Genomic DNA, 287,004 nt, shown 5'->3' with positions numbered 1-287,004 from the left:
GCACATAGAGATTGACTGCCACTTTGTGAGGGAGAAGGTTCTTACTGGAGAGATAAGCACAGAACATGTAGGCTCAGGTGATCAGTGGGCAGATTTATTTACAAAAGCCTTAAGCTCAGGGAGAGTGAACTATATATTTAACAAGCTGGGATTATATGACATATATTCTCCAGCTTGAGGGGGAGTGTTAGAGTTAGCCAAATAAGGGTAGATTAGTCAATTCACCTTGGTTAAGTTATGAGCTTATGTGGCAATCTTATTAGAGGTTCTTTGTCCCATACTTAAGTAGGGGCAGTTTAGTCCTTGTACATTTAATTAGAGTCTAATCACTATTAAGAGGTCGACTGATAGGGTTTAGCTATCAGGTTCGACAATTCTTTCATCTTCTTCTTCTTCTCCTCTTATTCTTCTTCTCCTTCTCTTTCTTCTTCTCCTTACTGGTTCGGACTACTGAAGCAACAGTAGAACCAATTAACTACCATTGTCATTTTGACTCAATGACCAAACTTGCCTCATCATTTAATTTACGTGTTGTGCCCTTTAACTCCATTTTTTAATATCCATCTATCTTCAATATAAGCAGATTCAAACAGAAAATATGTGCGAAGGAAAGAAATTTAAAAATTAAAAAAAAAAAACATTTGGATGGGTGCCAAGATTCTTTTTTATCAGTAAGAGATGAAATTTTATTGATATTAAAGACACGTACAATGTCTACACCATGGATGCAAACATTGTAAAATTTATAAGTAGAGGAAATAAAACAAAGCAGAAAATTTTGATCCAGCTCCATCAAGAGCCCCAACCCATAACATTATCAGTTTTATCCCAACGAGTATTGACCCCACCTTAATTCCTGTCTATCTATCAATCTATGCCTTCACGGGCAAGGGAGTCAACCAATGAGTTAGCTAACAAAGGGACCAATCACTTCTTCTTGTACATTAACACAAAGTAAGAGCAACTGTGCTTTCACTGTGAATTTTTAGTTACAATTTTTTTTTTGTATTTAAAAAAAAATAAAGCAGAGCCAGATTAAATCTGAATTTGATCCGAGTCCATTAGAATTAGAATTCAAATCTGAAGCTTTCAAACCCAATCAGATCTGGATGCAAGTTTTCAGTAATCCGATCGAAATCCAATTCCATTGCAATCCTATTTGCCTTGTGTTTGGTATAAAACACAGTAATGGTATTAAAAAAGAAAAAGGTAAGGAAATTTATATAAACCCTCCCCTTCATTTCCCATTTTTTCTTTCGAATCAAACACATCCTAAATGAAAAAAAAAAAAAAAATTATTATCTTTCAAATATCTATCCAAAACTGACGATTGCATGCAGGGTTCACTGTACAATTAAGAACATTTGCTTGCTTAACCTACCATAACAAGTATACTAAATTGCACGGGCTATTATTGAACTGCAAAAGCAAGAATTACACCCAACTGCAGATAATTCAGGATATAGTCTTGAACGTTAAGCAAACCAAATATGTACAAAATAAGACAGAGCAAGCCTTATAAATAGAGCTCAGTTTTCAATAACGCTTTAAAGTCAACCTTCATTTGGGGGGTGGGAAAGCATCACAACCCTCATGTAGAAATGGACATTAAAAATGGGGAAATTTAAAAAGAAAATGGCGACGAGCTAATAGAAATCGTCGAAGAATCGACAAGTTAACCTGTTGCTTGATGGTGTCCTCAGCGGCTTGAACTGCCTTCATGATCTGTACTAAGTGTTCCATCGAAGAATCGTCGATACCCAATCTCGAAAACCTGTTAACTAAGCCTCCGATTCCGTTCTCCATCGCAGGGTTCCACTGGGATCGAGTCTCTTGAGTGTAAACTAATTGGCCCTTAGTGCTTCCTCTGTAATCTGCCATTACTAGAAAACGAAGGGATTCGGCTTCATTAAGGCAGCTCTACCAAGTCCAGTAATATGAGATAAAAACGATTGAAACCGAGGTAGATGTTAAGCACGAGGTTCATGGAACTTGCAGATCGATATGAACTTAGATGATTCAAACCCTCTGGAACAAGTAAATGTGGAAACGTGAACAGCGGGTTTTGAGTAGTATTAGTGTTCCTCCGCGAGAACTTTCTTTGTGATGTCCGATTGGCAAATTTCTGGGGGGTTCCTTCTCTGCTTCTTTATTTTCTTTTCATAATTTAAATCTCTTTTCTTTTTTCTTCTTTTCTTTATCTGATTTCTTTTGTTTTTCCCCTTTATTCGGTCTTCTACGCGCGCGAAACGGCTCCAGCCTCCAGACAGTCGTGACCCATGAATCCGAGATTGCTTGGTTAGGAGATGATCAGTTGAAGACTTTGCTCATGTCAAACCTCAAAACAACTCAAATACTGTCGTTATCATGGAGCAGCTGATGATAAGGTATGGTTATCCTACCGATAGTATTCTTATATTTTTAGTTACAAACCGTCGATACTTCCTGTGAAAATCTAAGATGCAAAATATTCCGATTTGATTATTTTAGGCCAAAGACGATAGGACTAGATTGACTTTTTATCTAACTCTGGAAATATACCGGCATGTTGGCAGTAATAAAAGGACAAGATGTCGCAGTAATGATGATGATTTCATCTGGATTGGTGCTGTCAAAGATAAAAACGGATGAAGCGCAGAGAGAAAGGAAGTCATGGAATAGCACAATTGCATGATTTTTTTTTGGTATTTTACAATTGCATGATTTCATCTGCGGCTAGAGCCCTAGGTAGGGTAGGTATTACATCACTAAACTGATTATTTCGTTATAATTCTGTGATAAAATAAATAGAGCAACTTTTAGCTGTTCAGCTGGCTGTGGAATTAATGATGTGGTTCTACGCCAATATTATAACTGAACGTAACTGAACTACTTAAATGTTCAGTGGGTTGTGGAACTCAGCCAGTCCGCGGCTTAAAGTGTTCAGAATTCAAATAAATAAGATGTTGAATGATTATGGGGTAATGTATTTTTATGATCAGTGTGAAGTGTTGTTATTGGTTGATTAATTCATATAGGGTAAAAGACGATAAGCTGAAGTTGCTGAACTATAACTTTTTATTCTTTGTGCTTTAATGCATAAAATAGTAATATTTAAAAGTGTAATAATGTATCCAAATTCAGTAGAGAGGTTTATCAGAAAGTGGTGTCTATTTTCAGATCACCCCGGACCGAACCCACGAGCTGGCTCTGAAAGACTTGAACTATGTTGACCAATATTAATCTTCCTTTTTACCAAAAAATGAAAAAAAAAATACTTCAGCTTCAACAGTTAAGGAGCTAGCAGCCTCCTTAAAACCTTATACCAAGGTTTTTAAAATTGACTCGGACGAATCAGTTAGGGGTCCAGTTTCAGGTTGAATAGTCAGCCCGTTTTTAAAAAAATAATAAAAAAATTTAAAAAAAAAGTAAAAAAGCATTGAATAGTTTAAATGGTTTAACCGCTCGGGTCAATGATTTATTGACCAATTCAATTTTTTGGCAAAAATTCAATTTTGGAGAAAAATGAAACCGATCACCTAATTGGTTCCCAATTTTTCTAGTCCGACCGTCCGGTCCAGTTTTGAAAACCATCCCTTATACACTATATGACCAAGCAATAAACTTTTTCAGTTCAACCATCTCAACTCTTGGAATTCCTAAAATTTGAGCTTTTCAATTCAACCATTTCAGCTGGTAAAGCTCTCCTCCAGTTTATAAGAGAACTTAAACATCCACTATAATTTTAAAACCATTATTGACTTAGGCGGTCAAACTGCTCGACCAAGAAATTGGTCACCAATCATGTTCTGTTTTTTCCTTCTCCATTATTTAGAAAAATAAATAAATAAAAAATAACTTTGAATTGGTCAATGAATCGCTGACCCAAGCAGTCTCAACATTGTACCATTCGCCTCAAATAATGGTTCACAGTTCAATGAAAAACATTTAAATTTTTAAGAATTAAAATAACCCAAAAAAATAAAGTGAAATTTTGAGAGATCTAGATGGAAGGGGAAGAGAGGGAATCTCAAATCTCAGATTGTTGCAACCCCGGCAATTGTGAACAGAATCACCATTGATGTCTCCATCACCATTGCCGATCACCATTATCGCTGCTGCTTCTTTTTTTCTGATATATAAAATATATAGCATATTTAAATCAATGGCTTAAACTATTAAACTCGGATGGATGATCATTGACCTAAAAATTTATTATTAAAATGGTTTTATTTTCAAGCTAATTTTTAAAACCTTGCCCTATAAAACGATGTCAGTGGACAAATAATTTCATTTGCATGTAATATCATGTTTACCTTGTAATATTAGTTCAAATACTCAATTTTACCCTTTGATGACTGAAAAAAAAAACAATTATTTTTAAATAAAAAAGACAAAAAATAAATAAATTTGAACTTCTTGTTCACGTATTCAGCTCAAATTTAAACAAACTCACTTGCAATATAATTACTTATTCATTTGGAAGATTAAAGATAAAGAGGCAAACTCATGTGTTTCCTCTCTAACAGATTTAGCTTGTTCCGTGTGACGATGTTGGTTATTTCTTATGAAACAAGGAAAAAATGTAAAAAATGAGTGGAAGGTTTCTTTGGTGGTCATCTACGTACTTCAAGCAGTACCAAAATTGGGTTCTTCTAATTCTAAGTCTACACTTTGGACTTATATCTTGAAAACTTAAAAATATTGAATCAAGGAATAAAGGATTTAATTTTCGTTGCTGTATTAAACAAGATATCCAAGATCTATGATAAGATACACACCATCAGGCATCAACATAACACGATCAGGGACGAAAAGCCACCATAAGCCTTCCCTTATGTTACATGAGATGAACATTCCAACCAATTGACTGGCTTATTGGAATCCTAACAGTTAGAAAATGGGGTTATGGAAACTTAGAGGATAAGATCTGAAGCATGTCTAAAGATATTATCTTTAGAATGTTATTTGCCCCACTTAGTTTTATTGAGCTTTCTGTTGGGTTATAGATAAATTTATTCAGAAGATATAACAAATCCTTGAGCGAAAATCTGCAACTAACAAAGTTGAAGTCTTCGAATAAACTTTTTGTAAGACATTAAGAGGTTGGACTAAGAGAAACAATAATGATTTTTTAAAAACTTGTATTCATTTGCTTGACTCACACTCCTTGAATAATTTATGAAGAGTTATAGAGTAGAGGAATGTGAGAGTTCAGAAAAAGGTTTTTTGAAAAATCACAAATTTGACTGCTAAAAGGTAGTTAATAGTTAATGACTATTAACTTTAAATAGTACCTCTTGATCACACCCGATCGAATCGTGATAAGTGAAACATCAATGATCAACTTGCATCAAAAGTCAAAGTTGCCTTATACCAACCACCACGTAAGTGTGAGCAAAGTGCGCCTCATTATGTCATATACACGCACGCATGCACGTTGCACGATAGCAAGCCTCCATACTCTTCTTATATTTCTAAGAAGTGTAAATAAACTCTTATTTAAAAACTCAAAACTTAATTTAACAATTTTTCAAGGTAAAACAAGTTGAAAACTGATTTTTATGTAAAAACTATTTTTCAAAATACATGTAAAGATGCATTTTTTTCATGTAATTAACCAATCAAACCTATTAGATTTCATATTTAATGAGATTAAAATCCAACAACGAACATTACCGATTGTTGCAACTGGAATTTCATCACTTTCTTGCCACCCCAAAACCAACTGCGCTTGTGCCACTAAACTCCTCATTTACTAAATTAGCTTCCACTTCCACAGCATATGCCGACATGCACAGGCGATCTCCTATACCTCCAAACCTTGGTCATCACTGAAATCACTAATCTCACAGGCTCCATCCATCCATCACAAAACTTCATCTCTCACTTATGGGTTTTCATTTATTTAATCGCTGTCGCTTTCGGAGCATACTCATGTATAAAACTAATTAAATAAGATATTGAAAATCTGACGCTACATATTTACCTGTTTTTGTTGTCATGCATGTGTGTTTTCGTACTGATTACAAGACTTTTTACGTACTGATTTCTCACATTCAATGGTTCATTTTTAAAATTTCTCACATTCAGCAATTACAATGCTTTTTACGTACTGATTTCTCACATTCGATAGTTCATTTTAAAACTCAAAGGATAAAACCGCATTTATTTCATAATTCAGTCAAATTAATATAACGGGTATCTTATTTTGATAAGGGAGATTTAAATGCTTTTTGATAAACCTTAGTTAATACATACGCTTGTGTCATAAACAGGGTTACTGTACAATTCAGTTTTAATAAGGGAAATTGTCTAAAACTTATCATGAGTTTTTAACATTTCTCTTAAACTCATCACAGCTTTTCAAAATGTCTAAAACTCACTATGTTAGTAAGTTTTTATTTTCCAAAATTCACCTTCCGTTAGTGCACCATTAATGCTTATTAACAGAGTTGTCCATGTCATCATAAATAACAATTTTTATGACCAAATTACCCTTGAATGGTGAGTTAGAGGAAAAATGATCTGTTTCAGTTTTTAATTTTCTTGTTTTTTTTTTGCTTTTTTTAGTGTTTTGTTATAATTTTCAATATTTTTTATAATTTATGTCTTTTTAAAAATTTTATATTTTCTATAATCTATAAATTTTATTATTTTTTTGTTATTTATTTGAAATTTCCGTGTTTTTCTATAACTTTTTGTGTTTTTTCTACAATTTTTTATTATTTATTTTTTTTTCATTTTCTATAGTTTATATAAATTTAAAAAATATTTTGTTTGCAATTTTTAGAATTTTTATATTTTTTGTAATTTCTATGCTTTTATGTATTTTATATTTGAAAAATAATTTTTTTATCTTTTTCCTTTTTTCATGTCTAAATATTAAAATGGTAATATATTAACACCCGATAATTTATTTTGTATATATTTTATTTTTCTATGAATGTTAAAATGGTAATATATTAACACCCGTTAGTTTGTTTCATGTCAAGTTAGTGACATGATGAGTTTTAGACATTTTGAAAAGTTGTGGTGAGTTTAAGATAAATGCTGAAAACTCATTGTGAGTTTTAGACAATTTTCCTTTTAATAATAACAACATTGTATGTATTTGGTATAATTCTCATTTATTAAATAAACATTTATACTTGATTTGTCTTCAAAATTGAGAAAAGTATTTGATAAACTGTTTATAGACAATTAGGTATCACTAGGCACTATTATGCACCACATCTGTGGATCAATGAATAAATGCTTAACTGTTTGGGGAAACATTAAAAAAAAGCTTCCCCCAATAGTTAATACACACATAAATCAAAACCCACTTTCATGAATATCAATGCATACAAATTAATATGATGGAAAAAATGTTGATTTGACAATGATATTGCATAGTTTATTACGAAATGCCCATGAAACAAAATACATGCATTCTGGTAATCAATCAGGTGGTTAGTTATAAAATTCATCTGAGGTGCATGTTGATTAGCTATACCCCTTCCGAATCATGTGTTTCTATATAATATAGATTTTTGCAGTCACATAAATAATGGCGTGATGTTTAACCATGGCATTAGCGCATGAAGATGATCCCTTGGATGGTCACTCAACATCATTCCAAATATGGAGAGATGTGGGTTCAAGCCCACGTAACTACAAGCTCCCAGCGAACCTCATGTGCACCTTCCTCTTTGTCCACCCCTTTAATTTCTTTGTAGGTTGACTTTTTCAATATTAGATGATCAACTTATTCCAACTTGGACGATCTATAGCTTACAGTAGTTGAATCACTATTTGAATTGAACTTTTAAAAGAGTGAAGTAAAATTGGATTTTTTTTTTTTTTTTTGTTTTAATTTGCAAGTTGAATGAGGTTAGAAGGGGTTGGGAGTATGCGAAAAAAGGCAAGGGTTGAAGTTGCATTGAATGATTTAAGTGTCTGTTTTGAAGTTTCATGTATATGACATGTTATGAATGTAGGCTAAAAGAGTACTTGAAATCAAGTTTGGTTGTTCAGCACTTAGTGCTTATTTATTTGTGTTGATCATAGACGAATTGATCGGTACACAAATAGGAGGGCCTGTTAATAAATGATTAGATGCACATTTAAATTTATGGACAAATACCTTAGAAACATCAACAACAATAAAAATAATAAATACATGTTGTTTAAGATTGATAATCAAGATATAACTCAATGTAACATTTTTTTTTTCTAATACCATAATTTGGTAATTCATAACAAGGTAATGATTGAGTAGGATGTTATAGTATAGAATTAAATAAATAATATCATAATAAGACAAAGATGTTACAAATATATTATTTAAGAAATATATAAGTTTATTGCCAAATTGTAAATTAAAAAGTCTATGATACCAGAAAGAAAGACATGATACTCAAAATAGGTTTGACCAATGAAAACACCTTGTGAATTTTGATAAATACAACCTCATTGGTTACAAGTTTTCATGGTATTGGTTTGATTAGGAAGACAAAAAAGGCATAATAATGAAATCCAAATTCCTCAAATATCGCATTTTTCTATAATCCAGATCTTTTCCAAACAAAAAACACCGTGTACACAATATTCAACGTACATTGAAAATGTCTCCATACATGTATGTTAATTCAAAGAAAAATGTTCCATGGTGATGATTTCAGTGTTTATGCAGAGTTTTTACTTTTAGGAGATCTTGTGGTGTATTTACTTTTGTGACATTTAGTCCTGGCATGACATTATTCGACCTAAGTTTCTTCATCTAATCAAAATGTGATTGAGGTCAATCCAACTATGTTCACAACACTGATTCCTAGCATACTAATATTCTTGCCGAACTCTGCTTAACTTCAGACTTATATCGGATCCGAATCCGATGCATTAATGATAGCATATCCCCTGTTTGACAACACTGATCGTGCTTCAGTTCGGTACACCCACTTTTCCGTACAGCCATTAGTCAAATAATGAATGAACGATGAAAATACAAGTTGACGCACAATCGACGACTGTTCATATTGCTTACAGGAGATTGAGTTGCGTTTATCATAATAAGTAGGATTATTTACACTAGATCATTCCTGTAAAGCAATACAAGTTGACACCTGGTAAGCATAGGTCGTTTTCGAGTACTCATTAATTAACGAGCCTAATAAGCCCCACTCAATGAGCTCAAAATCCAGCACGTCAGCAATTAATCTTACGTGGTCTCCACTTGCTGCCGTACTCTTGCTCGTAAAAAAGTCCAGAGCCGGACATAACGCCGTCAAGTAACGGTGAACGGGCCCTCAAGCTTCAACCTTCCGAGTCCCGACTCGTATAAAAGACTTCTCTGCTTCACTTCGCTGTTAGCAATCTACTAGTCACTTCGTCTACTCGTTGTCTCCGAAGTCCGAACAGAATCCTTCGCTCCAATATTTTATCGTCTTTTATTTCTTATTTGTTTATTTATTTTCTGCTGTCTTTCTTCATCCTTCTCTTTCATATTCATCTTTCTATGAGCCCATCTATCTACGTTTGTTTGATTTTATTGAAATGAAGCATTGATTTTGGTGGAAAACGATTTTCGAATGCTTCAATGCTTGGTTTGTTCCTTTGATTTACAATATCTTGAAGCGCGTTAGGGATTTAGATGTTGTTCGTATTTGATGGCTATGAGGGGCGTCGATTTCAAGTGGCAAGTTCGAATATTTGTTGGAAATGGAGAACCATTTGCTCAAAATTATCTCCCAGTATTTTTTTTTTTAAGTTATTCCTCTTCACTTCTGACATGGGGCTTTATCTTGATGTTCAATGTTGGTTTTCCTTTTGCAGGTACGATGGGTTTTTCTTGTCAATGCTCGCGACAAGTGTGTATCCTTGATAGTAGTTCCAGTAATTTTTCATGTTACGGGAAATCTTGACTTTCCGCGACTTGTAATTTGAAGTAGGTCTCCTTAAGTTTTGTTGTAGTCTTTGACAAATTGACTGCTAGAATCATTGTTTCTATTAATTGGAAGCGTTATCATCTTTGTACATACCCGTTGCATATATGGATTGTGGTAAGCTTCCTTTATTAAACAAGACATCTTTACCATTATTTTCAAGTTTGTACATTTGTGTCGTAGAAGAAAACTGTTCCGCTACCTTTCTTTGTCCATTGCGTTAGGTTGACTATACGACTGTCTTTGTATTCCGGTTGTTGATGTTCGTAGACAATGGCCTTGCCGCTGGAATGGGTTTGTAAGGATCCTAACTTAAACTCCTTACAAGTTGGTTATGAAGTTTGAGACACGATAAGTGTATTAGTCAATATCCAATGTCTTTAGTGATATTGTAGTTAACGCCTTTCATTTATTTATTTGTAATGATTTCATCTGAATGCTATTTCACCAACCAGCAGGGAATTAGATAAAAGTGAACAAAAAATAACGTGCACATGGAGGTGTTTCATGTGCCATAGAAAGCATGAGTTGGATTGTGCATCATAAGGTGTTTCATGTGCCAAGAAATAACATGTTTTATATGATAAATGTGCATTGACTATGGACGAACTCATAGCTTAGGAAAGGATTTCGTCTGAGGGAAATAGAGATTCCCCTGAAGGGGATGCTGTTATTTTGTTTAGCATGGCACTGCTTTTATGCCATTCAAAATTTTGAGTGACTTTCCAACTGTTAGTGAAGTGATAATTGCAAGGTTTTTATTCCAGGTGAAGCAATTTGCAGCTAGCTGAGGATTGATGTAGGAAGATAAAAGTGATAATTGCAAGGTTTTTATTCCAGATGGCTCTATTGTCTGGATGAACATTTCTTTCTTGAGTCCATTGCAAGACTATGACTGAGGATTGATGTAGGAAGATGGGTGGGGTGTGGGGTTCAGGTGGGCACAACCTCCATTGTTTTCTTTTGGATAAAGAAGGAAAGAAGTTGCTATCAAACCTGGGGGTAGTGCATCCCTGGTTATTAACTGAGATTTGGTTAAAGGTTGAGGTTGGGTCCTATCTCCTCCCGACTTTCTTGAATCCTATGCCCTTGATTAGTAGTGAAATCTACCACCTGATTGCCTGTGATAGATATGCGAAGCTTCAACCTCTATTCCTGCTCAACATTGCTGTCCTCCACGTTTCTGCAATTGCTGTTTTAATTTGCCCTGTATGAGTCTGGAACCTTTTTTTGATATCGTTTTGGGTGACAAGAGTCAGTATGGAGAATCTCCATGAAGTTTTATCTGCGAATATAATTTGTTTACCAGCAAAATTTCTGTATTGTTGACTGATCTTGTTCCGTTGGCACTGATAATTAGGCCTTCCTATATATGTAGATACGCTATTTTATTTTATTTTCTGATGGGCAAGAATGGTTAGTGATTAAAAAGTTGTTGGATAAAGACAGAGTTCCAAACTCTTTGTCTGCACCACAAAATTTAACAAGTTATAATATTAATAAAAAAAACTTTAGCAAGTTATAAAAAAGTTAATAGTTTCTCTTTTTTGTCAAAAAAAAAAAGATAAATGTACACTTTAAAAACAATAGTAGAGTTGATTAAGCTTAAAAATCTTCTAGGGTGCTGTTGCTGTTTTTCCAAGGTAGTCAGTTAGTCAGCCAGATACACACACACAATAAACATATTTGCTTCTATAATATGTATTAAGCCTGGATTACATATAATAAGATTGTTCCTTCTTCCTTCCTCTGTTTTACATAATGCAGGGATTTTGGCTGGCAGCAAAGATATGCTCGCTTCTGTGGAAGGATTGTGGTTCTTTCGATTCTTTCCCTGTTGCTTTATCCTTTTCTTTGGGCTTGGACTGTGATTGGGACTCTGTGGTTCACAAGCGCAAGAGGCTGTGTAAGTTACCGATTTATGTACCTATTTCTGGGAGAAAATAATTCTCATGTGATTTTTTTTTTATATTAACCATTTCTTTTAAATGCTTGCAGTTGCCTGAAGAAGGCCAAAAATGGGGTTTTCTTATATGGTTGCTTTTCAGCTACTGTGGACTCATCTGCATTGCTTGCATGTCCACTGGAAAGGTTAGTTCTCCCTTCTCTGTCTGCTGATGTTTACTCAGAGAAATTCTTATACCAAATCCTATATCTTTCTGGTATTACATAAAAAAACATTTTGTTATCAATATCAATGAAAACAAATACTGAAATTTGTAGACAATTATCCATTGAAAGGAATTTGTTTGATGTCTATATGCTAAAAAATATTCTCAATTTTAGTGGCGACATACCCTTGCTTGAATGGAAATATACATGCACAATGTCATCTTACATGATTAGGAGATTATGGATGGATTAAAAACCTAATAGTTCACAAATGGGGACTCAAAGGTGGTGATAGGTTGGATAAAAAAGAATAGTGAAGGACAATGGCAATATTGACACATTATGAGGGAGATTAGATGCCTTGCAAGGGAGATGGGAACCCTTCTCTCTGGGATTCAAAGATCAGCAAATAGTTTGGCTGATGTGCTAGCCAGAAAGGGGTGAACAGAGTGAAGCTGTTTTGGGGCAATTTGCATGTATGGAAGCATGTAAATAACAACAAATTGGGTTTTGTGGCAGATGCTATCCTGAACTTCTGTGGAATACTTTGTATACTTGTAAATATTCATTTTTCTATACATTTAATGAAGTTCTGAAAGCTAAAAATAAAAAAAAATTAAGACATACTAGAAATAAGAATATTCTTATTTAGAAACAAGTACTGAATAGATTTATAAAAAAAAAAGTACTGAATAGACTATGCTTAGCAGGTTATTTCTCTTGAAAGTCCATTTACTCTTCTTTTTCTTTTTAATGAGACTTGCATGGTGATGAGAAGAAGCTGATTTAGCCCATGCATCATGGAGGAGGAAAAATTAGTGGGAATCTAATGTTTGATTTTACTTTGCAGTGGCTGACCCGAAGGCAGGCACACTTGCAACGTGCTCAACAAGGAATTCCAATTTCAGAATATGGTGTAAGGTTTCAAATTCCTTGGTTTGGATTCTTAATTACTTATAAGGAGAGTGAACTTTGTCCTCATTGAAGAATTTCAACTGCATTGAGTTGGTCTCATGCCCTTTCAAAATTTAATAGATGTCAATCCAATTCCATCCAAGTTGCACACCCCCTACCAGATATCTCCTTGGAAAAGGTAAAAAGATTGCGTAGCATTAATGTGAGAAAGATGATGTATAAATGAGGGTGTGCAACTGTGTAAAAAATTTAAGGAAATCAGAACTCCCTTCCAAAGAAAGAAGAACTAAGTATCAAAGGAGCGCTATCACCATACCAAGAATTCCAGAATTAGCAAATCATCTGCCACCAAATTCATCACTTTTGATTTAAGTTAAAGTTTCCCTTGATATTGTGGGCCATCTTAAAAGTTGAGTAACTGGTCAATTAAGGTCTTCTAATAACCATATTTTTTGCATTCTACATGATACAGAACATCAATGCAAGGTGCTCCTCTCCAGATGCACTGTCATAATTAAATTTCAACTTGATGAATACCAGACTTAAACACCTTTATTTGATTTTAACTATCACAGAATGATCATTAGTCCTTTCTTCTTATTTATTTGCTTAAATTACTATATTGAAATTTCATTCCTCCTCATTTAAGGTTTTGGTTGACATGATCCGAGTACCTGATTGGGCATTTGAAGCTGCTGGTCAAGAGATGAGAGGGATGGGCCAAGACACTGCTGCATATCATCCTGGACTTTACTTAACTGCACCTCAGGCATGCTGTTTTTTTCCATGGTTATCACTTTGGGTGTGGTAGTTATTACCAGACTTTATGTGCTGCTGATTTCAAACTTAAAGCATAATGGCTCTGATTTCAAATTATTGCAGAAACTCATTTTGATACTGGCAGAGCTAAATCTGATATAGTGGCTTCCAACAAACATCTTTATGCATCACAATTTAGACCTGTCAATGTGTTGGGTCTGGGTTACATCGAGGTAGACACGGTCCTAACCTTATACGGAAATTGGTGGATCCAATCCCAACTATGACCCTATAGGTTCTGTGAGTAACAAGCCCAGAATCAGTCCTATTATTAATGGGACTTATTGGGTCTGTCCTGATTTTGGTTTGACAGTTCATAACAAGGGAGAGATTGAAGAGGATATTGCCTAGGGGTGGCCACGAGCCGAGCTCAAGCCTAATAAAGCTCAGCTCATGTCATGAGGCTCGCGAGCCGGTTCGAATAGCTACGGTACATACATAAATACATACATACGTACATACATACATACACATATATATAATAATAGTAGTAGTAATATAAAATTATAGAAAATAAATATAAATATAAAATTATAGAAAATAATATATATATAATAAAAATATTATATATATATACTATTTTTGTTTTTATATATAATAATAACTAACTATTATATTTCTTAATTTTTTTAAATATCAAATAAAAATATTATATATATATATATTTTATTTTTAGAAAAAAAAAATTCTCAAGTCGAGCTCGAGCTTACGAGCTTTGGACTCGAGCCAAGGTCGAGCTCAAGGTTCTAGCTTGAATCGAGCTCGAGCTCGAGCCTTGTACTACCTTGGTGAGCCGAGCTTGAATAGCTTATTTGGCTTGGCTTGGCTCGAACCCACCCCGTTGCCCATAGAATTACAGCGGCATGGGAAAAATGGAGGGGTGCATGTGCATCTAGAGTCTTATGTGATAGATGAATACCACTTATATTGAAAGGAAAATTTTATAAAACAGTGGTAAGATCAGCTATGTTGTATGGAGCCGAATGTTGGGCAGTTGAGAAACATGTCTAAAAAATGAGTGTGGTAGAAGTGTGTATATTGAGATGGATGAGTGGTAAAACCAGAAAGGATAGGATTAGAAGTGAAGTCATTCAAAAGAGCCTAGGAAGGTAGTGGCATATAGGGCTGTCAACGGGTTGGGTCTGGTCTGGAACCAGCTAGAACCAGAACCGACCAGACATGAAATATTGTGGACCCAGAACCGAACCTGATCCGATAAGGTCTGTAATCTTTAGACCCAGAACCAAACGGATCGGTTCTCAGGACAATCGGGTCTGACCCGACAGACCTGATTATAATAAATAATATATACATATATACTAAATATTATATACATTATGTATATTATATATATTTTATTTAATATATTATATATTGTATGTATATATCTTGGCTCAGGTCTGAATCGGTTTGGGACTGGGTGGAACCGGTTCCGAACCGATAATAATTGGGACACTAGATCAGGACCTGGAACTAGAACCGGTCCAATCAGTTTGGGTCCATCAGGTCATACCCGACCCATTGGCAGCCCTAGTGGTATATTCTTTGAAGATATTAGTATATTACATGGTCAGATTGGGTCCTTATGGACCTGATCCTAGTCTGATACTCTGATTGTTATCCTCTCACTAATGAGGCCTAGAATTTACCTTTTAGAACAAGGGCCTGTTCCACACCCTTTACAATAGGGTAGGGTTGCAATTGAATTGAGTTCTAATCGAATAGTTCAGGATCAAGTTCGATTAGACTTGATTCGAGTTTGATTATAATCAAGTTCAAATCTCAAGGTAAGCTCGATTAGTTATTCAAACTTGCGCTCGACCAATAAAAAGTTCGGCTTGAGAGCTCATGAACCTGGCTCAATTAAGATTGATACTAATGTATATTATAGACTTAAAAATATATTTTTATAATAGATATTTTGAGAATATTTTTATGTAAAATATATTTTCACATAAAATATATTCATTTTCGAGCTGAACTTGAGCTCATTGAATATTTAATAGAATTGAGCTCAAACTGGAAAATAGAGTTCGAATCGAACTTGAATCTAGTAGTATTTTAGTCGAGCCAAGCCATAGCATGCCAAAGTTTGTCTGAGCTTGGCTTGATTGGTTCAGGTTGATCTGTCTAATTGATGTTTATCGCTAGTCAATCATGAGACAAGATTGTGTGCCCTAAGCTTTTCATGTAGTGCAAACAATACTCTGACAAGATGCCCTAAATTCTTGTTCCAAATTTGTATTTGTTTTTATTGCCAATTCTGAGTCCGTGGTTGTTATTGTTGATTCCACAGAGAGAAGCAGTGGAGGCACTCATTCAGGAACTGCCCAAGTTCAGGCTAAAGGCTGTTCCAACTGATTGCAGTGAATGTCCAATCTGCCTTGAAGAGTTCCGTGTTGGGAATGAGGTAAATGTTCCTTTTTATACTATCATCATCCATATGACCTATCATCCATACCATGGAGATTGTAACATATGATTCAACATCTCGTTGTTTTTATATTTTGAGAATATTCCGATGAATCATCTGGAACAAAATCTTCTCATTTTTTTTTTTGTTTTCTTTTCTTCAACAATAGAGATGGTTTTTTCTTCGCAGCAATATAGTTTAACGCACCATGTGTTTTCTGATTTGGATTGTTCCTTAATATCTGCAATAACCATGGTGGACATTTTTGTTGATCTGGTCCATCCAATAGGTGATCCTTTTGCAGAAGCAAAAAACTATTCATCAAGAATTCTCTAACCAACTTTTGTATCGCTGGACCATTAAAGCAGTCTTTTTCATGCTTTCTACCATAAAAATGCTGTTTTTTTGGGTTGCATCATATGATGACCATTTTGTAAATTGTAGAAAAGGACATGACTGTAATACCTGGATTTTGTTGACACCAAACTTCCTTCTAGAACATTAAGGCTCTTGAGCTCCAAGTCCCTTAAATAGAAATGTTGCAGGTTCGTGGACTCCCTTGTGCGCACAATTTCCATGTGGAATGCATTGACGAGTGGCTTCGGCTGAATGTGAAGTGCCCGCGCTGCCGTTGCTCTGTCTTCCCTAACCTCGATCTCAGTGCTCTATCCAACCTTCGTCCTGATTCTGGTCATGCCTCTGCTAGTGTTGTGACCACAACACGCTATATGCGAGCTCAGCCTCCTGGCCAGAGCTATCTACTGAGGTTGCACGGCCTTTTGCGCCCAATCCGCACAGAGAATGCTGTGGCAGGCAGTGACACCATTGCCTTGGAAGGTGCTGAAAATGGAGCACTATCAGTGGTAATTCAGGATCCTTCTAGCACAGAGGTCCCAGCTGGCCCAGAACCATCAATGGAATGCACTGTTCATTCACCCCAACCTCACTTTTAAATCCTCCTTTCAATACAGCCTTGTGTTTTCTGGGTTCTAAAGTCAGGCCCACAAAGAAAATTTAAAGAAAGTTTTGCCAATCATATGCTAATGTTGTACTGACCCTTGATATTGAGTAAAAGAGTTGCGCTTTTTGTTCCTCAAAACCGAGCTTGAGCTATGATGAATTTAGACATTTGTTTGTGGACACCTTTTATATGGTTTTCATTTGAACTAATGGATGGAGTTTAATCTGAAGTTGTAATAGGCCGAGCCAGGATTTTCTTCTTCTTAGGCCTGTCAATGCCTCGATGGGATGTGCAGACCCATTGAAGAGCTGACATAATTATATAGGGTCTGGGGCTCATAATGCATTTCCTAATAAGTGTATTGGAATTGGTTTGGTTATTTATTCCAAACCATTAAAACCCCAACTGACTATATATGTAAGCATTTTGGCATATTACAATGATACCCCCAAGTTTTTCATGATGTGCTGCTATTTTCATATTATGTGACATACAAATGTGTTGGTTTTACAGTTTTGAACCACTTGTTTCTAACATAGGCGGCATCAAGAAACAAGGTTTAGAAATACAAAATACATGTTTTGCACTGTAAATATTTGTATTTGTACTCTTACCAAACTGAGCATTAGGATTCAAATTGGAAAAATTGAGAACATAAACAATCTTCAAACGGAAACAATTCATCCATGGTCAATCCATGTTCACTCCAAGTCTTTGGAACTCCTGCTTGCCTGGGTTATATTCGGTTTATCAACTTCCCTTGAGTTGAGACCAAGGTTCAAAGCATTAATAGATATCCTGATAAGGTGCAAGGGGTGTATCAGTAGTATCATGTGCTTACCCTTTTTTTTTTTTGGTTTTGTTTTTCAAAAATAGGTCAGGGGGTAGGTTTTACGTCTGTCTACCCACTGAAATAGGTCTAATGCCCGAAACGCCTGTATTTTGCGTCAGTGACCTACCAATACAATATATATCGGTTGATAGGTGACAAAATTTTGAACCTTTCTTGAGACAAGATATTTTCTTCAATCTCCTAAACACATTAGGATAATTAAATAGTTAAAATCCAATATATGGTTTTGGGGCATTTTAACTGGTGGATTATTATACGAGGGTGGGACTAGAGGTGCAAATGGATCGGGATTTGAGATCCAATTCTATTTTGTCGGATTTGGATTTCTCTTGTAGGAGTGCAAATGAATCGGATCATGATTTGATCCGATCCTATTTGGTCAAGTTCAGATCACCTTAGTTTGGATCTTTAGATCGGATAATAGGATCCAATCAGAAATCGGACCAAATTCAGATTATCCCCTATCCAATATATATGCTATATATATATATATATATATATATATATATATATATATATATATATATATATATGTGTATTATTTATTTATTTATAAATATATTATTTATATTGTATTTTTATAAATTTGTTATATTATTTATTTTTTATAAAAACATGTATATATATGATGAAAATAATTAAAAAACTTGTATTTTTTGTTTTTCTTTATTTAAATTGATATATCTTATTTTTCTTTTAATAATTTATAAAATTTAAAGAAAACAAATCGGATCGGACCAGATCCAAATATCCAACTTTTTGATTGGATTTGAATATACCCTGATTCGAATCCAATCCGTTCAGAAATTGGATCGGATTCAAATCACCCCTATTCGATCTGATATATATGTTATTTATTTATTTATAAATATATTATTTATATTACATTTTTGTAAATTTGTTATATTAATTATTTCTTTTATAAAAATATGTATATATACGTTAAAAATAGTTGAAAAGATACATGTATTTTTTGATTTTGTTTTTATTTTTCTAAATTATTATATTTTGTTTTTCTTTTAATAATTTATTAATTTTTAAGAAATCTAAATCAGATCGGATCATATCCAAAAACCCAACTTCTTCATTGGATTCGAATTCAAAACAATACTTGTGAGATCCAATCGAATCAGATTGGCTCTTAAAAGTATCGGATCGGATTCAGATATATCCTGATTCGGATCCAATCCGATCCGATCTGTTTGCATCCCTACGTAGGACATGAGTCCACCTGTTCGTCGCAAGGACAAACCATTGGCCAATTCAGATTGTCCATCAGGTAGAGGACCCTTTGGATCAGGCACATATTAATCTCTTGTCCACCTCAGTCCATGCACCATCTTGTATAGGAGTTTTACCACCCAACTAGTAACAGATATTCAAACCTTTTCATCTAAAGTTATTTTATAGAACATTGTTTTTATATTGAATATGAAACGACGTTCTTTTAAGTATGAACTAACGTTATCTTTGCTATTTCACATCTTTTTTTTTTTTTTTCTGTTATCAATCACATCAAAACAAGCTTAAACAATCCCAATTATTATTGGTTACAACACACATTAATACATGTAGGGTACGCTTGACTAAGTAAACATTTCTGAAAATCGGGCCTTTTCGACTGCCATTCTCGGTTTGGGATGCTTGAACATATCTAATCTAATGTGTCTCAAGTGATTCCTTTCGAGCTTCAGGCTAACTTGCAAGTGGAAGATTTCTTGCGATGTTCGAGTTAGAGTTTACTAAACGACCCGGCTAGCAAACCCATTTCCAAATAATCAACATACTGATTATAGGTTGAGAGCTAACATACTACTATTAGATCCTTTCTTGGCCAATAATTAATTCAGTTCAATTGGGAAAATTTCTGCTTCCAGACAAGGTGCACGTGAATGGGATGGGAAGTTTACTGGGCATACGCTCTGGCCACTTGGCCAGTGCTACCGTGTGGTTACTGGTTAGAATGTACACAAGGGTGCAAATAAGAAGACGGAAAATGTGGGCCGTGGGCAGACGCTCTTGCCACTGCTACCGTATATTTGAATATCAATGTTGATCGGGTAGAAGAGAAAATTAGCAACTGGCAGAGGCTTTTATTGTGGTGGCAATGAAAATCTTGTCAACAGAGTTTAAGAAATTTTTGATCCAGAAAATCTTGGCTGGTGTGAGCTCCACACCCAAAAGGCAGGTTCTCTGTCTGGTCAGCATACTTCTTAGCAAAGGAATCTCAAGTTGTAGATCCTCTAAGGGGTGTGATGACAACAGATAAGAAGCTCTGGAGTACCATTTGGTCTCTTCCTGAGCCGAAAGTTAACAACTTTGTTGGGAAATGCAGATGCCAATGCTGTAAGCTCAAATCTCTACAAAAGAAAAACAAATTGATAACCTATTATGTAAAATCTTTGATAAAAATGACAAGACTTTAATCCATGCTCTGTTCTTATGTGACCACACAAGGAGCTCTTTTTTTTCAAGAGAAGAGGTAAAGTATGATTTCATTAAAACAGAAAGAAAAAACCCTGTATAACTAGAGGTTGTACACGGAGTACAAAACAAAAACTATACCACCATCCCATTCGCTATTAGCCTATTACAAAAAGATATACATATTCAAAAAGGGAGCTGTAAACTGATCTGCTCAAGTTAAACTGAGCTGATGACCAAGAAAACAATTTGCGCACATTTTTTTGCCATACATCCTCTACTTGGCTGCCTTTATTCTGAAAAATTCTAGAGTTCCTCTCTTGCCATAAAGTCCAAAACACTGCTCCAGGAATTATTTTCCAGATAGCCTTTCCTCCACCCTTTTAAGAAGCTTTCCACCGACACTAGGTAACAACCCTTGAAAACTAACAGCCTGTAGACTTCCTCCCAGACACCAGAAGAGAAATTACAATGCAATCACAGGTGATCAACTGATTCATCCGCCCTGTTACAAAGTACACATTCTAAAGAATCAATTCCCACACCTCTATTCAAGAGATTATCCTGGCCTTTTCTGAGCTTGAGAGACAATAGAAGTAAGTTTAAACCGGTAAGAAAATGGAGAAGAATACTGAAGACAGAGGCAAATACGTTTGTTCTGGAGGAAGTATGGACAAGAAGAGCTGCAGCTTTGAAGATAGTAGAGTTGAGGAAAGCTTTGATGATTCTAGTAGGTAAGGCTGTTGATTGGTTTATGAAGATACTAGAAGGAGCAAGACAAGCAGAACCAGGGCAAACCTGGAAGCACTGCCACCTTGAGGAAGGCAGGAAATATTTTGCGGAGAGGAAGGAGAATAGAAAAGGTCGTTTCATTGGTGTGTACGAGCATTATGGGAAAGGCCTGAAACAATACACTTGCCTTCGAGAAGGAGGGGAAGCTTCAGGGTGGTTGCAAATGGCTAAGGCCATACAGGAGTATTCCAAGTTAGAGGCTGAATCCAGAAAAACTGTAATGGAGAAAAGAGAACTGAAGGAAGTCGCTGTGACAAAGACTAATACTACCTCGGTGAATGTGATGGAAGCTGAAATTGCTTGAAGGGATAAAATAGTTGTGGCAAGGCCAGTAAAGCCTATACTGTGGGCTAATGGTTCTAAATAGGTGGCAAAATAAATTGGTGCTATCAATGAGGAAATTAAAGACTGGACCAGACTGTGTCAAGAGATTGAAGGAATATTAAAATAAGGGTAAATCTCTTAAACTACCCCTATTGTTCGCGAATTTGACAAACTGTACCCTTACTGTTTATATATTGACTTACACTATCCTTAAGTTTTCTGACAATTGACACACCGGTAAATACTAACGAAGAAAACAAAACATTGAATTTGCCCTTTAATATTCATCAAATTTACAAAATAAAACCCAACTGATGAAAACCCATGATTTCTAATTTTTCCCAAATGCAACTTCCAAAACCCAAAACCATATTTGATATGAGACTCAAACCTGCCTCACTGCAGCTGCCGACGAGATGAATCAACGAATACGTATTTTGTCTATTCATGCAAAACCCAGATATGCCAAACACCGCCTACGTGAATAACTCAACTAAAAGTCATTTTCCATGTTTCTTGTCCATTCATGCAAAACCCAGCATCCAACTTGGATTGCAGCCGACCCATATGCACCAGATCAGAGGGTTTACTGTTAAAAAGGCTGCAAATTTCTTATGTATAATATAATACTGCCAATACGAACCTTTTATAATGTCGTAGAGAACTGAATTTCTTGAACCCCCTCCGAACTGAGAATCAAAGCAACAAATTTAATTAGGTTGAATCACTTGCAACTTCGTCACACCACCAGGTTAGCAGAGCAAATCGAACCACAAAAAAGATCAGCATAAGGGGAAATATTTCTCTTGAATTTGATGTCTGAACCACCAGGGGAGGAGACCTTTTCCTACTGCACATATGCTTCTCTTCCTTTCATCCTTATCAGTATTGCAGGCTCAAGTTCTAAGAGGTAGAAGGGAGAATTTTTCAACGGTTACAAATTAATTCATCTCTGTTGGAACTTGAAGGAGGGGGAAGAGGAGTAGAGAAGGCAACAGAAAAAAGAGAAAGGAAGGCTTTTGTTTATTTTTTCTTGTTCTTGTTGATCGTTTTAAGTGGAGAGAGAGAAATATGAACCTTTTGAGTTAGAGTAATGCTGTCATGATTACTAGCTGATAACGACACAGAAGAGGCATCTTCTGGGTCACTAGGATAAGATAAAGGAGGGGGAAGAGTGTGAGAAGGCAGCTGGTGGTTATCCAAATTTGGGACCGTCGACACTGGATTCCGGCATCTTGAATGGAAATGGTCCTCTGCACCCAAATTGAACTCTCCCCCTATCTGAAAACACAACTGAAAGAAAGAAGACTGGGCATGGTGATGATGTTGATTGAGAGCAAAACAGAGAAAAAGGAACAAGAGTATGGTTTTAATTACCTGGGGGGTTCTCCGTCGCTAAACTCCAATGTTGCCGGTGGCGGTGATCACTGATGAGATATGTTGGACATTTTATAAGAAGAGTGGATTCTTGTAGTACAAGCTGCATAGGGAGGTAGACAGTTCGATATCGATAGATTTGTTGGTAGATTTTAATTTCCAATTTTTCCCAATTTTTCTCATAGTAGATTTGTTGCTTCCGTGTTTTAAGAACAGAAGATGAGCAACTAATTCGAGAAAGAGGTGTATGAAGATGGGAGCCATGAGTTGTGATGGCTTTCCGGCCCAATTCATTCTTCACCTCCTTCTCACCAAACTTTTGCCGTTTGGAAGTTGCAGTGGCCGCCGTTGCAGACGACGATACCAAAATCACCACCACCGCTGCAACTTCCAACAACAGTGGTGAACAATAAGGGTACTTTAGGAATTAAAAAAATACCACTCATATGATGTCACATGTGAACGGAGTGTGATGGAAAATTAACGGCAAGGGAGGTTTTGGACAATTGTCAGAAAACTTAAGAGTAGCGTAAGACAATATGTAAATAGTAAGGGTACAGTTTGTCAATTTTGTGGACAGTAGGGGTAGTTTAAGGGATTTAAGCTTAAAATAACAGGCATGTCACAGATTCTCCCCTTTGAAAGACAACAAGGCACTGCTTATACTCCCACAAAATTTACCAGATTTTACTTTGGTGGAGACTAAGGGCTGTTCCTTTCCTCTTAACTCTTATCACTTAAGAGGAATCTTTTAACTTTAAGAGAAAATTTGTTGTTCGTTTTCTCTTTATCCCTTATCTCTTAAAGTGCAATAATACAACTTTTTGTTTTCCAATGATACCCCCAAAAGGACAAACAAAAACTCTCATATATGGGGTCAAAATGGATATTTGATAATTTTCAGAATTCAGAGTTCAGAATTTAGAACACTCTCTGCATTCAGAGTTCAGAAGAAAGAAAAGTTCACCAATACCAATATACCTCTTAATGTAATTATTGCACTTTCAGATGTCAGGTTTCAGAGCAAACGAACAGGCCCTAAGCAACACTTGGGGACAGTACATAGATGGGACTGCTTAAGAAGTGAAAAGGTTGTGAAGCCAACAGAAGGCATCAGTCTGAGGATTTTGGGTCTGCCTTTCCATCCTTGTCTAGAAAAAAATATTTCTCCGAAGATGGTGAAACTCTATGGAGGAGAACCTTCATGCTGCAAAAATGAAAATAGCAGGGGCACGGGCAGAACAGGTACCGCAATTCATTGAGATCTTTGTCGATGGTGTTGACTACAAGGCCTGGATTGCTTCCTCCATGGAAGCTCGGTGGTGGAAGGAAGGATGCGCCAGTGGAGAAGATGATGCTGACAAGGAGAGATGTTGTACACATGGCATACTGAAAGAGAAGAAACAGAAGTTGAAAAGAAATTATACAGGAATGGAAGATCATAAGTCTGGAAGTTGGAAAGGCTATGAACAGAGACCTGGGTTTAATGGGAATGACAGACCACAGGAGCCAAATCTGAAGGCTCATATTAATTCCTTCACACAGGTGATTGCATGTAAAGGTGTGCAGCCATCTGTCAACCGGGTGGAGGCAAGTTTAAAGACTGGTGGCAGTCAAACAATTTTGAACACAGACCGACTGACCCACAAGACCCAAAAGTGAATCAAAATTTTAATGGGTTGGTTCAACCAGGTGGGAGAGTGAATGGATGCTGGGCCCAAGTTCAAAGAGGAAGGGTCACGTGGCATCTTTAGTAAACATGTGACCAACAAAAGGTTTACAGGTTCTGCAAATGGGAACTTGGGTCTACCTTCTTTCTCAACCCAATACAAAACCAGTTTCGAGTAAAAACTTGAAAGCACCGCAGGCATCATTGCAGTGGAGACAAAGGAGTCCTTCAAGGTCCAAGATTGAATGGCCTCACCCACATTATGTTCGAGCAAGGTCAGAGGATTCTGAGGATGGTGTTGAAGACTGTGTTCCCTGTTCAGATTATGACGGTGAAAGTCCAGTCAATGGAAGGCTTCCAATATAGGAAGTATTGATGAAGATAAAGCTGCAGGAGATGAGGATCTCAGTGATACACTACCCTACTATTCAGTGAAATGGAAGATGATGGCAATCTTTCTTACCCTCAACAAATTCTTGAAATGAAAGGAAGTTGCAACACAACTGTGCAGAGGACACAACCAGAGGAGGAAACTGAAATCTTGGCAGAGGGAGGTCCAAACCCCAAATATAAAAAATTGGAAGGGAATTGGGAAGAGAGTAACTCAGATCATCAACGGCCTAGAAGAGACACGCCGGTTAGGGATGAATGAAAGACGCTAGCTAGCAGTCCAAGTAGAAACAGTGTCGTGGCTGGCAACCCAACTCGGTGACACCTATAGTGGAAGATGCTGCACCCAACTCTGAGCTGAACTGGAAAACAAAGAATGTATCGACAGCAATTTTAGACCATTCCCCTAATTCCCTTTGGACTCGGGTATTGGTGTCATTTCAGATTCTTGTACTAATCCCTCTTTTGTGCCTGAAACATGTGCTCCGGTGTCCTTTTCTCCTGGTAATCCAAGAGCCCATGAATTTTCAGTTCCTTTGAAGGTGGCTGAAGGGGAAGGCCCAAAATCTGAGGGGGAGAGATCACTGGAAGTGAAGGAAAAAGGAGACAAAGTATGGGGGTTCATTTGCAACTCTTTAGAGGCATTAAAAAAAGAAAGAACTGGAAAAGATGATAGGGAATTTTGAGAGAGCTTTATCAGAATTAGGACAGCAAAGAATTGATGACAGGGATGAGAACTTTAATGGGAACAGGGCTGGAGAAAAAGAATTCGAAGAAGCTAAAGATTCAGTTGCTGGTTTTATTGGAAAGTTAGGCTGTAATCTCAAGGATCCCAATAAGTTGAAAGCCTACATTAGTAAAAATGAAGGGGAGAAGATATGGAAGAGGAAATTGAGTGAGGTTGAAAGACTAAGATTACATGTTGAAGGGGATAAGGAATTTAGTGGAAGAGGGGAAAGATGAAGAGGGGAAAAAGAAGAGGAAGCAAATAAAAGGGGTTAGTATCAAGGGGAGGTAATAGAACTTTAAAATGAGGATTATAAGTCGGAATGGTTTGGTTTTGCTGCAGGAATCTAAGCTAATTGACTTTGACAGTAGACGGGTAATAAGTCTATGGAGGACAAGGGGTATAAGTTGGGCGGCGACCCCTTCTTGGGGGACCTTGGGAGGCATCATTACACTTTGGAGGAATGAAGTGTTAGAAGGGATAGAAGAATTGATAGGTAATTTTTCTGTTTCTGTCAAATGTAAACAGATTGAGGATGGGTTTGAGTGGGTTATAACCAATATGTATGGACCGAATAGTTATAGAAAGGAATGAGATGTGGGAAGAATAGTTATAGAGAAAGGTTTGAGTGGGTTCTAACCATGATGTATTGGGGGTGACTTCAATGTTGTTAGATTCTCAGAGGAGACAAATAATCCAAGGCAAAGGATCACGACTAGTATGAGGAATTTTAATCGATTTGTAAATTCCTTTGAACTCAAGGACTTGCCCTTTGCCCATCACAGTTTTACTTGGTCAAATTTCCAACTTAATCCTATCTACTCAAGATTAGGTAGATTCTTATTCTCTAGGGATTGGGAGAAGCATTGGGGTGGATTAGTATCAAAGGCATTGCATAGAGTAACCTCAGACCATTGGCCGATTGCACTTTACAAGGAGGATTTGAGAGAATGGAGTCCTACTACATTTCGATTTGAAAACAATGTGGTTAGGCCATCCGGGTTTTCTTCAAAAAGTAAAAGAGTGATGGGTAGAGGAAAGGCCTAGTGTACACTAGAAAGGAATGGAATTTCATAGGAAATTACAAGGGCTGAAAATAAAAATCAAGGAATGGAATGAATTGCATTTTGAGAGACTAGAAGAGAGTAAACAAGAGGTGTATGATCATATTGGAGAGTTGGACAATAAAGAGATGCAAGGATTATTTGAGGAAAGAGATAGAGAGCTAAGATGGTCCTTAAAGAAAAAAAATGGAGAATATCTTACTGAAAGAAGAAATCAGTCGGAGGCAAAAATCAAGGAATAGATGGCTCAAAGAGGGAGATAGAGACACAAATTTCTTTCGCGCTGAGGCCAATGAAAGAAGAAGGAAGAATTTTATGTCCAATGAAAGAAGAAGGAAGAATTTTATGTCCAAATTGGAGATAGAGAGAGAGGTTTTAACCCAACTAGGAGAGATAGCAAGGGCTTTGTGGACAATTTCAAATCTGTCTTTAGGAAGCCTACTGATGAAATCATCTGGGTTGAAGGGTTGGAGTGGCCTACGTTACCTGAGGACTTAATGGGCTGGTTGGAAAAATCTTTTGAAGAAGAGGACTGGTGGGAGTGGGAGACTCTACAAGAGTTGAGTTACTAGCTGCTGTTCAAGGGATTTAGGTTGCTAACCAGCTTGGGGTGGAAAAGTGTGAAGTGGTAGTAGGGTGGCTGTTAAATTCGAACACTGCCATATGGGGATATAAAGACCTCCTCAAAAGTGTGAAGTGGCTGACTAAAACTATAAGAGTGGATGTTAAATGGGTAAGCATGTCGGCAAACACTGTGGCTGATTCATTGGCCAAACAAGGGGTATCCAGGGAAGGTCTTTTTTGGGCATCTTTGTAACTTATTCTAGTAAGTCGGGAAAGCTGTACTTCTTGGGATGCTTGTACTTTGTGCCTTTGGGCATTTTTTTTTGGCATCTTTGCATCTTTGTGCCTCTCCTTGGGATGCTTGTACTTCTTATCTTTGGTATCTAATAAAATTTATTAAATTATAAAAAAAAGAGGAGATCAAAGCAGCTGTATTTTAAATGGATAGGTCCAAAGCGCCAAGGCAGATGGTTTCAATGGATAGGTCCAAAGCAGTTGTATTATCAATTGCCCATTTGGGTGGACAGTTGATAGTTCAACTATATGGGTTAAAAGGGGTAAGCCCATGATATCACAATTAAATAATAAATATAAAAATGGGTAAAAGGAAAAAAAGATTATAGATAACTACAGAAAATTTGTAGAAAAAGTAAGCATATATCTAATATTATATATTCATCATATTAGACGAAGGTGTGATAAATCTTTTTTTTTTTAATTAATGAACTGATAACAAATATGAAAAACAAAAGATAAGAAAATTAATGTCTAACCCATGATCCATTGACCAGGTCAAATGATTCAAAGAACAACGGTTCAATTGGTCAGGTCATCAGGTCATTGACTAAGTTAACAGTTATTTATTAATTTTTTTTTGGCAGACAAGTAGTTCATGGTGAAACAGATCTGAAATTCTGAGTGGATTTAAAAAAACCATTTCTGTGGAGTGTGGGCATATATAATAAAAGATATTATCATCTTCATGTTCTTTTTTTGGTGTTAATCTTTGGTTAGATTTAAACATGAAATCAATTCTATGTATTCCATAGTTCAAAGTGTTAGATCAAGCATACCTGTAATTTTCTACACAAAGTGAAAAAAAAAAATAAACAACTAAGCTAACATTGATATGAGTTGCACATTCAAAAGTCATGGAAGAGCATGATAGCATCGTCAAGCTTCATAAGGGATGATTCCAAAATTACCTTAACTTTTCTTATGCGTTCAAATCTTTTCCCTTGAGCTCCAACTCTTTTCTCCCTTGGCAATTGCAGAATCTCATGTTCTTGTTCAAACTCGTAAGCTAGTCGTTGACTCAAATTTAAAGCAGCATGGCACATTTCATCTAAAATTTGTTTCCAAAGAGAGCTTCTGTTCACTTTCCACAACAAAAAGTCCGATTGCTTGGATCCTTGTGAAGTTAGTTTCTCCATATGCAAGTAATTATCCTTCCACAGATTATAAAGAATCTTGGGTGCTTCCTTCTTGTCTACAAATGTGATATCTGAAATCTTGTCAGTCTCAACCAGGCGGCCAGTCTTGGATAGTAACCTGAAAATCCTATAGGCATCCCTCCCGTATCTTTTCAGAACAATTGATTCCATTTCATCATTTTGAGCCATTTCAATAATGTTCCTCAAATCAACACTGTGAGAATCTTCTGCTCCTCTTGGACTGGAGCGACAGCCCAATTGTCCAAGGGCAGCTCTAACACGTTCTACAGTCATACTACGGCCTCCTTCACTTTTCATCACCTCTGCTAAAATAGCATCCATTGACAAGGGAACTGAATTCTCTGTTTTAATTCTGCTCTCTGCATTTCTTGTTGCCTCCAGCATTGCATTTAAGACAGTGCAAGCCCCATCATCCATCCTTGCTCTGACATTTGCAACACAAGCCTTATGCCTTAAACGACGTATAAATGCCTCAAAATTAGCACGCCAAAGAACTTCTTTCTCACAAATTGTAGCCATAGTTTCTCGATCCATCTCCAAAGCCTCATGCTTGCGCTTTTCTCCAATTGCTGTATCAAGAAAACGGCTCCCTGATCTATCTCCAGATTTCACATCAGTTCCAGTATCCGTTATAACTGCAAATCTTTCAGATTCTAAGGGAGCCGCGGCTGATATAGCTCGTTTTTCTAAAGTTTCTATTTCCTCAGCCAACCTAGCACTCTTGGCCCGTTTTTTGGTAGGATTTTCCTCTTCATCTGGTGGGGCAAGAAAAGGCTCAGAAGCTGGACAACGTTCCACATAATGGGAACTAACAAGTCTAACAAAGCTTTCTCGTACAGCATCTTGAACAGTAGAATTTCCTTCATTTTGGTTTGATACTGCTCGCAATATAATTTGTTCCAAAGTAAGTCGACCATGTTGAAACAAACCTTCAAGAATCTCTTCGCACTCTTTGTCCAGTTCTTCAGATACAATTGCCAAGAATTTAGGGAACCTCATTCTGTGAAGAATGTTATCAAAAATTGCAGTGTACTGAGTAATTACCTTAGGTGCAGCTCCAACGCCACCTTCAATCTGGATAGAAAAAGCCTGAACACAATTGTGTTGGATTAAGACGAGTAGGCAATTCTTCACTTGAGCTTGAGGGAGTTCGGTGAATCGAGTTATGTCTGCTAAGGTTAGGGATCCTTTTCGCAGGAGGCACTCACATACTTTAGCAACGAGATCACCAAAATGAGAAGAAATCAGACTAATAGCGAGCTTGATACTGTACTGCGTTGCCATTGTGTGTTGTGGAAGGTTATTATCTCCTTTCCTTCGCAATCAAGTTAGGAGTTTCCTCCTCTCCTTGACCCCTTCACTTATTGTCGTTGGTTGTGATTGGCAACAAGAACAGTGATCTTAAATCCAATAAAAACTTGGAGTGGTCAATGGGGCAAGATTCTGAGAGGTCAAGCTCCTAATCGAAGCTTGTGACAGTTACCCTAATAGAACCTTCCAGGTTTGAGACTGATGCTGCTGGGTTATAGATCTTACCGATTGCAGGGGATTCGAAACTCTATAGAGCCGCGCTTGAAGAACTGGAGAAAAGAAGCCTTCAGTGTAGGTTGAGGTTGATATTTTAGGCGCTAAAACCCAAGGTAAATGATGGAGACAAGTCCAATGGTTTCTTCCACCAATAATGTCAGCGAGGATTCATCTCTACTTCTCTAGTGTAGCCGTTGATGCCTTGAAGCAACTTCACTCTGATGCTCGATTCCGATGGACAAGAAGAAGAACAATCTCTCCACTCCCCTGTCCGCGGCAACAAGGGGTGAGAGGATGTACACTGGTGGGCTCCCTCTCTCTCTCTCTCTCTCTCTCTCTCTCTTTCTCGGGGTATCCTTTGTATCTTCTCTTAGAAACCCTACTGCAAAGTGCAAAGTTGCAAACTGTCTTCCGCGTTATACGTAACTAGTGAGTTATGCTTGTATTTGTATGTAATTCCAATCACAAGACAAAATAGTGATATTCTTTTAGTAGATATTCCAATCCAGTAGTCCTTTTAGAAGTTAAAATTTTCTCTGCAGTTCTACACGCGCCATCCAGTCATTTGGTCCATTCCATTTCCCCACCTCACTAACTCTTTCCATTCAAATTATCGTATAAGGGACAAACAGTGGGAGAGGGAGAGGCTGAGGGAGGAATACAAATGGCGGTTGCTAACGCATGGGGCCTGCGAAACGCAGTCCCGCCACGTCAATTTTGCTCATGTTTTGATTCTCCGGTGAACAAAGGGAGTAATCTGAACTTTGCGGGTTCGATTCAAAATAAATACATGTGGAGAAGTGTAAAGAATTCTAGCCTTTCTTGCCATTGCAGCAACTCTTTGGACTGGGATTGGAATCGCTGGAGTCGTCATTTTTCAGAAGTCGAACTGGCCGATAATTTTTCATCGCTTCTCAAGGTTCCCATTTTCTTTCTTATTTTGTTGTTTCATTAAATGTTTTTACTCGTACTGTCTTTGCTTTGCTTTTTGGCACCTTTTACCCTCTACTGAGTGCATCGAAATGAATAATATAATCTAATTCTTTTCTTATTCCTTAATTCTGTTATCTAGGTTTTTAGTTTTGAAGTTCCTTAGGCCTCTCATTTCGTCTATTAGGATTTTTCTTTTGTTTGTTTATATATTTATTTATTTGTGTGTGGTTTCTGCATTTTTCCTCCAATGGGTCCCTAACTGCAATTGGGGAATTTAGTTCCAGCTTATGAATTATGGTGCTACTTGATTAAGCTTATTTTTGTCGTTTGCAATCTAAAAGCATCAATGCTAGTGCTTTTTCTTGTGTCAAAGGATACCCTTGTAAATAATAAATAATCTAATGCAGAGTTCCGGAACATCTATGGGGATAAATGCAGAGTTCCGGTACTCATTGACATAGATAAAGAATTGGCAGAACATAGAGTGCATGTTGAAAGAGCCTAAGAGAAAAGTGCATCTTTTACATGACGCTGAAGGAAAATAAGCAAGCAATGCAATTGTTTCTCAATTCAAATTTATAGGCATAGATTGTGGAGTAAAACATGGATTATATTTTACAATGTGGTGAATTGTCACTAAAACATTATTTATGTATACAAGGCAACATCTATGATGCTGAAAAGGTATGATGTCAAAGAACTTTGACCAATCAACCCCCTGGGGTGAATTTTGATGAATACCTGCTAATTGGTTACCATTTACCACTTTTATTATACCGGTTGATTGGTTATCTGATTTTTAAACATGATGCATTTCCAGTATCATAGTTTTTTTTTTTTTTTTTTGGGTAATCAACTGATTGTATTAAAAAAGAAACAGAAACAAAGACACAACAAGGAAAGACGAACTGCGAAAGAAAAAAACAAGCTAAAAGCCAGCTGCCAAACAAAACAAGAAAGAAAAAACTGGAAAAACAGAAAAAAAAAAGCAAAAAACACTAGCAGGTCATCCTTAATAAAGTCTGAAAGCCAACACGGGCAAACTCTTTATACAAGTATACTTATTCAAGAATTTATTTGAAAAAGAGAGACAAAGGTTCCTGCAAGGTCAGGGATAAGCTATTGTACAAAAAATTAAATAAATAAAGAGAGTGCTACCTAACTAAGGATTAATATCTTGGATAGAACGCTACAACTACCAAGGCCCATTGTAGCCCCTTTTCACCAATTTACAAAGTCAAATTTTGTGTTCAAGCTATAGTCTATAGAGGTCAATTCTGAGGGGCTTGCACCATGTGAGCACAGCTTTTTCTTGTCATAGTTTCTCCATGAACAAGAAGAAAGGAAAAAGAGGAGAGTTATAAAAGGCTTGACCACATTCTTAATAGGTGTGTAGTTCAGCTGTGAAGCATTTAGATTCTAAGAGATTTTTTCCCTTTTTTCAATTTCTTTTCTTTCTGTAAGGCAAGGAGAAATACATTAACATCTAAACAAAGGATGTATAAATGTGCAATGGCATCTCCCTCCCCCAAACAAAACTAAGATAAAGAGCTTTCACCATAAAATATCCTTCTCTTCCCAGAATCTAGCAAGACCATCTATCATACTGTCCATTTCTGAGGATCCATCTGATTTGAGTAGGAACAGAGATTGAAACTTTCCTTATTTCATTAAGATTTAAGTTACTGTTCCAAATCTTATGATTCCCTTCCCAACTTTAGGCTTGATCTTGTAGAATTAGTCAAATTCCCTGAACTGCTAAATAAACAAATCTGTTTGAAAAATAAGCAAATCTTGCTCTCTTGGCTAGTTGGCTATCCATGTACCTTTAAGAGGGAAAGAACTTTGTTTTTGGTGGAATCTGCAACACTAAGGTCCATCATCATTCATCATATCCACATCCATTAGGCTTTGAGGACATTCCACCAATGTTGGCAGTCCCAGACTTCCAAGAGAGCTCCCATCAAAATTGACTCCCCAGAGTTCTGCCCTAATGTGTAAACCCTATCCTTTCCGTTACTAAATTTTTTCCTTAGTGCAGCCAGGCGCCATCAATTCTAACACCACTAGACCTAAAAAGGTGCGATAATTTCATGGTCTCCATGCACACATGGGTTATGAGAATATTGGCAAACTTGATGCTGTTGAAATCAAAAGGGCAGGTCAACTGTGTGTTCAAGCCTAAGTCTGTTGGGTTCAACTACCTTAAGTAATAATTTCATTGATGTATCAGCGTGCATCTCTCTATTGCTCAAAATTTTCAGTGAAACATGATAAAAAAACTGATCTCTCTGTCACACTCATTTATTTGTTGCAACATTTCTATCGAGAAGTTATCTTCACTTTGGATTCCATTTCTACATGCTTTACATTCTTGAGGGGAGTACAAGGATCTGATTAAATAACACTCCATTTCTATTGCACTCCCTTACTCCCCTATATATATATGACATTCTACACTAATTTGCCCTCTCCATTTCCAGGGTCTTTGCAGCCTTGCAGCATACTTCAAGTTTGTAAAATTTAGACTAAACACTAACCTTTCTGCTGATTAAAGGGACAGACTTATTCTATTTTCTCTATAGGTTGATTATGATTATGTGAATTATAAAACATTTTGATCAGTTTTTGGCAACACTGATTCAGTGTTTGATGCTGGTTTTCTGGTTTAAAGAAAATTATGATATTTGTTTATGGAAAAGGTGATCTTTTATCTATTTGCCATGAAATAATCTGCACGTGCATGAATGAGTTATTTTGATACTTTTATCATACTTATAGGGGTGCATAAATTCCTATACCAAAATTTATCTCTTTCCACATATTCTCAACAGTAATTTTTTTCTTATAGTTTCAACTAGAAGATGCAATTGAGAAAGAAGACTTTGAGGAAGCTGCAAAACTGAAAGCAGCTATTGCTGAGGCAACATCTAAGGATGCTATCGCTGAAATTATGTTACAATTGAAGGTTAGCTCATTGATTGAATTAGTTGCATTATGTATGAATTAGCATGATATTTTAAGATTTAATCTTACGATTCTGTTGATTGACAGAATGCGATTGATGAAGAGCGTTACCGTGATGCATCAGTATTATGTAAACTCACAGGAAGTGGTCTGGTAATTTTTCTAGTCATTATATCTTGTAATCCTATAAATAAAGAACTTAAATATCGTCTCTTTCTTACATGACCAACAGGGAAAACTTGGGCACACAAGAAGTGCCTGATAAAGTTTTCCAGTATACTATGTCCAATATGGATGTGCAATACACATTTTGAAGTGCCTTTAATGTTAGTTGGCCTGGAATTGACACTAAACTAACTGAAGCTACTCAGATGCTTGCTTGCATTGTATGCATGTTCTGGAGCTTAGGAAATGCTGATGCATGCTAGCTTTTGGCACTTGTTTCTTTACCTGTATGTGATCTCCATTACTTGGTGTAATGGTAAAATCTCATGTTAGCAAGTGTGAGAAAGTGGTTCGAGTCTGAGAGTGACCACTTTGTAGCTTGTACAAGAAATGTCAAAGGTTAGGACTGTGTTCAGTCTACCCCTCCCTAGACCCCAGTAGCTGGAAGTCTGGAACCAACATTGGGTAATGGCCTTTATTAACTAGTTAGTGGTCTTGTGCTGAGAAAACTTTGAAAATGTAGAATTCAATAGCATGGACATGTTAGCAATAGCATGTATATCTGATTATATGCTGAGTTGGTAACATGGTATGTTGAACTAGTGTTTTCAAGAGGAACTTTTCAACGAACTGGTTGTGGAAAACTGGCGAATTAAGCATTACAGGAGTTTCTTTTTTGAATTGGTTTTGTTGTTTTTTTTGTTAGCTCCTACTCTGTTGGCTGCCACGTGCTCATACATGCAGCCACAACAAGATGTTTGAGTGGGCAATCTTTAACTTGCTAAGTACAAAGATGCAGCTCAATTCGACTATAGTACATTGTAATCAGCAAATCACAATAATGAATATCTCTAGATGAAGCTTTTGGTATGACTTATTAATGTCCTTTTTCTCTTTATTTACAGGTAGGGTGGTGGGTGGGTTGTTCAAAGGATTCTGATGATCCCTTTGGAAAATTAGTACAAATATCCCCTGGTGTAGGCAGATTTGTGGCAAGGAGTTACGGTTCAAGGTGGAGGTTAATTTAAATGTTTCTATCTAATTTCTTACTTACCATTGAACATCAGTAACATTTGTTTGTTTCAGGCAGTTGGTCACCGCAACTCCTGGGACTCCATTGTTCGAAATCTTTGTTGTCAAAGATTCCAATAATACATACATTATGCAGGTAATATATGTATTTGCCATATTTAATTAAAGCTTTGCTTGAGACACAAGGAAGTCTGTTTTGATGATACAGAATCTGTTTTTGTCTCTAGCTGACTGGATAAATACTAAATTTGACTAGGCTCACTCTTGCAAACAGAGAACCAGCAGTGGCTGTCCTAATGGACTTAGCTGGTACATGTATAACTTCTTTGTTTTTTTTCAATTGGTTGGTTCCATAGGTTTTGTGTGGCACCCTTCATATGCATTTGTTATGTGTGTGTGTCAAATGATGCCAACAAGACATAAAACATAAGGTGGGATGTCGGTTATCATTTTAGAGAATTCTATAATAACCATTAAATAGGCTTTAAGGACTTGCTATAATGGTGTATCAGTTGAAAATTACACTTACAGTAATTCAGATAATGCAAGAAAAGAAGAAAAGAGAGAAAGAGAAAGAAGTTTCAGCAATAGGTTGTGGAAGAAGAAAAGAAGGGAAGAGAGAAAAGAAGAATTTGAACCTCTCTCTCTAGCCCCCTTTCATCACTTTTATTAATAATTCTAAGTCTGAGTACAATTACTTGGATGGCCTTAATGGGGCGGCCAGAACTAAAGAAATAGTTAAAGAAAATAAAAGAAGGCCCATACGGCCCATAACTAAGGCCTATAACTAAGAAACATAACTTTTAAATACTACTTAAAAGAAATAAAGAACACTAAGGCCTATTTGGCCCATTCTCACTACAGTATCATAGAACATTGCTCTCATGTGAAGAGTAAAATATCGCCCCTCTCCACCACCAAAAAATAAAGACAGAAAATTAATAATATATTATATTGTAAAAAATTTAATTTATTGCATTGTTTTGTATGGTGACTAAAGTAACTGGTAAGAGGCTACTTAAGTGGTATTCATCAGTTGTTTGATGCTGCCTTATGGGCATGTTATTACCTCCTAATTTCATGTCAGTAGACATCATATGGCCTTTTTGTCAGGTAATCTAGGTTTTCTATTGCAATTTATACCTACTGCTATTGATATTGAATCTCTTTCAGGTAGTATGCTTGCAGCGAGTCAAAGAAAGGCCATCAAATTCTACATTGTCGACATCAAAATCATCAAATGGTCCAACCACTTCTGCCACCGATTCTTCTGCAGAAGATATTTCAGTGGATGAAGAGGATGAGGCAGAGAAACTCGAAAAGAGTGCAAACAATGTTAAGGATGCTAGTGAAGAAGGGATAGAAAGAGTTATAGATTTTCTTAAAGACAAAATTCCAGGATTAAAAGTCAAAGTCATGAACATTAATGTTCCAGAGGAGATAGTAGAGGGTAGTGACAGTGTGGAGCAGCCAATGCAGGAGGACAATGAGAAGGCAGGATCTGCTGATAATTCTGCAGACAAAGTTGACCTGGGTGAAATTCATCATGAGGGGGTTGCTCCTGGAGGAGATACCAACACAAGGGAAGAGGAAAACAATATGGCCATGAAGGTTTTTATTGGTGGGTTGTTACATAACAATGAGGATACCCCTTCTGAGGATGGGTTTATGCGATTCCCAGCTGAAATAAAGGATATTGAAAAGGATTAATTTGTACATCATGTTCCAAGGAGAAGTGAGGATTCTGACATTGGAGAACGTAAAGTGTCTAGGGTCAGAGTTGCAGCTATTGCAACTAATGGTATTTCTGAGCTCATGCCTCTTGATGTTGCTAAGGAATTTTTGGGTGTAGACAAGGTTCCTTCAAAGGTGAGTTAAGATGAAGTTTATACTTTTATTTTGATATAGAACTGATATTATTTGACATTTTGAATGGTCCATTTCTGATAGTTTTGCATCCTAATTTTTCTATCAATGTAGTTTTGGAAATTATTAAAGGTTAGAAGGGTGTTGCTTGCAAAAAATATTCTATTCCATATCAATTATCAAATAAAAAATTCTATTCCACATCAACTTTTTATTTCGTTCATTTGTTGACCATGTACAAGTTTAAGATCTTTCTATAGGTAAATTTGAGTATGTATATTGTTAAAAGGAAATATTGACATTCTTGGATATACAAGCTGTTCAATGCTGCTTTCACAAAAAGGTGCAGGGTGTGTCAGAGAGTTTTGGGGGTGGGAATACATTAAAAACTTGTAACCTACTAGATAAAGGAAGATATTAAATCTTCATATTGTTTTCCTCTCTCTAAGTAGCATCAGCCTCTGAAATATGATGTCTTGTGACTTGTGAGGCTTTTAGACCCAATAACACCATGATCCATCAGCTTTGCTATTAATCACTATGGTGATTGAGGCCAAATCTACTGCTGTAATTAGGTTCTTGATGCCCTTGCTGCAGGCAAATTGAACCCTCTAAGCATACTAACGAGTAACAACCTGAATATCCAAATAGATGTTTCCTTTGTCCTCACAACCATCTGTTGGAGCACCACCATATCCAGACCTCACATCTGCCACTGGTTCGTCACCATCTGGAAACTAGTTGTTATATATAATTGAGAACAGTATTCTTATGAGGAGATATTGTTGCTTCCTTTTCGAATTTTATTGTATTCTACATTTCAAGGAAATTCAATCATGATCTAGGTGCAAACTTGTTGTCTTATGAATATTTTCTTGAAAATAAATTGACTGGTTGCTAACTCTTTTAGGTTTCTAGAGATGTGCACGAAATTGTAAAGCTAGCTGTAAGTCAGGCTCAGAAACGAAATAGACTATCTGGAACTACAATTTTCACTTGGATCACCACCCCTAGAAATGATTTGGATCCATTTGATGGTAAACTTGTTTCTCCATATTATCTGCCCCTTAGAGTGAAAACAAATATAACCAGGGATTCCTATGTAAACAACCACCAATTTCTGTGAGGATGAGAATGCTTGGTTGAAATGCAGGCCTTTATGTTGGGGCCTTTGGCCCTTACGGCACTGAGGTGGTACAGTTGAGGCGTAAATTTGGTAACTGGCATGGGGTGGATGACACAGACAAAAGGTCAGATGTGGAGTTTTTTGAGTATGTTGAGGCAGTAAAGATGACAGGGGATTTGAACGTTCCTGCTGGTCAGGTTTGTAGAATTTAACTTCATCGTGTTTGTTTTACATCGATATACATGCATTTATATTGTTTAGTCAAATATGTATTTCTTGTAACAGGTAACTTTTCGGGCAAAAATTGGTAAAATGAGTCGTATCCCCAACAGTGGGATGTATCCAGATGAACTTAGAGTGGTAATTCCTGTTCTTGCTTCTTTTTCCCCCTACCCAAATTTGTTCTGCAGCAGTCTGAAGCAGGCATTATGATATTCCTGTAGATTGCTCTGCATGGGCCAATTATATTTTTAAAATAGGAGATTTTGGTTTGTGTATTTCAATATGGTTTTCCAGATTCCCTAGTAGTCTTTCATTTCTTTTTAGATGAAAGCTGGGATTCAGGTAGCCATGGCATGTGGAGTCCAATATCAGATGTGACTCTATTAACTGTGCTCCATCCGTTTGAATGATCAATTCTTGTGAGTTTGATTATGTAGGGACTATCGGTGCTTAGGCATATTCTGATGGCAACTGATTGGAAAGATCTCTTGTTCAGGTTGCAAGTTACAAAGGTCAAGGTAGAATAGCAGAATTTGGATTTAAGAATCCACAATGGGTTGACGGTGAACTGCTCCAACTTAGTGGCGGGGTAAAGTTATCTTCTGAATTTCATGATTGTTGCTTTATGGTTGAGTCTCACCAATGCAATTAGATGATTAGGCCAATTGGAATTCACCTTTCATGACGAACTCATGAAGAGTATTGCTCGGCTGATTGATGGTCCATTTATTGGGGGCTTGGATGAGAGAGGAGGTATAGTCTTCTCATGGGAGAAAATGAATGCAAATGAAATAACCATCCACAATTCACATTCACATATCTTGCCTCAGTAACCATCCACAATGAGTTGAACTTTTTTGGTTTGTTCGTTTCTGCTTTTGTTTTTTCTTTTTCAAGTACCTATCCACAAAATGAGTTAGAATCAGGTTTTTTGTTTGTTCTGCTTTCTTTTTGTGTTTTTTTTTTTTTATTTTAGTGGCTTTATTTTTGTAGTATTTACTAGCTGTTGATTATATATATATATAATCAGGGCATGGAGCCGTATGCCAGAGGTGCAGACCTTGGATTCCTTTATGTTGTTCCACAGCAAAGCTTCCTTGTGTTATTCAACCGGCTGAAACTTCCAGAATGAAGTCAGTTGTTTTGACCTGAGAGTGCTATTGGGGAAATGCATTTAATCCCTTTAGAATTTGAATGCAAGAGGGTATCCGTGTACATAGGATAGAAGATGTTATGCAGCAGGGTTTTGAGGGTAGCAATTAAATGGCTGTTTACGATACAGTGCTGTTTAATAGTGTTGTTGCATGCAATTACTGAGGTGTATATTATGTTGCGGCTGATAAACCACAGTGACAAAATGGAAGTAATAATAGTCTTATTAGTTTGTTTTAAAACTTACATAACATGTGTTAATTCTTTATCACGTATGTGGCTTGTTTCCTCTGTGTTGTGTACTCTCTAGCTAGCTTTGTAGCTGACTATGCAACTGCCGGCATTGCCGTGAACTTGTACCAACGAGTGCATCTAATCGAATGATTCTAATCTAAAACTAAAGAAGCTCCCGCTTTTTTCAGTTGTTTCTTTAAAATTTCAGCTGCAGCCAGCATGTGATGTGAGCTGGGTTGGCTATCTATTCCCTCCCCAATCCCCATTTTTCTTTTGTTTGCTTTGGAAGAGGTGGTGGCTTGGGCCTTGGAGGAACATGAATTGGAATTGATTTGAGAATTGAGATGTCGAATTCGAACCAAAAAAAGACAAATTGATTCGAGAAAAAAGGTTAAGGTAAGGAATGAAACCAAGGGAGACGCAAAATCAAGAATCTAAAAGCCCTTCAACAAAGAAATCTTCAATAAAGCGCTTTTTCATCATGCAAGTCTTTTTGTTTCTTCATTGAAATATATGTATGCTGTACGATTGCTACTTACTGTGCAAGTTAAGTTTGAACGTGTTGTTAATCGGGTTTTACAGATTGTTAACAAAAATCACAGACAGAACTCGCACCTGGATGGCTGGTTTGGGTTTTTCTTTATGGTTGACTACTTCCTTTGGTGGTAAGTAGGTCACTGTTAAAGTCCACGCGTCAATTTCAAATCTTATGTTTGATAATAATTTAATCAATAAAGTGGAATCTGTGAGTGTGAGACAGACCCGCCCGCAGTACCCGCCTCATGGCTCACATACGTGGTCGTAGCAGTTAACCAAAATTGGGCTTTGTCTAGGCTTCAAAACAACTTATACTGTTACAACTAGTTTAATTAATTAGGGAAAATGTTCAAAACTCATCATAAGTTTTCAGCATTTCTCATGAACTCATCATAACTTTTTAAAATGTTTAAAACTCATCATGTCACTAAGTTTTTATTTTCTAAAATTCATCTTCCATTAGTACACCGTTAATATTTCTTAACATAGGTATCCATATTAGCATAAATAACAATTTTTATGACTAAATCACCTGAATGGTGAGTTAAAGGAAAATGGTCTTTTTCATTTTTCAATTTTCCTTTTTTACATTTTAGTGCTTTATTATAATTTCTATTTTTTACTTTTTTTCTATTTTCTACAATCTATAAAATTTTCTGTATCTTTTTTTTATTTATTTGCAATTTCTGTGCTTTTCTATAATTTTTGGTGTTTTTTCTATAATTTTGTTTTTCAATTTCTATAGTTTCTATAATTTGAATTTTTTTTTGTGTGCAATTTTTATGATTTTTTATATTTTCCAATTTCTGTGTTTTTATGTATTTTATATTTGAAAATATTTTTTAAACTTTTCCTTTTTCTCATATCTAAATATTAAAATACATGTATATATTTTATATTTTTCTATGAAGATTAAAATGGTAATATATTAACAGCTATTAACCTCTTTAACGTCAAATTAATGATATGATGAGTTTTAGACATTCTGAAAAGTTGTGATGAATATGAATTTTTGACAATTTTCCAATTAAATTAATGTATCCATGAAGAAGGCAATAAGGAAAGAGAGGAATGAGGAAGTGAGTGGTGGCTTCAGAAAAGTGGGCATTTTGTTCTCTCTCTATCTTTTTCTTGCATAGCACCTAGCACTTTGGTAATTTGTTGGGTAATCTCAGATGATGCTTCCTCCTCTTTTTTTTTTTTCCAACTCTTCCTTCTTTTTTTATTATGTGTTACGAGACACAGAATCTTTGACAGTGTTTCTATTTCTCACCATGTCTATGTCTGTGGTGGTGTGGACCCAGGACCCACCCGCAGCGACTTACATAAATTTTTATCTTACTACTTCGGTACTTCCCAAGCTCCAACTGTTCAAACATACGCTACCTCCCTCCCTCCCTCCCTCCCTCCTCCCTTGCTTGCTTAGAGACTTAGAGAGAGAGAGAGAGAGAATAAAGGGAGAGGAAATACACAAGCAATCATCTCCAAACCACAGATTGAGATGGCTTCTTCACCACACCGGTCACCGCCAGAAGAAAAATACAACCCACCTCCAGAAAGCCCACCCCAAGATAATCAATCAGAGAAGTCTCCATCCAAGGCGATCGTCGCCGTCGAGCGCTACTCTCCGCTTCGGTCTCCCATTCCTAGAGAAGAGAAAAAACCGGTCTCGCCGCCGGCGGACAACGTGCCTTCATCGGCGACGGTGAAATCCCTTTCTCCTGTGATCGTGGTGAACCGGTCTATCCGGGAAGAGTTATCGGTGGCGACGAAGGTGGATTCGGGAGGAGACGGGCGAAACGTTGAAGAAGGAGGTGAGAGGCGATCGAGGGCGTTGTCATCCATTCTTCGGAGGTCGAGGAGGGAAGTGATGGTGAAGAGGGCGGAATTAGGGTTTAGGGTATGTGCGGCCGTGTTCTGCTTGGTGTCATTTTCGGTCATGGCCGCCGACAAGACGCAAGGTTGGGCCGGTGATTCCTTCGACAGATACAAGGAATACAGGTCGAACTTCTCAAACTCGTTTTTGTTGAGCTTCTATGTTCGTTTCTGCTGAAAATACTCCCCCAAATGTTCTTTGTTCTTCTAAGTAACATAATCAAAACCCCTGACGAAGGCGGGATTCGATCCCAAGTCTTCGCTACAGGTTACAGCCAACAGGAGACCTTTTCTGTGAGCCAACCACCTGGCAATATCCAGATTTCGATATTTACGTTGTGACCTACGATCCTAATTTATTATTATTGGTTTATTTGTTGTACAAGTACTTTATACGTTAATAGTTTTGTTTTGCATGAATTTTTATTTATTTAGGCTGTGTTTGTTTCGAAAGAAAAGGTAAAGAAACCTATGACCTATAGTTATCTTTCCCTTTATTTCTCTATCCTTTTTCTTTCAAACCAAACACTGCCTTATAGTAACCCTTCCTCACATGTGAGTGAATGATTTGATAATCTAATCTGATGTACTGATGGGCGATGGCAGGTATTGCATATCCGTGACCGTGATTGCATTTGTGTATGCTGGGTTTCAGGCGTGCACACTCTCCTACCACATGATCACCGCTAAACATGTCATCCCTCTTCCACTCCGCTGTTTCTTTGACTTCTCCATGGATCAGGCAAGTTTTTTTTTTTTTTACTAATTTTGATAATTGCGATTCTTATTACTAATGTGATATTAATTAATTTTGTGATTTAATTATTATTATTTTATTGTTTCGGTCAGAGGTATTCCTATGCAAATGCAAGGTTGCAAGAGGCCGTGACGGTGTCAGCACGGGCTTGCCCTGATCGAACCCGATCTCCATTTGGCCGTGCTGACGTATGGTGACCCTTTAAAAGAGACCGGATCTGCTCTTCGTACCTGGCGCTTTACACGTACATCCTATCATACATTGGAAACATCTCTTCCATTTATTAATTATTATTCACGAGAGATGTTCCCAATGAAGCGCTCATTTGTGAAGAGCAGATCTTTCTATCTGTTCATCACAGAACGCACCTCATAACTCCATCCTACTGTGAATAATAACACAAAGGACGGAGATATTCCCAATACAGGCTGTAAAGTACGTTCTGTGAGGAGCGGCTGTGGGCCGGGTACCTGAGGGAAAATTTGAGAATCTTTTGGGCCTGTTACAAAGGATTCACTGAATTTGATAGATAGCACTCCTGTTTTACTTAGGTGTGGGAACAATCATTTGGCTCCAACACAGTCGTAAAGATAAAAGTGTATATATGGCCCATACGGCCCACAACCACTTAATCTGTCGTTGTATTTTATGACTGGCGTGGAACAAAATGATTTGATCCCACAAACAGCTATCTAATTCAGCTAATGCGTAATCATCAGGGTGGTTCCATTTAAACGTGTGGCTTTTTGCAAAGTGGATGGATCTGGGGGCCTATGATCTGACTTGCCACTGCCTAGTTTTGAGAGTTGGGACCCATCTCATGATGGAATTGGACCTTTTAAATCCCTACCTATAACCTACCTACCTAGGATTAGTGGAAGTGGAGATGGAGGACCCATCCCCTCTTTGGTTCCTGAATCTTAAAACAGGGACAAGTGGAAGATATGGGCTATTGGGCTCCCATCCTGTTCCTAAGACCGATGACAGACACCCGGGTAGGAAGAAAGGGAACAACTTTGGAAGATAATTGATCAAAGCCCCCACCCCATGTAGAAGATGAACTGAAGATGGGTAGTCTGTTTTGTAAATGGGCAGATATTGACATATCTTCTGATATCGGCATCATCATCGGCGGCGACTCGGGTGGATGATTGGCAATCCAACTGGGGGAAAGACGAGTTCACAGAGATGGCAAGTGCTTCCATCGGGATGTCTTTCCTTGCATTTATCGCCTTCGCTTTCAGTTCCCTCATCTCCGGCTATTACCTCTGTATTCGCTACTCCACTTAAAAAATGTCACTAGCCCTGTCATCTTCCATTTATATATTTATCCAGTATCTCTCTTCTACATGTTTTTTTTTTTCGCCATTTCTCTGGCTTTAGAGAAAATGTTGGAAAAGTAAAAAAAAAAAAATTCGCATTCAGTGCCAATGCGAGAGAAATTCCAAGTTTTTTCTTTGTACACGCAACACATACGGCCACGCATAAAGATAGAGAGGATAGAGTTGTTTTTATTTTAGTCTCCAACAGTGTCAGTATGTATATACTTGGTCAGTTGCTGCCATATGGAAACAATTTATCCTAATTATTTCTGATTTGGGAACCAAATGTTACTTGTAAAGTTCAGATTCAGTAGTGAACTTAGTGATTCACTACCCAAGAGCACGGTTACTGGCCACAACGTAGAAGTGGACCCTAACAATACAAAACACCGACTAAAAAGACACAGCACAACTAATAGATCAAACCAAACACTAACTACCAACATTTAAACCCGAACAAACAAGACACGAAGAACAATTTAAACTATCAACTTTTAGACGGTTTCTTATCAATCAGACTGGAGGATCAAATAAAATGTCAGCATGCCTTGAAAATCCTTGACCTATAACTTCATACTCCACAGTTTCCAGCCCTTTGGAGAATCTGACTTCAAAGTCTTGACACAAATGCTGAATATCCTTCATTAAGAAAATAGAATCCTTAGGTTAGTCTTCCACTCTATTTTTAGTGCCCATTAATCAAGATCAAAGAATGACTTTTCATCCGATTCCAAAATAACTTTTCTACTACTACGTTTTTCTTTCTCTTTTTATATATTTTTTAACTTTTTAAGCAAAAGGAGACCTTTCATCAAAATAAAGACATGCAGTTAGGGGTGAGCATTATTCGGTTAAAACCAAAAAAATGAACCGAAAATTTTGGTTTTTGTTTTTCAGTTTTTGATTATTTTGGTTTTATAAAATTGACTTTCAGGTTTGGAAATTTGGTTAACCAAAAAAACCGAGACTTTATTATCTATGATATATTAACATATAATATATATAATATGTATAAAATATATTATATTATGTATTAAAATATATTATTTATTATATACATTGTATAATATATTATGTATTAAAATCTATGATGTAGAAAAGGTATGGTATGGGAAGAGTTTTGATCAATCAAAACTCACCCATGAATTTTGATAAATAACACCCGATTGGCTACCACATTTATGATTCCAATTGATTGGTCAGAAGTTTTCCAGATATCTTATCTTTTCCATATCATAGTTGAAACCATATTTTTATATATAATATATATTAAAATATGTATTGATGGTGCGTGATCTGGATCCTCTTAACTGGAAGATGATCTGAACAACACTTGCGTGACAAGCTTGACCAACCTATAGGATATTAGATCAGAGAACCCGTGGTGGCTAATCCTGCAAGGTTGCTCTGATACTTAAGTTAGTACAATATTATGGATGTGAGCTGAATACTTGAATGCTAGAGTGCTAGTGAGCAAATAATCGCGTGTACGTTCGTTTTGAGGATGAGCCTTGTTAATGAATGACGTGAACTCGGGGAATTCGGAGTCCGTTGGAGAAGCTTCTAGAGTCGATTACGTGGTGCTTCAGTTCCTTGGCCCCAATCTTGCACCTCGGTTCTTTGGCTCCAAACTGGATCAGGTACTGAGGTGCCTTTATGATGAGGTGCTCAAGGTCCTGAGCTCCCGAGTTGCTGGCAAGGCTCCCTTGCTGAGTTGTCATCCTAGTGGCTGATCGCGTCAACATGTACTTCGGTTGCTAGGTCAAGCCAACTTACCCCTCATCAATTGCCCCCCATTCCCCGTGCCAGGGGTCGCAACCCCGATGCAGGGAGTCCATGGTCTGCGCAAGTAGGTTGGCTCGATTTCTTCTTGGTTCACCTCTCAGTTTTTTGGTCGGACCGATGTAACCCATGCGGGTTAGTGGGAGAAACCAGATCGTGTGTCGGGGACGTGTCGACTCGGCGCGGTTTATAAACTCCGTGGACGCCAAAAACCGTGCTCAACCAAAATCTTTCCTCGAAGGGAGTGCAATCGGTTTTCATGAGAGTTGTAGGATCACAACAATCTAAACCGTCAGTTCCTGGATATGGTGGCTATAAATAGGGGGGACCTAGGCCCCTTTCATTCGTCCTTCAAAGTGCATTCGAGAGTAGAGGTCACGCATCCGTTCTTCAGCTCGCGTCTTGTATCCGAGGTAGATCACTTCTTCTTTCGTCTTTCGGTGAGTTTGCCTTATTCTGTCCCTCTTTACTTTGAGTTCGCTTGTTCATTTTTTATTCATTATGTCTAGCCTTAGTTTAGATAGCCTTCTAGATGGGAGTAGTGAGTCCACTGGGGCCGAGGTGGGTACCTTAGCACAGACTGCGGGGCTTCATCCTGTTGAGGTGGGCACTTTGGCACAGGATGAGGACCCCAATCCGTCTGAGATAGTCTCACCTCGGCAAGAGCGAGAAACTTCTAGCAAATCGGCCTCCTCCTCACATCGAGGTCGACTGCCAGACAGCTTCGGTCCGTCTATAATGACAGCGGACAAGATCCTATCCTTGGTTGATCACTATAGACTTCCTAACGATCTCATTTATATTATCCCCTTGGGCCAATTTCCTTGGGATCACAGTCACGACGAGATCGTGGTCTTCGAGGAACAACTCATAGCTGGCCTTCGTTTTTCACTCCACCCTTTCATAGTCGAGATCATCAAATTTTTTGACATCGCCATCGACCAGCTCCACCCTAACTCCTTCGTAATATTGTAGGTACCATCTCCCTTTTTCATGACTATAATTGACCTCTTGTCCTCGACATTTTTTCCTCGATCCTTTCCATAAAAAAGAATTCTGTCTTTGTTCTATCCGAGCACAGGCATATTTACTACATGTCTCCACGCCCCAGGTACAAGTTGTTACACGAGCTCCCCAACAAAGTCCCAGCTTGGAAGAGGCATTATTTCGTAGTTTGTAACACGAAAGGGTGGCCTTTTCCAACTCACTGGAGACCTGCCATCTAGGACCCCGATGTTAGGCTAGATAAAAAGGTGCAGGAGGAAGTCCGGGCTTGGGCGAAGCTAGGCTTGAAGTTCGAGAACTTCGTGACCGAAGAGAAGCTCATGCAGGCCGACCTAAGTCCTCTCGGTAGGTCGCTAACTATTGTATTCTTTCTCTTATTTTGTTTTACTTTGATGACATTGCCTCTAACTCTATTTGTTGCTTTGCTACAGTTATCATGGTTGACTTCTCTGTTGACGAGCTCTTCAAAGGAATGCAGAAGTGCAAGAAGAAAAGAGAGCCTCCAAGAAGGCCCATATTCAAGTGGAGGTTCCCACTTCGGGCGTTGGTGCCACCTCTTCCGAACCTCCATTTGACACCGAACATCCCCCGGTAATCGACCTAGTCAAGGAGGATCAGGATAGGGCTTCCCCATGCCAATTGCCTAAGGAAACTACATCCTCCAAGGCCCCCAACCAGCTCAGGAGGCCATCCCATCGAGTAGCGACGTCCCAACTCGGAGTGTCTTGAGCCCGAATCTTGGTCTCCTCAAGAGCAAAAACGCAGTCTTCCCTGAAGAGGTTACTCGGTGGGCCGAGCTACTGGCTGTGCAGCTCGGAGAAAAAGCGGCGACACACTGCATGGTGGTATGTAACCAACCTTCAATCTTTTTGTACTTAGATTTTTTCTCAGTACTTATATCTCGTTTCTCCTCTTGTCAGGTGAACTCTTCGACCCATGCTCTGGTCTACCAGTCCGAGATGAATTTAAAGCGGGCTCTCGAAGCCGAGGAATCGATCTGAACCTAGCTCACAGTGAGAACAACAAATTATTGAGGGATGCACGAGCTCATAAAGAACTATTGGTAGTTCTGATGGTGGAGAAGGAGGAGTTGAAGGAGCGCAAGGCAACCCTTAAAAGAGAGGTCCAGAACCTCGAGGATCTGGTGAAGGAGCGAACTGACATCCTGCTTTGCTCGATGGAGGAGGCAAAGATTAAGGCCGTCGAGGAGTATAAGTCTTCGGCGGAACAATGCGAGTTATTTTTCGAGAATGGGACGACGGACTACCTCAAAGGCTTCAAACTTAGCAGGTGGTTGACCTGATGTGAGTTTCCTCACCTTGACCTCAGCGCTATTACCACATCAAAGATCACCGAGGAGATGGCCCTCGAGGTAGCTAAGGACCCTGACTCCGAGGAGGAGGAGAGCGGCGACCTCTTTGGCGAGGAGACTATGGAAGGGGATGAGGGAGGTGGTGCCTCCGACGCCGCCAATGATCTCATGGAGACTGATCAGCCCACCAGCATTGCTACTAGGGGCAAAGAGCCCCGGGACGATTGATACTTCTTGCCTCTTTTCTTGGACTTCCCTACATAGTGTATGTCCCGAGCCTCTGAGCTCGGTTGTAGTTGTTCTTCTCTCTCTCCTACCATGTACTCAGAACTTTTTGTTAATGAAACATAATGATCCACATAAATTTTTCTAACTATTGGTTATCTTGAACTTTTTATTAGTTATCCCGAAATTTTTCTAAGTGTTGGTTATCTCGAAGTGTCAAGATAACGAGTTGGATTCCAAGCAGGAATAACCCAGTATTGCTATATGCTGAGGTGGATGGACATTGTAGGGTATGTACCTGATTTGTCCATGCACGAGCTACTCACTTGCACAAGTGGAAGAGGCGATTGGAACTTGTCGCGCTTATACCGGGGAGGCATTTAAGACTTATCTTCCCATGCCGAAGAGGCGACTAGGACTTGTCTGCCTATGCCGAGGAGGCAATTAGGACTTGTCTACCTATGCCAAGGAGGCGATTAGAGCGTAATCAGCCTGAACGAGCCTTGTCAGTCCTATTTGCCCCTACAGGTTGAGCCCCCGCGGGAGCCGGCAGCCAAAAGACTACAATCGCCCTTGTGGGTTGAGCCTTTCAAGGTTCCAATGTGATATGGCAACCTGCAGTTAGTAAAGCTGCCCCCGCAGATTGAGTTCCTTGTGGCTTATTGTAGGAGTAGACGACCAACACCTTAAAGGACTAACATAGTGCAGCTGTGTCACTGACCCACTATTTAAATTCCAACATCGACGCACAAATTCTGCATGCATCCCATCACTCTTGGGTATCTTGGAAGTCATCTCTCACACCGAATGTTTTGGAGGAAACTGAGTAAGGCGCAAAGATTGGCCTATGTGCACGACTACCTCCTAGGACTTCAGAGCAGTTAAGTACGTCTTCCTAGGCGCGTTGTGTGATACCCATGCCAAACAATGCCTATATAAAGGCCTTACCTCCAACCTCAGAAGGTATGCGCGATTTAGTGCATTGTAGTTCTCCTTGTTCTCAAACTCTCAGCTCACATATACTATTACTGGCTTAAGCATCGGAGCGAGCTCGTCGGGTTAGCCACCCAGGGTTCTTTGATACCTCTATTTCCTTGCAATTCGAGCGATCTACTTAACGACAGGCGTTCAAATTGCCCTACAACTAGGAGCTTCCAGATCGCACACCATCATGTATAGTATTGATTTGAACTGAAATAATAAAAAACCGAAATACAATTTCGGTTTTGATTATTTTGGTTTTAATTCGATTTTTCATTTAAAATTTTGATTTGTTCAACTTAATTTTTAATCGAATAAATCACTTGCTCACTCCTACATCCATTCCAATCGTAAATCACCACGGCACCATACCGAAAGCGGAAAGCCTGCATCAGAATTTACTTCGAAGTTTGACCCAACCTGGTTCCGGAGACCGCCAATGGCAACTATTTTTTATCACTTGATAATGGCTTGGACACAACTTTCCTGATGTCCCTTGCCGGAACCCGCTTACTAGATTCTGAATCGAATTATGTATACAACTTAATGCAGATCTCAAATGTAAATTAGCTTTAGAGTAGCATATTTCGAGTTAAAATCAGCCCTGATAAGATAATTTTCCACAACGTCCCATAACACATACCCACTGTGTATTGGGAATATCTTCTGATGATACCTCATCATTTTTTATACTACCATCGGAAGATCCTAATATGGGATATGCTGTGGGGTGTTGTTGGGGGCTAATTTGAACTCGCATATTTCATTTCTAGTATTACAAATGGACCACAAAATAAATTAAAAAACATAAGAAATCAAAAGAAGGATCTAAGGAATTTGCCTTTAAATAATCACAAGATTCAGCAAGCCAATACACAGAGTAAATATTATAATCAGAAACATCAGCTTTTAAACTAAAATCACTACCAAACCAAATTGCTCTAGCTACAACATCACAGAATATTTGACTTAAACCAAATTGGTAAAAACATAAGTCTCCTCTGATATTTGACTTAAATACTGAAACATTCCCTTATTTTTTAAATTGGATTTAGACCTAGGATGGCAATTTTCTCATTCCCTTTGGATACCCGACCTCCCTGACCCGATGAGATGGGGTCAGGGATGAGATTGATAGGGATTCCCAACTGGGGTTGGGGTCAGAGATGTGGAATGAAGTACCTGCTCTGCCATGATTCCAATTATGTGTTAAATATTATTTATATTAAATATATTATACTTATAATATTATTTATATTATTATACTATATAATCAAAATATATTTAAAATATTATTTATATTTTAAATTTATTTTTTATTTTAAGTAAATTTACTTTTTAAATACTATTAATTAATACATTTCAGAAAGTCTAGCCCCTGCGGGAAGCCCATCTCCTTTGGGGATCCCTAGTGAAGATCGGAATTGGGGACGGGGTTAATTTCAAATTGGGCTCGGGGGGACGGGAATATGATCGCTGCCCAGAACCCACCCTCTGTCATTCGTACTTGACCTCCCCCTCTTGGATGACATCAGCAGACAAAACCCTCCCATCTATTAACACTCCATTCATATTTATTTAGTACATAACATCATGTGTGGTTTCATTTAAAAAAAATCCAGTTTTTCCCTTTATTACTTCTTTGCTTATTTGGTTGTCTTTATATATGGACAGAAACCTCCCCTCACCAAGAAAAAGGCAACCTCAGAGAAGGGTCTTATTTATAACAAAATTGATATGTTTTTCTTTTTTTTTTTTGCAAACAGTTTTTTTTTTTAAATATATAAAAACAAATGTGAACGTCAAATGTACCCTTTTGCGCTTAGATTTATGATTTCAGATTAGTTTTAACTAATTTACAGGTAGGAAGATAGGTGGATTAGTGGATAGATGCAGCTCCATCAGCAATCAAGTTCTCATTATTCTAAGGTCGAAGATGATGGGTTTTTTTTTTTTAATTAATTAAAAATCAATTTAATCTCAAATTTAACTAGGGATATATTAGTCATTTTTCTTAATCCATTAGACATGACAGTTTATAAATTTAAGAGGGGAGAACTATGTCCAATCGACAATATCAGGAGAGGTTTAAAAAGTCTTTAACTCATTCTTTTTCAGCTCCATTTCAAGACCCATCTTCTCCAATGCCTCTACCTTGAAGATTTCCATTATAAGTTCCATATACATTTCCAACACTTTTTTAAACGTGTCATCTAAGCTATTTTTCAAATTCTCTATTCTCACACATACTAATGGCTACATGGTATGCAGATTTGAAAGTAAATTTATCATTTTGGATCTGGGTCCCAAGTTAGCCCATCTTCCCAATTGTGATTGCCTGGACGAATGCTTTTAACCTTGAGGCAATATTGAGTACGGATATGATTAGTCACCTCATTTTTCCACATTTTTCCAATAATATGATCACCATTTATCTTTGGAACGCATGGGTCACCCCAAACGTCTATCTCCTCCCATTATTAACCGCCCATCTAACTCCAAAAATTTGTTTACCTGCCAACAAATTCTTCCACCCCATTAGCCTTTCTCAATTAAAGAATCATGTAGAAAATTTTTCTTCAAATATGCTGTTGAGAACAATTTTGGGATGAATACGTTCATATCCATGTCTTTCATTTTTGTCAAAATAAAATAGGAGATAATTACTAATTTACCCACTTTTTTTTGCGTTTTTTGTTCTTTTTTGAACCTAGCAGCTGGGCTAGGGGCTTGTAGGGATTAAGAATTTAAGACCCTTACATAGATTTCTTTGGGATTTCCTTGAGGGGCTTGTTACAAAGGCGGCTCACAGAATCAGGGCAAGATGTTTTACATCAAACTAGCTATTTGAAGTAATGCAATCGAGGAAAAAAAGAGAGTAAGGGTTTTACATGCTTGAATATGTTTTATATGTTTGATTTTATTTTAAAAATTTCATTTGAATACGTCTTACATGTTAATTTTATGTATTTTAATTTTAGATAATAGGTTTTTTAGAACATTTATTTTAAAATTTAAGTTTACATTTTTAATTAATATTATGCTTAATATGTTTATCTCAGAAATGCTCTCAACCGCATAGCCTATGCTGTTTGGTCCTCAACACTAGAATTTTTTTTTGACATTTGTCCTTTAAAATACAGGTTCGACTATGTTATGAAAAAGACATAATATCTGAAAAAAGATTTAACAATCAATCAGAATCATAAATGTTATTTATCAAGATTCATGAGTGAGTTTTAATCGGTCAAAACTCTTTCTATACCATATCCTTTTAGTATCATACATTTTCCCTTAAGATACTCTCAACCTAACCTTGAAAAAATTAAAAACTATAAAAACTACTTTTATCCGATCCCAATAAAATGGGGGTGTTATCATTGGTAACACAGCCGAAACAATCACCTTCAACCAATCCGAATTCCCCTTATTCTTTGTGGTGAGACCGTGAGATGTTCCCAATCCAATGCACGATTGTACTTTAGGTCCCGTTTGGCATTATTCTTGTTTATTTCTGTTCGTGTGGAAATTCTTGTTCCGGAACATTTCCGTACGAACAACTAACTAATGGTTATCATTCCTGATTAGTTACACGTGGTTGCATCCGAGGCATGCACACGTGTGCGCATCTCGCAGCCACGATAATAAAGCGAAATGCGCTAAGCTTATCAACGCTTGTATGAAAGTAAGAAGCTGAGAAGTTGAGAAGGGCGGGAGAAGATAAGCAGGTGCAGGTAATGGAAGCTCTTCTTACCACCACAACCCAATTTACGGCCGCTCACTACCACCCTCTCTCATCCACCTCAAGGCCGCCGCTGCCACCCCATCACATTAGATCTTTCCTTTCTTTCTCTTCTACATTGGCAGCAGCAGCAGATATCAAAACAAGTTCGACTACCCGTCTTCGAAGGAACTCTTCTCCTCTTCCTCTCAGAGTCTCTGCTAATTCCCAAGCTGCCCCTGCTTCCGTAGAGACCTCTACGATTTCTCCCACACCCTCTGAAATGAAGGCTTGGGTTTACGGGGAATATGGAGGTGTCGATGTTCTTAAATTTGATCCAAAAGTTTCCATGCCTGATGTTAAGCAGGACCAGGTTTTGATCAAGGTTGTTGCTGCGGCTCTTAACCCGGTTGATGGCAAGAGAAGACAGGGGAAATTCAAGGCAACCGATTCCCCTCTGCCTGTGAGTTCTTTCTATATCCCATTTTGTCTTTTGTTTCTCTAAATTCTTATCATCTGTAACTTCACCCTTGGGATTTCTTACTATTGAGCGTTATATAAGTGTTCTTAATTGGGGTTCAAAAAAATTCTATTGCACAAGAGGATTTTACTGGTATTCTATCTAGATGTTATTGCAAGCTGGTCCTGTATTTATTTGGTTTCTTGAACTACACATTCTGGAATGGACGTTTTAAAGCCGTTAATGATGAAAATTGAAAACCATAGTTGTCCTGGGTTTGAGGTTTGAACAAATCAAATCGCGAAAAGGACTTTTTATTTTATTTTATTTTTTCTGACAACTCTTTTGCTTTTTGAAGAATTTATTAATTTTCGTGACAGCTGTTAAATGAATGCTAATTTGTTGCTATGATATCTGCAAAATACAAATATTTGTTTTTCGTTCAAACTACAGAGTAAAAGCAAAGCAGTATGGTTTCACCTAATAATGTGAATTATGCTTGTTAATTTTGCGGTTCCAGCTCTCGTAGGACACCATGAGTATATGATTACTAAGGGTTGAAAACTAAATGTGGGTTCTCCTCAATTTACTTACATGTTTAACTTCTCTGCTTTCTATTCCTATTTCACGGTATATCTACTGAATCCTGAAATATTTCTCAAATCTCTTTGGTCATTTTATCTTCATCTTTTGAATGGGTTTTCGGTGTAGACTGTTCCAGGCTATGATGTTGCTGGTATAGTGGTAAAGGCGGGCAGCCAAGTGCAGAGCCTAAAGGAGGGGGATGAAGTATATGGGAATATCAATGAGAAGGCTCTGGAAAACCCTAAACAGTTCGGCTCTTTTGCAGAATATACTGCTGTTGAGGAGAAACTCTTAGCTCCAAAACCCAAGAATCTGGATTTTGCTCAGGCTGCTAGCCTTCCCCTTGCTGTTGAAACTGCATATGAAGGTCTTGAAAGATCTGGATTTTCTGCTGGGAAATCTATTCTTGTATTGGGTGGTGCTGGTGGAGTTGGAACTCTGGTAATCCAGGTAATTTCTTCACTCTCTTTCTCACCGTCATTGAATATTTAGATGATTGTGTGGATTCAACGATCCATACTTATTTCCCCTTTATATTTGTTTGTCAGCTAGCAAAGCAGGTATTTGGTGCCTCAAAAGTTGCAGCTACATCCAGCACAGGAAAACTTGAGCTGTTGAAGAGCTTGGGTGCAGATTTGGCCATTGACTATACCAAAGAAAACTTTGAAGATTTACCGGAGAAATTTGATGTGGTATTTGATGCAGTTGGTAAGCTTCTAAATGCCATTTTCTTTTGTATATTTCTCTGAGAGGATCAGAATCAAGTGAATTTTCAATTTTGTATTAGTCTATTTATTATTTTATTAATATTTTTGTGAATATATAATTATTATTTTATTAATATTTAATAACTTATATCTTAATATTTAGCATTAGTTTATTACTATTCTATTATTTTTGTTTTATTATTTTAAAATTAATTTATTATTATTTAATAGTTAATATGATAGTATTTTATTATTATTTTAATTATATTATATTAATATTTTATTATTTTATTATTATCTTATTATTAATTTAATAATATTTTATTAATATTAAGATTTTGAGTGTTTCTTGTCACGAGTTATTTACTTCTCTTGACTCGGGCCTAGGGGAGACTACAATGGCTATTCCCCATTTGGGGGATTCCCATCCCAAAAATGTTCAAAATATCGATACGGATGATATACCAGTAGGGGCATATTGGCCTCCATGAAGCTCATTTCTCCCATATTTTTTAGTTTTTTTAAACCTGGTTCTGAGGGGTGATTTAAGGTCCATCTACCGGTGATTTAAGGTCCATCTACCCCCTGAACTAGGTTAAACCCCGAAACACCCCCTTTAGGACATATCAGGAAGCCCCCAATACGATATGTATCAGCCAATACATATCAAAATTTTGAACCTTGATTCCAACCAAACAAATGGTTGGAATGGGAATGGCCCATTCCAATTCTCTTTCCAGGCAGAGGGAACCAAATGGACCCTAGATATATCTAGATGAAGCTTCTCCTTTCTGGGGAAGCTTGCTTAGCCTTTAAGTCAATATTTCCAATAAAATACAGGAAATGGGAAAACATCCAAGTTTTGTAAGGCTCCATTTGGTTTGTGGGAAGATTTGAATGGGATGGGAAAAGAAGGGATGGGATGGTGTAAAAATTGATCTTTCCATTGTTTGGTTTATATGGGAAAATAGAAAGAAAAGTACCGAGAGAGATGGGAGTGCTGAGAAGGCAGATCGCTGCTGCCGAGAGTTGCAGTGGCGACCAGAGAAAGAGGGAAATGCAAAGGGGTGAATAAAACGGCGATCTGAAAAAGAAACAGATCTGGTTTGTTGTCGCCGCACAGTGAAGAAAACAGTGAAGGATTGTTCCACCGCCGCCTCCTCTGTTCGATCAGGGAAGGCAATGAATAGTATCTGGTTTGTTGCCGCTGTCAAAAGGAATGGAGACTGTTCGCTGTCGTTGCCGTCGCCGCTGGTCCGTGGTAAGGAGACTGTTCTTTGCTGGTTCGCAGCCACTGTTGAAAGGAAGGGGACTGTTTGCCGTCGTTGCTGTCACTGCTGGTCTGTGATAAGGAGGTTCGTCGTCTTATTCCAGTTGAAGAAGAATAAGGCACATCCCTTCAAATGATTTTCTCCGAATCATTGATTTTGGGATCTCGCATCCCACCTTTTTCTCATCCCCCTCTTTCCCTCAAAACAAATATGAGAAAAGAGAATATTTTTGGAATATTTCATTTTTCTCATCCCATCCCACAAACCAAATGGAGCCCAAGGAACAAAGGTAGTGTGCCGTGTCCCTCATGTCCAATGTGAATGCATTAATAGGGTATTTGAACATGCTGCATGCAAGGGTCGGATGAGTTCCGCGAGTACTCTATCATGTGAATCAAAGCCTTCTGTGCGTTTAGAAAAGGAAAAAAAAGAAGCCAAGAGGCAGAAGAAATAAAAGATTAATGAATTACATCTACAAATTAAATTGCCAATGTTATCCAGTCCGATCAATTTTTGGCATGTAGATTCCATATTGAATTCATTCAGCTTTTCGTTTTTGTATTATTCCGATTTTGATTCTTATATTTGACTAAGAGGGTGGATTCATTTTCTTTGTTTTGAAAAAAAAAAACAGGACAAGGCGATAAATCAGTGAAGGCAGTAAAAGAAGGGGGGAGTGTGGTGGTGCTAACAGGTGCTGTGACCCCGCCTGGTTTCAGATTTGTGGTCACTTCCAATGGGTCTGTGCTGACGAAATTAAACCCATATTTTGAGAGTGGGAAGGTGAAACCCGTTATTGATCCCAAAGGCCCGTTCCCATTCTCCCAAGTTGTAGAAGCGTTTTCCTACATTGAGACTGGCAGAGCTACCGGTAAGGTGGTCATACATCCAATCCCATGATTAAAGGAAGCAGTTTTCAGGATGTCACTACCATTATCCCACTCTATTAAAATTAAAAGCACTACCTAAACATGTAAGAGGCCTCTAGATGCTTAAATATGTACAGTGCAGTGTTTGAAATTTTGTATCTACACTATCCTACTCTATTTCAATAATGCCAAAATTTGCATTTGGATTTTTTTTTATTGCATCTCATGCATGAGTGTTAGGGAATAAATACTTGTATCCAGAGACCTCTATTAACATTTTAAGCTTTTAGGTTGAATGATTCTTTGAGATGACATTAGAGTCTATTTGATATCAAGTATTAAATTTCCGTATCTCACATTATAATTAATTAAATTTCAGTATAAAGTATAAGTGGGCCTATGCTTGTCCAAACTTCATACCTGGTGGGCTTTGGCCTAAGGGGGATGGGCAGAAAGTCTTGCTTAAACAGTATTTTTCTTTATTCTTGTCGTCGAAATAATATATTTGATTACCTTTTTTTTTTTGAGAGAGAGACGAAAGGTGGGGTCCTGAGATTCACCCCGTCTGAACTCCGAACCGTTTCTTGATGGACCTGTTGTACGGGTCTGGTGAATTGGATTTAGAAATGGACTAAATTACAGACAGCATTATGCCCTTTGACCTAGTTTTTCTAAACCTCCACACATGTTTCTCTAAGCTTTAAATTCATCTTGAAAACGCAGAATGATCAGTTCATCAATGCCTTGAAATAATTTGTTATTTAATATGGTTACTTTCATCATTTTGATATTGGTGTCCACTTATAGAATCTTGAATGGACAGTCTTCGTCACAAAACAAATTTGAGGGGGCTAATTACTCTTACCACCCTCTAAGTACAAGGAATTTATCCTTAAAAATATGATGTTTACCACCAAAATAAAAAATAAAAATAAAAAAACCCGAAAGGTTTCTCTCTCTCGCTCTCTCTCTAAATACCAGACCAGACTAGCTGCTATGGGTTCGGGTAGGGATTGATAAAGCAAAGACAAGCACCAAAGGGCACACTACTATAGCATAGTCTAACGAGAAAGTACTATATAATTCAAAGAATGAAGTAACTAATAAACTGCCTCAGTCGTTTAATTTTATATTAATTTGCTCATATGATGTTCCAAATCAGTGAATGGTGACTGATCCAGTGTTACGGGGAGAATAGTAGGTTATTGTAAAAATGGTGTGATGAGGTTCAAATGAGAGAAGGTAGATAGATGGTTTAGTCATGTGCATAGAAGACAATCACCGATACCCATAAGAAAAAGTGATTGTTACAGTCGAAGGATATTAAAAGGGCAAAGATAGAGAAAAAAGGCACGGATACAAATATTAAAAAAATGATTTTAAGTACCGATAATTTAATAATGAATATGACATTAAACAGATCGGACCGGTAAAAAACATGATGCATCATGCATGTAGCACACCCCATATCCAAATTAATGGCAATAGATTAATGTGGGTTTGTATCGGGTTTGGTTGTCTCCTATGTATATGGTTTGTTTAATGTTGTTTTTTATCTCTTATGAGAGTTATGTTATGACCATTAGATTGTAAGCTACCAGTGCTATTACTTCATTGATCATAAGCTACCGGTTTGCCATCCATCAGTTTCCTGGATCATAATCTGCACGATTTTCTCCTTATAATATAAGCTTGTCAATTTATGTTAACTTCATGTAAACGAAAGTGAGAATGCTGGCTAGCTAGGACATGACATTTTTAGATCAATAATCAATTATCTAAATCTTCATAGAAACTCAATACACACCTGCTTAAAGCACATTAATTATTAGGTTTACTATCAACATAACCTCTCTGATACCTTCTATATATATAAAACTTTAATATAATATACCTACCCATATCTTATTATATTGTTTCTTATGACGCCTCGGATAAACAAGCAGAGGTGTTCACTGTTCTGGCACATTGATGGAATCCAAGCACCAGCAGTAGTAGTCGGACCTTGATATGGCCAATAGCTCATCAGGTGTCATCCTCTCGAGCTCGTTCTGCCTCCAAACAGCGAAGTTGTTGCGATTTTGTGCATCCGTAGCAAGCGGGTACTCTTCCATCTGGTGAACTTTTGATTTCATTCTCATGTAAAGTCTCATCGTAGCCACACAATCCTCATACGGGTCTTGTATTCCAGTTTGGATATCGTACCTGTCAAACGTGTTACATACATAAATAGCGTTGCAAGGTTCAAGCTTTTGATCTATAAACTAAAATTATATGCTTAGAGCGATATATATAGATCTTGTTTTCTGTATAGACCATAGAATACTTATACTTGCCCAAGATATGCTCGAGTAAGGTACTTGAGTGAGTTGCTGAGCTTGCTCGTTTTCATCAGGGGAGGGTATTTGGCTGTATCCCTGAACATACAAACATCAGATTATTAACGGACGTTTGTTAGTTGCTCTTGAGCATTGGATTAACTGTTACAACTTCATCATCAGCTATATATACCTGATCAAGTGTGCAGGATACTCGATTCCTAAGCGCTCAAGTTCTTGATCCAAGCCATGGCCTACAAGAATCCTTGCTTTCCCACTTCTGGAACGAATCTTCCATATTGGTTCGCCATTGCACAGGAAGTCTTGAGCCTTCCTTTGCACTTGCTTCAGTGGCGTTGCATCTCTCAGATGTTCTGGGCGGATGCCGGTAGTTTCATATCTACAGTACGTACGTAGTTATTGTTTTCTTGCTTGTATATAATTAAGCTTGAGCTTCATCAATGGCATTCAGATATGATATGATGGTTCATAAATTTATAATATATCAAAATTAAAATATGAACAAACAAAAAATACCTGTAGTTGGTGACAGGAATCTGTGGTTTCACATAAGAATGGAAGATGATGTTTTCATCTTGATCAATGAGGCAAACTCTAGCACAGAGATCCAGTGAGCCATCACTGCCACCACCAACCATTTTGCAACCTAGTGCAACTACTTGTGGACCTTTTATCCTTCCACCATCCACTTTGAGAAGATCGTCTTTTATTCCCAAGTTGGACATTCGAGAAAGCAAACCCTGCTGGAAGCAGAAACAGAAGATATATTATTATTAATTATTTTATTGTATATATAGAATTAATATAAGTTACTGCTTTCATGCTTAATTAATTAATTTGCAGAGGTAGATAGATCGAGAGCAGCGTTTACGGGAGACACTCGGGAGAGTTGGCATGCTCCTCGGTGAGCCCTAAGAGCATTAGGGGTGTCGAGAATGGTTAAGCAGATGTTGCATCCTCTGACGCCAAATATTCTTGCACATTCCACCTTTGGCAGTGGGCCTTCAAAAGCAACTAAGCGTAAGTGCGTCGTCATGTCTCGTAGGTGAGCATATATAAAGAAAAAAAAGTTAACTTAATGCATGGCCAGTTCAAGATAGAAGTTGTCGTAGTAGCATTTGGTTTAGTTTGGGTTGGGTTGATACTCGATCGATACCAACCTATAAGATGCTCCCTTAATGATTCGAAAGAGCGGCAATGCTTTCTACAGATTCCACACATGGGCTCATGAACCGAGTGATATGAGGTCCTCATGTGATCCACCAAGTGCTCCACTTTGTTAAACTGTCTGAAGCATGCACCACACTTGTTCCTGCAGGTAGCAATAAGGTAGTCTTTGGGTAAGTTTTTCTCTTTTTTTTTTTTTTTCAAACACCCATTTTAATTTATGAGAGTATGAGTATATATATAAAACCCCAGAAGATTATACGAGAGAAAGAGAGAGAGAGTGTACCTTAGAGTTTCAGAAGATTCAATTCTATTGTCCATGATAGCTGCTATTAACTTTGATGCGCACAAGAGAGGCAAATTTAAAAACTGAAAACTGGAGGATCTGCTGCTGAATGGGGAGGGTCGTGGGAGGGTATTTATAGACAATATTTGACGTAGTAAGGAACTGAGGCTTTTATAACCTGAGGGTTGAGGTGATTCCTCCATTGGGTGTTACGTTTATTGGGCTTATCTTCCACCATGGAATAAGTGACATCCAGCAATCTAAGTCCCTGTGAGGGGGCCCATTTAATTTGCCAAGAAGAATCTCGGGCCTTTACCACACAAGACATAATGTTTGAAGAAAACTTGAATGTATTGAATGGCTAAAATCGTATGGTTATTTATTACACACAAAATTATTAACAGTGAGTGGTAAAATGCTTGACTAAGCTCAGCAGTTAGCAGTGTGGATTATTACTAGCTTGGTTTCATCAATAATTAATCTCCAGCTTCAAAGGAAAATAAATATACCCATGACTTGAAGCAGATAAAAAGAGAGAAGGTCAAGTGAGCATGCATGTAACCAGATAGATAATCTCCAACCTCCAACAGATGTGTTTTCATTAATTCTATAACATCATGAGCCATGAATATTCGTGTGAGTGTTGAACCAAGTGTGGCTTTCCTTTGAATGGTACAATCCAGTTCAGTGGTGGTTGTATTGTATTTGTATGACGATGATGATATTTGAATGAGATTAATTACGTGCCTCGTTATTGTTTTGCTTTGTATGTGATGAGTTGTGAACTAATGCACTCGTCGCTTCCTTTCATTGATTAATTTTGTCATTTGTGAGAGAAAGCAAGAGGATTTTTGACCCAGCTGGAGAATGTCAACAACTCTCTTTTGACTTATGTGGGTCCTATAAGATTCGACCTTCAAAGTTTGAAGTTGAATTTTTTGGAAACCTTTTTAAGTTTTATTTTGAATCAAATAAAAAGAAAAACAAAAAAAAAAAAAAGTAAAAACTTTTTTGGATACCTTATCCTCCAATCCATCAACAAATAAAAGAAAAGTTGCTGACATCATGATTAAATTCCATTCCACATGCTCCTGCCAGCTGTCGTCTTAAAATACTTTTAAATTTTATGATAACTGAATACATCCTCCCCCTCTCAACAGATCGGGTTAACGGAAAAATTTGAAAAAAGACTATTTTATTTATCATTTTTCTTTAAATTTTTAAAATGAAACATTTGAATAACACCTTATTATTTCTCCATCTGAAAACTAGAACAACCTCCCCACTTCTGCTCCCATTATATAACGGCCTCACACCCAAGCTTTCATGCCTTATCACTTTTAGCATTCATGCCTTATCACTTTTAGCAGAATTGTAAGAATAAAACAAAATAAAAATATCAAAAGTTTTCCCCTGCATAGACTAATATAAAAAATCTATTAACAGTTTTGGTAGAGACGTTGAAATTTTTATCGGAAATCTAAAGCATGGGACTGTAGATCAGTTTGGTATCTGATTTGGGTCAGGTTTGGAAGTGGGGATTAAGAAATAAGGGTGATGAAAAGAAACCCTTCTATATTTGGCCTAGATGACATAAGAGTGTTGTACATTAAAGCACAACAGAGATGCAAGTCCACATATTGGCAGTAGCATCAATCCTCTAAAACAAAATCCGGACAAGTAATTAGATTTATTGTTGTGCTCAAGGGCAAGTCTACAAATCCCTCGTTTGAGGCTTCTATAATTGGGTCCACATGCATCCCTCGTTTGAGCAAGAGTCAGTTTTATTTTAAAACTTTGAAGAATAAAGAAAGGCAAAATTGACCATAAAAGGGTAATATTGGGTTTTAAAAAAATTATTCATCACATAACATCATGCGATGGAATTTTAGCGGATGATGACGGTAGGGGAGAATTTAATCAATTGTGAAAAAATTTAGGACTACTTTAAGATAATTTGTAAATAGTAAAGGTAGAATAAGTCAATTTCAGGATAATTTAAGAGATTTGCCCTAGAATTGATGTAATTCTGAAAAAAAAAAAAAAGAGTATAAAAAAATGTTGGAAACAATCAGCTGGAATTCATTTGGAAATAAATAAACAAACAACAAGCAAAAGCAACCCGGTCATGCATACAAGGAATTCAGATTTTCTGCCAACAAAACTCGTTCCAACCCTCTATCAATGCTATCTAACACTGCACATATCACCATGAGACTGGGACCTGCCATGTATGAGATGTGTGATGTAAAAATCATGTTGGTACAGGGTTGGAACGTGTTTTGTTGGCCAGGTGATCTAGACATGCATATGAGACATTACAGCTGTCCCATTGAAGGACTCTCTCAGTCTCAACCTCTACGAGTTGCCAGCATATTCTTCCATTGATGAATTGTTCTGTTAGGGATCTCTGAGGTTGTAGATTCAGACAGTGGATCGATCGCTCGACCATGCAACACAGACGGTAGATGGGGTGGGTGATTCCTGTTCATCCAAGAATATTTTGGTAGGGGGACAAGGCACGGTTAGGAATATGCATGCAATATTATCATTGGTCCTGTTTGAGGCTAAAAAGTATCAAGGTCAAAAGACAGGAAGACTGAAGACGGGAAAAAGGAAATTCAAACAACCACCGCCATCACCATGAGAATCCTCATACCAGAATCAGAATTATTTTCAAACAAGAACAAAAAATTTCATCTGTCAAAAGTTAAAATGGTCAAAAGTCACTTTTTAGTCTTTACACATGATATAGAATTAGAAGAGAACAATGGCAATTGGGCAAACTCTCATATATATTACCATCACGCTGGGAATATGAGAAGGGAAATGGCGGAAGGAATCCAATTCGCATAGGGGTATATCCAAATTACAACATAAGAAAAATCTATAATGACAGAAAGACATGTTTTGATCAATCAAACTCTTCCTATGATTTTTATAAAGATCCACCTAATTGATTGCCGGTTGATTGGTTATAACTTTTTGTCTTTCTAACATTATAATTGAACCCCTAATTCAAAATTTCTCTATTTGAACTCGATTTAATTAAGGGAGATACCAGAAAGACATGACACGGGAAGAACATTAATTAAACCTACCCATCAATTTTGATTAATACCACTGATTGGTTAATATGTTTTTGATACGGGTCGATTGGTCACAAACTTTTAGGATATTATAGTCAAATTCTTTAATTAAACAAGCCAAGCATACTATTTGAATTTGATTTTCTGATACGTACTGGAAAAACTTGTAACCAATGATTTCAAGCGAATACAACTAACACTTTTCAATGGTTATGCTTTGGGTTTTGCAAGAGGGGGGTGACCTTGAATCACCATTCTTACACCCAATATCATTTCCCTCCATCAAATTTTCTAAGAAAATATGGGTGTATGATCAAGGTCAATGATGTTGCATTCCTGATTCCTAGTAAAACAGAACTCTCATGAAAAGCAATGGTTCTGACTTCTCAACAAAAATAACAACCTTCTTTGTCTTTGTGTTTATTCTTATGGACTTCTTCATTCGCATATGGTGGAAGTTAATTGGGCGCCTCACGTGCGAGGCGGGCTCCTCACAAATGGGTATCTCATATGCACATCCACCATGCATTGGGAACATCTCCCATGAATATTCATTAATAAGAACGGGAGATGTTCCTAATGCATGGCAGGATGTGCCTATGAGGCGCCAGGTGTGAGGAGCAGATCTGGTCTCCTCACATGCATGACCACTGTGCATGGGAACATCTCCCATGAATAATAAAAAATAAGTACGGGAGATGTTCCCAATGCATGATAGAATGTGCGTGTGAGGCGCTAGGTGTGAGGAGCAGATCCGGTCTCTCACCCACCCCTCAAAAAAATAAAACCCCTTAACACCTGTATCAAGAAAACCCAGCCACTGGAGCCCAATAAAAAAATCAAAATACCATCGCAAGCCCCCTCCATTCGGCAAACGTGATATATGTTAGTCATCTCACAATTCTTTGATGAAAATGCCCAAAGATAGATGATATGAATACGAGCTATGTAAAATTAAATAATGAAACCATGGCCAAATCCTCCCAGTTCTCAAGGCATAATCCACATTCATTCATTGAATGTTTTGATGACAGAAGTAACCCCATTAATAGTTAGTGTTTTTGAACGCCACCTATATCTCTTCAGGGATTTAACTCAGGACAACCAGAGTAGAATTTTGAACAGAACCTTCTAGAGAAAGAGCTTGCAAACAAGAGTGGAGGGAGTATCTTACCGGTGATTCCCAAAATAAAGATTAGAGAGATGGACGCTACCTCAAATTCAAGCTCCAAGAGACATACACAAGCATGGCAAACGCCTTGCCCCGTCATGCCCGCAGAGGTACTGACCATTTCAATTGACCTCGTCAAAATCAAGGTCAACTCCTCTGTTTTCAACGATGAGTTCATCCTTTACCACCTTGGCTTCATCCCCCCACGTCATCATAAGTTAAGTGTTAATACCCATTATACCCCTCCACCCCCAATGTCTTTTTTTTTCATCGTCTTCTTCTTCATTTCGAACCTACAGCATTCACCCTCTTCTCCATTTCTCAGAGCCGAAAGCTACAACATCTTCATCTCTCGTTGTCAGAGCTACAACGACTTCCCCATTTTTCAGAGTCGTTAATCATCAGAACTTCATCTCTCACCACTAGAGCTACATCGTCTTCTCCATTTCAAAGCTACAATGTCTTCCCCATTTTTCAGAGCCATTAATCACCGGGGCTTTGGAGCTTCATCTCTCATCACCGGAGCTACAACATCTTCCCCATTTCAAAGTTACAACGTCTTCCCCATTTTTCAGAGACATTAATCACCGGAGCTTTGGAGCTTCATCTCTCATCACCGGAGCTACAACATCTTCCCCATTTCAATGCTACAACGTCTTCCCCAATTTTAGAGTCATTAATCACCAGAGCTTCATCACTCATCACTAGAAGTAATTTCTCAAAGTCGTTTCATCGTCGGATCTTCACCTCCCATCACTAGATTACAATGTCTTCCCCATTTCGAAGCTACAACATCTTCCCCATTTTTTAGAGTCATTAATCACTGAACCTTCATCTCTAATCATCTGTTCCATTGCATTGAGTGTGGTAAGCATCTAGTGGCAATAGGACGGAGTGGGTTTGGTGGCCAATGAACACCTCTCCACCCGCCGGAGCGATCTCTGGGTAATTATGCCACTTCTGAGAAGCGGCATCGGAGGGGGGACGTGGGGGTAGACGAGAGGCAGAACCACCTCCAAGGGGTGGGAGGGGTCTTCTGCACCTCCCCAGATGAGGCAGAGATGCCCCGATCCAATAGGGAAGGCCGATGGTGGAAAACAGTGCTTTTGTAGGACCACTAATTCCCATCGTCGGCCCAAGCCGATGGGCGATCGTAAGGTGTCGGGATGCTCGGTGGGTGAGTGGTAGTAGGAGGGAGTGGGTTTGGTGGCCATCGAACCCCTCCGCACCCACCGAAGCGGCCTCCGAGTGGTTCTGCCATTTCTGAGAAGTAGTCTCAAAGGGGGGCGTGAGGGTAGATAGGTGGAAAAAACCCCTCCACGGGGTGGGGAGACATCTCCTGGACATCCCCAGGTGAGGCAGAGATGCCCTAGGACAATGGGGAAGGCCGATGGTGGAAAACTGTGCTTTTGTAGAACCACCCTTTCCCACCGTCGGGTCGATGGGTGATCAGAAAGTGTCAGATGCTTGGCGGGTGAGTGGCACTAGGAGGGAGTGGGTTTGGTGGCCATCGAACCCCTCTACACCCACCAGAACGACCTCTAGGTGATTATGTCATTTCCGAGAAGCGGTCCCGGAGGAGGCGTGGGGGTAGACGGATGGCGGAACATCTTCAAGGGGTGGAGAGAGGTCTCTTGGATGCCCCATATGAGGCGGAGATGCCTACGCCAACGGGGAAGGCCGATGGTGGAAAGCAATGCTTTTGCAAAACCACTATTTCCAACTGTCGGCCCAGGCCATCGAGATAATGGATGATTAGGAGGTGTCGGTATGCTCAGTGAGTGATTGGCAATAGGAGGGAGTGGATTTGGTGGCCATCGAACCCCACCACACCGTTGGAGCGACCTTTGAGTGATTCTGTGATTTTTGAAAAGCGGTCCTAGAGGGGGTGCGGGGTAGACGGATAGTGGAACCACCTCCACAGGGTGGAGAGAGGTCTCCTGGACGTCCCTAGATGAGGCAAAGATGCCTCGAGCCAACAAGGAAGGCCGACGGTGGAAAACAGTGCTTTTGCATAACTACTACCTCCCACCGTTGGCCTGGGTCGTCGGGTCGATGGGCGACTGGAAGGTGTCTGGATGCTCAGTGGGTGAGTGGCAGTGGGAGGGAGTGGGTTTGGTGGCCATCGAACCCCTCAGCACCCGTCGGAGTGGCCTCCGGGTGATTATGCCATTTTTGAGAAGCGATCTCGTAGGGGGGTGCGGGGGTAGACGAGAGGTAGAACCACCTCCAAGGGGTGGGGAGAGGTCTCCTAGACATCCTTAGATGAGGTAGAGATGCCCCGGTCCAACGGAGAAGGCCGACGGGCTAATGGGCGATAGGAAGCTGTTGGGATGCTCGGTGGGTGAGTGGTAGTAGGAGAGAGTGGGTTTGGTGGCCATCGAACCCCTCCGCACCCATTGGAGCGGCCTCTGGGTTATTCTGCCATTTTTGAGAAGCGGTCCCAAAGGGGGGCATGGGGGTAGACGGGCAGCGGAACCACCTTTACAGGGTGGGGAGAGGCCTCATGCACGTTCCCTGATGAGGCAAAGATGCCCCAGGCCAACAGGGAAGGCCGACGGTGGAAAACAATGCTTTTGTAGAACTATCGTTTTGCACTGTCAACAGGGGCCATCGAGCCAATGGGCAATTGGAAGGTGTCGGGATGCTCGGTGGGTGAGTGGCAGCAGGAGGGAGTGGATTTGGTGGCCATTGAACCCCTCTGCACCCGCTGGAGTGGCCTCTAGGTGATTTTGCCATTTTCGAGAAGTGGTCCCAAAGGGGGGCGCGGGGGAAGACAGGTGGCAGAACCACCTTTATGGGGTGGGGAGAGGTCTCATGGACGTTCCTATATGAGGCAGAGATGCCCTGGGCCAACAGGGAAGGCCGATGGTGGAAATGGTGCTTTTGCTAAACCACTGTTTCCCACCGTTGGCCCGGGCCGCCAAGCCGATGGGCGATTGGAAGGTGTCAGGATGACTAGTGGGTGAGTGGCAGTAGGGGGAGTGGGTTTGGTGGCCATTGAACCCCACCGCACCCGTCGGAGAGGCTTCTGGGTGATTCTGCCATTTTCAAGAAGTGGTCCTGGAGGGGGGTGCGGGGTAGACAGGTGGCGGAAGCACCTCTGCGGGGTGGGGAGAAGTCTCCTGGACATCACCAAATGAGGTAGAGATGCCCCAGGACAATGGGGAAGGCCGACGATGGAAAATGGTGCTTTTGCAGAACCACCGTTTTCCACCGTCGGCTCGAATTGTCGGCCCAATGGGTGATCGGAAGGTGTCGGATGCTTGGTGGGTAAGTGGTAGTAGGAGGGAGTGGGTTTGGTGGCCTTCAAACCTCTCCACACCCATCGGAGCGGCCTCCAAGTGATTCTACCATTTCCGAGAAGCGGTCCTAGAGGGGGCACAGGGGTAAACGGGCGGCAAAACCACCTCCAAGGGGTGGGGAGAGGTTTCCTAGACATCCTTAGATGAGGCCTAGATGCCCTGGGCCTACGGGGAAGGCCGATGGTGGAAAACGATGCTTTTGTAGAACCACTGTTTCCAACCGTTGGCTCGGGTTGTTGAGCCGATGGGCGATTTAGAAGGTATCGGGATGCTCCGTGGGTGAGTGGCAGTAGGAGGGAGTGGGCCATCGAACCCCTCCACACCCGTTGGAGCGGCTTCCAGGTGGGAAATAGTGGTTCTATAAAAGCATTGTTTCAAATTGTCGAACTTCCCCGTTGGCCCGAGGCATCTTTGCCTCCTCTAGGGACGTCCACGAGACCTCTCCCCACCTCGTGGAGGTGGTTCCGCCGCCCGTCTACCCTTGTGCCCCCCTCTGAGACCACTTGTCTAAAATGTTAGAATCACTAAGAGATTGCTCCAATGGGTGCGAAGGGGTTTAATGGCCACCAAACCCACTCCCTCCTACTATTACTCACCCACCGAGCATCCCGACACCTTCCATTTGCCCATTGGCTTGACTTTTCTGGCCGACAATGGGAAACGGTAACTCTGCAAAAGCACTGTTTCCCATCATTGGCTTTCCTCATTGGCCCGGGGCATATTCGCCTCCTCTGGGACGTCTAGGAGACCTCTCCCCACCCCGTGGAGGTGGTTCTGCCACCCGTCTACCCCCGTGCCCCCCTATGAGACCACTTCTAAAAAATGGCAGAATCACCCGGAGGCTGCTCCGACAGGTGCAGAGGGGTTCGATGGCCACCAAACCCACTCCCTCCTATTGCCGCCCACCCACCCAGCATCCCAACACCTTCCGATTGCCCATCGATCTGATGGCCTACAAAAGCACCATTTCCCACTGTTTGCCTTCCTCGTTGTTCCGAGGCATCTCCACCTCCTACGGGAACGTCTAGGAGACCTCTCCCCACCCGGTGGAGGTGGTTCTGCTGACTGTCTACCCCCGCAGCCTCCCTCCAGGACCGCTTTTCAGAAATGGTAGAACCACTCGGAGGCCGCTCCAACGAGTGTGGAGGGATTCGATGGCCACCAAACCCACTCCCTCATATTGCCACTCACCCCGATCGCCCATTGGCCGGATGGCCCAGGTCGATGGTGCAAAGCAGTGGTTCTGCAAAAGCACTGTTTCCCATTGATGGCTTAGGTTGACGGTGCGAAATGGTGGTTCTGCAAAAGCACAGTTTCCCACCGCCGGCCTTCCCCGTTGGCTTGGAGCATCTCCGCCTCCTCTAGGGATGTCCAGGAGACCTCTCCCCACCCCATCGAGGTGGTTCCTTCACCCATCTATCCCCGCACCCCCCCCTCTGAGACTGCTTCTTGGAAATGGCAGAATCATCTAGAGGTCGCTCCGTCAGCTTTCCTCATGAGCTTGGGCTTCTCTACCTCTTGCCAAAAGGTATATTCGATGAATTTACAAATATTTATTAGTCAAAAAAATATCTTCTAAGCAATTTATGTTTATATACTTATATTTAAAAGTCAAAATAACTACAATAAGACACCAAAATAGTTCACCTACATGAAAACAAAAGGGGGGGGGGGGGGAGTTTTTTAACACAATATTAAAAACACTGAACCTATGAATTCACCAATAATGATAAAATATTTCCAAAAGACCAATGTAAGGAGAATGATAACAAAAAGAAGAAAAACAAGTTGGTTAACTGTAGCCATCCCTTAAGTTGCTAACTCATGGACTGACTTCATAGACTCAATCTGCCTTACGCAAACATCAACTTTTCTCTCCACATTTTCAAGGCATTCTATAACATCACCGTGACTATTTCCCGATGTAACATCATCCGACCAACCTTGAGGAATAGCCCACTCAAAAAATTTGCAACCATCAATAGAATCGCTTTCAGTCATTGGGCTATTCACCACTTGCTCCTACAAGTGCAACACATGTCATTAGCAATATACATGCTTTATATCAATGCTAAAAAAAATATTACCTCGGACTTTAATTGACAACTATAAAACAACTTTTGTGGGTTATTCCGAGTTGTTGAAATTCGAATGATGCATCTTCGTTTGCAATAGCAATACTTAGTATCTTACTACAAACTACTCAGAGATTGATTTCCGACACTCCGTTGGCTATTCATACCTACAAATGTTCAATGACCCATGGTAACAATATCCGTATCTTAATCAACAGTAAACACTTCTTTTTATTTATCACTGAACTAAGCAACATTCAAATATTCATTTACAGAGGTCCTTACAGAAATCAATTAAGGAAAAAAAATGTAACAAAGTAAATTGCCTGTGGTTGAGTAGCATCAACAAATGCACAAGTGGCCAAACTGGAATGAACCGGAAACACAGGAGTTGTGCCGGAAACACAAGGGAACCACCTCCACAGCGGTTGAATGCAGGGGCCTAAGAAACCCTCCAACGGCTGCTAAAACCAACTTCGAGCGTCTTGTCAATGGTCAACAAAAGGTGCCTCCGATAGATGATGAACAATAAACCAATGTTCTAGCTTCCTCCGAATGGTGAATGTTGAGTATCGTCCATGGCCGGTGACCAGTGAACACAGGGGGATCTGAGAATGTTTCAATGTCTTAAATAAGGAAGACCGGTGATAAAACAACGAACCAAAGTAGAGATAAAGCTCCGGTAATGAAATGGCAAACACAAGTAGAGATGAAGCTCCGATGATGAAACGATGAGATAAAGCTCTAGTGATGAGTAAGAGATGAAGCTTTGGTGATGAAACAGTGAACACTGATAGAGAATTCGAAATGGGGAACACAAGTAGAGATGAAGAGAAATGAAGCTCTGGCGATGAAATGACTGAAAATTTTCAAAATTGGGAAGCTTTAGTGATGAAATGACTTTTTGAAATGGAGAAGCTCCGGTGATGAGAGATGAAAAGCTTAGGTGATTAAACGGCTCTTAAAAGTTTCAAAATGAGGAAGACATTATAAATTCGAAATACAGAAGATGCTATAAATTTGAAATGGGGAAGGCGATTAACGTTTCATAGAGAGGTATAATGGGTATAATACTTAAACTTACGCTGACATGGGGGAGGGGCGGAGCGGTGACAAATTTCAAATTTATTGGCTGGGGCTGGCAATGGTTTCGATTTCCATACGTCTCCAATCGAAATTTAGATTTTTGAGGGGGAGTTGGTTGAAGAAACCCCTTTGTTTAAGCACTTATATTGCATTGATCACCATTTATTTGTAAAGCTTTAATGGCGCCAATAGATTCAACAGTGAAAATGAAACTATCTTCTTTAGCATATATCTCAACAAGTCTTGGCTTCCCCATTGTGCTCTACTTTCGTTATCATGTCATCATCGTAAGTGTAATGCCTCAGGATCAACCTTTACAACCCTATGAGTATTGGGGTGAATGTCAAAAGCCTTGTTGGGCTACTCTCAATCCAATCTCCTTTCTGTTAAAGTGTTAGTGATCCCATCAAATCTTCACTAATATGAATATTTGGTTCATACATGAAAGCCACACTGGGTGCAGGTGACTACTTTGCATGGTCTTTTCCTATCCCCTTCCCAACTATCGCTCTCACCTCACTCCCAGCTCTTGTCCACGACACAATTTCACCAAAAGTATACCCCTCTGCTCAAAAGCGTTGTTGACTCTGCATACTGGACGGCATTGGTAAGGACGACAGAAGGGTTGGAGATTTTGAGGTCGCAGCTGATAACATCAAGGGTATGGTCAGAGTGATAGCGGACTTTGAGGTGGAACTTGACAGAGCAATACTCACACTAGCCGTAGAGGATGAGGCCAAGGTGGTGAGTGATGAACTCGTCATTGAGAACAAAGGAGTTGACCTCAATTTCGATGAGGTCGATTGCAATGATCAGGATCTTTGCAAGTATGACGTTGCAAAGGGCATTCATCATGCTTGCATCGACCTCTCGGGGCTCGAATTTGAGGTAATCATCTTTCATCTCTCTAATCTTTATTTGGAATCGCTGATAAGGTACTCCATTCCCATTCACAAGCTCTCCTCTCAAAGGTTCGGTTCAAAATACCGCTCTAGTTCTCGGCTTCTTGCCCTCGGACAGCCTCCAGGACTGATGTCAAGGAGATGTAAGTGGCGTTGAAAACACCGACTACTTTAGTCATAACATTTAATGAATGCTAACTTGAGAGTTAGCAGTAAGGGGGTATTTTGATTTTTCCATTGGGCTTCTATGGCTGGTTTTTCTTAATACAGGTGTAAGGGGGTTTTCTTTTCTTATTGGGGGGGGGGGGGGGGGGGTTCAGGGTCGTTTTCCCTTATATAGCATATAATAGAACTTCGAAGTAGTGGTATAGGGCCTCCAACATCTGGCCCATTCCACTCTAAAAGGGGGAGTGACCAATAACCCCAGGGTCAGAATTTATAGGTTCAAAGTACATTTGGGGTAAGTGTCAGCTTGGAATTGAAGTTAATTTATGGGCAGGTATGGGTGCATAGAATGTGGTTTTTGGACCTTTTCAATGTTTATAAATTTGAAGTGAGAATCAGAAATCTGCATTAGGCCTATTCATACTTTTTTGAATAATAAATCAATGGATTTGGGTATTTAGATCATGTAGTCGATAGTGACAGAAGTAAGGCTCGGTGTAGAATATGTTTGACGAATTGCTGAAGTAGTGGAGCCAAGGTTCACATGAATCATGAACCTCTCTGTTGGAGAGCATCCTTTTTAGAGTTAGATTTCATAGTCTAAAGTCTAAATGCTCTGGTTTCTTGAATGATATTGAAGAAACCATCATACGCTACGTATTATTTAGGTTGTGTTTGGTTTGAAGGAAAAAGTAGGGAAAGGAAGGGAAAGGTAGGGAAACCTTTACAAACCTTGTATAGGTTTTCCTACCTATCCCTACTTATTCCTTCAAACCAAACATAGCCTTAATGTAGCCTCTACTTAGTATTGGCTACCAAAGATGGGATTTCGCTTCACCTTGTATAGGTTTCCCTTCCTTTTCCTACTTTTTCCTTCAAACCAAACATAGCCTTAGTGTAGCCTCTACCTAGTATTGGCTACCAGAGATGGGATTTTGCTTCTCCTATACGTCCCACCTAAAAGGCCGCATGGTTCATGGTGGAGCACGATCTGGTGCTCCCTGTTGGAGGACAACTCAGACGTCGAGCTAGTGAAGTTGCCTACTCGAGTTGCAAGAAAAGGATGTCCGAGTGTCTAGTGTGCTTTACCCAGTGTGGGCACTCCGATGCTTAAGTTAGCGATTTGGAGGTTTTGAGAGAGTTGAAAGATAGATTGCAAGAGAATTTAGAGTGTTGTGTCACGCGCACCTTGTGAGACTGAAGGCAAGGCCTTTATATAGGCAGGCTATCGTAGGCTTCATGATGTGTGTTCGAGATTGTTGGCCTGTCTGGTCCAGATTTGGTTTTGCACCCAAATATGGACTCCGCATAAGTTGGTAAGGCTTATCCAGGTCCGTCTGAATTGGGTAGTGAAAAGATGAACTCCGTCGACGTGGTGTTGTGATCCTGAGGAAATTGAAGACAACTGGCTTGCTTCTAAATAGAGGTTACGTGGCACCTCAGCAGATCGGTGCATATAGTTGAGCTATTCGAGCCTCGGTCTAGTTGGGTGACCCGAGGTATGTGAGATGACTGGGATTGCTGAGGTCACTGAGGTCATTGAGGTGTCACCACATCGTTCTGTCGCTCCACGTGTCGTCACATCATTTGACGAGTCAAATTATTCCTCATCAATTCATAAGAAGAAATCACTAGTAAATAGACTGGGCAAGTAACAAAATAAATTTTCAAGGCAGAGTGGCAAATGGTAGGAAAACACCACCAACATGATTACCATTTACCTCCACAAATGGTTTTGGGTGAAGGCAATCTTTTATTTATATGCTTTGCTCCAACAACCTAGGGCCCAATGAGAGTTGAGAATTACAAGACTGACTTGTTCATCTATTTTCTCTGATTTCCAATCTTTACAAAATTAAGGAATAAGAGACCCTGTTGGGATTAAGAGAGAAAATGATCTTTGATATCATAATCAAAATATGGGTAGTCTCTGGAGCAAGTAATAAAGATGGATAAGATAAAAATTCGGTGGCATTTGGGTCTGATGTCTGGAAAATTCAAAAGCTATTATTTGGGTCTAAAATCTGAAAAGAAGTAGAAATGTTTTTCTGCTTTTAAGAGATTCTAAAAAGATAAGATCATTTGAGTTGGAGCAATTCTCCACATCTGAAATTGTGAAGTTTACTATTTTACCCTTAGAAATAGACTATTAGATAATATTAAAATGATAAAAAGAATATTAAATAAAATAATATTCTATCAATAAACAAATTTTATGATTATTTGAAATAAATAATTATTTATAATTTAATTAATAATATTATTTATTTATTATTAACTAATAATAAATAAAAACATTTTAATTATTACTAATAAACATATTATTAAATATTCTTATGACTGTATAAATATTATTATTTATTTAAATTAAAATGGCATCATTTATAGTTTTATAATGATAGTTATTTAATTTTAATATAATTAATATTTTTAAATGATAATAATAATAATAATAATACTATTGTTAAATAGATATTATTACTAATATTATTATTTATTTAAATGAAGAAATACTATTTATTAAGTAATAATAAATATTTATAACAATATTGGTTTATCATTATTATTAGTAAATAATATTTAATATATTATTATTATTATTGTTGTTGTTGTTATTATTATTATTATTATTAGTCATTATTAATATTAATAATAATAATTGTTGTTGTTGTTGTTAAATAGATTACAATAATGAGGGCATTAATGTCATTTTATCATATCTAAAATGCATGTGATTATGGTAAGACATGAAACCAGGTCTTACCAATTCAGATCTCAATTTGTGTTTCAAATCCTCTAATCAAATAGACCCAAATGCCAGTGGCATCTGAAAAGTAAAGTTTTCAGACCTCAAATGTCTGAATTGTCAAACACCACCTTAACATCAAACTCACCTTGGAGTTGGAATAGGAAATATATAGGGACACTCTTGAAGGACAACTCAATGCATGAGGCTTCCAATAATGCTGGGTCTGGAGAGGGAAGATGTAAGCAACCTTACCTTGCACATAAAGAGATGTTGTTTCCAAGATGTATATGTACATGGTTACTCTGTGATCAATTAAACATGTCGGCATGCACTTAGTACTCCCACGGGTTGGAAGGAATACTGAATACCAGCCTTTCATGGAGTATAGAATGATTTGTACAAAGCACTAAATGTATGAGTGGTCCAAACTCCAGAATGTCCCCCACCACACAAACCATCTATCAGTCCATCACCTACCACATTAACTTGCAATATTGTTTAAATTACTATCTTGCAACATATATTATATATTTAGCCAAATACAGCCTTTGTATGAGGTAATTTCAATGCTTCAGACTGGACTATGGAGATCAAATAAAATGAAAATTGAAACCATTCATGGGAGAACCTTTTTTTATTGATATCATTCTTGTAACAGATTCTATTTGGGAAGAATTTTGGATTAAAAAATGTTGTAGACTTGTATGGAGAACATAAATGAATTGATATCATCTTCCATGCAGTTTTTAGGCAGCCCACATTGGATTTGGACCCGGTCCATTTGTTTAAGATAGGATCCACATTGCCATTGCAATTTTATGTTTCATAATTGATGTTTAACCATCTTTGATGACTATGACAAGATGCTAAGGACCACCCAATACTATCTTATTCATCTTATGAAGTGAATGAGGATTCATTTAACCCACAAATGAAGGGGAAATAAAGAAAAAGAGAAGAGGATTGATAATCTTACATTGTCAATGGAAAGTATTGTATGTAAGTAGTGCTATATACTCATAGAGCATGTAAGATTAGTATTATACTGAAGGAAACTATTGCTGTTAAGGATGGACTGAGGGCAACAAAGTAAACTTGCTTTCTTAACTGAGGGCTGATGTGTCCAAGGGCTGGTGTGTCCGACCTGAAAATAAGAGAGCAAGTCAGAGGCCCCTGGTGTTATCCTAGGAGTAGAGACTTTGACAGTCAATTTAGTCAAGTACATAAAAGGGCTCGGATGAAACCCAAGGTGAGAACTCAGACGAGGTCGTTCGAAAGTAAAAGATCTAAAGAACAGGAGTGAATAAGATGGTTTACCTCGAGAGGGGGACCTCTATTTATACTTGACTTTGCCTTGAGAGTGGTTGGAGGTAATTGGCAGCGGATGGTCAGAATTGCATCCGGGCAAAGCCACGTGGTGCCATCCTGAGCCCTGTCACATGCGCCTACATCAGAAACGATTTAGCTAGAGGAGATTGTAAGTTATCAAGGGGACCATCCAACATCTTACACATACTTTCTTTGAAAGCCTACAACGCATTTTTGGTTGTTGCACATGAACGTGTTTTGGCACATTCTGTGTGGTAACTATCATCTTAATTTGTTTCCTTTTTTTCTCTTCGATAAAAACTATCGAATGAACCCAGCTCTGCTACTAGTGATAAAACCACACTTGACACAACACAATTTTGTGCCACCCTGTATTTAGCATTGTTTGTTATTATTTAGTATTTACTAAGCACATCTGGACCCTAGAATTATGAGCCGATAAGGTAACGAGATCTTGTTTGTGCAGTAATTGTGGAGGGGTGGGTTGGGGAAGAAAGAAAAAAAAAAACTCTTCTCTCCTGATCTTTTATGAAATACACAATTAATTTACAAGAACTCATATAACAAGTTTTCTTTTTTTGGGGTTTTAGTTTTCAAGACAACATACACAATAGTCCCCAAATGACATCCTCAGTTGGATTACTGTATTATTTTTTACCGAAAAAAATAAATAAATTGTTGGATATAATAAGTTAGATAGTTGTTCAGATATTGATAAAATAAATTAATATAACTTTTAACAAAATGAAGTAGAAACCCAATTTGTATTGAGCTTAATGCTACAAGGAAAGATACAGTATGGGAAGAGTTTTGATCAATTAAAACTCACCCATGCATTTCGAATAATAGTGTGGATCCATATATGAATTAATTGTAAATAAATTGAATTGGGATCAACAAACATTAACCAGATGGAATTTGAATTCTAAATACAGACAAAGTGATACAATTTCCAGCAAAACTTGGTTAGTTAGTTAGTTTGTTATATTTGCAAAACTTTCACATGAAAACAAATTAAATTGACAAACGCAGCGTAAAATTTGAATATCCGCTGATGAAGTACTGTAGTAGACATCAACATCCATGGGGGACTATTTTACAGTCTGTCTAAATAGCATCCACAACCACAGGAATGAAAACAAATCAGATGGTCACGTCACCTAGTTGGACATACACCATACATCCATCCGGTTGTAGGCTCATTGCTATTGTCTAATCCAATATGACCTCACATTTTCTTATACACTTGGTAAAACAGGAATAATCTATGATGCCCAAAAGACGTTATACCGGAAAGGCATTGATCAATTACAATCATCCATGAATTTTGATGAAAAGTCAAACCCAAATCAATAAATAATAGGGGTCTTTATAGTTCAGTCCACCCCTAGAATAGAGCTAAGATTTTAGGGGTGGACTGAATCTTACCAGTGGATTGATGTTTATTTCACGGGTAGAATGTAGTTTATAGAAGGGTTACTAATAGATTAGAAGAGAGCTGCAATTCAAATTTCTATTTATCCCTAAATAATAACATTTTTAATATGATTGATTAAAACCTAAATTTAACATATATCTGTTGAACTGCTATATTATTTATTCATAAGATTATTGTCTCTAGAGTATTAAGCGAGTTCCTTACTCTTGAGTCTTGAGTATATAAATATAAGGTATAATTGATTTTGTTTGGGTGAGATCCGTGTAAATAGACTAAAGCAAGCCTTTTGTAATCGTTAGTCTGGACGCGAGGCCAAGCCATTGTGGTAATAAAATTGTTATCACCGGGTATGATAATGATAATAAATTGTATGCAAAGGTTGTCGTTTTTGTTTTGATGGGCATGGAATCAAACAAGGTTATTAGTTAATGGTTATAGTGTGTCAAATAATGGTAATGGACCAGACCCTATACGGACCACCCTACGGCTGTCCGACACATCCACGGATGGTCGGGACCTGTTTGTCTTGTCTAGGCCCAACTCCTGTTACTGTTTAAATTATGTAATGTCCACGACTTCCCATTTTTCTTTTTCTCCCAATTCCCAATCACAACTTGCAACCACTCAATTCTTCGTTTGACCAAACAATCCTCACACTCGCACACGTTGCTAACTGATTTGTGATTTCCGCAACAAATGTTGTGGAGTTCGTGCAATAAGGGTGTGTTGATAATATAATAGAAGCAGTCCGCTAATATTAATTATAATATTTTTTTATAAATATTATTATAATATTTTTTTTATATTTTTATATATTTATATATTAATTATAGTTATTTTTACCTTGAATTTATAGTATTTCTCAATGTATCCAAGTGTTTTTATATTTTTTATTCATCTTTTTGCATTTTCAAAACATATTTGTATTTGTGTTCATATCCAAATGGTCTAATATGATGTCCAATACCGATACTTTAATCCTTATGTCACTCTATTTCATTTTGGCTTCTTATTTTTTGGATTTAATACCTAAAGTCAATTTAATTTTAGCATCATTATATTTAAAAGTACATAATTATCATGCTTTAGAAAAAAAATTATTTTTAAATTTAATATTATTCATTTATTTGCATACATACATCTATGTTAAGTATTTATATGCATAATACATGTTTATATGATATTCATACATATAAATATGAAGTTAAGTGGGGTTTGGGTGAGTTTGACTTCAGCCCGTACCCACACCGTTTGAACAATTTCTTGCAACCTTCATTTAGAATATCTCTCCATAAAATAAAGCATATACCTATAGAGATATTCTCAATGTAAGGCTGTAAAAACTGTTTGAACGAGCATTACACTGACCTAAGCCAAACCTGATTTAGATTGGGTCAAGTTGGCTGAGGCTTCAACCCTAACCTTATCCATTAGTCGAATTCAAACTCTTCAACTGCAACTCTAATTTAACCTAGGATTTATCACAAAAATAAAAAGTTAAGGATTTCTAAACTAATTAATACCCTCAACTATTTCTTTATTAAATTATTTATCCATAATATGACAAATCAAATAAGTCACTGAATTCAACCACAGATTGGGTTAGTAATGTTGGATTGGGTTGAAGCCCATTGTAATCATCAGATTGGGCAAGGTTTACATCTTGCAGGATTTTGAGGCTGGTTAGAAGGTATCATTCAAAAGATAAAGGCTCGCTTGGCACGTCTTTCTATGTGGTCTTTTTGTTGTTTATAAGTCGAACAGACCGTGTTGCAGTCTTTTTTCATTTGGTTCGTAATAGATTTAACTACCAAAAATCGGTGTACTGAAAAGATGTAAGAAGTCCATTTGGGCTGATTTCGGAAAATTCCAAATAGAACTTGTTGCATCTTTCTCGTGTTATTCTTGTACGAAAAGATATGGAAAGATGTACAGTAGTCAAACCAGCTTCGAACTGTTCAAATCTTCATACAAAAACTCATTACGTCTTTTGACTGTCAGACCTACCAAAAGACTTACCAAACGTTCCCAAAGTAGATAGAACAGCTCCTCTGTCCAACATTTCTTGTAGACAATGTTCTTCTAGAATAGAGTCCAATAGAAACATACGCATGTTTTGCTTTACGTTGGAGAGAAACTCTTCTCCAACAAATGGCAACTCTTGTTGCTTACCAAAGACAAGCTCAAATCCGCACATAATGCGGGCTGGGCCTACACCAAGCAACTAGGGGTATAACGGTATTAATGGATCAATTTTGGATAGGGCCTCATCCAAATCAAAATCAATCTTGATGGATTGGATGGACCAACAACACATATTAAATTGGATCAGTCTAAATTAATGGTCCAAAGTTTTTATAGGATTGGATTGTACTGAATATATATTAGATTGGGTTGGATTGAGCTAATATCTAATTTATTGATAAAAAATAAGAATATAGGTGTCAATAGATCAGATTTATATTAAAATTAATCTAAATTAAAACAAATTTGAACAGATTAAACAGTCCAAACATTGAATTGAACCATCCAAAATTATCCAAAATATTCATTAGATTAAATTAGACCTAATCCATTTGTAATAAATTCACTTTTGACTGAATGAGATTGAACCAAATCCAGGCCAATTGACACCCTTACAATCAAATCCAAGGCCCAGCCTATATATAGTATAATATCTGATATAGCAATATAGTATTTTACCAAATATATAGTATAATGTCTTCTATAATTTTTATCAAATATCTATATTACCAAATATATATGGCATCTATACATGGTATAATATATTAATATGTTTACAATCAATTTTTAGATATCTTCTTTAATTTTGATCATAAAATTAAATTAAAATTTTAATTTTAAAAATAATGTTACCCGGACAGGCCTCCTATAAAAAACCGGTCTGGACCGGTCCATGATAATCGCTAACGAAAACGAACGGCTTGAAGGAGAGTGGAGACCAAAAGATTTAGGGGCATTTTTGTCAATCAAGGAGGCACTGGACCGGTGGCAAGTTTCCACTTAGACACTTTGCAAACGATATGCCGTGGCGTTTCTGAGATTATAAGCGGTTAAAAGGGGCATTTATCTGAAAATCCATTAGCAGTCTCCATCACTCCATCAGTGAACCCGGTTTGTCCCCTCAAACATGAATCGTCCCACGTTAGGGAGGGAGTGAGAACTCGCCAGCTCCAGCCTCCAGTAGCTGCCTTCACTGCACCAGAAAAAAACCCCTACACCTACAGCAAGTATCCGATTCTCTCTCTCTCTCTCTCTCTCTCTCTCTCTCTCTCTCCATGTAATTATCGTTCAAACCCTAACAAGGTCTAACTCCTTACTGTGATGTCATGAATCTAGCTTCCGAACTCTCTCTTTTATCTCTTTTAACTTGGACAGCTTTTGCTCGTGGCTTTGAAAAATCTTGCCCTTCCTAATAATTGAGTCTAGAAACAGTAGTGAACAGCAGTTGATTTTTCTTTATTTTTACTGTAGTTCTTGATTTTGAGATGGGGATTTAAGGTGTTCGAACTTCAAAGAAAGGATGAGTTGCTCTTTCTCACATTGCTGCAGGAGATTGAGACGACGTTTGTGACAGCGAAGGACTGTTTATGTTCTCTGTTCGAATAGTTACATAATGTGGGGGAATTTGAAGTTTAATTTTCAATTTCTTTGAAAGCGATCATTCTTTATTTGATTTCGGGGTTGGATGCTGATATTCCATTCCAGATCTTCGAATGAATGAATGTTTACGAGTTTGAATACACGAGATTCTTATGTATTGAAGAGCGGAACTCCATTATATTTATATCCATAATGTAGTTGGAACAGGAAAGGTTTCAGTTTTCAAGCTTAAATCATTTCCATCTCTCAGTTCCTTTCTTCATCCATTTATTTATTTATTTATTTATTTATTTATTATTATTATTATTATTATTATTATTTTATGCTCTCAAAAGATTCCATTTAACTCTACCGTGTTCAGCCGAATTTTAAGAGACAAGCAGAGTTCAGTGCCCTCCCGGCCTCCCCTATCCACATTTCGTTCTAAAAGGTTCCCGAAGTGGGGATTTGATGGTACTGTTTCGGATCAATGACGAACTTTCACTGGTTTAAGCAGATATCAAACAATGGTAGATCCGAAAGGAGGCTCTCCCTCGGAGAATACAAACGAGCTATCTCTTGGTCCAAGTACCTGGTTTCTTCTGGAGCAGAGATTAAAGGTTACGGAGAAGAAGAATGGAGTGCCGATTTGTCTCAGCTCTTTATTGGGATTAAGTTCGCGACGGGACGACACAGCCGGATCTACCGCGGAATATACAAACAGATGGACGTCGCAATAAAGCTCATTAGCCAACCTGAGGAAGACGAGAGCTTGGCTACTCTGTTGGAGCAGCAGTTTACCTCAGAGGTCGCGTTGCTCTTTCGCCTACGGCATCCTAATATCGTCACTGTACGCTCTATTTCCTTTATTGTTAATTGCATAATTCTCTGTGTGTGTTCTCGGCTATCTTTGTTTCCCTTTTCTTGCATTGTGGGGTGCATTGAGAAGCAAAATTTGTGGTGCTAGGGAGCTTAAGACGTCCTGTTTGGCCTTGGAAGGAAATGGAGTTCTCAAACACATTAGACTTACCATTGACCTATAGTGGTTGTTTAATTTCTTTTATCTATTTAATGAATTTTCTGTGTGGACTTTACCCTCTAATGTCTAGTTGATAGTAATATCTTTAGGTGGTAAAGAAGGGCAGGAACGCCATCAAAGGTAACACTGCACCCACTTCTTTGCAAGAACGAGTTTCTAGATACAGACCTTAATTGCGTTCCAATTTTTTCTTCTCACTTCTTCAATTCTAAGTACTTCACTGGGTTTCTGGTTCCTTGTTTAAGCTCCTTCCATTTGACACTAATCACTTTCATTGATCCATATCATCTGCATGCAATACACACCACTCTGCTTCTGTTACTCCTTTTGAAGAAGAGGGAGTTCGAGCTTCACTAGTTCTAACCAGTGCCGTTAAATGAAATGGTTTTATTGGTTTATACACTTTCTCCAAAATAGTAAGATTTCTTAATTTCATATGCAAGCCCTACATTTTCGAGATTCTTGGATCCAAGATCTTCATTTTTCCTATCAGGTTTTCTAAGTATGGAAAGGCAAGACAAACCCATCATAACTTAATTTATTCACTTAATCGTATTGTGAAAAGAAAAACCAAATTCCACTTTGTATTTATACATGTTCCCTTCTCTAGTATTTTGTTAAATAGCATTTTCCTACATTTACTTTTGCTTTTGGATTTACTGGCCATCCTCAAAAAGTGCTTTTCTAATTGCTGTCATACAGAGAGAACTCCCAATTTCATATCCAAATCTCCATACACCAGCTATCCCAGCTTATGCTTGAAAAAATATCTGATTGAGCATTCCCCATTAAGACATCAATAAAATCTGATGTATTCTTTTATACCCAAATCTTCCAAGTTTCATTTTTCCTGACACCCATGACCCACCCTGCAGCCCTGCACCTCTGATACAGTGTAATATAGGCAGGATCATAGGATAACTACTTCACTCATATCAGGAGAGAGCATAAATGAAGTATAATTCTGCTGCAATTTGGATCATTAGGTGTCACAAACTTAATAAATGGAAATTTTGGTTATGACCAGTGTTTTGGGATGAAAAACAAAATTTAGAAACCATGCTGCAGACATTTCATAATGTCCAGTTTTCAAGGATTCAAAATCTATTCCAACACTTATCCATCAAATATATATATATATATATATATATATATATATATATATATATATATATATATATATATATATATATTCCAACAATTTGCAGTTTTGTTTGCTTTAAAATCCCTTCTTTGTGGATATTTAATGCAGCTTATCTGAAGGTATATATGGTATGGTTATGAAAAAAAAGGCCATTACCCTATGTTGACCCCAGATATTTTGGAGTTTTTTTTTTTAACAAAGTGGCTTTCTCAGACTCAAACCCACATTCTCATGCTTGTCAGCTCAAGATTTTACCATTAGACCAAGCAATTTTTGCTATATGCTTAATATATCAAACATATTTTTTTATATCTTAGAGGTCGTTTCTTCAAATAAAGCCATTGTGTGGGAGGTTGTGAACTCCTTAGGTCAACTCCTCAAGTTTCATGTGAAAGAAGACTTCACTTGTTGCAACCAAAATTCATGAAAACACTTGTGCTTACAGGAGATGGTACATGATGAGAATATAATAGTTATTCTCAGGTTTATACACTTGAGATTTGTGGATATGAGAACTATGGAGTTAATTAATAGCATGAATTGTTATCTGCCTGTGCTAATAACACTTTGTACAGTATTCCTATGCCAAACTTTCTCAATTTGTGCATGCAATGAATGCCATTTTTGCTCCTATGATGAAAAGAAACTCTAGGCTAGTTATGTAAGCTTGGTAATTTTACTGCATGTTGTTCAACTTAGTCTTTGAATATTATTTACTTTCTAAATATCAAAGACATGTTCTTCTTTTTATTCCTTTTTCTCTGTATTAGCTAGAACATAATAGTGTGTCTTGTTTAACAAATGAGCTCTACTACAGACTTGTTGCTTTGTTTGACCAAAATGCATTTATTTCCACTTTCTGCATGCAGTTTGTTGGAGCATGTAAGAAACCTCCTGTATTCTGTATCATCACTGAGTATTTGGCAGGGGGCTCACTGAGAAAATACCTCCATCAGCAAGAACCATATTCTGTTCCCATTGACCTGGTTTTGAAGTTGGCCCTTGATATTGCACGTGGAATGCATTATCTTCATTCTAAGGGGATAATTCATAGGGATCTCAAATCAGAAAATTTGTTGCTTGGTGAAGATATGTGTGTGAAGGTGGCAGATTTTGGGATTTCATGCTTAGAATCTCAGTGCGGCAGTGGAAAGGGGTTCACAGGTACTTACCGCTGGATGGCACCTGAAATGATAAAGGAAAAGAAACACACAAAGAAAGTTGATGTATACAGTTTCGGCATAGTCCTCTGGGAACTTTTAACAGCACTGACACCATTCCAGGACATGACTCCTGAACAGGCTGCTTTTGCTGTCTCACAAAAGGTACAAACGCATTACCATTTTTGGCATATTTCTAATTTCTGTTATACAGAAAATGCTACTAAATGGTCATGTTCTCGTAACAATTGCACTAATTTGGATATAACATATGATCAATTGTTGCACCTTCATTTACTTAGGGCCATTTGAGAATGGATTAAGTGGCTGAACTGGATGACTTATTGCAATGTCTTTTAGTGGATAATATAATCACAAAAAAAAAAATTACAGGTGTAGTTATCAACTCAACATGCCATTAAGCCATTAAGGAGCTCACAAAGTACTTAATGACTTATTCAACTAAAATCCAAAGCAATAAGTCATTCAATTCAGCCATTTCTGTCTTTATCAAACTGCCAGGTAGTGTTTTTCCTGTTTCAAGAATAGATTAGATTTGTGATGCTACATAGTGCCTTAACAATGTGTAGCTAAGTCCTTTCAATGATATAAACACCACTTTGAAACCAGTTAACATGTTGATGTAGATATCCATCCTTAAATAAATAATGGACCTGAAGTGACAAAGGCTTGAGTTCAATGTTTTCTAATTTTACCTTTTTCCCTAGGTATTTTATGTAAGGAGAAAACTCTGACTGCTTTGAATAATAAAAAGGTTATATAATAAAATGTGGCAATTTTCTTATTCTACTTCCTTGCTAAGATTCCCTATTCCTAGCAGCTTCTAAACCTAGCAAAATCAATTTTTTATTGGTTATTGCAAGATTATTAATCATACTTTTAAACCAACCTATGGAGCTAATCTTAAAGTGGATTCTCTTAAGAAACACGGTGCTTGTAGGCTACTGTTGTACATAGAATATGATCATCATTATCTTGCATTTTCTCTATTAATAAAATTGAATTTCCGTGTTACTAATGAAAATGTCTAGAGATCAGCCCTCTGTAAATGTGACAGATTATTACTTCAAAACTTTGTCGTATATAAATATTTATTAAAGTAAGAACATCTATATATACTTGTATTTCTATTAACATTTGATGCATGCAAATTTATTTTTTGTTTTTTGGGTGACTTTTACCCAGTTTTATGCTAAAGTAGCATATGTTTTATATACCCTTTGATGTAATAGGAACCTTTTTCTAAACTTTAAGACAAGAACCAGAAGCCTCTTTTTTTAATGATATGTAAAATATATTGAAACCTTAAGTCTTGTTATCTCTATCAACTAATAAATTGTCTCGTGCTTTTTGATAATAATGAACCAATTCCTAAACTTCTTATTTAGCCTGTCCGCTGCCTGTTTGGACATACATTTTTTGCCCATGATATGATTTCAGAAATGAGTAGAGCCACTTTAAAGATCTATATGCAGTCTGTCAACAGAGATCCATTGAAAGTATATAATCACAAGATATGAATCGCTTCAATCAATTTGGAAGGGAATTTCTGTGTATGTTGAGTCCTGACTTCATGATGCATCTATGATTCATAATTTTCTAAACTTGACTGGAGATGTGAATACCATATATAGGTGTTGCTTTGGTTAGCCATGCTGATACTATTTGCTTAATTACCATTGTTCTTCCCTACCCTGTACCCTTTTTGTTTTTCATTTTCCCCATTTTTTAACACTTTTGAAAGTTTAGAATTTGAACCAGGATCTGACCAACTCAAACCAGGAATCATACTATTTTTTAGGACGGGTTCTTTTAGTACATTTTGTATACCATGTACATCATTTTGTCATATTAATTAACCTTAATGTACAGAGAACCATACTTCTGATATTAATACATTATACTTTGCCTAAAAAAACAACTTATTGCCACCTGAAAAAATGAAAAAAAAAATCAGACCTTAACACAAGACATTCGTACAGAAAGGAAAAGTTTGTTTAAGAGAAATGGGTGTGGTGAGAAAGATGTGAACCGAGATATGCAGTTCATTCAATGATAGAGTCTAAAGTTTGTTTAAGAGAAATGTTTACAGATTTTATCGTTCCTTCAGAGATGAAGGAAATATTATGATGATGTCTATCTCTTTCCTAATTTTTGCCAAAGAAGACAAAGTTAGAGTTCTTTACATGTCATATTGGTGGATTGATACAGAATGCAAGACCTCCTTTGCCCCCTACTTGCCCACTGGCATTCCACCATCTTACAAGTCGATGCTGGTCAAGTAACCCAGATAAACGGCCACACTTTGATGAGATCGTATCAATTCTTCAGAGTTATGCTGAATCTCTTGAACAGGATCCTACATTTTTCTCATATTACAAGCCATCAAAACATGATACATTCATGCGATGCATCCCAAGGTGTATTACTATCTGTAGGTCCTCTTCTTTGAAAGCCTAGACATGCAGTATGTACCATATTTTTCTTTTCTTGCAGAGGTTCATATTTTCAATTATGAACCTTTTATTAACGTTAGTTAAAGATGATTCCTATTGGGGAACAAAGGTGTTCCTTCTCTTCTATTGTTCTTAATGCATAATCACCGTTATTTACCTTGTTATCTTCATGTAGAGCCAGAAACTGGACTCTTGAATTATTTGAGTATATTGAATATATCATGTTACACTAATTCTCCCACATTTTCTCTTTTCTATTCTCTTTAAAGTTCACTAAGTTTTGCATAGTATATTGCGTAATTTTGTAGTTTTGCATGTGTATTCTGGAGGCCACTAACATTTTTCTTTCTTTCTATCTTTTTTATTTTTTTTTTGCTGGCTAACAAAATAATCTTTTAAGAAGCAAACTACCTATTTCAGCAAACCAATTTATCATGTACTTGGGTCTAGTAATCTCATCGTTACAGTACAAGGGTCCGCTTGGTTTACAGTTGGAATTGGAATCAGAATGATCTATTTTTGAGGGAATGACCGTCCACTAAGAATGAAGATGGGCTTCCGATTGTGCCGAATTAAACAGTTGGAGATTTCGATTCTAGACCTCTATTCCCATAAATCAAATGGGCCTCAAGTTCTTTTTTTTTTCATTGTAGTACAAGTTATGATTCAAAAAATCACCCTCTTCCCACTTCTCATTTTTCCCAAGTGCCTGGCTCTTTGATCACTGCACATCTGCACCTGATTTGCAAATTAGTTAAGAAAATTGAGGGGCTAAGTCGATTTTGATCTTTTGATGAAGAGGACCTTAGAATTCGGATCACCAAGGTTGTTGGGCATGCTCAGTTTTTGCCTTGGTAATAATTTATGGTTATAGCGTTTAACATAGAAGTAAAATATATCTACATTCTACATTCTATGGTCCAAGTCTCCGAACACGTAGATGAATTCATGGTGGTGTTGGTCCTGTAATGTATAATGTGTGATATGTAATACAAAAATAAATAAATAAATAAATTAATTAATTAAAGGTGGACTTTTTTTATTCACCGTCTCTCCCTGTTTATTTCTTTCTCGCATATTTTGCTCATCTTAGATTTTGGTTGTGCCTTAGTGGTTCCATATTTCCATCTAATGTAATTTAAAAAAAAAAAAATCTAAGAATAAAATTGCCATCTCTACTCCCGGCCAAGGTTCAAAATATTGATATGCCCGATATTCTGGTAGGGGTGTATCGGACTATATTGGTATTTTTTTATTTATTTTTATTTTTTTTCAAAACCGGTTTAGGGGGGCCGATTTAAGGCTTCTTCATGCCCTGAACCAATCAGAACCTTGATACACCCTCTATAGGGGAGTATCGGGGAGCTCTTGAAACGATATGTATCGGTCGACATGTGTCGATGCTTGGAACCTAGCTCTCGGGTGGTGTAGCCCTATAAAGAAAAAAGTTTCAAGTCCAATAAGCCTGAACATCTTTTTCCCTTGCATCGCATGGGGCCTGCGGCTATAAGATTCTAATCAAAATACACTTACTATAGTGATATATTTCCCAATTTTAGGGGTTGTTTGGTATGGATGGCATTTATAAAATAAATGTTTTGTACAATTTTGTCTTGAAAAACAAGACAAAGTTTGCTTTAAACGTTTTGTATGATTCTTTTACACCTTAGCGCCATATAAGCCAAACAGTGGTGTTTGGTATCAATGTAGCGTTTCAGAGAAACAGTGCCAGCTCAGCATTGTAGATGCGCTTAACAAAAAAACGCCTAAAAAGTTATTTGGTTGAGCTATTTATCATATAAATGGCTCTCTCGAAAATTGTGTGAATTGTGAACTGTTTATAAAAAAACACCAAATTTGTCGGTTTTCATTTTCAAGACCAATTTTTACGGTTTGGCTCATATGGCGCCTAATGGCATTGAGGTGTAAAAGAACTTCATACAAAACATTTAAATCTGATTTTGTCTCATTTTTCAAGACAAAATCGTACAAAATGTTTATTTTATAAAGGCCATCAATACCAAACAACCCCTTAGTCATAAAGTTTGTTGTTTAATTTTAGTTCCCTACCTTTTCTTTCAAATCAAACATAGCCTTAAGTAGGGGTGAGCAAAAAAATAAAAAATTGAAAAACCGAACTGACCGAAATCAAACCGAAAAATCAGTTAATCGAACCGATCGGTTCGGAGTTTTCAAAAATCGAAGGTACCGGTTCATTTTGGTTAACCAATATAGAAAACCGGCAGTCAACTGAACCGATCGGTATACATATATTTATGTATATTATAAATTAATAAGTATGCATTATATATAAATATATATTTATAATATATGATATATTATTTATTATTTAAAATATAATATTATATGTTTATAATCACTAATGTCTTTTTACAGACTTACAGTATCCATAAAGGTTTAGGACCCCGAGAATTAGATTGGCATTCAGCTCATAATTCTCTAATATCTCCCGACCTCTAAGAGAGTGATGAAGTTCATATAACCACACCTACTTACAACAAACTCGTGGCCTCGTTGCCTCAATAGTAAAGCCCGGAGGGTTTAAAGTACGGATCGTATCTATCTTGGACTTGGGGTTCCAGAAACATTAACGCTGTGTTTGGTTGTATTATAAATTTATTTGCACTGATGTAAAATCATGGCAGTGCAAATGTTTTGAGTGTATATTTTGATTTATTTTTGTTTTAAATTTTATTTTACTTTGTTTGATTATAGTACAAATGAAGTAAAAAGCAGTATAAAACAAAATTAAACCAAAATTTGCATTTTTTTTCATTTATACTCACATACATTTGTATTAGTACAAATAAAATTGCACTACAATCAAACATTGCCTAAATAAATTGAGTTTTAGACTTATTTAATGCCTGATATGTAATTTTTTTCATTGTGGGCATATTGCATGGATACTTTTTTTTAGATCTTCTAAAGAGGCTACACAACAGGGGTAACCCATTCCCGAACCCAAGTGCTGGCAGGATTCGATCCCAATTTCCCAAGTCTCTGCTACAACCAACAGAGACCATACCAATCGATACTTTGAATTATGACCTAGAGGCCAGAGTCATAATGCCATATTATAACGGAAATCCATGTACATCATACCTACGAAGAGAGTGCAACTCAACAAACGAGACCGTAATGATAAGGTCCCCCTTCTGACCTTCTCCTCCAGTTTTATGTAGTGTAAACCCTTCCGATGAGGGATAATTTGGCCCGACCAGTGACATGATGGCACGTGGAGCGACCCATCGACTTGGTGACATCTCAGCATCCTCGGACACCTCAGCAGTCCAAGTCACCTTGGGCACCTCGGGTCACTTAGCTAGTGTCGGAGTTCGAGCAGCTCGCCACACTCACCAACCTGTCAAGGTGCCATGTAGCCTTCTTCTAGAAGCGAGTCAGTTGTCTCCGATCTCCTCGAGATCACGCCACACACCAACGACGCTCAAATCGAACGGACCTAGATAAGCCTTATAAGCTTATACAAAGTCCATCTTCGGGTGCGGAACAGACTCCGGGTTGGATGGGCCGATGATCTCAGACACATTTTGTGAGGCCTATGGTAGCTCGCCTATATAAAGGCATCGCCTCTAGCCTCATAAGGTATGCACGATTTAGCTCTCACAATTTGCTATTTTAAGATATCAGCTCTCTCTCACAAGTCTCCCACACTAACTTAAGCATCGAAGTGCCCACACCGGGTAAAGTACCCCAAGACCTCTGGTCTCTCTTTCTTGCAATTCGACCCATTTGCATAATAGTTCAATGTCTGAACTACCTTCTAGTAGGGAGTAACCAGATCGTGCTACATCACCTTCCAACTCTCAAGACTTTTCCCTATGCCCATGATCATTCGACAGGGTGATCTGTGTTCATAGATCGAGCTAGGCCTAACACATGGTAACACAACTTCTATATAAGCTCAAACAGCCAAACCCACATGCTAGGTTAGACAAACCATGAAGTATTGGTTCCAAGCCCATCCCAACTTACAAACGGGCTAGACCGCTGAGAGGGTTGTTCTGAGCTTAAATAAAAAGCCCTAGTCCAAGTCGGGAAATTTGTAGGCCTTACGATCATTCTAGCAATGATTCTCCATGATCATTGTCCAAAGCGGTAGTGATTGTCCATATTAATCTTTGGGGTTTTTATAGGTCAGTCCACCCCTAGAAATTTAGAGCTCCACTCTAGGATGCGGTTTATAGGAGGGCTACTAGTAGACTAGGAGGGGCTGCAATTTATATTTTTGAGGGGGATTACAATCCAAATATCACTTTATATTTTTATCTTTTACCTTTTAGTGGCAGTACATTGCCAATCAACAAGATTTCTAGAATTCAGAAAACCCTTTTAATTTATGCTAATTAGGGGTGTCCACGGTTCAGTTAACCGAACCATGGGCATATTTTGCAAACCAAACCAATGGTACCAGTTTTCCATTTCTCCAAACCAAAACTGAATCGGTACCACCGATTAACCGATTTGTCGGTTTTGATTTTTTATCAGTTCGATTCTTCGGTTTTTTATATTAATAATATATATTATATAAATATATGTATAATATTATATTATAAATAATAAATGATATATAATATATTATAAATATTTTAAAAATATATAATATATAATGTATTTATAAATAGATTATTATAAATATAATATAAGTATATTTATATATATAATGAATATATTTATATATAATATATAGAAAATATGTGACATATATTAAAAATATATATAAATATAATATTTATACTACCAATAAAAGAGCAAATGCCCTTCTTTCTGGAATTTCCAATGGACATTTTTTACCCTTTTGTCTAAACATACAATGGGTATAAAGAGGGCATATATGTCATTTACTTTCACTTCAGAAACTGCCCACTTATAACTGTTCAAAAACTCTAAGGGTGTTGGAACCATGAATTATAACTGTTTAGAAACTGTCTATTTAATACCTTAATTAATTTTTGGATAAATGAATTATAAAAAGTGACCATAAATTATAAACAGTTTTGTTTTAAAGATACTGCCACGTGCAAATGCACTTTACTAATACATATAAATATTTATACCGGTCGGTTCGGTTAACTACCGATTTTTTGTAGGTTAACCGAAACCCGAACCAGTCCTTCAATTTTTCAAAAATTCCAAACCGAAACAAAACCGATTGATTCAGTTAACCACATTTTGCGGTTCGATTCAATTTTTCAGTTTTTCATGGACACCCCTAATGTTAATCTAATGCACCGTTGGAATTATGGATATTTGCAAATTGCAATAACAAAATTTATATTGTTCCGGTATTGAAATTTGGAGGTTCAGAAAACCCTATTAAGGCTCAGTTTCTTTGTATTGTAAATCTGAACCAAATATAAATTTTGAATCCAGTTCAGTTTTGAATCTGTTTGCTTATAACTATGCTTTAAACCCTATTTGATACAAAATTTTATTTGCATTTATTGGTAGTATAAATTTTGCATTTCAAAAACTGATGCAAAATTCATACCACCTTTCACTTACATTAATTCTCTATCATATTACCTGTGGGCTGCACGGTGTTGGTAGGCACTCTCTCCCTCTCACCTCTTTCTTTACCTGGGTAAGTGTTAGCGCACAAGAATGCTTACCCAGATAAGCAAAACGAATGAAGCCTAAGATGGAACCACATCATTTTACTTTCACAATCAAATATGACAGGGCAAATTTTGAAGTAAAAGTAAATTGAAATTTACACGCAACCTATTTGTACTCCCAAACATTTACACCAATGCAAATAAATCAATTAAAATGCAACCAAAAGTGTAGAGAGAATTGGGGATAGAGTCTACAAATGAGGGATTAAATCATGGAATACTAAATTAGAAATTATAAAAATTAGAGAAATTGAATAATCTTGACAGTTTGGCCGAGTGGTCTAAGGCGCCAGATTTAGGCTCTGGTCCGAAAGGGCGTGGGTTCAAATCCCACAGCTGTCAGTTAAAATTACGGTTTTGTTGTTTTTTTTTGCAAAAAGAAAAATATATATTCGGACTCGGACGTATACTCCACTATCGGCAAAAGCCGCAAACCATTGAATTTGAGTTGTTTAATGTACCGGGTCCCACGCCTCGCTGGAACAATCCAAAACAGGTAGGTGGCGCTCCACTTAAGTTGTTGCCTTGTTGGTGGACACCTCATTCTCGGTTGTCATATTTGGATGAAAAGAGCTCAGCTAACAATAACCACATCCTAAATACCATTCTGATAGAGAATGGTAGCTTCCCCCCCCCCCCCCCCCCCCCTTATTTTCAGCCAGATGGAACAATCACGTGGTCCAATTGGGACGGTCTATCAAATAGGGGTCCACTGGATCAGCCAATCAGCCATGTAGTCAATCCCATTGTGCCCTGAAGTTTTACCCAATTGATCAGAATTCATAACGGCCCAAGGTTTTATTTTTAGTATAACAAGCAGAAGGAGAAGTTAAGATGTCCACTCTTTGCATAGGCTTTATGTGCATATCGTGAAAGCCAAGCTAGATTTCCACTTTACTAATACATATAAAAGTAATCATACTTTTGAGTATTGGCTAACAATTTTGGGCCCATACTTTTTTCTTCATTAAAGAGTAGTAGGCAGAGATTCCTGTTTCAGCTTCAAACTGAATTAATTGTTTATAGGAGATTCCTGGGTTATTTAATTTGGGGCAATTTGGATTTCAAGAGGCTCTTCCCACCATTTATTGGAAAAATTAGAACATCTTGGCACATTCAAAATAGGCCCTCTTTCAAGTTTCAATTATAAAAAAAAACGGGAGACAGCAAATTCTTAGTATTCACAGCTACTATTAGATAAGCAAAGCTTCAATTGGATATAGAGATGATATGGCAAATCCAATTGGCCACCTTTCTAATGGACAGTTCAGGTTTATTCATAGAATCTTGTGTAACAATAACAACAGCAACAACAACAACAAAATAATAATAATAATAATAATAATAAGGGTTAATTATAAAGACACCCCTTATTTATGGGCCTTTGGGATTAGTGACAATTATCTTCCTAAACTTTCATTTGCGATAAAGACTTTTCTAAACTTTTATTTTGCCATAAATACCCCCTGATCGTCAAGTTAGATGACAGATTGCACTAAATTATCAAATATCTATTTGAATTTTTCGTATTTTCTTTTCTTTGCCCCTTTCTCGTAAACCGGCTAAAATAACAGGAATCATTTTACTAACATAGAAAAATAAGTTTATTTAAATTCTTGTTTCATTTCAATGACATGAATGTATCTCTTCACTTAAAAAAAATCCACTCTTTTCTTCAATAAATCAAGAAAAAACAAATGAAACCTTAAATTTATATCCATTAGAAAGAAATATCTACCATTTCATCTAAATAATGAATTCAGCCAGAAATCAAATCTGCAAGATTCTGTTAGAGCTATTGAGAAAACTTCAATATTATATTTAAAAAAAACTAATTAAATCTTAAATCATTCAAACAAATAAGAAAATGGTAGTTTAGAGATTTAAAAAAAAGTTAAATAACTGAATTAGAATTTTTTTGAAATTAATTGACCAAACTCTAATGGAGAGGAGTATTTGTGCAAAGTGGAAGTTCAAAGGGTATAATTGTCACTGACCATAGAAGGGTCCTTATAATTTACCGTGATGATGGTGATGATGATGATGAATAATTCCTTTATCTATGTACTTGGGACATGGTCCCTAACCGATAGTAGATTGACTCAAATTTAATTGTACTTGGCATGGGACATGGTCCTAACCCACATTAGATTGACTCAAAGTTAATTGTACTCGTTGGTTTACCCAACAAGAAATTATTTGACTCTTCTACTAATTAGTTCTCTCTTAGTGAAAGGTTTTGAGTTAATCAGTACAAATTTGTGAATGAGATTTTTTTTTTTTCTATATGAAACTATAGACGTTTTGAATTGATCATTTACAAATTGTTGTCTCTATCTAAAATATCAAATTTGATGTTAGAACTATACACGTCAAAGATCAGTCCTATACATACATTAATTAAAGTTACTCTCATATATGATATGACATGAGAAAACATATTTCTCTCTATTACAGCAATGCTACCAAAAAACAACCTTAGATTTGAAGATGTTTTCTGTTAGATTGTTAAGCTTTTCAAGGGATATATAGTCCTTTAAATTTACTTATAGTATTTATCTTATCTTTATGCATACCTGGCTTTTTGAGAAAAAATGGACACATCACCAAAGAAAACCCTATTTAAAAATGTTTAAGGGGTGTGTTCCCTTCATCAAAAATAGGGAGTAATGAAAACACTCTCTCGTTTCATCATGGGATGTGGCCTTCGGTAATAAGCATAGGTGTGGCATGGAGGGTGCCCTCATCATGGGAGTCATGACATGAGGTGCCCTTTCAAACTGTCAGTGTTCAGCTCTTTGGTCCAAAGCTTCTCTCAAAGCGAACTCGAACTCAAGCTGACGAGATGCCCTCATCATAGAAGCTACCAGGTCCAGGTGCGTGCCCTTTGCCTTTGGTCCACACTCCACAGCATCAGCACCTCATATTCTGTAGACCCGAAAGGATATAAGTCATTAAGTTGAACTAAACTAAAACCATCTTACTTTTTAATAATGAACAGATCCGGATAGCAGATTTGACCCGGCCCGACCCATTTAAATGACGCCGTTTGAGTCAGACGTGTTGTTTGGTCAGTCTGTGTGTGATCTTGGGTCGAATAGAATAGTTGAATAGATGCACATGTAGACCTGTTTACATAATTACATTACAGACCACGAGGTCAAGTATGGTGGAGATGGGAACCTGGGAATCGGGAAGCGAAGCGCGTTACTAAAGCGAGGATCCGGATCCATCACATCTCTCTTTTCCAAAATTAAATGTGAAATACCAATTTAAGCCAAACCATTTTGTTTCCAAAGAAGAAAAACATTAAACCATCACTGACACAGAAATCTAGTAAGCAAACCTCTATGCATCGACGCGCCACAGCATACATGAACATTGATGAACGAACACATGATTCACTCGATATCAGGCTGGCTTTTGAAGGAAAATGTGGCCGTACCGGGGTATATGAGTCTTCTCGAACAAAATTCGATCGTTTTGACACGTGGCAAGTTCTACCCAATGCCAAACAACAGAACAACTCAGCGGACGGCGGTTCCAAGCGCGGTGGGGGGAAAGTCGTTTTCCCTTTGCTTCGACATTCTACCTCTTCGCGCGCAACCTTTCTCCTCTCTGATATTTTTTCTTTTTTGCATTATGATTATGATATTCCTCTAAAAATATTCGCTCTCAATTCCGATTCTGCCCTTACGCGCCTGCCCAAATCCTCTCCCCTGTCTTCTTCTACCCCTCACACCTTATATAAGAAAAGTGTGATTTTTCTTCTCTCTCGCTCCCTCTTCAGACAATACAAAACCTTCGCGTTCTCTTTCATGGCGGATTGTTAAGGTTTGGACTCTTATTCTTCATATTTATTCTCATATTTGTTGTTGTATCAGATGCAAAGATAGATTTGGTACCTTTTTTTCGTCTGTTTCTTTTTTTTTCCTTTCTGGCTTTTGTTTTCAGTTTTCCGAAGTATTTGACATGTTTTTAGTAATGTTTCTGGATTAAGTCTTCGATGTGGCGTTAAACTACACTGATTCATGCAGATTCATTAGTGAAACTCTAAGTTCATTTTTCCTGTAATTGATTCATAATATGGAGAACTTCAGAGGAACTATCTTTTTTTTTTTTTATTGTTTGGTTTTTGATTCGTGTCTTAATGCAAGATAACCATTTTCATTTTTTGACACCCCTAAGATGATTATGTTAATCCGTAAATACCGTCGTTTTGGTTAATTTTGGAAGCTTCAACGATCGCATTCTGGTAACGTTTGTATCTGTCTTAAGGTTTTTTTTTTTTCCTACTTACTGTTTGTTCTATAATTGTTGTTTCGTTTGGCCATTTTATATCTACTGAACATGTAACATTTTAAAGTTGCCGTTCCTTCTCAATGGAAGGTTACTTGATTTTGTCTTTTGCTTATGTTGTTTAGAAATAATTTTGCAGGCTATTTTTTTAGTTTGAGAACTTCCAATCTGTATTGAGTTTCAATATGCCTGAATTCGTCATGGATGGAGTCAATGGTGAGGGCGTAGTGAGTGAAGTAAATAACAATTCCGCGCCTATTAAGGAAAGTTTGGCCCTTAGTAGGTCGCCGAAAAGTACCTTGAGTTCCCAAAGCGCTCGGAGTGATGTTCTTGATATGCCTTTGGACGGCATGGTTAACACCTCTATCGAGCAGCTTTATGATAATGTCTGTGAGATGCAGAGCTCTGATCCGTCACCGTCCAGGATTAGCTATGCGTCTGATGGTGACGAATCAAGGCTTGATTCTGAGTTACGCCATCTTGTTGGTGGAGATATGAGGGAAGGGGGTATAGTGCAAGAGGAGGTGGTGAAACCAGACGAGGGTAATGGAAATGATTTAGTTTTTAACCAAGATAATAGGTCTGCTGATAAAGCGTCCAGGACGACTAATAATACTCAGTCCACCAGTACCAAGTCTACTTCTTCAGTAAAATCAAAGAGACCCTCCCGATTGCAGGTGGATTCCAAGGCATCTGCAAAATCAAGTCCTAGGAACAAAACACCACATGAGAAGCCTCCTGTTGATAAATGGGGTGATAAAAATTCAATAAAACAACATACTGGACTTTCCCCTGCGAAGAAGCAGAGAAATTTTGCTCTAGGAGGGACAAATTTTCCAAATGGAGTCAAGGATCTATTACAAGCAAGCCTAGACAACCCTGATCTTGGGCCTTTTCTACTAAAACAAGCAAGGGACTTGATTTCTTCTGGTGATAATCCCCAGAAAGCACTTGAATTTGCCCTTCGAGCAGAAAAGTCATTTGAAATATGTTCAAATGGGAAACCCAGTTTAGAACTGGTCATGAGTTTGCATGTTATAGCAGCAATACACTGCAGCTTAGGCCAGTATAATGAGGCAATTCCTGTTCTCGAGCGTTCAGTTAAGATTCCGGTGGTGGAAGAAGGCCAGGATCATGCCCTTGCTAAATTTGCTGGGCATATGCAGTTGGGTGATACATATGCAATGTTAGGCCAGCTTGAGAACTCCATAAACTGCTACACAATGGGTTTGGAGGTCCAGAAGCAAGTGTTAGGGGAATTGGACACAAGAGTTGGTGAGACTTGTCGCTATTTGGCTGAAGCTCATGTTCAAGCACTGCAATTCGATGAGGCCGAGAAGCTCTGTCAGATGGCTCTTCACATCCATAGAGAGAAGGGTACACCTGCTTCTCTTGAGGAAGTGGCAGACAGAAGGCTCATGGGTCTTATTTGTGATACAAAGGGAGACCATGAAACAGCTCTTGAGCATCTTGTTTTAGCTAGCATGGCCATGGTGGCCAATGGCCAAGAAACAGAGGTTGCTTCTGTTGACTGTAGCATTGGAGACACTTATTTATCATTGGCTCGGTATGATGAGGCTGTTTTTGCTTATCAAAAAGCCCTCACTGTGTTGAAGTCCAGTAAAGGAGAGAACCATCCAGCTGTTGCTTCTGTCTTTGTCCGTCTGGCTGATGTATATAACAAGACAGGGAAAATAAGGGAGTCCAAGTCTTACTGTGAGAATGCCTTAAGGATTTATGGGAAGCCTATTCCAGGGGTACCCCCAGAGGAGATTGCTAGTGGTCTGACTGATGTTTCTGCTATCTATGAATCTATGAATGAACCTGAGCAGGCACTGAGGTTGCTTCAGAAGGCTTTAAGGATATATGACAATTCTCCTGGTCAACAAAACACAATTGCAGGCATTGAGGCCCAGATGGGAGTCATGTACTATATGATGGGGAACTATAATGACTCATACATTTCCTTGAAAAATGCTATTACAAAGCTTCGGGCAAGTGGGGAGAAGAAGTCTGCTTTCTTTGGGATTGCTCTAAATCAAATGGGCCTTGCTTGTGTTCAGCGTTATGCAATAAATGAGGCTGCAGATTTATTTGAAGAAGCAAGGAATATTTTGGAACAAGAATATGGACCATATCATCCTGACACATTAGGAGTTTATAGCAACCTCGCTGGTACCTATGATGCAATGGGCAGGTTTGTGTGCTTTTATGTGGCTGTGCTTGGTTTTTATGGATGCTACATTCATTTCTTTTACTGTCTGAGATTTAGATTCATTGGTGTAACATGCATTATTTTGGCTGATCTTTAAATGACTTATTGTTAATAACTATTGCATATTTTTTGGGTTGATCTAATTAGGTATTATCTCTCGGATAGGGGGTGATACAGATGTGTTATAACCATTTGGGAGATTAAAGTTTTGGTTAACCATATGGAAAGACAAGTTTGTATCAGATTAACCATACGGCTAACCATATTGGAAAGACAATCTTGTATCAGATTAGCCAATAATATGCTTTTCCATTGCCTTTGGTGCCACAAATCTATCCTGTAAAACAACTCTCTCTCTCTACACACACATACAAAAGGGGGGAGACAGAGAGAGAGAGAGAGGATTTGATTTGCAGTTGCTAAACATCGATAGAAATTAGGCCATTGTCGTGATTAACTTAACAACTGGAAGTGACTTTTTCAGGTGACGACATAGGTTCAAATTCCAGAAAAAAGATAAATGAGATGATATCATTTTGCAAGCATTCAAAAATGCAGTTAGCAAATGATGACACGAAGTAGATTGCCATATTTCTTGAATAAAAGATTTCTAAATCGATGTCTTTTTGTCAAATCCGCAGACCATGCTTGTTAATAGCCATCATCTAAATATCTTTTGTTTTCTGATCATACTATTTTCAGGTTAGATGATGCCATTGAGATTTTAGAATATGTGGTTGGGATGAGGGAGGAGAAGCTAGGGACGGCGAATCCCGATGTTGATGATGAGAAAAGGAGGTTGTCTGAGTTATTGAAAGAAGCAGGTAGGGTGCGGAGCAGGAAAGCCAGATCACTAGAAGCTCTCCTTGATACCAATTCTCATTCAACAGAGAAAGATGTCATAAAGGTATAATTATGTTGGTGATGTATGAAAACATGTATGTAGAATAGGATATTAAAAAGAAAAAGGTTAGGTGATGGGTGCTTTCCTTAGATTCTTTTTGGGAAGGATGAAGGAGAAAATAATTGAAGGGAGGGGCTTTTGGTTGCAAATTGCAATAATTGATTATATTATTTTTCGGCGGGGCAAAGGTGGTTGTATTTGCATTTCATTGCTCCAAGGAGTTGATGAAATTCCTTTGTCAGGTCCTGATTTTGTATTCTACTATTCAAAGAATGGAGGAAATTCCCCCCCCCCCCCCCCTCTCTCTCTCACACACTCGTTTACAGTACAGGTGTTAAGTTATACCAAATGATTGAAGAATGAAGCAATAGTCCTGTTAGATTTGATTCTGGTCTCTTATTATCGTAATGCTTGATAAATTTTACATGAAAAAAAAAATAAAAGATGAAAAGTGCTTCATCTAATTATTGTAAACTTTCGGTCTCCATGGCTGTCTTGTGAAATGTCCTTTGCTTCTTCCTGCACCAGTGCAAGTAACCCAATTCCTGCAGACCGTGCCCAGATATCGTTGATTGGAAGGCAAGCCTTCAGTGTTTGTTAAAATATTTTCATTAACTTTATGATTTAAGAATTTGGCGTCGATGCGTTTCTCTTCCCTCAAAATTAGAAATTTCAACAAGGAACGGCACATCAGATTCAGAAGGGACGTGCACTACATCACTAGTTCATCCATATCTGTATGAACATGAATGATGAATAGAATCTCAAATCAATCCAATGGACATAAAAATCTCCTCTCGAGTATTGACCTAATGTATTCCTGCAACATGATTACATGCTAAATACACTCTTAATTGGGTGATGGGGTGAAAATCAAAGGGAATGTTCGGTTAACACTCATTATTGGAAATAGAAAAAAAAAAGGGGGGGGGGGTGGAAAGCATGCAAGTTGGATGGGCCCAGTCAAATATCTTATTCAGTTCAGATAAAATTGACATTCCACCAATTCGATTGATTAGAGCTTAGCTTAAAAATGAGTTTTGTGGTCCGAAGCGCTAACCTTATCAATAGTGCCTTTGGCTTAGAGGCCACACATCTGATTTGGTACGTGGTTGCCGTCAGGCCCGTCACTGCCCATCTTGTATCTTTCCTTCTTTATAAATCATTCAAAAAAGCATTTACTACTTTAATTGATGGCAAGTTATCATAATTTCCTTCTGCCACCCGTCTGAATCAGATTGGTTTCGTAGAAAGGCCAAGTATTAAGCCTTGAGATTCTTGATGCATCATTATATGTGGTTCATAATTTCAAAGTTAATCTCCTGCTAAGCGTTGAAATGTTTAGAATAGACAAAGAGGAAAACAACTACAAGAAAGAATATGAATACACACAGTGGTTGCACACCTGTTCCAACTTCCAACCCAATTGACGGTTTAACACCCATAGTGATTTATGCATGTATGTGCATGTCAGTTGTTGTCATCTACTCATCTTACAAATAGGATATTTTTTAGGGGAGAGAGAGAGAATTAGCATTTTTGTCGTGAAATTACTAGGCTAAAGGCCTGTCATATAATCAGGTCTTGTGACTCTTATCAAGGGTTGGTTCTGGGTCTATTACTTACCGACCCTACAGGACCCTTGTATGAACTGGAACTGGAACTGGCACTGGACCTGGGCTTTTCTAATTGTTTAGGGTATGGATCTGCCCATACCCAAACCAGCCCACTGACTCCGGCAACCCGAGACTCAATGTATCAATTGCAAATTTATCAACTTATCTGGTAATTTTTCCTATTTAGTTATAAGCAATTATCTCCTCAACAAACCAGTCTTTCTCAAAATTCATCTCTTGAGGAAATTAATGGATTAATTAGGGTAGACATAGACACGTCAAAGTCAAACATTTGGGCTGAAAGTAGTGAAAGGGTAGAATCTGATGGACCCACATGCAAGATACAAAATATTCACTTGCCTATGCCCACCACAATGGGGCTCCTTACATAGTGCACCCCGTCGGACCATGTTAGTCCCCCAAAAACATAATTCTGAGTTGAACCACCTTCCTTGATCTTGAGAGTAACCCTGTATTTCTTTTCCTCACCCATCTGGTTGAATATCAGCCTCTTGGGTTCTACCATCACTGAAATTCCGGCAGGTTCTCGGATGCGAACATTGTAAATTCCAGGAGAGCCGACGTTCTTAACCCTCCGAGTCAGGGAGACTGATCCATATAAACTGGGGACGCTTATTGCTGGATAGTTGAATTCCAGCAGGCTGGTGGACTTGGGGCAATTATAGTGTTCATTTGCAAATTTTGCAATCAAATCCTCACTGTACCCCAGAGCACACAAGAAGTATAAGTAATCCTGGATGGTTACGTCGTAGACCAAACCAGGGTCCATTGCTCGGTTTGGTCGCACATGCCCAGCTCCATTACTAAATGGAGTTCCGCTGTCCTGCGATGACCCGTGTATGTGCTCTCTCATATTGTCTCTGTTTCTAGCTGTGTAAAAGTAAAACAACTATGTTTGCATTAGAATTACACCAAAGATGTGGAAATGGCTACCGGGGCAGAAAAAAAAAAGTTAAATTGTGAACATTGAAAAAATCGAAGTAATTAATCACCGGTGGTCATTAAAGCCGATTTGATCGCCGCCGGACTCCAATCAGGATGAAGTGTCTTGAGCAGGCCGACGATGCCGGAAACATGAGGGCATGCCATTGACGTGCCAGACAGAGAGTTGAAGAGAACTCGACGTGAATCAAATGGAAGGTCAGAAGGCCCAGTTGCTTGTGTAAAAGCAGCTATAATGCTCACCCCCGGTGCAATTACATCAGGCTTTTCACACAAGGACCGTACATTTAGTAGCTCATATACATTAACAACCTCCCTAGATGAAACAGTACTGACCCAAAATGTACCTTGAGTATCTCCGGTGTGACGCTGTTTGGTCCCTGAGATGAGAACGAGGCAACAGTAGGCGCCGGTTTAATATCTAGCTCTGTCGTCGCAGGTGAAATGTAAGCGACCGGGGACCTAAACCAATTAACGTGAATTTTCTTAAAATTCAAGAAAAATAAAGAATCAATAATGTGCAAATTTGATTCAGTAACTAGAGAATCTAGAGGTCAGTCCTGACTCCTGACCCAAAAATTAAAAGGGGACTGAACCGTAAAATTCCCAAATTAAAAACCAGTAAGTATATATCCTTGATGAATTCACACTGGCTGCTGATAGCATGATATTTACGACTGAGCCTTGGAAGACTTTACATTGGCAGCATGACGGGTTGGTTTCAAAGCAAGCAACCCAATCGGATTTCTGTTATCCCTAGCCTTGAAATGACATGATAATAAACTCACTGAGTGGAATTAATGTAAGAGAAAAGGGAGAGGCCATCAGCTGCAGAGATATGTGAGGTGGGAAGAATATGGGCATCAGGAATGGTTTCATAGCCGGAAGTAATGTCGTTGACGAGAACCATCCCAATTCCACCTGCGTCCATCACTGCCTTGCCCTTCTCCACTCTCGAGTTTGTGCCCCGAAGACATACCACAATCTTGCCTTTCGCCATCTTGGGGTCGAGGGATCCGATAACGCAGCTCTCTCTGTATGATTTTTGAGTTTTCGAGCGAAATCAATGCAACCAAGTGTCACAGCGATCAATAGCAAACATTAGTTATCTACTTCAATTCACTGCATATATTTGCATGTGCAAAGTTTGATCCTTACGCATCATGTTCGGTTGCATTCCCAGCTTTAGCATCGACTGGTCTAATGACTGGATACATCTTCTCTGCTGGCAAGCTGTCAGGTGAAAGGCTTTGTCCCTGCATTAAGAGTAAACAGAATGCTATACTTATTTCTTGAGCAGCTGAACCTTTGTTCTATTTGAAGTTTAAAAATAAAAAAGGGAGAAACCTTGAAACGCAAGTTATTTCCGAGTACAACGTAAGTGGAGAATTGGCGATCAATGGTACTGGCCCCAACCGTTATAATCCAAGGTGCAACGTTGTTGACAGAACCCCAAGCTGGTCCCGTATTCCCCGCCGAGCAAACCACGACCATCCCTTTCATAACGGCGTGAAACGATCCGATTGCTACACTATCCGTCAAATAATCGGTTGCGGTTTGTCCCAGAGAAATCGACAGCACATCTACACCATCGTGTATCGCAGCATCAAAGCCCGCAAGCACGTCGCCATCGCTACAGTCGGATGAACCACTGTCGCCGGTGGGCCAACAGACCTTGTATGCGGCCACTCTGGCATTCGGCGACCCACCTTTGGCAGTTCCGTTGCCGTGTCCGAGGACGTTGGCTCCGGCTACGAATCCACCCCCAGCAGTTGATAGGGTGTGGGTCCCGTGACCGTTGTAGTCACGAGCGCTGGGTAATAATCCGTTGAGTCGGGTCGAGTAGCCTTTGTTGAAGTATCTCGCTCCAATAAGCTTCCTACGAATTACACCATTCTAAGGAGCTTTGATAGATTCGATGATGAGAATTGCCTTGCTAAGGCGATGATGAATTGAAAAAAAATAATTCTGAATTGTAGACCTGTTACAACGAACTCCAACTTCGGTGTTATTCTGACAAAATCCTCTCCACCTTGATGGAACCGGTCCCATTCCCTTGTCGTCAAAGCTTTCTGATTCAGGCCAAACACCTACCAATACATAGATTAATTGCATCTGATTCTTAGCCTTCTTAGATATGAGATATAGGTATTAATTAAGGAGGGGAAAGGAACAAGGAACGAATACCGCTGTCGAGGTTTGCGATTATTACATCTTCGCCGAATCGAGCCTTCACCCAGATGGATTTCGAAGGAATACTTCCATTTCTCTCCATTCGGAGAAAATCCCATGACCGCGTTGTATGCAGTTTCTTTCCCTTGTCCAAGAAAACTGATACAACTTCCGGATGTTCTAAGTAGACAGAGAGTTATTATTAATAACAAGCACACAATACTAATCAAGTACTACATTTAATAAGAACAGAGCCTCTTACTTGAGATTTGTTCTGCTTCTTCATCTTCAAGATCTGCAGCAAAACCGTTGATATGTCTCGTGTAAGAGTAAAAAATTGCGTCTTTTGCCTTCTCTTTACTATAAAGTGAAAAGGAGTTGTTCAAAAATACAAATAATAAAATAAAATAACCTTAGATAGTGCCCAGAAATTTATCACCTTCCCAAGAAAGAACCGAGAAATTCGTAATGAGAGTCCTCTATTCGATCGAGATCGATGGAAGATGTTTCTGAATCGTGTGAATGTGCACCGAAGTACACCACGTAAGACTATATATAAAACCAGAATATTCGATCAGCATATGTGAGACTGATAATGCCACCGTGCATGCATGGGGGATTGAGAAAGCTTCTTTAAATTTATGGAAAAACAAAACTAATTGAAAAAATAATAATCTCTACTTTGTTTCATTAATTGTTCCAACAGATGCCAATCTTTTTAAGAGAAAACGGGATAATCCTCACCTTTTTGATAGCAAACGTGGGTCGTTGCAGCAGAGAAATAACCAGAATTACCGTCCACGAAATACAAAGACTAAGTCGCCCAACCTCCATGTCTAGTCTTTCTCCTCTTCTGGTTCTCTGTTTCTTCTGCGTTTATAGGATAATTCTAAAAGAACTACCACTCAGTATTTCTCCACCTCAACGTGTAAAAGTAGGACCGTTACATTAACTTGTTAAATTCAATGAATTAGATGAAAAAATAATTAACTCTCACACTATTTCAGTTTCCCTCTCAAACTCATTCTGCATTTGTTTTCTTTTCTTTTTTTTTTCTTTTTTATTTTGTAATCTGCTCGACATAGAACCGGAGAGAAGATTAGATGGCTAATTAACCGTTACAGAGCCTTGAAGTTAATATACAGTAACTTACGTTTAAAATATAATGAAAACGGACCTCATCTGTGTTCCCGGAACGTGCTCCATGCATATTTTGGACGTTGTCACTAGTCAAATCTTTGGAAGAATATAATAACTGTTCCAGATCAGAGACTGAAAAGAGAACTTCAACTGTGCTGTAATTCTATTGCCTTGGATTATTTTCAGTTCGGCTTATAATGCCTAATGCAGGAGAACTAGGTTATGATGTGGAGCGGATCATATCCGAGGCTAATTTGTTCCGGTTTGGATTAGAATGTGGTTTAGCCGGTTGTCACATACCTGTATGTGCTTCGCGAATGTTCATCCGAGTCTTAATGAATCAATGCCCTGACCTGATGAACCACTGGCTGCCACCAATGATCGTGGACCCTGAGGTAGAGGGTGCAGTCAGCAGTGCAGAGAAACAGGTGTCACTCCGGGAATGAAAGGACACTCAAAGGAATGCAGGGTGGGGGAGTTCGGATCTGCTGTAACCGATAATTGAGTCCGGATCTGATGAAAACCAACAGGCAACAGCATTGGCCATTGCATACTGTAGATCCGATAAGAAAAAGAGGGCACCACTTGTTCTTTACACCGGTGGTGGGTGGTGGTATCTTTGTCGTGGCCAATGCTTTAGCCAGTTCCCCTAATAAGAGTCCTGTAACACGTTTGGTGGTATATCTGGTGTTATAAATAGCCAAGGACAAACCTAAACATTACTTGAGTAATTATCCTCAAGATGGATGGCCAAGTCGAATCCAAGTTCAAGATACTTGTAACATGGTTTTAACGATCCAAAAATAGAATCGTTCTGGCCACCGGTTTTCAGGTTGATGGTTTGAATGAACGGTCAAAACATTAAATGGGTTGATAGATCAATGATTTGACCACCTGGGTCAGTATGTTATTGACTTATTCAACGGTTTGTGGTCAGGGACCAAGTTTGGAGTAAAATGGAACTGGTTACCTGGACGGTTCCCGGGCTGAATGGTCCAACTATTGGGGTCAACGGTGATTCAAAAATCATGACTTGTAAACAGAAGCACAATAATAAAATGAGAATGATTACTTTTATATATACTCCATTCTGTATGTTGTGTTTGGTTGCAATGCAGATAAATTTGTATTGATGTAAAACTATGACATTATAATAGGCTCTGATTAAAATCACATTGAATTTGGGTTACTCCTTTCCAAGCCAAACAATTCGATCATTGTATGTATTGTGTGTATTATTTATTTATTTATAAGGGTAAATTATAAAGACCTCCTGTAATATGGGCCCTGTGACAAAAACCCCCTGCACTTTGTTTTGGGACAAAGACCCTCCTGTACTATGACTGTGAGACAAAAATCCCCTTCTTAGTTTTCCGTTAAAATTTACGTTACAATATTTTTTAATCCCCATATTACCCTTGTAGATAATTGGGAAAAAAACATTGTCCATCTTCCCCAACGTCATGACACACGAACAGCAGTGGTGATAATCCACATTTCTCTCTCTCCCCCGATCTCTCTTCTTCCTCTATAGGGAGTGCTCCAAAACCCAAATGCATCAGATTCTACAGAGTCATGTTCTTCCTTTCATTTGTTTTTCTTTCCTTCATCTTGTTTTCCTTTTTCTTTAGATTTGGGAGGCAGATTGTTTGTGTACGTGATGGGGCAGCAGTGATTTGGTTTCGGGAGAGTATCACACACTCTCATAGACTGTTTTCTTTTCTTTTCAATCCATGGCGCTGCTGATGTCGTTCCCTGGATGACTTATGCTGTTGTACCAGATTTACTTATCAGGAATTCCAACACTGCCGTATCTGTTAAAGCTGTAACGCATTATCGTTGCAGAAGTCGCTCAACTTTCGCCGCTTGATGTCTCTCTCCGCTGTTTTTATAGTAGGAGTGGCGATGGAGATGGAGGAGTTAGTCTTCTTGCTTTCCGAGCTTGAGTAGTACTGGTCAAGCACGTTGACTGGCGTGTCCGAGCTTGAAACCATATATATCAATTATCAAATACCGACTTGTAGCCGTCGATCACTATGTCTTGCATCATACTGCAACAATCGAACAGGTTCTCATGTAACCTGGAGAAAATAACAAAATGGATTTTAAGAGGGGCTATAAAGAACACATCTTATTTGTAAAATGGGAAAAGTGCTTACTTTATTTACATATACACAGGAGGAAATCTCTTTTTTAAAGCAAGGGAATTGCAAGGGAAAGAACTAACTGCCGTTGCTACAACTATCGATGGCTTGAACTCTAAAAGTTTTATATAAGTAATAGGAGAGATTGTAATGATCCAATCGAGAATTACTCTGATGTACAATTACGAAAGAAATATTTCTATATGCAATAACGTTATTTCAATTTACCGTTTTGAGCTTTAAGATAATCTCTGTTGCTCTAGTTTTCAGATCATGTATCAGAGGCGGTTCTTTGATTTTCAATAGAGAAAGGAAGTGTAAAACCAGAGCCTTTTCTGGTTTCTACTTTCTTGATTTTATTCATTTAGAATGCCGAAATATATACAGTCGAGATCCTACTTTTACAAGGATAAGAAGATGTATCAGAGACTCCTTATTCAATTACAAGAGAGACTCCTAATTCAATTACTAATTGTAATTCTAACACCCCCCTCAAGTTGGAGCATGCAGATTGTGAATGCCCAACTTGCCGAGAAAGTATTCAAATTCTTTGCGACCCAGTGCTTTTGTAAAAATGTCAGCTAGCTGAACGGTAGTTGATACATATGCAGGATGTATGCAACCATTTTGAATCTCATCCCGCACAAAATGGCAATCAACTTCAATATGTTTCGTACGCTCATGAAACACTGGGTTTGCTGCAATATGCAAGGCTGCCTGACAATCACAATATAACCGCATCGGGTTTGAATGCGTAACTCCAAGAGCCAATAACAATCCCTTCAGCCATTTTAATTCACATGTGGCTGTGGCCATAGACCGATACTCTGCTTCTGCTGAAGAACGAGCCACAGTGTATTGTTTCTTAGTTTTCTAGGAAATCGGCTATTTCCCAAGCATAACAAACCACCCAGACAGAGAACATCGGGACAAAGGATAACTCGCCCAGTCTGAATCACACCATGCATATAACTGCAAATCACAATCTGAACGCAAGAGAATTCCTTGACCAAGACTTCCTTTCAAGTAGCGCACCACTCGCAATGCAACCTCCCAATGTCTTTCTTGCAGCTGCTGCATGAATTGTGACAAAACATGCACACGATAAGACAACTCTGGACGCGTTGCTGAGAGATAAATAAGCTTCCCCACCAAGCGTCTGTATCACTCAGGATTAGATAAGAGGGGCCCATCTGTCAATGCGAGATTGTGATTCTGCTCCAAAAGAAAAAGAACGGGTTTTGCACCAAGTAATCCAACTTCAGATATAATATCCAAAGCATACTTTCGTTGAAACAGAAAAATTCCTGTTGAATTTTGGGCAACTTTAATGCCCAAAAAATATTTCAATGATCCCAAGTCTTTCATATGAAAGCAGACACTCAAATATTTCTTGAAGACTTGAATTGCCATACGATCATTACCTGACACGATAATATCATCCACATATACGAGAACAAGCACATGCACCATGTCTTGACGAAAAGTGAAGAGGGAGTAATCTGAACATGATTGCTGAAACCCATATGTCTTCAAGGCTGCAGTTAATTTAGCAAACCAACATCTCGGCGCTTATTTCAAGCCATACAAAGATTTTTGCAACCGACACGCCATACCTGGTTTATCTGACTGAAAACCCGGAGGCATTCGCATGTAGACTTCCTCATGAAGATCACCATGCAATAATGCATTATGTACGTCCATTTGATGAAGCTCCCAATTTCTGGCTGCTGCGACTGCAAGGAAGGTATGGACAGTAACCATTTTTGCAACTGAGGCAAAAGTTTCATTATAATCAATTCCCTCAACTTGCTTGTTCCCAAAAATCACAAGACGAGCTTTATATCTTTCCACTGTCCTATCAGCGTTGTACTTGATTCGATAAACCCATTTGCATCCTATGGCTCATTTTCCGGATGGCAAAGGCTCCACAGTCCATGTCTGATTATTTTCAAGTGCATGTATTTCTTTCTGCATAGCATCCCTCCATTTTTCATCCTTTACGACATCAGCAAAAGAAGTGGGTTTAACTCCTACAGTAATAGCTGGCAAGAAAGTACGATGTCGACAAGAAAATTTGTTATAGTTCACATAGTTATCTATGGGGTAAGGACTACCTGCAAAATGTGATAGGCCGAGTGAGCTTGCAAAGGGACGTGGAGAGAGACTCAAGCGCTGTGTGGTGTGAAACACATAGTCTCTTAACCTTGTAGACTGTTGTTTTTGTCGATGCCCATGCCCCAAATGAGAATCAGAGTGTTGTTGTTGCCCAACATTGCCACCCCCCTGACGTCAGAACTGTCTTTGCTTACATTTTCTATGGTGACGTCAGAAGAATGCATGGGTTCACTAGTATTGGCATTCGGGTCTACGTGGGTTCCTTCTTCTACACTGACTCCTTCTTCTGCGAGTTCACCTTGCTGGTTAGTCTCCATCTCACCATTTGCTAGTCCAGGTGAATAAGTGGATGGTACCAACACCTCATCCGTCAATCAGACGGATGTTGATGGCTGCTGAACTTGCCCTTGGTCAAGAATCACTCCTAAGTGGGATGTGAGCTATTGTTACAGAGCACAGTCGGATCTGAACCGACCCGGCCGGGAGCGTAAGACCCTAGGCAGGCTGCTAAACTCGCAGAAGAGAAACTGCCACAAAACGTTGATTCACTGAAAGAGCTATGTGAAAAATCACAGTGTCGTACTAATCTAGTCTGTGAAAAGCACAGCGCCGAGCAATCGTCGCTGCCACCGTTGATCACTGGTCCGTTGTGTCGCCTGAAATTTCAGTATTCCAGCAAAGCTGCAGATGGAGAGATACGACAATCAGAGAGTACAGCCACAGAAGACAAAGAAGAAACACAGCATCGCAGCCAAGGCCAAGGACTCGAAGACCGTGACGAAGGTCCACAGCACATTGTCCATGATGGTGAAAATGAAATTAGGCCATCGGAAACTCTCGAAGGCCTATCTTGGTGTGAAGTACGAGAAGTTGAATTCAAGCCACCGGAATATCGTTGGTGATAGGGAAAAACCAGAAGGAGTGTCGCCGCTAATCACTGGTCTGAAGTCTTGTCGTTGTTCACTGAAGGAGACGATGAACAGTGATACTTCAGAAACCATGGGTGCAGGCGACCTCGATGAAACGAGAAGGAGTGTCACCACTGATCACTGGTCCTTTGCCGGTGCCAAACAATCATTGCTGCCGCCGCTGATCTCCAGAGTAACCTGGCTCTGATACCATGTAAAACCAGAGCCTTTTCTGATTTCTACTTTCTTGATTTTATTCACTTAGAATGCCGAAATATATACAGTTGAGATCCTAGTTTTACAAGGATAAGAAGATGTATCGGAGACTCCTAATTCAATTACAGACTCCTAATTCAATTACTAATTGTAATCCTAATTGGAAGTAACAAATAAAGGAGAAGGGCGTTATCCAGCGCATTCTCCACTTGAGAGCTCCGAGTATCAGGAGCTCCATTCGCTGTATTGTTTGTGTGTTGAAGATGATTCATTCTTCCCTCTGTTTCAACAAATTGGTGACTTCTTTTAATACCGGTAGCATTTAGTAAATGCATAGAGTTTGATTCGACTAACGAATGGAATAGAGCGACGAATAGGACAAAGACAGAAAGAAATAAGGAAATAAGAAAAAAATGTATATTCTTTTACCAGGAAATCAGTCAGGGAGAACTCTGTATTCTTCATTTTCAATGCAAAGGAAAGGCAAGACATTGCGACAAGCCTCAGGATCCACGGTTTTCCTTGCAGCAACATCAAGATTGCTTAGATCTTCAGAGGATCGAACCGATGACGAGAGAAAATGCTCTAGGAGTGACCACAACATAAATAACAGAAGAAGGAGAAAGATAAGATACAGTGGAAACTTGGCGAACTTAGCTTTTACTTACCAGCATTCTTGTCTGGAGATGAATCGATCGAGATAATTGATAGCGAGATATGAACGGATCAAAATTGCTGGAGAATTGAGCCTGACAAAAAAAAATGAAGGATCTTGATTCGCACAGTAAGAAGCCTCCGGGGCGGGATTTGAAGGAATAACTATTAAAACTTGGGGAACGGGAGAGAACAAGATTCTAGAATCTGTTGCATTTGGATTTAGAATAAAGAGGGGGAGAGAGGGAGAGAAATGTGGATTACCGCCACTGCTGTTCGTGTGTCATGAGGTCGGAGAAGATGACTGTTTTTCTCCCAATTGTCTATAAGGGTAGTATGGGGATTAAAAAATATTGTAACGGTCATAGTATAAGGGGGTTTTGTCGCAAAACAAAGTGCAGGGGGTCTTTATCACATACCTTATAGTATAGGGGGGTCTTTGTAATTTACCCTATCTATAAATACATTAATATTGCATTTTTGTAATTTTTTATAAAATATATGTGTATATATAATGAAAATATTTGTATTTTTTGTTTTTCTTTATATAAACTGTTATATTTTTTCTATTTAATAATTTGTTAAAATTTTAAAAAATTAAATTAGATAGAATTATATTTGAATACTTGACATCCTTAACGAATTTGTATTCAAATCATGTTTTGTGAAATCTTTTGATCAAATTGGATATAATATTTGTATTATTGTATTGGGTTTGGATATCCTCCAATTCACGAGTAGAGAGTAGATAGGAAAAGTGAGTAGGAAATCTCAAGTGGATGTATCCCTACACAAATCATAACTGTGTTAGCAGGAATGGCTGCTTGCTCCCTCATTTCATTTCTATTCACGAGTAGAGAGTGGATAGGAAAAGTGAGTAGGAAATCTCAAGTGGATGTATCCCTACACAAATCACAACTGTCTCTGCAGGAATGGCTGCTTGCTCCCTCATTTCATTTCTATTCTTTTCCAACTACCGCCATTCCAACTTCCTCTTCATCTCCGACTAGAAAACTTGATTCCACTCTCTCTTCCTTTGCAAATCCTAATTCCGTTTCTCTTGTTCTCTATCTCTTCCACAATAGCAATCGTAGACTCAATTTCCCTGCTCTCTAACTCTCTCTTCCTTTGCAAAAATCCTAATTGCGTTTCTCCTGTTCTATGTCTCTTCCCCAACAGCAATTGCAGACTCAGTTTCCCTGCTGCAAGGCCAAGATCTCATCATTCAAAAAACTCTTCCTTACCACTAATCCCTTCTCGTCTGGCATACATTGATTCTTAATGTGTTCCTTCACTGCTAACTCGACTCCGCAGCTGCCTTCGTTGTCAGCCATCCTCAGAAACTGCAGTCCGATGAGCTCGCCACTATTCGACTCTTCCAAGAGAATACCCCTCCTTTGTATACATCACTAACCTTGCCGTGAGGCATCCTTCTCTGTTACAAGTAATCACAAGAGGACTTGGTTTGCTAACTACCTTCGTTGCTATGCATACATGTTTCCAGGTCATTGTGAGAAACTACGAATGTATTGTGGGAATCGAGCCATTAGCAAGGCAATCATGCTCTTAGCATCACCTGTAATCAATCATAATGAGTTGTAAGCAGGTTATACCATCTATATCTATACTATTATAAAAAGTATTAAGGTGTGAAAATTTTTTAAAATGCCCACATTTGTTATTTAGTCTATTTTTAATTATAAAAGTTGAAAATGTAATTTCAATTAATGATTTTCACCTCATTTAATCCCCTCTCATTAATTCTTGTATTTAAGGTATTAACTCTCATTCTCTCTTATTAAATCCATATTTAAGTTATTTTTCATTAATAATTGTTATTAGTTAGATCTATGTCCAATACTTTTAACAATATAAACCCATATATTTTAAAACTTACTCAAAAACAAAATTATTCTTTATCCAAGTGATGATTAAGCAATTCAACTATATGAATCAAATTGGCCAATCCATGAAATCACATTTATATAATAAAATTTTTAAAAATAAATAAATATAGAAAATTACAAAAAATATAGAAAAAATAGACACATTTGTGATATTTTTTATTAATAAAATTAAAAAAAAATGATTTTAATAAAAAAGAATTATTTTATTGATGATGAAAATGAAATACATAATCTAAAACTAACAAAAAGTGAAATTATTTTCTTGTTTAGCGTAGATCAATAATTCTACTGTTGGGTCAAATTTGTCAACCTTTAATGTCTTAATTAAATAATAAAAAATATGAAAATATGAAAAAACACAAAAATAAAAAATACATAAATTTTACAAAAACATTTGGGCACATGTATTATATTGTATATTTATCATATTAAATAAAAAATAAGTGTACATAACAATATTATTTTTACACACATAGAAATAAAAAATATAGAAAAAATTGAACACATCTATAACTCCATATTTACACCACTATTAAAAATATGAATAAGATTGTGGAACTTTCTTTTTGACTAAAATGCCCTTTTTTAATTTAATCACTATTTATTTATGAGATTTAAAATGTAGTTTGAACTACAAATTTCACCCCCATTTAATTCTCTCTTTAAAGCTTACATTTTTTTTTTATAAATGAACAAAAAAATACACACTAAGAAGATAAAACATTACAAAAATAAGAGTCCAACCAAGTAGGTAGGGCTATCAATGATACTCGAAACTTTGCAGCTCAATATTAGGTGCTTACGTAATCATATTCAGATTTTGCAATTTGCATCCATTTAATAGTGAAAAATAAAAAAGGAAAATTCCAAATCAATACCCCGTACTTTGTCTCAAGTGACAATTTGGTCCCCCAAACTTTAAAATGCGACAATCCAGTACTCAAACTTTCAAACTGTGACAATCCAGTACCTACCATTATCTAGTTCATTATTCAGTTGTTAAGTGACATTTGAAAAGTCAAAAATGCCCTTTGAATGCCATCTAATTCTATTTAACAACCATCCAAGCGTTGACAAAAAACTAGACAATCCCAAATCCTAGCCTCTTCTATTCAAAAAAAAGTTGGTGAGTGTTTAGAAGAATCTAGAATTTGAAACTATTCTTTTTATTGTCAATGTTTGGATGGTTGATAAAGAGAATTAGATGGCATTCAAAAGGCATTTTTGACTTTTCAAATGTCACTTAACGGTTGATTAACGGACTAGTTAACAACAGGTACTGGATTGCCACATTTTGAATGTTCGGGTACTTGATTGTCACATATTAAAAGTTTAGGTACTGAATTGTCGCATTTTAAAGTCCGAGGACCAAATTGTCACCCGAGCCAAAGTACAAGGTACTAATTGGGAATTTTCCCAAACAAAAATTATAAAAAATACATGAATTTTATAGAAAATTTTGGATACATTATTCCTATCAATATCATCATCTAAAATTACTATATGCAAAGCACGTGCACACTTACTAGTATCAATAAAGGCATTGGTCGTTTATAACCTAAACCCTTCATCTTCTTAGGCTTCATTGTGGTTGTTGTAATCCCACTTTGAGTGGTGCTTCAATACTATAGCTCGAGGGCATACACAACATTCCTCCTCCAATGGGAAAGGGTTTGTATCATTTGGTATCAAAGCCTAGTTCATCCAGGGATGCATAGATGGCAAGTTTTGAAGTTCGTCTCAGCCATCTCAAGCATAATTAAAGGATTTAGGAAGGCTCTGTTTGGTATGTGGGATGGGGATGAGAAAAAGGGGATATTCCAAGAATATTCCTTTTTTCTCATTTGTTTCAAGGGAAATAGGGGGTTGGATGAGAAAAAAGTGGGATGCAAGATCCCAAAATTGTGGAATCACGGTCGCACCAAAGTCGTGCGACCCCGATGGAAAATCTCGAGAAAACTCGAGTTTCTTCATCCTCATCCTTTGCCCAACCGTTGTTGCACCATCGCCATTGCTAGTAACACCGTTGCTGCTGCACCACCGCCCCTGCTGGTAACCATCGTCATTGCTAGTAACCATCGCCGCTACTGGTAACCACCATCTTCCTCGGTTTGCAGACACATATTTGAGACAAAACTTGGAGCTTAGACTTGAGTTCCTAGTAACTGCCATCTTCTTGGGTTTTCTGCCATGGTAGAACTTAGATCTGGGTTCGCAAACACAGACTGGAGCTCCAGTCATGGATTTCTTTATCTCTCCCTCCATCTTCCTCTTCTCTCTTCTCCCTTGTAACAGTGTTTTCCCATATATAAAACTAAACAATGGAAAGGTAATTTTTTACACTTTTCCATCCCATCCCATCTCATCCCATCTTTTCCCATCCCACCCAAATCTTCCCACAAACTAAACAGAGTTAAAAGGATTATGGCCAAAATGACAGAGATTATAAGCAAGATCGACTACATCTTGATGTCAGTTGGATCTCCGAGAGAGCATAATAACTGGACTTATCCCCTCCACACTCATCCTAAAGATGATGGAGGTTTGAAGTGGATTGAGAGCTCTAGGAAGCAAATTGCAACATCATGTTCATCAAAAGAAGTTGAGGGCTCAATGAGATTAGGTGATGGTACAAGGGAGGTGGTTCAAAATCAGGAGGGTGTTGCGAAGAGCACCCAACCCCCAACCAAAACCTACCAGCATTCCAATCCTACTCCAATCACCCCGTCCATGGCTATTTCTATAGTTTGACCCTTGGTCTCTGTCCTTTCCCCTCTCACTGTTCCCCTTAAACCAAGTCCTATTTCACCCCACCAATGGCCGCCTCCATTGCTTAACTGTTAGTCATCATTTTCCTTAGCAGCAGCCATAGCCCGACCTACCTTCTCTCCTTGCCACTCACAATCCACCTATGTTTCTAGGATGAAATGCCAAGTCAGCCGGCGAAACCCAAAAAACTGTCTTCACTTATCTTGATGGATTAAATCCTAAATCTATTCTCCAACCCTTCTTCTTCTTTCCATCAAACCCTAATAACTGCCTTGATCCCATCTTGAACCATTCCAGTCTTATACTAGTATTGCTCTATTTTATAATTTCAACAACTCTAAATCCAAAACACAACACCTCTCTTTTCGTTTGGAGTGTAAAGCTTTCAATGCCTCATTGGTGGAGGTTGACGAAGACTCACTTGATGAGGACATTGAGGAGCCACCCCAATGATTTAACTTGATTATCCATGCCTTCTACAATAGCAAGGAAATCTTCATTCAAGAACTCACCATCAAATTCTCCAACACATTGGATAGGAAGGGATTGATGGACATGGGTGAATTCAGTGCACAACAATGGCTATTAGTTAAACTTGTACATAAGAAGCCAAACAGACCTTGTTGATCAGAGGCAATGGCAATGGGATGATAAAGCCGGATCTATCTTATTATAAGTTACTCAATCGCTAAGCCAACTTTATCAACCGACTGTTAGTTTTAGTGACGATGAGAAGTATGGGTCCAGATTCCACAATTGAAGGTTGTATTGTTGTTGTTGTATGGCAAGAAACGGTGATTGTGGTTCTTAATGACAAACCAAAATGGGAAATCCATGCCTTTCGGATTCAGTGAGAAGTAGTGGTTCACTGGAGTAGCTAGAGTTGTCACCAGTATCATGAGACTCATTTCTGCAAGAAGGTGGTGGCAATTGTCAAGTGAGGGAATCATTGTAAATGGACATCCAACAACCCTTAGTGATACCAACATTGATCAAATGGCAAGGGTATAGGAAAATATTAACTGAGATAAAACCAAGTTCACCAAGAGAACAATTGTTGGGCACTAGATTATGTTTCAGCTGAATCAAGGCTTTGGCAATAGTAGCATATTCCCCTTCTTTGACCACCATCAACTGGTAGTGACTCACTTCATCCATTTTTAGAAGGAAGGGAAAGATACTAGAAAACAAACTCCTCCTATACTAGTCTTTCATGACAATTACGGTAATTATGTAGGAGATTTTCCAAGTTACAATGCTTTTACTCTTGGTGGGCCCTATTTCGTAAAGGGTTACAGTACAAAAGATGCAGAAGTAAATGAAGGAATGTGTCTTGCTTACAATGTTCCAAAAAGAACTAAAAGTGATGGAGTTTCTAATCTAATTAAAAAATGGAGAAGTGTTAACTATACTTTGAAAGAATTGGAGCAATGGTGTGATTACAAAACTGCACATCCATTTTTCGATAGTCTTACATAAGTGTGAAAGGGTGGTTAAAGATGCCAGCTGGAAATATGCGAAAGAGTTGGTGATAGGATTTTCTAATATAGATCTTGAGGATAAGGCTACCCTTGGGGAAGGAAATGTTAAAGCCCAAGATATTACAAAGTAAAGATATCTTGTCTTAGGAAGGGTGGAACTAGTTAGCTCACAAGTTCCTCCAATGGGCTTCAAGGATGAGGTAATTTTTAAGGAGGGGGAATGTTACGAGTATTTATAGGAGGACTCAGTTTGCTAGTTTCCTTCATTGTTGCATGTGTGTCTCTTATGATCAAGGGAATTGAATCATTATGGGAAGCTACGGCCAGCTGTGTAGTTTGTTAGCAAGGCAATCATGCTATTAGGACCACTTGTAATCGTTGTTAATCATAATGAGTTGTAAGTGGCTATGAGCCTATAAATACCCTATGATATATCAATAAAGGCATTGATCAATTATAACCTAAATCCTTCATCTTCTTAGGCTTCCTTATGGTTGTTGTAATCCCTCTTTGAGTGGTGGTGCTTCAACACTATAGCTCGAGGGCAGATATGACCTTCCTTCCACCAATGGGAAAGGGTTCGTATCATTTAGTATCAGAGCCTGGTTCATCCAGGGATGCGCGGACGGCAAATTTTGAAGCTCGTCTCAACCGTTTCAAGCATAATCAAAGGATTTAGAAAAGGATTCTAACAAAAATGATAGAGATTATAAGCAAGCTCAACTACATCTTGCTACTAGCCGAATCTCCGGGAGAGCACAATCGCTGGTCACCTTTCCACACTCATCCTAAAGATGATGGAGTTTTGAAGCGAATTGAGAGCTTTGGGAAGCCAATTGCGGCACCATGGACTTTATATATAACTGGTTACGTCAGTATTGCAGTGTTCAGCCGGGAGTAGATGGACTAGTGCAAAGCCAGCCTTCGCGGCCACTAGGATTGCGGAGCGTGGTATAATGTTACAATCCATTTGTCTCATGTTGTCCGTATGAGATGCTATTGTGAGGTATCCCATGTCGGTAGTATGGGATGTTGTTGTGGGATATATATGTGCTTGAATTCCCTCTAATAACTAGTTTTTAGGGGGTGAGTTCTCTTTTAAGGCACACAACATTCTCTTATTGTGTTTTGGGAATATTTGAAGTGTTTTTTGTGTGCTGTGTGAGACTGTGAGTTTGGTTTTACTTGTCTAGTTAATCCTATTCTGTTTGAATTCTCATTTTTGGATTTTTTCTTTGATGGTTTTTGTGTGTTTAGGCAGGATGTATTTACGTTGGGTGTATTGGAAGTGCCACGAGTCGGGGTCGGGGTCGGGCTTTGTCTGGGACAAAGATGGGTACGAATTATCATGTAATTCATGGCGCGTCTGATCAGGTTGGTTCTTAATTAGGTGATTCGGAAAAATGTGGCTTATGTTGTCCTACTTTTTTTTCTGAATAATTATTACCTTCTTATTTTCATTTTAAGGTTTTTGGAAGTCATTGAAATAAATTACAGAACAATGTTGGATCTCAGTAACTACTAAGTCTAAATAGCTTGAGAAATTTCAACTTTCAAGTCGTCTATCGATGTTGTTTCTTGTCTAACGAATTCCACGGGAGGTTCTTTTTCCCTTGCCATGATCAGCCATGGGATGAATTGGGAAAATAATGCCATTTGGCCTTTACTTTATCAACATGGCCAGTTAAGAAACTATGGAACTTCATTGCATTTTTTTTTATCAGTTCGGACTTGATGTTAATTCACCGGTGGGTGTTGATTCATAGAATGTGGGTATTTGATATTTTGAATGTTTATAGATTTGTAATGAGATTCAGAAATCTGCATTAAATCTGTCCGTACTTTTTTATTTTTATTTTTCAAACTTCACAAGTTTTTCTGCACAAGCAATATTAAATGATTGGATGTGTACGACAACAATGTTGGACTTCTCATAGTCGTATCACTGGGTCGAAGTTGCAAGTGATGGTATTGTTTTATTTTCTTCAGGAAAGGTTTTAGTGATGAATTGAGTCCGTCCTCAGTCCTCAATAATGTATGAAGCAATACCTTTTCATAGAGAAGTAGAATCTGAAAGATTTTTGGAATTGAAACATGTCAGAATCACAAGAAGAGTCTCGATGATGGTTACAGAATCTATACTTTTCAAAGCATGGGGATTAAGTGCTAGTATACCTGATACTGTGGTATCACATACAAGAACTTGCAACCAAAAAGAGATAAGGAATATAAAAGTTGAAATACTACGTTTAGAGTATGAGGGATCTTAGCAAGATAGGAGGTTACTGGTCACCTGTGCTTCAGATTCTACTGCCAAAAAGTATTAGAATGGTTAATTTACAAGGATTTCTATGTTGTCTGGAACGATGCTGCTCAGATGTTATATATATATATATATATATATATATATTAAAAATATAAATAATAAATTATTTAAATATTTTAATGATTAATGATGGGTTGTCGAAGTCTTCAAATTTAGTACTAGACCCACAATAAGGTATTTGTAGTAAAAGTGGTATTAGGTCGAATCCCACAGGGAGCTAACAGTAATCTCTTAGCATAATGGATACTATAGTTGAGTGGGAAAATTTTAATAACTAAAATTAAAAAAAAAAAGAAAGCAATAGCAAATTAAACAAACAAGAGAAAATCAGTCTTGCCGAATTCTGGTTCAGGGTTCAAGTTGAATCGATTGGCCATCGATCCTAGGTAAATTTCAGCATTCTTGCCATTCAAGCATTTAACCTTAGATTTATTAGGATAGCCATAATAAACATTGTGTTTTCCTAAATCAGTTGACCAAACCCAGCATTCGATCAACACTTATCTTTAATCAACTGGGTATGATAGCGCTCTATGATAATTAATGATAGCATTAAGCTTTGTGAAAACAGTTAAACCAAAATAACAATAATTGAGATAGCAGCAATTATCGAATTTTGTTCCATCAATTCCTTTTAGGTTAAACCACATCAATACATTGGTGAAAGGCTGTCACGAACAAATGATCCAAAAAGTTATTAACCTAATTGCTACTTGTACAACTATTCATAAAAATTACGGATCATCGGAATCATGGATAGCAGTAGGAAAATCAACATTAATTTAATTTGTCAAACTAATTAACATCAACATCCAATAAAAATATGCACAAGAATCAATGAATACTTGAATTAAAAAGCAAGAAAATAAATTAACTACAGAACCTCACAATGACACAATCGAACCTCCCCCCTTGAACCAGAAAAAAGAAGCTTAGCTGCTCATGATCTGCGCAATCTCTTTGCTCTGCTTCTCCATGGCCAAACTGATTTCTTGAGTTTCTTGATGATCTCTTGGATCTTAGAGTGAGTGATGCTAGAGCTGGTCCGCCCCCTCTTTATATAGCAGAAGGAGAGGGTTGCTTTCCAAATCCTTTTAGGAGATTAACTTCAAATTAGAAAGTCCTAATCTGTTTTTGAAATAATCTTATCATATATCTTATCTAGTGATCCAATCTTCTTATCTTGATAGGATTACATTCAAGACTTTAGATCTGATAAGACTCTCTTTCAAGAGGTTACATTCGAAATTGGGACTCTTGACTCTTGATTTTGAGTTGGGCTGCTTTGATAACTTGGGTTGTTTCAAGGTATTTCTGCGAGTTGGCTTCAGTTGTGAAATGAGCCTGGCTGCGAACTTGTTCCAAATTTGGGATCATTTTCGTACTCAATGCGGGCCGAATCTGTCAAACCCCAGAACATAAAAGTTGTGGGCCTTCCTTTCATATTTCTAATGCTTCTTGAATTGTTCAATTCGGAATCCAGAATTGAGAGTTATGCCCAGATAACTGATTGTCGCCGAAACTGTGCAAAATCACCCGATTTGCCCTGTTTTCTTCCAATTGTCTTCTTTATTGCCTTGAATCGAAATACAAGAGTAATGAGTCCATCTAAGTGCCAAATTAATGTAAAAGAGTGAATATTAGGGGATAAAAATAGGGTTCTTTTTTGTCTCATCAATTAAATATTTTAAATAAAAAAATATTAAAAATAACTATAATTATATAACAAAATACTTAATGTTATGTAATAACTTTAAAATAAATAAATTTAAATATTTTACATATGATTGAAATATTTAACATAACTAAATTTTAAATAGTTGAAATAATAAAATTATGTAATAATAGTATAAATTATAATTTTATGGATTATTAAATTTAATAAATAATTAATATTTTAAAATTTAAGTAATAGTATTTGATGGAGGGTGATTTGACCTGACCTCCTAACCAGGGGACACGTGGACGTGACTCGACATAAATGATAGCTCATCATGACAGCTTGGCCACAACTCGGCGTAATGAGCTCGCTGAAAACCCAGCATGAACAGCTCGCCACAAGATAGTTCGCTGCAGAACGGCTTGTTGCAAGGCAGCCGCTATTGGATCTCGCTACAAAAGAGCTCGCTACGAAGGAGCTCGCTATTGAGTAACCCGGAGTCTTTGGGAAACTTCTTATCCAATAAGACCGTGCCTGTCAGGCTGCTCCCACGTCTCTTGTTTGGCAGCGTAGCGCCTGCCAGTCCAGAGGACTGCGCCCACGTCTCACGTCAAGCGGCGTCGTGCATGTCAACTCTGTGTAATGTCTCTCAATTGATAGGACCGTACCTTGCGACGGTTACCTGCACCAATCGAATCAGCTTAGCGAATAACGGCTATAGCAGAGAATCAAAGGCGGTTACACCCGATTTGAAAAAGCATCAATATATAAGGGCTCCGACCCCCAAGGAAAAGGGTATTTGAAAATCGCGCATCTTCACTCTTAGCATTTATTATTTCACAATTCTCTCAGTTTTCCGCCGAGTTCTAACTTAAGCATCAGAGTGTTCCCGTCTGGCGAGCTCCCCGGGAATCCTTCATCTTCTTCTCCTCTTCAAGTGTTGTCCGTTGCCAGGTAGGAGCGAGGCCCCTACCAGCTAGGAGTGATCAGATCACGCTACATCATTTGGTGTCATCTATGGGAAATGCTTCAAAAGCCTCTCACCAAGCAACTTCAATAAGACTTCAATGGCTTCCTCCAGCAACGCTGGACGAAGTGCCAACCAAAACACCTCTGGGGAACGACCTCAACTCCCTACCGTCTGCATTGGCCAGTTCACTGTACCCCTCTCTGCGGACAGGGTCCCTACCCTGAGCGCGCCTCAAGTCATGGCGCCAATAAATGCTCCTATCCCTTCGTCGGTGGAGGCGACCTTTGCAGAACTGTTAGTTCTCCCAATGGTTGGACAGAACCAGCTGGAAAACTTGGTACACTACATGCAAGTTATGCAAGTTCAAATGCATCAGGGCCACCAATTCCAGCTGTACTAGCAGCAAATGCTCCACCACGTCTACCAACAGCAGTACCAGTAGCAGGTTCCACCACTGCCTCAGCATCAACAGCAAGTTCCACCTTGACACCCCGCTGCACAGCAGGCCTAGCCCCGCCGTCGCAGCGAGCGTCTCCCTCGCCGAGGAGAGACATCCCAAACTTAGAACCCTCTCGGAAGTCAAGTCTCATCCCATGGCAGGAGGGAAAGACAAGTTACTCCTCCCACCTCGCAGCCTGTAGTCAGGTCGGGGCCTCTCAGCCAGTCAGACCCGCATCGCCTCGGCCCTCGCGGTTTGAGATTCTGCTCGCCTAGAACCAGTTCGAGGTTCTGGACATGAACTGTAGACAAGGCCCTTCAGTTCATAGCCATCAGCAGCAATCCGAGCCCCTTTATAGGCCCATCGAGCTCAGCAACACAAAAGCAAGCAATACTAATGTCGAGCCAACGAAGCAGTGGAGACGCCGCCGAGCTCACCGAACTGCCACCCACAATCTGCCCGAGCTCAAGGGTAAGGAAGAGGTAAGATCGGGCGAAGTGAAAGCCACTCCACTCCTCTCAGTGTCGTCCTCCCTGTCTCCAGAACTTCTAGTCGTCCCTATGCCTAAGGACTTCAAGGTCCCCCCCCCTTGGACAAGTATGACAGATCGTTTGATCCGAATGACCACGTTGACGTCTTCCAGTCGCAAATGCACTTGGCAAGGGCCAGTGAGTCCTGCATGTGCTTGGCCTTCTCAACAACCTTCAAAGGAGTAGCCCGCACGTGGTACAGGAACCTCGCGCCCGGGTCAATAAGAAGTTGGGCGCAGTTCGTGCAAGTCCTTACCTCCCATTTCGTCACCAGCAAGCGGTGCCCGAGAACCCAGGAGAGCCTCCTCGGCATAGTTCAGAGGGAAGGAGAGTCCATCCGGAGTTACATCAAGCGGTTCAATGATGCTTGTTTGCAGATACCCGACTTGAACCCCGTAGTGTGGCTCACAACAGCTAAGAGAGGCATCACGCACAAAGAGTTCAAGTGGCATGTGGTGGTCAATTAGCCCAAGACTGTAACCAAATTCCTCAAGCTCGCGGACCAGTTCATAGGAACGGAGGAGGAGATCAACCAGAAAAATGAAAGTGTGCCCGAGAAAAGAAAAAGGAAAGGTGAGTCCTTGACCCTCGGGGATAGCAAGAAGAAGAAAGACCCAGCTCGGGGGGCAAGACCAGGTCAACCTTTCCGAGCTCCTCCAGCAGAAAGGACTGACTACACACCCCTGAACGCGAAGCGGTCCGAGATCCTTATGGCGATCAAAGATGCTCCATATCTGAAGTGGTCACTCCGGCTGAAAGGGGACCCCAATGTAAGAAATAAGAATTTGTATTGTAGTTTTCATAAAGATCACGATCACAGTACCGAAAATTGTAAGAACCTCCGCGACGAGATAGAGGAGCTCATCCATCGCGGATACTTAAGGAATTTTGTACAAAATAATAATAATAATAATAATAATAAACTAGGTCGGCAAGGGGAACAGGGTAGAGATGCTCCCGAGCCCAACAGCAGGCAAGCAGAGCAGCCGCAGCGGTAGCCCCTGAAGAGAGGCCAGTTCGGGGGACCATTCATGTGATTGTCGGAGGATCGATCGTCGCGGGCTGCACCTCAACTGTAGCTCGGACGTCAGCCCATGAGCTCAGAAGGGAGGAGCAGAACCCCCCGAAGCGGCCAAGGAGAAAAGACGTGATCTTCTTCACTGAGGACGACATGTGCGGGGTCCACTACCCCCACGATGATGCGCTTGTCGTAAAGATAAGGATTAATGACTTTGAAGTCAAGCGCGTTCTCGTTGACTCTGGCAGTTCGGCAGATATTCTTTTCAAGGCAGCATTCAACAAGCTTCAGCTCCAAGAGAGCGACCTCAAACCCGCAAGCACTCCCTTGGTAGGCTTCAGCAGAGAGGAAGTCAGGCCCCTGGGGAGAATCACAGTTCTTGTGGAAGTCGGCACCTGGCCTAGCATAGTGAGGCTTAACCATGACTTCTTGGTGGTCACAACTCCCTCCCCGTACAACGCCATAATAGGTCGGCCCATCACCCATGCTCTTCGTGCGGTGGTTCCACCTATTATTCGGCGATGAAGTTCCCCATGGACTTCAAAGTTGGGGTAGTGTGAGGCGATCAGCTCAAGTCTCGTAAGTGCTACGCCCCACCCTCAAAGGGAAAGCCAAGGTGGCCAATGACCTCGAGCTGGAGCGACCTACGGAGCAATGCGAAGAGCGAGCTGCACCTACGGAAGAAACTGATCCCGTGCCCACCTCGGCGGAGGACTCAGCTCAAACACTCCAGATCGGCGCTTAAGTCCAGGAGCCCCTACGATCTCAACTGGTAAGTTTTTACTTCAAATTTTAGATGTTTTTGCATGGTCCGCGGCAGAGATGCCCGACATAGACCCTAACATCATAACTCACAGGCTAAATATTGATCCTGTAGTTAGGCCCGTTAGATAAAAGAAATGCAACTTAGCCCCAGAGCATTGGAGGGCAGTTGACTAGGAGGTCGAAAAGCTCCTCGTAGCCAACTTCATCAGAGAGGTCCATTACCTGAGCTGGGTAGCCAACCTAGTCCTAGTAAAGAAGGCCAATGGTAAATGGCGCATGTGCGTCGATTATACCGACCTGAACCGAGCTTGTCCGAAGGATTGCTTCCCACTCCCCAAGATTGATCGCCTGGTGGACGCAACCTCAATGCATGAGTTGTTGAGTTTCTTGGATGCCTACTCGGGCTATAACCAGATAAGAATGGACCCTGCCAACGAAGAAAAAACAACCTTTATAACTGAGCTAGGCCTGTACTATTACAAGGTCATGCCCTTCGGGCTGAAAAATGCCAGGGCTACCTTCCAAAGACTTGTAAATAAGTTGTTTGAGCCGTTGATCGACAAGAAAGTAGAATGCTATGTAGACAACATGATCGTCAAAACTCAGTTTTCAAATGATTTAATAAAAGATTTGCATTCTGTTTTCAAAATTTTGCGTAAGTTTAACATGAAACTAAACCCAAACAAGTGTGCTTTCGGTGTCACCTCGAGTAAATTCCTAGGGTACATCGTCAACCAGCACAGCATTGAGGCCAACCCAGAAAAAATTAAGGTTATCCTAGATATGAGACCACCCCAGAAAATGAAGGAAGTTCAGAGGCTGAATGCCTATATAGCCGCCTTAAGCCGCTTCATGTCCAAGTCAGCAAATCGTTGCCTGTCTTTCTTCAAGGCAATTAAAAGCAAAGGCTTCGAATGGATTGATGAGTGCCAGCTTGCGTTCGACGAGCTCAAAAGGTACCTCGCCAGTATCCCAGTCTTAATGCGACCCAAGGAGGGTGATGTGTTGGAGTTGTACCTCTCTGCAAGTGACAAGGTGGTCAGCTCGATACTGATAAGAGAAGTAGATCGGGTCCAATGACCTATCTACTATGTCAGCAAAGTGTTGTAGGGTGCAGAGACAAGGTATCCAGAGATCGAAAAGTTGGCGTATGTGTTGGTCATTGCAGCTCAGAAGCTCCGTTCGTACTTCCAAGTTCATACTATCGTCGTCCTCACCAACAAGCATCTGAGGCAAGTCTTGCTTAAGCCCGAGGTCTCTGGTTGGTTGACAAAGTGGGCCATTGAGCTCAGCGAATACGACCTCCAATACAAGCCGCGAACTATTATCAAGGCCCAAGCCTTAGTTGACTTTGTCACGGTATGCACTTTCAGCACCGAAGTCCCTAGGCCGGTCGAGCCCGAGGCCCCCAGGTGGGATGAGCCTGAGGTTCCCAGGCTGGTTGGGCTCGAGCATCGTGAGGTAGCAACCCGTGCGGATTCTCTCCTAGTTAGATCGAACCCGATCCCCAAGGAAAAGGGTAATTGAAAATCGCGCATCTTCACTCTTTGCATTTATTACTTTGCAATTCTCTTAGTTTTCCGCCGAGTTCTAACTTAAGCATCGGAGTGTTCCCGCCGGGCGAGCTCCTCGGGAATCCTTCGTCTTCTTCTCCTCCTCAGGTGCTGTCCGTTGCCAGCTAGGAGCGAGGCCCCTGCCAGATAGGAGTGACCAGATCGCGCTACATCAGTATTATTTAAATAATTAAATAATATTATAAATAACTATTTTTGAGTACTTTAAATATAAAAAAATTAATAACTAAATCATATTTTGTATATTATTTCATAAATAAAAAATAGATTAAATAACAAAATCATGTTATAACTTTAAAAAATTATCAAAAACACAAAAATAATTATAATAAGTTTAATAATATTTGAGAATAAATAAAATATAAATAATTTGTCAAATAACTAAATAATATTATAAATAACTCATTTTTAAATGATTTAAATATCAAAATTTAATACTAGATCATATTTTAAACATCATTTAAAAATAAATAAAAAATTAAATAATGAAATTATGTAATAACTTTAAAATTTTATAAAAAAAATTAATTTAAGAGATTTAATAATATTTGATAATAAGAATATAAAATATAAATAATTGAAAAAAATTAAATATTATTCAAATAGTGAAAGTAAATTAAATAAATTAGAGGTATTGAAGCTTTTATTAGTTATTTATTGCATTTTTTGCTATAAATTTTTAATAATTATTGGAGTTTAAACTATTGTTATTTGTTAGAGATTAGACTACCAATTTAGCTGAAATTAGGAGTGTTCGCTAGGCGGTTCAGTTTAGTTATAGATTGTTTGTCCAGCCAAATTGATCGATCTTGTTGGGTTGGGGAGTTGGTCAATCGAAACTAACCTACCAACTCATGTTGTTTGGTCAATGTTTTAAAAACCAATTAGGAGACCGACCCACTTTTTTATATGGGTCACAGTCACCGGTTCAACTGTCTTGGTTGAACAGGTTAGACCGTTCCACGTTAACACTCCATATATTTAAACAAATATATATTTATATACATATATAAATGTGTATTATGTATATATGTGTACAAATACATATTTTATCAGTAAATAGTGTATAATTATGTTTTACATATAATATATGTATTATTTTTTAATTTTTTTGTTTATAAAAAAGATAAAAATTATGATTTGAGGACAAAAAAGGGTTTTTTCGCAAAAATAGTGGGGCAGGGCACCCACGACACCTTAGGACACATATATCTTGAAAAATTACCCCAAAAAAAATCACCTCAATTGGACATCATAGTGCAAAGTTATGGTCTCTAAAAGTTTGAACATGCATTAAGTATGCAACCTATAACACGGTGATTGGGTTGAACGGGTCAATAGTTGAACCCTCCAAGTTAGGGTGGTTTTTTACCAAGTCAACGATTTTTTACTCAAAGGTGGGTTTTGATAAAATTAGAGCTAGAGTCAAGGTTGGATGATGGTTTGAATGGTTCAACCGGTCGAGTCAATGGTAGGTTGAAAACATTGATATCGATTTGGGTCGGTTCAAAAGATTTAACTTAAAAAATTAAATTACATTTAAAAAATGCAATGATATTATTAAAAGAATAAATTTAAAAATTTAAGTTTACAATATAAAATATTTTAGACTAAGAAATATGAGAATTTTTCCACTTTCCTATATTAAAAAAATATATTTGAAATATAAAATATTAATATATATTTATGATCGGGTCAATTCAATTTTGGTCAATTTATAAATGGCCAAACCAAAACTAACCTAACTTGGTTAGGTTGGGAAATTGCTTAACCTTAGCCAACCGAAAAATCTATAAAGTGACCAACTCGGGACGAATTAGGTCAGTTTCATCAATTTAATGAGCATCCTTAACTGAAATTAATTATTATTATTATTTTTGTATTGCAAAAAATGTATTAAAAATAGTACATAAAATATAACTAAGTATTAATTATTTAAAAATTAAATTATAAAAGAATTGTCTACTAGTGAAAACCTAATTGCAATACAAAATATAAACCAATTTTATACTGATAATATCAGAAAACAAAATTGTCAATTTGTCAAATTGCGGTCCAAAATATTAACCAAATTTACTTGTGAATCTTTTAGCCTTTATTTTTCTTTCAAATTTTTATAAAGAACAAAAAAGAATCATGTTTCTTCATTGTTATAGTTCAATATGTTAATGGGTGGTGGGCATATCCGACCACATTTCCTCTCAGTTCAACGTCCTCCGTAGGCTAGCAGATGCAACATTCCGACAAGAAACAATCAAACAAATACCCTTCATCGACATCATAACCACCAAAATGCCACTCATGTTTCCAACAGGGTTGTAGTGACAAAATTGCCTCAATCATTGCTCAACAAGCCACTAAGATTGTGTTAAACGCGAAGAAAAAATAGTAAAAAAACACAAATCGTACATTATTTTTTTTTTCATTTCTTGTTTTTCTCTTTTTAATTCCATTTCATTATTTCTTTTCTTTGCGTCAAATCATCAATCTCTCTATAGAAAACGTGTTTTCAGTGTGAATGGGAGGAACTATCTCACCATTACAATTAAAACTACATTCTATTGGAGCTTGTACAAGTTACTTCATTACAAGCTCAAAACCCTTGACACCCCACCCCAACTCCTCACTCCAATTTCAGCATGGACCAGGAGCATCTATTGCCAAGTCCCCAAGATCTAATGGTGATTCTCTGCCTCACAATTTTAATCGTTTGAGATTCCAATATCAATAAATTTTTATCTCTATTTGTTTTCCCACATTCTTCTTTTATTATCTCAATGGAAGGAGAACAAGAATATCTCTAGAAAAATGACATAAGAGTATAAAAGGATAAAATAAGAGTTTAATAACTTTTTTAAAAGTTCAAGGAATGTTTTTAAGTCCAATATGATTAATCATAAGATATGATTCATTAATCATAAGGTTAATGAATCCAGTTTCTATCTTTGCTGAAAAAAAAAGTATGTGTTTGGTTGCAGTGCAATTTTATTTGTACTAGTACAATGCATGAGAGTGCAAATGAAAAAAAAAAATACAAATTCTCATTTATTTTGTTTTGGGTTTTACTTTATTTTCCTTTATGTCTTAATTTATTTTATTTGTATTGCAAACAAACAAAATAAGTTAAAATTTGAAACAAAAATATGTTAGAATTTACACTCAAATCATTTGTACTGTCATAGTTTTGCATTGGTGTAGATTTATTTGCATTGCAACCAAATACAACCCATGGTTGCTGTTTGCCTCAAATTCAACTTGAAAAATTGGGTTCAATTGGCAATATTAAGGGAAAATGAACCGAATCACCCCCATGAACAAGTAGGGATGCAAATGGATTGGACCGAATCCAAATTAGGGTATATCTGAATCCAATCTGATAGCACATATATAAGTTCTAATCCGATCTAAATATCTAATTGGATCTCACAAATGGTGATTCAAATCCAAGTCCGTTAAGGATGTTAGATATTCGAATTTGATATGATCCGATTTGAATTATATAAAAAATTAATAAATTATTAAAAGAAAAATGTTTATACAAAGAAAAATAGAAAATATAAATATTTTGAATTATTTTCATCATATATATTATATAAAAATTTATTTTTTATAAACAAATTACAAAAAATGCAATAAAAACATATTTCTAAATAAACGTAATAATATATACATGTCTTTTTATAAGTAAATATGTTTAAAAATATATACATATATATAGGTCCAATTAGATCGGATATTTTTGGACTAGGTAGGGGTGATTTGAACCCAACCCAATCCGATCTGCAAAATCCAACAATGGGTTATTCAAATCCGACAAAATAGGATCGAATCAAACATTTACATAGAACAAGCCTAAACCACTTTGGCTATTTTGGAGAAAAAAGCCTGAGCTGTTTTGGGAGCCTTTGCACATGACACTTTAGCTAATTCAGCTACTCATTTGTATTTTCAATTAGAAGAAGGTTAGTGTAAATATTGTTTTATTTTAGGGAAAATTTTTGAAGAGTACCCTAAACTTTGGGAGTTGTGTTAATTCAGTCATCGAACTTCAAAACATGTCTCTATAGTACCCAAAACTTTCAAATTGTGTCTAATAGGTTCCTACCATTAGTCAACACCGTCACATGACATTAGGTGTGCATTAAATAATTTCAAAATGGCAAATTTACCCTTTATGGTATTTTTCTAACCATTTTACCCATTTCGTCTAAGTGTTAAAAGAAGGAAAGGGGATGAAGGGTTATGAAATTGGATATGTGATCATCTAGTTATAGTTGATCATTGAACAGGGGGACTTGAACAGGGGAGCAAGAGCTTCAATAGTTGATTGGTGTTCGGTTTCATAACCCTTTTCCCCTTTTCCTTCTTCTAAGAGTTTTTTCGTTTCCTCTTAACTCTTATATCTTAAGAGTAATCTTTTAACTTTAAGAGAAAAGTCGGTTGTTTGTTTCCTCTTATCTCTTATCTCTCAAAGTGCAAGCATACAACTTTTTGTTTTCCAATGATATTCCCAAAAAGACAAACAGAAGCTCTCATATATGTGGTCAAAATGGATATTTGATAATTTTCAGAATTTAGAATTCATAATTCCAGAGGAAAGAAAAGTTCACCGATACCAATATACCTCTTATTGTAATTATTGCACTTTCAGATGTTAGACTTCAAAGAAAACAAATAGGCCCTAACACTCAAACGGAATGGGTAAAATGGTAAGAAAAATATTATAAAGGGTAATTTTGCCATTTTAAAATTATATAATGCACACCTAATGTTATGTGATGGCACTAACTAACAGTAAACTAGCGGCAATGACCTATTAGACACAATTCGGAAGTTCAAGATACCATAGAGACACATTTTAAAGTTTGGGAACTGACTTGATGATCAAGGTTTAAGCGCTATAGTTGTTTAGGAGGCTATACCAATGGTAAGATTCCATGCCAGTATTAAATACACGAGACCCACATTTTTTATGGTGGGGCCATGAATTTATTATTGGCGTATAACCTCATCATTGGTTCCACAGTCGACTGAACAACTAAAGCATTCATCTAATCTGGTTTCTGACTTATTATGTGTTGTTCAGTAATTTTCCCTTTATTTTAGGGTTTCTAGTATATAATGGCAACTTTTGGGGTTTAATATCAATAAAAGTAATATATTTAAAAAAAATCAAAAATATGTTAACTTTTTAAAAATAATATCAATAAAGGGCAAAAATACAATTCATCTTCTTCTTCTTGCCATTTGTTCACCAGAGTCACTGTCTGCCACTGCCCGCCACCACCCAACATCGCCGTTCACTGCCGCCTCTGCCTCTAGCAACGTTGTCAGAGGTGGCCAGAGGCAAAGGTGGGCGGAGGTGGCGTCATTGGATAGAGAAACCACCAGCACCGTCGCTGCCCACCTTTGCCTCCAGCCACCTCTAACAACATTGCCGGAGGCGGAGGCGGTGATGGGCGGCAGTGGATAGCAGTGGCGAGCGGCGGCTCTAGTGAACAAATGGCAAGAAGAAGATGAACAATATTTTTGCCCTTTATTGATATTATTTTTAAAAAACTAATCTATTTTTAATTTTTTTAAATATATACTTTTATTGAAATTAAACCCCCAAAGTTGCCCTTATATCCTATTACCCTTTATTTTACCCACACTCATTATTAGGTGTCACTCACAGCAGGCAGGTTATCAAAACAGCCAAAGTTTTTCCGAACAAGCTACAAGCCCACTTCGAAGTTCGAATAGCCACTCTCACTTTTTGATGTGGTGCAAATATGTATGGACACGCTGTGATTTTTTGGCAAGTTCAACGCAGAGGAACCTAATGCCCTAACTCGCCCTTCACCTTTTCTTTATTCTCTAAACAGACACCTCGCCCAAACTCTTTTCTCTTGCAAAGCTCGTAGCAGATTGCAGAACTGCACAAGTAGACGCCGGCTCTCTCTCCCTTTCTCCTTTTCGGCTCTATTGCAACGTTCAGAGACGATTACACAGAAGTTCGTGCAATACCCAGAGGTTTCTCTTCAAGGGAGGTAAATACCACACTGTACTTTCTTCTTCTAAACTGAGATTGATTCTTCCTGTTTATATGAATATCTACTTTATGAGGGAGGTGAGTACTTATATGTATTCTTCTTCTTCCTCTTCTTTCTTTCCCTTTTTTTACTTTATACGAAAGTCGAAAATTTTCTCTGTTCTTAGTTCCAGTTACTGGGTTTCTGAGTTTGAATTGTTTGTAACAGGGAAAACCAAGAAATACGGCAGCCCGCGTACCACTACCACCTTTAGCACTAGTTTCTGGTAAGACAAATCCTGGTCTTGTGAAAGAGTCATGGATGATAGATCTTTGAATCTAACCACGAGTTTCATTGACCAGATAGTGGTAAGGACTTCTCCCTCCCTCCTTTTCTCCCTCTCTCTCCTGAATGTACAATGCTTCATGTGCAACTATTGGCTCCTTAAGCTCTCTGTACGATCAGTACTCAGTACCTAAATCAATTTTTTCTACTTTATTCTGTTACCGCTTTTTTTAGGTACCGGGAGATGTGGTTCTTGATCTATCAAGCATGTCTAACCAAACCATCAAATTGGGTGGAGGATTGCGTCAGGTGCGTATAGGGCTTCCTTTCCCGGTTTCTCTCTAGAAAAGTTTAACAACCTTCGCAACCCCCTTCCCCCGATGTGAATTTGTATGATTTCCTTTGATCTTATTAGACTCATGCCAGAAGGTAAGAAAGCAATCCATGAAATTCAGCTTGCTATAGTTGATTTTTCCCCTTTTTTCCTGGAAGCCAAGTGTGTACTGGTTAATAAGTTGGTGGTGAACGCTTTCTTCACATATTACTGAACTTTTGGATTCGATGGTGATCAATTATGGATTTTGATGACTTTTTAACTTTGATTAAGTTACTTTAAGCTTCAATTAGCTACTTACTTTAACGATGACTGGTAATGGTTTACATTGGTGGGCTTGGACATTAATACATTTCTAAGTAAAATCTATAAAGCAGTATCTGTAGGGGGCAAGTGGAAATTTAGTTATGCACATTTTCTCATTTTCGTCATGCTCATATATCTGAAAAAATATAACATTTGACAACTACTATACGTGGTAAACCATAATGTGTGCAATGTGCATTTAAGTTTCATCACATAATGAGGTGTTATATTGTCTGATGTGTTTATTCAATGTTTTATGTACATAATACAGTTCTACTCAGTATAGAATGTATCTTATGTTGAGGCTCACTGACTTGACACCTTTATACCTGTCACAACTTATTATGCCCTTAATATAAGCACTTAGGTATGCTGCAATCATTTTGTGTTCATTCAACTTGAACTCATGTTTCTTGAGGTGTTCAGTTTGATGTTCTGAAAATTGTAATTATTGTGAATTATAAGGGGTTTAAATCAAAGTGAAGTATGAATATAATCATAAATCATAAGACTTTTCTGTTCTTAAGATAATGTTTCGAATGTAAAAAATACAAAATTGAAAAAGGAAGAGAAAAAATTTCCTCTTATTTCCAGCCTACAATCATCTTCTAAATATTATTATTTTTGATATCTTCTGAAGGGCTACACAATGGGGGGGTAGTCCATCCCCCAACCTGTAACCCTCCACCCCAGGTGCAGGCGGGATTCGGATCGAAGTCTCCGCTATGACCAGGAAGAGACCTTACCAATCAGCTGATTGGCACCTTGCCATCTTCTAAATATTATTACCAACATCGTGATTGGTGGATGGTATAATTGAGTTCAACTTCATACTTAAAATCCAATATATGCAACTTCTTGCAACTCATCAATTGATAAAAAATAAACTAAAAGTGGTGCAAGTGCAACTGATGTTATCATCTAAGTCTAGTTCTTACAAGGTCAAAACGATTAACAACCGGCATTTCTAATTCCATCATTATCAGAAGACAAAAGGACATGCAATTGAAATAAAATAGAACATAACAAGATAGAAGAAAAGATCAAGACTCTGTGAAAATATTGATAAATCATACTATAAAGTTATAACTTTTAATGGGCTCTTTGCCATTTTAAAGTATAAGCTAAAATCCATAAAATGATCGTGCGTGTGTTTTGCTATATTAGAATATTATTGTTTGATTGGAAGATATTTTGGTAAGATGGAGTATGTATGATGGCTTCAAATTTTCTGGTCCTATTGGCAGTATAAATTTTCTGTTTCTATTGGTAGTCTGTTTTTCATCATATGGATTAAAAATTGGTAGTTTTTTTTTTGGGTGCTTGTAGTCTGTATGAAGACTTGCTTTAAATTTTCTGGTCCTATGGGCGGTCTGTTTTTCATCCCATGGATTACGAATTGGTAGTTTTTTATTTTTTTGTGTGCGTGACAACTTATCTTTTACCATTGTTTCTTTGCATGGGTATTAGAATCATTTGTATTCATTAGGGTGCCTTGATTTGCAGGACTGTGACACCATTTCTGTGATGAAGGCTGGGAAGCTAAAGTTCTCAAAACCAAACAAGTATTGGGTTGAAAGTTCCCAGAAGAGGGTGGGTAGAAATATTTTACTTTATACCTACATTTCCATTTCACAATTGAAGTTGTTTTAGGTTTTCATTTTTTGATGAGTTGTTTTAAGTTTTCTTGTCATTTTAATGCAACCATATATGTTGGCTGTATGCCATGCAAACAACAAAATAAATTCTCCTTTTGATAAAGGTTGGGTGGCCTGTATATCATTTCTCAAGAATAATAAGGGATTACTAGGCTTTTAGTTTTTCGGAATACTCAATTTTGTTTGCAGTCTTAACTAGGATTATGGATCTTACTATTTTATTCTGAAGTCCATATTGAATGTTTAACTATATATCTTTGAAGCAATAACCTACCTCCTAAGCTTTTGGATGATAAAATATATTTCTTCATTCTTGCTTAAATTTTATCCTTTTGCAATCTAATATTATAATTTATTTGGTTGTTATGTTCTACAGTATGTACCCTGTGTGGAGGACACAATTCTTGGTACTGTGGTAGACTCAAAGGCAGATGTAAGCTTCCTTTTTCTTTCCCCACTTGATGACATGAATGCCAAATTGGAAGCAATGGAGCTGCATGTTAATATTCTGAGAATTTTTGTTTGACTTATTTTATGAGTTAGAGAACTATTCCAAGGACTTATATAGGATATTATACAAGACCAATGCTATTTTCTGCATGCTCTCTATTCAGCCTAAGAGTGACATTGCTCTTTCTGCACTCAATGAAAATGAGTAGTATGAAAATATGAGTTGATTTACTACCTAATAGTGGCAAATTTATAAATACAAAGATACAAATTTAATGACGATTTCTTTTTAAGGAATTTCATAAAAAAAATTTACATGGTACAAAGAAAATTTATTTTCTGTTTCTACTTTCTTTGGATTCCGATGTAGTATCAAAGTACCCCTTTAGAAGAGATGCCATCTTGTAAGAGACATTGGCCATGGTTGAGAAGCATCCATTGGAGAATTCATCTTAGCCTTAGGCCCTTTGTCTTAGATAGACTAATGTTACAGGGTTTTCTCTTGATACAAAACATAAAATAGAAGGTGATTCCAAGGCTCTCTGCCTTTCATTCATCAAAAAAATTCTCTTATATTTCAGAACCTCTTCTTGAAAACATCTGGTACTGGTTTCTCCGAAGAATATTTAAAGCTTGGTAGAAGTTAGGGTGAATGTTAGGAGACAAAAAAAGTTGTCCACAGGTGTTTGGTACTTTGATGTGCTAGGCTGGTAGCCTTGTGGGTTATTGAGGAAGAACGTGAAAAGAGCATACTTTTTTGGTACATAATTACATTTTGGATATGACACTGACCAGAATGGAATGGCAAAACAGGATTCAGGTAGCCAACTCCATATGGTTGGGACAAGGCATAGATGATGATGATTCAATTCCATTCAAGGTTTTATTTGGGGATCTCATCTTACTGTCCACCCCTATCCTGATTGCACATATTTTGGATGATATTGATATTTAAATTGATCTTTGGATCACTTACTTTTCCAGGTAGCACCTATTGAGTGGTAGGTCCTCTGTTAGGATGGTGGCAATTGGAAAGTTATAGGGCCCCACCCCAAATGGTTACAAGCCTTGTGTCCCTGGACCCAAACTTTTGTCTTTGGTTTATTTATTTGATTTTTGATGAGGTAAAGTAAATTTTTATTAATAAAAAAGAATGGTATACATGTATGTCAGTTCACTGTGCAAAAAGATTTTGCACATATGCACCCTTAAACCCCCAAAAAAGTCACTGTAAAAAAAATGAAGATAAAACTTCCTCTTTGAAAAGTATGTTATCACTTTAACCAGCCTCTGAGATCATCAACTATTAGGTTTATCAGCTTTTCTTCTTGATAGTGTCTTGCTCAAAAGTCCTATTTTTTTTCACCCCAAATAGCCCACAACACAGCTAGAGGTACTGCTGACCATAGGATCCTTCCTTGCACATTTTTCCAACTTTCCAGCTTTGTAAGAGAGATTTGACTGAGCTAAGATTTCACAGAAAAGGATTCAGATTTGGACCGTTTCCAGTATCTTTGGTCAGGGAGCTGTGTTTCCAAACTTAGGTTCTGCAACCTGGATAGCAAATCTGCAACATGGGGCACCTCCTAGTCATTGATTTCCTTTTAAATGATGGTGACCGGACCATTGTGTCTTCAACTGTGACATAAGAAGCAGCCACTGTGGCGTCTTTATTGGAAGCCATTGAGAACAACTCTGGATAGGCATCTTTTAGGGTAAATCGGTACACCAATTGTCTTTCCAGAATTTCAGCCTATTCCCTGCCCCTACCTTATATTTAATTCCTTTTAGGAAATGAGGATAAGCTTTGTAGACCCCTCTCCGCACTCCCCAGCCATATGGGCAGGTAGATTCAACTGCATCCCAACCATTGTTCTAAGTGCCATATTTTTGAGAAGTGATACATACCAAAGTTCGTTTGGTTCACTGAAGAACCTCCAGAACCACCTACCAAAGGGAGCCGAATTGAAAAGCTTTATTTTTTTTTGATACCCTAGCTGTCTTGTTTGACTGGTTTTCAAATCTGGTCCCAACTTACCAGATGGTACTTTGAGAATCCTTCCACCCAATCCTTAAAAAGTCTCTCATGACTTTTTCAATTGTCAAGACTATCTGGTGGAATGGGGAAGAGAGACATGTAATAAACTGGAATGCTGGCCAATACACTCTTTGTCAAGGTCAGTTTACCTCCTTTTGGTAAATATCTTGCTTTCTAGAAGGCTACTTTGTTGCTTACCCTCTCTATTGTTGTGGCCCAAATGCTTTCATTTGGCCCTTAATGGCAAACCCAAGTGTTTGGAGGGTAAGGAGCCAGTTTTACAACCCAACAGACCTGCCAGGTCATGCAAATTTTCCACTTCCCCAACTGCCATTGTTTTGCTTTTAGGAAGGTTAACCTTCAAGCCTGATACCACCTCAAACCAGCATAGTAAGTATCTTAGGCAAACCACTTGTTCTGCTTTAGCTTCACAGAAAAATAGTGTTGCCTGCAAATTGGAGTAGGGGAATTCCTCCACCATTCCTTCCAGCCTCAAAGCCTTCTAGACATTCACCTTCTATTGGCTCTAGCAGTCATCTTACTTATCCCTTCCATCACCATGAGGAACAACAGTGGGAAAAGAGGGTCACCTTGTCTAAGGCCCCTAGAGCTTTTGAAATTGCCTTTTCATTTGTAGGTTCATTTAAAAGGATTGAAAACCTGGTAGTGGTGACACATACCTTCATCCAGTTTCTCAATTTTTGTCCAAAGTGCATCTTATACACCATGTAGTTTAAGAAAGCCCAATTCATATGACCATAGGCTTTCTCTAGAACAATTTTGCAAACTAAACCCTTCTTAATATTGCTTCTTCTAGAGTCAATTAACTTTTTCGTTATCAAGACTCCATCTTAATTGTGTTTATTGTGGACTAAAGCTCCTTGAGAGACAGATAATTGAACCCATCACCATTCTCAGCCTAGAGAATGGTGATGATAATAATTAAATATTTCCATCAATGCCTATTTAAGCTTTCAATCTATTATACATGGTTGTTTGTTATTGTTTTTCAGTCTAAAGTATAAATGTATAATGTACTTTTAGTATTCCTTGAAAAACATTTCATATACGAATCCCATGTTTTTTTCCAATGTTCAGAGCAGGGTTTGAAGTATCAATACACCCAGATGTATTGGCAGGGGTGTATCAATACTTTCTAACTCATGCTTTTTTTTTTTCAAAATTTCATTTTTACACATTTTTTTACTATTTAATCAATAAAAATATTGGTTTGCTGAAAATACCTTTAAATAGGTGTATTAGAAACCCAAAGATATGATACAATATGCCTGATATGGGGCATATCATCTCGGTACTTTCAACCTTGGTTCAGAGAACCGACCCAGAGGCTGAACCATTTTTTTCCTCTGGGTCACAGACCACGGGTTCATCACCTAGGTCAAATTGGTCAACCTGTGAAATGGCACCCTATAGATGTATAATATAATATATAATCTATATGTAATATATAATATAATACATTATATTATATTATGATGGCATAGTTTCTTATGAGGACTTGAATTTCCCACAGAAAATTTGGAAAATATTGATACATCACAAAAATCCTTCTTATGGGGTAATAATAGAAAGAAAAAAAATCCTTATCTCTTTTTTTTTTTCTTTTTTATTGGAAACGGTAACTTTCATTAATGATATCAAATAAACATCTTGCACTGTTAACCACTCAGACAGAGTGTTGACCCCAAAATAACATCAAGAATTACAGTACAACCGAAAAGAAGTTTTCCCTGAAGGTCTCCTGTTTTGCCAAGCTATCTGGCACTGAGTTTGCTGATCTCCTTACCCATTTGAATGTTACTCCACTTCCCTTGCCAAGCAGATCATTTCCCTTATTTGCTGTATAAACTTCCATACACCCAACTTCTTTGTTTGTAGCCACCCTATTAACAATTTGGAGTCCCCTTCCACCTCCAAGTTCTGAAATCACTATTGCTTAGCAAATCTCAGGCCTTGTAGGAGAGCCAAAATTTCAGCTCTCATAGTCTCCCACTCCTATGGGACCAGAGTATAGTGCCGCCATTCTGCCCTCCCCATCCCTAAAGACTCCCCCAACTCCTGAGGGTCTTGGGTTACCCATGGAGCTTCCGTCAAAATTTAATTTTACCCTTTGTTGTGCTGCAGGTGTCCAAACGGTAACTTTCATTAATGATATCAAATAAACATCTTGCACTGTTAACCACTCAGACAAAGAGTGTTGACCCCAAAATAACATCAAGAATTACAGTACAGCCCAAAAGAAGTTTTCCCTGAAGGTCCCCTGTTTTGCCAAGCTATCTGCCACTGAGTTTGCTGATCTCCTTACCCATTTGAATGTTACTCCATTTCCCTTGCCAAACTGATTATTTCCCTTATTTGCTGTCTAAACTTCCATACACCCAACTTCTTTGTTTGTAGCCACCCTATTAACAATTTAGAGTCCCCTTCCACCTCCAAGTTCTGAAATCACTATTGCTTAGCAAATCTCAGGCCTTGTAGGAGAGCCAAAATTTCAGCTCTCATAGTATAGTGCCACCATTCTGCCCTCCCCATCCCTAAAGACTCTCCCAGCTCCTGAGGGTCTTGGGTTACCCATGGAGCTTCCATCAAAATTTAATTTTACCCTTTGTTGTGCTGTAGGTGTCCAAGGAGGTTGAAGGACAAGCTGTTTGGTTGAAGAGTTTGCCACTGTTGACCATCCCCTTTGTATATCATCCACTGAAAAGTCTTTAAATAAGTCACTTACTTTCAGCCAATGTATGACTTTAATGGCTACACAGTCAATGATTTGTTCTGTTGATCTTTGTGCTCCTTGGAATATTCTGTTATTCCTTTCTTCCCATAAGAACCAAAGAATGGCAGCTCTTGTTGCCCTCCACATCACTCTTTTCCTTTTCTTTGATAGTAGGAAGAAGCTTGGGTTGAAAAGACTTGTCACATTTGGGGGAGAAGTCCACCTGCAGCCAAATAAGGAAGAAAACCAATTCCACACACAAGAAGCAAAGGGACAAGAAAGTAAAAGATGTGTAACTGTCTCACCATTTCCCAAACAAAGGCAACAAACATGAGGGGAGAGGCAATGATTCGGCTTTTTTTGTAAATTATCCAGAGTATTAATGTTTTGGAGCACCACCTCCCAACAAAAGGCTCTTATTTTTGGGGGTACAGGACTACACCAGACTTCCTTTGTAGGAAAGGAGCCTCCTGGGTACAAGGAACGAAGGAGGGCGGAGAAAAAAGAGGCACAGGTATAGGAGCCAGAGGGGGACTATGACCAGATCTTGCTGTCCTGGCAAGAGAGGTCCAGGAGTGCAGTATTAAGAAGGGAGATTAGTTCATCTACTAAGCCCATTTCATGTTCCCTTAACCCTCTCCTTAATCCTAGATCCCAAGAGTTTTCATTAACAAGCATTGAAGAAATCACTTTCTCTTTGTTGAGGGACAAAGAAAAAATAGGTGGAAATCTGTCTTTGAGAAGAATGTCCCCAAGTCAGATATCCTCCTGACCAGCTAAAGGAAAGAATGTAGCAAATTGTGAATTCCTTTCCAAGGAGAAGCCCTTGTTGCCCTAGGATCAAGACCAGCGTCCCATTCGTTGTTTGTCATGCCATGAATGCTTACAATTACCTTATGCCATAAGTTCTCTTGTTCCAAAGGAAACCTCCATAGCAATTTACCCAGCAGTGCCATGTTCTTAAGTTTGATGTTTCCTATCCCTAGGCCTCCACTATCCCTACTACTTGATACCACCTCCCACTTTACCAAATGATCCTTTTTTGTATCCCTTGGCTCCCACAAGAAGTCTCTCATCAGTTTCTCTAGTTTATTGCCCACTTTTAAGGGGATCCTAAAGGTTGAGAGGTAATAGACTGGAAAACTAGTTGATGTTGACTTTATTAGGTTATTCTACCCCCTAGAGATATGTAGTTTCTCTTCCAGCCAGCAAGCCTTTTTGTGAATCTTTCCACTATTGGATCCCAGAAACTAACAAAAGTCGGGTTCCCCCTAGGGGTAGACCAAGGTACTGTAGAGGCCACTCACCTACTTCACATCGCAACAAACTAGCTAGGCTTTCAACGTTTCCTCTCTCCTTACTTAACCCTACTACACAACTTTTGCTCCGGTTTACTTTGAGGTTAGAGATCTTTTCAAAAAGGATACCATCCTTTGTAAATTTGTCATTTCCTCCCTTTCTCCTCCGCAAAAGATTAGAATATCATCTGCAAATTGTAAATGGGTAACCATCACATTACTCCCCCCAATTCTCCAACCTCGTATCAAATTGTTGGCATCAGCCCTTGAGATCAAATCACTAAACACATCTGCTATTAGAGTGAAGAGGAAGGGGGAAAGGGGGTCACCTTGTCGAAGGCCCCTTTTAGCTAGAAAGAAATCTCTGGCAACTCCGTTAACCAAAATGGAATAATGATAGGAGGAAATACAACCCCTTATCCATTTGCTCCATTTCGCTCCAAAACCTCTCAACCTTAACACTTCTAGAAGGAAATCCAAATCCACCAAGTCATAGGCTTTCTCTAGGTCCAATTTGCAAACTAGCCCTTTTTCCTTTCTCTGTTTTTTAAACTCCGCACACTCATTTGGAATAAGGACTTGGTTTATTATTTGTCTTCCAAACACAAAAGCCCCTTGATTTGGAGAGATTAAATATGGAAGAACTTTTTTAATCCTCTCAGCTTACACCTTGGAGACAATTTTATACATGCTACCCACAAGGCTTATGGGTCTAAAATCTTTTGGGTGGGAGGCATCTAAGGTCTTAGGGATCAAAGTGATAAAGGTGGCGTTTGCCCCTGAGTTGAATTTTCCCCTCTCAAAGGATTCAGCAAAAACTTCCACTAAATCAACACCCACAATTTCCCAGCAATCTTGAAAAAAAGCCATCGTAAAATCATCTGGGCCCGGGGCTTTGGATCTTTCCATAGAGAATATAGCTTCTTTTATTTCTTGGACTTCAAAAATCCTTATCTCTTTGTAATTGGAGAAGTCTTTACGTCCCCTATAATTGAGGTGGTTGGGGTCTTAAAAAATGGATTGGCTTAACCAAACTTCCATTTTGAAACTTGGTCGGGAAGTTCTAAAATGAGCCCAATAACTTGTGGGCCCAAAGTGGTAAAGAAGTATCTATTGCACAACAAAATTTGGGAAGTTAAACCGAAAAAGGGTGTTCTTGGGATTGGAGAGTTATCTTAAATCAAAGAGACTTGATAATGAAAGGTTTAGGCATCAAAATTGGTAATGGTAGAAAGATTAATTTCTGGTTTGATGTCTGGGAATGACAGACCTATAAGTATAAGCAAGATGATTAATACAGATTTGCCCACTAATGTTAGTATGATGGTGTCTGATGTCATTGATCTTACTTTGAGAACTTGGAATGAAATGAAAATTCTTAACTTTGTTCCAGAAAGTGGTTTGAAGAGGATTAAGACAAAAGGCGACTTCCATCCCTTTGGAAGATAAAGAGGATGAAGTTGTGTGGAGGTTTAACCTAAAGGGGTGTTTTATGGTTAGGCCAGACTATTGACTGATCGCAAATGAGCATGGTTTTGATAACTCTATTTTGAGTGCAAAAAAGAAAATCTGGTCCTTGTGTCCCCTCCCCCAAAGTTAAATTTTTTGAGCTTTCTTAAGAAAAAGATCCCAACCTAACTTTTCCTAAAAAATAGGGGAATGGATATTAATATACAGATACAGTGTTACATGATCATATTTTCTTTAATTGTCGTGTTGCCAAACAAATTTGGATGGTACTTGACTCTAGAGTTCCCATGCCAGAGATGTTCAATTCAAATTTGTTAGATTGGTGGCCTAACCTTTGCCTCCACTGTGCTAATGGAAGTTAAACCCAAATCCCTCACTGTAGGGGTGAGATTGCTGATCCTAGGAGAAAGAAGTGGATTGGAGTCAAATGGTGAGCTCCAAGAGGTGTTATTAAAATAAATTTTGAATGCTTCTATGAAACAAAATGGGGCTTGTGCAATTGGTGGGCTTGCACGGGATACCAACAAAAAAGTTTTAAGTTTCTTGTTTCTTTTGCTGATCTTTGGGTTTAACTTCCATTAACATAGTGGAGGCGTGGGCTGCATTTGAAGCTCATCAATTGGCTGTTAGATTTGGGAGTTCAACAATCATCATCAAGGGAGATTTTAAGTTGGTTGTGGATTGCTTGAAAGGCACTGTCATCCCCCCCTCACAGTGGAATTTCAGTAAAATTATTGGGTGCTGCTTCAGAAGATATAGTTTGAATGTGCAATATTCTCATACTTATGGAAGCGAAAATGGCTGCTGACTGGTTGGCTAATATCGGGCGTTCTGATAGTGGTTTGTTTGGTATTTAGTTCAGACAGGATGTTTGATTAAACATTTGCTTTGCTGATTGCTGGGGAAAGGCTACCCCCAAGCTTGTGTAGCCCATCTTTGTTTCTCTCCTCTATTACCAAAAGAAATATAATGTATATGTAATCTGCATAATTATATAATATACATAATATTAATAACTATATACATATATTAAAAGTATTTAATTATGTTCTTCATATAACATATATATTATTTAATTTTAATTTTTATACTAAATTAAGATTTGAGGCCAAAAAAGGTGTTTTTGGCAAAATAGTGGGGCAAGGCACCTTGGAACATATACATTTTGAAAAGTTACCCAAAATAAAGAAAAAGATCACCACAATCCAACCACCAAGTACAAAGTTATGACCTCCGGAAGTTTTTTTTTTTTTTTTTTTTTTTTCAAGATGAAAAATTTTATTAAAACAAAAAGAAGATACAAGGAAAGGTGATAAGCAACCACCCGAGGAGAAAGAAACAAACAAGAAAACACCCAACACCCAACAAGGTGAAACGAGAACCAGCCAGCCCAAACCAGCCCACTCATGGCCAATCCCTTACAAACTACATATAAATGATACAAAAAAGGTCAAGAAACTCCGATCTTTATAGCACAAAAACTGATGCCCTTACAGACCCCAAACACCCACACTTGGCACCTGACAAAAGACCCAAAAACAAAAACCCAACCCCTAATCGACTCCGACTCAATCAGTCTTCTGGTTTGAATTTTGGATGCAAGCTTCTTGTTGTCTTCTGACTACACTTTTATGTTTTCTCACTATCTTGTTAGGCCCAATGCCAAACGGAGAACCATTTATCCTTGCAAATACCTTTGACACTGCTGTCTACTGTTGACTTTTCCTATTCTTCTTAGATTTGCATCTTCTAGCTGTAGTTAAGGTTCCCTTAGCTTTTTTCAAATTTCCGGCAAGTATGTGGCCTCTATCTGACCCCTTCACCCCCTCCAATTCTTCTTCCTTCTCCTTGATTCCATTCTTGCATCCTCTAATCGGCCCTTTCATCCCTTGAATTACTGAATTACTTGAGTTACAGTCAATCACTGGCTCCTCTTTATTATCATTCTCCCCATTTCTTTCTTCCACGGACCTAAATGCTTCCTTCATAAACTCCTCCCCACCTAAGAGGAACAAGCCCATAATTCTGTTGACTTCCACTTATTTATCACTTTTTCAATGTCATAATTCTTCTCTATCTTAAGAACTTGGTCATCCCCAGAGCCCTCCCCTAAGTCCGCTTTTTCCCCTCCCCGTTCTCTGTTTTCTTCTAAAGGAAAAGTTCTATATCTCTTCCTTTTATAAGTATTAACCCCACCCCAATTCTTTCTTCCTACACCCCCGTTTCCCCCTCCCCCATTCCCTGCTTCTTTCTCCCCTTCTTTCTCCTCTACAACGCCATTATCCCCTTTTCCTCCTCTGTCCCCTCTTGATTCTTCCTCTTCTCTTATTTCCTTTGTCTCTTCAACCCCACTAATCGCATCTCCTTGAACACTCTCCTCTTCCTAAACTCTAGTTTCATCTCTTTCCGGCACAGTCCTAATCGCCTTTTTGCTCTTCCCTTCCTCTGTCGCTTTTTTTTGCTCCTCCAGATCTTCCTCCGGAAGTTTTCATATACATTGAATTTTATATGAATAAAAAACAGGCCAGTTTTATGAAACCGGGACTGGTCCACTGGTCCCTGGTTGAAATGGCTCATTGGGCAGTTATGGTCAGTTTTTCTTACCCCTAGTTTTTAGAGCCTAGCCAACCCGGCCTGTGTATCCGTTCATGGATTTTCCAGTTGGAACAGCCACTCCAATCCAGTTCTTTGAACACCGGTTTTTTCTTATGCTTTCTCAATTTTCCCCAATTTCTTTGGGTCTTGAGTGGAACATATGGCACAATACCTCTGAGATGCTAGTGCCATGTGGTTCAAGTATACTGGGTTCATTGGATTCTCCAGTCTTATTTTAATTGTACTAAAGCCACGGTAGAAAAATCATATTCAAGAATATCATGAAGTTCTGTACTTAGTTTTACGTCTTTGTTACTCTATGATAGTGAAACAAGCAATGTTCTTAGATATTCACTTTCTCTTACCTATTTAATGTGCTTGTTCAACTTACTTGATGGATCAAAGTCGTTCTTTACTTCTTTTTCTTCCAATTTGTAAATGTCATCGACATATCAACTGCATGTCTGAGGTGTTAACTAGAGGGTGATAAAATTTGTTCTTTGTGTTCTTTCTATGTGCAGAACTTTCTTGTGGATATAAAAGGACCTACTTTGGCATTTCTACCTGTACTTGCCTTTGAGGGAGGAACGAGGAGAAACATACCAAAATATGAGGTACATCTTTGGTTATTCAGGTCATATTATGCCCATCAATAGAGAACCTAGGTTAAGCTTAATAGAGATTCTCAATCTGTTCTAGTACTTGTTTTATGGTAGATGGTATCTCAACTTGTACGTGCATAGAAAAAAAAGGGATGCTTTTATTTTGCGCATTTCTCATGTCAATGCCATACTTCATCATTGCATTGTTAAACACTTAAACTCCTTTAGCACTGACGGAGTCTAACTAGCAAAAAATCCTCTCTAATTCATAATCAACTCTTTTTTCTTTATGTCACTCATGATCATCTTGTTGATTTTATTCTGTCTACCATGCCTATTATCTTTCTTTCCCTGTTAATGGTCCATGCTGACTTGCTAACTTTATAGATAACACTAAATATTCTAATGACAATTAAGCAATCACATTTTTTGGGAGAACAAGGCCCAAATGAAAATGGTGTTTAAAAGTATGAAAAGAAGATATCCATGGGTGATATTTGTGATACATGTTATCTCCCTACCCTGTAATACTGATAAAAGGGAAATATTCCGATTTAAAGTTGTATTACATTGGAGTTATGGCCAAGAAATTGTTGCAACATTTTCGTTGTTTTGTTTTTTAACGTGCTTCACTGGCTTGTAATGTTTAGAGTTGTATTTCCCTTTCTTCTTCAACTCCAAATGGTCAAGTGTGAAATTATTCTACCTTTCATTGCAGGTAGGTACGTTGCTCTATGTCCGAGTGGTCAAAACAAATGCTGACATGAATCCTGAGCTCTCATGCACTGATGGTATTCAATTTTATTTAGATCTCTTTTGTGTGTGTCCTGCTTTTCACAATAAATGCATATTTTTCCATTGTCAGCTTCATATCTCTGCTTTTCAAGATTATGGAATCTTCCATAAAAAAAGAAAAAGAAAAAAAGCAAATTCAAAATTGACAAGGAGTTCTTTTGCATCACAATCTAGTTCAACCATTTGCTGCATTGTTAATTGTTCTGAAATTCATTTTTTCTTGTTGATTTAATAGCCAGTGGGAAAGCAGCAGAGTTTGGTGTCTTGAAAGATGGCTATATGTTTGAAACATCAACTGGCCTCTCACGAATGTAATTTCCCATTGGCTTCAAAGTTATCATCTCACCAAACGGATTGTAGAGAAAGAATTTGACACTGTTTTTTTTTTTTTTCTTTTTTATTACTACTAGGTTGCTAAGCTCCCCTACATGTCCGGTTCTTGAAGCTCTGGGGAAAAAGCTATCATTTGAGATAGCTATCGGGCTAAATGGCCGAGTCTGGGTATGTTCTTTATTAACTTCGTGGGGGATATCTGTTCATGTGGAGAATTTGGATGGATCACATTAATACCTGAAGTCCCCATTATTGCCAACTGCCAGGACCATCTGGTTTGTGATTGGAGTCTTTTGGATTCAATGGATCCATATCAATTTATTGTTGTGAACAAAACTTGCCCTTTTCTACATCTCATTAGAATCCTTGTTTCTATTTGTTATTTGAGCCCCACTATGGTACTGGTGCCTAAAAAAGTAATAACCAATCAACTGGAATTTATCAAAGTAGTAACCAATCAATTGTGTTTCATCCAATTTCGTGTGGGTTTCTGATTGGTTAAAACTTTTCAGATACCATACCTTTCCGGAACCATAAAAATTGCCTTTATTCTTGTGTCATATTTTCATTTAATTGCTAAAATTCATGACCACCTGTTGATGGGCAGGACGAGTCTATGGCAATTGGAAGGTGTCTTGTTGCAACCTTGAGATTGCCAGTTAAATTAGAGCTTTCCTATTCAAAGTAAAGATGCTTAACTAACCAACTCACTTTTGGAATTTTAGGTCAATGCTGCATCTCCGTCCACGGTTATCCTTGTCTCAAATGCAATCATGAACTCAGAATCTTTGAGCGGGGTGCAGCAAAGAATCATGGTGGAAAAACTTGTGCAGAAATTTCAGTCTTCGAGTTGATAAGTTGGAAGTTGGTAAGCCCCATCTCTCATCTCTTCTGGCCTTGCTTTGCTCCTCTTCTTTCTAGAAACACAAGTATCTTCATACTGTCTTTTCCTTTCTGTCCTAGGATATGGTGGACGAATTAAACTACTGCAGTTTCCGTCAGAGTTTTATGGTATTATGGCCCTCTGTTATTTAGGCTGGAGTATTTGAATGCAAGATCTAACAATGGTTGGCATATCGTTCTGTGCAACACTTGGGTTTAGCTACTCAGACTGAATAAAAGCTTCATTCATGTTGCCCCCTTGCCATTTTTTTCCTATTCTACAATTTTTAGTATCATTCTCTTTATATTTACTGAAGAGAGATTTTACAGTGTAGTTAACTTGTATATTATTTATTTATTTTTATCTAAAATGAAATTGTATCTTTGCAATTCACTGTTTCGTCTGCTTTTTTGTCTTTCGTCCACTTTGATTTCTTTTGTCTTTGTTTTCGACTTATTTTGGTAAAAGAGTGAAAAAAGTACATGTATCGGTAAAATTGGGTCAAAAAGTACGAATACAAATTTGTTGGGGTCTGCATTGATGTTTGGTTGTGATGAACACAAACACGAATTTTAAGATCGGAATCTACCTACCTATTATATATCGACCAACTTTGAATGAAAAGCTGGCATTCCATTTGAATGCAAAATTGTCGGGAAAAACAAATTTATTTTGATTCAGTACAAAAAGTATTGTTATCAAACAATTGCAAGAGCGAAACAGAGTACAAATTCACTTTGGTTTTACATTACATTTGCACTCTTGCAGCATAGGTACTTCGTAAGTTGGCGGGAGAACGACTGAGACATGTGTGTATGGTGGTTTTATTTATTTTGTAATGTTGGCTACTGCCCGTAGGGAAGTGAAGGTCCACATTGACTTCTTCAGGTTATGTCACTCTCAGTCTCAAAGCTGGTAGCTACAATGACTCTCACGGACCACCGTTGAATACCAACACAGTAGACGGTACTCGACTACTCGTGCATGTGATGTTCCAAACGAGTTCATCAGGTGGACCACATTGGAGTTGGAATTGCTATAGTCCTAACCTAGCTAGTTAGGCATTGCTATAGGGTATAGATCCTCCTACCTCCAATGTGTTCTTAGCTCATTGCTCCTGTGGTAAAAGTAAAACACCATGGTCTCTAATAATACCCAGTCTTGATTTCTTCCTGCGTGGATGTGTCATGTGGGTGTGGCTTTTTCCCTTTCCACGCCATGAGCCAGGGTTAAGGTTGAATTTGAAAAAGAGAAAAACACATTAAAATAATTAAATATGGTGATAACCACTAAAGCGGGATTAAACATTTCTCACAAAGAAGAAGAAATTTTTGACATAAAGGGGGTATTTTTTTGGATTTTGAGAAGGGGAAAGTTGGTCAATGGGATTTTGATTTCTATTGACCAAGAAATCCATGTTTTTTTTTTTTCAGATTTGTGGAGATCATGAAAAGTTTATTTTCCTGCTGATCACTAAAGTTGCTACTACTTGAATGAGATAGAAATGCCCCTTTTAATATTGAATTTTTATGGCTAAAATCATGGTTTTTAAAACCGACCCGGTGATCAAACTGGTCAGGGGTCCGGTTCAGTGGTTCATTGACCAAAATCAATGGTTGACAAAGAATAAAAAATTAAAAAATAAAAAAAAATTCAAAAAAAAAGGTCAAAACCATTTGAACAGTTAACCGCTCGGTTCAGTGGTTCATTGACCAAAATCAACGGTTTTGGGGGGAAATTCGGTTTTTGGGGAAAACGGAACTGATCACCTGACCGATTCCCGATTTTTCTGGTCCGACTGTCCAGTCTGGTCTGGTTTTGAAAACCATGGCTAAAATGACATGAGAAATTAAAAAAAAAATGGGTAAATGCACTTACTTGGGTAAATCTTTCCCGAGAAACACTGGATAAGTGCATTTACCTGAATAAATAACTTACTGAAAAGCGAAAGGGGCCAAAAAAGTATTTGTGCAAACGGTAATGTTGCATTGGGTTTGATTTATAGCTTTTCAAACAGAGGCAACAGGTTCCTAGAGGGCATCTAGATTTGCCAAGTTCACATCTCCACCTCACAAGGGGCCGCCCCACAACACATCCCCGCTATGTAGTGGGAACATCTCCTGACGATAGTACCAGAACTGATGATGTCATCACCAGGAGATGTTCCCCAATACATGGTGGGGATGTGCTGTGGGGCAGAGATGTGATCTTGGATTTGCCGTGTCTTAACAGCACTATACTTTGTTTTGGGGTTTCTCTAAATTCAAATTTATTCAAGGGATATCGACTTTCAGGTGTAGTATTCACAGCACTATACCTTTGTTTTGGTGAAGTGGAAAGGGTGTCAAGATAAAAATGTCAAGCCCTTCTGGACCCAAAACATATTGCCACGTAGGATTGTTAAACCTCTTGTTGGCAAAACATCCTTCCGAGCACTTCCAGGTCCATTTTATAATTAAGAATGGTGAAGATTTGAAAGGTTTATATAAATTTGAGAAACCTCCAATACTAGGTTGATTGAATAGGACTTAGTGGATTTGGAGTGAAGACAACTGGTCCAACTGGTCCAGTAGGTCTCCCTAATCAATATGGGTTCTTATAGGCTATAAAAAAATTGAAATATCAGGATTATGTAGCAAATTTTTTCAAATTGACCTATTTTATCCCTAATAAAAGTTGCATTCAATGCATACCGCATTTGCTTAGATTGTGTTTGGTTGCAATGCAAATTTATTTATATTGATGCAAAGTCTTGGTAGTGCAAATGATTTCAGTGTAAATTATGATTTATTTTTATTTTAAAATTTACTTTATTTTATTTGAGTGTAGTACAAATGAAGTAAAATAAGACGAAAATCCAAAACAAAATTAAACCGGAATTTGCATTCCAAAGCATTTGTACTAATGGAAATAAAATTTCACTGCAACCAGATAGGGAGGAAAAACAACTTACCAGCTTGCTACTTCTTGCTTTGTATCCAAGTCTCAAGGTATTCATTCTTCAGGGCGTGTAGTAGCTCCTAAATGAGACAATTTAGGACTCTATGTCGCATGTTTTGAGAGAATTGTTTCTGATGAGACAACTAAGAAGGACTTAGTTTGGAATTATGAAAAATGTTGGGGCCGATTCTTTTTGTGTATTCAAAACTCGCTCTAAGAATTTATTTCTTGATGCTAAAAAGTTTAGCCAAAACATTTAGTTTTTTATTTTTTTTTATTTTTTATTTTTACTCAAAACGGATCATTTTCCAAATACTGATTATTCGAAGTAGAAATTTAACTAAATTAAAATTGCTAAAACTTTTCCATTCTCTTAAAAAACCTACTCTCAGATCTCTTTTCAACCCAGGAAGCCTGTTATGCTTAGCAGTGTTGTAAGTTGTAACTTGTTAAGGTGCAAGGGCATTTAAGATTAGTATTCCAATGAAAAGTAAACAATAAATGGGAAACTATAACCGTATATCCAATTATCCATTGCCTGATTGTTACCTGCAAATTGAAATCCATAATATTATGACCATCGAGTACTGTTGCGACTGTATGTCTTGAGCTCTGCGTTCTTAATTAAGATCAATCTGGTTCTCTTTTCCTTGAACCCTTGGGTTGACAATGTGATCGGTCGGGTTCATTGAATGTGCCAATCACCAGATTATATAATTTCTAACATACACGACGACTTGGGTTCTTTTGCTAGCTGTTAGTCGCAGTTATGTACACAAAAACAAAATGGGTTTAATATTAATAAAAGTGATATATTTAAAAAAATTTTAAAAATACGTTAACTTTTTAATAATAATATCGACAAAAATATTGTTCATCTTTTTTTTGCCATTTGTTCATCAGAACCGCCACCGCCGCCGGTGATCATTCTTCTGTTCGCCGCCGCTGCCACCGCCTCCGGCCACCTCCGGCAACGTCATCGGAAGCGGAAGTGGCGGCAGCTCAATAAATAACAAGAAGAAGATACACAGTATTTTTGTCTTATTAATATTATTTTTAAAAAATTAATTTATTTTTATTTTTTTTTTAAATATATTACTTTTATTCATATTAAACCCTAAAAGTTAACCTTATATGTTATTACCGCAAACAAAATACCTAGAGTTATTCACACGTCGATAAGGTCACTGTTCAATGGAGTAGCTGCTTTCCTCTTCTGCTAAGAGGAGAAGTCATGAATCACGTTTCGGTCCATCAATGCAACATTTTGAAAGTCAATTTCTGATTTCAAGAGGAGAGGCCAGAGAAATTGAAACTGATCCTTCGATTTTTTGTGGTGGTGGGTCGGGGGTTCTCGGATGCATACTCGAGCTGCTGAAATATAGGAAACTGAGCAATTTAATGCTAGAAAGGCCAACCACAGCTTTACTTTCTAAAACCACGTCACCTCACCAGTCACCTCATCGTCTTATATGCTTGTAACAGTTTGAAAGAAAATTGGAAAAGGCGAGCATGAATTACAGAACAAGGCGGGTGCAGTGAGTGCTCATGGAATTATGAAAGACGCCACTGCGCGTGCATTGGAATTCGTAACGTACATTAAATGGCCACGGACGGACCACGACTCATTTAATGCGTTCGTTTACAATACATGGTCTGAGCTGAGCTTTTCAGTTTCAGATCAGTCTATCAAAAATTCAAAATCAAATAACCGAGACGGCCATCCTATTCCTAACGTACAGACTCAGAGTGCATCGTATCATATACCTAATGATGGAAGAGGCGTGGCTGGTGGCTCAGGCCATCGGGTCTGGATGAGCTGAGCTGAGCTGAAGACAAGAATTTACAATGTGGGGGCACCCAATCGCCTTGTAACACGCCTCCTGTTTCTTCTTTTTATCTTTTATTATTATTTATCAGCGTATAAAAGTAACGGGAGAGTAGATAACTCTCTGTTACTTTTTTTTAATTTTTTTCTGAACCGCAAAAGGGGAGAGAGAAAAAGGGAGCTCGTTATTTTCTTTGTTCTTTTGGTTTTTTTATTTGATTCATCTAATAATTTTAATTAAAAATGGGAAAGATCTTGCTATATTTTGAAGAATCGGGTTTACTTTGAGATGATATAATTGTAAAAAATGAGAAAATTATTGATCTGATTGCAAAGATGTCAGGGAGATTGTAGCGAGAAAAAGCAAATGGACCTAACAGGTTAAAAGGGTTTTGTTTTTTTGTCTTCGGAGGTAGCCATGGAATCAGTTTGAAGAACTCATCTTCCTAAGGCTTAACTCCAGCAACTACAGCAAGATTAGAGATATCTCTTCATTCTATTTAACAGATTCTCCACTTTTACCAATTTTAGACTTCCAATCTCCATGGTGTTACCTTGAAACTCAAATTTTTTTGATTCATTCCTCATCAGCAACCAATGCTTCTTCTACGCCCAAGTGCCCTCTAAATTCTTAATTGTGGAAATTAGCACTCTGAAGAAGGTGATTCCTTTAGAGACAAGAAGATGTATTTGCCGATACATCTAAGGTAGCAATGCCGAGATTATTCTGTCCTTCCTCTATTTACTACTATTTCTACAACAAAGAGAATAAAACAATACTTTGAAACAACAGTTTAGTTTTGTTGCCAATAAAATATATATCTTGAGAATTTAGATAAACATCAATTTGATATCACGACCCTTCCTATTAAGGCCTCATGAAAATCGAGAGAGAGAGAGGCAAAAGGTTAATAAATTATATTATTTGACTTTTATAAAAATCAATTTAAAAGCTAAAAGAGATGTAGCGAAGAGTTTAACCCTTCTGCCGTTACTTTTCAAAAACTAATACGTGTATCCAGACCCTCTAATCAGGTCCTGTCACCCTGATTACTGATTTCTTCTTGCCGCTGCTCACACGAGTTTGGCTTCCGTCACGGCAACGCCCGTTCGAACAGCTTGCCTTGCATTGGGCATCAATATATCATAATCCATAACCCAACTAGAGGGAGTGCCCAAAAACATGACCGATAATTGGGCAAGATCGATCCTCCTGACGAGTGGCATGTGATGAGTATCAACTATATATCAATGGTGGTTCAGAGTCGAAATAGCTATATATAGCTGCCTTTAAATTAACAGTAGTAGATCATCATATATATGAGTGAGATCTGATGTGTGGATTATTACCGAAGTAGCTGCCTGAGCATGGCAAAAGTAGGATCAGTAAACTGAGCATCTTTTCGGTTAAAATAACGAAAATGACAAAAAAAAAGGGGACCCACATGGGCCGAAGGGTGTCTTATATATATATATATATATATATAATTAATGTTGATTGTTTTCATGCATGCAATAACATATTACATATATATATAGAGTTATTGGTTGTGAGAGAAAATGTGCCTGCAGACCCAATTAAGTAATGAGATGCTTGACTAATGACTATCAAACAAAGCTGAGGTTGCATGGTATGGAGAAATTACAGCTACTTGTCCATTAGCACCTTAATGCAGAGCAGAGGAAGCTCAACAGCAAACACATGCGCTCAAAATCTACACAAAAGGGTTCTAACAACATTCCTCTCACCACGCCTATATAAACGCATCCAGAGACTCTAACTCTGTCTGCTTTGCAAATGGAAGAAAAGAACCACTACAAGAAGGGTTTCTGGACGGTAGAAGAAGACAAGATTCTCATAGACTACATAAAGGTTCATGGAAAAGGGCGGTGGAATCGTGTAGCTAGGATGACAGGTGATCAGAAGCGCTTCTTTTTTTTTAATTTCACCTGGTGTCGAATTGTATCCGGTGGTGTTATTATATTTTTACTTTAGTTTTTAGATGATGGGTTGTGATTTGTAGTTGTTTCCAAGTATATTAATAGGTTTAAAGAGGTGCGGGAAGAGTTGCAGGTTAAGGTGGATGAATTATCTGAGACCCGACGTGAAGAGAGGCGAATTCACTGAGGAAGAAGACGACCTTATCATTCGACTCCATAAGCTCCTTGGCAATAGGTCTTTCTGCTTTCGACTTGCTATACTAAACTTATTGTATTCTGATCTATTCCTGATTCAAGCTTCTTGCTGCCCACATTGCCCATTTTCTTTTTGTTGCACCATCAATTAATTACTGTTTCCGGCCGAGATCTTTTCAAGTGGTTTTTTCTACCAAGCCAACCATCAGCATGCACGATGAGTTTAATTTTGTTCTTGATGCCATCGTACGTGCTGATGAACTCATCATTTTCGTTTCTGTTTTCTTTTATTTAATTGATTAACAGTTGCTATATATCAAGTAGTTAATAATAGAGACAAGCAGAGTTAGGCTTAGTAGGAATAAGGATAGCGTCAAGTTTACTGGTAAATATATTAGGGATTACTCATGGCCGATCGATGTATTTTACAATTAGCACCAACGGCAACTGTTGTAGCAATCGACTATATGGCGATAGTAGGGGTGTAGTGCTTGTTTATTTATTGTTGGAGACCGACGTACCGCGTACGTAGAAGGTAGAACTCAACTAGTTAAAACCCAGCAGGAACCGACCACCTTGGCTGGTCGAACTTTTTTGTGGACCAGAGTTGTTAAACCTGAATTGGCTCAACCAGCAACCCGGCTGGTTGGACTTTTAATTTGGCAAAATGCATATGGAACCAGACTTGCCTATTTTGAACACTGATCAAGTAGTCAAGTTGGAGCCGGTTTTTGATAAACAGAACCACAGCAGCAGCAGGCAGCAGAAAACGAGTCGATGTCTAACAACTAACATTTAGTGGTTGTTAACTTATTTTAGGTGGTCACTAATCGCGGGCCGAGTGCCAGGCCGAACTGACAATCAAGTGAAGAACCACTGGAACACTCATTTGAGCAAGAAGCTCGGCATCAGAAAGGAAAAGAGCAAGGTTGTTGACGTTTCCTCATCATTGACGCTGTTCGAAAAACGCAATGTTGAAGCCGGGGAATCTCTCCATCTCTCCACTCATACGAATTTACCTAACCTTCCAATTTGCGACGAAGATAATTCTAAGGCCGTGGGATCCGCAGTGAATAATATTGAAGCCTCTGCCTCTGGAAACAGTCCTGAAGCTCTGGACCTGGAGACACAAGACCCGGCGATGAGTGAATGTTATGAGAAATCATTCTGGTCTCTTAGTGACGATTTAGACATTAATACTCCAAGTCTAATAGAGATTCTTGATGGGAATCCCCTTGATGTTGTTTGGCGTGGATTGTAACACCCCCACCTCTCTCTCTCTCTCTCTCTCTGTACTACTACTCCTTGCTGTGTAACCCTCCGCTCAATTTATGAATACTATATTTCATCGCAATTCAGTGGATGCAACAATATTTCTACTAATTGCTGATTAGCATACAGAGTACTACTTCAGTCAGTCTAAACTCTAAAGTAAGTTCATATTTCATAAAACAATCGGGTTGTTTATACCGATATAACGATCTTGCTAGCCGGTAGCTGGATAAGTATGTTTTGAATTACCAACTTTTTATCGTACATAGGTGATCTGAATCCAGCAAATTGCAAACTAAAACAAATATGCATCTGCACACTTGTTTGGAAAATTAGCTTTTTCTCTTACAAAATCTAGTTTTGAACTTGTTTCACATTGAAAAATTATAAGCTTTGATTTACAATATTTAGAAATAATAGAAGAGAGTACGGAGGTTTGATACCGTGCAACGCGCATGCGCGTGTGTGTGGCGCAATGAGGTGCTTTAGAAGCGCACTTTGATCGCACCCGCGTGGCTCATGAATGGCGGCTTTGGATGCTGACCGTTGATCTCACAGTGATCAACAGTCACGATTTGATCGAATGTGATCAAGAGATACAATTCAAAGTTAACAGTCATTAATCTGAACCAGTACCTACATTTTTTTCATACATCTTCATAAACTATTTAAGGATCATGAATCAGATTTCAACAACACACATTTTCGAAATCTACTTTCTTTCTCTCTCTCAGTCAGATTTACTATAATCTCACAGAAGGTTTTTTCGAAAATTCTTCAATTTTACTGGTTGTAGATTCTCACCCAAGACTCTGTTGTATCATAGAAACGGATTTTACTATAACCCAAGAGCAAACTCAATAACCCCATTTTCCAACAATGACAATTACTTGAAGCTTTTTAGTAAGAAGTCATTTAATGCAACAAGATTATCTCGAAAGGCTTTTACAAACCATTAAGATTGGTACGTACGGATTTTTGACTTGTTGAGAAACCACGAATCCCAAGTGGTCCATATCGTCAATCACATGATGAAGTCTTTTGGTCCTTGCTCATAGCAGATCAATTATTATGTTTTTCATGATTAGTATATTTATAGTGTTAGTGTGTTAAAGAATAAATGCCTATTCAAGCCCAATAATCTTTTTGCATGAGGTGTGAAGAATAAAAACCTTTAAGCTTTTTAGTTACCTACCACCTGCGTATTTGTTATTTGGGAAAGACTTACCAGTTAAGTAAGTAAACTTAATTGTGTTAGTTTTATTTTTTAGGTAAATTATGAAATGATTCTTTTGTCCATAAAAACATTGTTGTTAAAATTGTTCAACAAAGTAATCAATAGAAACCATAATCCCATTGGCTGAATTTCCCCTTTATAAATAAAAAAATGAACTGGCCCAAATGAAAGCCTATATGGTCTAGTGTTCAATCATCATCATCCCGGTTATAATTAATTAAATTCCAGTACAAGGTAGGGGTGAATCTTTGCCTTCAATCATTGACCTAAAAAAATGCTTAAATAGAGATAGTGTTTTCTATTGTCTTGTCAATGTGTTTTAAAATTTACATAGCCATACTTAATGCAAATATGACTATGTGGTCAATTTAAATTTAATATTAATACTAGTTGAGAACCATGCAATGCATGGATTTTGTTAAGTTGAAACAGAAGGAACCCCTTAACATTCCCAATTAGATTGAACCCAATGTTTAGAGAACCAACTCAGAGGTATAAACGTCCTTCCCTATGGTAACAAGTCATTGGTTCAATCATTTAGGTCAAACTCATTTAACACATTATCCTGCATACATACATACATACATATATTGAAAATATATAATTATATTCTATCTACATATATTAGTTTTAATTTTTATTTGATACCAAAAAAGGAGTTTCTCTGGCAAAAATAGTTGGCCCTTGATACCAACCCAGATTTTATCACACCCTAGTTTTAGAGCCTAATATTTGAACCAGCCAACGGATTGGGCCATGATTTTTCTGGTCAAACCAATCAATCCAGTTTGGTTCTCTAAACATTGGCTGAATTGGTTCAAGTCCAATACAATTAATTAATTTTAAAACCAGATGTATTTACTAACTAATTATTTTAAAGATTTTGATTATATAGTTGTATCAATTTGAAACTTTAAATTTTGAAATGAATTCAATGATTTAATTAAAACCTATTAAATTAACTATCTTTATGTTTATCAATTAAGTACTTATTATTATTCATAATAATTATGTTAAATTTTAACTGTTTTTATTATCCATTTTTAAAATTCAATAATTTAATGTAATTAATTAAGTAGGTTCCCTATGATTAAATAGTTTTATTTATTAATTTATAGTAATTATTTTTCAAAAATATCACTAATTTGATTAAAGGGAAAATTCCAGATTAGTACCCTGCATTTTGGGCCTAGTGCCACTTTGGTCCCTGAACTTTAAAATGCGACAATTTAATACCCGAACTTTTAAAATGTGACAATCCAATACATGTTGTTAACTAGCTATTAACCGGCCGTTAAGTGGCATTTGAAAAAGACACAAATCCCTTCGTGTGTCATCTAATTTTCTTTATCAATCATTCAAACATTGACATAAAATTAACAGTTTCAGATCCTTGCCTCTTTTATTCAAAATAGTTGAGGTGACCAGAATGGCCACTCAAAGGTGACCTCAATTTTCTTGAATGGAAAAGGCAAGCAGGATTTGAGACTGTTAGTTTTTTTGTCAAGGTTTAGATGGTTGATAAAGAAAATTAAATAACACTTGAAGGGCATTTGTGTATTTTTCAAATGCCACTTAATGGCTGGTTAATAGCTAGTTAATGGCAGGTACTGGATTGTCATGTTTTAAAAGTTCGGGTACTAAATTGTTGCATTTTAAAGTTCGAGGACCAAAGTATAGGGTACTAATCAGAAAAATTTCCCTTGATTAATTCACATCAATAGAATTTATGACAAAGCGAAAAAGCACTAATTTGGGTTATGTCTAGCTTCTTTTTTTTTTGGTTTAAAAAGTAATAATTAATTGATAGAAACTGAGCTAGTGCATAGGCTTTGTTATTTCTTAATAAGATTATTTAGTTTTATAATTATTTTTAATAACGTTATAAGTCATTGTTATGTTTATTAAATTAATTCAACGTTCTCGGTAGTTTGAAAATGAGTAGTTTAACATTATAATAGTTTTTAGTAAATTTTAATTAGCAAACTGATTTTTAATAATAATAATAATAATAATAATAATAAAACATTTGTGGCAAGTTGTAATTAATTATAATTATTAAATATTATTTTATTGTGATTGAATTAATTAATAATATTATCCATAACCCATGCAGGGCAAGGATAAGCGAGTATAGTGTCCTAAACGGGTCACACAGAAATGGGTTCAGACCGTTAACCCACACCACATACCGTATACAGTATAGTCATCGTAAATGGGTTAAATATGATCCGTTTAAAATGGCTTCATTCCCTGGTTGATAAAACGGGTTCTTAGAACCCCAAATTTCACAAAGCCTCAAAGCCCCATCTCAACAAGCACCCATCTCCCAGCTCCTTGGAGATGCCGAAACCTCTTAACGAACTGTAGAATGGAAGAATGGAGGGAAACAGCTTGAATATTCGATGGTATCATATGAGCAATATTCATGGAGAGAAAGGAATTCTTCCCTTATTGTAGCCTTTTGTTCTCTCCTCAAGTCAACAACAAGAGATCTATTTTGGACACTATTCTGTTGCTAAAAGATCGAACAGTGGGAACTTATAAACAACCACAAAAAAAATATTGAAAATCTATATGATGTGTTTGGTTTGAATGAAAAGGTAGGGAAATTGTATAGGGTTTGTATCATTTCCCTACCTTTTTCTTTTAAATCAAGCACAGCCCAAAGTTGTGGATTTGAGATAGGATTAGCTGAACTGAGCAGCAGGCTATGGCCTGTGGAACCAATAATTATTAAGGCATTTTTGAATTTTTTTGAACTACACTCCACCTCAGAAATCATTTTTGCAGTTCCCTCCTAGTCTATTAATAGCTCTCCTATAAATCACATCCTACTCATAAATTTAACATCAATCCACGGCCAGGATTCAGTCCACCCCTAAAAAATCCTAGCTCCACTTAGGGGTGGACTGAATCATAAAAACCCATACAATTATTGAAGCTCCACACTGGTGATAAAATATTACACTGACTTGGGGTATTATCATTAACAAAAACGAACAGAATTAACAAAGAAATGAAGTGCACACACAAGGAAATTACTAATAGCTAGCTAGCTCTTCATTTATTTATTGCACGCAGGCGATGGTATATATATATATAGCTGGAACAAGTGGGGAAACATAGTATATATATATATAGATGCATGGTTGAAGTTGAAGTGCCAAGTTTTTAAAATATATATTAATGAATGAGAATGGGAGGACAAGCGCCAAAATGGACGGACCAAAGCTCAAAAGATCCATTAACGAAGTCGTAGTAGCCGGCCTTCAAATACAGAGTTTTTTTGAGCACAGCATCTCTGACGAAGGGATAAGTCAGTAGGTTGAAGAGCGATGCGTTCACAGCCTCCTAGAATGCACATTTTATTAATTTTACAAAATTAATAACTGAAACCATTAAACCATGCATTAGAATCTAATGTATATCAATGATTCCAGACCCTTAATTTTAATAATCGTGAATGAACTAATTAGGGGCCATTTGGTTTGTGAGAAGAGGGATTTGGAATTGACAACTTTGAGCGCAGAATCTGAATTCCGTTCTTATTTCCGATGAAATGACATTCTCTCATTTGAGGGAATGGCCATTCCTCCTCCCTCCGATTGCAAACCAAATGGATCCCCTTAAAGTAATAGATTGGATTGGTAGGTCTGCACTCACCTTTTCACAATACATGCATTGTTCCTCGAAAGGTAAATGGCTATGGTCTAAAAGCACCTTCTCCTTTGCCGGCAAACCGATCTTGACCCAGTCTTCTATGAAATAACTGCAACATGCGCGCAAGAGATGGATTATTTGTTTGTATATATATATAGCAGTCATGCATGCGCAGCTAGCAGAGCCTCTTCATTTTGGTTTCATGCGATACTCCCTACTCACTAAATAATATATTACAAAATTAATGAAAAAACTTACGTAGGGGAATGGGATTGCTTCATGAGTGCCTCTATCCCACCACACCTGCTGTGTCCGATTACCATGATTACCTCCACCTGTGGAATTTGTATATATATATATTTTAATTAATTAATTAATTCCCTCTCTCACAAGTCACACCAAAAACAAAACCTGAGAAATTTCTAATAATGCATGTATTTCTGAGTTCTCACATGAAGATGCAAGACTGCATATTCGATGGCCGCCCCAGCTCCAGAGTATCTAATCTGTAGATACACATACAGACAGATAGACAGACTCTATATATTATCAATCAGAAGTAATAAGGTGGAGGAAGAGATATAGGAAAAGAGAATTAGAGGACCTTGTCGAATGGTGGCACCATATTAGCGATATTCCGGACCATAAAGGCTTCTCCCGGTTGGAAGTCCAGTATATTGGAGGGGCATACTCGGGAATCAGAGCATGCAAATACAAAAAACTGCAGTCAATTACTATTTGTCATCATCATCATCATATTCAATTAATTGTGTTATATATAATATGGGATATGGATGGATATATTGATAATAGCTAATAGCTAGTATTAGTAGTACTGGAACTGGAAGATAGCAAGTGTATAAGGTACCTTTGGCTTCTGGCCATCGGCAAGTTGCTCGAACTTATGGGGATACTTACTGTAAACAAAAATACAAGAAGGAATCGGTTGGATGAATGGAGGGTTAACAATGCACATATATAATTCAAGCAATATTATTTAAACTATAACCATAACAGTATGAGAAAGTAGGATGCTTAATTAGTGCTTACTTAAATATCTCCTTCTTGAAGTGAAGGAAACCCCCTTTTATCCTCTCAAAGGCGTCAAATGATGGTTCATTTTTACTACACTCCTCATCAGCTTCTATCAACTCGGCTGTTAGTTGCTTGATTTTCGCCGCAGCCACTGCCTCCATGCTTCCCTTCTTCCTGTAACCCAACAATTAAGTGCAGTCTATGTTAATTATTTTTATTTTTTTGAATTGAAGGATGAAGCTAGCTACCAAATTAAGGCACACCACTAAGGTCATGTTTAGGAGTGTTTAATTTAAAAATAAGTGTTTATTCGAATAAGTACTTATTTGCATTTGGCATACTTACTTGGTAATCTTTTTTTTTTCTAATAATCACTTAAAAAGCATTTGTGATTATTTTGTCATTTTTCTTTCAAATTTTCAAAATATACCCTTATGATAACACTTTTACTAAATTACTTTTATAAAAACATTTTTGTGAAAGTACTTTTATGAAAATGCTTTTACGAATACACTTTTACAAAAGTACTTTTATAAAAACACTTTTTTGAAAGTACTTTTGTGAAAGTATCTTTATAAAAGTACTTTTTAAAAGCACTTTTACAAAAATACTTTTGTGACAACACTTTTCTGAAAGTATTTTTTTTTTTATAAAAGCACTTTTACGAAAGTACTTTTATAAAATCCAACTAAACATAACTTTATATGTGGTATTTTAAAATTCAACTAGGGATAAATTTTGACGAAAAAAATTGAATAAGTGCTTATTGTATAAGCACTTTACAAAAAAGCTAGAAATTTGGGCTTAAAAAATAAGCATTTATTTTGGGCTTATTTCCAAAATATCAATAAGTGCTTAATAGCCCAAATAAGCACTTATTTTTAAGCACTCCCAAACATGGCCAAAGTCAATAGAAGAGGGAGCCACAGTCCAAAATACTATATATGATGAACTACTGGGTGGACTTTTCTCCTTTCAATTACATACAAAAGTTTTTTATTTTTTGGGTAAAATTTTTAAATTACCCTTATAGCTTAGCTAATTGACTAAGTATACCCCTTCTGTCAGTATTAATTTAACAACAATTGGTAATTTTCCTAAACAGTAGGGATAACCTTAAAAAAAGTCAAATAGTAGGAGTATACTTAGTCAATTAATTAAACCATAAGGGTAATTTAAGAAATTTATCCTTTCTTTTTTCATACCTCTCCGCTCTAACCAGTAGGTCTATTCCATACCTCTAACCGGTAGGTCTATACATGTCTCCTTGTGCAAGCCTGCAAGGTGGATTTATATTCCTTTTTTTTTTTTTTTTTTAAATCTATCATCTAAGATGAAACAACTATCAAATCACCGTGGAATACCCTTGATTAAATTGATATATAATTTGTTACCATTGTTGTTTCTACCTAAAACAAAACATTATTCTGAGTTGATTAAATTGATATATAATTATTATATATGGTTGATATAGGCATGTATGAAAAGTTATTTCTAGAAATATCAAATTGATGTTTATTTCTGGAAGGGGTAAAGTTTAAAATATTCTAACTGAAATAATTCTGGCATAAGATGTAATTACTATACTATTTCTCACCAATTTGTATTGATCAACCCAAAAGATCTCAGGTATAAACAACAATAATACCAATACAACCAAAGGTGAGAGTATCATTCGTATCCATTTACGGGGTTTATTCACTATGTCAAAGCCTTATAGCAGATTGAAGAGAATAACTCATAAGTGGGCCTTCCAATATTTTGAATGTGGATTATGGATGGGGGATCGGATCTAGTAGGCACAACATAAGTAAGCATGTTAAATGAGCATTTGATAAATATTTTGACAACCGTTAAAGGTGAGTTTTAATCTTTTTCAAGAGTGGGCTGAAGGTATTTTAAGGAACAAGTGTAAAAAAATTTTCAAATGCTCATTTAAATAATAATAAATGAATCTTTTATTTTGCTCTTAAGAAAGTAAATAAATAAATAGACCATCACTCATCCATAACAACAGCAATAATAATAAATAATAATAAATGGATCATCACATGTTCAAAATTGAATTTAGGCGATTATGCTGACTTTCAGTGGGCCTCACTGGTTTGATGGTGGTCCTGTTCCTAGGACCATGATTCAGGTAACGTAGGTGGACGTAGGGCCGAAACTGAAATCACGGGTCAATGGCTCATGAGCTTAGTTTTGGAAATTTTGAAGAAAAAAAAAAAACCCAATATTCTAGTGGGTATTTAGTACAGTTGGACATAGTATCGGAACGGTTGGAAAATAAGAAAACTGTGACTGTGTTTTGCAGAGGATATACCTGACGAGTTTGTCCAGTACAGCAATGGCTACTTCATATGAATCCTCCATCTCCTATATATGACTTTGCTTGCTGCCTATGTACATCCAACAAATTAAAGTGTGAATATATATATATTTTACAAAATGAAACAATGTTGAAGAAGATCTATGCAATTACCATACTCAGGAGATCTATATATGGAGTACGTCTTGAAAAGTAATTTAATTTGCCTAAGTCATCTTAGGGGTGGAAAGTTCGGCTTCTATCAGGGCAGGTCGGTGTTTGCACCCTTCAAGCAGCCCCTTCAACCTTGTATTATAAATATATCCCATAAAATAAATTACATAATTATAGAGATATTCCCAACGCAAGACTGTAAAGACTGTTGGAATAGACATTGCCCTGACTGAAGCCGGATTCATTTATCTCTATAGCTCATGATGCATTAAGCTAGCTAGGAACCCAACTTTAATAATTGCCCTTCTGGGACTGGGAGGGCTTTGACGCTGCAGCATGCAGGTGAGCCCCCATATATAGAAGTAAGAAGCTATATAGTATATATGGTGGGTGAAAAACTTGGAAAGCCGAAATACAGTTAAATTCAGCTAATAAATAGACTTTCTGTTCTTCAACACAGCTCAATCAAAGCTGAAGCTCTTCCAAATACGCTTTAAATATAGTCCAAACCCAAGCAATCTTAATGATCTATACTATACATTCAGGCCAGAAATCGGAGAGTTTTGAAGAATAACGGTGTAAAGACAAAAGATTAAAAACAAAAATACATGAGGGAGGAAGAGAAGTATTCACAGCAGACCTGCAGGGACAAATGACCACAAGAATGGTTTACCAACTCAGGCACAGAACCAACACACGATGCCAAGCTCTGTGGGTTCAGTCTCTTTTTATAGAGGAATATGGTTGCTTGCATGTTATATAGTTTAGACAACCCACCTAATAAGTTAACCCTGGTTAAGCTAACCAACTATGGTTAAGCATGGATGGATGGCTGACTTGCAATGGCAACGTGCTTATATTAATCTACTTTATTCCTCTGTGTCTATCACATGATAGTTTTGGACAAACGTTTTATATATATAAATAAAACAAAAGCGGGTGTACCTAACCATGCAATCAAGAGTGAACGAAAGAGCCAGTCATTGGTACACATTCTACATATATATTGGTTCCATACACGTCCAACGGGTTGGGTTTAACCAATCAACGGCTTGGCTCACAACTCTCTTATCACCTTATCGTTGGTTTTACAGCCACCCACACACAAGAAACAACAACCATCACGTTTTAATTAGCTATGTATATATATATATATATATATATATATAATCCAAACTCACATAAGTATGGTAAAATGTCTCATTCATAAGTGCAGAAATTATTTAATAATTAACAAAGCAACGTGAATAATGATATTTTCATGTGGATGGTTGACTATATAACAATAATAGAACTAATTTGCCAAGCGGATTACATTAATTAATGATTTAAATCTTACATAATTATATAGTGATTCTTTAATTTTTCTCCTAGTGAGAGAAAGGGTTTCTGTCGTCCCGATCCAGACTCCTCCTCCGGTCCTGACCCTGACATATATATGGTGGACCCAGGAGCATGGAATAATGCAAGCTAGAAATTGTGTTGAGGTGTGAGTTGCATGTGGAGTTTGGACTGGACGCGTGAAACGTTGTTCAAATGAACGATTAAGGAAGCGTTTTATCTATGTGTTTTCTAGCTAGCTAGATTTATGAAGCCATGACTGGATACTGCAGACCAAGGTTCCATCAATAGGTAAAAACGGTGGTTATATGCCGCAGACATCATTAATGGTGCTCTGCTCTCGCTGCTAGTATATACCAAAAGTTATTAATTTTGACATGTGCATACTGTTAAGTCAGAATGGCTTGCTGGTCTTAGCTTGAAACCTCTCGCAGGGAGGGGATTTCCATTTTGCCCATCATAAAGACCCACGACTTCTCTTAGGCCTTTCCATTTTTAGTTTTGTAACATCCATCTAACGTAGGGCTGAAATTGGTATTCTCTTGTCCAAATTTTAACTTTAACCTAATCCAATTAATTCTAGAAAACCCGAGTTCAATTCATTTATAATTATATTTGACCCTTCATCCAAATTAAATTGATATAAATTTGTCATGATTTAAGTCTCATGCTCATTGGTATAGTTGTAAGCAAGATGGGCTCTAGCCAAAGAAGTGCATGGTGCTCGAGTCTCACAAGGTCTGACGCAATGGCAAAGAAAAAAAGAGAGAATCTAGCTAGACCCTCTCGTATTCAAGTTTTGGGTTCCCATTTGGAGATGGGAATTCATTCTATTTAAGGCCATTCGCACGACAATTAATTAAATAAGGCCATTCAATTCGCAGTGTGTTCATCCGCTACCCTTATGGTCAAGATGCGGTTTTTTATGAAGATCAATTCCCTTTTCAGCCTCGTCACTCATGCCAACCCCCACTGCTCTTTTGATGTAGCATAGCAAGTGGCAGAAAATTCTGCTGGTAGTTACGTTTGTTATATTAGTTGGGATGTTAGACAATTATGTTTGTTATATTAATTGGCATGAGTTGAGCTGGCGGTTGAACGAGCTGTTATAAAGTTCTTGTACTGAGTTGAATAGAGACGGAAATATACTTCTACATTCTCTCATTCCCTTCTTTCCTTCTTGGCTTCTTTCTTTCCTTATCTCTGTTCGTGTGGTTTTCTTGTGCTAACCATACCTGCAGGATAATCCAGCAGTTCTCGAAGTGCTTCACAACCTGAGATGCATCATTGGTATCAGAGCTTGTTCTGATTCTGGATAATGGTGGAATCAACACGACAACAAACTTCCATTCGAGATGTAGAGGCAGCTTTAACAAGGAAGTTGAATGAATCTAATGCTCGATTGGATCAATCCATCGCTGGGCTAAAGGATATGATAATGACACTGGTTAATCAGTAAGAAAGGCATGAGCAGACAGGGGAGACATCAGGGAGAGGACACCCAAGAAATGGTGGAGATGGTAATTCTTTCTCTGATTCCTCCTTCTCCACGAGGCTTACAAAGGTAGATTTCCTGAAATTCATGGAGACTATGTGAAGGATTGGCTTTACAAATGTGACCAATTCTTCTCTTTGGATAACACTTCGTCTATTGCTAAAGTCAAATTGGCAGCGATCCATTTGGAAGGTAAAGCACTGCAATGGCATCACGCTTTGATGAAGTCTAGACTCACTAATGACCTCATGAATTTGGAGGATTATGCTAAGGCCACCGCGAGTAGGTTTGGTCATGCCTTTGATGATCCGATGTCAAAATTAATGTAGCTCAACAATCAGGCTCTATTGTTGAGTATATGGAGCAGTTTGAGAACATCTTGACCATGGTGGAATTGACTAAAGAATATAAAATCAGTTGCTTCATTACCGGGTTAGAATATGAAACACAGATGCATGTGAGAATGTTTCATCCCATGACTATTAAGCATGCTGCCAACTTAGCAAAGTTATTTGAATCTGTGCAAAAGTACAAACAGTCAAAGTATAATTCTCAAATCAAGAATGTGTATCTGAAAGCTGTGAGTAATAATCAAACTTCTAAACAAGGTACTATTTAAACCCCACCATTTATTCCTCTTAAGATTTAGGGAACACCTATCTGGGACAAGCCACCTACGGTGTATTCAGCTATGGAAATGGCTGATAGAAGAACTAAAGGGTTGTGTATGTTCTGTGATAAACCCTTTACACCAGGACACCAATTGAAACACAAGAGAGCCCAACTATATGTTGTGGAACTAAATGATGATGAGGATGAAGATGACACTACAGAAGAATGTAAGGAAGAAGAACCCCCCTATTGAGCCTTGCATATCGGTGAATGCGATTACAAGAAACTCACATTTTCAGACTATGAGGGTGACTGGGTATCACAAGAAACAACCTCTACAAATCTTGATTGATAGTGGTAGTACACATAACTTTGTGGATGAGCAAGTTGTGAAGAAGTTGGGGGGTAAAGTGGAGACCACTAAGCCAATGGTTGTATCAGTAGCTGAGATACAATAAAGTGTATATAGCAGCAGTCAGTAAAGGATTTAGTTGGCAGATACAAGGCACCACTTTTGCAGTAGATTGCATGGTCTTAACTTTAGGATTCTGTGATGTGGTACTGGGAATTCAGTGGCTGTCAACCTTAGGACCTATAGTTTGGGATTTCCAATAATTGAGAATGGAATTTAGGGTTGATGGGAAGAAGCATGTTGTCAGAGGAGCTACCACTAATAAACTAAAAGCAACTGATGGCAAAAGAATATCTAAATCACTACTGCAAGGAGGACAATTAGCCTTGTTGCAACTCTGCAGTATTGAAGAGGATGTTGATGCTACTGTTTCTCTGTTCTCTATTACTCTGAATAATGCAGCCAAACCTGAAGCAATCTGCAAGATCTTGGACAAGTACTCTACTGTATTTGAAGAACCGATGGGCCTGCCTCCTTACAGAGAAGGCTTTGATCACAAGATCCCAATTGAACCTGGGGCCCTCCCTGTCAATAAGAGGCCATACAGGTACCCATCTTTATAGAAAAATATTATTGAGAAGTTGGTAAATGAAATGTTGGAAAAAGGTATTATACAACTTAGTGTAAGTCCTTATACTTCTACTGTTGTTCTAATGGGAAATAAAGATGGTTCATGATGCCTTTGTATAGACTACAGGGAATTAAACAATAGAATTGTGAATGATAGGTTTCCTTATCCCTCTTTTGGATGATCTCTTGGATGAGCTATCTGTGGTAGTGTATTTACTAAACTGGATTTAAGATCTAGTTACCACCAACTTCGAATGCATAAGGAAGATGTATTCAAGACAGCTTTTAAGACACATGAAGGGCATTATGAATTTCTGGTGATGCCCTTTGGCCTTACAAATGCTCCATCTTCATTTCAGAATTTGATGAATCATGTTTTTAAGCAATATCTTAGAAGATTTGTCTTAGTCTTTTTTTGATGATATTCTACTGTATAGTCCAAATTTGTAGACTCATATACATCATTTGGAAGCTATTTTTGAGTTACTGCCACTACATTCTTTGTATGTCAAGAGAAGCAAATGTTCCTTTGCTGCTTCTAGAGTGGAGTGCTTGGGGCACTTTATTTCTTCCCAAGGGGTTGCTACTACCCCTACTAAAATTTTAGCAATCAGCAATTGGCTTCCACCTTCTAACTTGAAACAGCTGAAAGGATTCTTGGGATTATCAAGATATTATAGGAGGTTTGTGCAGCATTATGGTCAAATTGCTAAGCCTCTCACTGATCTTCTCAAGAAAGATCAATTCTCATGGAATGAACAGGCCCAAGTGGCTTTTGACCAATTGAAGGAAGGTCTCTGCTCTGCCCCAATCCTAGGTCTTCCTGATTTTTCTAAGACTTTTGTCATTGAGACTGATGCTTCAAGTGTGGGTATTGGTGCAGTTCTTATGTAGAATAATCATCCTATTTCTTATATAAGTCACACCCTCAGTCATTTGCATCAAGCAAAATCAGTATATGAAAGAGAGTTGCTAGTTGTCTTGTTTGTAGTCAAAAAATGGAGTACATACTTATTGAATAGACATTTTATTATAAGGATAGATCAGGAGAGCATCAAATATTTGTTGGAGCAGAAAATTTCTACTCTAGCACAACAGGAGATAATGGCAAAACTGATGGGCTATGACTTTGAAATTCAGTACAAAAAGGGGCAGGAAAATAAGGCAGCAAATGCTCTTTCCAAGTTGCAATCTTCAGAGCTTCTATTATTGGCCTTGAGTGCACTGGATGTAGACTTGTATCAACAATTGCAGTAGGCTTGGAATACTGACTCAGCTTTACAGAAACTGATCATTGAGCTTGAACAAAACCCAACAGCTCACCCTCATTATACTTGGAGTAATGGCTAATTGTGCAGAAAAAGGAATTTGGTTGTGGGGTTTTCTACTGCTCTTAAGCAGTCTATTCTTAAATGGATGCATGATTCACCATTTTACTGAGTTCAATAGAGACAGAAATATACATCTACATTCTCTCATTCCCTTCTTTCCTTCTTGGCTTCTTTCTTTTCTTATCTTTGTTCGTGTGGTTTTCTTATGCTAACCATACCTCTAGGATAATCCAGTAGTTCTCGAAGTGCTTGACAACCTGAGTTGCATCATCTTCGTGAATACCACAATCCTACCCTAATGCTGCTTTTGCCCATATTGAACCTACCTTCTTTTTAGTAGTCTGTGATCCTAATTGGAGGCGTGCTATCGCTGATGAAATAGATGCCCTTGAGTGAAACAAAACATGGCCCATCGTTGATTTATCTCCTGCAAATGAGCCATTGGCTTCAAATGGGTATACAAGAAAATGTTCAATGCTGATGGTTCAGTCGAACGGTATAAAGCCCATTTAGTTGCTAAGGGCTATAGGCAAGTTGAATATTTAGAATACCACGATACATTTGCACTAGTGACTAAATTAGTCACTATTAGATGTCTCTTGGCTGTAACCACGACAAAACATTGGGATTTTCATGTAAACAACGCTTTCCTTCATGGAGATCTCCATGAAGAAGTCTATATGCAGATTCCTTTTGGTTTTGGTAGGATGCCTTGTTTATCTCACAGTAATAAGGCCTGATCTTAGCTTCGTTGTCCATCGTCTTAGTCAATTCATACATGAACCACACCAAGAACATTTAGATGCTGCCCTCCATGTTTTCCAGTTCTTAAAGGCAACACTACATCATGGCATTTTTTACCAGCTTCAAATAACCTTGTTCTTCATGGGTAATGTGATTTCGATTGGGCCTCTTGCCCCTCAACTCCAAAGTCGACAATTGGCTACATTACAATGTTGGGTAGCTCTCCCATTTCATGGAAAATAAAGAAACAACCCATAGTTTCTAGGTCTTTTTTCGAAGGAGAATACCGTGCCATGACTACCACAACAGCTGAAATGTTATGCCTAAAACGGGTCCTTGCTGATCTTCATATTCCTCTTGCATCTCCAACGCAGTAGCATTGTGACAGTAAGGCTGCACTACATATCACTACTAATCCCGTTTTTCATGAAAAGACAAAACACATCGACATCGACTATCTGTGAACAAATACAGTGGCAAGAGATTCAGACCTTCCACCTTCCAAGTAATTCTCAACCTGCAGATCTCTTCCTCTCAGTAACGATAAATTCATCGATCTATCATCCACATCGGGCATCGTATCCACTGAAACTCCAACTTGAGGGGAGGGTATCAGAAGTATAACAGAGCAAGATGACAGCTATAACAAAGCAAGATTACAACTGTAACAAAATGGCCACTTGGCCAACTATACACGAGTATGTTAGAACTCTATCTATAAATTAGCCATCTATCTAATTCAATAACTTTCTATTCTTGCATTTCACATTTGTTTGGTACCATTTACAGCTTTTTTTTAGTTAGGCCAGAGTTCATATTCTAATACTAAGTCGGTGTAAATCACCAATCAAATGGCTTGGTATGTTTGATCTGTTCGGGTTGATACTAGGCTGGCCGTGTTTAATTGTGGTCTTTTACAAGCCGATGATCTTAAACTATTTTATTCTTTTAATAATTATAATATATGATCGCGTTTTATTTTAATATAATAAATATACGATATTTAAAGTTGATCTGAATCGGATGGATTAGATATTCAAATCCAAATGCTAATGGATTAAATTGAAATTTAAATAAGTTCCATTTATTTATTTGTCACTATCTCATAATACACATGCGACTCTAGGGTGAGAACAAAAAATAGTTAAATTTTCCTGCTGCGTCATCGGCAGGTTAGTTCCTATTTAAATATTATTTGTTTGTTGTCCTAATCTAAGAATATATTTGGTCTGTAATACATTATGACACGATTCAATTTTGTAAGTTTGTAATTAATTTTCTTGCCTTTGGAATATTTCGTACATGGTGAAGGATCCCAGCTTAAATGCTATGATATCTCCTTTAGTAGCCAGCAGTGACCAACTATTAACATGGAGCAAAGGTGCCATTAGGTCGGAGGGATTTTTGGTCTAGTTACAAACCCTTAGAATTAGATAGATTAAAAATAAAAAATAAAAAAAAAACCTCAGAAAACTCCTCATTCAGCATCTTGATTCGCTGAATATGAGAAATGTGGCCGAGACCCATGTATATGCATTGTCCTGTGTCCCGACTCCCGACCAAAATATGCTCTGTTTCATCAAATTCTTATCCTTTCCTTTTCCCTTTTATGTGCGTATGTATGGTAGGTGGTGCAGAATTACTTAAGTCGTTAGAATTCAGAAGATGGTTAATTAATTAAGGTAATGTTAGGCACATATAATAGATTAGAGGCTAATATATTAGCAGGCAGATTTGACGACCCTCCGTGAGTCTGTGACTGACTCTATACTAACACATTGAAGTCAAATACATCCAACCTTTTGAATTGATACATCGTCTTATGCTGAATCTCGATTTCACCAGAACCCAAGTTTATTTATTTTAACTTAAGCTTATCCCATTCAGAGTTCATAAAACTTGCAGTTTTAATTCGTCCAGAAAGAAATAGCGTCGAAGTGTACAATCTGTATCATCCTTTCTACTGTTTGCTTTGGAAGCTAGAAAGAATAGGTATAAGAATTTTGCGCATTGGGCTAAACGATAAAGAAGTTGCATTCTAACTTTTGGAATAAGGGTTTTTATGATCTACAGACCCCAATTTAATTTAAGTCCAATAAGAAGAAAGAAAGAGGCTTGATCGTTGTGAGGTGATGGTGATGTTGTTGTTATGGCTCTTTCCAGTTTCCATCACCTCTCAGTGGGGGAGATAAAAGAGATAAAAGCAGAGTCTCTAGAGCTTCCAGTGCAGTATCGAAGCCACTTCTCTTACCTAAAAGAAGAGAACGCAAACGGCACATCAATTTCTTTTATTTGAAACTTGATAAATCTAACACACAAGAATTCAAGATGCCCCTCTTGGCTACCAATTTTTTTTTTTAATTAATTTATTTTATATTCGCCCGTGATGAAAGCTACTCATACACGATACATATTAAGAAACAAGAGATGGAAGGGATCATTGACTGACTGTGGTGGATGATCATACAGAGAGAGAAGGTGTGAGGCCGAAGTCGAGCCCCCAAAGCTCAAAAGTTCCGTTAACAAAATCGTAGTATCCGCCCTTAAGTGCCAGAGTTTTCTTCACCAATCCTTCTCTCACAAACGGATAAGTTAGTAGGTTTCCCAGGGATACATTCACCGCTTCCTGCATTTACATTTACAGTGGGACAACAAAAAAGATTCAATATAGATCACAATTATTGAAGGTGGGAGGGTCCCCCCTTGCACATTTGAACCGTCATTGACATTGACATGATCGATCCTAGAAATTTGACATTAATTATTTGAAAAAAAAAATTGAACTTTTGAATGTGGACTGTCATGTGAGTGCAATTATATATTGTGTCTTATAGTCATTAAAAGGAAAGGAAAACCAAATAAGACGGAACTAATTACCTTTTCACATTGGGAGCATTGATCAGGGAACGGCAAACTACTGTATTCAGCATTCACCTTGTGCTTGGCAGGCAAACATATTTTCACCCAATCTTCGATGAAGTCACTAGAGATGATAACAAATAGTAAATAATTTTATCCTTTTAATTTATTTAATTATTTTCAAGAAAAGATACAGGTTACAACAGACAGGGAGCCAGCAATGGTAAATTTCAAGGAATAATAAACAAGAAAAACGATTATTAATAAATTTGATTCAATTCGTTTCACGAAATTTGTTACTCATGCCACGAGAAGGTGCAGTCAAAGCAATTAGCGAATCCCCTACGCATCTATGGTGGAAAAGGTGTGAACATTAAAAAAAGTTGGGTATATATACATACTACTTAATAAAGAATAAAGGTGAGATGCATGCGAAACATGCATGAAGGATGATAAAGATATAAAACTATAACTTTTGGAAGATTCCCAAAATAATAAATTAATAATAATAATAAAATGGTGAAAGGACCATTCTTGAGTCTTGGAGTCTTGACAAAAATATTGCGGGATGCAATAGATGCCAGAATATACCCAAGATAAAGTTAAGCAGTGGAGAATGGAATTAATACTGTAGAGAAGATGGAAATAAGAGGAGAGGGGAGGATTGAGATTGAGACAGAGAGGACGTACGTGGAGGTGGAGCCGTCGTCGGGGATAGACATGAGCCCCTTTATCCCACCGCAACAGCTGTGCCCAACGACCACGATGTTTTGCACCTGTTGAGTTTACGCAAAATCATACATACTCGTATTAAAGATTTGGTAAAAATAGGATGAGCTACAGTATATGTAAGACGGGGGTAGTAAAGTAAGTCATACTCATATTAAAGATTTGGTAAAGATCGATTCCAGGTAAGTCATACGTCCTTGTAAGAAACTGCCCGCCCCCACCAAAAAACATTACCCTATAATCTCCTTGTTAATGTGTTGTCATATCTACCCGTGCTAACCACCTATTCTTTAGGCTATAGGTTAGGTTGGACTTGTTGTGTGTGGTTCCTTAATATTTGAAGTCGGAGTTTGGAGTACATGTTATGTCCTTTTTCCACACTTGGTGGGTGGTTGGCACTTTGGCAAGAGAATGTCATTTTGAGGGGTTAGGTATATGTAATGGTGGAGAAAGAGGCATGAGTGATGAGTGGTGGCTAGCAAATAGCAATTCCATGGGGGACAATTGGAGTAGGGGGTGGTTGTGGCCTTGTGGGGACCTAAAGCAACAACCATACCACAAACTTTGAATCATTTGTCATTTCCACTCCTACAACCTTCCTACAACCTTCCTGTTGGGAAAGGCCATATTAGTGAAAGAAAAAGTAGAGGATGAGTGTATAATGGGGATAAGGAAAACGATTCATCCAAGGATATTTACCTTGAGGTGCAATACGGCATATTCGACGGCCGCCCCAACTCCCGAGTACCTGGTCTGCACCCCACATACACACACATAAACTTCCATTTCATTAAATAATAAAAATAAAAGTAATTTTACATAAATTAAAAGCTAAATTCAATATGCAACATGGATAGATCGAATCCATCCGGAAAAAAAAAAAATCGTTAATTGAAAAGTAATTAATTAGCGAGGAGGGGGTGTTGTATAGAGAATAGAGAATGGAAAAATCACCTGATCATATGCGGGAACCATGTTAGCGATGTTACGGACCATAAAAGCCTCTCCCGGCTGGAGATTTAGGATATGCGACGGGCAGACTCGAGAGTCCGAGCACGCAAACACCATAAACTGCATATCATTAATCATTTATTTACCCCACCAAAAACAAAACAAGAACAAGTCAATATATGTCGATTCAACTTAATATCAAAATTCACATGTGTTGCCTCTTTCTATTTTACTCTACTTTAATCTAATAAATAATTAGGATGCAAATTGAATCAGATTGGGTTGAACATTTGTCGAGTTTTGAATGAACCAGAGCCCAACCCCGAACTCGAGTTGAAATTCTTCATCTCGGGGCAACTCCACTTGCACCTCTTGTCAATAAGCATCTGTAACTTTGGATAAGCTACGGTAAGTGCCAGCAAACACCTAACTAGGGATTATCATTTCATAAACAAGCCGATTAGTTCCTGCCTTTCAGTTTTGGGCTGTGGTACCATAATTAAAGTCAAAATACTTTTAAACCCCAAAATACAAAGCCTAAAAGTGAGGTTTTCTCACGGTTATACAATTAGATAAGCCCAAGGGCCATGGCATTATTACAATACAACAAGCCGAGGCCTTTACTAAAAAATTTTAGGGTGGGCCTGGGCCCAATGCTTTAGACAGCCCACAATTTATATCCATGTAGATATTGATTATATTATATATAACAATGCCAATTTATATTGAAATTCATATACCCAAGTTCGGCCCGGCCCATGATTACCTCTAAATACAACTATATTAAGATCACAATAGTCAATAGTATAGAAAAATCACCATCATGGTATCATCCAACACCCATCATCATTAATTACTGAAGACCTTGCAAAACACTTTGGTTTGGCCCTATATATTAAACAATTTATAATGGGCTTTCCCGGTATCAGACCTTTGGAGCATCATAGCTTCACCCTTTATAATGAAGGGTTGGGTCAATTACATGAATGCATGATGACTGGGATTCCATTATAGAGCTGACATCTACCGGCCACAACACATTGTTGATCTTGTTCACCCTATAAAATACAAGAAATGTGCTCAATGTGTAGCTGGGTGAACTTGGCCAATAATATATTGTGATCAGCAGGTTCAAGTTCTCCATTCTGGCCATCATAATAGTAGTAGTAGTAAAAAGGATACTTAATATGAAGTGAGACTCAAACCCTTCCCAATCCCATCTCCTTGAGTTCACCATGACCCTTTATAAAGGAGGGCACGCTCCTTTCTCATAAAAAGTTTGGACCTTCCCCACATTGACAGTCGCACTTAATTTACTGCGACGCTGCTGTCTTTATTTATTTATTTTTTATGACAGTCGCACTTAATTTCTTAACCGTATTTGTATTACCGTGGTCCGTGGACAAGCTGTTCGTGTTGAAAGAGTACATGATGCTCTAAAATCTAAATCAGTAGGAGGAAGCATAAGCACTGTACCTTTGGGCTCTGGCCTTTGGCTAGTTCCCCGAACAATGCAGGACTCTTCCTGTATTTTATATATTAAACAACACAACACTGGTCAACCACGGAGTGTCAGTGAACTACAATTATTAAATAACTTCATTTGTTAACATCTTTTTTAATTTGATTTTGGTGAATTCGTTGTCATCAATCATCACCATACCTGCCCATAAACGATTGTTAGTGCATGTCAAAATCTTGCAGCTGTTCCAGCAAGAGTGAACCAATCATAATACACCACGCCAGTTGTATAAAAATAAAAAATGTGGCCCACACTATCAGGATGACGTGGTATATTATTGGTTGGGCCAGTATCTATTGTTACAGGTCAGGAGTAATTAGGGAGAGTGTAAGCGCAACCACATACTGGAATTTCTCAGTCTTGAAGTGGACGAAGCCGTGTTTCATCCGCTCCACCGGATCAAACACTTTCCCATCGACCACCGCCCCTTGCAACTCCGCTGTTATTTGCTCTATCTTCGCCGCCGCAACTGCTTCCAGGTCACCCTTCTCCCTGCATCCATCCATTCCAAAATGTACCAAAACACTTATTCGCGTGTTAAAATTTAATAAAATAAGTATTCAGAAAAAAAAACCCCTCAAAATGCGGCCTAATACGAACGGCTGACGTTCACTCCCACTCGGAGTCGGACACCCGTGGCCCGTGGCCATGGGTACTCGGTAGGCATTAGGCAAGTGATTTATAAGAAAAAGAGAGGCCAAAATAAACATCCGGTTTTGGGTCTATCCATCCACTGATTAGTTATTACTCTTCTCCAACCGTCTAGGCGTCAAACGCAACGCAGAGACCAGAGATGATGAGAAGTTGAGAACGCGCTGCACGAGATATCGGTGAGAGAAGGCGCAAGACACAGGTAGAGGTAGGTTTGCAGAAAAAAAAAAAAGAGGGTACCTGAGAAGCTGCTGTAATCCTGCAATGGCTTCCTCGTATGAATCCTTCCCCATTTCTTCTCTCTGCAGTTTTATTGACCCATACATTAGAGAAAAACAGATATTATAGAACAAAAATCAGTTTGACAGACCTATAGAATTATAATAATCTTTCTCCGCATCACTAATTTTTAGTTCCTTGCCAAATCATATTTTATGATCAAAATATGGAGTTTAAGCTTGTTTACGGCGAATAAGAAAGCCGAAATTCCGGATTAGTTCTCATCAGATTAAAATGAAGTGGCTCGATCTCGACGATTCAAGCCTCTTTTTTTCTAATCTACCTATAATTACTGGGAGCTTAGATCGATCGGCAACGGTTCTAAAACGTTGCTTTAATTCCTTAAAGGTAAAAGAAGAACCTTCTTAGGAATGCTTGAAAACAAAATGATACAGGATTTTAGGTATCTTGAGAACTCTGAAGGTAAAAACGAAGAGTAGAAAGAAACAGACGATCAGAAACTACATGGGAAGACGACAAATGATAGCATGTTACCCCGTGAATCACCCTGAAATAGTTCATTCATCAAAATAGTTCTAAGTTTCTCTTAATAATTCCGAAGAAAAGCCTGAAATTTTGAGAAATCATCTCCAATATCGAGAAACAAAGATGCAGATTTCATGGAGCTAGAAAGAACAACGAATTCTCGAAATAAGTTAGAAAAAGAAAACTAAACTAAAATTAAGTTGGGAGAAAGAGTTGAAGAAATCAATACTTTGATATCCCAAAATTCTGTGCTTTGGACCTTCTATTGGAGGGATATTCTTGTTGTGAATTCGCAATAGATTCTTTTGTCACCTAATCACTGGTTATCCGACAAGTGGTAGATACACACACAAACCAGACACCTCTCCCCCACAGCCCACAGCCCACAGCCCACAGGGCGATACTCTTTATTTATACTGTAATTGAAAATTAGAGCCCCCCAAAAAACGGTTATTTTTTTTAGAGAAGTACCAATCAGCTCTGATTAGAATTTACTAGGCGCAAAGTATAGGGGAAATGCATCTGACCGTGAATTGATGCCAAATTCACGGGCAGGATGTAATTTATAGGGGAGAGAGAGCTAGTTGTAGGGGACTGAAATTCAGAATTCTGCATTGTGTGTTTTCATACTTTTTCTTATTTTTTTTCGCTTTGCTGTTTTTAAAAATAAAAAAATAAAAAATAAAAAATGGCGGGACCGTCTGGAAATATGCAACTCGCGGTTATTCTGATCTGATGGCCGATTGGTTACGCTACTCACTCAGACACAAGATCGGAATCAACGGCAGGCATCTTTCATTCTCAAAAAAAAAATATAATATATTTATAAATAATAAATAAAAAAGAACAGACGAACAGTCAGATAAGGCGTCAGGTGGGCCGATGATCTAGAACCAGAGACTCTAGACCTCGTCAAACTAAAAATTTTTAATGGTTAAGGCCCGTCCAGAAGTTGACCACCTTGGTTAACGACTTCTGGAATATATGTACTAACTACTAACTGCTAAGTGCAATAAAACAACCTACCAAATCCCATAAAAAAAAAAAAAAAAGGGAGGAACTGGTTTGACCCTTTCCTGATATCCCATGATACAGAAAGTCTATTGTGAATGGTACCATCAAATTTTTTGATCTATGTCTACTCTTAAGGCTCAGTTTGGAAGGAGCATAAATACAAATTTGTAGAGTGCAAAATTATATATTTTATATTATTTTATATAAATCTATACTGTATGTATTTATATTTGTACTCCTTCCAAACTGAGCTTAAATATAATTTTAAAAGGTGATACCTTATTTTCACCATGACACTAATATTAGAGAGCATGTGCCATAAAATATAAATATTAATCACATATTATATATGGTGCGGTATTTATGAATTATATAAAATTTAAGATAAATACCTGGTATTAGTATACTAAGGTACATGCGCAAGTAATTAAATGATAAAGATATTAGTTGACATTATATAATCAGCTTTATAATAGTATAGATAGATAAAGATAAATGTTATATCAATCATTTCTAATTGTTTCTTTTTTTTCTTTTTAAAAAAAATAAAATAAAAATACATCGTGTAAATACTCTTTCTTTCTTTCTTTTTTCCTTTTGGATTTACTTTCTTTTCTTCTTCTAGATGCCTTCTGTTATTCTCTATGTATAGTATAAGAGGAGCAGCACAAGGTTTTAGCCAACACAAAATAAACAATTAATGAAGAGTGAATGCTGCTAATTAATCTCAAAATCAAACAATGCACTAACTAAGCTCCTTAAAGCAACGCGGATTGGACAATCTTATGAATTCTAACTAATAATCTCACATACATTCATGAAAATTAGGCTCAGTTTGGAAGGAGTATAAATAGTGCAAAATCTTGTATTTTGTGTCGTATTCTTTTCAAACTGAGCCTTAAATATTAAACTAGTTCAAATCATGTCTCATTCGAAACATGATTGTTTGTTTCAAAAATAAAAAATAAGCACACATACACGAAAGAAACAAAGGTTTTGGCAAGTTCCAGTGGTCGATTTTCATCGTAAGAAATCTTACAGAGGGGTTCCTCATGCAACAGAACATCATACACTTTGTTAATTTTCCAGCCATGGTGGTCTCAAGGGTTCTCCTCCCTAAGCTGGTGTGGACACACAAGGTGACAAACAAAAACAGTTTGAGTCCACAAGAAAATGAAATCTTGCTTTTCTTACATTCTCTGGATAAAAAAAGAAAAAAAATGATGTAAAGTATATATTATTCTCCGAGTAATTATCTTAAGAAGGAACTGAAAAGTAGAGTCCCCTTTTGTCATAAAATTAAAGACTCGAAAAACAAAACGAAAAAAAAAAAAAGGAAGAATCCTTTCTATTAAGTTATAAAAATATAAAAGAAATAAAAGAAAAGAGAATGTCTAGAAACATAACTGACTTGGCAACATATTCTATGAACATAAGTGACGTGACGTGGTAAGATATAATTATGTCGTGACTTCATGAGCTTCAAATGAATGGTTTTGATTGGGCATACATCCCTCCACATGGCAAAGGATGTCCTAGATAACAAATGGCATTGGCCTTAAAACTACATATAATTCATTTGTTGCCAAATGTTGAACTAATGACAGAATGGCCGTCGGCATCAATTGTAGTTTCCGAGGTTATATTGAACCTCGTGATTGCAATATTGCTAACATTTGAGAGTTGGACAATAGGCCAGGCTTGGGCCCGTCTACCAAAGCCCAGAGAAGGGAAAACAGATGTTAATTATAAAATGAATAAAAAATACTAATTAAATAAACAAATGAATAAATAACACTAATATTAAACAAGTGGTGCACAATAATTGTGCAAGACCAACAAGAATGCAATTTGTTTAAATCATATATTTTACTTGTGAACTCGAGAGAGAGATAGAGAGTAAAATACCAAAATAGGAGTAATGATAGGAGCTGGGGCAGCAAAAACAGGCTCGTTTCTAATAAGGGTAGGGGGAGGAGGAGGAGAAGGAGAAGAAGGATTGAGCCTGCAGGAGATGGAAGGGGCAAGTGTGATTCTCTTGACAGGGGAGTTGGCAAGAGAAAGGGAGGTAAGGCACCCGTTTATCGAAGAGGTCGACATTGTGCACGGGATCAAAGTGGTGACACAGTTTATACCAGTTCCAAGAAGATAATGAAAAGGAAAGCTTGGTAAATGAGAGCTTCAACCCTCAAGATGAGGATTGAATGTTGGAGATGAATGGCTGAGCCTCAGCCTCTTCACTCTTCACTCATCTCATGCACCTTGGCTAACTACATTTCAATCTACATTTTCGTTTTTTATGTTATATTGTATATATCCATGCAACCCCATGCGGATAGTCGCCGCGTGTACATTACTTCTTAATTTCTTTAATCCTATGATCCATATATTGGCATCTACTATCCACACAACACAACCCCTGGGTTAAATGGGTACTATATATATCACCTCAACCTGCAGTTTCTCATCTTAGTCTCAGAAACACTAATAAATGCATGCATCCACCGGTCCTGATAATAACACGTCAGGCGATGGGCGACGGGATTGGTCCTAATTACATTATAGCTAGCATGGTTGATGAGTGTATCGACGGCAGTAATGACTGATGGATGGATGGAGGAGGGCAAAATTAATTAAGAAATAATGCAGCATAACATGGCGACGCCAAGATTTGGGTTGGTTGAAAGAGATAAGGTTCTATCCACATCCATGTTTCTGGTGGTGGTTGTGGGATCAAACACACCTCCATTTATTCCTTCCTCCTTCCAGTATGGGGCAGATTTATGGTCATTTTTCGCTGAAGGAACTAGAGGCTATGGATGGATGTGGCAATGCAAATCATGCATTCTTTCTTTTTCTTAATCATTACTTCAAATCATGCATTCGTCATCTAAACCAAACCACTAGTAGAATTAATATATGCTGATCATGAAAGCTGAGCTAATTAACTTTAAGAAATTCAGAAATTAATTTCACCTCAACATGTATTTAACACTACTTAAAGGTATTACAAATGTAGTGTTAAGGTAATTTTGCTTTAAATCATCCTTATTAACAACAACAACACAATAATATTAATAATAATATAATGATCCTATTAATTAAGGTAGCGTCACTATAAGTTCGAGAGATTGAATAAGATTATTACACTCTAGCCAACCTACAATCTCATTAACTCGTTTCCTTAGGATGTGTTTGGTTTGAAGGAAAAGGTCCCTTCCTTTCTCTACCTTTTCCTTCAAACCAAACATAACCTTAATGCTTGCAATTGCCAGAAAGTGTCAGAGAAAATGCAGTAACTTCTAGTTTATCTTTTCCTTTTATGGACGATTTCCTCCATAACTAATGAAAGGCAGTTTTTTATATGGACCGGCATCTGGGTCTAGAAAGGCCCATCCGTAAAGTCAACTTTCAAAGTACCCGGCCTTTAACCCTTATGCTAAAGTTGGAGGTTTTTTTTTTTTTTTTTTTTCTTTTTAAAACTTGCAACTATGTATTGTTTTTTTTTAATTTCTGTCAGCATCAGATAATCCCAAAGGTGTATTTATCATAACTAATAAATTGAATAACGTTGCATATACCAGATCTCATATAATTAAATTCAATACAAAGAGTGTGATCGAAGCTTCAAACTGACTCTGTCTCTGAGTGGTTATAATGCAGACTTCAGATTGATTTCCGCATTCAACCAGGTTGGGATTTGTGGGTATACATGATGGACAGGACGGGCTATCCCGTATACACAACACAGTACATACATGTACACTCAAAGAATGTCATCATATATACAAGTATCTGGCTGCAACTGTCCAACAGAATTCCACCTCTAATAACGTTAGTGTTGCATGAGAGAAGTATAAATTGTAAACACCACATGAGTTTTTATTTGTGTTAGAGGAGTCACATTGAGCGTTTGTCATTAAGCAGGATGGGCGGGTCTGATGACTGCAAATGGAAGCAAACCCAGGTTAGATGAGTATGGATTTGCTAGTAACAAACAACCCTCGGCACATCATCTTAATTCAGTGCCACCTGTCCTCAACACGTGTAAGCTTTAGAAAACAATGTGCATACATAAAAGTGCATTTTGCATTTTTCTCATGTATCGAGTATATATGATATGAAATGATGGTGTTGTTACTGTTGTTTTATTACTATGGCTCAGTTTTGAAGGAGTACAAATACAAATGTTTAGATGTAAAATCTTGTATTTTATATGTTTGTATGTATTTGTATTGTATGGTTAGGTATCCAAGAGGAGAAACTTGGCCAATTAGGTTCACCATGGCAACTTGGTTATTGAGACTTTCTTGTAATTACATAATTACATACATGAGCAAATCAAATGTACAGATAGGTATACGGATAAATCCACAAAAACACACCAACATTTTATTCAAATAAAATGTTGGTTTAGTCAACTAAATAATATGGCACCATGGCCTAGTGTTGCTAATCATAACACCTCTTGGGCCATTTGTCTTCAAATTCCTGTTAAAAATGTCCATTCAAGATGTATTAAATGGATAATTTGGAAACCTCCACCACAAAAATATAGAGGCAACCCGGGTTTGGGTGGGGGAGGTGGGGTCATTAGAGATTGCAAAAGAAATTTCATTGCTGGCTTCTCTTGCTTCTATGAGCATTGTATCTTCTTGGAAAGTGAAAGTTAAAGCTTTTCTAGATGGTTTTCAACTATGCTCAATTTTCAATTTGAATAATATTTTGGCTGACAGTAATTACATGGTCTTAGTGAACTTCCTAAATTCAGGTTTGGTGTGTGTGTATTACCAAGTTGAAGAAAATTCCCGGTTGGCAGCCCGGCTTAGGATTTTTTTTTTAATCATATCTTTAGAGAGGCTAATTGTGTGATATATTATCTTTCGAATTTTGGAATAGATAGTTCCTCAAGCACCTATTTTTACTCAATCAATCAAATATCCATACAAGATAGATCTTTAATCCACTAAGATGACTCTGGTTTTCCAATTCCCAGGTACATGTAATGTTTTTTCTGTTCTTTTTTTTTTGAGAGTTTAAACTTTGGGCTTGAGGCAAGACGAGCTACGTCCTCCCTTGCATCATTTTGATAGTGATTTGCTTTTAACAAAATTTTTAAGGTGGCTGTTTCTCAACCTGGAGTAAAGTTCTTTGGGGAGGTCGTAGATTTCCAAGACTTTATCATTTGACTTGTGATTCTTAGGCTTGATTAGTTTGAGAAGAGTGCATATACTGATATACAAATATATACTGTGCAAATACAATGTTTAGAAATTCCATATACAAATTTTGTACAAATACATTTGTATTTGCTCTCTTCCTAAGCTGAGCCTAATAAGAGAGATATTAAGGGTAAAAGAACTTCAGTTTTGTAGCCTATACCTAAAATTTAGGTGTGTGATACAGTTGTATAATTACTTTTCAAAGTTTAGTAATATGTCGGTCTAATTACCTAAATTTGACAACTTCTTTTAAGATACAGGGAGGTAAGCTAGATTTAAGTGAGGGGAGATATATAATTGATATTCGAAAACCACAGTGAACGCTTTGAAGTTTTATATAAACTCTATTTATTAATTATTATACAACTTTTTTTTTTCTCTCTCTTTCTGTGCTTTCTGGATCGTTAGATGTACGTAACCCAAACCAAATAGATCTTATTTTGTTTTCAACTGTTTGAAGGACACTGCTAGCTAGTTCCCCCTTAAAATCTGCAAGCGGAACAGAAATTTGTTACTTATTGTGGTAAGGTAGTAGCTTTTATATCTCTGCTAGCTCCCCGAAGCCTCCCTCCCTTTCCCCACTTCCAACGTTGACACGCCCGACCGGCGGCAGGGGGAAGGTTCAGCAATCAGATTGCTCATTCATGATGTGATTAAGGGAGAATTTGGACAAATAAATGCATAAATAAATAGAGAATATATAGAAGCAGTGTAAATGCAAAGAGTCCATAAAAGAAGAAGAAAAGAAAAGATTTTTCAGTTCAAACCGTTGATCTTTCTCTCCATAAGCCAAATGCTGCAACTGTCATCCATTCTCTTCTCCAACAAATGATGCCTTGGCATTAGAAACTAATGGAAAGTTAGCCTTTGCAGAGATGAATTCTTCCTCTTCCTCCTTCCTTCTTCTCCCACCCACATAATACAGCCTTATACTATAGTCCTTGGGCGTTAGGTTGTAAAAGAAAGAGTTGGTCAAACAAGCAAAGAGAATGTTGACATCTCTCTGTCATCTTTTCGACATTTTTGTGGTCGATAGTCCAAATAAAAAATAGGAAGGAAATCCAGGGTAGACCGCAGGCCCACCAAAATATACATATTATAATAATAATAATAAAAGAAAGCAATAAGTGGCAAAAATGAGGTCATCAAGTGCATCAAACAGTATATCAATTCATCAAGCCACATCGAATCAGGTTTGGAATTAATTGGACAGAATAAATCTGTGCATCAAACAAGAAATATACATCGATTGCATGCTCTGTCTGGCTGAGGCCCACCTTATAATATATCTTGTGTCAATCAATAACATATATACAATAAACATCTCTCCGGTCACTGGTCTGTAATATTTGCCAAAATCTCTCGTCAATATACAAATGAGGAGATGAACTAAGTGGGGGAATTAAAGCGCAGATCCTCCTCATATGTTGCTTGAGTTTCACAGTTAACTTTGGCAATTCATTGATCAATCCTCTAATTTCAATTGAATGACTCTATTTGCAGATCAAGAAATGTCGAGTTCGACTTTGAGTATATAAGTCATCTCAGTTCTTGTTTGTTGTAAAATGTTGTCATCTTCGTGTCATCTTTTTCACATTTCTACGTATCATGTCACGTGTTTAGTTTTCCTTTTAATAGGTAAAAAAGGTCATAACATTGTCACAGTTTAATAATATGACAGGAGACATAAGACACGTGGCCTGCTTCTATATGGATGGAGAAATGGAGTGATTCTGATCATAGGGATCTCATCAGCAAGACAGTAACTGCTTAAGCATTTGTTTGAGTTTCCTTAATTTGCAAAATAATTTGATCAGGAATTTTAATTATAACTAGTTTTAGAAATGAAATCACTTCACAAGTTTCAGAATTTGAAGAGAAACAAGACAAAATCAGGACACAACTAGCTAGAAATTTGCCAAATGGATCTCAACTGACTTCTAATATGGCTTAGGCTATTTGATTCAGTGCTCCCTGTAGCATTTCAACTGAAGGTATAGTTTGCAAGAAACAGAGAGCCCCACATCTCTACAATTGTATTTCTACAGAAAAAATGTATAGTATTGAATGTGCAGCAAAAAGAACGGATTTACCAATATATGGAATTTCATCCCTCAGATAGCTCAATATCATGCGGCAGAGAGTGCTGGCCCTAGTAGAGAATCCAATCCAATATGAATCTATTTCTCTGAAAATTTATATTTGGTGTCTCATTACGTACATTAGTCAGCCAATTTATAAATCATTTCTGTTCCAACACCAATTATCACATATTCTTGAGTATTTCTCTTAGGCTCTGTTCGTTTTTTTGTTAAGTTACTTACCTAAGTTTTTTTTTGAGAAACATTTATTCAGGTAAGTGTATTTATTCACGTTCTTTTATTTTTCATGTAAATAAGGTAATGACCATTTTAGTCATAAAAATCCATTATTAAAAGGGGCATTTTTGTCCCATTCAAGTGTTAACAACTTTCCTCCTAAGTGAAAAAATTATTTATCCACTTAGGAGATAGGTATCACACACCTGAATAGTGATACCCAGGAAAATAAATTTTCCTTGATTCCCACATTAATTTGAAAAATGAACATGAAATTCTTGATCAATAAGAACTAAAATCCATTGACCAACTTTCCCTCCTCTCAAAATCTAACAATAGAACGCCCCTTAGAATTACGGAGCTGCTATTTTTTATTGACTCCTATCATAAACCGGGGGGGGAGGGAAGTGCAGCACATCCCACTCTTTTCTTAATTTCTGCCTTCGTTTCCATCGAATAGAAAACACTCCCTTCTCTGTCTACTAATTAGCGGTGGACATGCAGGGCTGGCCCTACGGACACCAGAACAAGGCCCATCATCATAGCAGCCCATTCTAAAATCTGGCAGTATGAGTTCACAGTCGTAGCTTAGTTAGATAGGCCTGATATGCGGCTGCCAATTAACAGGTTCTCAAGGCCTCAAAAAATTTACTGCTGTTGAGATAACTTGGTGCCTTGATATTTGTAAGTATAGTGGTCATCTCTATGTCATTATGTTACTTTGTTTCTCTCCATAGTGATACCACAAATGTGAAATTCTTGGTGCACTAAAATTTGGTTATTGCACATCTTTAATCCCTATAAAAAAAATTAAAAAAAAAAGGTAGATAGAAAATATTGCCAATGCCTGTCTTTTTAGTGTCAAGGGGAGATTCTCGTATTTAAGCTTTCAATGTGAGGCAAAGAATTGCTGTTTTATTGTTTACGCAAATTTAAAAAATAAAAAGAAAAGGTAGAGAGAAAATATTGCCAATGCATGTCTTTTTAATTTTTAATTAAAAGTTTTTATGAAAAAATATTTACTTAAAATAAGTAGAAACTTATGGATAATAATATATTTAATTTAATAAAATAAAATAATAAATAAATAAATAAATTTTTCAGTTTTGAAGTCAATTTAATATAAATAAATCAATTTTTTGTTGTTAAATAAAGAATACAAATCTTGTTTTCTCAATTTCCTAGTTGGGCTTTAGACTTTATATGGGGTCAGACTTGGGCTCAAGATCTAGGCCTGATAGTCCGGTCCTGCTCAAGCTTGGGCCTAAATATGTTTCGTTGCTATAAATGCAAAACCTAGCGTGGCCTGTGAATAGGTTTAATCCCTAACCCGGGGGTAGAGACTGGGGGACCCCAAGGAGCCATGGCCCCCCTATGGCCCAACAAATCCCCACTCTTCATCTATATTTCCCCCTTCCCCACTCCCCACCCCAATGGTTGCCCCTCCAATGGCCATCCATATTTACTCCCCCTGCCCCCCCCCCTAATTCACGTAGATTTTGGCACCCCTCATAAAAAAAATTCCTAGCTTTGCTCTTTCCCAACCCAGACCTAACCTATTGATAGCACTAAATTACCCTCAACACTTAGATTTTAGTGCCTCCTAAAAAATTCCTAGCTCCGCTCCTGCCCAACATAGACCTAATCTATGGGTAACCCTAAATTCAAGGTTTTTAAAATTGGACAGGACAAGAAACTGTTCTGGGGTCCAGTTCCCAGGTCAAACGGTCCAACCACCCGGTCCTAACAGACTGCACAAAAATAAATAAATAAATAAATAACCCACAAAACGGCCAAAACCATTCCCAGGTCGAATGGTTTGACGGTCCGATTGCTCGGGTTAGCGGTTCGGTCACAACTCACGTGTTACTCTAACCTGATTTGCACCGTTGTCATTCCGCATCCTTTAATGGGGTAAAAGACAGAAGATCCCTTACATGTTTTCATTTTCGATCTTTCTTTCATGTAATTGTAAATATAAATAAAAATCACCTGAGGCTGCGATAGCCCCAGAGCAGAAAAATCCCAATACAAAACATTTAGCAACTGTTAATTAAATGAAGCTAGGAGTACTAAGACTTGCTGAACATTCCAATATTTGTCTCATTGCACGTCTGTGTCCTCACCATATGGGAATTGTAGCGATTCCAAATTGGGGTTTCAGACGATCCTTCCCCCTTCCCAAATTGATTTCAATGTGGTCTTTGGCATGCAAGTGGACCAGTTCTGGGTCCATTACGTTCCATGTCTGCACTCAATATTCCTTGTTTGGCAACTTTTCAAGTTGCAGCCCCAAAAATGGTTCCACGCGGCAAAAATAAATCTGTGTTCCCGGCACATCTTTTAGAATGGTGAATGGAATGGGAGAGTGAAATTTTGGAAGCCTTTCTGACAGCGAAAACCTTGGATTCTGATCTCTAGACGAACCTTCTCTTGTACTTTCCGGTTGCGATATTAATAAATAATAATGGTCACTCATAGTTTCCAAGCTGGATTTTAATGCTTGAGAAGGAGAGAGAGAGAGTGTGTGTCTGTTGGTGGATGCATGAGGACCAAAGCATCATATCAATGCCACAGGAAGAATAACAATATACCCACCGCCACCATTAAATGGATAGATCCAAACTGTCCAATCAATTATATGTTAAACAGTTGAAGAAAGCTGTGGATATGGGGATGGTAGATGCTTCCTCCTTCAGATGGGTTGAGTCTGAACCATCTGGTTAGAACATCTTAATCTTATTGAGACCAAAACAATGATTACAGTTTACAGTACTACACCTAAATAGAACATCTTATATGGCGGGCTGCGTCCAACAGAATAGAAAACCCAGCCTCCTCCAACTACCAACGTAGTCTCAAGTCCCCCAACTTGCTAATAATAATGATCGATTATTGAATGGAAATTCCTGTAACATCAAAAGCAAATTAAAGGGCGCTATACATCTGGTATTTCGAACATGGACCGATTTGTTTATCTTATAATTCTGGGGGCCCAATAAAAGAAAAGCAAGGAAGGAAACGTTTGTTGTATCAGCTTGTCCAAAAACGTACTTCCTCTCTCAAATCTTTGGAGTTTGGGGCTTGGTGTTGTTAGTGTAGACATGTATTATATATATGTATTTGCATTTAATTTGAAGAAGAAGCAGCTGCATTAGTGTGCAGAGCCGTGATGAGATGTCTGCCCATTTGGCATTTGTATAAATATACGCGTGTAAAATGTACATAAATATAGCCAAACTCATTTATTATGAATGAAATACCAGCAGCCTACTCTAGTTTCCATGCTGGTATTGTGGATTGGAGTATGGAGCGAGGGAGCTGAGCAATATTTCCTTAAGGGGTGGATGGGGGCCCAAGCCACCACATAATGCTAGATAGTGCGCCAGCCAATCACTGTGTTGCCCCTCCCCCCTCCATTATTTTTCTTTTCGTGGGTTCCATGCAGTGAGCAATAGAATCCACAATTGATGCTTCTGCTTCCACCCAAGCACTCGTTCTTTTTCCTTTTTACGAACAATATTCAATCAATTAATTACTACCCATCTTTAATATGATAGAAAGAAACGAAAAGAGAGGGTGAGGAGGTTTAGAGAGAGAGAGAAGAATGTTTCCTCCCTTCCCTTCTAGTAAGAGGTGAGTATTGGGTTTATTCAGTTAAAAATCAATTTAAATAAATTGAAATTTTAAAAATCAAACTAAAAAAAAGAGTAAAAAATCAAACTAAAACCAATTTTTTTTGTTTGGTTTTCGATTAAAATCAAATTTTAATAATATATACTCTATTATATATATTATATATTATGAAATGAAATTTCATTTTATTATATTTTTAATATATAAGTATATAATGCATTATATATAATAATAGAAAATTCAATTATTTTGGCTAATCAAATTTCTAATTCTAAAAACTGAAAACAGAAAAAATAGAAACTGAAAATTTTTATTCAGTTTTAATCGAATAGTAATCACCCCTACCCTCCACCCTTCCCCTTTTAAACTATTCAATTTTCACCAATTATAATCTAGTGAGTGCGCTCACAATTTAATACATCAAGAGGATCTTTTGATAATTGTCATAAGAGAAGGCCCATCTCACAATTCCCTTCCCTTTCCTTGCTACTAATGCAAGAGCGAGAGTCCTCGTCAACAAACTGTATTTCCTGCCCACTTTGAACTATGGCCACACATACTCATCTTGTATTATGAGATGTACGACTATAGTATACTATGGGTAGGGGCGGGTATAGAAAATGAATAGAAAATCTGAGCTACTTTTCAAACCAAATATCCCGCTCACTACTCCTGCCTTGAATTGTAGTCATTCAGGGTGAGAATGGGCTATCATGTCAAATTCTAAGTTTTTAATATAGTACGAGATTTGGTGTAATTGAGTAAACATTTATTAGTTTGGCTTCCGACAACTCAACTTATTTCGTATTTACCAATATAGCATCATCAATGCAAGATTTTTTGTATCTATCTATCTTAGTTTGCATTTACCAAGTTAGTATTACAGTGGGATTTTCGAATTTATATTCAATTAGTACTTTCTTTTTTGAAGAGATTTAGTAGGATTATAATGAGTTTTTATTAGATTAGGAGGCTTAAGGGTGTAAAGAATTCTATATAAATAGTAGCTAGGGCAAAGCTAAGGGGATTTTTTGTTGATTGTCTCTTACATATTCATTGAAGAATTGTTCTTCCTATTCTATTCCGCTTTGGTTCTTTTCTTTGAAGCTTCTCTGAATGTGATTTATTTTTCAAACTTCACCATTTAGTATCAGAGATCAAGTTGATCATTCTTTGGACTATGGTTCTTAAGAAGAAACAAGTGGTTCACATCATGGAGCAAGAAATCAACAAAACACACACACACACACACACACACACACACACACACACACACAAAAGAAGAGGGGGTAGAGTTGAGAAAACAAGTAGGTGCACTTACTCAAGAGTTGAGATTGCTACGTTCTTGTTCCAAAACAAGGGACAGCGACTACGATGCAAGTGCCACTACTCGATCCTTTTCATCATCAAGGCAAGCAATTAGATCGATTGTAGTTGCGAGTGGTGATCGGAAGTAGTAGAAAATGGGTTTCAAGATTGAGATTCTAAAGTTTCATGAAGGTTTTTCTACTCGGAAAACACCCAAATTGGCTATAGTTGTGGGTGGTGAAAAGACGCAATGGGAAATAGATCTCAAGATTGAGTCCCTCAGAGTTTTATGAAGGTATAGCCTCAAGTGAATTCATAGATTGGAGTTCTATGGAGGAGTTATCCATTTTTTACTCTAAAGGAAAAGTCAAATATTATGACTTTATTGATTGTTTTAATATTGGTGAGAATCATAACAAAAAATTTTATGGCTATTCTCCTCAGCAATATATGTTGAAAAAAACTTGCTGATTGGAACAAACCTCCCATCCTTGTTGAAGAACCAATTGCTAAGGAGGAATCTTCTGTCATTCACAATGAATGTCAAAATGATGGAGACAATACTTATCAACTTGAGGGTTATGATCATCTTAGGAACATCTCCCATAAATAAAAAGATATAAGTATAGAAATGTTCCCAATTGTGTGAGCACAATTTTATGTGGAATAAATCCATTCCTTCAAGTTTGGCTTCTGATGGTGCGCAATCCGGCTGATCCTAGCTGTCAACGACCTTGCCTCTGACTGTAGCAACAGGGAGCCTGAAACAGAGAGGATGAGGAATCTCCGGGGAGGAACCCGGTGAAATTGCTTCGAAGCTCAACTTAGTATTCTCTCAAAGGCAAGATAAAACCAGATGGCACAAAGTTCACATACCTTGTTCTTGGGGGGTAGGGAGCCTTTTATAATCACCTCGCGCACTCACTCCTAAGCTTCTGTCAGGTCGGGCATGATTATCTCTGCGCTCCTGCCAGTTCAGGTGTCATCACCTCTGTTGGGACAGAACCACCACTGCTCTCTTTGTCGGAGCTGTCTTTGCAACTAGAGATGGCGGTGGTAGGTGGCCGTTGAAGTGCTGGAGTGGTGAGCGAGGTGAAGTCTTGAGCTCGGATAGAGGTGTGTCCCGAACTGCCATGGGGCAGGCCAGTTCGGGTCACTGCCCTTTGTACTTGTAAGGCTCGGGGCTTAAGGGAGAGCTCGGGTCCCTTACGGGGAGTTCAGGCTCCTTGTAGGGAGTTCGGACCACTGGTTCTTCCTTTCGAAGCTCGCGCCTTGGGTGTGTTGTTGTGCCAAGCTGTTGACTTTGCCACATGTTGAGTGATTACGGGGTCGGGCCAAATCTTCCTTCATCAATTGCCCCCTACTCCTCGTGTTTAAGGGACTTGCCTTGGCGCGAGGAGTTTGCTAGGTGGGGGGTGGATTTGTCTCGTACTTCGAACTAGTTTTGACTGATAGCGCGAGGTGTTCGTCATGATTTTTCTGGGTTTCTTGGGCACCAAAGAGATGGGAAATGCGCCAATCTATCTAAAAATGGTGACAGACATGGTGGTGCGCGCTTATTTCAAATTTCAAAAAAGCGCGCCGCTAGGAGACGTGACAACGGGTCTTTTCAAATTTGAAAAAATGCATCGCTGCCGCTTTTAATGCGAGGAGATGTGCGCTGGCATTCTGTCAATTTCAGAAAGACGTGTGTCGGCGTTCTATCAGTTTCAGAAAGACGTGCGGCTAATCATGTCTCGGTCTCAGGGGACGTGCGGTCAGCCACGTTTTGGTCTTCGGAGACGTGCGGTCAGCGCGACTGTGGGTCGTCGGATTGGCTTTGATCTGAGCCGTTGGTTCTCGATCACTGTGGGTATAAATAGTGGGGGAACCCAGTCGTTGTCATTATCCTGCGTTTTGCTTCTTGAGCTCGCGTCCCAGTTTCAGTTCGCGTCCAAGCCTCTAGCTCACGTTCACGTTCCCGTAGTTTGTTTGCTTCTTTCCGGGTGAGTACTTTCCTACAATCCTTATTCTCCTTCTAATGTCTAGCTCGGATAGCTCAGACAGTTCTTCAAGGGGGTCGGATGTGGGTTCTACGAATCGAGCTGCATCTCCCAATAGTCCTAGTGAACCTCAGGTAGAACTCGAGGAAGAGTTCGAACCCGTAGGCCGAGTTGCCTCGGGTAGTTTGGCGTCCTCCTCTCGTTGAGATCGGACGTTGGACAAGTTTGGGCCTTCGACCATGACGGTTGAGGGGCTTCATTCCCTTATTACCCAGTTCAACTTGCCTAGGGAGTACACCTATTTCATACCTTCGGGCAGTTTCCCTTGGGAACATGGTCCTGATGAGATCGTGATATTCCAGGAGTAGCTCGTTGTTGGGTTGCGCCTTCCTTTCCATCCCCTCATTGTCGAGGTAATGAACCACTTCGGTGTTACAGTCGACCAGCTTCACCCGAACTCCATTCATAACTTGGTGGGGACAATCTCCCTATTTTGTGATCAGATCATGCCTTTAGACTTGGAGATCTCCTCCTCCATTTTAATGCTTAAGAAGCAAGTAGGTCCCCTTCTCGGGCATAGGCGGGCGTATTACCTGTCTCATCGCCTGGGCTTTAAGCTTCTACACGAACTTCCTAATAAGGTCCCGGCGTGGAAACGAGACTACTTCAGGGTGCGAAGTGAATTGGGGTGGCCGTTCCAAACAGGGTGGGGGACGCCTGCCCCTGACGTCGGTGTTACGCTTGATAAGGAGACGGCGAAGGGCCTCCGGCAATGGGCACGGCTTGGGATAAAATGCCATCATTACCTGACGGAGGCCAAGCTCGTTGCGGCCAGTCTGAGTCCAGGTAGGTTCCTTACTCAGGTTTTTTTGTTTTGCTCTGTTCTTTCATTTTTTCTGATGCCGAGCTCTTTTCGCAGGTGTGATGGACTTAGAAGGGACTCGTGGTGGGCACCTGTTTCATGGCATGAAGAGGAAGCGAGTCGCCAAACGAACTCGTGCCGAGCTGCCCCGGGGGGCTCCTGCTTACTCTGGGTCTGCTTATACGCGAGATGGGCCCTCAGGCTCGGGAGCCCAAGGGAAATTTAGGAGCGTGTTGTCGCCCAACCACGCTCTTCAGAAGAGTAGGGAGGCCATTTACTCCGAGGAGGTCGCGGCGTGGACCGATCTTCCTTTGAACCAGGTGGCTTGTCGCGCTGTCACTCATGCCATGGTGGTAAGTCAGATTTCTTGTTGGGCTCTTTGCTTTTATCCCTTTTGTTGTCGTTCTTTTGATCACTTGTTTTTTCCTTTTGGTAGGTGAATTCTTCTATCCATGCCTTAGCGGCCCAAGCGGAAAGAAGCTTGAGGCAGGCGCGAGCTGCCGAAGAGGCTTTCCGTGCTACAGAGGCGACTTCCCGAGCTGCTGAGGCGGCTGCTCATGCTGCGCAGACCAGGCAGGCGAGGTCTCAGAGAGATGTCGAGGCCATGGGAGTCGTAGTAAAGCACATGGCGGACTTGAGGCTGGATTTGCAGCATCAGGTCGAATACCTTCAGGAGGACATTAGGGAGAGGACGCAGATCTTTTCTCAAGGCATTGAAGACGCCAAGAAGAAGGTTGTCGACGATTACATCGCCTCACCGAACTTTGACGACCTGATGGTGGACTCGTATAGAAGGGGTTTTAAACTAAACCGGTGGATTATTCGGAATACGTACCCCGAGCTCGATATTAGTGCCATATCCACTTCACGCATTACTCATGAGATGGCCAACGCCGCTGATGGTGAGCCGGATTCTGAGGGTGAGGCAGGACCTTCGGGTATCGTTGAAGTGCCTTTTGATGGTGAAGAAGTAGCTCCGGGCCTATATCTATCTATCTATCTATCTATATATATATATATATATATATATATATATATATATATATATATATATATATATATATATATATTATGTACACAAAGTACTTTGTAATGGAATGATTTTCTTTTTGATTAAGTGTTGGTCGCTCTTTCCTCCGAACTGGCCGTATTGCCGAACTGACCATATGCCGATGCCCCTATTAGTTCGTTGTTGGCACTTTGCCTGAGCTTTTAGTCATTATTTTTTGCCTTTGCTTGACCATGTCGTGGTCCTTTTTAGCTCGGTATCCAAGCCCTTTGGCTCTGGTAGCAACTTGGTCCACTTCGCTTGGCGGTCTATAGGTAGTATTGTCTCAAATTAATGACGTTCCAAGCTCGGGGTACTTGTTTGCCCTCTAAAGTTTCAAGCTCGTATGCCCCTCCAAGCGCTCTCTTAACTCGGTAGGGCCCTTTCCAATTCGGTCCAAGTTTTCCCACGCTGGGCTCGGGTGTCATGATTTTATGGAGAACTAGGTCAGCGACACGGAAGTTTTGCTTTTTTACCCTGGTGTTGTAGTGTCGAGCTACCTTTTGCTGGTAAGCTGCAGTTCGGATGTATGCGAGGTCTCTTACCTCGTTCAGTAGGTCGAGGTTGGTACGCAACTCATCCTTGATTATTTGATTGTCGTATGCTTCTAGTCGTAGTGTAGGTATTTCGATCTCCGCCGGGATTACCGCTTCAGTGCCGTAGGTGAGGTTAAAGGGGTTTCTCATGTGGCAGTTTTTTCTGTGGTTCGGTGAGCCCATAGAACACTTGGTAGCTCGTCTGCCCACAACCCCTTAGCTCGGTCCAGTCGTGCTTTCAGTCCGCGGAGGATAGCTCTGTTCATTACTTCTGTCTGATCATTCGCCTGCGGGTGTGCAACAGATGTGAAGTTCTGTCGGATTCTCATACCTTGGCACCACTTCTGAAACTTGATATCCTTGAACTGCTTTCCATTGTCGGAGACCAGTACCCGAGGTAATCCGAAGCAGCATACTATATTCTTCCAAAAGAAGTTCTGCACGTTTCAGGCTGTAACTGTTGCTAGGGGTTCAACTTCTATCCACTTTGTGAAATAATCTATTGCTACCACTAGGAACTTCCTCCCACCTGTTGCTGGCGGGAATGGCCCCAGGAGGTCGATGCCCCATTGCGCAAAGGGCCATGGACTGGTGAGGTACTTGAGGTCGGCGACAGGTTGATGGTGGATGTTGGCATGCTTTTGACACTTATCGCATTTTCTGACGAGCTCGACAGCCTCTGCCTTCATCGTTGGCCAGTAGTATCCTTGCCGAAGAGCCTTTTGGGCGAGGGCTCTGCCCCCCAGGTGTCCGCCGCACAGACCTTCATGAGTGTCGTGGAGTACGAGCTCGGCTTCGGTAGGTCGCAAGCAACGCAGGTAGGGGAGCGTGTAGGACCATCGGTACAATCATTCGTCTATTATGATGTATTTGGCTGTCTGGCGCTGCACCCTATGTCGAAGAAAACTTGCTGATTGGAACTAACCTCCCATCTTTGTTGAAGAACCAATTGCTAAGGAGGAATCTTCTATCATTCATAATGAATGTCAAAATGATGGAGACAATACTTATCATCTTGAGGGTTATGATCATCTTAGGAACATCTCCCATAAATAAAAAGATATAAGTATAGAAATGTTCCCAACGGTGTGAGCACAATTTTATGTGGAATAAATCCATTCCTTCAAGTTTGGCTTCTGATGGTGCGCAATCCGGACGGTCCTAACTGTCAACAACCTTGCCTCTGACTAGAGCAACAGGGAGCCTGAAACAGAGAGGATGAGGAATCTCTGGGGAGGAACCCGGTGAGATTGCTCCGAAGCTCAAGTTAGTATTCTCTTGAAGGCAAGATAAAACCAGATGGCACAAAGTTCACAATGCCTTGTTCTTGGGGGGTAGGGAGCCTTTTATAATCAATTCGCGCACTCACTCCTAAGCTTCTGTCAAGTCGGGCATGATTATCTCTATGCTCCTGCCAGTTCGGGTGTCATCACCTCTGTTGGGACAGAACCGCCACTGCTCTCTTTGTCGGAGCCGTCTCTGCAACTGGAGATGGCGGTGGCAGGTGGCGGTGGTAGGTGGCCGTTGAAGTGTGGCTGTCAAGTGTCAGATCCCAAGTCAGTCAGGTGCGCCGCCCCTGGGTATGGACTTCCTTGGTGATAGGCATGGTACGGTTGTTTAGTTTGGCGTCTTGGAGTCGAAGTGCTGGAGTGGTGAGCGAGGTGAAGTCTTGAGTTCGGATAGAGGTGTGTCCCGAACTGCCATGGGGCAGGCCAGTTCAGGTCGCTGCCCTTTGTGCTTGTAAGGCTCGGGGCTTAAGGGAGAGCTCGGGTCCCTTACGGAGAGTTCCGACTCCTTGTAGGGAGTTCAGACCGCTAGTTCCTCCTTTCAGAACTCACACCTTGGGCGTGTTGTTGTGCCGAACTGTTGCCTTTGCCACGTGTTGAGTGATTACGAGGTTGGACCAAATCTTCCTTCATCAACTTCTGTTAGATCAACACCCATTCAAGCAGCATTTACAGCCTTACATTAGGAATATTTCTGTATTTATGTGCTTTATTTCATATAGAGAGATTCCCGATGCATGATTGCAAGAGGCTGTTGGGACAGTGTAAACATGGGCTTGCCCTGACCAAAGTTGATCTCCACTCCTTCACCATCACCACCTCCACCGCCGCTCCTGAAACGGTCAACCATTTCAGACATATTTCTCGTAAACCATTGCTTCAAAATTTGTTAAATCTGACCAGGCCAGCCCGTCGATCATATCTGGGACTCTGATTTCCCCTAATGTCTTGTCCCATGTATAGAGGAATCAATGGCTCACAAATTAAAAGTCCATTGCATTGACCCAATCAAATCCAGATATTTGCTTGTAACCCATTTCATGTAGATTAAAGAAGAACAAAATATCATCTCTCTCATTCTCTCTGCCTTCACCACTCCACTTAGCATAGGAAAAGTGGAAGATTAGCCTCAGATCGTTAGGCGCATAACTGTAAATGCTTAGAAAGAAAAAAACAGGAATATCTGAAGATGGCATTGCTAACTTCAAAAGAATAAAAAAAAAAAGAAAGTTATCGCCATCAACCACAAGGATAGGGTTCTCACGAAACAAAACCAAAGAAGTTCCTCCGGACTTGAGGTAGACTCACGGTCACGGACTTCTAAGTCTTTATTTGGGTTGGTGGCTTGGTGCCCACTATTTCAAACGGACAATCCACACTTTCACTATTTTATCCACCTTCCAAGGTTAATGTTCCAAAAATTTTATTTTTTGGCCCAGTAAATTATTTACTTAGATAAATGCAATTATCTACGTAAGTTTTTTTTTTTTTTTCTGTGACACTTACCCAAGTAAGTGTATTTATCTATGTTTTCTATTTTCCAGGTTAATAAGGGAATAACCATTTTAGCTATAAAAATTCATTGGTAAAAGGGACATTTATGTTCCATTCAAGTGTTGTCAATTTTCCCCTTATGTAGGAAAGTTATTTACCCATTTAGGAGATGGGTATCACTTTCTTAGGTAAGTGGTAACTAGGAAAATAAACTTTCTTTGCCCCCCCACACAACTGAAAAAAGAACATGGGAATCTTGATCGATGGGAACCAAAATCCCATTGACCAATTTTCCCCCTCTCAAAATCCAAAAAAAGAACTCCACTTTTGGGTAGGATTTCGAAGGAAAAAACAAATCAAAAAATTAGATGGAGACTCTAATCGGACCCACTGATGACCTGATGTACATTTGGAGAAATGTTTGCAGAAAACAGCACCGGAATGAATCACAAACGGCCTAATACATAAATAACTACCAGCTTTAAGCCTGTTCAGTTTGAAAAAAAGGAGGTGATGCATCTCCTAACCTACCAACTGACTCTTTTGGATGAAGTCGATTTGATCTCAGCTAGAACAGTATTTGGGGCATTAGACAAATCCAAGTAGCTGGGATGATGCTTTGTTGTTGTTGTTACGCAAGGCAATGCGTTGTCCGTTGGTGCCAGATAAATTACTTAAAATCAAATTCCTAAATTAGATCCACTTCAAGGAAAATCGTGAATAGTACATATATAGATCACTTGGATCCAACATCCAAGTAAGTATTATCTTAAGAGTGGATATGAACCTTTAAACACAAGCAGCTAACCTGAAGTTGAACTTGTTTCAGAAGGCTTCCCTATTTTGTTTCCTCTTGAAGGTCTATTTGAATATATCCCTCTTTTGAGTTCATTGTAGCAAGCACTATGGTCAGCCTTGGATGGAAGTGGTTGTCTGTCTTTTCCTCTCTCATTTTCTCCTCCAATCTTGATAAAACTTGTCTGGAATGCTTCACATGTTGATGTGGGCACTTGAGTCGTGCAGAGATGGATAACAATGCTCCCCTTCCACTTTAGCCAAACGGGATTAGAGTCAACAATGCCATTAAACATCTCACCACTAATATCACTCACTTTTCTATCATAAGGAACCAACCAAGACATCTCTCTCTCTCTATCCTTATCCGCTGCCTAATTATTAATTCGCCATGTGGCAATCTCTCTTTGGCTACTCCTATAACCGATGAATTGGGACTGCCACTCACGGGCAGGTTAAAGGCCTCCGATGAAAATGGGGTTGGGGGGATAAAAAACCTGAATTCCAATTTTCATTGTTTCACCTTTCTAAAGACGACTTCATCACGACTCGTTAAAGACTTCAAATAGATCATTTTATAGCAATTTGTCTTAACCACAACCAATTAATAATCTAGAATTAGTTACTGACTAGATTTCTAGTTTATCTAAGCTCAAAAGCATGATTACACACTAGTATTAAGCCTGTCTTTTGCCGTGATGAGTGATGACAGCCTACTTTAATTAATCTTAATTGTTATAAGGGAAAATTCCTGATTAGTATTATGTAATTTGAGTTTAGTGTCATTTTGGTTCTTGAACTTTAAAATGTGATAATTCAGTATCCAAATTTTCAAAACATGACAATTTAATACATGTCGTTAATTATCCATTAGGTGACATTTTAAAAAGATACAAATGCCCTTCGAGTGTCATCTAATTTTGTTTATCAATTATCCAAACATTGATAAAAAATATTAAGTCATAAATCATTCTCTTCAATTAAAAAAAATTGGGCTCACTAGAATGCCCACTCAAACGTGACCTCAACTTTCTTGAATGAAAGAAGCAAAGATTTATGACGATTAATTTTTTGCCAATATTTAGATGATTGATAAAGAAAATTAAATAATACTTAAAAAACATCTGTATCCTTTGAGTTTGTCACTTAAACTATAATTTAACTAATGATTAATGACAGGTACTGGATTCTCATGCTTTGAAAATTGGATACTCAATTATCGTATTTTAAAATTTGGGACTAAAGTGACACTAGCACAAATTACAGGATACTAATCGAAAATCTTCCTTATTATAAACTTGTATTTAATCAAGTAAACAATTAAAAGTCAATGAATCATTAATAGTCAAAACTCGAAAACATTTCATTACTACTTATTATGTATTATTCCCTTTTAAACTATTCCGGTACGAGAGACATCCTCCAACTTGGAACTTTCCATATTATATGTTAAGTTATTATCTCTAAAATTAGATACCTCAATACCTAATTATCACTCACGAAAGCAACGACAGCAAAATAAAAGGTAAGGGTAGACGTAGAACTTTCACAAAAGAACGTCGTAACTTCCATCACTTCACACATTCCTTGAGATTGCTCTGCTCTTTCCAGCAGCTATCACACATCGAGAGAGAGAGATCATCTTCGGTTTGTGCCTCACATGACATGTGGGACCGAACTCGTTATTAAAGAATATAAATACAAATATTTAAAGCGTAAAATCTTATATTTTATATTATTTTGTATGAATTTATACTATACATATTTATATTTCTATTATATTTTTTAAACATCGTAGGTTTTCCCATAATTTTAACTACAAAACAATGTATAAATCACATACAACGAAAGGATTCTAATTTCAATAGTTTCTAAGTATTTACAGTTTTCTTCTTCCTCTTGACATATCACGAAGGAAGCTTTCACACAAAGAAAAAAAACTAATTCTTGATTGCGAGCGAAAAATTAAGAAAGAAAAAGATAAAGGCAAAATTTAACTTAAGTCGCTGAAATTTACAGACTCCAGGAAAGGAAATCAAAGAGAACACGGTTGGATACTGATCAGACTTCTATCTATCCACCACTAATTACTTACAGAAAAATATAAATAAAAAAATAAAACAACCGAAAAAGCAGCCGGAAAAAAAAAATGAAAAGAAAGGAGAGAGATTAGAATTTAGAACGGGTTAAGAGTTCTGCTCAACCCGTTCACATTAGCAAAGAACCCAACGAGATCGGGCCTGTATGGAAGATATGATTTCCGCCGATCTCCCTCCTTTAACGCTCTATTTTTCACGTAGTGAATTTCATGAGCCGATACTGCGTCGGAGACTCCCTTGGCTTTCGATTTTCCGGCTACCTTGACATCAGTAGAGTTTCTCCTTTCCTTCGAAACCCCAGGCTTCTCAAGGTTGTCGTCTTTCTTCTTCATCTTGGAAGAGTTGCTATTGGAAGGAGTCAATAAAACGAAGGTATCCTTCCCGTCGCTGTTGCTTCGATGCAGGAGGTCCCTGAATCTCCAACGCTTGGAAGATCCAGTCGAGTTGCTCTTCTTACATCTCTCCGGCGACGCTTGAACCGGTTTCGGTGTCCAAATACAATAAGTACCGGGCGGTAACCCTTCAAGTTCGTCGGCTTCGGACGAGGAAGACGACGGAGGATTAGGATCGCGTTCTTCAATCAACAGCTTTCTCAAGGGGAGTCGAATGGACGAGGCATGAGGAGCCTGGGAATCATCATCCTGGCCGTCGGCGAAAAGAAGATCACGGTTGAAGATGGGAAAGATCGGGCGGATCTGACCGTTGAAAAAGATTTCGTCAGCTGAAATGGGAGACCCGTCGTTATCCCTACAGAAGGAGAATTCAAAATCGTCGTCGTCGTCGGCGTTGTTGCCGTCTTCTACTTGCTGTTCTTCTTTAGATTGATTTTGTGTGTCCTGTTCGGGTGATGGATTCTCCACTGTGTAATCCGAGATACTAAGCTCTGATAAGCCGTTAGATTCTTCCCCAACTTTAGCAGCAACCTCTGCAAATCTGTCCGAGGAATAACTGTTAAAACTTGGGGAAAGGGAGAAAACAGGACTCTGTAGAATCTGCTGCTGCATTTGGATTTTGGAGCACTCCGTATAGAGAAATATAACAAAACCGCCCCGCTCTCGATGGGTTGGTGTTCAGTAGAGCGAGCTCTCTCACGTCTTCCGCCCTCTGGTTCGGTTGTTTGAGGTAGTTCCTTGTTTTCTGCTGCTGCTGCTGTTAACGACTTGAGAGAAAAATAGGAGGAGAAACGAGAGAAATGTGGGAGGTTACTTCCGAGTTCTGATTTTATAGTGTAGTGGAGCATCTGGACCGGGTACTAGGAATAAGACCCGTAGAGGTAACGGAACTGCAGAAGGGCATGACGCTGTTAAAAATAGGGAGAAATAAAAATTTAAACAAAAAATAAGAAAACAAGGAGAAAAAAAAAAAAAGAGGGAAAGGCGTTAAGGCGAGGACCGGAAGCGTTTGCGCGTGCGACGAAGTTACCTTACAGCGATTTTTGGGGCGGGTTTTATTCTCCTGGCTTCGGTTCTTTCCTTGCTGTACACGATATATGCGTAGTTGTACTAGTATAATCGTGTTTTGGATGCATTAAAAAAAAAAAAAAGTCGTGTTATAGATCAGGAATTCCGCACGTGTGGCAGAGTTAGAAAAGAAACTGAACATCTAGAAGGCCTTAGGCCTTTCTTATAATCTTAATTAATTTAATTAATAATCATCATGAGTTTCTTTTAAGCGCTGCCAAATATGAATGCGACTATACAGTTCACACTTGACTGCAGCAGCTCTCGACACGTGGGAACTTGGTGACCTGTCATGCATTGTCAAACTCGCTAGAGTTAAGTTAAGCACTACTCTACTGGAACTAGAAAAGGTCTTTTTATTTTCATGCTGTGTAAACAATCTTAGCCATTGATGTTAGTGACAGGCTAGCCATGCATCCCGTGTGATGGGGGATCTTTCGGTACCCACCTCCAAAAAGAGGGAGGAGGATCGTGTACCAACAGGCCAATAAACGAACCAGACTTCACAGTTTTCATTGGGTAACGAATCGACAGACGACCCCAATCGCATCTTTCGGAAATATCCAAACCGTTCATTGGGGGATCCTAAAAGCCTGAATTAGCCGCCTATAGATGGACAGCGTCCAGACTAACAATTAAGCGGTGAGGGTGGATGGGTCATACGATGGACTTGGTGACTCGAGCGCGTTAGATCGGTAGATCCCTCGCTTTTATTCGGCCGCGTTTACATATAATTCCAATTTACATACGGCTTTTGGAAAAAGAGAAAAACAAGATTTTTCGACAGCGGGAGCCGAGAACCAAACAAAGCCCAAACCCCAATTCCCACTGTGGATAGACAAGTAGCCGAAACCAAACAAAGCCATCCTTTGCTTACTAAAAGATAAAACCATTTTTTAAAAATAAAATAAAGAAAAAAAGAAGCAAAAATATCGAGTTGAATTTGAGAGGATGTAGAAGATGAACCCACTGGGGGAGTTTTATTGCTTTAACATATTATGTTCTAGAAGAAGTTTTCAAGAATGAGAATATCAACTATGTAATGTTTAAACCACTAGTTTTAGGGAATGGATGATAATGATGGGGGCAATCTTGTTGGAGAAGAAGGAGTAGTAAGATGGGACAGTTGCCGCTGGATGCCACCCCTTCCACGGTGGACGGCGCCAGATGTAAAGCCTGAGCCACTTATATTAATTAAAAAGTAATAAATGAGGCGAGGCGAGCGTAGCGCGCTGGAACTGGGAGTAGCATGAATATGACAGAGTGAGGCGGCCCAAAATTAAATGTTTTCACCAACCATACTAAAAAGTAGCAACTAATTTGCTGACAGCATGCATTGCGTTAGACGTTAGTAATACCTTGTGCACCACTCTTCTTTCTTCTTCACCAAGCTAAATAGTAAATACACCTTTGCAGTTGCATATCTATATATGTGTATACAAAGTTTCTAAGTCAATGCAATATATTAAAATATTCTTATTTAAAATTTTCATATTTGGTATGCACAAGAAACATAGGATGAGACTTAAAAAGAGAGTGGTACTCAGGAAGCATGAATTGGACATTAAGTTTGTGTAATATTTACAAATAGCCCAACACCCCATTTTCAGCCACATAGCATAGCAGGTGCCCCACTTCATCTCATCAATCTCCTTGTGTCCTTATCCATCCCTTTTGTACTCTTCTCTACTCTCTACTGCTATTCTGCTCTGCCCAACGGCTCAATATTCAATTAATAGACGCTCTTTCCTTCTATTCTCCCATCTAAAACTGATGTTAATTTTCACTTCCAAGGAATTACCACTAATCAAAACTCCTAAATTATTTCCTTTGTCATTTGCGGATTAATTCAACTAAACAGGAAAAAACTCATAATTAATCAATCAATGTCATCAAATTACAACCAATTATCAAAACTCATACAGGAATTTGATTAATCAAATCTCTTTGGGTATCACGTCTTTCACGGTTTGAGTTTTAAGATGTTAATTGGATAGGAGAGCATACTATTTCAAAAAAATCTAAGGTTTTTAAAATTGAATTGGATAATGAATCATTCAGGGATTCGGTTTTTAGATCGAATAGTCTGATTGCTCGAATCAAATAAATACCCTGTTTTGACATAAAATTTTAAAAAATATAAAAAACGGTTTAATCGCCCAAATCAGTGATTTATTGAACAAATCAATAATTTTTTTGCCAAAAGACAATTTTAGGATAAAATGGATTTACTTGACCAAATCCGATTTTCTTATCCACCACCTGGTCCGGTCCGATTTTAAAACATTGAAAAAATCAGACTAGCCAGTTGAAGCGGTCCGTCCCATTCCGGTCAACTATAAAGACTAATACCGAAACTTCGCTCCGGATTTGGTCAAGTAACCAGCACATATTCAAAATAAAATAAAAGAATAAAAAATGATGGTCAAAGGCTTATAGGCAATATAACAGTTTTATGAATGTTTGTGTTAATAGAGTAACCAATGACAAAGCAAGCAGGTCGTCGGTTGAGGCGAACGCGCACGACATAACCCTCCTCCCCCAACAACATAATAGAACCTCAATTTTACATTCTACAATACGAATTACAACTTAAGAAGGGAAAATATCTTTTCTTTCGTCAAATTCTTCAAACAGCCAACTCCAATAAGAAACAAACTTCGTTTCGCGTCTGTCAATTGGAAAAAGTAAAACCCTTGTTTATGTTAGAGTTAGACCCTCTTATTAAGAATATTATATGTACTTCACCACGTTGACGTTGATACATTTCATCAAGTACAGGTCGCTTGTTACACAAGAATAAATCAACCAAGACCACAAGCCAAGTGTAGGTACTTACTATGCAACACAAAACCCATCAGTGTAATTTTTACTGGGGGCTCCACTACCATATTATCTGTTGCCAATCAAACGCTACCAACATTATCACAACAGGACATTGTATGATGTTTCCACCGTATTTATAAAAATTCAAAAAATTAAATCAAACCGAAAAGCATGCTTTTTAAAACCGACCCGGTGATTGAATCAGTCAGGAGTCTGATTATTGGGTTGAACAGTCAATCTGAATGTTTGATCCGTTTTTGACAAAAAATAAAAAATAATCAAAACCATTTGAACGGTTTGAACAGTTAATCATCCGATTCAATGGTTCTCTGATCAAAATCAACAGTTCTGGGGAGAAGTCCGATTTTTGGAGAAAGCGAAACTGGTCCGATTCCCAATTTTTCTGATCCGATTTTGAAAACCATGCCGAAAAATGGGGTTGAAGGATAGATTTGGTTTTAGTTAAATATATTAAAAAAAAACAGTTTTGGTTCAGAAAATTGCAAATAACGCTAAATATTGATTCATTATCAAAAATAGCTTATGGTTTGAAATGTGTATATGTGACTACACTATAGTGGTCTGTTAGGAACTTAGGACATTATTGGAAGAGATTTGTAACAAAATTCATTTCAATGACCTACCAAAATGATCTCACACTACGATGGATTCCGGTCATGATGAGATGAGTGGGAAGAGTGGTATTAGATCAAATTGGCAAAGAATCAGAATATGTTTTGTTGGCAGAAGATCCGAATTTATTGAACTGATCATCATAAATTACCCAGTCAGCCATGTATGGTTTTGTCTCCAGTACTAAATCCGGACTCGCATTAACTGATTACATCAGCTTGTGTGACCTCTGGGGCTGGACCTAAATGGAGAGGAGCCAAAGCGGTAGGGCCAGTGTGTGGTTGATAAAACAATTTCAGATGCATGGCATACGAAAATTTGTATAATAGTTAATTTTATTATATTATTAATAATATAATGCATGTTCTTCGTACTGATTCGGTTCCATCAAACATTTTTTTATGTAAAAAATGATCCATTAAAAATATCATGGGAACATTTGGGTCCCCTTTTTATAATTAACCAAAAAACTTTGAGTTACATTTATCGGGATGTGATTATTATTCACATAAGAGTTTTGGAGTGTAGCTCGCTTTGCTAGATCATGCGCTGGTTTTATTATGTCTTTACTTACATACAAAATTTTAATATTATCAAAAAATAAGAGAAATTTAGATATATGATCATAAAATGCCAGCAAATCTCACATGATGTTTTTCTCAAGTTTCATAAGAACATCTTTGGCATCTAATAGCAAAAAACTTATTTTAACACCCATATAAAAACACTTACATAAGCCTCTAATTACTGCCCAGAGCTCAACTACTACTTGTGATCTTACCATGCATGGTTGTCCTTCTGCAATGAAAAGAGGAGACTTGTGAGAAAACATATATATTCTAATGGATGCAGTTTGTATGGTGGCGCACTAAGAACCATCTACTAAGATGATCGGGAGGTTTGTGAGAAGAGCCTGATGCAAATCCCAAACTGATTGCATATGTGGTGAATTCAAAATTTTGAGCTCAGTTTCTCTAAAGTTATAGTAACTTTCAGCCTTTCACAAAAATTGAAGAGGGTCTGGTTTTACATTATTAAAATTTTGATCATTTCTTGTATTCCATAAACTTCTAAAGATAGCACAGATCTTTGCAATATAGTTATACTTTAATACTTTGTTCTACAAGTGAGCATTATGTTGCCACCACCATTGGATCAGATCCTCTTGTCCAGAGCTTAGAAAAGCCTCTGGGACAAGTCCATATTAGGCCTGCATCCAAACAGCCCTTAAAAGAGACCATTCCAAAAAGAAGTGCTCTTGGGTTTCTAGAGATTCCTTACAAAAAGTACACAAAGTGTCTTTTCTTCTTCTGCATATCCATATTTCTGTTTTTGTTCAAACAGCTTTATAGAGGAACTTCCACATGAAGATCTGACATCTATGGGAGTATGGATTCTTCCAGATTCTGGACCAGTTCACTATACTTGATCGAATTTGTAATGGAATTTCTAAAAGTGAGTGATAGGCTGAATTCATAGTGAACTCCCCATTACTCGTGTCCTTCCAAAGAAACCTATCAAGTTGCCGTAGAGACCTTAAAGGAGTGGTTAGAATTGCTTCAACACTTTAATCTTCAAAATAATTGTTGATGTAGTTCCTTTTAATAATTTCTTGAATATATATATATATATATATGTAATATCTATTCAAATAGTCAAGCATTAGAAATTGAATCATTCAGGTCCATCATGAGTGATTATGAAGAGACGTAGGCATAGGCTAAGTTGCAATTACGCGGGGTTAAAGGGCAAGAATGGAGTAAACTTGGAGAATCCGGTGGCCACATATATATTTACCATGCATCAATCATCTACGACCTTGTGAAGAATAATTACAGGGTAGGTTAATGACCTTGTGAAGAATAATTACAGGGTAGGTTAATTTGCTATGACTATGGCTCTATGAGTGCATGGATGTGTATTGTATAGAGTGCAATGAGTAAGCACTGCTAGACATAGTGAATATGTCCCCCTCCCCCTCCAGGCTCCAGGCTCCAGGCTCCGGTCAATTAATGGGGCCCATTTAGACTTGGTACATTCATTATTCATTTACTTAGGTAGGTTAAAGCAAGACAGAAATCACCACAATAACAGTAATCCAATCATTCATATCCATGTTGGATAAGCTAGGAAGTTTAATTTGGACTAGTCCAATTAACCCTTTTTCCACGAATAGATCGAACGTAACAAATTAGAAGATGAGCCTGTCTCTGTCTGGTTGACGGAGATGGAAGAGTTGAAGAATGAAGACGAAGACCGCCACCCAGGTAAACGATCCTAGGCCCTACCTAGATCGAGCCAATTGAATTCTATTTCTATGTATTTGTCTTCCAAGATAAAATTGATCAATATTCCAGCTGTTTTCTAAACTGAGAGTTTTGAAGACTTGATGATTTAAACGGATTGGGGGCTGCAGAAGAAAACGGACCAGTTCAACTTCACATGAATGAGACATGTTTCTTTCTTAATTCCTTTGTCACCAAGTTATCAGCTCATGTCTCCAACAACAACAGGCAGTGGCCGAGTGATCGATTACAAAGGAACAAAAAGGAAGTCAATGAAGATGCATGGTATGTACATATATACGACAAATGGATTTCTGAGAATTATTACACACAATACAACAGTTGTCTTCTCATCCTATTGCTTGGGTTGGAAGTAGGCGTCCGGCGTTCCTCAACACACTACAGCTTTTACAAAAAGAAACGCTAGCTTTTACTTTTACTGTATGTATGTCAGTCAGGACGGACATTGGCTTCATCCTGCATATATTGTACTACTTGGTAACAATAATTGTTGTGTATATGCAACGCATATGAGATGTAGCTGTACATGTGTTAATTTGAATATGAATTTCATCTTTGAAAGAGTCTACAGATCAAACTCAAAGTCTTGGTTGGTTGCTCATCAACAAAACATGGTTTAGATGGCTGAATCCTCAAGTCGAGTCCACCAGCCAATATCATCAGGCATGCATATATAGTTATATACACAAATGCATACCAATAAATTCGGATTAGCTGAATGCTTTAGCTGTTTAGTGGGTTGTGGAACTAATGATGAGATTCTACACCAGTATTTAAATACATGGGGTTTACATCTTTACAGTGGGGCTCATGAATTTATTACTGACATGAAACCTTATCATTGGTTTCATAACCTGCTAAATAATTAAAACGTTCATCTAAACCTTGCTCCACACAAACACCCATCCTTCAGAAGTATACAAATATTGTCATGTGCACTGGTGGGAACTAGGAACTGCGAGATTAACGTCAACCAAGTCTCGACTAAATCAAGGCTACAAGCCAACAAGGGCAATTCAAATCCCACATTAGAAGCAATAGTCCATTTTCCATTCAAACTAGCTGACCCAAAGAAACAAAGGACTAATCAACAAATTATTCCTTTCTTCTATTTAGTTGTTTTTTTCCCTTAGCCTAGAGATGTTGTAGGACCCATGTATCATGGATGCTCAAGCAAAAGAAAACAGCCATGATCTCCTGAAAGCAAAAAAAAAAAAACAGTATGAAGATCTTAAGCGTAGGGGTATTCATGATCTGATTTATTTTAATTTGGAGAAGATCTTATACCACACTAATAAATTATGGTTTGAGAAATTCCCAGATCAAACCAAACCATTTTAGTATAAAAATCAAATCAGACCAAACTATTCTATCATGGTTTGGTCTAGTTTTTAATACGATTTAGGCCATTCTACTGGGTTTAATCCAATTAGAAAGCCCAAATACCATGCATACCTAGGTACATAAATAACAAATCTAATTCAAATATCAAATCTAATTGTTAATAAGTGCCACCTACTATCATATACATTACTTCACACTTTGTCAAACATAAACAGCTCCATGGGCATCAAATTACAAGTTAAAAATTGAAACAAATAACAACAATGTTTGAAGTCAAATATACATAATGGATCAGTCTGATTTGATAGCCTAGATCATATAATTAGCATTCCCCTAAGTAAAAGTAGCACACCTAGTCACATAATGAAAATATCTCGTTAAATTCAGAAAGGGATAATCCCAATTCACTATTGCAAAGATGTCACAAGGTTCTTGCTTTCAAGAAATCCCCTCTCAAAGATGTTGGTGAGGAAATGTCAAAGTTGTTTCTAGAGAAGAAAAAAGTGGCATCACAATCAATAATGGGACTGTTACTAAGAGGTGGTGGAGGTGGATGACTTTACATTAACTACTGTGAGGAATGAGATATGAGATAACATGTTGACAGTGTAATTGATGGACCCTAAAAGAGTGTAACTAAAGGCGTTGGGCCCAAACCCCAAATCCGTCTACCACACCAATAGTCCAAAATACGTTGATGCTGACACTGACGTCTGAGGCTGCTTGAATTCATTAAACAAGTACAAACTCCAGGGCCCAACCTTAATCCTTATCCTTAAGCTGCCTCTTCACCGGAATACTTTCAGAACCAAAGTCAACTCCAGGACCCATTACTCTGATTCCAGATGCAGGTAAATCGATTTAAGATTAACCACCTGATATTCTTCTTAAATGCATGATGAAGAAGAAAATCAACTTTCCCCTCTCAAAATCCTTTTGTGTGCATTGACGGGAATCAAACACAAATCAACTTTGCAACTTATCTCACTCTGCTAGGCCAACACCAACACCAAGGTGATGTTTGGATGCCATTTCCTGAGAAAACGACACCATGTAAGCACCACACTAGAGAAAGCAGTGCTTAAAACAACACCTCGTTTGGTACCGTTATTTCAGAAAAATGTTGCTCCAAACTATGCTTTAAAAATCAGGAAAGTGTGATCTGAAGTAATACCAAATTCAATGTTTTTTAAGAAAACGGTGCATTGTTGCCAACGGTGCAATGATATGATATCAATGCGACATCATCTTGGGTGTTGAATAATATAGATCAATGTTGAAAATGTTGCCGCCAGTACTGGTACCAAACAAAACCAGTACTATTTTCTCAAAAAACGCCTATGTAACAGCACCGTTTTCATTACAACTCTACATACCCAGCACCGTTTTTATAAGAAAACGGTATAATATTCCCAGCACTGATGCCAAACACCTACCAAATGAATCAGGTATTATGAAATTCACCAACTCTCAACTGACTTCACGATGCTGTTCACCACCTCGGAATCAGCTTCACGTTTGACAGCTCAATCCACATGAATAATCTAGTGCTCATAAATTTTCATCACCCTCTCTATCACAGCCTCTCCCTCAGTGCACAGGGACCCATGTCGCGTGGAATTATGTCCACAACCCCACCCCAACGGCCCAACCCAACCAAAGTCGGTCTCTGAGCTATCTAATCTTGTTCTTTGAATCGATGCTTAAGTACATGGGGTGCTGCTGGGTTGCGGGTTTTGGGCCAGTGAAAACATCATCGCCTCTGAAAACGGAAGCACAAGCCCTTTTAGAAGCAGTCATTTTTGCGGATCAGCTGAACGAGTCAGATCTATGCTTTGAATCTGATAGTGAATGCCTAGTTAAAATGCTGAATGATATTGATGTTTCTGAAGACCCGGATATCCTCTTTTGTTGCAAGGATATTCAAGAAGTTACTACAAGAAGAAATTACAGGGTCCAGTTTCGCCCGAGGGAAGCAAATCAGGAAGCGCATACTGCGGCTAAACGTGGTCTTTCTGCAAGTTTTAAGTCTAATAAAGCTAGTCCCTTGCGTCTCTCTGATGTAATTAATTTGGACATAGCCTTTTGTGATCGTCTGTCGTAGTTTGTTTTCAGTAGTTTGTGTTTATTTTCTTATATGTTGGTTTTGTTAGCTGTGGAGTCCTCAGTTATGTTAGTGCCCGTCTCTGATGTCTCTCTCTCTCTGCTTTAATGAATTTCATCAGTTTTCACCAAAGAAAAAACCTAATACAGGGAAGCAGATGAGTGGATCAAGCAAGCGTTGCTATAAGAAATTCAAAACTTTAAGAGATCTTTTGAAGAAAGCAATGTAAATAGAGAGTAATGTGGTAGCTCATGAATTGGCAAGTAAAGCTAGAATAATGGATATGGACATGGTTTATATTGGACAAGACGAACTACCAGACTGGATGAGATTTTATTTTTTATTTTATTTTATTTTATTATTTTTTTTTTTTTGCTCAATCCAGGCTAATGGTCGGCATGTAAAAAATGTTTTAGTGAGTAATGACATCGTCTTTATGATTAGAAAAGATATTCTGTACAAGGACTAGAAACGCTCCTCAACATCCGTCCAAGGATGCTAAATTAGTAGAATCAATATACTTCTTCCTCGAAATTAAAATATTTCATAAACTGTATTTTAACATTTAACGAGATACATTTGTCATCATGTTCGCCAATCACTTCTTTTACTGCATGGTGCAGCGGATGCACCACAGGTTTTGCCTTGATAATAATGGTATTTCCGTGTCTAAAGATGATAATATATCCACTTTATTCGCTAGGATCATAATATAGCAAATGCAACATTATAGTATTACTACAGTGTGATTTTATGTTGGCGAGCATTAATATGCCACTTTGTATATGTGGATTTTCCATAGGGAAACAAATAATCTTGTCCCACAATTTTTGTATTAGATTTTATCACAATGTTGTTCCTAGTGAGAGGTGGATTAGATACGTATTAAATGCAAAATAAGCTTATGCGCAAATCCCTTATAAACAAGAGTTTTTAAAGTGTACAAATTTAATAACATTGGGAGTGCAAATCAAGGTTCACCTAGGATTGGAGATAACTCATTGTCAACTTTTTCAACACTTTGGTTCAATAATTAATAACGAGAGACTGAGCAGGATGTCGCAGCAAGATGGGAAAAATAGATGCATGCATTTGGAGTTTTATGTGACAGACAAGTACCACTTAGATTAAAAAGCACAATTCTATAAAATAATTGAAAGGCCAGCTATATTGTACAAATCAGTGTTGGGCAGTCAAAAACATGTCCAAAAACTAGTGGCAGAAATGTATATGCTGAGATGGATGAATGGAAAAACTAGAAAAGACAGGTTAAAAAATGAAATCGTTTCTAGGATTAAGATGATTTGGTCATGTGCATAAAAAACCATCAACAGAACCCATAAAAAGTGATTTGTTACAAGTTGAAGAGGCTAGAAGGGCAAGGAGTCGATAGAAAAGGACGTGGGTAGTAGTAATAAATGATTTAAGCGCCAATAATGTAACAACGGATATGGCATTAAACAGAATAGATTGACAAAACAGGATTCATGCAGCCAACCCCATATAGTTGGAATAAGGTTTTGGATGATGATAATGATTTTTCTTATACACAAGGTGACAGCTCTCAAGCCTAAACTTGTGTTCTCATGTTTGTAGTAGATTTTATTGCATATAATTCATCCAAAGTATAACTGAATTGAATCCTTTGAGGCAAAAGAATGTAGAAACATCCTGGTCGAAAACACAAAGTGATTATAGGAAGCAAATGAAGGAAACATTGTAAAAGGAAATGAACCAATCATAAGCAGGATAACAGGAGAAAGAAGCATAAACATAGCATCAATCAGAATAGGGTAAAATCATATGTTACTTTCTTCTAGAAAAAGTAGCATGACTGAATCTGTGACAAAAGCCAAACATCAATACGAAAAAAAGGCATCAATTGACAAAGAAATCTATGCTCTTTTCTAAGAAAACTATTTCACTCAACTTTCATAAGTTTCTGTCCTACTAACAAGAAAACCAAAACCAAAATAATAAGTTGGACTCCAGAAATGTTCTAAAATTGCCATAGCATTGGTTTGTTAGTGAAGCAAGTGAAGCAAAGACCATCGAAGAAATGTCAATCCAACAGTCCAACTGTGAAAGCCATATTAACTGTCATCTCAGAAGCAGTTCAGCATTAAAATGATTTGTTTGATTTGGCTTGAGACATGGTTGGACCGCCACACTGAATTGGATCCCTTTCAGTAAAGTAACATAAAAATCCTGCTAACCACCCAAAGGGAAAAGGGGAGACAATTCTTTTATTAAATAAACTGGTTTTATTTAAGAGTACCAGTAGCTCCTTAAAGAATTGGAACATGTCAAATTAAAGAGCTTTTACTCGAAGAAACCATTAATTCATCTGTGATCTAGCCAAGCTGGAGAAAGATTGGTACAACATTGTCTTCTTTGCCACATTGAGAATGACAGCATATACCCAGTTTACATGAATCCGGTCTCTTAAGAAGTAGCAAGACCAAGACCCCCCCCCCCCAGTTGAACCACTTTGTCTGCTCAAAATTTTAGTTCCTGGGAATTTTGCATGTACCATGAAAGCTTCACCTGGTTTCTCTTAAGGGAAGGAAAAAAATTAAAAGCATACTTTTACCGTCAGGACTATTCACCTATAACAACAATTGCTATGAAAAGAAATAGGCACAGCAAAAAAATGGAATTGAGCAATTGCAAAATCACTGGATATGTTAGCATGTACTCAAAGATCAACTGAAACCATGATAATGGTTTTCAATGCTAAAACAAGCTTAAAAAAACGTATAGGTACTTTGGAATGGCAATATACAAAATGCATTGCTGATCAAATGTGAAAAGAAAATTACCATACCTGAATATAAGAATGCGAAAAAAGTATCATTATTTATTCAGTTTTTGCAATATGATTTCATTAAAAGGATCAAAATAGCAATTTAAGGAAGAAAGTTTTAGTAGATTGGTACCATAAGTGGCATGGGATGCACTATTCCTGATTATGAATGTGATAAAAAAAAGTTCGAACTATAAAGAAGTGGAAGCATAAACCAAAAACAGACAATTTTAGCATAATTTGCGCAAGTTATTCTCAGATTCATAAGGAAGTCATGCTCAAAGCAGGATTTTTTATTTTAAGAGATAGCACATGGTTTCTAAACCTAACTTGCTTCAGTTGCCTCGCATTAGGATTGCTGTTTAAATTTTAATAGGTCTAGGAAAATAATTTACATCATGTCTAATTGAGTAAAAGTTGTAAATAATGGTCTCTAAGCATTATTTAGTAAGCAAGCTACATATATCTGTTTATGACTCATGTACTAGTTTTACTATTGTAAAATAAGTTATTTTGTTCATCTCTTGAGTAGTGGTATTCCTCTCATCAATGAACAACTCTGCTATAACTTTTGTGGTTTGGCTCTAACCAGACAAGCAAACCATGGTTTAAAATAAGTTTGCTTCACACAAAAAGAGCATCTGAATCTGAGTGATGTGGGAGCCGGCAGCAGCAGCAGCAGTAATTTAGTGTTCTCAGCAGCAACAATTTAGTGTTCTCATCCTATCTTATCTATTCAGTATTCTTACCTTATCTGCTTTCAGTAGCGGGGATTAGTAGGAGTCTTATCTATTCAGTTATCTTATCTTATCAGTTCAGTAGGATAGATTAAGGGAGTCTTACCTTATCTAATTACAGTTCTTATCTTATCTTATCAATTCAGTAGGATAGATTAAGGAAGTCTTATCTTATCTTATCAGTTCAGTAGGATAGATTAAGGGAGTCTTACCTTATCTAATTACAGTTCTTATCTTATCTTATCAGTTCAATAGGATAGACTAAGGAAGTCTTATCTTATCTTATCAGTTCAGTCTTATTTTATCAGTTTAATAGGATAGAGTAGTAGATTAGCAAGGAGTCTTCCTAAAAGTAGGATTCTACCTCTTGTAATCTCCTATTTAAGGAGCTGATATTATTCAATAAACATATCGAAAATTTCAGTCAAGAAAAGAACAAAGGAGAATTGGCGATCTCTTGAACAAATCACCATTAAGGCGCCAAGATAGGTTCCTCAAGAAAAGGGAGGAACAAGGGAAAACAGGAGGCTTTCCCTGTGGACCGACCCATGACGAGATCCTATTCCCGGGCCCATAACACTAAGAGCAGCCACTTTGGGCAAAAAATGCCAAAGGTTAGGTCTGTATCTGGTCCATCCCTCCAAGACCCCAGATAGCTAGGACCAACATTGGATCATGGCCTTTTTTATAAATGATTATCATCCTAAAAAGGTTAGACAAAATCAAAAGCAAGTAATAGATAAATTCTCAGCTCCTGCAAGAAAAGAGATGTCAATTAATAAATAAACACAAAGTCCTCTTCATATATCTAGTTAGGGCACGAAAAATGATAAGCTGCATGTTTTCCAAACCACTAATGCCAAATCCAAATGTCAACTTCTTGAAGCTTGCCAACATCATTCACCTATAATGATTATTTAGTTGCAAATTGCGCAACAAAATTGATATATGAGATATTAACAGGGTCACAATTAGTTAGACTGAATGTTCAGAAAACGAGATCAGATATAGCCTAAAATTGGGAGCTGCTTCAGTTGTTCCAATTTGACCAGAAGTTCAGCCGAAGGCAACTAGAGACAGCAGTACTGATTAAACTATCACTTTCTTATAACCAGCATGTGCATAATTTTGGGATGTAAAAACTTTTCTCATTCAACTGTCTGGCTTACTAGTCCTGTCTAGATTACTCTAATTTAAGCCCAACCCGTATGCCTCAAATGGACTGTTGCAGAGACACCGAAGTTTCAACTAAGCCCAGCCACTCATCCTGGTCCTGTTTCCAAATATCGGCAATATGACACTTACAGAAGGAAAATTGATGTTGATAACAACAACATTCTTATTGAAGCTTCTACCAGAATGATATTTGACAAGGCAACGTACCCAGTTGTAGTTTGTTATATCATAGGATTATGCTCGAATCTGATAGTTGGGTCACTGTAAACCTCAATGTCTTCTTTTAACCAACTATAACCGAAATATTTGCAATGAGAAGCCAATAACAGCTGAAATGCAGAGTGTATTCAGAGTTATTGGAGCAAAAACATAAGATTTAAAATTAATAGGAACTATTATAACGATTACCTGCTTTCTGCGCCTCCAGTCTTCCACAACCTCCTTGGTTGCGGAAACACTGTTTGCCTTTTAGTATTAGCTCAAGTGGTTTGGGGTTGTCAGGATGGGTACCGTCACCGTATACCATCTTGGAGTAACCTCAATGCCCTAACTGGGAGTATGCGACTGATCACCTCGAAAGTAGCTCGAATGCCTGAAGAGTAGAATCGAGCTTGCTGGGGCATAGTATCCCTCCGTTGAGTCCATCCGTGATCCGTCATCTTTCTCCGCTTAATAAACGAATGGGTGATTCATTCTTCTTCCGCTGCACCAAATAAGAGATCAGACTCCTCTATTGCTGGTTCCGTTCTCCAAGAGAAGAACATTTTCTGTAGGCGTACGGCCAATGGTTTACAAAAAAAGAACTAATATGATTCAGTCATACGTGGAAGTGGGAACTGGGAAGAGCCGGAGAGGAGAAAAACAACAGGTCGGTATTGATACAACCTGCTCAATTTTCTCTTTTGGTTTTCATGGCTGTGTCAATTGTTATTCTGGCTACCTAAAGCCCAACTTTAGCCTCGAATGATCCATGAAACTTGTCCCAGGTCCACATTGAATCACTAATACACTCCAGCTGACTAATCAACCAATATTTTAGCTTTAGAACAACAAAATTTACAAAGCCCAACTCCAGCTGATGGCCAACTTATACTGTTTACGGGCCGCTGAAACTGTAGCTGGGAATCCGGTATGGCCCGAGGCCCAAGCCCTAACGGAACTCTAGTTGACAATCGAACCCAGAAAGTCCAAAAAATGGTTGGACTTGATCTTGGAGGCAGAGATGAGAACTGGCCGAACCCCTGAAGGAGCTACGTAGTACATATCTTCCTGTAAAGGATCAAGCTACTATAGTTTTCTTTTCGACGGAAATTTGAGAAAAGAGAGAGGAATTTCTGTCTGTAAGAGAGAGAGAGAGAAGAGGTGCCACACCTTTGTCTTGTTGGGAGTGTGTTGGAAGCATTTTTGTTTGGAACAGATCCGGACCCTTCTTAAGAGCCTTGTGGAAAATCTTCACAAGCAAACCACATCAAGCTAATGTTATGACTTATGAGCAGATCCAACAGAATTTGAACTGGTGAAATTATTTGAACTGAGATGACTAGCCAAAATTATATATTTAGCCCTAATTTATTATTACATTTTCATCCCAAAACTTTTGGACGCACATAACAATCCATTTGCAAACGGCCCATTATGTAGCTCAATCGCCTAGCCCAGAAAAGGCAAGGTAGGTGTGAAAAAAAAAAAAAAGGTGAATTCAAATTGGTCCACACAAGGTGGTAGAATCGACCAAAAAAAGAAAAAAAAAAGGTGGTAGAATCATTTATGAACAGTCAAGTCATTTGGGAGTGTCAAGGATTTCTTTTCATTTTTCTAGTCTTTTTTTTTTGGGGGGGGGGGGGAAATCCCTTCCCGTCTAAGTAACTATTTATTCAAGATTTTTGTTTTCTAAGAAATGAATAAAGCATTAATTCAAGCCATGTGAATTAAGTTGCTCCTATCTTTTTATGTAAAACAGATGAGATGATATTCCCATTCTCATTCAATGTCCATGATTTGCTATAAACGTAGAGCACAAGTCCCGTGCCATTAAAACCATTGTCAAACATAGATATAGAGTAGGGGCCAAGGTATACTAATAATTATACAACGGAAAAAGACCTTCGTCTTCCTTTCCCGTTCAACTGCTTAATGAGTCCTCTTCTTATATCTTATTCCTCTCTCTGCTTAAATAAAAAAAAAAAAAAAAAAGCAATAGTAGCCTATCCACCACCTTAAATATTCCAGATTCCAGTCTGATAATATTCGCTGTCCATTTCTTCTATTTTAAGTCTTCCTCGTACACTGTTTAACGCCTCGTATATAAAGATGTGTTTGGTTGGAAGGAAAAAATAGGAAAAAGTAGAAAAACTTTTACAAACTTTGTATTAATAGTCTTTTCCTTTCTTTCTCTACCTGTTCCTTCAAACCAAACATAAGCTAAATGTCCATAATTTAATGATAAATGGTGCTAAACAGAAACAAATCACAAAACGCCGACTCCATATATATGGGACAAGGTATAACGATTATGGTTAAAATCAGTAAATGCTATTATACACAAATTTAAGTTAAGGCTTTTAGACATGTATTATTTGGAAAGAAAAAAATGTGTGATATTTTCATTGAGAAAAGTTTAACGTGCTTTTATTTTTTTGGGTAAAGAAAGGCTTAACATGCTAATATTTAGAAATCTCTTATTACATATTAAATACATGTACATAAACATATTCATTTTTTAAAATAGAATTTTCATATATGTATGATTCAATATTCGGCAAAAATAACATATTTTTTTTTGTTTTTGAAAGAAAAAAAAAACGTTTACCATGTTTCCAAAAATAAAATACATGTTTAACATGAAAGCAACATACATGGGCATCTATAATGAGAAATTTGAATTGGATTTGTCTCATAAAGTAGATTCAGATCATAAGATTGGTAGTTAGGTTATTAGTTGGCAAATTCATGTATGACGACTCATTGCATGTGAAATAATATGATATTTTTTTTTTTGGAGAAATCATTTTATATATTAAAACGATTAAGTTCAGTTGGCAACTTCGAAACTTAAGTTGAAATAAGTTAAGTTCTCAACAATTTATTTGATGACTAATTAAATTCCCCATATAAATGTTGAATTTGCAAACGATATGTATTTTCCAATATCAATAAATTCACCGGTAGAGAGCGAAGCAAATAAAAGAATTTGGAAGAAACTCATCCAAATTCACTGGTATTATTCGTCAAAATTCACCGGGCGGCATAGATTTGTCCTGAAACGTTTCAATTAAATCCATTTTTGACTATTGGAATTAATTAGTCTTTTTTTTTTTGGTTAATTAAGGGGTCATTTGGCAAGTCTTTTTGAAAGTCAAAAGACACATTGAGATTTTGCATGAAAATCTAAAGCTAGTTTGGCTACTGCACATCTTTCCGTTTGTCTTTTTGTGCCTTTTCGTGCAAGAAAGATATGAAAAGCTTTATTTAGATCTTCCCGAAATCAACCCTTTAGAAAACTAATTGTATCATAAATCTTTTAAATAAATAAAAAAATAGTTTGGAAAAAAAAAAAACAGTTGAATGAAATTAACTAACAGATCTCTAACAAAGAGGTTTTTTTTTTTTTTTTTGTAAAATAAGACCCCATTTGGTTTGTAGGAATAGGGGTTTGGAATTGGAACTGGAATGGGTTATTTCGATTCCAATTGTTTGGTTGGGCGGATCCGAAATCCAATTTCCGTTCTTGGTAGAATGGCATTCCTCTATTTAAGGGAACGACAATCCCTTGGGAACGAAATCCCATTACTGCTAATTCCAATTGCCATTCCCATTCTATTCCAAACCAAACCGACTATAAAAATAGACCATTTTGATTCTGAAGGCTCAGTTTGAAAAGAGTATAAATATAAATATGTACAATACAATTACATATAAAATGAAACAAAATACAAGGTTTTGTACTATACAAATTTGTATTTGTACTCCTTCCAAACTAAGCCTGAAGAATTTGAATTTTGATTCCAATTCCAATTCCGATTGTAAAAATTCATTAAATTTGAATTTTGATTTCAATTCCAATTCTGACCGTAAAAGTCAGTGAACTTTTATCAAAAATGAAAATTTAAGGAACTAATTGTCATTGGTCTTTATAATTTATCTTTTTTTATGGGAAAATTTCCGATAGATACCCTGTACTTCAAACCGACTGCCAGTTTAGCATCCGTACTTTAAATCGCAATAATCTAGTATTTAAACTTTCAATTTATAACAATTTGGTATCCGGCGTCAAATAGATAAAAAGTCTTAAATACCCCCAGCTATTTCAGTCATCGATTAAAATTACGAAAATAACCCATCATCTATTTCGACCGATGCAAGTGGGAACCAATGTTAATACATGCATTTCAAGAGAAACCGAAAACCAGCGCTGGAACATTAATACATGATTTCAACGATTGTACACGACGCTATGACTCTTGTTGCCCAGCGCTGGAACATTATTGTGCCCACTGTCTATTCAGTCGTTGCTAGAGTAGACGCATGTGAGTTGAGTCTTAGAAGGCAGGGGATTCAGAGGCGACAATGCATCTCACGCCACAAGAATAAAGCAAAGGATCGGAGCCAAAGTTCATCGCAGCAGAGAGGTTCGCCGGCCGGTCGTTGTCTGTCTAAATAACGAAGTAAGTTCCGGTCCTTCTCCCAATATTTCCCCTTCGACGAGGGTGGGAGCTCTTTCTAAGGAGGTAAGTTCTGGTCCTCCTCTCTTTTAGGTTTGTTCCTTAATTTGCTATCCAAGGCCAAGTTGTGACTTCCTGCTAAACTTCGTTGGAAGTTACCGAGTTGGATGTGCTTGTTGTGCTATTGGCAAAGACACCGATGGTCGAGCAGAGAGTTATGGCTGTCGTTGCTAGTAATGTAGATGCCATTATGCTATTTCTTAAAGTTTGAACCCCCAACATGCTGTTGGTTTGTGGATTCTAATTACCAAAATTGCATATTGGTATACTTGTTGTGTTTGCATCTCACGCCGTGATTCGCTGTTTCTTCCTTGCGAACGAATAGACACGACAGCGGCGTTTCATCACTGATGTTGTGCAATTCGGGCACTCTTAGCTGGCTGTTGATTGGCTCATAACTGGAAATGGACGGCACCTGAGAAGAAGACGATGAAGAATTCCCGGGGGGCTTGTCCGGTGGGAATACTCCGATTCTTAAGTTAGAATGCTAGGGAAAATAGTAAAGAATGTAAAGAGGCTAAGAGTGTAGGTCGCGCTAGATCACTGAGTGTTCAAGATTAGCTCGAGAGCAAGTAAGATGATTCAAGATCCAAAAACTAGATCAGATCCCCTCCCCTTCGACTAAGGGGCTCTTATATAGGCATTATTGTCAAATTGGGCGTAACTGCCACTGGGCTTCTGTCATAGCCGTTATCTGCCAGGGCTGCACAGGTAACCGTCGTAGGGTACTACCCAATCGGGTGACTGACACGTCCTGGGAGGACAGACACGCCACCATTTGTCGAGAGACGTGGGTGCAGTCTATTGAATTGGCAGGGACTGCACCGTCAGTCAGGAGACAGGGCACAGTCTGACAGGTACGGTCTTGTCAGATAGAAGCTTCTTGAAAGCATCGCATCGCTTAGTCGTGAGCTATCCTGTAGCGAGCTATCTTGTCACGAGCTACTTTGTAGCAAGCTCCTTGGGGTACTTCGAGGTGATCCCTCTCAAGGTTGCCTTTGGGGCAGTTTTTCTGCCTAAGTGTTGGAGCGAGCTAGTTACCCTAGCTCGCGAGCTAGGATAGACCTGTCTTGGAGTATTCCCTTTTAGTAGTAAGGGGGACTTCGAGCTCGCGTAGTAGCGAACTCGCCTTATAGCGAGCCATGGTGTAGCGAGCTGCCCTGTGGGCTGGTTACTTAGTCGCGGTCAGGTTGTGGTGCTGAGTTGTTGCTCGTGTTGAGTCATGTCCACATGTCATCGTCCCAAGGTGTCGGGTCAAATCACCCTCCATCAATTGCCCCCCACTCCTTGGGCTAAGAGTGCTACCTTAGCATGAGGAGTTCATGAAGTGTGATGGGTGGATTTGACCAAAATACAAACTTGATTGACTGTTCGCATTAAATGTGCGTGTGGAAGCCAGGGAATTTCTGACTTTTCGAATGCCGAGAAACGCGTCGAGCGGCTCTTAACTCCGGATGTCGTGCAACCATCATTACCTCAATCATGGGAGACATGCAGCTAGTCACATTTCGGTTTCAGAAGATGTGCGGTCAACTTGATTGCGAACCGTCAGATCTATTTCAATCAGGGCCGTTGATCTAGGGGCACAGTGGCTATAAATAGGAGGGCCCCCAGGCCTCATTTTCTTTCACGCTAACTTGCTTTGCCTTCGGTTTCTAAGGTTGTGCATCCATCTAGTCTGCCCGAGCTCTTCTCCTGTTCACACCGTTTCATCTTTTCTAGTGAGTCTAATCATTCTGTCAATCATGTTTGGGTATCCGTACCATGCTTATCCCCGGGACGGTAACCAGGACGACGCCCCCTCAAGCTCAGGGAGAGCTTGGGAGCAAGCTTCGGAGGCTCGGGAGGCCTCTGTCGAGGTGGCTTCTACTTATCGGGGCAGAGAGCCCGACACCTTCGGTCCCTCCTCTATGATGATGGAGAGGCTTAGATCTTTAGTTCACTACTTTAACCTTCCCGGGGACCTCATCTACAGTCTCTCCTCCGGTAACTTTCCCTGGGAGCATGGTCCCAATGACATAGTGATTTTCCAAGAACAACTCAAGGCTGGCCTACATCTTCCTCTGCACCCTCTAATAGTGGAGGTGTTGAATCATTTCAACGTCACCATTGACCAGCTCCATCCCAACGCCATCCGGAATGTAGTTGGGACTATTTCTCTGTGCTATGAGTATTGTCTTCCCCTTGATCTTGATATCCTTTCTTCCATTCTCTGCATCAATAATGCTTCTCCCAGAGCGCCTCCAGAAAGGCGTTCCTACTATTTTCTCCCCGCCGCAGCTTCAAGCTCTTGCACGAGCTGTCGAATAGGATTCCGACCTATAAGCGAGACTATTTTGTGGTATGTAACCCCGAGGGGTGGCCCTTCCCAATTTCTTGGAGGGCTGCCATCCAGGATTCTAGGGTTGAGTTGGACCATAAAACTCGGAAAACGTTGTTGTCCTGGGCAGCAGTAGACCTTCTTTGTTCAGACTACTTGACCAAGGAAAAGCTCGCACAATCTGGCTTGAGTCTGGGTAGGTTGCCTTTTAGGTTGCGTAGTGCCTTTTAGGCTCGCAAGGTCGCGTAGTGCCTTATATATATATATATATATATATATATATATATATATATATATATATATATATATATATATATATATATTACTAGACTAATACCTTGTGGTTTTTTGGCAGCCATCATGTCTGGTGTTGCTACGCGCCACCTTCTTTCCAGCAACAAGAAGCATAAGGCGAAGATGTCGCGTCCTGACCGAGCTTCCCCTTGTGGGGGCACTGAGTTCGAGTTTGCTGAGCCAGACTTTGTTTCTCCACCGCCTGAGGTTCCACCGGTCCCATCTAAAGGAGTTGCCGGAGAAGGTGGCCTCGAGGAGGGTGAGCTCCCAAGGCCAGGGCTGTTTCCTCCTGGGTCGTCCCATCCATTCCCCTACCTGTAGTTCCCGGTAGGAAACTGGGAGGGTGTCAAAGAATATATCATGGCTGGGCGGAAGAGCCGAAGGGCGATCTGCCACGAGGAGGTCGCTAGGTGGGGAGAGATGGAGCCCAGGGTGCTCGCTGCCTCTCACTGTATGGTGGTAAGTGGTCTTTTCTCTTTCTTCTCGTTCTTTCCTTTCTTTTCCTGTTTTCTAACCTTAGTCTCTTGTTGGCAGGTGAACTCTGCCATCCACGCCATGGCCCTCCAGACCAACATCCACTTTGGCGATGCTCGCAATCAGAGGGTCAACATTCTGAAGCTCCAAGGTGAGCTCGACCAGGCCCGAGGTGAGATCCTTCAGGCTCGCAAGGGGAGCGAGGCCTAGGAGCTGCTCGCCCGTGACCAGGAGGCGCAGATCGCCAAGCTTTTTGAGGAGAGTGCACGCTACAGGGAGGAGGATTCGAGGGTGGCAGCGGAGAGGGAGCTCCTTCGCCAACAGGTTCGAAACTTGGAGTCTACACTTTTGGACCAAACTCGAAACTTCGACACCATGGTGGAGGCCGAGTGGGCTAAGGCGGTCTGGGACTTCAAGGACTCCCAGGAGTATCACGACCTCCAAGTGGAGTATGGCTCGAGCTCGTACCGCTCCGGATTCAAGCTCTGATGCTGGTTGGTCCGAAAGAAGTTCTCTGGGCTCAACCTCGACGACATCACAATGAAGGGCCTGGCTCTCGAGACGACGGACCAGGCAGAGGAGGAGGAGCCAGACTCCCCGGAGGATGAGGACGAGGTGGAGGAGGTGGACCCTTAAGGCTGACGGCTCTTTTGTTTTTCTATTCTTTTGATTGACTTTTGGTGGTTCCTGGGTGCCAGAACCCGGTTTTCAAAAATCTTCTTCTTGGGTAGTTGTGCCCTTTTTTACTTGTTGAATTTTCCCGAGCTTTTTAGCTCGGTTTTTATTTATGAAATAGTAATAAAATTTTTCCTTTTTCTACTAAGTATGGTGTACTCTTTTATTTTTTGCCAAAGCGATCTCATCACTTGAGCTATTAGAGCTACATGCCCGAAATAGGATTTTTCGGTAATTATTACCCCGAGCTATCCCTTAGTGTTTTGAGGCATTTTTATAGTATACCACGAAGTAGTTACCGTGTATGCCCGAACTGTATGTTTGTAGGTTGTTCTTTATTTGGTTCAACCGATGTACTGAGACGAGCTATGCTTCGTAGAGTTCAGACCCGGGCTGCTTACATCTCTAGTACTTCATACTTTGCCTTTACTAGTGGAGCGGCTAAGTCTTCCACAGTGCTGAGGTCTTATTTAGTTCAATGTTTTAGCCCTTAGGCTGAGGGGGTGACTTATAGTCTGCCCTTGGAGTTTACCCATGCCATGGATGCGACTGGGTCTTATTGCGCCGAGGTCGTGTTAGCTCGGCATTTTGGCCCTTAGGCTCTGAGAGTGAGACATGGTCTACTCAGTAGTTCGCCCATGCCATAGAGGCGACTAGGTCTTATTGCGTCGAGGTTGTGTTAGCTCAGCATTTTGGCCCATAGGCTCTGAGACTGATATGGTCTACTCAGTAGTTTGCCCATGCCATAGAGGTGACTGAGTCTTATTGCGCCAAGGTCGTGTTAACTCGGCATTTTGGCCCTTAGGCTTTGAGAGTGGCTCATGGTCTACTCAGTAGTTACAAGTAATACTGCCTTAAGTTGACAATATTTCATGCCCGAGGTACTTGTTTCCCTTCAAAGATTTCAAGCTCGTATGTTCCTTCCCCGAGCACACGTTTCACTCGGTAGGGTCCTTCCCAATTCAGTCCAAGCTTGCTAATGCCGGCTCAGGTACCATAACTTTATGAAGGACCAGGTCGTCGACACGGAGATTCTGCTTCTTGACCCTGGCGTTGTAGTACCGAGCTACTCTTTGTTGGTAAGCTGTGGTGCTAATGTATGCAAGGTCCCTTACTTCATCAAGTAGGTCGAGATTGGTACGTAGCTCATCTTCATTTGCCTTGTCGTCATATGCTTCCAATCGTAGCGAGGGAACCTCGATCTTAATTGGGATGACTGCTTCGGTGCCGTAGGTGAGGTTGAAGGGAGTCTCTCTTGTGGCGGTCTTCTCTGTGGTTCGGTAGGCACATAGGACATTGGGTAGCTCTGTTCGTGACTTCTGCTTGACCGTTTGCTTGAGGGTGTGCAACTGAATTGAAGTTTTGTCGGATCCTCATGTCTTGGCACCAGTTCTGGAATTTAACGTCCTCAAACTGCTTACCGTTATCAGAAATCAGTACCCGAAGTAACCCGAAGCGGCACACTATGTTCTTTCAAAAGAAGTTCTGGACGTTTCGAGTTGTGATTGTCACAAGAGGTTCAACTTCTACCCACTTGGTGAAATAATTCATTGCTACCACTAGGAACTTCCTCTGGCCTGACGCTGGTGGAAACAATCCGAGCATATCAATGCCCCATTGTGCGAAAGGCCACGGGCTGGTGAGATACTTAAGGTCGGCAGCGGGCCGATGGTGGATATTGGCATGCTTCTGGCACTTGTCACACTTTCTGACGAGCTCAATAGCATTTGCTTTTATTGTTAGCCAATAATACCCCCTGTCATTGTGCTATTTGGGTGAGGGCCCTGCCCCCCAAGTGTCCGCCGTACAGGCCCTCATGAGTGTCACGGAGTACGAGGGCGTCGGCCGAGGCAGGTTCTCTATGTACACGGTTCTCATGGTGTTATCACTGGTGCTGGCTAACCGGGATAGGGCGTCGGCCTCAGCGTTCTCTGACCTCGGGACTTGCCTGATGAAGTGTGACTAGAAGTTGAGCAGAGTCTCTCTTACTTTGGCTAAGTAGGCGATCATAGTCCGTTCGCGAGCTTCGTATTCTCCTGTGACTTGATTAACCACGAACTGGGAATCGCTACAGATGATAATGTTTTTGGCTTTCATTTCTTTGGCTACAACTAGCCCGGCTATTAACGCTTCATACTCCACTTCATTATTGGGTGCCACAAACTCGAAGCGCAGTGCGTACTCCAGTTTTGTGCCACTTGGGCCGTGCAGAACTATTCCGGCTCCGTTGCCCTACTGGTTCGAGAAGCCATCTACGTGAAGGACCTAGGGCTCCTCATCCTAGTTCGTGCTTGGCCTAACTAGGAGAGATGCCGCACTGGCTGCTACCTCACAGTGCTCGGACTCAACCGACCTAGGAGCTCTGGGCTCACTCGAACTGGGGGCCTCATTCTCAACCGGCTTGGGGACTTCGGAGCTAAAAGTGCACTCTGCGATGAAGTCTGCTAAGGCTTGGGCCTTAATAGCAGTTCATGGCTTGTATTGGAGGTCGTACTCGCTGAGCTCAACGGCCCACTTCGTCAGTCGACCAGAGACCTCGGGCTTGAGTAGGACTTGCCTCAGAGGTTTGTTGGTGAGGACGATAACAGTATGAGCTTGAAAGTACAGACGGAGCTTTCGGGCTGCAATAACCAATGCATAGGCCAATTTTTCAATCTCCGGATATCTTGTCTCTACTCCCTGCAACAGTTTACTAACATAGTAGATAGGTCGTTGGACCCGATCTACTTCTTTTATTAGTACCGAGCTGACCACTTCGTCACTTGTCGAGAGATACAAATCTAAAACATTGCCCTCTTCGGGCCGGGTTAAGACCGATATGCTAGCGAGGTACTTTTTGGGCTCGTCAAACGTGATCTGACATTCTTGGGTCCATTCAAACCCTTTGCTTTTAATTGTCTTAAAGAAAGGTAGGCAGCGGTCTGCCGACTTGGACATGAAGCGGCTCAGAGCGGCTATTCTGCCATTCAACCTCTGAACCTCCTTCATTTTTCGGGGTGGTTTCATATCTAGGATGGCCTTTATTTTGTCCGGGTTGGCTTCAATGCCGCGTCGGTTAACAATGTATCCCAAGAATTTACCCGAGGTGACGCCAAAGACACACTTATTCGGGTTCAACTTCATATTAAATCTATGCAGGACTTCAAAAACTAAATGCAAGTCTTGTATTAAGTTACATGAAAACTGGGTTTTGACGACCATGTCGTCTACATAACATTCCACTTTTTGGCCAATCAATGGCTCAAACAGTTTCTTTACAAGTCTTTGAAAGGTTGCTCTGGTATTTTTTAGCCCAAAGGGCATGGCCTTGTAGTAGTACAGGCCAAGCTCGGTTATGAAGGTAGTCTTTTCTTCATCTGTCAGGTCCATCTTGATCTGTTTGTAGCCCGAGTAGGCGTCTAGAAAGCTTAGCAACTCATGCCCCGAGGTCGCATCCACCAGACGATCAATCCTGGGAAGCGGGAAGCAGTCCTTTGGGCAAGCTCGGTTCAGGTTGGTGTAGTCGACACACATGCGCCATTTACCGTTAGCCTTTTTCACCAGAACAGGGTTGGCCACCCAACTCGGGTAATGGACTTCCGTGATGAAATCGGCTGCAAGGAGCTTCCCGACCTCCTCGTCGACTGCCCTCCATCGCTCTAGGGTTAGGTTGCGTTTCTTCTGTCTAACTGACCTAAATACAGGATCAGCATTAAGCTTATGAGTTATAATGCTAGGGTCCATGTTGGGCATTTCTGCCGTTGACCATGCAAAAACATCTAAATTTTCAAGTAAAAAGCGTACTAGTTTAGATTGCAGAGGCTTCTCAAGGAAAGCAACGATCTGAAGCGTTCAGGTTGGGTCCTTCATCAAGGCTGGGATGGAGACGGTCTGTTCGGTGGGCACAACTCGCTCCTCGCTCTACTCCGTAGGTCACTCTAGCTCGAGGTCATCAACCACCTTGGCTTTCCCTTTGAGGGCGGCGACATAGCACTTGCGAGACCCAAGCTGGTCACCTCGCACTATCCCGATTCTGAAGTCCATGGGGAACTTTATGGCCAAGTAGTAAGTGGACACCATAGCCCGTAAGGCATGGGTAATTGGTCGACCTACTATGGCGTTATATGGGTAGGGGGTTGCAACCTCCAAAAAATCGTGGTTGGCCTCACTATGCTAGGCCAAGTGCAGACCTCCACGGGTACTGTAATCTTTCCCAGGGGCCTGACTTTCTGTCCACTAAAGCCTACCAGGGGAGTGTTCGTGGGCTTGAAGTCGTTCTCTTGGAGCTGAAGTTGGTCGAAGGTTGCTTTGAAGAGGATGTCCGCTGAGCTGCCTGAGTCAACGAGGACGCGCTTGACTTCGAAGTCATTGATCTTCACCTTTATGACGAGCGCATCATCATGGGGATAGTGGACCCCGCATGCGTCATTTTCTGTGAAGAAGATGGGGTCTTCCACCCTTGTCCGCTTTGGGGGGTTCTGCTCTTCCCTAGCGGATTCGCAAGCTGCAGCCCGCCACAATCGAACCTCCAACTATGACGTGGATGGTCCCCCAAACTGGTCTCTCTTCGGGGGGCTGCTACTATGGATGTTCTGCTTGCCTGCTGGACTCGGGAGGGTCACTACTCTGCTCTCCTTGCCGTACTACTTTAATATTATTATTATTTTGTACAAAAATTTTCAGATATCCGTGACAGATGAGTTCTTCTATCTCATCGTGGAGGTTTTTACAATTTTTGGTGCTATGATTGTGATCTTTATGAAAGCTACAAAACAAATTTTTATTTCTGGCATTAGGGTCGGCCTTCAGTCGAGGTGGCCACTTCATGTACGGAGCGTCCTTGATCGCCATGAGGATCTCGGCCTGCTTTGCATTGAGGGGCGTGCAGTCCCTTTCTGCTACTGGAGCTCGGAAAGGCTGATTTGGCCTTGCCCCCCTAAGCTTGGTCCTTCCTCTTCCTGTTGTCGCCCTAGGCTGGGGGCTCTGGTTCCCTCTTTCTTTTCTCAGGGGCCTGCTCGCCCTTCTGGTATGTTTCTTCCTCTGTCCCTATGAACCGATCCGCGAGCTTGAGGAACTCAGTCACGGTTTTGAGTTGATTGGCAATTATGTACCACTTGAACTCTTTGTGGGTGATACCTCGCTTGGCTGCGGTGAGGCGAACTACGGGATCCAGGTCGGGTATCTGCAAACAAGCATCGTTGAATCGCTTGATGTAACTCCAAATGGACTCCCCTTCCTTTTGAACTATGTCGAGGAGGCTTTCCTGAGTTCTTAGGCACCTCTTGCTGGTGACGAAGTGGGAGGTGAAAACTTGCACGAACTACGCCTAGCATTTTATCAAACATGGCACGAGGTTTCGGTACCAGGTGCGGGCTACCCCTTTGAAGGTGGTGGAAAAGGCCATGCACATGCAGGACTCGCTGGCTCTTGCTAGGTGCATCTGAGACTGAAAGGCGTTCACATAATCATTTGGATCGAAGGATCCATCATACTTGTCCAGTGGAGGGAGCTTGAAGTCCCTTGGCATGGGGACAACAAGGAGTTCTGGAGATAGTGGGGAAGAAACTGAGAGGAGAGGGGTAGCTTTCACTTCACCTGAGAATACCTCCTCTTTTCCTTTGAGCTTGGGAGAGACCCGGGTAGTAGTTCGGTGAGCTCGCCAGCGTCTTCGCTGCTGCTGCTTTGTTGGCTCGGCATTGGTGCTTGATGCTTCAGTGTCGCCGAGTTCGATGGGCTCGGACTGCTGGTAGTGGCTCTGAACTGAAGGGCCCTGCCTGTAGTCTGTGGCTAGGACCTCAAACGGGTTCTCTACAAGCAGGAGCTTGAACTGCGAACGCTGGGGCGAGGCGGGCTTGATTGGCTAGGAGGCCCCCGACCTGCCCACAGGCTGCAAAGCGGGGGTGGCTGACCTCTCCTTCCTACCATGGGAAGAGGCTTGGCTTTTGGCGGGATCCTAGGCCTAGGAGGTCTCTCCTCCGCGAGGTCGTTCGCTCCGGCGGTAGGGCTTGGTCCGCTTCGTGGTTGGGTGCTAAGGGGGAAGCGACAGCTGGGCCTGAGGCAAGGAAGGAAACTGCTACTGGTATTGGTATTGGGAGACCTGATGCAGCACTTATTGTTAATAGAGTTGGAACTGCTGAAATTATTGCATTTGAGCTTGCATGGCTCGCATGCATTGCATTAAGTCCTCCAACTGGTTCGGGTTGTCCACTAGGGGCACAACCGAGGGTTCAGCAAAGGTTGCTCCAACCGTGGAAAGGAGTGGAGCGACTGCGGGTGCCACCGTGAGAGGCACGTTCAGACTAGGAATCCCGTCCACGAAGAGGGGGACGATGAACTGTCCAATACAGATAGTGGGAAGTTGGGGTTGCTCCCCCGAAGCGTTCTGGCTAGCACCACGTCCGGCGTTGCTAGAGGAGGCCATGAATGCCGAGTTTTCAAAAAGAAACTATAGAAGCTTAGAGGAAGGCTTTTTGAAGCGACTCCCACAGACGACGCCAAATAATGTTGCGCAATCTAGGCACTCCTAGCTGGCTGCTGACTGGCTCCTAGTTGGAAATGGACGACACCTGAGAAGAAGACGGTGAAGAATTCCTGGGGATTTGCCCGGTGGGATTACTCTGATGCTTAAGTTAGAATGCTAGGGAAAATAGTAAAGAATGTAAAGAGGCTAAGAGTGTAGGTCGCGCTAGATCACTGAGTGTTCAAGATTAGCTCGAGAGCAAGTAAGATGATTCAAGATCCAAAAACCAGATCAGATCCCCTCCTCTTCGACTAAGGGGCTCTTATATAGGCATTCTTGTCAAATTGGGCGTAATTGCCACTGGGCTTCTGTCATAGCCGTTATCTGCCAGGGCTGCACAGGTGACCGTCGTAGGGTACTACCCAATCGGGTGACTGACACGTCCTGGGAGGACAGACACGCCACCATCTGTCGAGAGACAGGGCGTAGTCTGACGAGTACAGTCTTGTCAGATAGAAGCTTCCTGAAAGCATCGCGTCGCTTAGTCGCGAGCTACTTTATAGCGAGCTCCTTAGGGTACTTCGAGGTGACCCCTCTCAAGGTTGCCTTTGGGGCAGTTTTTCTACCTAAGTATTGGAGCGAGCTAGTTACCTAGCTCACGAGCTGGGATAGACATGTCTTGGAGTATTCCCTTTCAGTAGCTCAGGGGACCTCGAGCTTGTGTAGTAGCGAGCTCCCTTTATAGCAAGCCATGGTGTAACGAGCGGCCCTGTGGGCTGGTTACTTAGTCGCGGTTAGACTGTGGTGCTGAGCTGTTGCTTGTGTTGAATCATATCCACGTGTCATCGTCCCAAAGGGTTGGGTCAAATCACACTCCATCAATCACCGCTGCAACCTGCAACCTGCAACTCGTCACAGCAATGGCATGGAGGTGATAATGGCAGTGAGCGACGGCAGTTGCGTAAAGCCGAGAAAAGAGAGAGAGACCGACAATGAGACTGGCTGCGCTCCACCAACTGGGTCCGTGCCTGCACCGTGATCTTCACTCACTCGCACAACGCCATTGTGCGCTCATGCTACTTCATCTGGGAAACTCACCAGCCCTCGTGGTGTCGTCGGCTGACAGAGCTCAAGAAATCATGGAAATACATGACCTCATCTTCTCTAGCAGACCCCAAACGAGCAACGCTAGGCGCCTTCTGTACAATTACAAGGATGTGGCAACTGCACCTTACGGTGAGTACTGGCGTCAAGTTCGTAGAATCTGCGTTCTCCAGCTTCTTAGCGTGAAGAAGTTGCAATCATTTCGATCGGTGAGAGGAAGAAACGACGCTTTTAATGGAAAACATCCAACACTCCTATTCTTCCTCAGCTTCTTCGTCTGCTCTTGTCAACCTGAGCAACGCATTGGTTTCTGTCACGAACGATGTAATCTGTAGGGTTGCTTTGGGGAGAAAATACAGTGGCATGGAACGGGAGCAGATGTTGAGAGAACTCCAGGATCCACTGGGAGATGTCAGCGTGGGGGACTTCATTCCGTGGCTTGCTTGGGTGGATTATGTTAGAGGAATGAAGAGCAGAATGAAGAACTTCAGTGTCTGTCTCTCTATTTTCTCGGTTTTACACAACTGCCGTCGATCACCGCCATGCCGCTGCTGTGACGAGTTGAAAGTTGCATCGGTGATGAAACGCCACCGTCGCGTTTATTCGTTCGTAGGGAAGAAACGGCAAATCAGGGAGATTTTCGTAATTTTAATCGGTAATCGAAATCCAAATAATTTGAGGTATTTAGGTGACGGAAATTTAACGCCGGATGCTAAATTATCCCAAATTGGAAGTTTTAAGTACTATTGTCGCGATTTAATATACGAATATTAAATTGGCACTCGACCTAATCGAAAATTTTCTCTTTTTTTTTTTTTATTGTATGATTAGTTGTATGACCCTCCCCCGAATCAGAAAGGCGGGAAAAGAATTAGTACCTCTGGTTTTTATTTTCTTTATTTTTAATCCAATTTGTGGAGGTACCTCTGCCTCTGGTTTATATGGAGGATTTGTTATACTGTGGTTCCGGCATCATGTGGATAATTAGTCCGTCATCAACGGTGAGCCACATATTACACTGCCTACCATGTGTTTTTCATTCATGGCCCATCGAATTCTTTGGTTTCTTTTTTATTTTTTATTAAGCTTTTCCAAGCATGTGGGAGTACGGGGACAGCTGACATGGCAAAGTATTCATTAGCCACTCAACTACTGACACGTAAGAAAGTGCCTTCATAGCGGTTCAACGCTTTACGCTCTTTCTCTTTCTTTAGACGTCCTTTTCAGACAAGCTGTTTCGTGTAAAACAATTAGCCACGCACAAAGGAAACGGTGAACGAGTTATGGGCAATAACCGATGAGCCGTTCCGCATTTGATGACTTATCTCTGAACGGTTCACAGATAAGTCACAATAGCATAAAACAAACAAGAGAGAAGAATGAGGATTGTATTTGGGTTTGGAGACCCACACCTTCGGACCTTCGGATCTTCGGCATGTTCGTGCACCGCAAGATTAGGGCAGCAGATACACGTTATGGCCTTATGGAACAACAAGCACTTTCACGTTGTCATTTGAACTTTCGATTTTACCCCCATCTTCTTTGTGCATTTCTTTTTCATTGAAATCCATTATAAACCTGTAATTGAAAGGAAGAGGTTGGTGAAAATGGGGATCTCAAAAAAGGAAAAGGAAAGAAAATGGGAATCTCATGTATCCAAGCACACCTCAAACCTTTTGGTTTCTTTCCCCTTTTCTACACAAAGATGGTCGATTTCTAATTGACTAATTGTTTCTGTCTCTCTACAGTTAAAGAAAGATCATGCCATGGAATGAGAGAAGGTTGGATTAGAAGAAGATAGAGAAGGAAATCGAGACTCCTTTGTGGTTACTGGTTGCCATTTGCCAGATGTATTAATCAATCATCACATTTATTTGCTATAAAACGGTGGAATTCCTTTCTTTTTTTAATCACCACTGATGTAAAACGGGATCATCCCAATTTAGGTTGTATTTGGTATCAATTTTATTTTTATTTAGCGTATAATCATGGTTTTTAAAATTGGACCGGACCGGACGGTCGGACCATAAAAATTGGGAACTGATCACTTCCATTTTTCCTCAAAATCGTTGATTTTGATTAGCAAACCGCTGAACCGTCCGATTAACCACTCAAACCATTTAAACCATTTGAATGGTTTTGACCATTTTTCAATTTCTTTTAAATTTTTTTATTTTTTTTTAAACAGGCCAACCATTCAGGTTGAATGGTCGGACCGTTCGAACCAGTAACGGGACCCCTGACCAGTTAAGTCACCGGATCGATTTTAAACACCATGCATATAACTGTTATTTGAGGCTATTCATAGGTACCCTGTACTTTAGCTGAGTACCAATTTACATATTGAATCGTTACTGTTTACATATTGAATAAGTGCCAGGAAAAAAATAAAACGTCAAATTTATCCTCCCCTATTCTTCAAAATTTCAAAATAAAATCTAATTTATGAAAATTTTGAAGAACCATCCACCGAGTTCTTCAACGTGATGCTTCTTCAATGGGATGATCTCCGATGTTGGTGCATCAGCTTCCCACTGCCACTAATGAAATCAAATTACGACACTCTAAGGAGAGCTGTAACAATCTCCAGCAAGACAAAGAAGCTTTACTTGTTGAGGTAGTTGACATAGTTGCCGTGGTGGCCAATTAGCCGGAAGTAGTTTTTCATCAAAACAATTGATCAAACAAGCTCTTACGTGTCACTAGCGGTCATAATCCTTAATTAAATCGTTGAGAGAGAGAGAGGATGGAAGAAAAATGAAATTGAGTGGAAGAAAACTTCAACTCTTTAAGTCTACTGTGTGCGTTCTATTTGTGGATAGGTGATGAGGACGGAGAAAGTACGTTCTATTTCTGGATAGGCGATGAGGATGGAGAAAGGAAGAGTAGATCTAAGGACTTGATGTCACTGCAATGGACTGGAGTAATTAAGCAACGAGACTCCACTACTTTAGCAACGAGACTCATCTATTGCAACCGAGTTGTTCCCTTGCTGTTGGGTAGGCAACCATTTCCGTGGAGGGTTATCGGAAATTGCCGCCACATCGGTTGTGTCAGTTGAGCCACAGGATGTTGGATCTCATTGATTGCGTTCATGGAATTTCAGCTATGCACAAAAATAAAAAGGAAGATGTTGGATCTCTGAAACAATCCGATGCGGAGATACAAGAGTTGAAACCATTTTCGGTACTGGACAGATTGCCCAATTCACTGGAAGAGATGGAGGAAGAAGAGAATGGTAGAATGCCCGAGCATATGAGGTCCTCCAAAGAGTGCTGAATTAGTGTCTGTGACCAATAATCTTGCTCCGACACTTGGCCCTGAGTTTGTTTTGTTGTTCAAGACTGTCCTATTCATGTCTCCAGAAATCGGTCCCAAATTTGAATGCCCTGCACCTGTAATGGAATGGATTATTTTAATTAATATTAACTGTTAATGATAATATCAATTCCCTTACCTTCTTTTTGTGTCCCTGTACCCTTGGCGCAAGGTGCATGACTCGCAACAACAGTGAACCAAGCAGTCGGCACAAGGGCTTTCTTCAACAAGTATTGCTGCTTCCGCTTTGAGCGATAGAAGCACGAGTATAAAAAAGGACAACCGATCACAAACCGGACAAGAGTATAAAGCACTTCATTGGTTCCATAGGCTGCACTAATTCTATCTTTATTTATTGTTAGGTGTTAGCATCATTTCAAATTCGAAAACCCATAAACTCAGAATTCACTTCATCAAAGCAGTTTAATCATTTTACTTACAAGAGGTTCGTTTGCCGATTGTCTCCGAAATTTCAAATTCAGAAACCCAGAAGCCCAGAGCCCACCACTTCATCATAAAAAAAAGGAGGTTTCTTTGTCGGACTTGCTGAAAGGAAGAAGACAATAAAGAAGGAGGAGAAGAAGAGAGAGAAGGAGAAGAACAAGAGATAGGGAGAGGGACAAAGGGTGATGTTGAATTTTAAAAAATGTATACTTCACGTCGAGTCATGTGTGTACGGATTTTGATAGAATATTAACAAATGCTAAGATAACTGTAAAGCTAGCCAATTATGGAAAATAATAAGGATGGTTTAAGACAATAGTTGAACATAAAGGATATAATTTGTCAATTAACTAAACAGTAGGGGTCCACCTAGGAAATGTTCCAATAAATTTGAGTTGAGCAACTTTGCAGATGGTTGGGCGATGAGAAAGTAAGTGTATTTGTTAGAGAGACCGATAGCAGTGGATCCGACCTTGGTACTGAGAGAACAAGTTAGCCGTTAGAAGACATCGACAAAATTGGGTTGTTGGTTGATTATTTGTTTAGTCCTGTTGTTGTTTCTTTAATAAATGTTTCAAATGATATTTCCTTTGAAAACTCAGAAAAATTATTTAAAAACAGTTTTTTTAGGCTCAGTTTAGAAGTACAAATACAAATTTGTAGTGCAAAACCTTGTATTTTGTATTATTTTGTATGTATTTATATAATATATATTTGTATGTGTACTCCTTCCAAACGATTTGAGTGCAAAACCATGACAGTGCAAATGATTTGAGTGTAAATCCTGATATATTTTTATTTCAAATTTTAGCTTATTTTATTTGATTGCAGTACAAATGAAGTAAATTAAGACATGAAGCAAAATAAAGTAAAATCCAAAACAAAATTAAACAAGAATTTGCATTTTTTACATTTGCACTCCCATACATTTGTACTAATGCAAATAAATTTGCACTACAACCAAACGCAACCTTAACAATTAAGTGCCATTAGACACCATAAAGTGTCACCGAATAGTGAAAAACGCCCAAATATTAGGAGAAATATAAAAAAAAAGATATATTCTTTTTTCAAACAAATAGTTTTCACAATCCAAGAAAAATGCTTCTTTGATCAATGGTTTAACCAAACAACATTTTAAATTCTATTGAGAAAATGCTTATGTGGTACTGAGTTGGTGTCGTCTTTCGGGTAACAACAATAGAACCATACAAATACCATCTTAGTCGTCATCAAAGTACTTGTCAAGGCCACCTCTAGAACATATTTACATAGATTTGTGATGCCACTTTTGGGCTTGTTCACTTTTCAATAAGGTACTTATCGAGATAAATGCAATTATTTGGATAAGTTTTTTTTTCTGGGAAGCACTTACTCAGGTAAGTGTATTTATCCATGTTCTTTTATTTCCCAAGTAATAAAAGGATATGACCATTTTAACCATAAAAATTCATTATTAAAAGGGGCATTTTTGCCCCATTCAAGTGTTGGAAACTTTTCCCTTGGTGGGAAAATTATTTACCCACTAAGGAGATGGGTATCACTTACTCGAGAAAATAAATTTTCCCTAATCCCCACATTAATTTGAAACAAGAACATGGGATTCTGATCAGTGGGAACCAAAATCCCATTGGCCAACTTTCCCCCTCTCAAAATCCAAAAAAAAGAACATTCCCTTGGTGGCAAAGCAAGTTGTGGATCATGTGGCATTATTGGTGGTTTGTGCAAATGGGTTCAACCGTGAATTTATGGTACCAGAAAAATATGATATCCAAAGAACTTGTGACCAATCAACCGCTATCAAAGACATATTAGCCAATCACGTGGTATTTGTCAAAATTCACCTATCACCTGGTATTTGTCAAAATTCACCCATAAGTTTTGATTGGTTAAAGCTATTTCAATACCATATTTTTCTTGAGATAATAGATTTTCTATGTTCAAATAGATAATTTTAAAAGAGGAAAATTGAGAAGTGAATTGTATGGTTGGAGAGATTTAGAGGGAAGTGGAAACGGAGAGAGGAGAAATATAGGCGAATTTTGAGGTTAGCATTTTCCTCTGTCTCTATATTGTATGGTTCTGAAAACTGAACCAAATCGGACATCAGACCAATTAACCCGAGAACTGTGCAAATAACCAGTTTCGTTTCATCCTAAAACCACTCAATGGGTCAAAAATTGTTGACTTGATCAACGACCCGCTGACCTAACTAGTCTATTTATCGACTTAAACAATAGTTTTTGGTTATTTTTATTTTAATTAAATTTTTATTTTTTAAATCAGAAGGAGTCATTCATTCAAACTGAATAATCGAATCATTCAACCCAAAAACCTGTAGCCAAAATGATTCCATGTCTGGTATAGTTTTTAAAACCTTGCTGTATTGCTTTACATTTTCAATTGAAAAATGTTTCAAAGTTCGGATGTTAGATGAAAAAGAATCTAAAATCATCGTTATGAACTTATCATAAAGAAAGTGTGTGTTGTGGTCATGGCCTTTTCATCCTCACCATAACCGTGTTCAAGTTTATGGAGGAAAGGGCCCTTGACATCTTCAGAGCCTAAGCCGTGTTCTAATGGAGAAGATGAAATTTATCATGGGCATTTTTAGAATAAAAATCATTTTAAGAGGTCAGATGAAATTAAAGGGGCTGCTAAAAAACGTGATTGATTATTCTTTTTTAAACAAAAACAACTGTTATATCAGCAAAATTGTATGTGGCAGTTGCTTTTATTTTCCAACACAAAACCAACCATTTTCCTTCCCACTAGGCCACTAACAAAATCAAAATCAATCATGTCGTGGTTTGTGGAACACGCCCAAACTGTAAGGAGCATTTTGATAAATTTGGTAAAGTATAAGGGTGTCTTAATAAATAATAAAAAACAAGAAAGAAAACAAAAGAAAAATCAGTGAAAATACATTACGAAAAAACTCAAAAAGTTCGTGCAGTGTTGCTTTGCAGCCTTTGCTCCGTTACTCCGTTATCCGTAGGAAAAGACGAAATAGAGAAGGGTAAAAAGTAAAAAGTAAATACAATAAAAATTGCGAATCTCTGAACGACCGACTTTCTTCTCTCACTCTCTATCCAAAGTCCAAATAAACATGCGGCGGCAAGGAAATCAGTTTGCGCCGCACCGCCAAAAGTGGGAAAATCAAACTTCGGCGGTTTTCGTAGTCCCGTATATAAACGTTTCCTCACCTTCCTTCCTCTTCTCCAAGCGATCTGCGATTGTGGTTTGTTATTTTTTTGTTGGTTGAACACGAATCATTCTTCGACCCCAAGAAATCTTCGTTTTCATTCTCTTCATCTGTTTCTTACACTACGCACAGTACGACCTAAAAGAGGAGGTGCGGTATCACACTCTTCGGTTCAAGCTTAAAGAGGTTCGTTCTCCATCACCTCTTCTTTCTTCAACATTGTTTAGTTTTTATATGGTTTTTAACTGTTCTTTTGATTTAAGTTATGTATTATCTCACTTGGAATGTTGTTAGCACCTAGGGGAGATCGTTCATTACTTTTTTTTTTTCTTTTCTAGTTATCTTGGCCTTAGTGTATATCTCTTTTGTCTGTCATTTGAGAAAGATTATGCTGTTCTGTGATTCTCAGAGGCCGCTTTAATTATCTTGATTCGTAATTTCCAGGTACGAGAGAGAGAGAGGAAGCTATTCGTACTACTTCTGTCCATATATTTTAACTGGCATCTTTAAACTTGAGGATGATTTGTATTCGTATTCTCTTTTTCGGCACCACTTTCTAGGATGGAGAATCCGATTCGGCAATTTGGATGTCCTGCTGGCGAATCCCAATCTTGAATCTGCAATTAAGGAGCTCGAATTTGCTTTTGGTTGCTGTTGCTATAGGCTCTTTCTCTTTACTCGAGAGTGTGTCTTGGAGAACCCTTAACTTCAATTGCGTGCCTCCAGTTTTTCATTAACATTCAGCTATTATGGAGAATCACAAGCAGAAATGTCAGTTACAAGTTTTTTCCGTAGGAATGGCTCACGATCATAGTTGTAGTGGCTTAGTTTCTAACAATTCGAGAACAGATGGATCAAGTGTACATACAGAGTATATTGATTTTGGAGATTCAGTGTCAGAGACTACCCATGATCGGGAAATATCAGTTTCCGACTCCGAGAGTGGTACTTGCAGTGTCAGCACTCGGGAGTTTCGGCTCTTCAGTGGAAATGAGTTGATCAGATTGGAAGAAGGAGATAAAGAGCACAGCGTCATCAAGCAGAGATTCCTTATGGGTATGGGATCCGTTCGTAGTCTTACAACAATTACGAGTATACACAAGAACATTTATTCAAGTTTCCAAGGGCTAGCTCGATTGCAATCCTTCAGGATTTTCTCGCAGGCAATGTCACAAAAGTGCCACGGGAATCCAAATATTAAATTTGCTTGGTATGGCACTTCTAGGGATGGGGTGGACAGGATCATCTCTCATGGTTTTGGTCAGTCTGGAAGGCCTGAGAACAATGGATTGTACGGAAGTGGGCTCTATCTATCTCCTGAGAATTTTTCCTTAGACAGGTATGCTAAAGTAGAGAAAAAAAATCGCAGCTCCCCTTGTTAGGGGTTTGATGAATTCCTCCTTCATTTTCGCAAGTTCAACACATAAAATAAATGCCATCTATGTATAGTTTCTTATTTCTTTTTCATAATTTGCAGTGCGTTATCATCAACTCTCAATAACAATGGTCTACGACATGTCTTGCTTTGTCGAGTGATCCTGGGAAATATGGAAGAGGCCCATTCTGGTTCAGAACAGTTTCATCCAAGCTCCGAGGAGTTTGATTCTGGGGTTGATAATCTGTTAGCTCCTAGAAAATATATTATTTGGAGTACACATATTAATACTCACATCTTGCCAGAATACGTTATAAGTTTCAGTGCTCCTTGCTTGGAAGGTAAACGATTTGTGCGCTGCTGTTCCCATTTTGAATGAGATTTGGGTTTTAATTAATGTGAATCAGAAGTCTGTGTTGCAGGACGTTGGACTCATCTATTTTCTATCTCCCAACTGTTCAGGGTTTCATAGGGTACAACAGCCAGTGGTAAAACCCACCTCAGCTTGGATGCCGTTTCCTACTTTAATCTCTGTGCTTGCGAGGTTTTTACCTCCTACTACCATTCGTGTCATACAGAAATATCACTATAGTTACAGAGTAAGCACCTCCAAGATAATCTTTGATACCTTCATATTTGAATATACAAGGGATATAGAGATGTTTGTCATTCTATCATTCCATCGGGTGCTTATACCTTGTCAATTGTGGGTGTGCAGGAAAAGAAAATTACCAGGGAACAACTTGTACAGAAAGTGAGGCAGATCGTGGGCGATGAACTGCTTGTTAAAATAATAAAATCTTGCAGGGGGAAGGTACACTTTCTCCCTAAAAAATAGATGCTAATATCATTTTGAAGTGCCTATTTGTGGCGGTGAAAATCAAAGAATTATTTGCACAGCTAATAACGTTTTGAGGTGACCATTAGGTGCAAGTCTTGCACAATTAACTTGGATTTGCTTAGATTAATAATATTCTTTTTTGTCTAGAGGATTAGAATTCCCAATGTAATGAATGCCTCGGTGGAATCTTATATCTTTTACACAATGTAATAGAGAGAAGAAAATAAACACATTAGGAATATTATCAGGAATTACAGAGTTGCACTCTCCATAGAAGAAAATATTTTTGTCTTTCCTTAGATGCCCAAGGCTCCATTTGTTTTCAGTGTAATTTCATTTGCACTTAATGCAAAGACACTGGAGTTCAAATAAAAAGATTGCAAATTCTAATTTATTTTTGCTTCAGAATTTACTAATCTTCAGTTTTTATTTTATTTCTTTACAATTACAAACAAAACAAAGTGAGTTCTAAGCCATTGTATGGAGTATGGTTGTCCAGTCGGGGGTGGATTCAATTTCTTTACGTTGTTATCTTTATTTCCTTTTATATGAAGTCCGTTTTGTGTTGTAATTTGAAATTTGAGAGCAAGCTATGGTGCTAATTTAAAGCCTTTTTGATTGCTCGAAAATTTAGTACAATGTCTTTGCTATGTGCAGTGGTGAAATTCTATACTCTGTTATTATTTATTTACAGGCAGAGATAGCCTGTTTTAGTTTCGTGGGGCTAAACAACAGTATAGCCCATCTCCCGTATCCATAACCCACCCCATCCCCGCCGGCAACGGGATTTGATCGAATTCGGATTAGCCGAAGGCTTTGACTGTTTAACGGGCTGTCGAATTAATAATGAGGTTTATTGTCAGTAATAAATTAATGGGTCCCAGTGTGAAAGGTGTGACCTTATTACTGGTGTAATATCTTATCATTGATTTCACAGCCCATTAAACAGCTAAAGCGTACAATTAAACCTAGAATATGTTTTCATGTTATGTAAATTATGCCCATTATATGATGTCATGAGGTTCTCATCGGTCCCCAGTTGCCTTTGTCATATGGAATACTAGATCTGCTACACATGGGACACTACGCACAAGCTCTCAACATGATCTACAGCCGCACATCTTAAGCATGATTGATGTCTCAAAGGTAAAGAGTGAAGAGCACGAAACATGTACGTCTGTAAATCAAGTTGAAAGCTGAGTGGATAGCATCGTGTGGGCAACCGATCCATTCCCGTCTCGTCATATGCGGCTGCAAGGGATGAGGCGGATGGAACATTACATTGGTCCAAAGTCATGCTGGTGAGATGGGCACCGTCTTAGGAGAGTCTTGGCATATTTGTGGGCTTTACTGGGTTCAACCGGTCCGGGGGGGAATCAATTTGTAGGGGATTTAGAGGGGTCAGTGGAGGATGGTTAACCATATTTGCCTGCAACTGTCTGGTTCAACTTTCATGATCCACTCTTTATAGGGTTTCGCTACTTTTAATTATTTTATTTACTGGGTCAGTTGTTATTATCTTTGGAGGTTGAAATTTGAATATTGTTTGTTGCCAGCAACTTAAAGCTTCTTCGCCGAGCAGTGGCTCCAAGTAGTACAGAAGAAACAAGCGGGCTGAGTGAGTATCCAGGAAATAATTGCATCAATCAAGAATGAAGAGAACTTGTTCGATGAGGCAACCGACGGTGGTGCACCAAAAAACAAAACTATAAAGGTGGAGATAACAAATTCAGCGGATTCCTGAATAAACCAGTCACTTGTTTGGGGTTGGGGATATGTGTATTCGTGTCCCGTACCTTGCATGTAACTTTTTTGTTTTTTCCTTCTGTAAAAAAAAAGAGAAAAAAGATAGCTAGTTCAGTCTCAGAAGAATAAGCAAGAGGGTATTTGGTTAACAGTAACCGATTTCTTTATTCTTTTTTTTTCATGGAGATGGAAACGGGAAGGGTCAGGGACTCGGGGCACTAATCGGATGAAGGGATCAGCGTATGATAATGTGGGTTGCTGTTCTTCTTTTGAAAGTGGTTTTTTTTTTAAAAAAAAAAAAAGAAAAAGAAAAAACTCAAAAAGAGATGGTCAATGATTTGGTGGGATCAGATCTTGTTTGTTGGAATTGACCTGGAGTAGTCAGTGGGCAGCAGCAGTATGGGAGAGGGATTAGGATTGAATTTTGAAATTGATTTGGTCACATCTCGGGGCCGGGGGCTATCTCCGAAAACCAATCCAGGGTGCCTTGTAGCCTGTGGGCTATTTCCAAATCCGGATGTGCTGCTGGTATTCGCTTTCTAGTATGCCGATAGAAACTAAATAAAGGGATATAAGGGCAACTTTTGGGGTTTAATATTATTAAAAGTAATATTTTTAATTTTTTTTTTAAAATAGATTAACTTTTTAAAATAATATCAATAAAGGGCAAAAATACTATTCATCATCTTCTTGTCATTTGTTCATCAGTGTCATCATCAATGCTATCATTCGCCGTTGCTTTCGCCCATTTCCGCCTTCAACAACGTTGTTGGAGGTGGTGGCGACAACATTGGTGGTCATTTCTTTGCCCAATGCCACCACCTCTGCCTCTGCCTTCGGCAATGTTGCCAGAGGTGAGTGGAGACAAAGGCGGCGGCAGTGGCGTTGGGCAGAGGAATGACCAACGTCGCTGCCACCTTCGGCAACGTTGCTAGAGGCGGAGATGGGCGATGGCGGGCGGTGGCGCTAATGAACAAATGGCAAGAAGATGAACTGTGTTTTTGCCTTTTATTGATATTATTTTTAAAAAGTTAATCTATTTTTGTTTTTTGTTAATATTACTTTTATTGATATTAAACCCCAAAAGTTGCCCTTATATGCTATTACCCCTTAAATAAATACTCCCTCGGGATTGACCTAGATGTGTAAATCGGGACTTGTGACTCGCGCAAGAGCGAGCTGTGCCATGTTGCGTGACGAGTCAGGCCATGGGTGCCCGTGCCAGGCAGTGATCTTGGTCTCAATGGGCTACAAGCCATGCGGGCTTGGGCCGTGGGGGGCCAGAAAGGCCTAGACCTTTTTGAAATCTGATCGGCCCAAGAAATCAACTGATGCTGAAGAAATAAAATCAAGGTTAAAATACGAAAACCTCCCCTGAAGTTTATGACAATCATAAAAACCTCTCCTATAGTTTCATTTTAGCAAAAACCTCCCCTCTATTTCTGACAAAATCAACAAATACTTCCCTTCCGTCAATGACCAAGATAGAAAATGTTAAAGAGATGACCATTTTTTCAAAATACCTATTTTACCCTTTCTCGAACACTGTTCATCTTCTTCCTCACACGCACAATGACAGAATGGCGATGCACTATTGAGGTTGTCGACCATGCTTAGATTTCAGCGGTGAGTATCGGAGATCGAGCGAAGTGATTGTGAAGGATCGGAGAAAGTATCTGATGGTTGTGGTTTCTGGTGGGATGAATCAACAGAGGAATCGAATAGTTGATGCCGTTGTGATTGCTCAGATTCTTGGTGTTTCTCTGGTCGTTCCAACCTTGCAAGTCAACGTGATATGGGGAGATGAAAGGTAAAGATAGTTTCATCAATAGAGACAGAAACATTAATAAACAAGAGAAGCAGAGATGAACAGTGTATTGCCATTTTGTCGTTGTTGGGAGAGAGAAAGAGAGAGAACCGGAGGGAAATTAAAGAAGAGGGAAGGTTGGAGGGGGGAGTGCACTACCATTCTTCCGTTGTGCATGTGAGGAAGAAGATGAACAATGTTCGAGAAAGGTATTTGTTGATTTTGAAAAAAATGGTCATCTCTTTGATGTTTTCCGTCTTGGTCATTGACGGAAGGGAGGTATTTGTTGATTTTATAAAAAATAGAGAGAAGGTTTTTGCTAAAATGAACTATAGGGGAGGTTTTTATGATTATCAGAAACTTTAGGGGAGGTTTTTGTATTTTACCCTAAAATCAAATTTGAAATCTGAAATCCGGATTCCATCCTTGCAAAACCAGTTGGAGGGTCGGAGATGCTCAAAGGGTTGTGAGGATGGATTTTGTTAAAAACGAAATCCGAATTCTAAAATCTGAGGTTTTTGGAGGGTTAGAGATGCTCCTTTGATGGCCCAAGTTAGCAAAGTAGTGAGCCAACTGGTTGGGCTTCTATTGTAGATGTGCGCGTAAGTTACCTCTACTTGAAAAACTAGTGGACTTCTGTCTTAAAAGAAAAGAAGAGAACTAGATTTGAAGAGAAGAAGGGAAGAGAGAGAGAAAGAGAGGAGAAGAAAGGGATTCGGTTGATGATATCTGTCGTCCCATACACTTCTTTATTTATAGCTTTTGATTCCTTACAAGAATAGGAGAAAAACATAAAATCCTATTCCTAATAAAACAGAAAATCCTAGTCCTAATCAAACAAACACATAATATGGATAAGGCCAGTCAACCCAACCTAAAAGGAAATTAAAACATAACTAGATGTGGGTATGGAACTACACACACTAGAACCTGAGTATTGGTATGGAACCCCACACTCGTGGCTTACTAACTATTTCTTCACTCCCCCTTAGGTTGGGAGTAGATATTTGTCATGCCCAACATGCATAAATCTATCTCCAGTTTGATTTTTGTGACTGCTTTAGTGAAGAGATCAATTAACTACATGTTTGAGGCAATGTAAGGAAGGCATACTTCTTGGGATGCGACTCGTTCTCGTATAAAATGTCTTTTAACCTCAATATGTTTAGTCCTGTCATGTTGTATTGGGTTGTGGGCAATATTAATTGTAGCTTGATTATTGCAATACAGTATCAGAGGCTTCTCATAATCAATCTCCAATTCATTAAGCAATGATCTCAGCCATAACACTTCTACAACACCATTGGCCATGGATTTGTATTCTATTTCTGTACTGGAGTGAGCAACAACATTCTGTTTCTTGCTTCTCCAAGAAACAAGGTTTTCCCCCCACAAATGCATAATATCCAGAGATAGACTGTAGACCTCCTGTCATTAACACATTTAGCCCAATCTGCATCTGTATACACTTCTACTTTCATACGACCATTATTCTTGAAGAGTATACCTCTCCCTGGACATCTCTTTAACTAGGCAATAATCATTTCTACTGCAAGGAGGTGGGTGGTTCTAGGAGAATGCATGTATTGACTAACAACACTGATAGCATAAGAAATATCTGGTCGAGTTAGGTAGAGATAAAGAAGTTTCCCAACCAACCTTTGGTACATAGCGCTGTCCTCAAGGAGTTCTCCACTTTTTGTACTTATTTTATGGTTAAACTCAATAGGAGTGTTAGAGGGTTTCACTCCTAACTTTCCAGTTTCTTTCAATAAGTCCAAAACATAATTACTTTGAGAGATAAAAATGTCATGCTTAGATCGAACTACCTCAATTTCTAGGAAGTAGTGTAATTTCCCTAGGTCTTTTACTTCAAATTCCTTGTGAAGATGTTGTTTAAGGGTTTCAATTTCACTAATGTCACTCCTTGTTATCACAATGTCATCTACATAGATTGCAAGTAGAGTCAAGGAATGACCTGTCTTCTTAAAGAAGAGAGTGTGATCTGACTAAGCCTGTATGTATCCGAATTTGTCCAAAGCTAGTATAAACCTATCAAACCAAACTCTCGGAGATTGTTTCACCCCGTACAAGGCCTTCTTCAAAAGGCAAACTTTCTTTTCTTGCTTCTATACTATAAAAGCCAGGGGTAACTCCATGTATACTTCCTCTTGCAAGTCTCCGTTGAGGAAGACATCCTTAACATCCAGTTGAAATAGTAGCCATGAGAAGTTTGCAGTAATGGATAGAAGAACTCTGATAGTGTTCATTTTTGCAATAGGTGCAAAGGTTTCTGTATAGTCTATGGCATAAGTTTGTGTAAATCCCTTTACAACCAATTTGACCTTATACCTCTCTATAGTACCATCAATATTATATTTCACAATAAACACCCATATGCATCCAACAGGTTTCTTCCCTTCAGGCTGATTAAGTAGTTCCTGTGTGTTGTTCTTGACAAGAGAATCCATCTCTACTTGCATTGCTTCCTTCCATTTAGGTATCAACAAGGCTTCTTGCACATTTCTAGGTATGAGAATAGTAGAAATAGATGTCAAGTAAGATCTGTAGATTTATGAGAGATAATTATAGGAAAGGAACTTGGAGATGCAATGGGCAGTGGATGAGGTGCAACGGTGCTTCCCTTTATGAATAGCAATTGGAAGATCAAGGTCATCTGATAGTGGAGGCTAAGCATTTGTAGAAGTGGGAGTAGTAGTAGTATCTGGATCTAGGGTTGTAGAAGATGTTGGGATTGGCTTGGGTTGCTATTGAGTACGAGAATCAACCTGCCGCTACCACATTCTGTAATACACTCTTAACTCTCTGCATTTTTGACACCCTCTTCACAACTCTCCCCCTCAGTAATTGGATAGGTAAAGGAACTTTAGGGCTAAAACTGAAATCCCTTCTTCACTACTCTCCCCTTGAAGAGAGGCCTTATAATAGTAGGGCATATCCTAAAAAAAGGTGATATCCATTGACACAAAATGCTTCCCTTAAACAGGCTCGTAACAGCAATATCTTTTTTTGATTTTGTGCATACCCAAGGAAAATACATTTAGTAGCTCTGGGATCAAATTTGGAGTGAATAGTGAATAGGTCCCTATTTGGATACAGAAGGCTGAACGGTGTTTACATGTTTAGAACCTGCAAAGGAACACTGTTAATAAGGTATACGGCTATACGGATTGCATCCCCCCAGAAGTGTATGAGAACATTAGAGTTGAGCATGATGCTTCTGGCTACCTCTAAGTTATATCTATTTTTTCTCTCATCAACATCGTTTTGATGAGGTGTACGAGGATAGGTGCTCTAATGAATGGCCCCATGATCAAGGAGATAGGATGCCAAGGGTTTTGCAAAGTATTCCATGGCATTATCAAATCTAAGAATTTTGATATTGGTTTCAAATTGGGTTAGGACCATCTGATGGGAAGCCTGGGTCAGAGAAGGGACCTCATCTCGAGCATACATAAGGTAGACCTGATGAAGGAAGATTTGGCTTGACCTCGTAATCACTCGACACGTGGCAAAGACAATAGCTCGGCACAACAGCGTGCCCAAGGCGCGAGCAACGAAGGGAGGAACCAACAGTTCAAACTCCCTACCAGTAGTCTGAACTCCCTATTAGGAGCCCGAACTCCCTATAAGGAGCCCGGACTCTCCTTTAGGCCCCGAGCCACGCAAGGCAACGACTCGAACTGGCCTGCCCCATGATAGTTTGGGACACACCTCTATCCGAACTCAAGACTTCACCTCGCTCACCATTCCAGCACTTCGCCTCCAGAACGTCGAACTGAACAACCGTACCATGCCTGACACCGAGGAAGTTCGTATCCAGAGACGGCGCACCTGACTGACTTGGGATCTGACGCTTGACAGCCGCACTTCAAACAGTCACCTACCATTGCCACCTGCCACTGCCATCTCTAGTTACAGAGACGGCTCCGACAAGGAACAGTGGCGGTTCTGTCCCAATAGAGGGGATGACACCCGAACTGGCAAAGCACAGAAGTAATTATACCCGACTTGACAGAAGCCTCAGAGTGAGAACAAGGTATGTGAACTTTGCGCCATCTAGTTTTATCTTGCCTTTGAGAGAATTCTAACTTGAGCTTTGGAGCAATCTCATCGGGTTCCCCCCAGAGTTTCCTCATCTTCTCCATCACAAGTTCCCTGTAGCTCTGTTCAGAGGCAAGGTCGTTGATAGATAGGACCATCCGGATTGCGCACCATCAAGACCTATGAAAAATGGGTATAATCATCAACAAATAATAAGAAATATCTATACCCTCCCACTGTGGGAATATGATATGACCCCCAAACATCGGTATGTACAATTTGAAAAGAAATGTTGCTTCTTTTATTACTCAAAGGATAAGAAGATCTACTATGTTTTACAAGGTCACAGTTTTCACACTTTAAACTGGACACTTCTACTGACTCAAATAAGTTTGGAAAAAGACTCTTTAAAGACCCAAAAGATAAATGACCTAAGTGGTTGTGCCAAAGCATAATCTTACTATAGGACTAAGAGACAAACAAATTTCCTAATTTACTCTACTCCCCCTATAAATGTTCAAGCAAGTAGACTCCATTCATCTCACGGCTAATCCCAATCACTTTCTTCGTTTCCAGATCCTAAAAAACACACCAATCAAGGAAAAAGGTTATTGAACAGTTTTGATTTTTAATAATACTATTAACTAAAAGTAAGTTAGCACTAAGCTTGGAAACATGCAAAACTGAGGATAAGGTGATGGCATCAGACAATCTGAGGGCCCAACTCGGCGACAACACGCTCCCGAATTCCCCTTGGGCTCCCGAGACTGAGGGCCCAGCTCGCGTATAAGCGGACCTAGAGTAAGCGGGAGCACTAGAGTAGGCGGGAGCCCCCGTGTGAGTAGTCTCGTTATAAGGGGCCCTTGCCACTTCTTGCATTGGAGGAGCCACCTCGGGCTCCCTAGGCGGATCCTCTGACGAGTAGTCTGGTACCTTGGGCTCCGCATCTTGGGGCAGCTCAGCACGAGTTCGCTTGGCAACTCACTTCCTCCTCTTCATGCCTTGAAATAGGTGCCCACCACGAGTCCTTTCTGAGTCCATCACACCTGCAAAAAAGAATTCAGCATCAGAAAAAACAAAAGAACAAAGCAAAACAAGAAACCTCTAAGCAAGGAACCTACCCGAACTTAGACCGGCCACAATGAGCTTGGCCTCCTTCAGATACTAATGGCATTTTAGCCCTAGCCGTGCCCATTTCCGGAGGCCCTTCATTGTCTCTTTATCAAGCGTAACACCGGAGTCAGGGGCGTCCATCCCCCACCCGGTCTGAAACGGCCACCCCAGTACACTTCGCACCCCGAAGTAGTCTCGCTTCCACGCTGGGACCTTGTTGGGGAGTTCATGTAAGAGCTTAAAATCCGAGCGAGGAGACAGGTAATACGCCCGTCTACACCCGGGAAGGAGACCCGCTTGCTTCTTAAGCATTAAAATAGAAGAGAATATCTCCAAGTCTAAAGGAAAGCCCTATTCGCAAAATAGTGAGATTGTCCACACCAAGTTACGAATGGAGTTCGGGTGAAGCTGGCCGACAGTAATGCCGAAGCAGTTCATGACCTCAACAAGAAGGGGGTGGAAAGGCAGTCGCAGCCCCGCAGTGAGCTGCTCCCGGAATATCACGATCTCTTCAGGACCGTGTTCCCAAGGAAAACTACCCGAAGGTATGAAGTAGGCGTACTCCCCAGGCAAGTTGTAATAGGTAATAAAGGATTGGAGACCCTCAGGCGTCATGGTCGAGGGACCAAACTTGTCTAATGTCTGATCTCGATGAGAGGTGGATGCCAAACTACCGGAGGCGACTCGGCCTACGGGTTCAAACTCTTCCTCGAGCTCTACCTTCGGTTCGCTAGGACCACCATGGGATACAACTCGGTTTGTAGAACTTGCATCTGACCCACTTGAAGAACCGTCTGAGCTATCCAAGCTAGACATCGAGGAGAAAATATGGATTCCAAGAAAGTACTGACCCAGAAAAATGCTTGAACAGACTACGGGAACTGAAACATGAGCAAAATACCTTGAAGGCGAACTAAAAGCTTGGACGCGAGCTGAAACTTGGACCTAAGCTCAAGAAGCAAAGCGTAGAAGTGACAAAGCAACTGGGGTCCCCCACTATTTATACCCACAGTGACCGAGAAACAACAACACAGGTCAAAGCCAATCCGATGGCCCGCAGTCGCGCTGACCACACGTCCCTTGAGACCGAGACGTGATTGGCGCACGTCTTTCTGAAACTAACAGAACGTCTGTGCACGTCTTTCTGAAACTAACAGAACACCAGTGCACGTCTCCTCACATTAAAAGCGGCAGTGGCGCGTTTTTTCAAATTCGAAAAGACCCACTATCATGTCTCTCAGCGGCGCGCTTTTTTGAAATTTGAAATAAGTGCGCGCCGCCACGTCTGTCAGCATTTGTAGGCAGGTTGGCACGTTTCCCGTCTTTGGGGCGCTCGAGAAACCCAAAGAACCCTGACAACGCACCTCACGCTATCAGTAAAAAACAGTTCAAAGCACGGGACAAATCCACCTGCCACCTCGCGAACTCCTCGCGCCAAGGCAAGTCCCTTAAGCATGAGGAGTGGGGGGCAATTGATGAAGGAAGATTTGGCCCGACCTCGTAATCAATTGACACGTGGCAAAGGCAACAGCTCGACACAACAGCGCGCCCAAGGCGCGAGCACCGAAGGGAGGAACCAGCAATCCGAACTCCCTACCAGCAGTCCGAACTCCCTACTAGGAGCCTGAACTCCCTACAAGGAGCCCGAACTCTCCCTTAGCCCCCGAGCCACACAAGGCAACGACCCGAACTGGCCCGCCCCATGACAGTTCGGGACACACCTCTATCCGAACTCAAGACTTCACCTCGCTCACCACTCCAGCACTTCGTCTCCAGGACGCCGAATTGAACAACCATACCATGCCTGACACTGAGGAAGTTCGTATCCAGGGATGACGCACCTGACTAACTTGGGATCTAATGCTTGACAGCCACACTTCAAACGGCCACCTGCCACCGCCACCTGCCACCGCCATCTCCAGTTACAGAGATGGCTCCGACAAGGAGCAGTGGCGGTTCGGTCCCAATAGAGGGGATGATACCCGAACTGGTAGAGCACAGAAGTAACCATACCCGACCTGACAGAAGCCTCGGAGTGAGTGCGCGAAGTGGTTATAAAAAGCTCCCTACCCCCAAGAACAAGGTGTGTGAACTTTGCGCCATCTAGTTTTATCTTGCCTTTGAGAGAATTCTAACTTGAGCTTTGGAGCAATCTCACCGGGTTCCCCCCGGAGTTTCCTCATCTTCTCCATCACAAGTTCCCTGTAGCTCCGTTCAGAGGCAAGGTCATTGACAGATAGGACCGTCCGGATTGCGCACCATCAAGACCTATGAAAAATGGGTATAATCATCAACAAATAATAAGAAATATCTATACCCTCCCACTGTGGGAATATGATATGGCCCCCAAACATCGGTATGTACAATTTGAAAAGAAATGTTGCTTCTTTTATTACTCAAAGGATAAGAAGATCTACTATGTTTTACAAGGTCACAGTTTTCACACTTTAAACTGGACACTTCTACTGACTCAAATAAGTTTGGAAAAAGACTCTTTAAAGATCCAAAAGATAAATGACCTAAGTGGTTGTGCCAAAACATAATCTTACTATAGGACTAAGAAACAAACAAATTTCCTAATTTACTCTGCTCCCCCTATGAATGTTCAAGCAAGTAGACTCCATTCATCTCACAGCCAATTCCAATCACTTTCTTCGTTTCCAGATCCTAAAAATCACACCAATCAAGGAAAATGGTTATTGAACAGTTTTGATTTTTAATAATACTATTAACTAAAAGTAAGTTAGCACTAAGCTTGGAAACATGCAAAACTGAGGATAAGGTGATGGCATCAGACAATCTGATGTCTCCCTTGTCAAAAATTGGTACAATGGAGCCATCAGCAATAGAAACTTTGTTTCTTCCAGAGAATAAATAATAGGTGCTAAATAAAGTAGATAAGCTGGTCATATGGTCCGAAACACCTAAATCTATTACCCAAAAAGGTCTAGTATTACTTAGGACAGAAGCATGACATGCAGTAGCTCTTGTACCTGTATGAGCAAGGGCTGAAGTAGGCTAAGCAAGTGTAGTAGTTGAAGACTGAGATGTAGATCTAGAAATACCAGCTTCTTTCTCTAGTTGTGTTAGTGCAGCCCGAACAGCTGCTAAGGCATCCAAGGATGTGGAAGATGATGTATTAGTTATTGTATTAGCACATCCCTTCTTGTTTCTAAGTCAGGCTGGCATTAGGTGAGAATGCAACTTCCAACAGGTGTCTCTAGTGTGTTTGGGCTTCTTGCAATGATCACAAAAAATATCTCTTTTGTCTTCCTTCTTCACTTCCTTTTCCTTTTCTCCTCTAGCCTTGAATTTTGTTGCTGCTAAGGCTATTTATGTAAGCTAAAAAGATAGCATACCTTCTTCATACTCTCTTCACTGTGGATTAATGAGTTGGCTTGAGATAAAGTCACACTCTCCCTAGTGATAAGTTGTTGTCTTGTAATATCAAAATCTAAGTTTAGACCGGCTAAGAACTCAAAAACCATATTTGTTTCAATCAGTTTTCTATATGTTGCTACATCCTTCTAGCTTTCCCATTCAATAGTTTCCAAGTGATCAATTTCATGCCAAAGGGATTTTAGAGTAGCAAAATATACTGAATCTGGTTTCTCTCCTTGCTTGAGGTTTTTCACCTCACATTTCAGCTCATAAGCTCTAGCAACATTGAGGGGTCGGGAATAGGTCTTCTTCATGCTGTCCCAAATCTCCTTTGCTATTTTTGCCCAAAGATAGTTTCGGCTAATGTGGGGCTATATAGAGTTGCATAGCCACATTTCAGCTCATAAGCTCTAGCAACATTGAGGGGTTGGGAATATGTATTCTTCATGCTGCCCCAAGTCTCCTTGGCTATTTTTGCCCAAAGATAGTTTCGGCTAATGTGGGGCTATATAGAGTTGCATAGCCAGGTAATCACCAAGTAGTTATCTTGAACCCATCTTGGATGGTATATATCTTCCTTGGCTGGTTCTTTTGTGTCTCCAGTTACATACCCTAATTTTGCTCTGCCCCTAATGGCCATCATTGCTGATTGGGCCCATTCCAATTAATTTGTTCCATCAAACCTAACAGTGATGATCTGGAAGGAATTTTCTTTCATATTACTAGTCCCAAAATCTTCCCCTTGAGTTTTCACTTCACTTCCAATCTTTTCCATACTAAGTAGATCACAATACTCTAAGAAGGAAAAAGTTTTCAACAATCCAAAAACTGATATCAACAAAGAATGAAAAAAGGAGCTTAATTTTAGTTAGTCAATTGTTCCTTCAAAACTGTAACTTTAATCAAGAATACCAGAGAAAAAAAAAAAAGCCTAGAAACTGATTTCAGTAGGGAACATGTCTTGATTTTAAAAGGAGCAAGGTAATCTTAGATTTTTGCTACTAAAAGACAGTTATCTATGATCGAATAACCTTTAAAGGTTGCACCTTTTTCAGAAAAGAAAGTTGATCATAAAGAAATCTTGATAACTTCTATCAAGTTACCTTAAAGGTTGTACCTTTCTCAGCAACAAGAACTCGGATTGACCTCTCTGGTTTGAAACTTTATCCTTGATCGAGCCCAAACTCTTTCTCAAAATTCTGATCGTCCTCTTGGTTTGAAACCCTATCTTGGTTGAAATTGATCTCTGATTCATCCTGGCCACCGGATCATTCTCCAAGAATATTTCTTGGGCAGTTTTCAATACTCCAGTAACCTCCAAGAACCAAGCAGCTGCTGTAAAGATCTTGATCTAATGGATTTTCATGTAGCAGACTAGATCAGGCTTACATGAGAACCCTAGTTTTTCTCGCCAAATGCTCTAATACCAACTTGAAAAATTAGTGGATTTTTGTCTTAAAAGAAAAGAATAAAAAGAGAACTAGATTTGAAGAGAGAGAGAGATGGGAGAAGAGAGGAGAAGAAAGGGGTTCGGTTGATGATATCTACCGCCCCATACACTTCTTTATTTATAGCTTTTAATTCCTTACAAGATTAGGAGAAAAACATAAAATCCTATTCCCAATAAAACATAAAATCCTAATCCTAATAAAACAAACACATAATATGCCAGCCGGCCCAACTTAAAAGGAAATTAAAATATAATTAGGTGTGGGTATGGACCCACACACACTAGAGCCTGAGTGTGGGTATGGAACCCCACACTCGTGGCTTACTAACTATTTCTTCACCTCCAATACTCCATCCGGTATTGGCTTTAGCTACTCATGTCAACCACTTGAAAAAGACAAGTTGTTGTGTGGCTTATAGAATATTTCAATACTTTAATCAAATAAACAATAATGATAGTTTTGCTAGCATCGGGTTATATTCTTTTTGTAAAATAATAGGGTTATACCGGTGATTCGGAGTATTGCTTATTCTATATAGTATAAAAACACTTTAACCTCTCATTTCATGTTTGCTATGATCATATAGTATTAAGGGTCATAAAGTGAAATAAATGCCAATACAAGGGCGTTCTGTGGCAACAGTTCATTCTCTTATGATATAGGATGGTCAATGCTCTCGTAGGCTAGCATTTGCCTATTCAATATTGCTAATCTGATTCTACACATAGGGTTGCAATATGGGCCAATTAGTTCAAAAAAGAAGGGTTGGGTTGGGGTTGAAAAATATGAATTCAATTGAGGTCTTGATAGCCCAACCAACCTAAACCTGACTTAACTTTATAACTTTATATTTACATGTATAAATACTATATAAATACGTATTGATGCATGCAAGTACTTATGTATATAGCTATGCATCCATAAATGTATGTATCTACATATTTATGTATTTTTCATTATAAGTATTTATGCATTTATTTATATGCATACTTTATACATAAAAATGCTAATATTGAATTAACATGAACACAAAGTCTAGGAAATAAGTACATTTGGCAAAAAGAAATAGAGAAGTCGGACCAACCTGAGACTAAGCTGAATCCAACCAACCTGAAGTCTTAGGGATGAGTTAGGGGTTCAACAACTCAGTTAGAATTCACCTCAACCCAACTTAATCCGGCCCAATTTACACCCTTACACACACACATGGACTGTGTAAGCCAATAATCATCATTATTTTAAGTCTTTATCTTAACTACAAGGTGTTGATTGCATGAATCCTATTTTTCCATTTCATTCTATTAGATATTATATCCATTGTTAAATATGAGTGGTTAATTCATTTTTTATGATTCTAACCCATATCCTTTTTGGTTTGCTTCTAGTTTTAGACCTTTCAACTGTCCACAGTTCTTGTAAAAAGTCTTTTATGTATGTGGCCAAATCATTCTTAATCTACTTTCCTCATTTTATCATCTACTAGAGCTACTCTTAGATTCCTTGGAATGATTTCATTTTTGACCTCTCATCTTTTCGAGTCTTTTTCCACCTCTTCATATTAATATATGCATTCTTGCCACACGTATTCTTCGGACATGTTAAAAACTGTCCAAAACTGCTCCATGCAGCATTGTTGGCTTTACAACTATTTTATAAAATTTTACTTCCAACCGATCGAAGTGGTATTTGACTATTATACAAGACTGGATGCACTCCTCAATTTTGCTCATCCAGCTCTAATTTTAATGGCAACATCCTCCTCAATTGTTTTCTTGTCATGAATTATTGAATTAACACAACGATAAAAAAGGTTACATTGACTTGTCTCCTCTGTTGCATAGCCTAATCAAGAATATATAGGTTAGTAGTTTAGTACACCATACAATTGGTACTTTGTACGGATAACTGATGCGTTCACTCTTGATTGGCTTACACATGCAGATCCCATCATGTAAGGAGGATCAAACCGACAAATTTACATTGCGAATGCAAGTTGGTCCATGCATGCATCGTCGAGTTGGTTTGGGACCGGTAGACTCCTGAACTGGATCCGACGCATTGAGCCACTAGGCTACTTGGCAGAGGACCATCCAGTCATTGCGCTCATGTTTAACGCCTAACAGGGCAGACCAACCAGTGAGATTCTCCATGGTAAGGTCAATGGACCTAACGAGTATCTTGCTGTCATGTGAACCTTACTGTGCACGGGTCCCATGTGTACATAACACACTGGCACACTGGAGTGTTTACTTGTGATTGGTCAAAACCAGATTCCCACATTGGTATAGGCAACAGATGCTGTGGCCCCATAATCACCCTGTAATGTGTTACGTGTAACGATGTAATGCCCGAACGGGCGAGACAAAGTAAAGTTAAAAACAAAAATAATTCAAGACTAGCACTCTTGTGTCTTCGCACCAATAAAAATGAAATTGTACAGGCCAAAAGTTGTATCATCAAATATACCAATTAAACAATACATGGATTTTAATACATGATAAAGTCAATAATTATTCTCTAGAGTTTAAACAAATTTGTCGTGCTAACCCTTAAATTATGTCATTAAATGCACATAGATAACACTGCTTTTCCCACGTGAATCGCGATTATGCTAGAACTGCCTTTCATATGCTTTGCAATATTGATATTTTGAATCTTGTTTCCATAACATAATATACAATATTGGATCATTAAATTACAAGACACTATATATATCGAATCTCTGAACACCATTTCAAAATCTGGGTGTGCGTGCAGCACCCAATTCCCCAATATAATGTACACAAAAAATACAAACAAGAGCCCGGGTTTACTGATGATGCTTTCGTTATTCTTGGGTTAAAATGGCAGCTTGATGGAGATCCCAAAGAGCTCTTGGTGGAGGGGGAGAGATTGTTGCAGAACTTAGGCAACTTCATACCCGCTCTTCATTCTTTCCGTATCCTCTCCACTTCTTGCTTGACATGTAAATCATTTAATTGCTTCTCTAGCTACACAATAAGCGGAAAAAAATGTAATATTTAATTCATCATACCTAAACAAACATTTGTAAGAGAGGGGAGATGCAAACCAGAGAATTTGCCGCTTTTTGTTTCTGCAGCTCTTCAACAAGGTTGCCAATGCTGGCATCAAGAAAATGTCAGTTGGATGATGAAAATCAAGAAAATAAGTTACAACATATGATACCCGGATACTTGTACAAGGGTACTGCATCATGTCGGATATTTCAATTATTAGTGTCAATTTCATATGAGGGTGGGCCTGGGCACAATGGTTGGGTTGCTCCATTGCGACCTTGGTGACCAGGGTTAAAATCTTGGAAACAGCCACTCTGAATGTGTAGGAGTAAGGCTGTGTACATCTATCCCTCCCCAGACCCTGCATTGGCAGGAGCCTCGTGCACTGGGCTGCCCTTTTAGTGTCAATTACATATCCGACACTATCCACCTGTGTCATTGCCATATCCGGGGTAACTAGGTTACAACTAGAAACTGTCCTCATTTCATACCTTTGCTGGAGATTAATGACTTCAGATAGCAATTCTCTTTCCCGGGCAGAAGTTGGAGATCCCTGTGCATATTGTAAATGATAATCAAAACAAGTACTAGTAAACCAACTGTAATCTAAACAAGATGAACCATTTCTTTTTCTCTAAACTTCCATTTCTGGATAATTAATCTTTTGGCAAGAAATACCCAATTATTCAAGTCATTTTCCAAATTGATCTTCATTTTCTTTTCATTGAGAGCAAGAAAAAAAAGAGAGAGAGAGAGAGAGAGAAAAGAAAAGGTGGAAAGAAAAAAAAAATGCATGAATTACGGCTGATTTAGTTTATCAGAATCAGAATATACTTTCCACATTTTAGATGGACACAAGACATTTAACTACTAAGCTGTTGCATATACTTTGAGCAAATACAGACTTTCCAATTTTCAGAATTCAATTTCTTCCAACTCCTTGTCTTATTCTCCTTCTGATCAGTCAGATTCAAACACATCTGTTAAACATCCATGCGAATAAATTATTTAACTACATAAAAAGAGAGTAGATGAAGATAGTTTGGGCATGTGCATAGAAGACCACCAACTGCGCCAGTTAGAACAAGTGATTAGGTAGACCAAGGATATGGGTAGTAGTAAGAAATGGTTTAAGCAATAATAATTTAACAGTGGATATGGCTTTAAATAGAACAGATTGCCAAAACAGGATTCACGTAGCTGACCCCGTATGGTTGGGTAAGGCATGATGGGTGATGATTAATTAAAAAATAAGTTCAAGTATAACTAATATTTATATTTAATGTTATTACACTTAAATATTTATTAGACTTAAAAGTGGAAATTACATGCCTAAGATTAGCATAGGACCCGACTTATAGGCACTATTTTCCAAAACCACAATCTTGTGCTTAACTTACAACCATTCAGGGTTAGAGGTGCGTCAGCACCATAGGACATGTAAGAAAACAGCAATACTGAAGCAATGCCCACTTTATCAAACTAAGAAATAAGAACAATATAATGGTCAGACTAGAAGGGAAGCTACCTGTGACAGGTCACTTGTACCTGAATCAGCAAATTCAGTGTGATGTCCTGCACAGTACAAAAAACATTAAAAAAAAGAATCAATGATATTGTGGAATAAGGAATGAAACGAGAGGACATAATAACAGAAATGCAAGTTATACAGGAATTACCAGAGGTTTGCTCCACACATTTAATCAATTTAATTATTTGTTCCTGCCAACATTACCAAAAAGAAGAAGATGAAATGTAGATTAGTCAAACAACAATGGAATGGGTTTATTAGTACACACCCTTTGCATTGAATTTTGTTGCAATATATATTGCAATGATGGAAGAACTAATGCAGCTGGAATGGTAGAAGTAGGAATAGTTGAACCTCCAGAAACTTGGTTGGCCAAGCATTTTGCAGGAGTAGCCTGAATGAAAAACAAAGTCAGAAGTGGTTACAAAGCAACTGCCTGAAAGAAAAAGAATGATCAATTCAGTTTTTATTATTACCATGTCAATGGTCACACATACATAGCAAGGTTATGATATGGTTATGACCAATTAGGATTTTTAGCAGGGAAAGAAAAGATAAATTGTAGACATCGAAACATACAGGGAAATTAAGCCATGCTACAAGGATATTGATACTGGGTGTCAAAATCTAAAAGGTTGATTTTACCAAATTATCCACATAATTCAACCTTGGAGATGCCCATTTCAAATAAATGCAGATTAGAACACAAACCTGTACATTTGTTTCTTTAATATGCAAAAGGTCTTTCATATGGAAAAAGAACTTGAATTACTAAAACAACTACCAAGTCCAAACTCACAGAATCAATAATGAAATTAGACAAGTGCATTCATACTAGCCTTTGAAAAAGCAGAACCTTATTATTCTTATATCAGAATTTTAGACACTATTACTCTTGATACTCTATTTTTCAGAAATCCAGTGGCATCTAGTACTTTCGCTTCAGAGGCAGTGGTGGAGTATTTTAAATGATCCATGTTTCAATGAATAGTTTGTTCATCATTCTACATTTGTTGATCATACTCCTATAATAACCACTTCGTATCTTTTTAACAGGAAAGATTTTCTTATTTTATTTGTAAGGTGGAAGGGATGTCATCCCAGTATACCTTGGGGCTGAGATCTGCTTGTGTGACTTTGAAGCGCCCCTTCCGCTGGACAACTGTTCCTTCTGATGCATCTTCCACTATTTACATAGATGCAAGACCACCCGAATGTGTCATGGGACATAAATAATTAAAATAAAATACACTTAGAAAATGTCAAAATTCATCTTTGAATTCAACAAAATAAGATATATGAATATTGAAGAGCATATCATTTTTTGATAAATAACTTAAATTTTATTAATGAAAGAATATATCATTGAACATACCAGATGTAATATTATTCATATCCTTCTTGTGACGATATGACAATGGACCACTGTAGTTCCGCTCAGGTTGATATTTTTGTTGTGTAAATTCCCTTCAAAATGTTTCAAGACCCTTAAATTACAATTGTATCACTGTGAAATTCTCCATCTCATTACATGGTAATGGTGAAAGCAATTATGACTACCAACCAACGTATAATCTTTATGTATGTCAACAAATCATACTATTCACAGTTTTGAGAAAAGAGAGATGTTAGTGTGGCAGATCAAGGTGGTTGGCGATACAACAAAGTAATTGCTTATGTAGAGGCACAAGAACTTCTTTATTTTCCCATTAACTAGTTCTCATTCAATATTTGCACCAGTTGGAAATTTGACATGCTGATATACTTTGCCAAGGATTTCCAGTTTACCACTTCCTGATTCTCCTTTTTTTTTGTTTTTGTTTTTTTTTTTTTTTGGGTGGTTTTCAACACAACTAGAGGAAATTCATTAGTTCTAACAGATGGGAACAAAATTGGCATACAACAGATAATAGATCACCACAGCAAAATCCACGTTCAAGTATCATTATCAATTAATTGTGTTGTTGCTTTCCCCATAACAAAATAGACCTGTCAACTCCACCACTCCCTGAATTTGCTTCCCAAGAGGTACCAAGATCCTGCCAATTGTTTCTATTCTGGTTTCTTATCCAATGCTTCATGTGCAGCAGTAACCCATAACAAATCCTTTTTCCTTCTAAAGATTCTGCAGAGATCCAAAGCTCCCCCTACAGTTCAGGTATCAAAGGGTGGTGACTGCTCACTAGAAAATTTATAAGTCCACTGTAAAATCTTTAGATGATAGAATGGATATGTAACATGCAAATCATACTAAACCTCACATCTAGCTCCCCTAATATACTATGAAAGAGGACTCTCCTCAACTTCAATTCAAGGTAACTCGGACAAAAAAACAAGAAATCGCCTTGAATTTTATTAGCATGCTCTTACTGAGCTCAGCAATTTGGCTGCAATGCACATCACCTGACGCAACCTTATAACCATATCACATGACGAATACATCAATCAACACTTAATCCTCCACAGACATGATTTTATCCAGAAAGAACAAAAAAGTATGCTGTCCTCCACCCCACAGTTGGGTCATGGGTGATCCTATGGGCCCAAAAGGTTATGAGCAAAAAACATGATCATTACCCACTTAGCATGTCTTCTGAAATTTCAAGATATCGAACAGCTGTACATCAGAACCTAGGATTTTTGGGTTCCCAAAACAAACACAAGAAAACAGAAATAACAATGAGAATTGCTTACTGCAAGTACAATAAAAAAAGAATTTTTTTTATTATAGAAGCACAAAAATACTGGACCCAGATGTCTCAGATGAGTCCTCACTCCTCAGCAGATGGAGATGCATTCAAACAACTGGATTTAGTGGAGGAGGTGAATTGGGTTGAAAATGTGAATCCTGTGTCAAATGACTCAAAACACAACTTAGAGGTAGGAACTTGAATGCAATCATTACGTGGAAGGATCTTGTATGATCTCCTAGTCTGGAAGAGAAAAAAAAGGCTGAAGCTAAGGATATTTTCTAGAAAATCCTAAGGAGTTCCAAGCCTAGGAGATTTATTTGTTAAGGTGGAGGTTGGAGTATTTGGCCATTTTCTGTGGCGCATAATGCATTGACTGTGTTTGGCTGTTCTGGTGTTTCCCTTTCAGGTTTGTCCTAATCATGTATGTTGGTGTAGTTGCCTCTCCTTGTTAAAGAGAAGGGTATTGACTATTGAGGCACTTTTTTTCAGTTTTGGTGTCAGTTTTGGTCTTTGGTTGATAAACAGGTTAACAATAATTCCCTGTGGTTATGTTCATAACATTAATATATATGTTTTATTGTCATTTAAACAGGTTAACTGTTTACCGTCGTTTTTAAGGTTAGATTATAAAAATGGAAGTTTAAAATAATTATATTACAGGTAATTATATCAGGTTTTATCCAGTCATACCTGATTATGCTTGATTAATAATTGGCTCAGCTCTAGGCCTGGGTATTATAGATCGTACAGGGTATGGTTTGAGACTGGGTGTACATAGTCTTCTTATCAGTTCAGGACCTGGGCTGACCCATTGACAGGTCTACAGTATGGTTTAAAGGTAGTTCTCCTGTGTAGACTCTATTCAGGTGGCATGTATTCGTCTTCCACAGATGAGGTATGGAAAGGTAATCTCCTGTAAAGAGTATGTTACCCTTCTAAGTTCTTAGGAAGGACGTTCCCATTGTGATAGGAACTAAAGACATGAGAGCATTCTATAGGTGGTTTTCAGTTAGGTTGTGCAATTTGTTGATTCATGGAATAACAGATTCATCATTTGATCATAATAATTTTTGGAGATCCACTTCCTCTAAGGCAGAAGCATTTGCATAACTTGTAGCTCTTGGAAATTCTCAATTGAGGATATCAGATAGATGCAAATGTGTTCACTATAACAATTCAGAGTTTGGGGATAATTTACTTCCACATTACATGACAGAAACATGCAGTGCTTTTCCTTGTCACTATTTAATGGGATTGGGCCCCTACTGAGCATCCCACGTGGTTGTTTATGGCTGGCCTCTGTCAGTAACAGGGGCCATATTACATGGTTTGTACTACCTCTCACTATTTGTTTTAGGTTGGCATCTGGCAAGGAGACGGACCACAGAATCTCTGATGAATGCTCACACCCAACCAATATAATTGTTGCAGATATTAATTTGCATATAGATTTCCTGGTGTTGAAAGATTTCAAAAGTCTCTAAAGAGATACCATGATCAAAATGGGTTGATTTGTTGTAGATACCTTCTGTATAATTCATACCAAATGATATCCATTTGTGGAATGCACATGAAAGCTATATAGAGCATCGTATCCTTCTTTTGTACCTTTGCTATATTTTTATAATAAAGTTTTTCATTTATTAACAATAAAGTTGGGGTTTGATTCTTTAAGTATGGTTCCCTCACTGGTACTCATTTTGGTCTGTCTCATGTATATGTATATTTATTTTGCTTTCCTTAAATATTGTTACAACTTTCCAGTCAAAGTTGTATAATCACTACGTTTAGTCAACTACATTACTGATGCAACTTTCCAGTCAAAGTTGTATAATCACTATGTTTAGTCAACTACATTACTGATGCAACTTTCCAGTCAAAGTTGTACAATCACTATGTTTAGTCAACTACATTACTGATGCAACTTGCAAGAATTAATTGACATGGCCCTTGCAATTATGCAACTAGAGGCTTACTGCATGAACAAAACCAACAAAGATTAAAACATATATCCTTCAAATGAGAACCAAACATGTTAGCCATTAGAGCTAATGTTTAATAGAAGATATCAATAACATTCACGCCCAAGTGAGCCTCCAAAGTACTAATTTTACCTGTCCCCATCACCATTAACTTTTCTAGACGGGGAAAAACCATTCTCTGGTAGAAGTGAACCACTCAAGAATTTTTGTCCAAGTATGACATATCTGGATATAGAGCTACTTCTTTCCAAATTCTCACCATCATCCTGTCGAGTTTCAGGGTCTTCTGGCCTTGCTGCTGACTGTAGTTGCCACTGTTGATCAGAATCCAACTGAACAGCATCTTTTGAGTTTGGGCTGCTTGTGTTGATATCATCCTCACAAACATCAAAATAACCTCTGATTGAGGTAATTAGATGGACAGACAAGAAATTAATAAATATTAGTGTAGAAACAGCAACTTAAAGCCCCCCCAAAAAAAAAAACAAAGAAGGTTCACTTGGTCAGCTCATAAGCAATTTGGCCAGACAAAGAATCCACTGGAATGAGCCAGTTATGAGCATAATACCAACACAAGAAGCACTGATAAACAGCAAAAGTGATTGATAGCCAAGCAAAGGCTCATAAAGACTGCATCCTCAATCATTACAGGCATAACTCATTGCAGGGGTATTTTGCTAAATCCGCTTCCTAAATAATGACAATACCATGATAATTAATTAATAATAAAACACCTATTACAACTACAACAATAACTGGACATACTTTAATGCCTGAAGAGGACGAATAGGAAATGAAGCAAGGGAATCCTCCATGTCCTTAAAATCATTGACTGCATCCTGAAACAAACAAGGCACATGTTAAAATATCCAAGAGAGGATCCAAATTTTTGCTGAAAATAAGTTTAAAATTACAACAAAGCAATGAATCAAGGTAGTAAAAGATTATCTAGAAATTAATTTTATACCTTTGCAGGTGCTACATTAGAATCGTTAACCCTTTCAGGGGACTGCTCTGGTACTAAATCAACATTATATCCATTTAATTTGCTATTCATGTCTTGATCTTCTTCACTTGGAACTCCATCATCCTGAATCTGCAGACAGAGCCATCATTAATGACAGGGTAAAAAGAACCCTGAATTTGTTATTGATAAAAAAAAGAACCCTGAATTTGTTATTATCCACCAACAGAAAATTTATGAAATAAAGGTCAAGGACAAAAATAAACAGGGATCTACTTACAAGGGCAGCCTGAGCTTTTAAATCCTCTAGATTGAAGTTCCATGCACTGATTCCCCGTATATACTCTCGCTGCAACACCAAAAAAGATTTAGTCAGTAAACACTTCTACGAGAAATATAAGTTGACTAATACAATTCATTTTATGTACAGAAAGAATTCTTCGTTTTAATTTTGAAATGTGCCCTAAAATTAAGTTTTCTATATCATATCGACCAAAAGTAAAAACCAAAAGGGCATGGAGAAGGATGAAGGCTAAAAGAAGTGCATTCCTAGCCGATTGCAATTTCCAGCAAGCACATCTAGTGCCCTAAAATTAAGTTTTCTATATCATGTCAACCAAAAGTGAAAACCAAAAAGGTATGGAGAAGGATGAAGGCCAAAGGAAGTGCATTCCAAGCCAACTGCAATTTCCAACAAACACATCTAGTGCCCTGCGGTGCAAGATGAGATGCATGCCTTTTCGAAGCACACAAGTTTACAAAAAAAAAAAAAAAAGAAGTAAAAAAAAAACTAGTTATACATAAAAGGCAAACCCGAGTCTTCAAAGAAATTAAATGATTCAAAAGATTATTGGCTCAAATGACATATAAAACATATACAGTGAAAACATGGATTGTACCAAAGTGCTTTAAACACTCAATGATTCGCAATGGGATCTCCTGCAAGCAAAAACTATGCACAAACTCTGCAAACACAGGCATCCAGCCAGACAGTGGGAACATCTCCCTATGAATTTAACATATATAACAGGAAATATTCCCAACGTGTAGCTGGATGCTGTATGTGCAGAGATTTTTCTTGCAGGAAATATTGACTCCAACAATTCAAGCATGAGAAATTTTCAACGTATCTTTATCTCCTAGTTGCATTACTTTAAGTAGCTTGTATTACTATTTTATTTTTATCAGAAAAATGAGTTCTTTATTAATGATTGAAAAAAGTTAACAAATATTTGCTACATAGTAGCCCAAATACAGCAAAAACCAGATTGGCCACCCTAATTACCATGTCCCCTTTTTACTATTACAAATTACAACATCGCCCAAAATAGAGTGAATCTGTCCACTCCCTGTTTTGCGAGAACATCTGCCAGCCCACTTGAGTAAGTAGCATGTGTTATTAATCCTAGGAGATTGACCCTCCACCTCCACAAAAGCCCCTTGAAACAAACCCATGCTAGGGTTTGTGCAGCAGCAAGGACATACTTTTTTTGCCCATATATAGAATGGTTGGTTTTATGATTTCAGTTGAGTTCATTCTATTTTAGGACTAGAAATCAGATATTAGTTGCATTATTGTTGCATCTCTAGTGGATACTTCGCAATTTGAGATCCAATTTGGAAGAACCAAGGCTTCAGGTACTTAAAAAGCCTTTATTTCTGGGGTCTGACTATATTACCAAAAAGGTCTGCTAGCTAAAAAACTCATAACCAGTCAACTGGTGTCATAGAAGTGGCATTCGTCAAAATTCATCAGGGGGATTCTGATTGGTCAAAGTTTTTCCAATATCATACCCTTCCGGCATTGTAGGAATTGTTTTATTTTAAAAGTTAATAGAGCATTACAATTGTACAAACAGCAATAAAAGATAATTCAGAAGTTGAAAACCCATTACAAAGGTGTAAAAACATAAGAATCTACAATAAAAAAAAAAAAAAAAAAGAGAAGAACAAAATGTGTTCATCTTTTAAAGCTGCTGCACTAAGTTCCAGATAAAGTGCACCCAACTTGTGTGCCTAAGCACACCTTATAAATCACTACCCTTTGGTCTTACACCACGACTCATGTACATAGAAGAATAGGCAATACATCAAAAGAAGAGTCAAAAAGTACAAGTTATACTTCAGCAATCATTACTTTAACCTGAGAACTTCATTCCTCTGAAATATGCTTTTTTTGAACAATTAACCTTATACATACACTTCTTCCTCTTTGTCATATATATATATATATATATATATATATGTATGTGTGTATTAACACACACATTAGCTATATCAATGATATTATAATAATTAATAAGGCAACCACCTTGTGATATCTCCTAAATTGGCACCATTGCTGCTATAAATTAAGGCATTCAGGTGGTCCAACCAAGGGTGCATGGGCAACAACACCTTTTACAACTATTCCTAAGACCATGCTGCCTGAACAACTTAACAAAAGCCACCATATCCATGTTCTGCACCAGGATCCTTGGAACATTAATGTCCACACACAATCCTTTTGTTCATACTCAATAAAATATCATCATCTAAGCCTTGTCCCAGCTATATGAAGTTGGCTACATTGAATCCCCTTTTGCCATTCTGTTCTGTCCACAGCCATTATTGATAAAAAAAAAAAAAGTGCCAGACCCATACATGATGGAGGGAGGCTCTCCAATGTTTATCCCATACACCTGTATTTGTCTGGCAATGGACATTCATCACAATAGATCATGAGTGTGATTAAGGATTCTCTTCCAAGTGCTAGACCGATATAATGGAGATGGCAGAAGTCTGACCCTTCTCCATGCACCTCTACTTAATTAGGATTGCCCTTCTTCACAAAGGCTCTTCTACATTCCCAAATCTATAGCCTTTTCTTAGAAGGACTAAATTCATTTGGCATAAATGCCACTTCCCTAGAAGTGCATATTTGGCCCCATCCATCAAATCGAAAATTTTCTTGTCACTTCACCCAGCTTGTAGAAAGTCTATCCAATGCCACTGAAAGGCATGGAGAAAAGAGGAAAATATTATACTGGTAAGTTAGATAGGTCACTACTCACTAAGGCGCTGCACTTTGTTAGGACCAATGTTTTAAAATGCAGAGGCATTACATGAGGCATTCCACCACCTAGAGGCATGAGACGTAGTTTAGAACGTAAGAGGTATAAGCCTCCTTAAGAGGAGGGGAATGAGGAGGAAGAATGAGGGGGGGGGGGGGAGGAAGAAGAGGAACGAGGATCACATTTTTCTTTATTTCTAATAAAAATCTTTTATATTAAGAAGGACGAAGATGCATAGCAAAAAAAACCAAATTGAGCTGTATTGAAAAGGGGTTGGGGGTCTAGGGGATGAAGCCCCCAGCCCACTTTCTTTCCCCTTCTCTTTCCTTCCCTTCTCTTTTCTTTTCTTTTCTCTTTTTCTTCTTTTTCTTTTTATTTCCCTTCCCTTTCTTTTCTTTTTTCATTTTTTTCTGTCTTTGTGTATGAGGTGTGCATCAGGCGCATGAGGCATACGCCTCTAGCACACCTCCTGGAAAAGGCATACGAGGCATATGCCTCAGGACATTTTGGGGGCAACACGCTTGGAGGCATGCATCCAGATGTACACCTCCGACGCCTTTTAAAACACTGGTTAGAATTTTTATCCATCCAGCAAGCTTCTTCTTAAATGCTGTGCTACCAGCTCACTTATAGATTTAGATTCATAGTTTGCATCAAGGAGCAGAACATGGTATATCATCAACTGGTTTCATTGAGAAATTTAGGTTTCCTACTACAGAAATACAATACATACACTTCCATGTTAATGACTACCGAAATCTTCTTTGTTACCAATCATAAAACAAAAGTGGTAAAAGAAAGCATTATGAAATTTACCTGTGACAACTGTTCTTTATCTTCATACATAACCTTGTTCTGAGCTAGGAAATCAGCCTCTTTTGCCTGAAATGAAAATAAAATAACAAAGTCATTAAAAGATTAAACGAAAAGGAGGTCATAACTCTTGATACACACCTTCAGCATCCTAAAACGATCACCAAGAGGAGAAAGCCCATCAAGAATGGTCCGAGATAGATAATCATTTGAACGTGCATGTTTGAAGAAACTGTGCTTCAAAAGCTTTTCTGGTGTAGGACGCTTCTTAGGATCTTTCACTAGGCATGTTGCTACCATCTCCTTAAAAGACTACAAAAAACACAACTTTCAAAACAATACCCATAAATAGTTGGCTATCAAGTCATTACAAAATATCATATACCTTTGAAAATTTCTTGTCTCTTTCATAGTCAAGACCTGGTGGCGCATTTTGTAAGGTCATCAACAAAACCTGCACCAAGAGGAAGACAATGCAGCAAGAACAGAACTTTCCTGTATAACCAGCGGATAGTATTTACATTAAACAGAATTAATATCGTTTCTTGAGATTCGATTTAGTCACCTTCATTGGTGGATACTTGGAAAATGGGGCATGACCATGAGCAAGCTCAAGTGCAGTTATCCCAAATGACCAAATATCTGCTCTGTTTTACAAAAAAAATAATCTTAAAATGCCCTATATTAAAACAATAAAAGGTTATACAATATTAAGTTGACATGTCAACACTCACTTAAAATCATATCCATGCAATTGTTGCATAACTTCAGGAGCCATCCTACAAAAGACATACAAATAGAATGTTTAGATTCAAAACAAAGTTTCAAAGTCATGTAATTTACCAATTTGAAACCAAAAATAGGAATTCAATAACCAAAACAGAGCAAACTAAAGAGATCCAACAAAGCACCAGCATGGGGTTCCAACAAAAGTATTTCTTGAACGCTGTCTATCACCAGTTTCAAACATGCATGCTGATACTCCAAAATCTCCTAGCTTGACTGCTCCATTGGAATCAATTAAGATATTGCCAGCCTGCAAGAGAGTTCAACACAAAGTTGTCAACTAAGAAAGCAAGGAATAGCATACAAAACTCGGGGAAAAAGAGAGCACTACTGAAAAAAATGCAATTTGGTACACATTATAAATAGCTAATCTTCTTTTCATTGCATGCATGTTAGAATTATTTGTTACCATATTTTTAAATTTTGTTTGATCAATAACGAATAACTTTGATAAGAAAAATGGAGATTAAATATAAAGGAGAGGGGGAGATAAACTCTCTTAACTCCCCAACCAAAAAAAAACAAAAATCAAGTTACAAATTAACCCAAAACAAAGCATCCCTATTCACTGCTTGCTTAGTTAACCCATCAGCAAAAGAGTTGGCACTTCTTTTAATCCAATTCAGCTTAATTTCAATATCCTTTGCTATCCACTTGAATTTCCTCTTTTCATTGCTATAGTTCCAAAATCCAGTTATCTCTTTCTTTGGCCAGCCCACCACCAACTTGAAGTGTCCTTCTATAACCAGTTTAGTAATGACCAAATCCTTGGCTCTTTGTACACCTTCCAAGGCTGCCATGATCTCAGCCCAAAGAGAGTCACCCACTCCTATTGGACCAGAAAAAAGAGCAATTATGTTTCCTTCCTCATTCCTTAGTACTCCCCCAACACCCAAATGCCCTGAATTCCCAATACAGCTCCCATCAAAATTCAACTTGATAAATCCGCTAGGAGGAGCCCAAGTATGAAAAGAAGGCACTACCACCGGAGCTGACCTTGCAAGCTCCTTCAAATTTCTAAATAGGCACAACAAAAGAAACAAATATGGTATTCACTGTAAAAAGTTAATAACCAACCAGAGAAGAACAAGCTCAATTAAGAGAACAAGGACACACAAAAAGAATGCATGATCTATTAGTGATATAATATATATGGTGGTTTCTGTGGTACCAAAATGGTATGATACCTGAAAATTTTAACCAATCAGAAACCTATATGAATTTAGATGAATACTGGTTGATTGGTTATAACTTATAAATTTAACCAATCAGAGACCCTTCCTCATTTACTTGTTACCAGCCCTTTGTGTCTTGTATATGGAAATACATTTGTTCTTTCTTTGGTTGAAGATGGGATCCTCCACAGGATGCAGTAGGCCTATTCAATTCCAGTTTCTTAAGGCAACAGAAGAAGAGAGAAAGAGTTATGTGAAGGACAGCAAGAGCAGCACTGATCTGGACTGTATAGGAAGAAAGAAATCAGAGAATCTTTAATGAGGAGCAAATCAAAGGAGGAACTGTTTGAAGCCGTAACAGTAAGAACAGCACATTGGGTAAAAACTTTGGATCTCTTTTGAGAATTCTCAACAAATGACATAATAAGATCCTGGGCTGAAGTGGCACAAACAGTTAGACCTACAGAAAGTGTAAGAATGGTTCAGAAACCTCCATCTTCGAACAAACTGCAGCTTAACTTTGATGGTAGTTCATTGGGTTATCCAGGAAGGGCAGGAATAGGAGGTGTTATTAGAAACCACGAAGGAGTGGTGGTGGCATTATTTTAAGGACCACTTGGCTTTGGAGATTCAGTACAAGCTGAAATGATGGCTCTCTTACATGGATTAAGGCTTTCTGTACAATTTGAAGTAAAGGGAATTGGAAGTGGAAGGAGATTCTCAGTCATATCTTGGTCCAAGAATATCAGATCAGCTCCATGGAAATACAGGCATGCTTTCAGAGAGATCGACACCTTGGCAAAGAGATTCAAATCCACTTTTGGATGGATAAGCAGGTCTGCAAATGGAATGGCAGATGCATTGGCAAGCAAGGAACTGCCAGAGATGGCTTTTGAGCTAAATTGTAATCTGATGTATTTTGGGATGCTGGAAACTTATTAGCCTTTTTAGGATTTCTTTGTAACTGTAACTTGATAAGCTCTTGGGGGTAACATCCTTTGTACTGCTACAGCTTTCTTTAAATCTAATAAAATAATTTCTTTTTCTGATAAAAAAATAACTTATAAGTGTTCTAGGTATCATACCTTTTCAATACATTCAGAACATATATGGGATTAATAAAGAGTTGAAATCCCCAAAATGAAAAAAAAATATATATATTTCATCATTTCTAATATGGATAAGATGACTAAAATACTTGAAAATGCTTCCAATCAGAGTTCAAAGCTATGGGGATACATATCTCATGGTTTCTGCTCATAGAAAATTGAAATTCTAGCAAAAACAAGCATGTAATTAAATAATTTTATTCTTGAGTGGATAAACTGTAGCAACCTACAGGACCACAAAATAATAAGACTTGCCTTAACATCTCTATGGATGAGCCCATGGGCATGGAGATAAACAAGAGCTTTTAGAACCTCACGCAATAACGTAGCAATAACTGGCTCTTCAAAACCCTCTGGAAAAGCAGACTTCATGATGTGAAGGCAAGATCCCCCAGACATGTAAGGCATTACAACCCAGAGACTGCGGTCAGCTGTGAAAGAGCAATATGCCCTTAATACATTAGGGTGGTCAATCAAGCTCATTGTCTGCACCTCCCGGCGAATACTGTCCTGTATAGATCACAAAAGAATACAAAAGAGGCCATAAGTAACAGGTTAGCCAACTCTCATGCATTTATAGTGATGGTAAAGAAAGATTTTATATTCAACCTGTCAACAAAGACTCAATTGTTAGGTCAAACACCCAAGCTTTAACATGCCTAAAATGCATTCTCTTCTACAAGACTTGAGGAAATATTTTGACCTTTCTCATTTGGTCAAGAAAAGTCATGAAATATTCTAAAAATAAATCTCGTTCTGGACAAACTACACATTCAGTTTATTGAGGGCCTCTCTAAGACTCCAATATATACGAAGTGTTCATGCCAGAAACATAATGGATTCCAACACCATGAATTTTGAGGGATATTTCTACATATCATTTTCCTTTTCTCCTTGCTTTGACATAAATAAATTTCTATGAATAAGCAATAGAATCTCGTCCTATAGAATTTTTGGAGATAACACAGAGAACTTTTTATACATGACTTTTCCTATGGGTATATGATGTTACAATCCCATTCTTGTACTAAAAGGAAGCTAGAATAGAGCTAGGGGTGCCAACCCAACTCTTCTCCAGTACCCATTCTGAGTGGAGTAGGAATGCACATGGTCTGTCGAAAGGATAGAAGGAAAATGTACTCCAAGCACAAGACGGCTGTAAATGATTGTGGAAAGGCATCTGGCAAGCCTGACCTGGTAATGCTCGGCCTGTCAATATCATGGAGACATAATTCATCTCCCACTAGGAAACATGAACCTGGTAGAAGCCTATTGGCTATTTCAGTGCGGGGAACTGGATACTCACAGCAATTGAGTATATATATATATATAGCAAGAGAGAGAGAGAGAGAGACTTTTTAATAGTCTATTTTATGGACATATCTAGGAGTGTACCAGTTTTTTATCTCATTTGGTCACATACTCAAGACATTATTGGGTTCCAATGTCCATGTCTGTATTGGTGCAACATTGATTAAGGGAAGAGACTGTTTGGATCATGGCAGCATTGAAATAAATCAACAGATAATTATTTGAAGAACAGGCACCCAAGATCAAGGTTCAAAGTATCGATACGATACGCCCGGTATCGGGCATATCGTATCATATCTTTCGGTCTCGATACACCTATTTACAGGTGTTTCAGGACCCCCATTTATTTCGATAAAAAAGCACTTAAAAAACATCTCCAAAAATCAAATTCTGAAAAAAATAAAAAACTAATAAAACATTGAGCAGTGAGTTTTTAGTACCGATACTTTGAACCTTGCCCAGGATGGGAAAAAAGTTAATTGGCTAGTGACACAACACAACTACATGTACTGTTACATATAATATTAAGAAAATTCCACAAAAATATAATTAAATGTGACCTCAAATTAATAAGGAGACAAAGGACACATACCAAATCACTATTGCACTTTTCAAGGTCAAGAACCTTGATAGCAACTATCTCATTAAAGGGAATGCATAAAGCACGGTAAACTGTGGCGCTGACTCCTTCACCAACTTCCTCATACAACTTGTAATCATTTGAATTGACTGGAAATCTCTTCTCCGGTATATGTTCCATGGTTCTTTCTCATAGCACATCATTTAAACCCTTTGTACTCCTGGAAGTTTAAGAAAACATAAATAGCATAACTAAATTAACTAAGTAACAACAAAATTAATATGGGGTTTCTTCCAAACTGCTAACAATCCCCTTTATTCAAAATCAAATTTATATGCAAATCTAATAATTTCATGCTATCCAAATATTCTCCTCTTGTACAAAACCATTTGAAAGCAATAGCTTACATAATTTTAGAAAACCATAATATTTCTAGCAGATGAAAAAACTCAGCATCTTTCCATCATGCTATCTGAAAAAGAAAAGAAAATTTTCAGTTAGATTACCAAGATCCCAGGCAAGCGCCAGAAGAAACATAATCCCTCCTAAGTAATATCAAAATAGAGTTCTGCATAGATAGTGAGGATATGTGTGTAAGGGGAGAAATATAGCCTTCTCCAGTGTCATCTGCAAAATCATGCACCAAGATTATACAACTCCAAATAAAAAATAAAAAATAAAAAATAAAAACTTTGATAACCTAGCTAAAAAGGCACAAAAAAAAGAAGGGTACCTCAGGATGACACAGAGAACATATAAGACATCAAAGAAATAGTAGCTTGAGTCCAGAACAAAATTAAGTAAAGCATGTTCTGCTGATTCCATAATCAATGGTACCAACAGGAAAGGGAGGCACAAGCAAATGACCTTTTAAGAAACACACATCATATATAACAGTTCATGTCTAACATTAATCTACCAAAGCAAATGCAAAATATCAATCGACTCAGATGAATTAGTTAAAGTAGAAGAAAGCTTGATTCTGAGCTACAGTTTTATATCATTTTCAATAGGCTTTATATTTTCCCCATCTAGGTGGCAATGACCAAAACCCTAGCAACTGCAAAATTTGCATAAACATAAATCCAATTATCCAACCAATTTCCAAATGAGGACATTAAAGAATCCAATTATGGATGAATTTCCAATTTCAAACCAAAGGATGGCATACATATTTACATATACACATCCACATCAAACACCAACTAAAACATACATTTGTTGCATAGTGGTAATAATGTTTTCTTGGTTCTCTTTTATAGCTTTGATTATTCCTTCTGTTCTTTTTCTAATTTTTCTAATGTGCTGACCGTGTGCTGATCAGTGTTTTAGAAGTACAAGTAAAAGGGGTTTTTTGCACCTGAGGTGCAAGGTGCAAGGCGAGGTGCATGCCTTTTAGATATGATGTGCCAAAGTTTAAAAAAAATTCAAAAAAAGCACAAAAATGCAAAAAAAAAATTAAAAAATGAAAAATATTGCAAGTATTAAGAATTTAAAAAATGCATACCTAATTTCAAAATAAATGGTTTAAAAAGCTTATTAGCTCAAATTAAAACACATAAACTTAACATATAAAACATATGCAAAGTAAAAACATAAAAATAAAATTAAACATGCATATAAAATAAAACATATTCAAGCATTGAACAATTCAAGAACGTGAAATTTCTAATCTCTTTATTTCTTTCCCAATTGCGTTACTATAATTCTAGGAGCCACTTTTTACCAAGCCCCTTCAGGCAAGCCCAAATAAGTCCATGCTAGGGTCTTAAATTCTTAATTCCTACCTAAAAACCAATTTTATAATTTAGTTTCAATTCCTTACCTTTAAAAAATGCCTTTTATTAAGAAGAATGGAATGAACAATATTAATAAAGGTGTGCGCCTGGGCTAAGGTGCAAGGCACACCCTGCGCTGGCCTTACTAAAGGGACTGTGCCTGGGGCTAGGCAGGACACAGGCCATGAAATGCGCCTTACCTACGCACCTAGGCATCAATCAGTAGTGTTGACTAATAGCATATTTCAGTTGGTATTTCTTTCCAAGTGATTTTTCATTTTTTAACTTTCATCCATTTCATCCATCTTTTTGAGTAAAGCAGTGTCCACCATGCACAGACATGAATATACATAAAAAGATGTTTGCTTAGGGAAAGCACCATAAGCAGAAACAAGCATGTAATAAATACTAACTAATAAGAAAAATGTAGACAGAATGTTCAAATTTGGCTTCATTAAAAATTATTGGAAATGAATATTACAAAAATGGTCCATTAAGCAATTTCCACATAGATATCAGAGACCACGTTGAACCACTCAGATAACTTCATTTTCTAATCTTCATCATATGTTCAATAATGTAATCACATTATCTATTAAAGAAAAAGGTTCACTTCTAAATCTGTCCAAAAGTAGAAATGCTTTTTCAACTGATGAAGACCGGAGCAAATTGGTCATATCTGGATGATGACAACAATTTAAAAAAAAAAACACGTAAGGTGAATGCACAAGATAACAGTCTGACTTGTCAAAGTAAAACAATAACTGGTCAGGATTGATACTTAAAACAGATCTGAAGCACCGAGAGTTTTTCTGATGGTTGGCATCATTATTTGGGCTTATAGTGGGCCAGCTGTCTCTGCTGATGCATCCGAAGCTGATGTTACTATGTCAGGGCTCTGCTGACTGGCTTGAGAATTGCTAAATTGATCCAAGTCAGATCTGTTGTTGTTGAGGGGGACTCTAGGAATGCTATTGGTTGGGCAGTCCACAATGAGAAGGGCCCTTGAAGGCTGGCTCACCTTCTTAATGAGATACAGGACTTATCTTCTTCCTTGTCTTGTATTTTAGATGGATACCAAGGGAACAGAATTCCAAAGCTGATTTCTTGGCTAAATCAGGGGTGGATAAGGCTTTTTTATATAGAGAAACTTTTTTGGGTGGTCTTTTGTTTTGTGCTCTGCCTGTACATTCACCCTCTTCTTGATCTTAATGAATGATACAAGTTTCCTCTTATCAAAAAAGATAAATAAATAAATAAAAGTCTTCTTTCTGATCAACAACTTAAATTTTATACATACATGACACACACACACACGCACCAAAAGAGTCCACCAAGAAAAAGGCATCAAATTATAAACAAAATTTCTCCTCCTAAATGTGGGATATCCCTAAGCACCAATGCCCAATCCACTAAACAAGTTCCTGTATCTGGAGAAGGACATTTAAAACAGTTTTGAGATGCCCTAAAAAGTCCTATCTTTTCTTTTTAAACATCCCAATTCTTTCCTAGTGACTTCTTTTCAAACAAGTTAAATGGTTCCTGGACATTTTATTTTTTCTGATAACCTGGATAATAATTTTAAAGTACTATAATAAACTATCAGGACATGGTCACCATTTTCTGGAAGCTCTCAAATGAACTTATTTGGACAATGACATGAAGGAAGTCCTTATTGGAGTTTCCAAGAATAAATAAATACACTTTGCACTTCACTTCACACGCATGTTACTGGGATTAGCACTTAATGTCCCATTTCTCCCAAGTTTGAACAAGTCAATAATGCAATTCCTTTAACAGACTACATTGCACAGACGAAATCGCTACATTGAGAAATATCCAACATCCACAAAGCCAAGGTCCCTGGTTTTCTATGTAAGATCTATAACGAAGGTAAATTTTCATCAGTACAAGTTAAGGGAATGGCTCCCTGGCCTCTGGTTTCCATATAAAGGACATGATGAGGATAAATACCCTCTTTTAACTTCTATTCTGATCGACTGGATATCTCTCATAAGGAATCGAAGGATGATACAGCGATTTTTTCCAGGAAATCCCCGATGAAAAATACACATTATTCCTTCTTTTCTATCAAATCAATCATAACCACTACCTACATTCCACAAAATTGTGCACCACAAATAGGAGCTAATGAACAGACCTGCGATCCCATAGAAAGACATCACGATTCCCTGTGGAAAAAAATGATTTGCAAAGACGGAAATCAGGATATCAGATTCCTGCCAAGATAACTAGAAGTTCCAACCAATAAGAACCCTAGTGAACCTAAAAAAAGGATAAAGGCCCAGCAGAAATTACTTGTTTTTTGAGACCCCGTTATAAGTTATAATTCCAAAGATTGACCTTCTGAGCAACTGATAAGTTTTTGAACCATGCACTTTCGGACTTCTATACAATTATACTTTACTATTATGTAATTGCATTTTAATTATAAGCTATTCACTGTAAACTAAATTACTAAATTACCAATTGACAACTATAGTACACCTAACTTTCAAAACAAATGCATAAAGATATAACCTCCCTAGTATAAAGTAATGAACACCTCCAAAGGATTAAGAGCCCTAACTTTTTTAGGTGTAAATACACTTGTATTGACCCAAGATGGGTGAGGCACACTTGTATCAATTACCAAAACATAGGGAACATACGTGGTGGCAAAAAGGGGAAAAAAGCATAGGGGGACATATAACCCAAAAATGGATTAGGCACATACTTGACAATGTTTATATCCATACCACTCGCTTAGTTGATTGCCTAGGCAGCAGGCCTCCAAAAAGCCCGGTTGGTCATCCAATCAATGCCTGGGCAACACCCATCCACAATCATATGCTTTTCTTATTGGAAACAGTAACTTCATTAAATAACTTTAAAATAACTTTCCAGATTTAAGTACAGCTGTCAACCCCCAAGTAGGTGTTGAGCCCCAGTTATCTTTCTTACAAAACTGCCCAGAACAGACTCTCCCTCACAATCCCTTGTTTAGCCAACGTGTCAGCTGAACCATTAGCTGATCTCCTTGTCCATTTGAAGCATGCACCGACCTCCCTTGTTGTATTGTTGATTTTCCTTATGGACTATCTATAAATCCAGGCTCCCAACTTACCAGATTGCAGCCACTCGATCAACAATTTAGAGCCTCCCTCAATCTCAATTTGGTGTAACCCCAACTGTTTTGCATATCTTACACCTTGAAGCAAGGCCATCACCTCCGCTCTCAATGAGTCCCCCACTCCTATTGGACCTGAAAACAAAGCCACAATTCTGCCATTTTCATCTCTGAAAACTCCTCCTATACCAGAAGGGCCCGGGTTACCTCTTGAACTCCCATTAAAATTCAATTTCACTCTTTGTTGTGTTGGTGGGGACCACAATTCCTGCACAATAGGTTTCATGGAAGTTGTAGAAGCCACCACTTCTCAATTCCTGTAAATGTCTTCAGCTGAGAAGTCTTTAAACAAATCCAAAGTTTTCGATCAATGGACAGTCATAATAATTATCCTTTCTACAATTGCCTCCTTGGACTTCTCCACGCCTTTAAAGATTCTATTATTCCTTTCTTCCCAAATTGACCATAAGATAGCTGCTCTTGTGGCTCTCCACATTAATCTTCCACGCCCCTTCAGTTGCCTGAAAAAGCTTAGGTCAAAAAGGCTTGCCACATCTAGGAGAGGTGTCCACCTACAACCAAAGATAGAAGAGAACTAAGTCCAAATAAAGCATACAAATGGACAAGAAATCAATAGGTGTGTGATCGTCTCACCAAATCCCAAGCAGAGGCTACAAACATGGGGTGATAGGCAAACATTTGGCCTTTTTCTTTGCAACAACTCTTAAGTATTGATTTTTTGGATAACCACCTCCCAACAAAAAGCCTGAACTTTTGGGGGTACAGGCTAACACCAAATCTCCTTTGAAGGAGCTCCTTATAGGGTTTGATGATTGAATGAGGATATCAAAAAAGGAAGAGCAAGTGAACACGTCAGAAGGGGAAGGTTTCCAAATTCTACTATCCACACAAGATTGATCCAGGTAAGTTGACCCTAGAAGTTTAATTAATTCATCCACCATTGTCATTTCCGACTCCCTTAGGCCTCTCCTCAAACCCAAGTCCCAAAAGTTATCAGTAAAGACCGAAGATATCACTTTTCTTTTATATTCAAAGAGTGAATAAATAAAAGGGAACCTTTCATTAAGGGGAGTGTCTCCAACCCAAGCATCTTTCCAAAATAAGACCTTATTTCCTACACAAGCATCAAATTTGACATAAGGAAGGAATGAAGGTAAAATACCATGAATAGATTTCCAGGGAGAGCACCAGGAAGCCCCTGGGTCGACTCCTACATCCCAACCATTGTCTGCCAATCCATGAATGCTAATAATCACTCTATGCCAAAGTCTATCCTGTTTCAAAGGCAATCTCCACAACCATTTCCCCAATAATGCTGTATTTCCTAGCCTAAAATTTCCTATTCTTAGTCCCCCTTCATCTCTACTTCTAGAAACCACCTCCCACTTCACTAGGTGGTCTCTTTTGGTGTCTCCTGGTTCCCAAAGGAAATCCCTCATGATCTACTCTAGCTGGTTTGCTACTTTCACTGGTATCCTAAAGGTAGATAGGAAATACACTGGTAAGTTAGCCAACGTTGACTTTATCAGGGTTGTCCTACCTCCCAACACTCACTCATATGCATTTCAGCCCGCGTATATCAAATAAGTGTCACGAAATGTGAAGTAATTTAAAATTTTTTAATCAATGGGATAATATGAAATCACTAAAGTTGTACTAATATTTTAGGAAAATATTTAATATACATAGCAACACACTCAAGAAATGAGTATGGCAGAAATGTGAACGCTAAGATGGATGAGTGGAAAATTAGAAAGGATAGGATCAGGAATGAAGCCATCCATAAAAGCCTAGAAGAAGCTCCAATAAGTGATAAAATGAGAGAGAGTAGCCTAAGATGGTTTGGTCATGTGCATAGAAGACCACCAACAGCTCCAGCTAGAAGAAGTGATTTGTTACAAGTGGAAGGGGCTAGAAGAGCTAGGGGTAGACAAAAAGGACATGGGCAGAAGTAATATGAAATTATTTAAGCACTAATAATATAATTGGGATAAGGCATGGGTGATGATGATGACATAACAATACACTCACGAGAAATAGGAACTCTTCTTTTTATGGTTTCTGCACTTCATGATCAATACAAAAAAAAATAATAATCGAATGATGTGATGCAATATAGAATATGTCAGCTGGACATCTAATTCTCGTCATCTTGTGTTTAACAACTATCTTGTTGCTCAAACATAAAAAGGGCACTTCAACTTATCTTAGATCAGACACTTTGGTGTACAATCTAGCAACCCTGATAAAAGATCCATGGTTTTGCTTTTGCATAATGGACTGGGTTTTATTGAATAGCACTTCTAATATATTTCTGGAATCTTGGGTTTCCATACTAAATATAAGATGTTACTACTTTATTATTAATTAAATAAAAGGTCTCCATCTAAAGAGGTCAATTATTAGCACTTGCATTGGTGTTACTAGTTTGAACTTTCCTTAATTTGATACTTGAAAGGAGACTAAAATTTTCTGTCTCTAGATAAAAAACTTTGTGGGCTAGGTGAGCTTACAAATTAACAATCAATCTACTCCATCTAATCTTGTTTGTTGCAGACTCAGAGATTCCACCAGCCCCCCATAAAAAAATAAATCTGGAACTGACCAGGTTTGAATTAAACACCTCCATGAGTATCTCACCAGTCACAATGCAGAAAGGCATTATAGAAATCAAATTAGTGCAAGTGACCACTTCACTTAGATGAGAACTCTAGCATTGCACCAGGATCTCCAAAGCATCCCTACAGAAAAAAGTCTCCTAGTAATTTGTGGTGCCGTCTAGGTTTAGCTCCAACTAGCCTCCAACTGGAGCCTAGCCATGTCCCATGTAAAACACCAACAGGTGAGTGAGCTAGATAAAACAAGAGAAGAACCCTGCCCTCCAAAAGGAAAAGGCAAGTTAAAGCACATACACGAAAAAATGGAATCATAAAATAAATTAACTCCCCCCCCCCATCATTCCGGTGTCCTTCAATCAAGATTTAACCCTGTTAGAAATGAAAAATGTATAGTGCATGCACAGAAAAAATGGGGCAGAAATAAGGTGTATCTTATCTATTATTTCTCGTCAGTAAATTTCCTTGATCGCTTGATAATGATATCTACTTGGCTAGTTCAGATGAAAAAACTAAATCAAAACATTCAACTACCACTTCAAACATGAACGGTAGTCATTCTTAACTGACTTAAAATTTTATCCTGACTGAGAAATTAAAATTCAAAGTTCTACTTATATAAATATCACCTAAAATATCAACAAACAAGGTGTTCCCTAGAATAGTATCATGAATGCACTAGAAGTATAAGGAAAAACCTTTGGCAGCTCTTAACATGAAAGCATAATTCTTCAACAATGTAAGGAATTCGCATAAATTACCACCCTGTTCTGAAGAATTGTAGGCTGAATCACAAAACTCAAACCAGGACAGACATCGCAGAGACATGTAAATAGTATCCAACATAGCTCTCAAGCTACCGAAATCATTATTGGGACAACAGAGAAGAAAGATCCCCAAAATTGCGGGTATAGTCTTCTAAAATAGCATCGATTTTAGCAACAACGGTCAAAACGAAAAGGCTACTCCTTGCAAAATTGCTCAAAACTTTAGCTTTCAATATAACGATAAACATTCCATTTCAATTCATTTCCGAATAATAAGAATTTGAATAGCACATCAATTTAAATATTCAATTATTAAAACAATTGAAGAATAAAACTATTCCCGGCAAGACGACAATGCGGCTAACAAGAATGAAAAGACCAAACTTTCTCATAAATGAAGGTTCTGGATAGAAAACACTCAATACATGGATTCAAGATCCTGATTATATAGAGAAAAACGAAAATGGATCAATTAAGTCCCTGATGAGAAGGTGTTATCAAAGCCAATACAAACCTAGGGTTTGTCAACCAGAGGGAAGTTAATTCCTTATTCAGCACGTTTGGCGACGAGAGAGCTAAATTACTTTTGAAAAAGAATGCCTTCGGTGCTTCTGATCTTCTTCGACCAGTCCGTCACGGGCGACGACGACACAAGAATCTCACCTCACGAGCAGGCTTTAACAGTGTCCTGTAGGATGGACTATTTCAATTTTCAACACTAAAAGGAACCGAAACCTCTTCGACTTTCAATCTCTCTGTTTCAGTTGCAGAGGAAATATTCAGAAAGAAAAGGAAAGAAGAAAGAAAACAGGAATCGCAAAAATATAGGGAGAGATATGTAAAGAGCGTAGAGATGCAGAGAGCAGACGGTAGTGGGCCCCGCCGACGCCGATTGATTTGAGATTTTGAGACTTAAAAGTTTATTGCGCAAAATGGAAAATAATTTCTATTTACCAAAATAAAAATACGAAATAAGGAAACAATTTTTCCAGAATTTATCCAATTTCTATATATTTACTAAAAAATTCCATATGCAATTCAATTATGCCGATTTCTGACCGAAAAAATGTAAAATTGAACTAATTACCATAGTTTTTGGTGTCAAAACCAAAATTACTATTTTTGATGGCGCTGATAATGTAGGTTACTACGCTACCTTCTTAAACATGAAAACTG

At 38.5% G+C, this 287,004-nt stretch overlaps 16 protein-coding genes, 2 long non-coding RNA genes, 1 other non-coding gene and 3 pseudogenes across 51 annotated transcripts in view; 11 read left to right on the top strand and 11 right to left on the bottom strand.

Annotated features, from left to right (window-relative positions):
• LOC148862845 (uncharacterized) overlaps positions 1-2,389 on the bottom strand; it is a 72,683-nt gene extending 70,294 nt beyond the window's left edge. Inside the window, exon 1 of the mRNA XM_088978674.1 lies at positions 1,681-2,389. Coding sequence (XP_088834800.1) covers positions 1,681-1,881 — 201 coding nt within the window. The 5' untranslated portion in view covers positions 1,882-2,389. The remainder of the gene's footprint in view (positions 1-1,680) is intronic.
• Positions 2,390-9,149: 6,760 nt separating this feature from the next.
• LOC148862844 (E3 ubiquitin-protein ligase SIS3-like) lies at positions 9,150-17,306 on the top strand. Of its 5 annotated transcripts, none has more exons than XM_088978672.1 (10): positions 9,150-9,371; positions 9,796-9,834; positions 9,956-10,022; positions 10,130-10,203; positions 11,673-11,811; positions 11,904-11,996; positions 12,868-12,933; positions 13,582-13,701; positions 16,048-16,161; positions 16,710-17,306. In XM_088978672.1, exons 2-10 carry the CDS (start codon positions 9,818-9,820, stop codon positions 17,115-17,117), a joined length of 1,098 nt encoding a protein of 365 aa, XP_088834798.1. In that variant the 5' UTR covers positions 9,150-9,371; positions 9,796-9,817; the 3' UTR covers positions 17,118-17,306. The 5 variants fall into 5 exon arrangements, with proteins under 5 accessions (XP_088834798.1, XP_088834797.1, XP_088834795.1 ...); XM_088978671.1 differs by having other exon boundaries at positions 9,250-9,371; positions 9,934-10,022; XM_088978669.1 differs by having other exon boundaries at positions 9,250-9,658.
• A 2,745-nt stretch (positions 17,307-20,051) lies between these two features.
• Positions 20,052-30,725, bottom strand: LOC148862843 (RNA polymerase III subunit RPC82 family protein). Of its 9 annotated transcripts, none has more exons than XR_016110042.1 (3): positions 28,515-30,724; positions 21,910-22,207; positions 20,340-20,907 (listed from the first exon to the last, which is right to left on the bottom strand). XR_016110042.1 is itself a non-coding variant. In XM_088978662.1 (3 exons), the coding sequence occupies exons 1-3, from the start codon at positions 30,045-30,047 to the stop codon at positions 20,828-20,830; spliced, it is 1,659 nt and encodes a 552-aa protein (XP_088834788.1). In that variant the 5' UTR covers positions 30,048-30,724; the 3' UTR covers positions 20,340-20,827. The 9 variants fall into 9 exon arrangements, 8 of the variants coding, with proteins under 8 accessions (XP_088834790.1, XP_088834788.1, XP_088834787.1 ...); XM_088978662.1 differs by having other exon boundaries at positions 22,162-22,207; XM_088978660.1 differs by lacking the exons at positions 20,340-20,907; positions 21,910-22,207 and adding exons at positions 22,214-22,811; positions 22,896-22,998.
• LOC148862842 (protein EXECUTER 2, chloroplastic-like) lies at positions 30,664-40,028 on the top strand (annotated as a pseudogene). Its single transcript, XR_016110041.1, has 11 exons — positions 30,664-31,209; positions 34,075-34,191; positions 34,278-34,343; positions 35,261-35,367; positions 35,442-35,523; positions 36,561-37,256; positions 38,164-38,290; positions 38,407-38,576; positions 38,665-38,739; positions 39,098-39,190; positions 39,632-40,028. The product of XR_016110041.1 is annotated as a protein EXECUTER 2, chloroplastic-like (transcript).
• Positions 40,029-41,776: 1,748 nt separating this feature from the next.
• LOC148862841 (CASP-like protein 4A3) lies at positions 41,777-44,764 on the top strand. Of its 2 annotated transcripts, XM_088976898.1 has the most exons (4): positions 41,882-42,525; positions 43,006-43,141; positions 43,249-43,400; positions 44,252-44,764. In XM_088976898.1, the coding sequence occupies exons 1-3, from the start codon at positions 42,026-42,028 to the stop codon at positions 43,351-43,353; spliced, it is 741 nt and encodes a 246-aa protein (XP_088833024.1). In that variant the 5' UTR covers positions 41,882-42,025; the 3' UTR covers positions 43,354-43,400; positions 44,252-44,764. The 2 variants fall into 2 exon arrangements, with proteins under 2 accessions (XP_088833023.1, XP_088833024.1); XM_088976897.1 differs by lacking the exon at positions 43,249-43,400 and having other exon boundaries at positions 41,777-42,525.
• A 991-nt stretch (positions 44,765-45,755) lies between these two features.
• Positions 45,756-48,922, top strand: LOC148862840 (uncharacterized). Its single transcript, XR_016110818.1, has 3 exons — positions 45,756-47,610; positions 47,697-48,110; positions 48,186-48,922. It is a non-coding gene; the product is annotated as an uncharacterized LOC148862840 (long non-coding RNA).
• Positions 48,923-53,149: 4,227 nt separating this feature from the next.
• Positions 53,150-57,617, top strand: LOC148862839 (NADPH-dependent alkenal/one oxidoreductase, chloroplastic-like). Its single transcript, XM_088976896.1, has 4 exons — positions 53,150-53,967; positions 54,676-54,999; positions 55,098-55,257; positions 57,162-57,617. Exons 1-4 carry the CDS (start codon positions 53,521-53,523, stop codon positions 57,425-57,427), a joined length of 1,197 nt encoding a protein of 398 aa, XP_088833022.1. The 5' UTR covers positions 53,150-53,520; the 3' UTR covers positions 57,428-57,617.
• Positions 57,618-59,212: 1,595 nt separating this feature from the next.
• On the bottom strand, positions 59,213-61,304 carry LOC148862838 (RNA exonuclease 4-like). Its single transcript, XM_088974495.1, has 7 exons — positions 61,189-61,304; positions 60,896-61,047; positions 60,607-60,737; positions 60,252-60,478; positions 59,908-60,114; positions 59,733-59,813; positions 59,213-59,601 (listed from the first exon to the last, which is right to left on the bottom strand). Exons 1-7 carry the CDS (start codon positions 61,221-61,223, stop codon positions 59,349-59,351), a joined length of 1,086 nt encoding a protein of 361 aa, XP_088830621.1. The 5' UTR covers positions 61,224-61,304; the 3' UTR covers positions 59,213-59,348.
• Positions 61,305-72,047: 10,743 nt separating this feature from the next.
• On the bottom strand, positions 72,048-76,025 carry LOC148862837 (DNA-directed RNA polymerases II, IV and V subunit 3 pseudogene; annotated as a pseudogene).
• Positions 76,026-81,646: 5,621 nt separating this feature from the next.
• LOC148862836 (serine/threonine/tyrosine-protein kinase HT1-like) lies at positions 81,647-88,161 on the top strand. 2 transcript variants are annotated; one of them, XM_088980394.1, is made up of 4 exons: positions 81,647-81,748; positions 81,993-82,950; positions 85,153-85,608; positions 87,676-88,161. In XM_088980394.1, the coding sequence occupies exons 2-4, from the start codon at positions 82,591-82,593 to the stop codon at positions 87,922-87,924; spliced, it is 1,065 nt and encodes a 354-aa protein (XP_088836520.1). In that variant the 5' UTR covers positions 81,647-81,748; positions 81,993-82,590; the 3' UTR covers positions 87,925-88,161. The 2 variants fall into 2 exon arrangements, with proteins under 2 accessions (XP_088836520.1, XP_088836519.1); XM_088980393.1 differs by having other exon boundaries at positions 81,649-82,950.
• A 5,681-nt stretch (positions 88,162-93,842) lies between these two features.
• On the top strand, positions 93,843-93,922 carry TRNAL-UAG (transfer RNA leucine (anticodon UAG)). The gene has a single exon. It is a non-coding gene; the product is annotated as a tRNA-Leu (tRNA).
• A 3,207-nt stretch (positions 93,923-97,129) lies between these two features.
• Positions 97,130-101,384, top strand: LOC148862834 (protein KINESIN LIGHT CHAIN-RELATED 2-like). Its single transcript, XM_088974423.1, has 3 exons — positions 97,130-97,414; positions 98,019-100,076; positions 100,797-101,384. Exons 2-3 carry the CDS (start codon positions 98,065-98,067, stop codon positions 101,005-101,007), a joined length of 2,223 nt encoding a protein of 740 aa, XP_088830549.1. The 5' UTR covers positions 97,130-97,414; positions 98,019-98,064; the 3' UTR covers positions 101,008-101,384.
• A 1,467-nt stretch (positions 101,385-102,851) lies between these two features.
• Positions 102,852-106,605, bottom strand: LOC148862833 (subtilisin-like protease SBT5.3). Its single transcript, XM_088979499.1, has 11 exons — positions 106,494-106,605; positions 106,189-106,298; positions 106,012-106,109; positions 105,765-105,929; positions 105,559-105,667; positions 104,925-105,456; positions 104,736-104,833; positions 104,366-104,611; positions 103,925-104,039; positions 103,628-103,841; positions 102,852-103,505 (listed from the first exon to the last, which is right to left on the bottom strand). The coding sequence occupies exons 1-11, from the start codon at positions 106,581-106,583 to the stop codon at positions 102,967-102,969; spliced, it is 2,316 nt and encodes a 771-aa protein (XP_088835625.1). The 5' UTR covers positions 106,584-106,605; the 3' UTR covers positions 102,852-102,966.
• Positions 106,606-108,706: 2,101 nt separating this feature from the next.
• On the bottom strand, positions 108,707-117,101 carry LOC148862832 (putative cyclin-D6-1; annotated as a pseudogene).
• Positions 117,102-134,018: 16,917 nt separating this feature from the next.
• On the top strand, positions 134,019-150,556 carry LOC148862831 (uncharacterized). Of its 2 annotated transcripts, XM_088979952.1 has the most exons (11): positions 134,019-134,400; positions 134,611-134,750; positions 134,902-134,976; positions 136,814-136,900; positions 137,342-137,398; positions 148,072-148,164; positions 148,871-148,943; positions 149,183-149,258; positions 149,358-149,448; positions 150,006-150,148; positions 150,244-150,556. In XM_088979952.1, the coding sequence occupies exons 2-10, from the start codon at positions 134,700-134,702 to the stop codon at positions 150,132-150,134; spliced, it is 732 nt and encodes a 243-aa protein (XP_088836078.1). In that variant the 5' UTR covers positions 134,019-134,400; positions 134,611-134,699; the 3' UTR covers positions 150,135-150,148; positions 150,244-150,556. The 2 variants fall into 2 exon arrangements, with proteins under 2 accessions (XP_088836078.1, XP_088836079.1); XM_088979953.1 differs by lacking the exons at positions 149,183-149,258; positions 149,358-149,448 and having other exon boundaries at positions 134,088-134,400.
• Positions 150,557-156,669: 6,113 nt separating this feature from the next.
• Positions 156,670-158,435, top strand: MYB66 (myb domain protein 66). The gene is made up of 3 exons (XM_088979951.1): positions 156,670-156,847; positions 156,978-157,107; positions 157,887-158,435. Exons 1-3 carry the CDS (start codon positions 156,730-156,732, stop codon positions 158,326-158,328), a joined length of 690 nt encoding a protein of 229 aa, XP_088836077.1. The 5' UTR covers positions 156,670-156,729; the 3' UTR covers positions 158,329-158,435.
• Positions 158,436-162,528: 4,093 nt separating this feature from the next.
• On the bottom strand, positions 162,529-167,457 carry LOC148862829 (carbonic anhydrase 2-like). Its single transcript, XM_088979950.1, has 9 exons — positions 167,397-167,457; positions 166,598-166,673; positions 164,290-164,448; positions 164,108-164,156; positions 163,844-163,960; positions 163,692-163,745; positions 163,498-163,574; positions 163,243-163,348; positions 162,529-162,930 (listed from the first exon to the last, which is right to left on the bottom strand). The coding sequence occupies exons 2-9, from the start codon at positions 166,645-166,647 to the stop codon at positions 162,763-162,765; spliced, it is 780 nt and encodes a 259-aa protein (XP_088836076.1). The 5' UTR covers positions 166,648-166,673; positions 167,397-167,457; the 3' UTR covers positions 162,529-162,762.
• Positions 167,458-175,271: 7,814 nt separating this feature from the next.
• LOC148862828 (carbonic anhydrase, chloroplastic-like) lies at positions 175,272-187,877 on the bottom strand. 10 transcript variants are annotated; one of them, XM_088979946.1, is made up of 11 exons: positions 187,742-187,877; positions 182,792-182,873; positions 180,214-180,275; positions 179,668-179,814; positions 179,277-179,325; positions 177,804-177,920; positions 177,549-177,602; positions 176,811-176,896; positions 176,139-176,244; positions 175,711-175,887; positions 175,272-175,512 (listed from the first exon to the last, which is right to left on the bottom strand). In XM_088979946.1, exons 2-10 carry the CDS (start codon positions 182,843-182,845, stop codon positions 175,723-175,725), a joined length of 840 nt encoding a protein of 279 aa, XP_088836072.1. In that variant the 5' UTR covers positions 182,846-182,873; positions 187,742-187,877; the 3' UTR covers positions 175,272-175,512; positions 175,711-175,722. The 10 variants fall into 10 exon arrangements, with proteins under 10 accessions (XP_088836072.1, XP_088836068.1, XP_088836071.1 ...); XM_088979942.1 differs by having other exon boundaries at positions 175,729-175,887; XM_088979945.1 differs by lacking the exon at positions 187,742-187,877 and adding an exon at positions 183,661-183,857.
• A 16,191-nt stretch (positions 187,878-204,068) lies between these two features.
• Positions 204,069-205,698, bottom strand: LOC148862827 (uncharacterized). Its single transcript, XM_088979938.1, has one exon. It carries the CDS (start codon positions 205,340-205,342, stop codon positions 204,416-204,418), a length of 927 nt encoding a protein of 308 aa, XP_088836064.1. The 5' UTR covers positions 205,343-205,698; the 3' UTR covers positions 204,069-204,415.
• Positions 205,699-217,233: 11,535 nt separating this feature from the next.
• Positions 217,234-220,666, bottom strand: LOC148862826 (uncharacterized). Its single transcript, XR_016109244.1, has 3 exons — positions 220,139-220,666; positions 219,938-220,059; positions 217,234-219,827 (listed from the first exon to the last, which is right to left on the bottom strand). It is a non-coding gene; the product is annotated as an uncharacterized LOC148862826 (long non-coding RNA).
• A 21,956-nt stretch (positions 220,667-242,622) lies between these two features.
• On the top strand, positions 242,623-246,849 carry LOC148862825 (putative inactive poly [ADP-ribose] polymerase SRO2). Of its 4 annotated transcripts, none has more exons than XR_016109185.1 (7): positions 242,648-242,910; positions 243,169-244,063; positions 244,202-244,440; positions 244,562-244,698; positions 244,818-244,913; positions 246,005-246,241; positions 246,497-246,849. XR_016109185.1 is itself a non-coding variant. In XM_088975163.1 (6 exons), the coding sequence occupies exons 2-6, from the start codon at positions 243,474-243,476 to the stop codon at positions 246,533-246,535; spliced, it is 1,101 nt and encodes a 366-aa protein (XP_088831289.1). In that variant the 5' UTR covers positions 242,623-242,910; positions 243,169-243,473; the 3' UTR covers positions 246,536-246,849. The 4 variants fall into 4 exon arrangements, 2 of the variants coding, with proteins under 2 accessions (XP_088831289.1, XP_088831290.1); XR_016109186.1 differs by having other exon boundaries at positions 242,653-242,910; positions 243,285-244,063; XM_088975163.1 differs by lacking the exon at positions 246,005-246,241 and having other exon boundaries at positions 242,623-242,910.
• A 14,260-nt stretch (positions 246,850-261,109) lies between these two features.
• LOC148862824 (serine/threonine-protein kinase BLUS1-like) lies at positions 261,110-286,757 on the bottom strand. 5 transcript variants are annotated; one of them, XR_016109983.1, is made up of 22 exons: positions 286,343-286,757; positions 278,024-278,144; positions 277,530-277,737; positions 275,882-276,136; positions 273,468-273,592; positions 273,291-273,335; positions 273,122-273,203; positions 272,942-273,010; positions 272,698-272,868; positions 272,560-272,625; positions 268,971-269,039; positions 268,694-268,822; positions 268,492-268,565; positions 267,859-268,125; positions 264,427-264,518; positions 264,161-264,237; positions 263,320-263,445; positions 263,200-263,242; positions 263,069-263,095; positions 262,012-262,073; positions 261,574-261,625; positions 261,110-261,493 (listed from the first exon to the last, which is right to left on the bottom strand). XR_016109983.1 is itself a non-coding variant. In XM_088978455.1 (22 exons), exons 3-22 carry the CDS (start codon positions 277,695-277,697, stop codon positions 261,431-261,433), a joined length of 2,082 nt encoding a protein of 693 aa, XP_088834581.1. In that variant the 5' UTR covers positions 277,698-277,737; positions 278,024-278,144; positions 286,343-286,757; the 3' UTR covers positions 261,110-261,430. The 5 variants fall into 5 exon arrangements, 3 of the variants coding, with proteins under 3 accessions (XP_088834581.1, XP_088834583.1, XP_088834582.1); XR_016109984.1 differs by lacking the exon at positions 278,024-278,144 and adding an exon at positions 277,925-277,989 and having other exon boundaries at positions 286,343-286,646; XM_088978455.1 differs by having other exon boundaries at positions 263,049-263,095.
• Positions 286,758-287,004: the final 247 nt, after the last annotated feature.

This window comes from Nelumbo lutea, chromosome 3 (genome assembly GCF_056320005.1).
Source record: "Nelumbo lutea isolate HS-2025 chromosome 3, American lotus-T2T, whole genome shotgun sequence".
Taxonomy (NCBI): Eukaryota; Viridiplantae; Streptophyta; class Magnoliopsida; order Proteales; family Nelumbonaceae; genus Nelumbo; species Nelumbo lutea.
The sequence above is the reverse complement of the archived record's forward strand: the minus strand, read 5'-3'. Positions and strand labels throughout refer to the sequence as shown.

Excerpts from the sequence above, each read along its gene's own strand:
- LOC148862844 (XM_088978668.1), top strand. The coding sequence starts at position 9,682 with ATGGAGAACCATTTGCTCAAAATTATCTCCCA. Across the intron at positions 10,204-11,672 it reads CTTGCCGCTGGAATGGGTTT|GGATTTTGGCTGGCAGCAAA; the intron begins GTAAGGATCCTA and ends TACATAATGCAG. Across the intron at positions 11,812-11,903 it reads TCACAAGCGCAAGAGGCTGT|TTGCCTGAAGAAGGCCAAAA; the intron begins GTAAGTTACCGA and ends AAATGCTTGCAG.
- LOC148862843 (XM_088978659.1), bottom strand. The coding sequence starts at position 30,047 with ATGGCAACGCAGTACAGTATCAAGCTCGCTATTAGTCTGATTTCTTCT. Across the intron at positions 24,285-28,514 it reads AACGCATAAGAAAAGTTAAG|TATGCCATGTGTACAACATC; the intron begins GTAATTTTGGAA and ends CTTCTCTTTCAG.
- LOC148862841 (XM_088976897.1), top strand. The coding sequence starts at position 42,026 with ATGGCTTCTTCACCACACCGGTCACCGCCAGAAGAAAAATACAACCCA. Across the intron at positions 42,526-43,005 it reads GACAGATACAAGGAATACAG|GTATTGCATATCCGTGACCG; the intron begins GTCGAACTTCTC and ends GGGCGATGGCAG. Across the intron at positions 43,142-44,251 it reads TTGACTTCTCCATGGATCAG|ATATTGACATATCTTCTGAT; the intron begins GCAAGTTTTTTT and ends GTAAATGGGCAG.
- LOC148862839 (XM_088976896.1), top strand. The coding sequence starts at position 53,521 with ATGGAAGCTCTTCTTACCACCACAACCCAATTTACGGCCGCTCACTAC. Across the intron at positions 53,968-54,675 it reads CAACCGATTCCCCTCTGCCT|ACTGTTCCAGGCTATGATGT; the intron begins GTGAGTTCTTTC and ends TTTTCGGTGTAG. Across the intron at positions 55,258-57,161 it reads TGTGGTATTTGATGCAGTTG|GACAAGGCGATAAATCAGTG; the intron begins GTAAGCTTCTAA and ends AAAAAAAAACAG.
- LOC148862838 (XM_088974495.1), bottom strand. The coding sequence starts at position 61,223 with ATGGACAATAGAATTGAATCTTCTGAAACTCTAAG. Across the intron at positions 60,738-60,895 it reads ATTAAGGGAGCATCTTATAG|GCCCACTGCCAAAGGTGGAA; the intron begins GTTGGTATCGAT and ends TTGCTTTTGAAG. Across the intron at positions 59,814-59,907 it reads TATCCTGCACACTTGATCAG|GGATACAGCCAAATACCCTC; the intron begins GTATATATAGCT and ends TTGTATGTTCAG.
- LOC148862836 (XM_088980394.1), top strand. The coding sequence starts at position 82,591 with ATGACGAACTTTCACTGGTTTAAGCAGATATCAAACAATGGTAGATCC. Across the intron at positions 82,951-85,152 it reads GGCATCCTAATATCGTCACT|TTTGTTGGAGCATGTAAGAA; the intron begins GTACGCTCTATT and ends TTCTGCATGCAG. Across the intron at positions 85,609-87,675 it reads CTTTTGCTGTCTCACAAAAG|AATGCAAGACCTCCTTTGCC; the intron begins GTACAAACGCAT and ends GGATTGATACAG.
- LOC148862834 (XM_088974423.1), top strand. The coding sequence starts at position 98,065 with ATGCCTGAATTCGTCATGGATGGAGTCAATGGTGAGGGCGTAGTGAGT. Across the intron at positions 100,077-100,796 it reads ACCTATGATGCAATGGGCAG|GTTAGATGATGCCATTGAGA; the intron begins GTTTGTGTGCTT and ends TACTATTTTCAG.
- LOC148862833 (XM_088979499.1), bottom strand. The coding sequence starts at position 106,583 with ATGGAGGTTGGGCGACTTAGTCTTTGTATTTCGTGGACGGTAATTCTG. Across the intron at positions 106,299-106,493 it reads CCACGTTTGCTATCAAAAAG|TCTTACGTGGTGTACTTCGG; the intron begins GTGAGGATTATC and ends TTTTATATATAG. Across the intron at positions 104,040-104,365 it reads TCTTACATTAATTCCACTCA|GTCCCCGGTCGCTTACATTT; the intron begins GTGAGTTTATTA and ends TAATTGGTTTAG.
- LOC148862831 (XM_088979952.1), top strand. The coding sequence starts at position 134,700 with ATGGATGATAGATCTTTGAATCTAACCACGAGTTTCATTGACCAGATA. Across the intron at positions 136,901-137,341 it reads TTGAAAGTTCCCAGAAGAGG|TATGTACCCTGTGTGGAGGA; the intron begins GTGGGTAGAAAT and ends TATGTTCTACAG. Across the intron at positions 149,259-149,357 it reads TCAACTGGCCTCTCACGAAT|GTTGCTAAGCTCCCCTACAT; the intron begins GTAATTTCCCAT and ends TATTACTACTAG.
- MYB66 (XM_088979951.1), top strand. The coding sequence starts at position 156,730 with ATGGAAGAAAAGAACCACTACAAGAAGGGTTTCTGGACGGTAGAAGAA. Across the intron at positions 156,848-156,977 it reads TCGTGTAGCTAGGATGACAG|GTTTAAAGAGGTGCGGGAAG; the intron begins GTGATCAGAAGC and ends GTATATTAATAG. Across the intron at positions 157,108-157,886 it reads CATAAGCTCCTTGGCAATAG|GTGGTCACTAATCGCGGGCC; the intron begins GTCTTTCTGCTT and ends AACTTATTTTAG.
- LOC148862829 (XM_088979950.1), bottom strand. The coding sequence starts at position 166,647 with ATGGAGGATTCATATGAAGTAGCCATTGCTGTACTGGACAAACTCGTC. Across the intron at positions 164,157-164,289 it reads TTCAAGAAGGAGATATTTAA|TAAGTATCCCCATAAGTTCG; the intron begins GTAAGCACTAAT and ends TTTTGTTTACAG. Across the intron at positions 162,931-163,242 it reads AATGCATGTATTGTGAAAAG|GAGGCTGTGAACGCATCGCT; the intron begins GTGAGTGCAGAC and ends TGTGCATTCTAG.
- LOC148862828 (XM_088979939.1), bottom strand. The coding sequence starts at position 183,852 with ATGTCGACCTCTTCGATAAACGGGTGCCTTACCTCCCTTTCTCTTGCC. Across the intron at positions 180,276-183,660 it reads CTATCATTACTCCTATTTTG|AGAGAAGAAATGGGGAAGGA; the intron begins GTATTTTACTCT and ends ATAAAACTGCAG. Across the intron at positions 179,326-179,667 it reads TTCAAGACTGAGAAATTCCA|GAAGAGTCCTGCATTGTTCG; the intron begins GTATGTGGTTGC and ends TATAAAATACAG.
- LOC148862827 (XM_088979938.1), bottom strand. The coding sequence starts at position 205,342 with ATGCAGCAGCAGATTCTACAGAGTCCTGTTTTCTCCCTTTCCCCAAGT.
- LOC148862825 (XM_088975163.1), top strand. The coding sequence starts at position 243,474 with ATGGAGAATCACAAGCAGAAATGTCAGTTACAAGTTTTTTCCGTAGGA. Across the intron at positions 244,064-244,201 it reads GAGAATTTTTCCTTAGACAG|TGCGTTATCATCAACTCTCA; the intron begins GTATGCTAAAGT and ends CATAATTTGCAG. Across the intron at positions 244,914-246,496 it reads TAAAATCTTGCAGGGGGAAG|CAACTTAAAGCTTCTTCGCC; the intron begins GTACACTTTCTC and ends GTTTGTTGCCAG.
- LOC148862824 (XM_088978455.1), bottom strand. The coding sequence starts at position 277,697 with ATGGAACATATACCGGAGAAGAGATTTCCAGTCAATTCAAATGATTAC. Across the intron at positions 273,011-273,121 it reads CCAAGTATCCACCAATGAAG|GTTTTGTTGATGACCTTACA; the intron begins GTGACTAAATCG and ends CTCTTGGTGCAG. Across the intron at positions 272,869-272,941 it reads GAGACAAGAAATTTTCAAAG|TCTTTTAAGGAGATGGTAGC; the intron begins GTATATGATATT and ends TGTTTTTTGTAG.